The sequence below is a fragment of the Macaca thibetana genome, chromosome 14 (assembly GCF_024542745.1).
Source record: "Macaca thibetana thibetana isolate TM-01 chromosome 14, ASM2454274v1, whole genome shotgun sequence".
NCBI lineage: Eukaryota > Metazoa > Chordata > Mammalia > Primates > Cercopithecidae > Macaca > Macaca thibetana.
Window position 1 is genome coordinate 110,968,631 of NC_065591.1, and position 282,348 is coordinate 111,250,978.

The 282,348-nt window shown below is 47.3% G+C and overlaps 8 protein-coding genes, 1 long non-coding RNA gene and 2 other non-coding genes across 17 annotated transcripts; 3 read left to right on the top strand and 8 right to left on the bottom strand.

Annotated features, from left to right (window-relative positions):
- Positions 1-2,391: 2,391 nt before the first annotated feature.
- CBL (Cbl proto-oncogene) lies at positions 2,392-106,486 on the top strand. Of its 2 annotated transcripts, XM_050759373.1 has the most exons (16): positions 2,392-2,719; positions 30,170-30,417; positions 69,012-69,158; positions 71,164-71,320; positions 72,757-72,878; positions 73,908-74,045; positions 75,941-76,028; positions 76,375-76,506; positions 76,719-76,922; positions 83,297-83,428; positions 83,517-83,894; positions 86,203-86,297; positions 95,283-95,399; positions 95,748-95,845; positions 96,732-96,914; positions 97,881-106,486. In XM_050759373.1, the coding sequence occupies exons 1-16, from the start codon at positions 2,522-2,524 to the stop codon at positions 98,165-98,167; spliced, it is 2,724 nt and encodes a 907-aa protein (XP_050615330.1). In that variant the 5' UTR covers positions 2,392-2,521; the 3' UTR covers positions 98,168-106,486. The 2 variants fall into 2 exon arrangements, with proteins under 2 accessions (XP_050615330.1, XP_050615331.1); XM_050759374.1 differs by lacking the exon at positions 2,392-2,719 and having other exon boundaries at positions 30,325-30,451.
- On the bottom strand, positions 87,914-88,018 carry LOC126936656 (U6 spliceosomal RNA). Its single transcript, XR_007719486.1, has one exon. It is a non-coding gene; the product is annotated as a U6 spliceosomal RNA (small nuclear RNA).
- On the bottom strand, positions 106,483-115,474 carry MCAM (melanoma cell adhesion molecule). 3 transcript variants are annotated; one of them, XM_050759376.1, is made up of 16 exons: positions 115,349-115,452; positions 113,449-113,573; positions 113,143-113,350; positions 112,989-113,059; positions 112,798-112,885; positions 111,060-111,239; positions 110,817-110,938; positions 110,556-110,718; positions 110,342-110,460; positions 110,098-110,239; positions 109,821-109,942; positions 109,571-109,712; positions 109,381-109,476; positions 109,047-109,194; positions 108,640-108,757; positions 106,483-106,794 (listed from the first exon to the last, which is right to left on the bottom strand). In XM_050759376.1, the coding sequence occupies exons 1-16, from the start codon at positions 115,413-115,415 to the stop codon at positions 106,777-106,779; spliced, it is 1,929 nt and encodes a 642-aa protein (XP_050615333.1). In that variant the 5' UTR covers positions 115,416-115,452; the 3' UTR covers positions 106,483-106,776. The 3 variants fall into 3 exon arrangements, with proteins under 3 accessions (XP_050615333.1, XP_050615332.1, XP_050615334.1); XM_050759375.1 differs by lacking the exon at positions 106,483-106,794 and adding an exon at positions 106,829-108,199 and having other exon boundaries at positions 115,349-115,474; XM_050759377.1 differs by lacking the exons at positions 106,483-106,794; positions 108,640-108,757 and adding an exon at positions 106,829-108,199.
- A 6,128-nt stretch (positions 115,475-121,602) lies between these two features.
- Positions 121,603-121,729, bottom strand: LOC126936751 (small nucleolar RNA ACA64). Its single transcript, XR_007719558.1, has one exon. It is a non-coding gene; the product is annotated as a small nucleolar RNA ACA64 (small nucleolar RNA).
- A 4,234-nt stretch (positions 121,730-125,963) lies between these two features.
- On the bottom strand, positions 125,964-126,666 carry LOC126936586 (39S ribosomal protein L40, mitochondrial-like). Its single transcript, XM_050759402.1, has one exon. The coding sequence runs from the start codon at positions 126,650-126,652 to the stop codon at positions 126,077-126,079; it is 576 nt and encodes a 191-aa protein (XP_050615359.1). The 5' UTR covers positions 126,653-126,666; the 3' UTR covers positions 125,964-126,076.
- A 5,824-nt stretch (positions 126,667-132,490) lies between these two features.
- RNF26 (ring finger protein 26) lies at positions 132,491-135,530 on the top strand. The gene has a single exon (XM_050759391.1). The coding sequence runs from the start codon at positions 133,331-133,333 to the stop codon at positions 134,630-134,632; it is 1,302 nt and encodes a 433-aa protein (XP_050615348.1). The 5' UTR covers positions 132,491-133,330; the 3' UTR covers positions 134,633-135,530.
- A 1,634-nt stretch (positions 135,531-137,164) lies between these two features.
- Positions 137,165-139,319, bottom strand: C1QTNF5 (C1q and TNF related 5). The gene is made up of 3 exons (XM_050759405.1): positions 138,916-139,319; positions 138,405-138,661; positions 137,165-138,068 (listed from the first exon to the last, which is right to left on the bottom strand). Exons 1-3 carry the CDS (start codon positions 139,317-139,319, stop codon positions 137,551-137,553), a joined length of 1,179 nt encoding a protein of 392 aa, XP_050615362.1. The 3' UTR covers positions 137,165-137,550.
- Positions 139,320-139,776: 457 nt separating this feature from the next.
- MFRP (membrane frizzled-related protein) lies at positions 139,777-145,065 on the bottom strand. Its single transcript, XM_050759404.1, has 13 exons — positions 144,694-145,065; positions 144,507-144,609; positions 144,281-144,394; positions 144,008-144,163; positions 143,654-143,867; positions 143,108-143,238; positions 142,855-142,980; positions 142,533-142,609; positions 142,038-142,186; positions 141,100-141,230; positions 140,823-140,954; positions 140,095-140,222; positions 139,777-140,009 (listed from the first exon to the last, which is right to left on the bottom strand). Exons 1-13 carry the CDS (start codon positions 144,745-144,747, stop codon positions 139,785-139,787), a joined length of 1,740 nt encoding a protein of 579 aa, XP_050615361.1. The 5' UTR covers positions 144,748-145,065; the 3' UTR covers positions 139,777-139,784.
- Positions 145,066-152,881: 7,816 nt separating this feature from the next.
- USP2 (ubiquitin specific peptidase 2) lies at positions 152,882-179,686 on the bottom strand. 4 transcript variants are annotated; one of them, XM_050759378.1, is made up of 13 exons: positions 176,953-177,068; positions 170,518-171,332; positions 157,967-158,017; positions 157,332-157,455; positions 157,026-157,137; positions 156,819-156,929; positions 156,568-156,632; positions 155,942-156,045; positions 155,774-155,854; positions 155,549-155,627; positions 155,273-155,380; positions 154,977-155,097; positions 152,882-154,606 (listed from the first exon to the last, which is right to left on the bottom strand). In XM_050759378.1, the coding sequence occupies exons 2-13, from the start codon at positions 171,289-171,291 to the stop codon at positions 154,519-154,521; spliced, it is 1,818 nt and encodes a 605-aa protein (XP_050615335.1). In that variant the 5' UTR covers positions 171,292-171,332; positions 176,953-177,068; the 3' UTR covers positions 152,882-154,518. The 4 variants fall into 4 exon arrangements, with proteins under 4 accessions (XP_050615335.1, XP_050615336.1, XP_050615338.1 ...); XM_050759379.1 differs by lacking the exon at positions 176,953-177,068 and adding an exon at positions 174,043-174,170; XM_050759381.1 differs by lacking the exons at positions 170,518-171,332; positions 176,953-177,068 and adding an exon at positions 179,445-179,686.
- Positions 179,687-202,600: 22,914 nt separating this feature from the next.
- THY1 (Thy-1 cell surface antigen) lies at positions 202,601-207,560 on the bottom strand. The gene is made up of 4 exons (XM_050759403.1): positions 207,473-207,560; positions 205,302-205,362; positions 204,484-204,819; positions 202,601-203,943 (listed from the first exon to the last, which is right to left on the bottom strand). The coding sequence occupies exons 2-4, from the start codon at positions 205,336-205,338 to the stop codon at positions 203,831-203,833; spliced, it is 486 nt and encodes a 161-aa protein (XP_050615360.1). The 5' UTR covers positions 205,339-205,362; positions 207,473-207,560; the 3' UTR covers positions 202,601-203,830.
- Positions 207,561-245,736: 38,176 nt separating this feature from the next.
- Positions 245,737-257,539, top strand: LOC126936593 (uncharacterized). Its single transcript, XR_007719448.1, has 2 exons — positions 245,737-245,866; positions 257,324-257,539. It is a non-coding gene; the product is annotated as an uncharacterized LOC126936593 (long non-coding RNA).
- The last annotated feature ends 24,809 nt before the right edge of the window (positions 257,540-282,348 follow it).

Sequence of the window (282,348 nt, forward strand, 5' to 3'; positions counted from 1 at the left end):
TAAGAAAAGGGCAATCTTCCTTTTCTTATTAACCTTACTTTATTTATTCTTTTTTTTTTTTGACAGAGTTTCACTCTCGTTGCCCAGGCTGGAGTGCAGTGGCACAATCTCGGCTCACTGCAACCTCTGGCTCCCGGGTTCAAGTGATTCTCCTGCCTCAGTCTCCCGAGTAGCTGGGATTACAGGTGCCCGCCACTAAACCCAGCTAATTTTTGTATTTTTAGTAAAGACGAGATTTCACCATGTTGGCCAAGCTGGTCTCCAACTCCTGACCTGAGGTGATCCGCCCCCCTCGGCCTCACAAGGTGCTGGGATTACAGGCATGAGCCACTGCACTGGGCTGAATGGATTGGATTTTAAAGCACACTTCAGGCAGAGGGAATAAGGGAACTGTCTGAGTAATGGTGATGAAGAAAGAAAGAATTGGCCAGGTGCGGTGGTCATGCCTGTGATCTCAGCACTTTGGGAGGCCGAGGAGGGCGGATCACCTCAGGTCAGGAATTGGAGGTCATGTCAGCTTGGCCAACACTGTGAAATCTCGTCTTTACTAAAAATACAAAAATTAATCAGGCATGGTGGCAGGCACCTGTAATCCCAGCTACTCGGTGGGCAGCGGTTGCATTGAGTCGAGATTGTGCTACTGCGCTCCAGCCTGGGTGACAGAGAGAGACTCTGTCTCAAAATAAAAATAAATAAATAAATAAATAAATAAAAAGAATTGTATTTGATGACTTGGTGAGTCAGTTAGCATAAGACATGTGTACCAGGGAGTAGTATAAAACTACAAGTTTGTTTAGCTTGGAGTTAGAGCAACTTGATTGTCGATTTTATTCCAGAGGCAATGGGAAGTGTTTAAAGTTTGTGATGCTGTCTGAACTATACTATAGGAAGCCTATGGTGGCAGGATGAATTGAAGGCAGAGGAAAAGGTTTCAACAGTCCAGGGAAAAGAAAAGGAGGACCTGCAACTAGGTGTTGGCACTAAGGATGGAGCTTTGCCTAGATTTTCCCTTCATAGATTCTTCTCTTCCTGAATGGAAACTGATAAAAGGAAATTCTTCTGATAGTAAATTATGTTGACTCCAAAATCAATTCTAGATAAAGGCGATTAAATTGCAAACCCAGGATGTCTGGCTGAAAGGTCCCTGCATTCAAAGATATTTTCCCCTTTACAGGAGCACCTGATAAATATAGCTCACTAATCCTTTATGCTTTGTGGAAGAGCCTGGAGGGGGATCGAAGGCGGAACTAATACTTACTGACACACCTGGGTCTGCAAACTCCCAAAACCGAGGCTCAGAATTAGTAAATTAGGGCAGGGCACTTCCTTCTTTGGAAGGGAAGTTCCTATTTTCAAAGTTCTTCCAACGGAACTTTTACATTAGAGAAGTGTAATTGACCGAGAAGTGGAAGTGACCGGGAACAGCATTTCTGTTCCCTGGGCGGGAGACAGAACCCCCTCGGGCAGAGCCAGTAGCAGGTCAGCTTCTGAGGGGGCCCTCATGCTGGCGGCGCGGACCTGTGGTGCAATGCTCCGAATAGGAGAATCTTAAATACATGTTTGAGACTCACTTCCCAGAAACGTAACTAGTCTTCACGAGCCAAAAAAAAAAAAAAAAAAAAAAAAAAGGAAGTACTTTCTTTTCAAGAGGTCAAAGGGCCTGGAAGAAGAGCTACTGGCTTGAGTGTCTCAAGCCTTGCTGGGGGCCTAATCCGGCTGGAACAGGCCGCAGCATTCATATTCCTGTCCTTGGTCGTGTCTTAATGAAGACTTGAATAAGGGGTGGAGAAATAACTTTCCTTTTTCTCCCACCATCCTCCCACAGTGTAAATAAGCAAATAACTCGAATCTCCATTTCGTCATTTGTCAGGCGTGGGGAAAGACTTGACATCAAGACTTCCATTCCATCGCCACTTGTCTTAATTTAAACATTCCCATGACCCACTCCAGAAGCGCCAACCTCCCGCCCACAAGGAGCATGGAAGTCTCGGTTTCTGACTACTGCGCAGACTCCACCTTGGACCTACCCCCACCTCCAATCCCCCGCCGCTCCTTTCCCCGTTTCTCCAGCAGAGGGCGCAGGCCCGAAGGTTCCGCCGGCCCCGCCCCAGCCTGGCCCCGCCCCACCTCCGGCGTAGGGGCGGGGGAGACGGGCACGGAAACCTCGCTGCGGCTTTCCGGGAGTTGTGGGCACGCTGGCTGCTCGGAGCCGGTGGCCCGGGGGTCGTCGCTGCGCAGTCTGGCCGCGGCCGGCCGCTTCCCCGAGCTCACCAGTAAGCTGGTCCGCCTCCGGGACGCGCGCCCCGCCCGCCTCGGGCTCGCGCGCTCGGAAGGGGCGCGTCCCGCGCTCTCCCGGCACCGCCCACTCCCCTCCCCACGGCCGCTCCTCCCTCAGCCCGGATAGCCGGCGGCGGCGGCGGCGGCGGCCGGGAGAGGCCCCTCCTTCAAGCCCTGCTTCTCTCCCTCGCTCGCAGTCCAGCCGAGCCGGCGGACCCGCCTGGGCTCCGACCCTGCCCAGGCCATGGCCGGCAACGTGAAGAAGAGCTCTGGGGCCGGGGGCGGCGGCGGCTCCGGGGGCTCGGGCTCGGGTGGCCTGATTGGGCTCATGAAGGACGCCTTCCAGCCGCACCACCACCACCACCACCACCACCTCAGCCCCCACCCGCCGGGGACCGTAGACAAGAAGATGGTGGAGAAGTGCTGGAAGCTCATGGACAAGGTGAAAGGCCTGCGGAGCGCCCGCTGTTGCAGGGTGGGCGTGGGCGGAGGGCCGCGGGGTGGGGAACGAGCGGACGGAGGAAGCGGGGGAGGGGACGTGTCTGGTGAAGCCGGGGAGGCGCGGAGCCGGGGTGACCGGCCGGGGGATGGGGGGCGTGGGGGCGGGGACGAGGCCGGGAGGGTGGGGGGCGGCGTGGGGGAGGGGCTGCCGTTGGGAGTCGGGGAACGCTGGGGTGCCGCGTTTGGGGTAGCCAGACAAAGATGGAGTGGGGGCTGGGGCGAAGGTTAACTGGGAAGCCAGTGGGGCGGAAGTATAATGGGGGGTGCGGAGTTTGGGGCTCTGTGCAGGGTGTAGGGATGTAGGTCACGGAATTGGCCTGGGAGGTTAGCAGGGAGGGCGTGAGGAAGAGTGTTTGATTTACCGGCTGGGGCTCTTGGCTGGGGCTCTTGGCTGGGTGAGATCTAACCAGGGAATTAGGTTCCTGGGCTCTGATTGAGGAACCTGGCTGGGGTCAGGACAGCTCCGCAGGGAAGCTGTGCTTTGGGTGAGAGTATAGTGCCTTCTCATTAAGATGTAACCCGAAGATAAAAGACATAGGGATGTTTAAGTGGGACAAGGAAATAACTTTCCTCCACATCTAGCGCCAGCTCAAGTTTTTTGTTACCCTCAGAAACACTGGATTTGATCCATTGCTGGTGCTGAGATATGCACTGATTAAACCACAAGTTCTGGTTAGAACTATTATCTTCTGAAAGATGGACTGGCTGAGCCTGTTAAGCAGCAGCAGATTCTGACTTCTTAATAACTTCCTCCCTACTACACCGCTTGAGCTGGGTTCTTTTTTTCTGGTAACGGTTCTGACTCCTTATTACAGGTCCTGACTTTAAACTTGTTCGATGAGCTTCTTTGATTACGCTTGTTTGTTTGTTTTTTGCAAATGCGAACAAAAATAACTCCTTTATATTTAGCCAGTAAGTTTGTCATTTGGGAGACTTTTACTTCCTTATAGTTGTTTCTATATAATGAAATGTAGTTAGTCTCAAGTAATTAAGTGTTTAAGCAGTCAGACGCTTTGGTAGAATTCAGTACGTTTTCTTGGTATTTTTCATATTCATTAATTACTTTGGCAAAATTCATATTGCGCATGAAAAGTGATTAGAAGTATCTGGCACGTTCTAACAGAATGGTGTTATTTCCTCCAGGGTAAAATTTGGTTTTCTTTGGTTCCTCTCTGGGCCTCGGTTCCTCTTCTGTAAAGTTCTTCATGGGCTGTTTTGGACTAGAAACCGCTAATACGATGATTATGAAGCGCTTAGCCAATGTAATGTGCAATTCAAATGCCTAATAAGTCCTGTGTGTGAATTAACACTCCTGTAGTGCGTGCCAGTGGTTTCATAGCTACCTTTTTAGGGCTGGTTTTTCTCATGTTAAATAATTGGTATTGTAATTAATGACACAAGTATTTTTGTGTTGATTATATTGGTAGTGTAGTACTAATTTTATTATTAGAAATTATAATAAAATCCTTACAGAAAGTTTAGGTGCGTAAAGGAAACTTTAAATGTGTCGCCTCTTTTAAAAAAAGCGCATCGGAGGTATTCAAATGCTGAAGTTTGTTAGTTTGCTTTTTAGGGATATATCGTTAAGGACTAAAAAATTTCCTCTGGCATAGAAAAAAATACCTTTATAATGAGTGTCTCGTATCAGACATGTGGGTGCAGTACAATCAAAATTGTACTGATTAGTGACCCCTGCTTAAGAATAATCTCTTTATTAAAGAGATTCTGTATTCTGTTTTTTTTTTTTTTTCTTGAGATGAAGTGTCTGCTCCTGTTACCCACTGGGCCCGGCCCTCTATTCTAAAAGAATAAGAATATTCTGTATTCTTATTAAAGTGTTTCTGTAAATACAGAGTAAGATATAGGTAGTCCTATTCTACAAGGTAGCCCAAATAAAATCCTCCCTTAAGTCTTACTCCTTCATCTATTTAAAGTATGTGTATTGAATTTTGATTTATTCAGCAGAATGTTTAATTATTTGGGAAGAATAAAGAGGACTCAAAGTTTCGACTCAAATTGCTTTTCAGGTTTGATAGTTTCACAGAAAGTAGGCTTCTAGCTTTTCCATTCCAGTGTAGGGAGAGGGATGTTTTATTTTTGTATTACTTGCCTCAGAGGTTGGTTTTAGTACTATCTCCTCCCCCTGTATCACATATTTCTAGTTGCTCTGAAAACGTAGTATTTTCTGATGTGTCAGTCTGATAGGTTTATGCTGCTTTCCAGATCTTTGAATACCTCTGTGATGTTACTAGATTGCACGATCTCTTTTACCCTTGATGTTTTGAGCATAAGGTTTACTCTTTTTTCACTTTATTTTTATTGTTGAAAGTCTTAAATGTGTCACCACACCTGGACTTCAGGTGCTATAAGTGGTGAAGAACCTACTGTCAAATCCACAGATGTCCCACACATTTATTTCTTTTTAACAAAATTTTTGGGCCGGGTCCCATGGTTCACACCTGTAATCCCAGCATTTTGGGAGGCCGAGGTGGGCAGATCACTTGAAGTCAGGAGCTCCAGACCAGCTCTGTCAACATGGTGAAACCCTGCCTGTACTAAAAAATACAAGAATTAGCCAGGCGTGGTGGCAGACGCCTGTAATCCCAGCTACTTGGGAGGCTGAGACAGGAGAATCCCTTGAACCTGGGGCAGAGATTGCAGTGAGCCAAGATCATCGTACCACTGCACTCTAGCCTGAGCTACAGAGCGAGACTCGGTCTCAAAAAAAAAAAAAAAAAAAAAAAAAAGTCTGTTTAATTCCTTTGAATGACACACATTTAGTTCTTTTTTTTTAATTTAAATTTTAATTTTTTGAGACAGAGTTTCACTCTTTTATGCACAGGCTGGATGCAATGACACGATCTCAGCTCACCGCGACCTCCGCCTGCTAGGTTCAAGTGATTCTCTCCTGCCTCAACCTCCTGAGTAGCTGGGATTACAGGCATGTGCCACCATGCCCAACTGATTTTTTTTTTTTTTCCTGTTTTCAGTAGAGACAGGGTTTCTCCATGTTGATCAGACTGGTCTCGAATTCCCGACCTCAGGTGATCTGCCCCCCTCGGCCTCCCAAAGTGCTGGGATTACAGGTGTGAGCCACCACGCCTGGCCATACACACATTTAGTTCTAAGTCACCATCTCATACCTGTTTTATCTTTGTTGTTGAAGCTGGATGAATATTATTCCAGCCAACTCTTAATCAGTTTATTGAATTAGCACTGGGAACTGTTAGTCTCTTTCCTTCCCCCAATATGGGATCTATACAGATGGAAAAATTGCATAAGACATGGGTTCTGGTTAACATAGGCCCGATTTCCTAATCCATTATGGAACTTAAACTTACTATTGGAAAAATGTTTGTGCTAGAATGCTTGTTATTAAACTAAAGTTAGACAGAGCCTCTGGTTTTCTTTTTGCCACCCCAGGATATTGTAATAAACATGTGCATAAGTACTTCTATGCAAAGAAAGTCGCTAGTAAGCCAAAAGACAGTTGGGCAGAGAGGAGAGGAGTGGGAAGTGAAGAGAAAAAGTCACCTAAATTGGCCTTAAACGTATGCCGGGCTCACACCTGTAATCCCAGCACTTTGAGAGGATGAGGTAGGTAGATCATTTGATCCCAGCTTGAGCCCAGGAATTCCAGATCAGCCTGGGCAACATGGCGAAACCCTGTCTCTGCAAAAAATACACATGTTGGCCAGGCATGGTGGTACCTTCCTCTAAGTTTGAGCTGCTAGGGATGATAGCTTGAGCCTAGGAGATCGAGGCTACAATGAGTTGTTGAGCGAGCCACTGCACTCCAGCCTGGGGAACAGAGTGAGACCCTGTCTCAAAAATAAGTAAATTGCTTTAAATGTAAATTTAGAAGTATCAAAGTGTTTAATTTGATAAGAGAGTTTATTTATTTGCTCTGTCACCCAGGCTGGAGTGCAGTGGCACGTTCTCAGCTCACTGTTTCCTCCACCTCCCAGGTTCAAATGATTCTCGTGTCTCAGCCACTGAGTAGCTGGGATTACAGGCATGCGCCACCATACCTGGCTAATTTTTCTATTTTTATTTTTTACTAGAGACAGATTTTCACCATGTTGGCCAGGCTGCTCTCGAACTCCTGGCCTCAGTTGATCTGCCCACCTCAGCCTCCCAAAGTGCTGAGATAACAGGCATGAGCCACCATGCCTGGCTCAATTTAGTAAGAGACTTTACATTCCGTTATGAAATAGAACAGAGGTTGGCAAACTTTTTCTGAAAAGGGAGGTTTCAGAGCCATTGTAAATACCGTAATCCTCCATTATCCTAGGGGATATGTTCAAGACACCCAGTGGATGCCTGAAAACCCTGGATAGTACTGAACCCTGTACATATACTATGTTTTTCCTATACATACGTACCTATGATAAAGCTTAGTTTATAAATTAGGCACAGTAAGAGATTAACAACAACAATAATGAAAGAGTACAATTACAAAATACACTGTAGTAAAAGTTATGTAAATGTGGTCTCTCAAAATATCTTATTGTAGGCTGGGCGCGGTGGCTTATGTCTGTAATGCCAGCACTTTGGGAGGCCGAGGCAAGTGGATCACCTGAGGTCAAGAGTTCGAGACCAGCCTGACCAAAAAGGTGAAATCCTGTCTCTACTAAAAATACAAAAATTAGCTGGGTATGGTGGTGGGTGCCTGTAATCCCAGCTACTTGCGAGGCTGAGGCAGGAGAATTGCTTGAACCTGGGAGGCAGAGGTTGCGGTAAGCTGAGACTGCTCCATTGTACTCCAGCCTGGGCAGCAAGAGTGAAACTCCATCTCAAAACAACAACAAAAAATCTTATTGTATGGTACTGCAGGTAATGGTAACCTTAGATATGGGGAGATTACTGTATTTTAGGCTTTGCTGGGCACACAGTAAGTCTCATGTTCTTTGTTGTTATTGTTACAACTCTTTTTATTTTTATTTTAGTTTTTTTTTTGAGACGGAGTCTTGCTCTGTCTCCCAGGCTGGAGTGCAGTGGTGCAATCTCGGCTCACTGCAAACTCCACTTCCCGGGTTTACGCCATTCTCCTGCCTCAGCCTCCCGAGTAGCTGGGACTACAGGTGTCCGCCACCACACCCGGCTAATTTTTTTGTATTTTTAGTAGAGACAGGGTTTCACCATGTTAGCCAGGATGGTCTTGATCTCCTGACTTCATGATCTGCCCACCTCGGCCTCCCAAAGTGCTGGGATTACAGGCTTGAGCTACCACTCCTGGCCACAACTCTTTGTATTTTTTATTTTTTGAGGTAGAGGCTCACTCTGTCGCCCAGGCTGGAGTGCAATGGCATAATCTCAGCTCACTGCAACCTTTGCCTCCTGGGTTCAAGCAATTCTTTTGCCTTAGCCTCCTGAGTAGCTGGGATTACAGGTGCCCACCAGCACACCCAGCTAATTTTTGTACTTTTAGTAGAGATGGGGTTTTGCCATGTTGGCTAGGCTGGTCTTGAACTCCTGACCTCAAGTGATCCGCCCACTTCAGCCTCCCAAAGTGCTGGAACTACAAACATGAGCCACCGCGCCCGGCTGTTGTTATGACTCTTTAAAAATGTGAAAGCCACAAAAAAAGGATACAGGTGATAATTTGCCCACTCCTGAAGTAGAGCATCTATTTTAGGTTTGAATTTTATTTTCATTTTATTTTATTATTATTTTTGAGGTGGAATTCCACTCTTACTGCCCAGCCTGGAGTGCAATGGCGCGATCTCACCTCACCGCAGCCCCTGCCTCCCAGGTTCAAGCGATTCTTCTGCCTCAGCCTCCCCAGTAGCTGAGATTACAGGCATGTGCCACCATGCCTGGCTAATTTTGTATTTTTAGTAGAGACAGGGTTTCTCCATGTTGATCAGGCTGGTCTCGAACTCCTGACCTTAGGTGATCCACCTGCCTCAGTCTTCCAAAGTGAGCCGCCATGCCCCGCCCTTATTTTTAATTAGTTTATATAATTGAAACATTAAGGTATTGATGATTTTTAAATGGGATATAGTTTGTTAGAAAAATACATTTAAAAGCATGAGCTTGAAAGAAAATTACATTTTTTTTTTTTTTAATTTAAAAAAATATTTAATTGCCCGGGTATGTGGTGGCTCATGCTTGTAATCCTAGCACTTTGGAGGCCGAGGCGGGTGGATCACTTGAGGTCAGTTTGAGACCAGCCTTACTAACATGGAGAAACCCCTTCTCTACTAAAAATACAAAAAATTCGCCAGGTGTGGTGGCGCATCCCTATAATCCCAGCTACATGGGAGGCTGAGGCAGGAGAATTGCTTGAACTCGGGAAACAGGCTGCGGTGAGCCGAGATTGCATCATAGCACTCCAGCCTGGGCAAGAAGAGCAAAACTCCGTCTGAAAGAAAATATATATATATATTTTATTTTTATTGATTATTATTAACTAGTATTTTTTTAAAAAAATAGAGACAGGATCAGGCCTGGCACGGTGGCTCACGCCTGTAATCCCAGCACTTTGGGGGACTGAGGCTGGGGGATCACCTGAGGTCAGGAGTTTGAGACCAGCCTGACTAACATGGTGAAACCCTGTCTCTACCAAAATTAGCTGAGCCTGATGGCTATGGGAGGCAGAGGTTGCAGTGAGCCGAGATCGTGCTACTGCCCTCCAGCCTAGGCGACAGAGCAAAACTCTGCCTCAAAAAAAAAACAAAAGAAAAAAAATAGAAACAGAGTCTGACAATGTTGTCTAGGCTGGTCTCAAACTCTCTTGGGCTCAAATAATTCTCCCATGTCAGCCTTCCACAGTGTTGGGATTACAGGCGTGAGCCACTGCGCCCAGCCAAAAAAGTATTTTTAAAAGATGATTATTGGCCGGGTGCGGTGGCTCAAGCCTGTAATCCCAGCACTTTGGGAGGCTGAGACGGGTGGATCACGAGCTCAGGAGATCGAGACCATCCTGGCTAACACGGTGAAACCCTGTCTCTACTAAAAAATACAAAAAAACTAGCCGGGCGAGGTGGCGGGCGCCTGTAGTCCCAGCTACTCAGGAGGCTGAGGCAGGAGAACGGCGTGAACCCGGGAGGCGGAGCTTGCAGTGAGCCGAGATCCGGCCACTGCACTCCAGCCTGGGCGACAGAGCGAGACTCTGTCTTAAAAAAAAAAAAAAGATGATTATTTCCTTCCTTCTAACTTTTCCTGCCTTACCCTATCCACCTTGCCTCCTGTGCCTCCTAAAAGCACCTTAGGAAACTTCCTGTATTTTGGAAGTGAGATGCACTTAGAATTTGCAAATTAGTATATAGCATTTAATTGGACTACTACTTAACTCCCTCCCTTCCTTACCTTCCTGTATCTGCACACTCAAGCATAGCGGTAGGTATTAAGTTGTTACACTCTAGGAGATTACATTACAAATTGTATATAAGTGATGTGACTATAGGTGAAATATGTCTGAAGTGATAAGGGTCTCTTAAGTTTATCTTCTCTGTGTGAAAATGTGTCAATATTTTTTCTGTATTTATCTTAACCTCTCAAGATTGTAAAGTCCTTGAGGGTAGCACCTGTAACCTGCTTATCTCCTGCAATAACCAGTTATGGAGCCTTCCATAATAGTAGATACTTTGTAAGTTTTTTCGTTTTGTTTTTATTTTTTTAGAAAGGTATTTATTTATTTATTTTTTAGTACACTTGAAAGAGGGCCAAGTGGGTGACTTGAGACCAAGTGCCTATTTTTATTTTTATTTATTTTTTAGTAAAGAGACAGAGTCTTGCTCTAATGCCCAGGCTGGAGCGCAGTGTCACAGTCATAGTTCACTGCATCCTTAAGCGTCTGGGCTCAAGCCATCCTCCTGCCTTGGCCTTCCAAAGTGCTGGGACTATAGTCACAAGCCACTGCACCCAGCTAGTAGTTGGCTTTGTGGGCCCCCAAGGAATAACTGCATGGAAAAGGTATGGAGGGGGGCATCCATCTTTTCTTTTTTTTTTCTTTTTCTTTCTTTTTTTTTTTTTTTGAGAGGGAGTCTCGCTCTGTTGCCCAGGCTGGAGTGCAATGGCATGGTCTTGGCTCACTGCAACCTCTGCCTCCTGGGTTCAAGCAATTCTCTTGCCTCAGCCTCCTGAGTAGCTGGGACTACAGGTGTGTGCTACCACACCTGACTAATTTTTGTATTTTTAGTAGAGACAGGGTTTCGCTGTTCTGGCCAGGCTGGTCTCAAACTCCTGACCTTGTGATGTGCCCGCCTTGGCCTCCGAAAGTGCTGGGATTACAGGCATGAGCCACCACGCCCGGCGGGGGGCATCTATCTTAATTACATTAAAACTTATTTATTTCTTGCAGTAGCCCTTTGTTGGTATCATCCCTGTTTTATATATAAAGACATTTAGGCTCAGAGTGGTTAAGTAACTTAGTTAATAATGGAGCCTGTCTTGGAATGGTGGATTACCCACCGTCCTAAAAGTTCTTCCATACGTTACCTTCTCAGGTATACAACAAAGTCTCAATCACAAAAGCCATTTATTTAGAAAGTGACCTGTTGAGGTCACCTGCTGTATAGACCTCTGACTTATACAGCATTCCCCTCCATTCGAGGGAAGTAGACATTCTCTGTTTTTTTTAATTATTATTATTTTTATTTTTATTTTTATTTTTTTTGAGACGGAGTCTCACTCTGTGGCCCAGGCTGGAGTGCAGTGGCTGGATCTCAGCCCACTGCAAGCTCTGCCTCCCGGGTTTACGCCATTCTCCTGCCTCAGCCTCCCGAGTAGCTGGGACTACAGGCGCCCGCCACCTCGCCTGGCTAGTTTTTTGTATTTTTTAGTAGAGATGGGGTTTCACCATGTTAGCCAGGATGGTCTCGATCTCCTGACCTCGTGATCCACCCGTCTCGGCCTCCCAAAGTGCTGGGATTACAGGCTTGAGCCACCGCGCCCGTCAATTATTATTATTTTTAAAATTAATTAATTTATTTATTTATTTTGAGATGGAGTCTCGCTCTGTCACCCAGGCTGGAGTGCAGTGGCGCGATCTCGGCTCACTGCAAGCTCCACCTCCCAAGTTCACGCCATTCTCCTGCTTCAGCCTCCTAAGTAACTGGGACTACAGGTGCCTGCCACCACACCCGGCTAATTTTTTTTGTATTTTTAGTAGAGATGGGGTTTCACTGTGTTAGCCAGGATGGTCTCGATCTTCTGACCTCGTGATCCGCCTGCCTCAGCCACCCAAAGTGCTGAGATTACAGGCATGAGCCACCGTGCTGAGCCCCGGCTGACTAATTTTTATATTTTTAGTGGAGATGGGGTTTCATCGTATTGGTCAGGCTTGCCTCGAACTCCTGACCTCAGGTGATCCGCCTGCCTCAGCCTTCCAAAGTGCTGGAATTACAGGCGTGAGCCACCCTGCCCGGCCTTTTTTTTTTTTTTTTTTAAAGACAGAGTCTCTCTCTGTCACCCAGGCTGGCGTACAGTCTCGGTTCAGTGCAGTGAGTGGCATGATCTCACCTCCGCCTCCCGGGTTCAAGCAATTCTCTTGCCTCAGCCTCCCAAGTAGTTGGGATTACAGGCATGTGCCACCACACCAGTTAATTTTTGTACTTTTGATAGAGATGGGGTTTCACCATGTTGACCAGGATAGTCTCAAACTCTTGGCCTCGAGTGACTCACCCACTGTGACCTCCCAGGTGTGAGGGATTACAGGTGTGAGCCACCGTGCCTGGCCAGTAGACATTCTCTTGAATGACAGTAAGATAGTGTTTAGTACTATTCAATGAAGTATCTGTTGTCTACTTAAAAGGTTGGTGTTTCTTCAAATTGTGAGTGCTAGTTACTTTGTGTGGTGATCATAGAGGCTTTTGTATACTTTTCCAGTTATACTTAATTTATGTTGTCTACTACATTTTTTATTTTTTCTGATCAGATAGTTCAGATTGTAGTTTACTTTTTAGCTTCTGTTTATTAACATCTCTCTCTCCCCCGTTAGAGCTCCTTAGGACCAAGGCTTTGTCTTAACATAGTCCCTCATTTTCTGTCGAATGAATTGAGGGGATCTGGTAGGGAATTTTTTTTTTTTTTTTTTTTTTTTAAGCGAGTGCTCTGTAACTCGCTAAAAAAGTAACATTTACTGAATGAGGGTTTACCTCATAAAGGTAGTATATAATTATTGTAAAACATGATTTGTGTTTTATGCCTATGAAAAGCTCACCCAAAGGATGTAAGATTCTTCATAATTCCTTAATGTAAAACAGGAGACGGTTGGGTATTTCATGTAATCAGCAATAGGATTTTGAAAGGCATGTAGAATAAAAGTAGGGTTAGGCCAGGGAAAAAGATTGTATGCTCTCTTCATTTTGTGAGTTTGGTTGAAGTTTTTGCTGATTCTTGCTATAGGAAAAAAGTTATTTTTAATATGTTTTTAGCCAGCAGTATACATATAATGAATCTGATAAATCATGGTCAAATTGGTCCTGGAGTCTTCCTCTTCATCAGAGTTCAATGTTATATTCAAACATACAATAATATTTATACTGTGATAATTTCCCTAATGATTAACCTAGAGTGTTGAAAAATGGACTAAATATTTGTTTGAAAACAGCCTACATTTTTGTTTTATTTTTTCGAGATGCCGTCTTGCTATGTTGCACAGGCTGTGTTGCCCAGGCTGACCAACATGGTGAGCTCCATCTCTACTAAAAATACAGAAATTAGCTGGGCGTGGTGGTGCATGCCTATAATCCCAGCTGCTTGGGAGGCCAAGGCAGGAGAATCGTTTAAACCTGGGAGGTGGAGGTTGCCGTGAGCCGAGATCACGCCATTGCACTCCAGCCTGGGCAACAAGAGCGAAACTGTCGCAAAAATAAAAAAGCCGGGGGTTGTGGCCGGCGCCTGTAATCCCAGCTACTCGGGAGGCTGAGGCAGAAGAATCGCTTGAATTTGAGAGACGGTGGCTATGGTGAGCAGAGATTGTGTCGCTGCACTCCAGCCTGAGTGACAGAGCTAGACTCTGTCTCAAAAAAGAAAAAAAAAAAATTGTTAGAAAAGGGGCATTTAACAAGTCACTGAAATATTTTCATGATTAGCAAATTTTGTGCTGGAAGAAAATAGGTAGGAGTAGGCAACCACCTGAAAGCCAGCATCAGCTTTGTCCCCACAGTGCTCCTTCCTGCAGCAGCTTCCGCAAGGAGGGAAAGGGGGTGCTAATGATAGCACTGGTGGTGCACATCCACTGGGGATCCAAGCACTGGGGAGATGTGATGCCACTATCATAGGTGCACCTGTGGTACTCTCACAAGAAATAAGCAGCCACTCTGGGTCCCTCTCTGCTGTTTTTGGAATGGCTAGTGAGTCGTGTGTGACAGCATCCCCTGCCTGGGCACCTTCTCACAACCACCACTGTTTGCTGCCTTCCCTGTGGCTTGAATCTGGCATGGAGGAAGGACTGAAATGAGGCCAATTCATTGGTGCTTCATTGAGTGAGGATGGGATCCTAATTTCTGCTTCCTCCTCTCTTGGACTTATTGTATTGTATTTATTTATTTTTATTTTATTTTATTTTATTTATTTATTTTTTGAGATGGAGTCTTGCTCTGTTGCCAGGCTGGAGTGCAGTGGTGCAATCTCGGCTCACTGCAACCTCTGCCTCCCGGGTTCAAGTGATTCTCCTGCCTCAGCCTCCCCGAGTAAGCTGGGACTACAGGCGCTCGCCATCACGCCCGGCTAATTTTTGTATTTTTAGTAGAGACGGTGTTTCACCATACTGGCCAGGATGATCTCGATCTCTTGACCTCGTCATCTGCCTGGCTCAGCCTCCCAAAGTGCTGGGATTACAGGCGTGAGCCACCGTGTGCAGCCCATATTTTTGTTTTTTTAGGTGGATTTTAAACTGATGTTCAGACTCTGTCAAGCGATTTCTTACAAACCAGTACTCAGATTTTATCATGAATTCAGATAAATTCAGGGGATCTTGTTAAAATACTGGCTTTGAATAGGTCTGGAGTGGGGCCTGAGAGATTTTGCATTCCTAATCAGCTCTCAGGAGATGTCACTGCAGCAGGCCCAGGTGCCAGACTTGATATAGGAAGGCCGTATGCCACAGTTCCTTTTATTTTGGAGAAGCTTAGCAGATTTTTTTTTTTTTTTTAAGAAATGGCAGTTTAAGATTTTAATTACGATGATCTTCAATTATGAAAGTAGTACTTTAAAATATAACTTTTTGGCTGGATGTAGTGGCTCACACCTGTAATCCCAGCACTTTGAGAGGCTGAGGCAGGAAGATTACTTGAAGCCAAGAGTTCGAGACCAGTCTAGTCAATATAGTTAGAACCAAATCTCTACAAAAATAAAAAATAAAAAAATTATTTGGGCGTAGTGGTGAGTTGCTTTAGTCCCAGATACTCAGGAGGCTGAGGTGGGAAGATCACCCAGGAGTGTGAGGCTGTAGTGAGCTGTGATCCTGCTACTGTGCATCAGCTTGGGCAACAGAGTGAGACCCTGTCTCTAAATAAAGGAAAGAAAAAAGGAAAAGCAGCTGATTCTTAGTTACCTCAAGTGAAAATTATGTTGACACTTTTCCACAGTGACACTTAACATAAATGTAGTAGTTGCTGGGGAGTTAAAGATGACCCGGCACTCACACTTAACAATTTGTGTGATACAGCTGAAGGTACATAGAGGGCTCTGGGAACCCTCTATGCAATAGAGTCTATGGGGCTCATGAGGCAAACCATTAATCTCTGAGGAGGCAAAAAAGGGAATGGGGAGGAACTTTAGACCAGTCAGGCTCTTATGTAATACCCTCAAGCACAATTGTGTCTTAATTAGTATATGGCGTCTAAAAGTGATACTAAAACATTTACAGTTGTCCTTTCCTACCCCTAGTTTCCTTCCTGCAGTTTCAGTTACCTGTGGTTTGAAAATATTAAAGGGAAAATTCCAGAAATAAACAATCCGGAAGTTTTAAATTGTGTGCTGTTCTGAGTAACGAGATGAAATCTTGCAATCTTGTGCTGCTTGTGTCCTGGGCATGAATCATCCCTTTATGCAGTGTGGATACATACTGTGGATATAGTAGTGTAGCCACACCGTCTACACTACCAACCTGTTAGTCAGTCGCCTAGTAACCATCTTGATTCTCAGATCAACTGTTGTGGTCTTGCAGTGCTTGTATTTGAGTCACCCTTATTTTACTTAATGACCCCCAAAGCATAAGAGTAATGATGCTGGCATTTTAGATATCCAAAGAAAAACCAGAAAGTGCCTCCTTTAAGTGAACAGGTGAAAGTTGTTAAGAAAAAAATCATATTCTGAGGTTACTAAGATGTACAGTAAGAATGAATCTTCTACTCATGAAATTGTGAAGAAGGGGCTGGGCTCAGTGGCTCATGCCTGTAATCCCAGCACTTTGGGAGGCCAAGGTGGGTGTATCACTTGTGTCCAGGAGTTCGAGACCAGCCTGGGCACATGGTGAAACCCTTTTTTAAAACAAAATTTTGAAGAAGCAAAAAGAAACTTTTACTAGGGCTGGACGTGGTGTCTCACACCTGTCATTTCAGCACTGCGGGAGGCTGAGGCGGGTGCATCACTTGAGGTCAGGAGTTGGAGACCAGCCTGGCCAACATGGTGAAACCGTCTCTACTAAAAAATACAAAAATTAGCCGGATATGGAGGCGGGCTCCTGTAATCCCATCTACTCGGGAAGAGGCTAAGGCAGGAGAATTGCTTGAACCCAGGAGGCAGAGGTGGCAGTGAGCCGAGATAGTGTTGCTGCACTCCAGCCTGGGCACAGAGTGAGACTCTGTCTCAACAACAACAAAAAAATTCATACTAGGCTTGCTGTCATACTTCATGGCCCTGGTATATGATAAGTGCTTAGTTAAGATGGAAAAAGTGTTAAATTTGTGGATGGAAGACATGCACAGAAACGTGCTCTGATTGGCGCACTTGGGTTTGGTATTCTTGATTTGAGGCAACCACCAAGGGTCTTGGAATGCATCTAACATAAAGGAGGACCACTGTGATCTCTAGTTCATGCCAAGTATTTGGCTTGAAGTTGCATCGATAAATCTGGACAAATAAACGTTTTTGCATTTTTTTTTTGAGACAGAGTCTCGCTCTTTCGCCCACGCTGGAGTGCAGTGGTGTCATCTTGGCTCACTGCAACCTCTGCCTCCTGGGTTCAAGTGATTCTCCTGCCTCAGCCTTTCAAGTAGCTGGGATTATAGGTGGGCACCACCTCACCTGGCTAATTTTTTTTTTTTTTTTTTTGAGACGGAGTCTCGCTGTGTTGCCCAGGCTTGAGTGCAGTGGCCGGATCTCAGCTCACTGCAAGCTCTGCCTCCCGGGTTTTTACGCCATTCTCCTGCCTCAGCCTCCCGAGTAGCCGGGACTACAGGCGCCCGCCACCTCGCCCGGCTAGTTTTTTGTATTTTTTGGTAGAGACGGGGTTTCACCGTGTTAGCCAGGATGGTCTCGAACTCCTGACCTCGTGATCCGCCCGTCTCGGCCTCCCAAAGTGCTGGGATTACAGGCTTGAGCCACCGCGCCCGGCCTTTTTTTTTTTTTTAAAACGGAGTCTTTCTGTCACCCAGGCTGGAGTGCAATGGCACGATCTTGGCTTACTGCAACCTCTGCCTCCTGGGTTCAAGCCATTCCCCTGCCTCAGCCACCTGAGTAGCTGGGATTATAGGCATGCGCCACCACGCCCGGCTAATTTTTGTAATTTTTGTAATTTTAGTAGAGATGGGATTTCACCATGTTGGCCAGGCTGGTCTCGAACTCCTTGTGATCCACCTGCCTCGGCCTCCCAAAGTGTGGGAATTACAGGCGTGAGCCACTGCGCCTGGCCATGCGGAGTTATTTGTGTATTTTTAGTAGAGATGGGGTTTCACCATGTTGGGCAGGCTGGTCTTGAACTCCTGACCTCAAGTGATCCACCTGCCTCGGCCTCCCAAAGTGTTGGAATTACAGGCGTGAGCCACCACACCTGGCCCATTTTTGCCTTTTAAAAGTGGAACTGGCTAGGTGCAGTGGCTCATTCCTGTAATCCCAGCATTTTGAGAGATTACAGTGGTAGGATCACTTGAGGCCAGGATTTTAAGACCAGCCTGGATAACATAACAAGACCCTGTGTCTGAAAAAATATTAGCCAGATGTGGCACATGCCTGTAGTCCCAGCTACTGGGGAGGCTGAGGGAGGAGCATCATTTGAGCCTAGGAGGCCCAGGCTGAGTGAGCTGTGATGGCGCCACTGCATTCCAGTGTGGGTGACAGAGTGAGACCCTGTCTCAAAAAAATAAAAATAAAATATATATATAAAAACTGCATGGTTAAGCTGTCAGAACATACATTGTATTGAATGTGTTTTTTCTGCAGTTGATGTGGTAAGTGAAAGTAATGAGACTGGTAATGAATTATAAGTGGCATGGTGTTTTTAGTAAATGCTGTTGGGTGGTATTTGAGAAGTGTTATGTAGTAATTACAATTCAAGAACCTGAATGGAGTTTTGAGAAATCAAAAATTGAGAATAGTAATTACAAGTAAGGTGTTTTTCAAATTATTGTCTAATGATGGGGCTATTGTCTAGTGATGACACTTTTTTTTCTCCTATAATTGGTTGACTTTAAAATATGTTTGTTAAAAAAAGTATAGGTGGCTGGACGCAGCGGCTTATGCCTGTAATCCCAGCACTTTGGGAGGCCGGGGTGGGCGATCACTTGAGGCCAGGAATTCAAGACCAGCTTGTCCAACATGTGAAACCCTGTCTACTAAAAATACAAAATTAGCCGGGCGTGGTAGTGCACACCTGTAGTCTCAGCTACTTGGGAGACTGAGGCAGAGAATTGCTTTAACCTGGGAGATGGAGGCTGCAGTGAGCTGACATCACACCACTGCATTCTAGCCTGGGTGAAGAGTGAGATTCCATCTCAAAAAAAAAAAGGTATAGGTTTCTGGCCAGGCACCGTGGCACATGCCTGTAATGCCAACACTTTGCGAGGTTGAGGTGGGCGGATTGCTTAAGCCTAGGAGTTCAAGACCAGTCTAGGCAACATAGTGAGACCCCACCTCTATTTTTATTTAAAAATTAAACCAAAACCAAAAAAGGATAGGTTTCTGATTTGTCTTTGAAAAACAGTCATGAGTTTTCGTTTAAAAAAGCGTCACTATATGTTTATACTTGTTAAACCTCTTCAGGTTTCTGAGATGGAGTTTTTAAAATTTGAAGCTTTAAGAGAGTTTGGAAATAAATTGATCTCTTTCATTTACAGAGACAGAAATTGAGACCCAGAAGGGCAAATAATTTGCTTGAGGTTGGGTAGCCAGTGTCACCAGACTTGAGCCCAGGTCTCTGGACTTGTGTTCTGGTGTCCTCCTCTCCTCTTGACAGGAGGTTAATATTCATCTTTGTAAAGTATAATGACATTTTACACATAGAGCTCCACATATTGAATACTTGTTTTTGTAGCATAAAACTATTCATTTTTAACATGGGAAAACATTGAAATGAAAATGAAAAATGCTTCTATCAATAAGTTGGAGTCTTTAGAGATAAAAAATATTTAAGTTATTTTAGACTTGTATGCTTATGGTTTTCTGCCTAATTAAAAATGCAAATTCCTTAGTGTTAGAAAATATTCTGTATTCACAACAGCATTAGGCCTAGGCATTGTTGTTCTCTATAACTTTTTGCTTTTTAAAAGTTTAGCAGTTTTCAAGCATAGTTTTATTCCTCTTTATTGTGATCATAACACTTTCCAAATTTTTTCTGTTGACCATTGAGTCTTGGCAGAAGCAAAAGGAGGAGCTAGGCCAGTGAGAAAGCTATTATGAATGGAGTGCATGGCAGCTGTACAAGGATACTGTTGGTTTTTCCAGAGCTAAGCACGTTTCTTTTTAACATTGTTCTGAGTGATGCTGTAAATGTACAGGCAGAAGTAAACAAAAGGCAGCCATTTTTGCCACTGCAGGATTTGGAATGCAAAATAAAGTTGGCCAAATTTGGACAGATGCAAAATCTTTCAGAAATTTTTTGGCCATTTTTTTTTTTTTTTTTTTTTTTTTTTTTTTTTTTTTTTTTTGAGAGGACTGAGGCTGGAGTGCAGTGGCGCAATCTCGGCTCAAAATCCCGGGTTTTTATCTTTCAGCTAATTTTTTTCTATTTTTTAGTAGAGACGGGGTTTCACCATGGTCTCGATCTCCTGACCTTTTCCGCCCGCCTCGGCCTTCCAAAGTGCTGGGATTACAGGCGTGAGCCATCTGTGAATTTTTTTTAAGCTTGGGGTTCATGTTCTTTGAAGGTTAACTGTGACTGCCAGTTTACAATTCACTAAATAATACAGGCAGATGGTTTGGGTTTTTGATGTTTGTTAACTATCGAGTTGAATTATTCACACAGGGCCTTTGGGAACCATTTTTTTTTAAAGAGGTTATACATAATAAGGACTTTTTTTCCTTTCCAAAGAATGTTAATTTCAAGAGTATCAACAGCATGGCCAGGTATGGTGGCTCTTGCCTGTATATAATTCCAGCGTTTTGGGATGCCAGGAGGCAGGATCACTTGAGGCTAGGAGTTCGAGACCAGCCTTGGTAACATAGTGAGGCTCTATCACTGCAAAAAATAGTTTAAAAAAATTATGCAGGTGTGGTTGCGTGTACCTGTAGTCCTATCTTTTTGGGAGGTCTAGTTGGGAATGTCTCGAGTCCAGGAGACAAGTATTCAAGCTGCATTTGAGGTATGATCATGCCGTTGTACTCCAGCCTGGGTGACAGAGCAAACCACCCCACACCCTTCCTTTTTTTAAGAAAAAAAAGGTCTTGCCATCTTTCTCAGCTGGTCTCAAACTCCTAGGTTCAAGCCACCCTCCCATCTCAGCCTTCCAAAGTGCTGGGATTACAGGCATGAGCCACCACGCCTAGCCCTTTTAAATTTTTGTTTTTTATTTTATTCTACTTTATTTTATGTCTTGCTCTGTCACCCAGGCCAGAGTGCAGTGGCCTGATCTCTGCTCACTGCAAACTCTATCTCCCAGGTTGAAGCGATTCTCCTGTCTCAGCCTCCCCAGTTGTTGGGGTTACAGGTGCCTGCCACCACACCCAGCTAATTTTTGTATTTTTAGTAGAGACGGGCTTTCACCATGTTGGCCAGGCTGTTCTCGAACTCCTGACCTCAAGTGATCTGCCTGCCTTGGCCTCCCAAGGTGCTGGGATTACAGGCGTGAGCCACCGCACCTGGCCTAAAATTTTTATTGTTTATTTATATTTTATTTATTTATTTATTTATTTATTTATTTATTTATTTATTTTGAAACAGAGTCTCTCTCTGTCGCCAGGCTGGAGTGCAGTGGTGTGATCTTGGCTCACTGCAACTTCTGCCTCCCGGGTTCAAGTGATTCTCCTGCCTCAGCCTCCCGAGTAGCTGGGATTATAGGCATGTGTCACCACACTCAGCTAGTTTTTGTATTTTTAGTAGAGATGGGATTTCACCCTGTTGGTCAGGCTGGTCTCGATCTCCTGACCTCGAGATCTGCCCACTGCAGCCTCCCAAAGTGCTGGGATTACAGGTGTGAGCCACCACGCCTGGCAATTTTTATTTTTTGAGACTCTGTCTCTTAAAAGATGAAGAAAAAATAAAAAAAGAATAGGCTTACCTTTATATTCTTTGAGGTCTGTGTTAGTGTTCCATGGTTGAAGACTTAAGAGTTAGTGCAGTGCTGATTTCCCTGGTCATGATGATTCATTTTCAGAAGATCTTGAGAAAAACAGACATTTAATATGCAAATGAACTTTAAGAAGTTACATGCTAAAGAAGGACAGATAACACTTGTGGAAGGCACATGGTACTAGTTTAAAAATACTAATTCATGAAGTGTTTTGGAAACATTTTGTAGTATGTCGTGAGGGCTGATCCATTGTCATGAGCATTTATTGATTGCGTATGATAAAGGTTTCAGTTTAGTTTTTTGTTGTTGTTGAAGGGATGTGCGGTTGACCCTAGAACAGCCAGGAGGTTAGGGGCACAGATCACCCCACATCCCATCCCCCTCATTACCTCCAGCCCCTGCCCCCCCATCGAAAGTCACACATAACTTTTGACTCCACCACCAAAAGTTAGCCAGTAATAGCCTGCTCTTGATTAGAAGCCTTATTGATAACATAAAACAGCTTATTAACACGTATTTTGTACATATATGTGTTGCATCCTGTGTTCTTCCAATGAAGTAAGCCAGATTAAAGAAAACATTATTTTTTGTATTTTTTGTTTGTTTGTTTGAGATGGAGTCTCGCTCTGTCACCAGGCTGGAGTGCAGTGGTGTGACCTTGGCCCACTGCAACCTCTGCCTCCCGGGTTTAAGCGATTCTCCTGCCTCAGCATCCCGAGTAGCTGGGACTACAGAAGAAAACATTGAAAAAATCATAAGGAAGATAAATATCTTTTTTTTTTTTTTTTTTGAGACCGAGTCTGGCTCTGTGGCCCAGGCTGGAGTGCAGTGGCGCGATCTCAGCTCACTGCAAGCTCCAGCTCCCGGGTTCACGCCATTCTCCTGCCTCAGCCTCCTGAGTAGCTGGGACTACAGGCGCCTGCCACCACGCCCGGCTAATTTTTTGTATTTTTAGTAGAGATGGGGTTTCACCTTGTTAGCCAGGATGGTCTCGATCTCCTGACCTCATGATCCGCCCGTCTCGGCCTCCCAAAGTGCTGGGATTACAGGCTTGAGCCACCGCGCCCGGCCGGAAGATAAAATATTTACGATTCATTAAGTGGAAGTGGATCTTCGTAAAGGTCTTCATCCTCTTTGTCTTCATGTTGAGTAGGAGAAGGAGGGGTTGGCTGCTGTCTCAGGTGGCAGAGACGGAATAGATGGAAGAGGTGGAGGGGGAGGCAAGAGGGCAGGCACACTTGGTCAAACTTTTATTGAAAAAAAGACTTTGTATAAGCAGACCCACGCTTTCAAACCCGTGTTGTTGAAGGGTCAACTGTATACCTGTTTTTCAGAGACATTAGGCAAGTACTTCGTTTTGTCCTAAACTCTTTGATATAAGTGTGTGTGTGTGTGTTTTGTGTGTGTGTGTGTGTGTTTATGTATGTATGTATTTGAGACAGAGTCTCGCTCTGTTGCTCAGGCTGGAGTGCAGTGGCGTGATCTTGGATCACTGCAACCTCCACCTCCTGGATTCATGCAATTCTCCAGTCTCAGCCTCCCCAGTAGCTGGGACTACAAGTGCATGCCACCACAACTGGCTAATTTTTGTATTTTTAGGAGAGACAGGGTTTCACCATGTTGGTCAGGCTGGTCTCCAACTCCTGACGTCAGGTAATCCATCCGCCTTGGCCTCCCAAAGTGTTGGGATTACAAGTGTGAGCTGCAGTGCCTGGCCTTATGTTTTGTTTTTGTTTTGAGACAGGGTCTCATTCTGTCCTACAGGCTGGAGTGCGGTGATGCAATCTTGGTTCACTGCAGCCTCAACCTCCTAGGCTCAACTGATCTTCTCACCTTCAGCATCCCAGGTAGTTGGGACTACGGGTACGTGCACCACATCCAGCTAATTTTTTGTATTTTTTGTAGAGATGGGGTTTTGCCATGTTGTCCAGGCTAGTCTTGAACTCCTAGGCTCAAGCGAACTGCCCACCTCAGCCTCAGCCTCAGCCTCCCAAAATTCTGGGATTACAGATGTAAGACACTGTATCCAGCCAATATGAATATTTTCTTTTCTTTCTTTTTTATTTTTGAGACAGAGTTTTGTTCTTGTTGCCCATCCTAGAGTACATTGGTACTACCTTGTACCATGGTAGATCACTGCAACCTCTGCCTCCCGGGTTCAACCGATTCTTCTGCCTCAGCCTCCCGAGTAGCTAGGATTATAGGCGTGTCCCACCACGCCCGGCTAATTTTTTGTATTTTTAATAAAGATGGGGTTTTTCACATGTCGGCCAGGCTGGTCTCAAACTCCTGACCTCAGGTAATCCCAAAGTGCTGGGATTACAGGTGTGAGCCACCGTGTCTGGCCTAAATATTTTCTTTTTTCTTTTCTTTTTTTTTTTTTTTGAGATGGAGTCTCGCTCTGTCGCCCAGGCTGGAGTGCACTGGCGCGATCTCAGCTCACTGCAAGCTTCGCCTCCCGGGATCACGCCATTCTCCTGCCTCAGCCTCCCGAGTAACTGGGACTACAGGCGCCCCCCACCTCGCCCGGCTAGTTTTTTGTGTTTTTTAGTGGGCACGGGGTTTCACCATGTTAGCCAGGATGGTCTTGATCTCCTGACCCCGTGATCCGCCGACCTTGGCCTCCCAAAGTGCTGGGAATACAGGCGTGAGCCACTGTGCCCGGCATGGCCTAAATATTTTCACTGGGAGCTGTACTTGGTACTTGGTACTTGGTTTGAACCTTTAAAGGGGTGGATTCTATAGCTTTTGCAGATTGTTGGCCACCCAGTTCTTGTGTTGCCTGCTGCCTTTTCTCTATTTCTTGGTTACCAGAGACCATGCAGGACTGGCAAAGTAGTTGTGTCATGGGCCCGAATGATAGGACTAATGCTACCAGATTCTGGGAATCTTTAAAGGGTGATATGAGGTCCACCATTCTGTCTTTAGTAGGTAATTCTTGCCTCCCCTGCATATAAGCCAGTCAGATGGTATGGAAATGAGGAGGGGAACTAACATTTATTGAATGCGATTTTTTTGGAAACTATGCAATCCTTTTATGCAAATTTTATTATGAGGCATTATCTTTGATTTTGTGGATAAAAACTGAGGCTCAGAGGTTAAGAAATTTACTCAACTTAAATGACTGAAACAGGACTGTTTTTTTTGTTTGTTTGGTTTTTTTTTTTGAAATGGAGTCTGTGGTCACCCAGGCTGGAGTGCAGTGGCATGTCTCAACTCACTGCAACCTTCCCCTTCTGGGTTCAAGCGATTCTCCTGCCTCAGCCTCCTGAGTTAGCTGGGACTACAGGTGTGTGCCACCCTGCCTGGCTAATTTTCACATTTTTAGTAGAGACGGGGTTTCACCATGTTGACCAGGCTGGTCTTGAACTCCTGACCTCAAGTGATCTGCCTGCCTCAGCCTCCCAAAGTGCTGGGATTACAGGCATACGCCACCACGCCCTGCCTGAAGCAAGACATTTTGATATGGCTGTTTGATTAAATCTGGTCAAAATACTAAAACATTATTTAGTCCTTTAAAAATTTAATTGAAAAGTTAAAAACTTATAGTTTAGGCTTTAGCACAATGTCTCTTTGGTGACTTCCTTACCTGTTCCACAAATCTCTCTCATTACCTTCTCCACCTTGTTCACTATGCTTTAACCTCACTGACCTTTCTACAAACAAATCTCAACCTCTTCCCGCTTTAAGACCATCGAAGTACAATGGTTTGATGGTACAATGGTTTGATTTGGGATTTTTCGACTTAATGATGGTGCAAAAGTGATGGCTATTCAGTGGAAACTGCACTTTAAATATCCATATAAGTATTCTGTTTTTCACTTTTAGTGCAGTATTCAATAAATTACACGAGTTATTCAGCACTTTATAATAAAGTAGGCTTTGTGTTAGATGATTTTGCCCAACTCTAGGCTACTGTGTTATGAGCATGTTTAAGGTAGGCTAGGCTAAGCTATGATGTTTGGTAGGCTAAGTATATTAAATATACTATTGACTTATATCTTCAACTTAGGATAGGTTTACTGGAATGTAACTCCATTGTAAATTGAGGAACATCTGTGGTTGTTCCCTCTTTTTGAGCTACTGTTCTGCTATAGCTTGCTTTTTTCTCTTAATTTCAGCTCTTAGCCTAAATGTCGCTGTTGCATCAGTAGAAAAGCTTTATCTACTAGTCACCCAGCACTCTCTTATCATATTAGCCTATTTTAATTCTGTAGCGAACCTTATAATTTTCTTTTTTTTTTTTTTAATTAGATGGAGTTTTGCTCTTGTTGCCCAGGCTGGAGTGCAACGGTGCTATCTTGGCTCACTACAACCTCCGCTTCCCGGGTTCAAGCGATTCTCCTGCCTCAGCTTCCCAAATAGCTGGGATTACAGGTGTGGGCCAACACACCCGGCTAATTTTGTATTTTTATTAGAGACGGGGTTTCGCCATGTTGGTCAGGCTGGTCTCGAACTCCTGACCTCAGGTGATCCACCTGCCTCGGCCTCGCAAAGTGCTGGGATTACAGGTGTAAGCCACCACGCCCAGCAAACCTTATAATTTTCTTGTTGACTTCATTTTTATTGTTTTATTGCTTGATTCCTCTCACATTCAGATACCTTGTGTTTATACTTCTGTGTCCTTGTGCCTGACACATATTTTTTGAATCAATACGTTGAGAAAAATAAAACTGGTACAACCTTTAACTTACAGCCTCCATATGTACAAATTGGTCTCTGTCTGAACCTATGCTCACTCTTTCTTTTTCCTATTCTAGGAGGTGTCTTCTTGTTGTAAAATATATTTTTTTAATTTTTTTTTTTGAGACAGAGTCTCATTCTGTCTCCCAGGCTGGAATATGGTGGTGTGATCTTGACTGACTGCAACCTCCACCTCAAGCGGTCCTTCAGCCTCCTGAGTAACTGGGACTACAGGCGCCCATCACCACGCCTACCTAATTTTTTTGTATGTTTTTGTGGAGATGGGGTTTCACAATGTTGCCCAGGCTGAATTTTAATTGTTTAGAAATAGACACAAAGCATTTTGGGAGGCCAAGGCGGGCGGATCACCTGAGTTCAGGAGTTTGACACCAGCCTGGCCAACATGGCGAAACCCTGTCTCTACTAAAAATACAAAAATTAGTCAGGCATGGTGGCGCACGCCTGTAATCCCAGCCACTTGGGAGGCTGAGCCAGGAGAATCACTTGAACCTGGGAAGTGGAGGTTGTGGTGAGCTGAGATCACGCCATTGCACTCCAGCCTGGGCGACAAGAGCAAAACTCCATCTCAAAAAAAAAAAAAAAAAAAGAAATAGGGACAAGGTCTTGCCGTGTGGCCCAGGCTGGAGTGCAGTGGCTGTTCACAGGCATGATCATAGCACACTGCAGCCTCAGACTCTTGGACTCACTCAAGCAATCCTTCTGCTTCAGCCTCTGGAGTAGCCGAGACTTACACCCATACCACCACCACTCCTAGCTAATTCCTTCTCTCTCTCTCTCTTTTTTTTTTTTTTTTTTTGGAGATGTGGTTTCACTCTTGTCCCCCAGGCTGTAGTGCAGTGGCGTGGTCTTGGCTCACTGCAACCTTTGCCTCTGGGTTCAAGTGATTCTCCTGCCTCAGCCTCCCGAGTAGCTGGGATTACAGGTGCCTGCCAGCATGCCTGGCTAATTTTTTTGTAATTTTTAATAGAGGCAGGGTTTCACCATGTTGACCAGTTGTCACTTACCTCCTTTTCTCTTCTGGATGTTTCTTAATATGAACTATGTTTAGTTTTCAGTTTTTGCTGGATATTAATCTGTAGTTACAGTGTCAGTCTCCCCCACCTCTTTCCACAGACTAACATAGGAACCTACAATTTTAATATTTTTATTGTAAAATGTATTGTTTATAAATACCTGACTGACTTTTGGAATGTAGCACTTGTAAACTGGGAACTGTCTGTATTTGTTTTATCAATATGAGTTATTAACTCTGTTGTACTTAGAATATAGTTATCTTGTGAGGTGGAGTCTTTTTTCCCTGGCCATGTTCTTCCCTTTTGACTTAAACACTTGATAGGAAGAAGAGCTTTCTAAAATGCTGTGAAAATATTCATGAACCAAATGTTTTTTGTTGATTCGGCTTGTCTTTATGTGCTAGGCTTATATATGGGGCTAACTGGATGTGGTGGCATGAGCCTTTAATCCCAGCTATTCGGGCAGCTTAGGCAGGAGGGTTGCTTGAATCCAGGAGTTGCAGTGAGCTATGATTGAACCACTGTACTCTAGCCTGAGTGACAGACTGAGTCTCTCAAAAAAAAACACAAAAAAACAAAAAAAAAAACTTAAGAAAACAAGAGTTCAAGAAATGTATTGAGAATAACGTATCTTAGTTTTACAATTTTCATATTATTTCAAGAGTTCCTTTTTTTTTTTTTCTTTCTTTTGAGATAGAATCTTGCTGTTGCCCAGGCTGGAGTGCAGTGGCATGGTCTTGACTCACTGCAACTTCCACCTCCCAGGTTCAAGTGATTCTCCTGCCTCAGCCTCCCGAGTAGCTGGAATTATAGGCATGTGCCACCATATCCGGCTAATTTTTGAAGAATTCTTGATCATTAGTTATTAAATGGGAATTTATCCTAAGGAAATAATCTGATGTATAGAAGACTGAAATGCCCAAGCATGTTCATCACTGTGATGTTGCAGTAGTAAAGACTTGAAAACAAAATAAATGTTAAAACAAAGTTGGGGGGAGATGGTTAAGATATGTTATTGTCTATCCATGGACTAGAATTATTTAAATATCTCAAAAAAGTTTATAATGAGCTTTTGGTGACACAAGAAAATAGGTATTTTTAAATGTGAAATAAAAATGAGAACGTGTGCTTCCATTAATGTTAGCTTAGGTTGTTTTGAACCAAATATACTGCTAACAGCTAGAATAGCTAGAAGACATAGAATTATTATCAAGACAGTAAGAAATTATGCCAAATTTGGGAAGTTGAGGAGAGCTGTGAGAAATTTATTTTCATGTAATGTGTAAGGGATCTAGTTTTGTTTTTTTCCATATGGAGAGCAAAGTTTTCAATAGTTTTTCTCTTGTATTCTTGATTTTTAATGTTCACTGCTGATACTGAATTTCCTTATGTGCATGTGTGAGTCTGTTTCTGGACTTTCTGTTCCAATAGTTTGTCTTTTCCAGACACAGAAAAGTCCGTGTAAATAGAGAGCACAAACAAGATGTTAGGAAGAAATCCAAATTTATTTGTTTGACAAACACAAAATGGACTAAACTTACCAGTTAGAAAACAATGATTGTTACATTGGATTTTTAAAATCTGTCTTTATGATCTTTAAAATAAACACTTAACATAACTCAGAAAAGTTGAAAGTAAAAGATGGGATGAAGAATTACCAGACAAATTCTGAGAGTCTAACTGTAGGACTCTCAGCTCCAGGCTTTGCTGAGTCCAAGACCTGTCTGTTCCTGTTCCTCAAGCGGTTGTTAAAACTCAAACCCTAGTAATCCCAGCACTTTGGAAGGCCGAGGCAGGCGGATCACCTAAGGTCAGGCATTCAAGACCAGCCTGGCCAACATGGCGAAACCCCATCTCTGCTAAAAATACTAAAATTAGCTGGATGTGATTGCAGGTGTCTGTAATCCCAGCTACTTGGGAGGCTGAAACAGGAGAATCACTTGAACCTTGGAGGCGGCGGCTGCTGCAGTGAGCTGAGATTGTGCCATTGCACTCCAGTCTGGGCAAAAAGAGCAAAACTCCATCTCAAAAACAAAAAACAAACAAAGGTCTGGGCGCAGTGGCTCACGCCTGTAATCCCAGCACTTTGGGAGGCTGAGGTGGGTAGATTACGAGGTCAGGAGTTTGAGACCAGGCTGACCGACATGGAGAAACCCTGTGTCTACCAAAAATACAAAATTAGCCGGGCATGGTGGTACATGCCTGTAATCCCAGCTACTGGGGAGGCTGAGGCAGGAGAATCGCTTGAACCCAGGAGGTGGAGGTTGTGGTGAGCCAAGATCACACCATTGTACTCCAGCCTGGGCAACAAGAGCAAAACTCTGTCTCAAAAGACAGACAAAACTCTGTAATCCCCTAGATTACAGAGATTTACCTCCCAGGGCACTCATGTCCTTTATTTCCGTCCCTGGGAATTTTCTTTAGTCTATTAGAGGGGTCAGGCTGGACATAGTGGCTCATGCCTATAATCCCAGCATTTTGGGAGGCTGAGGCAGTTGGCATCGTTTGAGCTGAGGAGTTTGGGACTAGCCTGGGCAACATGTCTCTACAATAAAAACAATTAGCTGGGTGTGGTTACGCATGGCTGTAGTCCCAGCTACCCAGGAGGCTGAAGTGGGAGGATCACCTGAGCCTGGGGATTTGAGGCTGCACTGAGCCGTGATTGCTCCACTCCACTCCAACCGTGAGACCCTGTCTCAAATAAATAAATAAATAAAAATATTGTGGGGATTAGCAGTATATTTAAAAGTAATTTGCCATATTTCATCTGGCATGTTTTAGGCATTTATGTGGATGTTTTCCCCTAGTTGTTTGGTCTGTGTGTTATCTGTACCATTAGTCTCTCAAAGGGATTTAAAAACACATTCTTCTGGGGGACCACTAAAAATTTTAAGATGATTGCCTGTGGGCAATGGGATTATGGATCTGTTTCTTATATTCTCATGTATTTTTCATATTTTGCAAAACAGCACATATATCATCACTTTCTTAAACTTAAAAAAGGGAGCTGTCCTTAAAATTCTCCAAGTAATAGCCCTTCTTTTTCATTTGTTGCAGGTGGTGCGGTTGTGTCAGAACCCAAAGCTGGCGCTAAAGAATAGCCCACCTTATATCTTAGACCTGCTGCCAGATACCTACCAGCATCTCCGTACTATCTTGTCAAGATATGAGGGGAAGATGGAGACACTTGGAGAAAATGAGTATTTTAGGGTATTCATGGAGAATTTGATGAAGAAAACTAAGCAAACCATAAGCCTCTTCAAGGAGGGAAAAGAAAGAATGTATGAGGAGAATTCTCAGCCTAGGTAATGGAGAAATACTACACAAATAATAATGCAGGTCTGTGACTGCCTGAATGGGTAACACATAGAAGTAGTTGAGTTGGTTTTAATTTTATGTTAGTAGGAATGGAAAGTTGACATTTGATTTAAAGATATAGTTTATATAAAAGGTTGCCATGTATGACATTGTAGTATCCCTAACTCTGATTTGCTTACCTCTGAAAAATCATTTACTGATAGTAATGAAAATGAGTTGGAGGCAGTAGGTCCTTTGGAGAACCTGAAGATCATGAAAGTTTGTGAGTAGATGGGAGTTTGGAAGAAAGAAGACTGGGGTTAAGTGGAGTTTGGGAGCAAATAAGAGGCAGATCTTGCCCAAAGCTCTAGCATATTAGGTAAATTTATGTGTGGGATAATAGGGGAAAAAGCCACTAGTTTAACTTCTTAAAACATGAAGCTATGTGAAATGACATTTTCTTTACAGGTAAAAGTAACTTTTCAAATAAAATAGGTAGAGGTGAATGCAGTTAATTCAATAAATATTTGAAGGATCACTATGTATTCTTTTGTATTAATTTTATTATCATTATTATTATTTTTTTGAGACAGAGTCTGGCTCTGTTGCCCAGGCTGGAGTGCAGTGGCACGATTTCGCCCTCTAGGTTCAAGTGATTCTCCTGTCTCAGCCTCCTGACTAGCTGGGATTATAGATGTGTACCACCATGCCTGGCTAATTTTTGTATTTATTAAATACCAGAAACTATAGGCTATCCTGCATGTTGTTAGCTTGGCTGTCATAAATTACGTACTGGGAGAGAAATAAGTTAACTGTATGTGTGAATGTAATTGTGTTTGATTTTGTTCAATTGGAACTAAATATTAACTCATCTAGAATGAGTAATAAAATAATTCCACTAGAATTTTTTAGTAAGTTACTATCGAGGAGTGACTTGAATTAGAAGGAACAGTATTTCTGAAGACATCTGGTTACCATGCATGACTCTAGCAGTAACATACTAAATGGTGTCCTTGTTGTCTACTTTCCTTTGGGCCTGTTGGCCTAGATTCTGGCAACCCTAGCTCTCAGTTAAAATTTTATGCACATGATTATCCATATTACTATTATTGCAAACAAATTACTCAGGTGTAGTCTGAATAATGGACTCTAAATGTCCATCTTTTCTTTCTTTTTTTTTGTTTGTTTGTTTGAGTCGTGCTCTTGTCACCCAAGCTGGAGTGCAGTGGCGCAATCTTGGCTCAGTGCATCCTCCACCTCTTAGGTTCAAGCGATTCTCCTGTCTCAGCCTCCCGAGTAGCTGGGATTACAAGCATGCACCACTGTTCCCGGCTAATGTTTGTATTTTTAGTAGAGACGGAGTTTTGCCATGTTGGCCAAGCTGGTCTTGAACTCCTGACCTCAGGGGATCTGCCTGCCTCAGCCTCCCTAAGTGTTGGGATTGCAGGTGAGAGCCACTTCTGCTGGCCTGTCCATCTTTTCTTAAAAAGATTCTGATGAGTGAATTCAATCCATAAGAACCTTTGTTCTAGTTTATCTGGAAGTGAACTTTATTCCTTTTAAATATTCAAATTTCGTAACTTGTTAAAACCGCGACTGTATGGACCTTTTAGCTAGCTAGTCATTTTGTATTGCTGAGTTTCTAAAAAATAATTTTAATTCATTAGGTACCAAAACTTAAAAATTTTATTTACCGTGTACTGTGAACTAGGTTCTGGTTCTAGGAGGTGAAAAGGAAAGTTAAGCATTCAAATTTGAGGTGATATGACAAATGCATTAATAGAGATATGTACAAAATGCTATTGGGAGACAGGCACAGTGACATGCATCTGTAGTTCTAGCTACTCAGAAGACTGAGATGGGAGGATTCCTTCAGCACAGGACATTGAGACCAGCCTGGGCGACACAGCGAGACCTCTTCTTAAAGTAAATGAAACATTTTTAAAAAGTGCTGTGTGAATACAGTTTTGTCCAGGGGCATCAGAGAAGGTGGCATAAAGGACTTGTAATTTGAATTAGAGTTTGAAGGATAAGTAGGAATTTTCTAGGCAGAGAAGTCAAAGTCTTAACACAGTGGCATGAAAATGGAGGCGCTGGTATGTTTAAAATAAATAAAAGTCTGGTTTGGTTAGAATTGTGGGAGATAGATATGCTGGAAATACAGGTCGAAGTCAGATTGTGAAGGGCTGTTTTTTGACTTCTAGACTTTCTCCTATAGATGATAATTTTTGACTTCTAGACTTTCTCCTATAGATGATAGGCTGTCATAGAACAGGTTTATTTTAAAGAGCATTTCTTTTTTCTTATTTATTTATTTATTTATTTTTTCGAGACGGAGTCTCGCTCTGTTGCCCAGGCTGGAGTGCAGTGGCGCGATCTTGGCTCACTGCAAGCTCCGCCTCCCGGGTTCACGCCATTCTCCTGCCTCAGCCTCCCAAGTAGCTGGGATTACAGGCGCCCGCCACCACGCCCGGCTAATTTTTTGTATTTTTAGTAGAGACGGGATTTCACCGTGTTAGCCAGGATGGTCTCGATCTCCTGACCTCATGATCCGCCCGCCTCGGCCTCCCAGAGTGCTGGGATTACAGGCATGAGCCACCGCGCCCAGCGTCTTTTTTTTTTTTTTTTTTTTTGAGACGGAGTCTCACTTTGTTGCCTAGGCTGGAGTGCAATGGCGCAATATTGGCTCACTGCAAACTCTGCCTCCTGCATTCAAACAATTCTCTTGCCTCAGACTCCCAAATAGCTGGGATTACAGGTGTGTGCATCACGCTGGGCTAATTTTTTTGTATTTTTAGTAGTGACAGGTTTCACCATATTGAGGCTAGGTGGTCTCAAACCACCTAGGCTCATAGGCTGGTCTCAAACTCCTGGCCTTAAGTGGTCTGCCCGCCCTGGCCTCTATTTTATATGTATTCTTACAGTAAAGTGTGGTAGAGAAAAGAAAATGTTATTAAAATCATAAGGAAGATAAAACATTTATTATTTAGTAAATGGAAGTGGATCCTCATAAAGGTCTTCATCCTTATTGTCTTCATGTTGAATAGGAAGAGGAGGGGTTGGCTGCTGTCTCGGTACTGAAAATTCCAGTACTGGTGTTTCTGTGGTAGAGGCAGAATAGGTGGAGGAGGAGGAAGGGGAGGCAGGACAGGCAGTCATATTTGGTGTTACTTAAATAGAAAAAAAATCTGTGTATAAGTGGACCCACACAGTTAAACCCATGTTGTTAAGGCTCAACTATATCTAATTTGCCCTTACCAAATGACTTCAGTATGTGTTGACAAGTTCTTTTGCCTCTTTTTAAACCTCACTGTCAGTGTGCCTATCTGTATCAATTTCATTCCCCCTAACATGAGGTTTTTAATATTTTATGGACTTTGAACCCAGATTTGTACAAATTATATGTAAAATGAGAGTAAACAGATTGCAGGTGAGGATCAAGGAGTTCATTTTTTCAATCAACTTTCTCAGGTTGAAAGGGTTTTTGTAAATAGGGAAAAATATATAGGCTTTTTTTATGATCTTTGTGATCTTTTTGGTTACTTAGAGGTTTTTTTTTTCTATTCAATTTTTAAATTGAGATATAATTCACATACCATAAAATTCACCCTTTTAAAGTGTACAATTTTGTGGTTTTTAGTGTATTCACAAAGTCAGGCAACCATCACCCGTCTGTAATTCCAGAACATTTTCATCCCCCACAGGAAACCCCACTCCCATTAGCAGTCACTCTTTTTTCCTCTCTCTGGATCTCCCCCCGCCCTTGGTAATCACTAATACCTGCTTTCTGTCTGTGTGGATTTGCCTGCTCTGGACATTTCGTGTAAGTGGAATCACATTAACGGTGGCGTTTTGTGGTTTTTTTGTGTGTCTTCTTTCCCTTAGAATGCTTTTACAGTTCATCCATATTGTAGCATGTATCAGTACCTCATTCCTTTTTATGGCTAAATGATATTTCTTTTTTTTTTTTTGAGACGGAGTCTCGCTCTGTCGCCCAGGCTGGAGTGCAGTGGCCGGATCTCGGCTCACGGCAAGCTCCGTCTCCTGGGTTCACGCCATTCTCCTGCCTCAACCTTCTGAGTAGCTGGGACTACAGGCGCCCGCCACCTCACCCGGCTAGTTTTTTTGTATTTTTTTAGTAGAGACGGGGTTTCACCATGTTAGCCAGGATGGTCTCGATCTCCTGACCTCATGATCCGCCCGTCTTAGCCTCCCAAAGTGCTGGGATTACAGGTGTGAGCCACCACGCCCGGCCAATCATATTTCAATGTATGGATATACCATATTTTGTTTATGATATTTGTGTTGTTTCTACTTTTTGGCTATTAATAATGTTGCTATGAATGTTTGTGTGCCAGTTTTTGTATGGCTATAGCCATATAAACATATATACATAAATGTTTTCACTTCTTTTGAGTATATATATACACATAGGAGTGGAATTGCTGAGTCATATGGTATTCTGTGTTCAACTTTTTGAGTAACCTCCAAACTGTTTCCACAGTACGTGTACCATTTTTCGTTCCCCTAGCGATGTATGTGGGTTCTGATTTTTTGCTAACACTTGCTATTGACTTTTTATTATAGCCATTCTACTTGGGGTAAAGTGGTGTCTTGAGGTTTTGAAATGCATGTGAATACCTTTTCATGTGCCTGTTGGATGTTTGTATATAGTTGTCCCCCTTTATCCTCCGTTTCACCTTCCTTGGATTCAGTTACTTGCAGTCAACCATGGTCTGAAAATACCAAATGAAAAATTCCAGAAATAATTCATAAATTTTGAATTGCATGCCCTTCAGAGTAGTGTGATGAAATCTCACAACGTTCTACTCTATCCCAGCCGGGACGCAGAGCATCCCTTTGTACAGCATTTCCACGCTGTATACACTAGCACCTGTTAGTCATCTAGTAGCTATCTTAGTTATCAGATTGAGAAAACAATGTATACATAGGGTTCAGTACTATCTGTGGTTTCAGGCATCTGCACATCTTGGAATGCAAAGGGGGACTATTGCATCTTTGGAGAAACGTCTATTCAAATCCTTTGCCCATTTTAAAGTTGCATTATTTGTCTTTTCATTGTTGAGTTGTAAGATTTTCCTTCATATTCTGGATGCTAGACCGGATACATGATTTGCAAAACTTGACTCCCTTTCTGTGGGTCATCTTTTCACTTTCTAAATAGTATTCCTTGAAGCACAGAAGTTTTAATTACAGTGAAGATCAATATTTATTTGGTTTTTGTACTTTTTTTTTTTTTTTTTTTTTTTTTGAGACAGAGTCTTGCTCTGTCGCCCAGGCTGGGGTGCAGTGGCCGGATCTCAGCTCATTGCAAGCTCCGCCTCCCGGGTTTAGACCATTCTCCTGCCTCAGCCTCCCGAGTAGCTGGGACTACAGGCGCCCGCCACCTCGCCCGGCTAGTTTTTTGTATTTTTTTTTTTTTTTAGTAGAGACGGGGTTTCACCGTGTTAGCCAGGATGGTCTCGATCTCCTGACCTCGTGATCCGCCCGTCTCGGCCTCCCAAAGTGCTGGGATTACAGGCATGAGCCACCTTGCCTGGCCTTGCTTATATCTTCTTTAATATCTTCTTTAATTTATTTCAGTAATGTTTTGTAATTTTCAGTGTTCATGTTTTTTGCCTTCTTAGTTATGTTTATTCCTATTTTGTTCGTTTTGATGCTATTATAAATGGAATTGTTAATTTTAGGGTTCATATATAGAAACATAGTTGACTTCTGTGTATTGATCTGGTACTCCGCAACTTTGCAGAACTTATTTATTGGCTCTAGTAGCTTTTTAGTAGGTTCCTTAGGCTTTCCTAGATACCAAATCATGTCACATGCAATTAGAGGTAGTTATACTTCTTCCTTTTCTTTCTGGATGCATTTTATCTCATTTTTCTTGCCTACTTATTCTTGGCTATGTTGAGTAGGCATCTCAGGAGTAGCCATCTTTGTCTTTTTGGTATTGAGGAGGAAAATGTTCAGCCTTTCACCATTCAGTGTATTAGCTGTGAGATTTTTATAAAGGCTTTTTATCAGGTTAAGGAAGTTCCCTTACGTGTCTTGTTTTTCAGTTTTTTGTGTTTTTTTTTGCTTGTTTTTTGTTTTATCATAAACAGGTGTTAGAGACCTTTTATGTTTCATTCATGGTTTTTTTTTTTTTTTTTTGATAGATGAGGTTGTGGACAGCTAAGTGCTAGTTAAATATAGTACCTAGAATCTTGAAAAGAAAACTAGTTTGAGTAAGCCAAGGTAGAAACTTGTTGACTCGTAAAATTCTAGAAAAAATGAGTATCTTAAATTGCACTAAAGAGGCTGGGCATGGTGGCCTACGCCTGTAATGCCAGCACTTTGGGAGGCTGAGGTGGGCGGATCACTTGAGGTCAGGAGTTGGAGAGCAGCCTGGCCAACATAGTGAAACCCCACATCTACTAAAAAATACAAAAAAAGACATGGTGGAACATACCTGTAATCCCAGCTGCTTGGGAGGCTAAGGCACGAGAACTCGGGAGGTGGAGGTTTGCAGTGAGCTGAGATCACGCCACTGCGCTCCAGCCTGGGTGACAGGGCGAGACCGTTAACCAATGAAAAAAAGAAAAATTGCGCTAAAGGCAAGAATGCAGGTAAGCTTCAGGAACAACTGAAGCCAGGATTGAAATGTTGCCAGGACTCCCTCTGTTCTCTTTGATTCTTCTGGTGTTGCTTCCATACTCAGTGCAGATAGATTAATGTATAAATTGCAGAAAAGTTTGGTCTCTGTAACACCCAAGTTTTATATCTTAAGAGTTTCTGCTGTAGCAGAAGATCTGATTCTTAGTTCCAGTTTTCACTTTGTCTTGGTATAGAGCATTTGATTGTCCCTGGACCAATCTCTGGAAGGAGAAGTTAAGTACTGGGATTAGTACAGCACAGGCCAGGTGCAGACCTCTAGACTAATTGACTGTGAGTTGGGAGACATGTGTTCCTTCATAGCCATGTGCACGGGGGAGTTTGTTCCTAGTTTTTTGGGTGTTGACGAGCCAATCTCTTAAATATTCTCTATAAGAATGTACATAATTGGCTGGGCGCAGTGGCTCACGCCTGTAATGCCAGCATTTTGGGAGGCCGAGGTGAGTAGATCACCTGAGGTCAGGAGTTCAAGACCAGCCTGGCCAACATGGTGAAACCTAGTCTCTACTAAAAATACAAAAACTAGCTGGGTGTGGTAGTGGGCACCTGTAATCCCGGCTACTCAGGAGTCTGAGGCAGGAGAATTACTTGATCCTGGGAGTTGGAGGTTGCAGAACCGAGATTGTGCCACTACACTCCAGCCTGGGTGACAGAGAGAGACTCCATCTCAAAAAAAAAAAAAGGGTATATAATTGTGTCATTATTATATAGTATAGTTGCTTCATGGTTTTATTTTAGAGTTATTAGCTGATTCAAGTTCTCCAAAGATAAATTTGCCCTCATTTTTCTTAGACTTTATAAAAAATGAATTAAGTAAAACCATAAGCCTCTGTTTTGCCTTTGATCTTTCTGGGTTTTGCACCTGTTTTCATTTGTGTACAGGAAGTTACAGTAGAAGCCGACTGGGATTATACAGTACAGTTAATTTTAAAAACTGACTTGTATTCATTGTGCAAGTAGTGTTAAGCTTTTCTAGTGTAATTCTGCCTTCTTAGAGGTAGGTAAAAGGAAAAAAAAATTAGTATTGAGTATTTTGTCTATGGTAGGCACTGCTCCCTCTCTAGTACGTAATGCCTTCTTTTCATGAAGCTCATAAGCTTATATTATCTCTTTTTCCATTAGTTTCCAAAACATAACCTTCATATTATCATTCAGTGAAACAGTATTTAACAAACTAGACAAAAGTGTTTGTGCAGCTATAATCTTTTCCTAGCACCCTGAAAATAGGTTTCAATAAGTGTGCCAAATTCTTCTGGTAGGTAATGGCAGCTTAGATCTTTGTGTTCAGGATTTTGGGCTTGGTGGGGAGAGATTTTCGCTTAGGTTAAAAATGTCCTTGCATTTAGGAAAGGGACAACAACATGGGTCCTGAAAGAGATTTTCAGTCCATGAGAGAGACAATGATGGCTTGGACTGAAGTGGTGGGTGTAAAGATGGAAAGAAGTGGGCAGAATTTGATGTATTTTAAAGCTAACATACCAGGACTTGCTAAAGGATTGGATAGATTTCTAGTTTGAGCAACTGAATAGATAGTGCAATGGGAAGCCACTGAACTTTTAAACTGGTGAAGGATGTGATCCTCTTGTCTTTTACAGTGATAGCATTGGCTGCTCTCTGGAAAACAGGTAAGGTCTTGTGGCAATGATGGAAATAGATGGATAGGTTACTAGGTTATTAACTCTATGCCAGGTTAGATTAGACTAGGGATGAGGAATTTAAAATGAAGAGAAGTGGGCAAATAAATAGATTGGGGCTAGGCATGGTGTAATTCCTGTAATCCCAGTGATTTGGGAGACTAAGAAAGGAGGATCACTTGAGGCCGAGAGTTTAAGACCAGCCTGAAGCTGGGCTTGGTGGCTCATGATTGTAATCCCAGCACTTTGGGAGGCCAACGCAGTGGATCACCTGATATCAGGAGTTCGAGACCAGCCTGAACATGATGAAACGCCCTCTCTACAAAAATCAGCTGGGTGTGGTGGCGGGTACCTGTAGTCCCAGCTATTCAGGAGGCTGAGTCGCTTGAACCCAGGAGGCGGAGGTTGCAGTGAGCCAAGATTGCGCCACTGCACTCCAGCCTGGGTGACAGAGTGAGATCTCCATTTCAAAAAAAAGAAAAAAAGAAAAAGACCAGTGTGGCAACATAGAGAGACCCTGTCTCTGCAAAAAATTTAAAGAAAAATTAGCTTGGTGTGGTGGCGCGCATGCTTGAAGTCCCAGCTACTCAGGACGCAGCTGAGGTGGGGAGGATCGTTTGAGCCACTGCACTATAGCCTTGGTGACTGAGTAAGGCCCTCTTTTAAAAAAGAAAAAAAAAAAAAAACAGTTTGCTAGGCATAAAATAATTGTTTCTTTTGGCTTGCGAAAGTGGCAAAAATGGCAAATCTATTTGTTTTTACTTTTTTAAAAAAAAATGTTTTCTCGCAAATCTATTTATAATGAGTATTCCAAAAGAGGATGCAGAGACATGAGTATTGCCATACCAGGTTGCATTAGGGGTGAAATTGGTTTAATCTTTTTGGTGTGGTGGTTTTATCAAAAGATTTAGAATTTTCCCAGCCAGGCACAGTGGCTCATGCCTGTAATCCCAGCACTTTGGGAGGCCAAGGCGGGCAGATTACCTGAGGTCAGGAGTTCGAGACCAGTCTGGCCAACGCAGTGAAACCTCGTCTCTACTAAAAATACAAAAAGTTGCTGTGTGTGTGGTACACGCCTGTAATCCCAGCTACTTGGGAAACTGAGGCAGCAGAATCGCTAGAATCCAGCAGGTGGAAGTTGCAGTGAGCCGAGATCACACCACTGCACTCCAGCCTGGATGACAGAGCGAGACTCCATCTCAAAAAGAAAAAAAGACTTAGAATTTTGCTTAAGAAGTTCACTGGCAGGATTTTTATTTATTTATGTATTTATTTAAAAAGAGATCGGGCCGGGTGCGGTGGCTCAAGCCTGTAATCCCAGCACTTTGGGAGGCTGAGACGGGCGGATCACGAGGTCAGGAGATCAAGACCATCCTGGCTAACACGGTGAAACCCTGTCTCTACTAAAAAATACAAAAAACTAGCCGGGCGAGGTGGCGGGCGCCTGTAGTCCCAGCTACTACTCGGGAGGCTGAGGCAGGAGAACGGCGTAAACCTGGGAGGCGGAGTTTGCAGTGAGCTGAGATCCGGCCACTGCACTCCAGCCTGGGCGACAGAGTGAGACTCCGTCTCAAAAAAAAAAAAAAAAAAGAGAGAGATTGGTCTCATCGTGTTTTCCAGGCTGGTCTCAAGTGATATGCCCACTTTGCCCTCCCAAAGTGCTGGGATTATAGACATGAGCCACTGCGCCCAGCCTACTGTTAGGAATTTATCAAAGAGAATTGATCAAGGATGTGAGACCCTGTCTCAAAAAACACAAATTTCTTTTTTTTTTTTTTTTTTTTTGCTGATGAAGAGTAATGATATGACAAACAATATATTACAGAAATGGGCTATAGAATTATATGTTTAATAATATCTCATTTTTGTAGAAAATATTTTAAAATACGAAAACAATATCTAGAAAGAATAATACCAAAATACCAACAGTAGGTATTAGAAATAGAGGTGGTTTAAATTTTCTACAATTAATATGCAATTGATCAAAAAAACTTTTTTGTTTTTAGGCAGGGTCTCCTGTCACCCAGGCAGGAATGCAGAGGTGTGATCACAGCTCATTGCAGCCTCAGCCTCCCAGCTTCGAGCAATTCTCTTGCCTTAGCCTCCTGAGTAGCTGTAACTACAGGCATGTATCACCATACCTGGCTCGTTTTTAAGTTTTTTGTGGACACTGGGTCTCACTGTGTTGCCCAGGCTGGTCTCAGACTCCTGTGCTCAAGTGATCCTTTTGCCTTGGCCTCCCAAAGTGTTGAGATTACAGGTATGAGCCACTACTCCTGACTTCAGATTCTTTTTAAAATAAGAAAAAAATATGGTAACTTCTTAGGTAACAGCATGAATTCACAAGAACGGTTCTGAAAATTTTCCCCTTTATTGTAGTAATATGATCACTAGATTATGGTGAAGCTCAGTGAAGCTAGCTAGAGAGAGTGCAAAGTTCCTAGCTAGAAAGACTGGAAAACTGGGTTAGAATGAACAAGGTGAAGTTTATGAAGGTGAAAAGTCACACTTAGTTCTCAGCATCATCCTGTACAAGGTAATAGTGCTTGTAGAGCAGTAGATCATAAATTACTATGGTTTGTTTAATTATGAAAACCTGATGATCAGATCATCTGTTTTCTTAGAAATTGTAATGTAGTGGTAGGTTATAGATTAGTGCTTCAAGCATGATTTGCTTTTTATTTTTAATTAATTAATTATTATTATTTTTTTAGATAAGGTCTCACTCTGCTGTGCAGGCTGGAGTGCAGTGGCGCAATCTTGGCTCACCACAGCCTCAACTTCCAGGGCTCATGTGATTCTCCTACCTTGGCCTCCTGAGTAGCTGGAACAGGTGCATGCTACCACGCCTGGCTGATTTTTTGTTTTGAGACGGAGTCTCACTCTGTCGCCCAGGCTAGAGTGCAGTGGCGCGATCTCGGCTTACTGCAAGCTCCGCCTCCCAGGTTCTCACTATTCTCTTGCCTCAGCCTCCCGAGTAGCTGAATTTTTGTATTTTTTTTTTTTTTTGTAGAGACGGGATTTTGCCATATTGCCTAGGCTGGTCTTGAACTCCTGAGTTCAAGCAATCCACCCCACCTTGCCTTCCCATAGTGCTGGGATTATAAGTGTGAGCCAGCATGCCTGGCCTGTTTATTTTTATGAGATAAGGTCTTGCTCTGTTACACAAGACTGGAGTCCAGTGACACAGTCATAGCTTACTGCAGCCTCTTCCAGGATCATCAGTCTACTCGCTTCAGCCTCCCAAGTGGGTGGAACTACAGGCACACACCACCATGCCTGGGTAGTTTTTTAATCTTTTGTAGAGGTGGGGTCTCACTTTGTTGCCCAGGCTGGTCTCCAACGCCTGGCCTCAAGTGATTCTCCCACCTTGGTCTCCCAAACCAAAGTGCTGGGATTACAGGTGAGAGTCACCTTGCCTGACCAGTTGTGTGTGTTTTTTATTTTTTGAGATGGAGTCTCGCTCTGTTGCCCAGGCTGGAGTGCAGTGGCGCGATCTCGGCTCACTGCAACCTCCGTCTCCCGGGCTCGCGCCATTCTGCTGCCTCAGCCTCCCAAGCAGCTGGGACTACAGGCGCCCGCCACCACGCCCGGCTAATTTTTTTTTTTTCTATTTTTAGTAGAGACGGGGTTTCACGGAGTTCACCAGGATGGTCTCTATCCCCTGACCTCGTGATCTGCCTGCCTCGGCCTCCCAAAGTGCTGGGATTACAGGCGTGAGCCACCAGTTTTTTTTTTTTTTTTTTAAACCAGTTATCTACCTACTTGTCTAGGGCATTTTTTATTAATGCAGTTTTTCTCTCAGCCTTTTGGTTTGAGGACCCCCTTACCTTCTAAAAAATCTTTGAGGACCTCAAAGAGCTTTTGTATATATGGGTCATATTGATCAATATTTATCATATTTGATATTAAAACCGAGAGATTTAAAAATATTTAGGTTTTTAACATTTAAACACTTAACAATAATAAGCCTATTACCTGTTAACATAAAAAGTTTTAATGAGCCAGGCACAGTGGCTAACGTCTGTAATCCCAGCACTTTGGGAGGCCGAGACGGGTGGATCACCTGAGGTCAGAAGTTCAAGACCAGCCTGGCCAACATGGTGAAATCCAATACCTGTAATCTCAGCTACTCAGGAGGCTGAGGCAGGAGAATCACTTGAACCTGGGAGGTGGAGGTTGCAGTGAGCTGAGATTGTGCCATTGCACTCCAGCCTGGGTGCCAAGAGCAAAACTCCATCTCAAAAAACAAACAAGAAAAGAAATAGAGACAGGGTCTTGCTCAGCCTTCTTCGTGACTGGGACTATAGGCCTGTGCCACCATGCCTGGCTAATTTTTAAATTTTTTTGTATAGATGGGATCTCACTATGTTGCCCAGGCTGGAACTTCTTTTGGTATAAATTAACCAGTCTTTGGTATTTTGTTAATAGCAGCCCAAACAAAGACGGATGCTTTCTTTTATGTTTTTTGCAAATTTTTTTTTTTTTTTTTGGAGACGGAGTCTCACTTTGTCACCAGGCTGGAGTGCAGGGGCACGATCTCGACTCACTGCAACCTCCACCTCCTGGGTTCAAGCAATTCTCCTGCCTCAGCCTCCCGAGGAGCTGGAACTACAGGAGTGCACCACCATGCCCAGCTAATTTTTGTACTTTTAGTAGAGACAGAGTTTCACCATGTTGGCCAGGATGGTCTCGATCTCTTGACCTCGTGATCTGCCTGCCTCAGCCTCCCAAAGTGCTGGGATTACAGGCGTGAACCACTGCGCCCGGCCTTGCAAATCTTTTTAATACATAGTTTAAGAGAATACAGCCGGAGTTTCATATCTGCTGCATTCAGTGTGTTACAGTGTGATCTTTAGGTTGAAGTTTATGAAGAAAATTCAGGCCGGGCACGGTGGCTCACGCCTGTAATCCCAGCACTTTGGGAGGTTGAGGTGGGTGGATCACAAGGTCAGGAGATCGAGACCATCCTGGCTAACACGGTGAAACCCCGTGTCTACTAAAAATACAAAAACAAAATTAGCCAGGCGTGGTGGCGGGCGCCTGTAGTCCCAGCTACTCAGGAGGCTGAGGCAGGAGAATGGCGTGAGCCTGGGAGGCGGAGCTTGCAGTGAGCCGAGATTGCGCCACTGCACTCCAGCCTGGGCGACAGAGCGAGACTCTGTCTCAAAAAAAAAAAAAGAAGATTCAGCTACCCACAAATATGTAGTTGGAAAGGGGGAGGTGTATCCATACTTTACCAAAACTGAACAAGTGTTAGTTTCTTTTTCCTTTTTTTTTTGAGATGGAGTCTCGTTCTGTTGCCTAAGCTGGAGTGCAGTGGCACCATCTCAGCTCACTGCAGCCTCCACCTCCCAGGTTCGAGCGATTCTCCTGCCTCAGCCTCCTAAGTAGCTGGGACTACAGACGTGTGCCACCACACCTGGCTAATTTTTGTATTTTTAGAAGAGACAGGGTTTCACCATGTTGGCCAGGCTGGTCTCGAACTCCTGACCTCAAGTGATCCGCCTGCCTTGGCCTCCCAAATGTTTGGGATTACATGTGTGAGCCAGCGCGCCCAGGCGAGTATTAGTTTCTTAAAAGGTTAGTTGGCAGTGTGCAACTGCTTCAATTAACATTTTATACTTTTAAGATTCATGCTATTTTGTAATTGGAATGATTCTTCTACTCGTGCATGATTTCGTAACATACATTGGTCACTTGGAAAATATTGATTCACTAGGTTATAGAGATTTTTCCATATATTGTTACATCATTATATCGTATCAAAACATTAAATTCATTGATTAAATCTCATTAGAAAAGTTTGGTTTTGGGAAGCTGTTGCTTATAGTTGTGGATAGAAGTTTGAAAAATGAAATTTTGCTTAAAAGCTTGAGTTTCATTATTGACAATGAAAACTGCCAGTTTGTCATCAAGTGACAGGGCACTTCATTTTGGAGAAACACTGCCAATTATGCAAGTCTGAGTAGCCATAGTCTATTTGTCATTCTTTCAAGTAAAAATGATATTCCATACCATACATGAAAACACAGCTAATACTTGATGTTGAAAGACTAAAAGCTTTCCTTTTGACATCGTGAAGCAGATAAGATAGCACACTTTTGCCACATCTCATCAATGTGGTACTAGAAGTTCCAGCCAGAGCAATTAGGCAAGAAAAAGAAGCCTAATTGCTCTGGCTGCAACTTCTAAGAAAAGATAGGAAAAAGAGCCATTTCTATTTGCATGTGACATAATTCTGTATGTAGAAAATTCTAAAGAATCCAGTAAGAAAACACTAAAGCCGATAAATGAGTTCTGCAAAGTTGCAGGACACAAGATCAATATACAGAAATCAATTGCCAGGTGTGATGGCTCGCGCCTGTAATCCCAGCACTTTGAGAGGCTGAGGCAGACGGATCACTTGAGGTCAGGAGTTCAAGACTAGCCTGGCCAACATGGTGAAACCCTGTCTCTACTAAAAATACAAAAATTAGCTGGGTGTGGTGACGGGTGCCTGTAATCCCAGCTATTCAGGAGGCTGAGGCAGGAGAATTGCTTGAAACTCGGCAGGCAGGAGTTGCAGTGACTCAAGATCATGCCACTGTACCAACTTGGGTGACAGAGCAAGAGTCCATCTCAAAAAAAAAAAATTATAGTTTTATACATAAGAAATGAACAATCCAAAAATAAAATTAAGAAAATTCCATTTGCAGTAGTATCAAAAATAATAAAATACTTAGGAATAAAATTAAGGAGGCAAAAGACTTGTACACTGGAAACTACAAAACGTTGCTGAAAGAAACTGAAGACCTAAATAAATGGAGAGACATTCTGTGTTCATGGATTATAACTTAGAATTGTTAAGGTTGCAGTATTCCCCAAACTGATACACAATCATTGCAATACCTATCAAAATTCCAGTAGCACTTTTTTCAGAAGTTGACTAATGGATTCTAAAAGTGATAAAAAATCTCAATGGACCTCAAATAGCCAAAACAATCTTGAACAAGAATAAAGTTGGAAGATGCATACTTCTGATTTCAAAGCTTTACTGCAAAGCTACAGTAATCAAAACATTGTGGTACTGGTATAAGGATAGACATACAGACCAGTAGACTAGAATTTAGAGCCCAGAAATAAACCCTCACACATAGGGTCAATCGATACTTTTTTGACAAGGTTCTCCATGGAGAAAAGACAGTCTTTTCAACAAATGGTGCCAGGAAAACTAAATTATCATATTCAAAAGAATGAAGTTGGACCCTTTTCATATGTTTCATATAAAAATCCTGCAGAAGGATGAGCCAAAAAACCAAAAACAAAAACCCTCAAAATGTATCAAAGACCTAAATTTAAGAACTAAAATACAAAACTTGTAGAAGAAACATAAGTGAAAATCTTCATGAATCTTGGATTAGGCAGTAATTTCTTAAGTATGACACCAAAGACATAAAGATAGATAAATTAGACTTCATGAAAATTAAGAACTTTGTTCATCAAAGGACATATTAAGGGAGTGAAAAGGCAACACACACAATGGGTCAAAATATTTACAAGTTATATATTTGATAAGGGATCAACATCCAGAACGTGTAAAGAACTGCAAAACAACAACAAAACCTACCAATTCAAAAATGCTAAGCAGTTTTGAATACATTTTTCTTCAGAGAGAAGATACACAGCTGGCCAATAAGCTCATGAAAGGACGCTCAACATCACTAAATCATTAGGGAAATGCAAATCAAAACCACAATGAGATATCACTTCACACCTATTAGATGCATATTATTTTAAAAATAAAACCCTCATGCATTGCTGACAAGAATATAAAATGGTACAGCCACTGTGGAAAATAGTTTGGCAGTTCTTTAAAAAGCTGAACATAGAATTACCATAGGATCTAGCAATTCTTCTAGGTACATACCCCAAAGAATTGAAAGCAAGGACTTGAACAGATATTTGTACACCCATGTTCGTAGCAGCAGTTTTCACAACAGCCAAAAACTAGAAGCAGCTCAAGTGTTCAGCAGATGAGTGGGTAAACCAAATGTGTTGTAGCCATATGGTGGAATATTATTCACTCATAAAAATTGAAATTTTTGGCTGGGCGCGGAGGTTCATGCCTGTGATCCCAGCACTTTGGGAGGCCAAGCCAGGCAGAACACTTGAGGTCAGGAGTTTGAGACCAGCCTGGCCAACGTGGTGAAACCCTATCTCTACTAAAATATAAAAATTAGCTGGGCGTGGTGGCACGCGCCTGTAATCCCAACTGCTTGGGAGGCTGAGGCAGGAGAATCGCTTGAACTGAGGAAGTGGAGTTTGGAGTTTGCAGTGAGGTGAGACATGCCACTGCACTCCAGCGTGGGCGACAGAGTGAGACTTGGTCTCAAAAAAGAAAAAAAATGCTGTAGGCACATGATAGAGAAATGAAATCAAATAAAAAAAGGGAAAGGAAAGTGACTAATATTGCTGTTATTTTGGTACAGTTTCTTTTTTTTTTTTTTTTTAATAAGTTGAGACAGGGTCTCCCTTTATCTCCCAGGCTCGAGTGCGGTGGCATGATCACGACTCATTGCAGTCTCGACCTCCTGAGCTCAAGTATTGATCCTCCCACCTCAGCTTCCCAAGTTGCTGAGAATACAGGCATGCACTACCATACAGGCTAACTTATTTTTTTGTACAGGTAGAGCCTCATTATGTTGCCCAGACTGGTCTCAAACTCCTGGGCTCAAGTGATCCTCTTACCTCACTAAAGCTTCCCAGAGTGCTGGGATTTTGGATGTGAGCCACTGTGCCCAGCTTTTTTCTGCTAATTCTGTCATCTGTGTCACTCATAGATTTAATTCTATTGGTTTATTTTTATCCTCAGTAAGAGTGATATTTTTCTGCTTCAGTCCATGCCGGGCAATTTTTGAGTGGATGCCAGACATCATTAATTTTACCTTGTTCTACGCTAGATTCTTTTGTGTTATAAATACTCCTAAGCTCTGTTGTGGAACACAGCTATGTTACGTGGAATAGTTTGATCCTCTTAAACCTTGTTAGGCAGGACCAAAACGACCTTTAATCTAGGGTGAATTTCCCCTGCTGTCTTGAATAGTAAGATTTTTTTCCTCTTTCGTCCTTGTGTGAGATCTAGGGATTATTCCCTCTACCCCTTTCAGCTGGTTCTTTCCCTAGCTTCAGGTATTTTCCTGTGTTGATCAGTGCTTAGCTGAAGACTTAGAATGTCCCCTCTGTAGCTCTTCAAAGCTGGGCTTTCTCTATGCATCTCTCTCCTCTCTTGTATTTTGCACTGTGAACTCCAGGTGCCTTGGCTTTCCCAGGCCCGAAATTCTGTCTTCTCAACCCAGAGTGCGTCAAGTCTGCCTGAATTCCCTTTCTAGTGCTGAGACATGAGAACTCTCCAGGCAGTGAGTTAGATCATAGGGCTCGCCTCATTTGTTTTCCTTTTTCAGGGGGTCCCTGTCCTCTATTGCCTGATGTCCAGTTTGTGAAAATTATTTCAGGTACACCGGCTCATGCTTGTAATCTCAGCACTTTGGGAGGCTGGAGGTGGGTGGATTCCTTGAGGCCAGGAGTTCGAGACCAGCCTGGCCAGCATGGTGAAACCCCGTCTCTACTAAAAATACAAAAATTGGCCAGGTGTGGAGGTACGCACCTGTAATCCCAGCTACTCAAAAGGCTGAGGCAGGAGAATCGCTTGAACCTGGGAGGCAAATGTTACAGTGAGCCAAGATTGCACCACTGTACTCCAGCCTGGGTGACAGAGTGACACTCTGTCTCAAAAATAAAAAATTATTTTAAATATTTTGTCTAATGTCAGGCAGGGTGCGGTGGCTCATGCTTGTAATCCCAGCACTTTGGGAGGCTGAGGCGGGTGGATCACGAGGTCAGGAGATCGAGACTACGATGAAACCCCGTCTCTACTAAAAATACAAAAAATTAGCCAGGCGTGGTGGCGGGCACCTGTAGTTCCAGCTACTTGGCGAGGCTGAGACAGGAGAATGACGTGAACCCAGGAGGCGAAGCTTGCAGTGAGCCGAGATCTCGCCACTGCACTCCAGCCTGGGCGACAGAGCGAGACTCCGTCGCAAAATAAGTAAGTAAGTAAATAAATAAATATTTTGTCCAAGTTTTTTAGTTCTTTCAGGTGAGAGAGTAAATCTAGTCCTTGCAATTCCATCTTGGATGAAAGAAGTTGTCCCAGTCTAAAATTTAATTTTGGGTATTTCCAAATTCTGATGCAATTAATATTTATCGTGTGCTTGCTGTATGCCTCATATGTTCAAAACTCAACCTATCCTTCTTCCCTTACTCCCTACCTCACTTTACACGTTAGTTGAGCACTTTCTCTGTGTCAGGCATTCTATATTCATTGTGGAGCTAAATAACCTGGCCTTTGCCTTTGTGTAAGGACAGTATTTTTCTCTTTAGAGTTGTGGACACTGAGGCTCAGAGAGTTAGATTAACATACGTTTACCAACCTCTCTTCCTTTGAAACACACAATGGTTCAACCCCCCAAAAAAAGACAAGATAAGCCTGCCTTTACGCAAGGTTTCTAAAATGTTAATGAGCAGTTCTATTTTGTTTGAATGTAAAGGAATGGTGACTGTTTCATTTCATATTACAGAAGTGATTCTTTGGAGGCCGTACTTCAAACATCATATAAAGTAGTAAACTACATAAATTTAGAGAAATTACAACATGTTTTAATAACCTAATAACCATGCCTTTTGGACACAAAAATATTCAGTAGTATGATTTACAGCAGAATTATATGTTCACATAACAAGAGAATTTCACTCCTGAAATTTCTAATGGAACATAGGCTAGATGATGCAGAGAGGGGAATTATAAAGAAACCCTCCTGCACCTACCCCCAATAATCAGTGATAACTTTTGTAAAACTAGGGTATTATAGAGAAGTAGGCTGTGAATGTCAAGTAGAAAGTGCAGAAGCTTTTTCCAATCACTTTTCTCTAATATTGCCAACCAAGACTTGCTCTAAAACCGTAATACTTATGAAGTCTACACCTGCATTTAAATTAGGACATCTTAAAGAACAAGCCCCAAAACTGGCTACAAGAACATCTTTCCTGCCAGACTTTAGTATACAAAGCCAGCAAATGCCTGCTAGAGATACCTAGTAGTGTGAAAATGTTAGCAGCATTGTAAACTTCAATCCTGGCAGCTTATCTTTTTTTACTCTTATTTGTTGTGTGTTGAACTTAATAATACATTTTTTTCAGAAAGCTTAAGTCCTGTGTGTTAAATTTGTTAAAGAAATGGAAAAAAAAAAAAACCCTTTTGTTAACATTTTTCTTTTCTCTCTTTCCGTAAACCCTCCCCCACTCCATTTACATGCAGAACACTCATCCAGCCTAGTGTCTCTAATATATCTAGGTGATTGAAATCCAAGTTTAATTACTTAGATTTAGTGTTTCTTAATGTGTTCCTTATATTTATCGTATTTTTTTCCAGGGTATTTACATTTAAAATAATTAGTTGAATATTTTCTTTCTTTCTAAAGTTGAACCAGATAATAGTGATTCCTTTCCTCCTGTTCTTTTTCTTTTACTTCATTGAGTATGATTTAAAAGCCACTTAGGGAAGAAAATCTTCCGTTGTGCTTTCTGTTAAATAGCAAGCTAAGTGCTATTGACGTCAACCACTGTGCAGGGCTTCTTAGGCTTATATATGACTGTATATTAGATACTCTTAAAATCACTCGATTGAGGCTAGACACGGTGGCTCACACCTGTAATCCCAGCACTTTGGGAGGCCGAGGTGGGTGGATCACCTGAGGTCAGGAATTCAAGACCAGTCTGGCCAATATGGTGAAACCCCGTCTCTACAAAAAAAAACTAGCTGGGCATGGTGGCGGGCGCCTGTAATCCTAGCTAATTGGGAGGCTGAGGCAGGAGAATTACTTTAACACAGGAGGCAGAGGTTGCAGTGAGCCGAGGTCACGCCGTTGTACTTCACCCTAGGCAGTAAGAGTGAAACTCCATCTCAAAAAAAAAAAGATTAAAAAAAATAAAATCACTAGGTTGAGGTTTTATAAGTTATCTTCCTCGCAGATCCTAAATGATTAACATATTGTTGGTAGCACAGTTTCTTAGTCATTTTTTTTACCCGATGGCACACCACACTTACGCGTTAGTAGATACAAAGTGTTTAGCAGTGTGATGAAGATAGTGTAGAATAAGGTTACATGCACAGATCATGGAGCTGGATTGTTCCAATTTGACTCCTCTGCCATTTATTATCTATATGACCTTAAGTTACTTTTAAAACCTCAGATTTCTCATTTTAAGTGTTCTCATAGTTTAATCATTTCAAAGTATAAACATGTATCAAAACATCACATTGTACCCATGAATATAGACAATTATTTGTCATTTGAAAAAACATTTTTTAAGTGTTCTCCTAAGATTGTTATAAAGTACTTAGAATAATGCCTGGTTCACAGAAAACAGGACATGGTATTTGATTAAAGGAAAATTAGAGCCGTGCACCGTGGCATATGCCTGTAGTCCCAGCTCAGGAGGCTGAGGTGGAAGGATCACTTGAGCCCAGGAGTTCAAGTCCAGCCTGCTCAATATAGCCAGACCTCATCTCAAAAAAAATAAATAAATAAAATAAAGTCATTGATGAAAAATTACGTAAAGGAGAAAGCGTTAATAAAAGACACCCAGGCTGGATGATGTGGCTCACACCTGTAATCCTAGCACATTGGGAGGCCAAGGCAGGAGGATTGTCTGAGCCCAGGAGTTTGAGACCAGCCTGGGCAACATAGCAAGACCTCATCGCTGCAAATAATAAAAAAGGCTGGGCGCAGTGGCTCATGCCTGTAACCCCAGCACTTTAGGAGGCCAAGACAAGTGGATCACCTGAGGTCAGGAGTTCAAGACCTGCCTGGCCAACATGTTGAAACCACTCCCTTCCCGCCCCCGTCTCTACTAAAAATACAAAATTAGCTGGGTGTGGTGGTGCATGCCTATAATCTCACCTACTCAGGAGGCTGAGGCAGGAGAATTGCTTGAACCTGGGAGGTGGAGATTGTAGTGAACCAAGATCGTACCATTGTACACCAGCCTGGGCAACAAGAGCTAAATTGTGTCTTAATAATAATTATCTGGTTGTGGTGGCACATACCTGTGGTCCAAGCTATTCTGGAGGCTGATTTGGGAAGATTGCTTGAGTGTGGGAGGTTGAGGCTGCAATGAGCTGTGATCATGCCACTGGAGTCTAGTCTGGGCAACAGAGTGAGACCCCATCCAAAAACAAAAACAAAACCGGAAAAAATCGGCCAGTCTTGTTGGCTCACGTTTGTAAGTAATCCCAGCACTTTTGGAGACTGAGGCGAGAAGATCACTTGAGGCCAGGAGTTTGAGTCCAACCTAGTCAACAGAGTGAGACCTTGACTCAAAAAAAAAAAAAAGAAAAAAGGACATACACTGATTGATGAAAAATTATAGAAAAGAGAAAGTGTTAATCAAAAGTCAGTTGGTCTTGGTGGCTCACACCTGTAATCCTAGCACTTTTGGAGATCGAGGCAAGAGGATCACTTGAGGCCAGGAGTTTGAGACTAGCCTGTGTAACAGAGCAAGACCTCATCTCTATAAAAAAGTCATGTTCACTGAATTATATACTTAAAAATGCTTAAAATAGTAAATTTGGTAAGTATATTTCACCACAATATTTAAAAAAGAAATGTCACAATTTAACGGCCATTGAAATTTTCTTTTATGTAAGTACAACCATGTATTGCTAACGACAGGGTGCATTCTGAGGAATGTATTGCTGCCTGATTTAGTTGTGTGAACATCATAGAGTGTACTTACAGAAACCTAGATGATACAGCCTCCCACACACCTAGGCTATATGGTAGAGCTTATTGCTCATAGGCTACCAACCTGTACAGCATGTTACTGTAGTGAGTACTGCAGACAATTGTAACACAATGGTAAGTATATATCTTAACATGTAAACATAGAAAAGGTGCAGTAAAAATATGGTATTATAATATTACAGGACCACTGCTGTATATATGGCTCATGTTGACCAAAACCTTGTCAGATGGTGAGCTTTTTGTTTGTTTGTTTGTTTGGAGATGGAGTCTCATCCTGTCTCCCAGGCTGGAATGCAGTGGTGCGATCTTGGCTCACGGCAGCCTCAGCTTCCTGAGTAGCTGGGATTACAGGCGTGCACCAGCACGCCCAGCTAATTTTTGCATTTTTAGTAGATCGGGGTTTTGTCATGTTGGCCAGACTGGTCTCAAAATCCTGACTTCAGGTGATCCTCCTGCCTCAGCCTTACAAAGTGCTGGGATTACAGGCATGAGCTACTGTGTCTGGCTGCGAGTATTTTTTGAGAACTTGTTCTCAGTAGATTCATGGTGAGCATCAGTGACATCATTTAGACTGGAACTCATGGGTAGAAGGAGGAGCAGGTGTACAGTTCTCCTATTCTCTTGGTGTCCTGTGGAGTGGCGTGCTTGGATTGGGGCATGGGTGGATGTACCATTAGACTGGGCTCCATGAAAGGATTCTACCTGCCCTCCCCTAACCTTCTTTATGGGATTGAGTGTGATAAGTGAGGTTAAGAATTGTGAGTCTGGGTACTGACTTTACAGGAGTTGCTGAGAACTAGTGCCCTGGTACCTAGAGACTGTGTGGGGCTTCGGGAAGGTGCTTTGGAGAAACTACTGGCCAGAGGGAGGGAGGAGCCAGGAGCCCCGGATCCTAATTAGCTCTTCGCTAAGCAATCCAGAAAGAACAAAAAGATCAGTTGGCCAAATTTGGTAATCCAGGTGAGATCATGATGGCTTGGACTAAGGTAACAACTCAACTAAGATGGAGATGAAAAGCTGTTGGCACTATGAGATGGTTATATGTTTTTTCCCTGTATTATGTTATTGCAGTGAATTGTTCTTAAATTTGCAAAGTTAAACCATCCTTGGATAAATTCTAGTCTGTAATATATATACACTTAACAATTATATAAAAATACATGTTTTACTATTTCTCTGGATTCTAGTAATCATTTAGGACTTTTTCCATCTATATTGGTAAGTCAGGCTAGTACATACAAATTTTTTCATGATGTTTGTCTCATTATGGAAGTAATCAAAATGAGTTATTTCTCTTCCTGTATTTGTGAACAGTTGTAGAAGATAAGAGTTTGCTTTTGCAGGGTACATTTAGCAAAATTCTATAATACAATCACAGCTTAATGTTTGTACTTATGAACACATGAATGTATGTCTGTATATGAATGATGGAGAAGGGATTTTGACACCTATTTAATGGTTACTGTTTTATTCAGGGTTTAAAATGGCCCATTTCCCCTTAATTTATACTTTAAAAATAATAATAATAGTAAGTAGAGACAGAGTTTTACTGTGTTGCCCAGGCTGGTCTTGAACTCCTGGGCTCAAGCAGTCCTCCTGCGTTGGCCTCCCAAAGTGCTGGGATTATAGGCATGAGCCACTGCACCTGGCGGATACGTGTAAAAATAATGCCTGCCATCTAGTAGGCACTCAGTATTTATGGATTGAATAAATTAATGAACGTTATTGAAATAGAATCCATTGCATTTTGTTGTCGCGGTACCATCTGTATGTTAAGCTTCAATTCTACTTGATAGTATTTGTACATTCTTTTTTTGGACGGAGTCTCGCTCTGTCGCCTGGGCTGGAGTGCAGTGGCGTGATCTCGACTCACTGCAACCTCCGCCTCCTGGGAGGCGATTCTCCTGCCTCAGCCTCCCAAGTAGCTGGGGTTACAGGAATCCACCACTACACCCAGCTAATTTTTGTTTTTTTCAGTAGAGATAGAGTTTCACCATGTTGGCCAGGCTGGTCTTGAACTTCTGACCTCAGATGATCCACCCGCCTCGGACTCCCGAAGTGCTGGGATTATAGGTGTGAGCTACCACGCCTGGCCATATTTGTACAGTTTGAAGATTTTTACTGATTTATCATGATAGATTTAAGTTGATGCCCTTTTTTTTAGATTTTTCTTTTTAAAAATTTTGGTTAACTTTAGGGATACAGGTAGGTTTTGGTTATATGAATGAATTGTATAGTGAAGTCTGAGATTTTTGGTGCACCCATCACCTGAATAGTGTACGTTGTACCCAGTATGTAGTTTGTTTTTTTTTTTTTTTTTAATCCCTCACTGCACTCCTACCTCCCCACTTCTGAGTCTCTATAAAGTCCATTAGACCAGTCTGTATGCCTTTATGTACCCAGAGCTTAGCTCCCACTTATCAGTGAGAACCTTTGGTATTTTGTTTTCCAGTCCTGAGTTACTTCACTTAGAATAATGGCCTCCAGTTCCATCCAATCTCCAAGTTACTGCAAAAGACATTATTTCATTATTTTCTATGGCTGAGTGGTATTCCATGGTGTATATATTAATGTATCACATTTTCTTTATCCATTCATCAGTTGGCAGGCACTTAGGTTGGCTCCATATCTTGCAGTTGTGCATATTGTGCTATAATTAACATATACATGCAGGTCTTTTTCATATAATGACTTCTTTTCCTTTAGGTAGATACCCAGTGGTGGGATTGCTGGATTGAACTGGTAGACCTACATTTAGTTCTTTGAGAAATCTGCATACTATTTTCCACAGAGGTTGTACTAGTGCTAATTTACTTCACCACCAGCAGTGTATAAGCATCCCCTGTTCAAATGAACAAATAACTAAATGAAACATTCCCTTTCACTGTGTACACGTCAGCATCTATTGTTCTTTTGATTTTTTAAATAATGGCCACTCTGGCTGGGGTAAGGTGGTATCTCATTGTGGTTTTAATTTGTATTTCCCTGATGATTAGTGACGTTGATCATTTTTTCATATGTTTGTGGCCATTTGTATATCTTGTTTAGAGGCATGTCTATTCATGTTATTTGCCCACTTCTTGATGGGATTATTTGTTGTTGTTTTCCTTGCTGATGTGGGCTTCTCGTAGATTCTGGGTATTAGTCCTTTGTCAGATGCATTTTTTGCTTGCACGTATTTTCTCCCATTCTGTGGGCCCCATTTATTTTTGTTTTTGTTGCATTTGCTTTTGGGGTTTTAGTTATAAATTCTTTGCCTATGTCAGTGTCCGGAAGAGTTTTTCCTAGGTTTTCTTCTAGAATTTTTGTGGTTTCAGGTCTTAGATTCAAGTCTTTAATACATCTTGAGCTGATTTTTCTATGTGGTGAAAGGGATTCATTTTCCTTCTTCTACATGTGAATATCCAGTTTTCCCAACACCATATATTAAATAGGGTGTGTCCTTTCCCTAATTCATGTTTTTGTATGCTTTCTCAAAGATCAGTTGGTTTTAAGTGTTTGGCTTTATTTCTGGGTTCTTTGTTCTGTTCCATTGGTATATTAGTCCATTCTTGAACTGCTATAAAGAAATACTTGTGGCCGGGTGCCGTGGCTCATGCCTGTAATCCCAGCACTTTTGGAGGCCAAGGCAGGCGAGTCACTTGAGGTCAAGAGTTCGAGACCACCCTGGCCAACATGATGAAACCCCGTCTCTACCAAAAATATAAAAAATTAGCCGGGTGTGGTTGTGCACACTTGTAATCCCAGCTACTCGGGAGGCTGAGGCAGGAGAATCACTTGAACCTGGGTGGCAGAGGTTTCAGTGAGCCGAGATTGTGCCATTGCACTCCAGCGTGGGCGACAGGTGAGACTACGTCTCAGAGAAAAACAACAGAAAACAAAAAGACTTGAGACTGTAATTTATAAAGAAAGAGGTTTAGCTGGCTCATGGATCTACAGGCAGTACAGGAAGCATAGTGGCTTCTGCTTCTGGGGAGGCCTCAGGAAACTGACAGTCATGGTGGAAGGTGAAGGCAGAGCAGGCTCCTCATATGGCCCAAGCAGAAGGAAGAATGCGGGAGGAGGTGCTACAAACTTTCAAAGGACCAGATCTCCTGAGAACTCTATCACTGTATAGTACCAAGTGGGGATAGTGCTAAGAGAACTCTGCCCTCATGATCCATCACCTCCCACCAGGCCCCATTTCCAGCACTGGGGATTACATTTCAACGTGAGATTTAGGTGGGGACAGATGCAAACCATTCAGTTGGTCTATGAGTCTTTCTTTATACCTGTACCATACTGTTTTGGTTACTATAGCCTTAATAGTATAATTTGATGTTGGGTAATGTGGTGCCTTTAGATTTGTTACTTCTGTTTAGGATTGCTTTGGCTTTTCAGGCTCATTTTTGGTTCCATATGAATTTTAGGATTGTTGCTTTTAATTCTGTGAAAAATGATGTGGGTATTTTGTTAAGAATTGCATTGAATCTATAGATTGCTTTGGGCAGTATGATCATTTTCACAATACTGATTCTTCCAATCCCTGAGCACACGATGTGTTTCCATTTGTTTGTGTAGTCTGTGATTTCTTTCAGCAGCGTTTTGTCGTTCTCCTTGTAGAGATCTTTCATCTCCTTGGTTAAATATATTCCTTGGTTTTTATGTGTTGTTTTTCTCTCAGCTATTGTAAAAGGGATTGAGTTCTTGATTTGATTTTCAGGTTGGTCGTTGTTGATGTATAGCAGTGCTACTGACTTGTGTATGTTGATTTCATAAGCTGAGCCTTAACTGAATTCACTTATCAAATCTAGTTGTCTTTTGGAGGAGTCTTCGGAATTTTTTTAGGTATGCGATCATATTATTGGCAAAACAGAGATAGCTTGGCTTCCTCTTCCAGTTTGGATGCTCTTTCTTTCTCTTGCCCAATTATTGTGCCTGGGTAAGTTGGTAGCCTTATGTGGCTTTTTAAGTTTCTTGTATTCTGCTTAAGATGCATTTGTGATTTTTCTCCCATTTATTATTTATTCTTATGTTTTTCCCCATTTATTGAATATACCTCTGCTCCTTTGACAATATTGAAATTTTATTTGCTTGTATGTTAGAGCCACTATGCAGAAGTAAACAGTATTTATTAAATTTATGTGAATTTAGTGAACACAGTAAATACTATTTGCTTTTGCATAGTGGCTCTAATGTTCAAGTTCCATATAAATATAAATATTTCTGGTGGGAGAATTATGATAGATACCACTGAATGGGTGTTAGAATTCCCCAGAATTGAGAATTTTTGAAGTGCTAAGATACTAAATGTGTTTTATCAGGCCTATATAAAAGATACTGAGAAACAAAGATTGGGTCTCAAAGAGATGGCATTAGTTTCTGCCTTAGGTGAGAACAACTAAAAAATTGGCATCATTTTCTTATAAATATAGCTCATTTAGGACGTGAATTGTATTTACAAATACCTGTCATATGGATTTATTCTGCCTTTTATAGGAGAAACCTGTAATACTGTTCTTTTGTATCCTTCCGATTCTATCTCACTTACCTCCACACCCTTCTGAAAGGGGGAAACAATTTCAGCTTGATTATCTTGTGCAAGGGAACTAGCAAATGGACCGTTCCGTTCCCAGAGATGCCAAAAATCTTACACAAATTATTCACAAATCTGTTTTCCCAAGCTGCCTGCTAGTTATACTCATGTTAGTATCTTTCCCACACTCAAAATACCTGAACACTGAATGTATCCTCTTCAATAGCAAACCAACTTCCTCTTTCACGTCCCGTTATTGAGTTAGTAGTGTATAATGTAGTGAGTAGTGATGATGAGTGTGGATTGATTGTTGGCTTAGCTTCTTTTTTTTTTCTTTTTCTTTTTTTGAGACAGACTGTCACTCTGTCATTCAAGCTGGATTTAGTGGTATGATCTCAGGTCACCACCACCTCCACCTCCTGGGTTCAATCAGTTCTCCTGCCTCAGCCTCCCGAGTAGCTGGGACTATAGGCATGTGCCATCACGCCTGGCTAATTTTTGTATTTTTAGTAGATGTGGGGTTTTACTATGTTGACCAGGCTGGTTGGCTTAGCTTCTTTATGCCTAAATTTTCTCATCTGTAAAATGGGGATAATATTGGAATCTGAGGGGATTGTAAGTGAGAATTAATTAAATATCAAAATATGTAAAGTGCCTGATATTTAGTAAGCCCTTAAAAAATAGCTTTATATTATTACCATGTATTATTGGTAATACCCTAGGTTTATCTCCTCTCTTACTCGATCATACTCTTGATTTTACTGCTGCAGTCTCTCTCAAATCTGTCTTTATTTTACTGCCCCTGTTACTTTTCTATCTCAGGCTCCCATTACTTTTCTACTGCACTACTATGCTGAGTGATCTCTCTGCTTTTATGATTTCCTCTCTAATTCACCTTGCGTTTGATGTCATTTTCTGTCTTAAAATGATCAGATATCACTCCCCAGTCCCAAATCCTTAATGACTCCCCACTGCATTTGTATTTTCTTTCACATTGGCAGTTAAAGCTCTACTTTTTTTTCTTTTTTTTTTTAAATGGAGGCAAAGTCTCCAGGCTGGACACTGCAACCTCTGCTTCCCAGGTTCAAGCGATTCTGATGCCTCAGCTACCGGAGTAGCTGGGATTAGAGGTGTGCACCATCATGCCTTTTTGTATTTTTAGTAGAGATGAGATTTCACCATGTTGGCTAGGCTGGTGTCAAACTCCTGACCTCAGGTGAGCTGCCCGTCTCGGCCTCCCAAAGTGCTAGGATTACAGGCATGAGCCACCGCGCCTGGCCTCTAGATTCTTTTTCATGGAACATTTATTGAAGATTTCTCTAGTTTTTGTCCCTTTTAATAGTCTTATATTCAGACAGAGAACATTCCATGTTCTTTCTCAAGTTTTGCAAAGCTTAGTATTAGCTACTGTGTTTATTTGTTCAGGGAAATGCTATGTTTAAATGGAAATTGATGTCTCAGTTACATACTCAGGAGTTAAATAATTAATGGTAACTAGATATAGACTTTCTACATATTTGATTAGATTCTTCTAGTGCTGTCTCTTTATAATTTGTATCTATGTTTTTTATTTTTTAAGTTGATTGCGTCAGCCTTCTGAAAGGTGCTTGGTGGTGGTTGTCATTTGTTGAGGGACAGGGTATGAGAGGTTTTGAAGAGTTCAGCGTTATCTTACTGATATGTTTCTATATATCTTTAAGGAACTGGTGTGGAGTAGTAGTAACCAGTACTGAGGGTTAATGTGCTTTCAATTGTGGGCAGTGCTCCAGTGCATGTAATTCTACTTATTAAAGTTGTCTTTCAGAGCTTGGGCTAAGTGAACTGAAAAGTTATTTTGAAATACAGAGAACTCTGATTAAACAGGACCATGAAGTAATGTAGCTAGTGAACACTTGCTAAATGTTCACAATGATTGTTTTGAACTATTTTTGTTTTTTCTGACCACACTGAAAACTAAAGATACTAGTGTAAAATATTTGTGATTTAATGAGAATGTATTACAGTCATTAAAAATATTATTGACTCTTGTATAAGTGATTTGTTTTAAATTATCTAAGAAAGGTGTGGAGAAGTAAATATTTTTCACTAATAGCTTCACCTGCAGAATCATGACATGCAAACACTAAGTGATCGAGTTGAACATTTTCAGTGATACCATGTAGATATTGTGACTTGATGTGCTGAGAAGGGCACTTCACTCTGTGTTATTCTTTCCATAAACTCGTAATTCCAGTCAAAATATCAGAAAAACAGACACACTGAGGGACATCCTTTAAAATACTTGACCAGCACTCAGAACTATTAATGTCCTGCAAAACAAGGAAAGACTAAGAAATTGTTCCAGACCAGAGGAAACTAAGGAGATAGGATGAGTAAATATAAAGTGGTATCCTTGCTTGGATCCTGGAAGAGATAAAAACATTAGTGGAAAAAACTGGTGAAGCCTGGATATAGCCTGGCATTCAGTTAATACTACCATACTGTTAGTTTCTTAGTTTTGAAGAATGCCCCGCAGTAATATAAGATGGTAACATTAGGGGAAACTGAAACTGGATTTGGGGTTTATGGGAACTCCCTGCATAGTCTTTTATAACTTCTCCATAGATGTAGAATTATTCTAAAATTAAAAGTTTGTCAAAAGTAGGTAATATTTTCCAGTTCAGTTCTACAAATGTGTTGAATGCCTGTTATGTGCCCAGTGTGACCAGGGTTGCAGGGGATAAAGTGTGTAAGAGATACTTCCCCTGCCTCTGCCCTTAAGGTGTTGTCTTCTAGATTGGGGAGTAAGACAATTAATATGAAGCAGAACATGATGGAACCTGTGAAAAGTATGAGCAAGTTGCTGTGGGGGGTTCAGAAGCTGAGGGTAGGTGTTAAATATAGACTGGAGAGTCCTCCCCAAGGAGGCAGCGTTTGAGAACTTTGAAGAATGGGCAGGATTTAGTAACCATAGTCATCAGAAGGGAAATGTGTCATAACCAAAGAGCCCTGGCTCTGGAATTTCATAGACCTACGCTGCCCCTTACTAGCTTTGTGACCTTGGGCAAATTATTTAATGTCACTAAGTCTTTGTTTCTCATTTGTAAGATAAGGTTGGTAATTCCTATTTCAAAGCATTATGAGAATTAAATGCACTTTATTTAGCTTAGTAAAGCATCTGATCCCTAGTAAACTCTTAATGTTAACTGCTGGAGATGGAGAGAAGCATGTATTGTTGATGTAGTACCATCACCACAGGCACAGAGCCTGGAGAGTGTAGAATGTTTGGTGGAACATTGGTGGTGTTTAGAAAGGTGAATTAGGACTACATTGTGAGTGCTTTGATATATCAGGTCAGCAGTTCAAACTTTTTAAGTGGTAATTGGGAATCATTAAAGATTTTCATATAGGGAGAGTAAGGAGATTGAGTCTGTTTTAGGATTAGTTTGATAGACACATGAGGGGAGTGTTGGAGGCTCTCATGTGGGTTGCTGCCTTCCCATTTACTTGGTGAGTTAGATGTGTCCCCTTTAGAATTCAGTGAAACAGTTAGGTTGAAATGCTCTGGATGATTACTGGTAATCTGTTACTGTGTAACTTGGGAATTTCAAAAGCAGGACCATGAGTTTGTAGTATCAAATACACTCAATATGTGTTTAGTAAAAAGGGCCATTGCTATTTTTAGATGTATTGGCTAAGAACTCCTTTTGTAGGTGATGGTTTTCTATCTTTCTTTTTTTTTTTTTTTTTTTTTTTTTTAACAGCTTAAGTCAATAAGAGTTAAACAGTACTTCATTGACTTCCTGTGAGGCTTTGTGGAAAGCAGTTCCGTTGTATCTATTTTTAAAGCTGATTACTGTGAGCAGAGGATGCTGCTATTGAGTTATAAATGTCTTCTCAGTATGTTCTCACTCAGCATTCTTTAGATGACACTAGTGTTTGTATATAAGGTTTCTGGAGTTTATCTGATAGGAAAAGCAGCAGTTATCACTGAAATAGTACCAGTAAATACTTAAAAGCAGTGATCATGCTACCCTTCAGCAGTATAATTATCATCATCTATATGAGTCTTAAGCCTATACCATCACTGAATGGCAAAAATTGTAACCTTATTTTGGGACTATTTTGCAACCCTGTAATGGTATTGTATAATGTTTTGCAGCTTTTTTGTTAATCGTTGTATTAAAAGTATTAAATCATCTTGGAATTTTCCTCTTGGGATCGATAGGATCATTTGATTTACAAATATTGTTAAAATACACTTATGTGTAAATTACTGGGAGTTTTCTTCAGTGTGTTTTTTGTTTTTAGAGACAGTCTCGCTGTGTTGCCCAGGCTGGTACGAAACTCTTGGCCTTCAGCCATCCTCCCATCTTGGCCTCCCAAAGAGCTGGGATTACAGGTGTGAGTCCCTACGCCTGACCTCCAGTCTTTTGTTATGATCTTTCTTTTCTTTTCTTTTCTTTTCTTTTCTTTTCTTTTCTTTTCTTTTCTTTTCTTTTCTTTTCTTTTCTTTTCTTTTCTTTTTTGAGACAGGGTCTCAGTTTGCCTAGGCTGGAATGCAGCGGCATGATCTCTGCTGACTGTACCTCCACCTCCAGGGCTCAAGCTATCCTCCCACCTCAGCATCCTGAGTAGCTGAGACCACAGGCTCATGCCACCATGCCCAGCTGATTTTTGTATTTTTTGTAGAGACGGAGTTTCACCATGTTGTCCAGGCTGGTCTCGAACTTGTAAGCTCAAGTGATCTGCCCACCTTGGCCTCCCGTAAGTGCTGGGATTACAGGCGTGAGCCACCACGCCCAACCTATTAGGAAATTTTTCAGTCCTACAGAAGAGTTGAAAAAATTTTATAACCACCATATACCAATCTACAATTACTTAATTACTTTTCTTTGTTTATTATTATTATTATTATTATTATTATTTTTGAGACAGTCTTGCTCCGTCATACAGGCTGGAATGCAGTGGTGCGATCTCTGCTCACTGCACCCTCCACTTGCCAGGTTCAAGCTATCATCCCACGCACCACCATACCTGGCTAATTTTTGTATTTTTTGTTTAGATTGAGGGGTCTCACTATATTGCACAGACTGGTCTCAAACTCCTGAATTCAAGCAATCTGCCGGCCTCAGCCCCTCAAAGAGCTAGGATTATAAGTGTGAGCTGCTGTGCCCAGCCTAAATTACTGTTTTTAAAATGAAAGTTTTGTTTCCTTCTCTTTTTAAATATCATATAAACTTTTTCGAGTCTTTAAACCATTTTTAAGAGACTATTTTGAAGTAGGTGGGATGATTTTTGATATTTCTGTGTTCTTCAGAACAATAATTTGTTCAAGTAAAATAATTCTAATAATCTGAGATTTGGGAAATCTCTGTTTTAGAATAGATAATACTAGTTTAGCAGATTAAGTTAATTTTTCTGGCCCTGTATAGGGTTTTTACAGTTAACTGTTCATTTAAATTCCATAAGACATAAATTCTTTTAAATTATCTGCAGACAGAAAATACACGTTAAAAAGTTACTTCTGCTAAGGTATGAGGATCGCTTGAGCCCAGGAGTTGGAGACCAGCCTGGGCAGTATAGTGAGACCCCCATCACACACAAAAAAATAGAAAAAGTGGCTGGGTGCGGTAGCTGACATCTGTAATCCCAGCACTTTGGAAAGCCAAGGCAGGTGGATCACCTGAGATCAGGAGTTTGAGACCAGCCTGACCAATATGGTGAAACCCCGTCTCTACTGAAAATACAAAAATTAGGGCAGGTGCAGTGGCTCACGCCTGTAATCCCAGCACTTTGGGAGGTTGAGGCGGGTGGATCATCTAAGGTCAGAAGTTTGAGACCAGCCTGACCAACATGGAGAAACTCCGTCTCTACTAAAAATACAAAATTAGCCGGGCATGGTGGTATGTGCCTGTAGTCCCAGCTACTGGGGAGGCTGAGACAGGAGAATTGCTTGAACCTGGAAGGCACAGGTTGCAGTGAGCCAAGAAGTGACACTGCACACCAGCTTGGGTGACAGAGTGAGACTTCGTCTCAAAAAAGAAAAAAGAAGAAAAATTAGTCAGGCTTAGTGGCCTGTGGGTTCAGCTATTCAGGAGGCTGAGGCGAAAGGATTGCTTGAGTCTGGGAGGTTGAGGCTGCAGTTTACTTGTCTTAAATGTTAATACATGCATTTTTAATAGAAGGAATTAATTTATCTCCTCATACTGTGTTTGTTTTCCTATTTCCTCTTTCTCTTCAAAGTACCTTTTGAGCAAGAGTTACACGATAACTTTTTCAGTATTCTATGTAGAAACAAAATAGTTTGAGAGATTTTTCTGTTTACCTCATCATTCATATAAAGGCCACTTTTCAACTCCTGTCTTGCTTAAGATGGTGATTGTGAGTCCTATGAAGTTGTATTTATAGTTTTACTTTTGAAGCTAAAACAATAGCTATAATTGCTCATTTAATTTTTAATATACTTGTGTATTGGTGATATGTAAATCTTACTTCTTTATTATGTGAAATTATACACAGGAAAATGCATAACATTGCTTTGGGCCTGAGGCACGAAGGTACATTGGCATTGAAGGTAGGCCCTGAGGTAGAGAGAAAAGAACTGATACCAATCTTGAATTAAAAAAAAAAAAAAAAAAAAAGATGCTGCATGCAGAATCAGCATTTGATTATGAGGAAGTTGTGAGAGGAAAAGAGAAGAGGAAGATGGAAGCTGTAGAGTAGAATTTGCAGTTAAGTAGATGTAGATGGTTAGAGCTGAAGGCATTAGAAGGTGAATGACTTCCTTCCCCAGCACTGTGTTACTGTGTTAAAGAAAAGCCTGTACTGCTTGCTGCTACTAGAACTGAAAAAAGAAAAGTTCTGTCTTCAGGGCATTTACAAAAAATTGAACAGTTGTGTTCCTTTGTGGATCTTTGGAGAATCGTTAGAACACATTGTATGAGTTGAGGTAACTGCTGACAGAATTTTTTAAAGTATTGCTTACCATGTAAACTCAAATGTCTATATCATGCCTCATTCTTTTTACATGTTAAGACAGATTCTGCTGATTGAATTCTGCCCCATATACTGTAGACGCTGAACCATAAGCTTCATATTGATTACAAAATGCTCTGACTCATGGACTTTTGTAAATTCATTATTTCCTTTTAAGAAGTATGATGCTTAGAGTGGACATCTCTGGTGGTTTTAAGAAATGTGAGCAGGCTTTTTGAAGGGATGCATTCTTGAGTAGGAAAATGTCTTAAATTGGTTTCCCGTAACTGTTGCAGTCAGCACTTTGAACTGCTCTTAGGTACCTAGTGCCATTACATCTTTGTGGTCAATAACTTTTTTTGTGTGTGGCTTACTTCACAAAATAAAAATGCTTTCTGTGTCTTGTTATTTTGGTATGCATATTTTATCTTTGATCCAACATAGTGCTAGGTACCTGGTAGATTTTTGGTAGAAAATTATTTTAAGAACCAAAGATGCCAGCATGGTCCAGTTTTTCCAAGACCCACTGCCTATATTCACTTCAGACTCAGCTTAAAAAGCAACACTCGATAAAGTCTCTAAGACTGCCCTCCCTGAACAGCAGCCCTGCATGGCTTCTCATACTCTGTGTTATTCCTCCTCACAGCAGTTTTCTCCTGCCATCTGATACACTCCCGTGGGAATGTACATGTCATAAAAGCAAGAATTTTATTTTGTTCGTTGTCGTATTCACCCCGAGCCTGACACATAGTGGGCACTCAAAGGTTTTCTGAAGGTATATTGATCATTAGAAATTTCTGCCATTTGCCTGGCCCAGAGGGATATAAATACAAGTCAGAAATAGATTTAGCCATTGTGTACACAGATAGCTATAGTGCAAAATGGGTTCAGATGGTGTAAGAGAACTGCAGAGAAAATGCTGGGGTTGTTGAGTATTTTATTATGTCTAGCTTGCTCTTAAAGAAATGACATTTAAACTGGGTCTTATTTCAGACCAGAGAAACAGGCAGAGACCGAGAAACAAAGAAGAGTGGCAGGTGTAAGAAAAGGTGAAGTACTTGGTTTGGCTAGAACATACTAGTGAAGAACTCAGAAGTTAGTTAGAAAGGTTAGATCCAGGTCAATGGAAAGCCTTAAAATCCAAGCTGAGTTTGGATTTTATCCCATTGGCTGTGAAAATTGTTTATTTTTTCCCTTCGTCAAAAGGCAGTTAAATGTCATAAGGATTGTACATGCATAGGAAGAGACGCTGAAGACACAGAATTCTAAGACTGGGATTTTAATTTTAATTATTACCAAGGAGTTTACGTTAGGCCAGTACCACGTAAATCGAAGGTAGGAATGACCACAGATTGGCAACAAATTGACTAATTAGATATGGAGAACAAGGTAAATGAAAGAAGCTAGGAAGATTCTTCAGGTTTTGAACCTGTGGTAAGTAAGGTGGTGTTGTCATTAAATACAGAAGTAAAGAACACGAAGAAAGAGCAGATTTAAGAAAGATTAGTTTAATTCTGAACATGTTGCTTTGAGGTGCTAGCATTCGAGTGGAGGAAAAATATGGTAGAGTAGATAGTTGGAAAAACTACCAAGGCCTAAGATTTGGGCATCGTTTGCTAAGTAGCTTTTAAAGCCCTAAGATTGCAAAGGAAGAGAAGAGAGTACACAGAGAAAGAACTGAAAATAGCAGAGAGCAAATTCTTGGGAAATACCACTTAAGATGATGGGGGAGAAAAGCCAAGAAACAACAGAAGGAAGTAGGAGAACCAAGAGAAGACAATACTGCAAAACCCAAGGAAAGATGTTCAGGAAGAAGTAAAATTCAAACCTGTTTGCTTCAGAAAGAGTTCTGGTATAACCTCAAAAGTGTGATACATATTTATTTTTTCTGTCATCTCATTCATTATCCCGCTGTACTGTTTAGCGTAGTTCTTCACACACACAGTAGGTTCTCAGTAATCTAGTTGAAGGATTACTGCTTGACAGAATGTTAGGTAGATGTCGACGTCTGAGCCTCAAGCTGCTGATTGTGCAGTCTAGGGTCCTGCTGAACACTGGAAAGTAAATTCATTGGAATTAACTTGTGCTTTGCAGGGTTTCTTTCAAGTTACCTGTTTCATATTCCATTTGTGATATATTCTTGATCTTGTCTATTTTCTCTTTGATGAATGGTAGAAGTTCTATTAAACAGTAATCAAAGGATCTCAAAGTGCTAGGGAAAAAAAACAGTTAATGGACTTTAAAGATTGGATAAGTGCTTAAAAAAAAAAAAAAAAAAAGACTGAGTCTCACTCTGTCGCCCAGGCTGGAGTGCAGTGGCGTGATCTTAACTCACTGCAACCTCTGCCTCAGCTTCTTGAGTAGCTGGGATTACAGGCATGCACCACCACCATGCCCGGCTAATTTTTGTATTTTTAGTAGAAATGGCCAGGCTAGTCTCAAACTCCTGACCTCAGGTGATCCACCTGCCTCGACTTCCCAAAATTTTGGGATTGCAGGCGTGAACCACCGCACCTGGCCAAAAAAAGATTTCAATAGCATTTTTCGAACAAGTCATGGATATAGAGACTTGGATAATTTGGTGCTGCATTTTATCCACGAAAGACAAAGATAGCACTGATGGTGACCTTCCAGTATAGCATTAAGAAAAATCTATTCCTAGTAGAGGATTGTTAGGCAATCAGTAATTGATCACGATTTGACTTGAATTTTTATAGTACATTTGTATAACAAGAACAAACTTTTGAGTACATAAATACAAATTATTGGGACAAGGAAAAATAGACACATGTATTCAGTAGCTTGTTTAGTGTAATAGTATCTATATCATGTGTATCCTGTTTTTTGTTTGTTTGTTTGTTTGTTTTTTTGAGATGGAGTCTCGCTCTGTCACCCAGGCTGGAGGGCAGTGACACAATGTCAGCTCACTGCAACCTCTACCTCCCGGGTTCAAGGGATTCTCCTGCCTCAGCCCTCCCAAGTAGCTGAGGTTATAGGCACACACCACCATGCCCAGCTAATTTTTGTATTTTTTAGTAGAGACAGTGTTTCACCATGTTTGCCAGGCTGGTCTTGAACTCCTGACTGCAAGTGATCCGCCTGCCTCAGCCTCCTGTAGTGCTGGGATTACAGGCGTGAGGCACCACTCCTGGCCTGTGTGACATCTTTATAATCATATCCATTAAACAGGTTGTGAGAACAGAATTAACTAATTGTTAACAGTAGCATATGCATTACGTAGAAATTTTTGTGTGGTTTGGATGTTAGCATCTCATTTTTGGTAAAGGAAGAGGAGTTTGGGTAAAATTTATCTCTTTAAGGTCTGATTTAGTGAAAAGAGACATTTATTAGGTCTGGATACTTTAAAAGTTCTTTTTATTAAGACTATCTTTTATTTAGATATGTTATATGATGATAAATATACTTGATAAATACACCTGCAAAGCAGGAAATAATACATTGGTTTCCTATCATTTTTTTCTTTTGTGATAGAGTGATTATTATTTGTTGAATTCTCTTACCTGTCATCCTTAAAAAGTGAATTTGTCCATGTTCGTGCTTAGCTATTAAGCTTTATTAATTCAAGATTAGAGCTTTAAAATATATGACTAAATTTTTTCTCTTGTTTACTTCGTATCTGTTTGAATGGAGGAGATAAAAGTGGAGACAGTGAATGCAACAGTATTTCTTCCATTGTATTTGTATCTTTCGTATGATCTTAGAACAAAAAGTTTCTAAAACCCTTCTTTAAACAAAGACAACAATATCACTGAATATGTAAAAATATTCTCAACGGCGCATTTCTTTTCTCTACTTTTTTATATCCTTGAATAATACTGGCCAGAAAGAATATTTGAAGAGGTTCTTTCTAAATGTATTTTGATATTCATGTTAATTATACATCTTGTATGGTGAATTTGGTGCATTTAAAATAAAAATAATTTTTTGTGTTTAATTATTGCACTTCTGATCATTTGTAGGCGAAACCTAACCAAGCTGTCCCTCATCTTCAGCCACATGCTGGCAGAGCTAAAAGGAATCTTTCCAAGTGGACTCTTTCAAGGAGACACATTTCGGATTACTAAAGCAGATGCTGCAGAATTTTGGAGAAAAGCTTTTGGGGAAAAGTAAGTCTCAATAATGAATTTGAACTATGAATAAAGCTTATGAGTTTTTTCTTTACTTTTTTACTATTGAAATATTTAACATTCAGGAACTCTGAGAAACTATATGTGTACGTATTTCCTAGCTGTGGTTAAATATTTGGTTAAGTTTTTGGTTAAATATTTGGTTAAGTTTTGCCCTGTTCCTTTTTTTTTTTTAAGAAATAGTTTTGGAGATTAAGCTCTTTGAATGCTCTTCCCTTTCTCTCCACAGCCGTTGTGCACTTTTTTTTTTTTTTTGGATATGGAATCTTGCTCTGTCACCCAGGCTGGAGTGCAGTGGTGCGATCTCCACTCACTGCAAACTCTGCCTCCTGGGTTCACGCCATTCTCCTGCTTCAGCCTCCCAAGTAGCTGGGACTACAGGCGCCCGCCATGCCCAGCTAATTTTTTGCATTTTTAGTAGAGAGTTTCACCGTGTTAGCCAGGATGGTCTTGATCTTCTGACCTCGTGATCCGCCCACCTTGGCCTCCCAAAGTGCTGGGATTATAGGCGTGAGCCACCGCACCCAGCCCCGTTCTGCCCTTAATGGACATATATATTTCACATTATTTGCTATCAGCAGTGAACAATATCTAAGTTGTCTTCATATGCAAGAAATTGTCTTTATTTACATACATAGGAGTGGAATTACTAAGTCTTGGGGTTTTACTTCTTTTGCTTTGCTAAGTATTGTCTAATTTCTTTCCAAAATGGTTGTACCAGTTCATATTTTACAGTAGCCCCATAATTTAGCTAACGCTGGTGATGTGAATGTGTAATATTTTGCTTTATATTCCTTGATGAGAAGGGAGATTGAGCTTCTTCTTACCTTTATGACCAGCCGAGATTCTTATTCTGATTTGCCTGTTCCTATTTCTGATTTGCCCATTTTCTTATTGAGTGGTTTATCTTTTTCTTATTATAGGTTACTAGTTCTTTGTTAATTACTTACATTACAAATATCTTCTCCTGGGCTGTGGCTTACCTTTTCCATTTTGCTGTATTGTCTATATGTATTATGTAGGTTGATTTATGAGTCAAGCTTGTTTTTAAGTATAAATATAAATATTCTGGTTTTTGTTGTGCTATTTTTTTTTCTTTTTTGAGACAGGATGTCACTCTGTTGCCCAGTCTGGTGTGCAGTGGTACAATCAATCATAGCTCATTGCAACCTTGAACTCTTGGACTCAAGCAGTTCTCCCAAGTAGCTGGGACTACATGTGTGTGCTGCCAGTCCCAGCTAATTTGCAGAGACAGGATTTTGCTGTGTTATCTAGGCTGGTCTTGAGCTTCTGGCCTCAAATAATCCTTCCCCCTGGCCTCTCAAAGTACTAGGATTACAAGCATGAGCCACCGTGCTAGGCCCAAGTTTCTCTTTAAAGGCTTTTATTTTTGGCCAGGCACAGTGGCTCACTCCTGTAGTCCCAGCATTTTAGGAGGCCAAGACAGGAGGATTGCTTGAGGCCAGAAGTTTGAGACTACCACCCTGGATGACATTACAAGACCCCGTCTTTATTTGTAGATTAGATTATTTTTTCTTTTTCTTTTCTTTTTTTTGCAACATGGTTTCACTCTGTTGCCCAGGCTGTAGTGCAGTGGCCTGATCTTGCCTCACTTGCAACCTCCGCCTCCAAAGTTCAAGAGATTTTCCCACCTCAGCCTCCAGAGTAGCTGGAACTAATTAATTAGTCCGGCTAATTTTGTTTGTTTGTTTTTGTGGAGACAAGGTTTCACCGTATTGCCCAGGCTGGGCTCAAGCAATCTGCCCACTCTGGCCTCCCAAAGTGCTGGGCCTCCTGAAGGCATGTGCCGCAGTGCCCGGCCCCCTTCTTTCTATATTAAAGAAGCTGACCTGTATTTTGAATTAAGAGGATTGAAATTGGTATTGAGAACTTAATGTGGCTCTCTTTCCTTTGCTTGATTATGGCGATGCCTGGAATTATCTCTGTTATTTCACTTTGTGTCTCCTCTCCACCCCCATCCCAGGACAATAGTCCCTTGGAAGAGCTTTCGACAGGCTCTACATGAAGTGCATCCCATCAGTTCTGGGCTGGAGGCCATGGCTCTGAAATCCACTATTGATCTGACCTGCAATGATTATATTTCAGTTTTTGAATTTGACATCTTTACCCGACTCTTTCAGGTAGGATACTAAAAAAGTTGACTAAACTGGTTACTGCTACTTTTCTGAAGAGAAAACTTAAAAAAAAAAAAAAATTGGGGTTTTTGTCTGTGTGAAAGTATTTAATTCATTTTAGGAACTATGCCAAAAAAAGATTAAAACTACCTCGTATTAAAAATATATGTGTGTATGTATATATAGTGAAAATGACAGCTATACCACCTGCTTTCTTCTCTTCACATCTTTCCTTGTTATTGAATATTCTTCTTTTTATCATTTTAATGTTTGTAGAATGGCCAGAATATGGATATATTAGTTTTCTGATACTGGATATTTGTGTATGTTTGCAACTTTTTCTCCTGTTTTATCAAAATTGACTGTTAATATTGAGATGTTTAGATACTTCAAAAACAACTCCTTTCTTTTTCTCTAAAAATAATGCTTTTTCTGGTGTTGTCTATGCCAATTTGCATACACATTTATTTGAAACTTATTAGTTGCACCTGTAGGCCCTATCCTGGTTTTCAGTTTGTTGTTGTTCAACCCCACTACTGTTAATTAGAGCTGCTTTACAAATTCTAGAATTTTCATTTTGTATTAAGTTTCTCCCTGGGCCGGGCGCGGTGGCTCAAGCCTGTAATCCCAGCACTTTGGGAGGCCGAGACGGGCGGATCACGAGGTCAGGAGATCGAGACCATCCTGGCTAACACGGTGAAACCCCGTCTCTACTAAAAAATACAAAAAACTAGCCGGGCGCGGTGGCGGGCGCCTGTAGTCCCAACTACTCGGGAGGCTGAGGCAGGAGAATGGCGTGAACCCGGGAGGCGGAGCTTGCAGTGAGCTGAGATCCGGCCACTGCACTCCAGCCTGGGCGGCAGAGCGAGACTCCGTCTCAAAAAAAAAAAAAAAAAAAAAAAAAGTTTCTCCCTATAAGCATATATTCTTTTCTTCATAGCTTTTCAGAGTTTTTAATCTCCCAAACACGTGTGTCTTCCCTCTGTGTGATGGTATAATTAAAAATTTCTGACAATGAATTAAGAGTTGGTGTTTGGCCGGGCGCGGTGGCTCACGCCTGTAATCCCAGCACTTTGGGAGGCCGAGGCGGGCGGATCACAAGGTCAGGAGATCGAGACCACGGTGAAACCCCGTCTCTACTAAAAATACAAAAAATTAGCCGGGCGCGGTTGTGGGCGCCTGTAGTCCCAGCTACTCGGGAGGCTGAGGCAGGAGAATGGCGTGAGCCCGGGAGGCGGAGCTTGCAGTGAGCCGAGATCGCGCCACTGCACTCCAGCCTGGGCGACAGAGCGAGACTCCGTCTCAAAAAAAAAAAAAAAAAAAAAAAAAAAAGAGTTGGTGTGGTGTGTTCTTTTTGTTTGTTTGTTTGTTTGTTTCTCATTGCCCTCTGAGTTGGTTGTACGTCTGATCTGAATAGTCTGTGATTGATCTCGTTTCTTTAGCCCTGGTCCTCTTTGCTCAGGAATTGGAACAGCCTTGCTGTAACTCATCCTGGCTACATGGCTTTTTTGACGTATGACGAAGTGAAAGCTCGGCTCCAGAAATTCATTCACAAACCTGGCAGGTCAGTGCAATGAAGCAAAAAGGTTTATTCTTCTGAATTTTGTTATCTTGAGACTTCTGCTAGTATAGAAGAAACATGGCCTTTATTAGTTTCACAATAGCCAAGATTCTGCAATAGGATTGATACCTCTTTATCAGATGTATTGACTTAATTCAGATCCTATAATTTGATAAATGTTTTCAGGCCACTTAAGAATTGAGTTTATGGCTGGGCACAGTGGCTCACACCTGTAATCCCAGCACTTTGGGAGGCCGAGGCGGGCGGATCACGAGATCAAGAGTTTGAGACCAGCCTGGCCAATGTGGTAAAACCCTGTCTCTACTAAAAATACAAAAATTATCCAGGCGTGGTGCAGGTGCCTGTAATCCCAGCTACTCAGGAGGCTGAGGCAGGAGAATCACTTGAACCTGGGAGGTAGAGGTTGCAGTGAGCCGAGATCATGCCATTGTACTCTAGCCTAGGCAACAAGAGTGGAACCCCGTCTCAAAACAAACACAAACAAAAAAGAATTGCGTTTATGTGTCGTTTGCTTCTGGTGTGGAGTCATGGAGGAAGTTACTCTCTTTTTAAAAATGTTTTCTTTCTTTTTACTCGTCACTGACTTGAAGCTAAGGATAAGTGTTATTCTTGCCTTGGTGTGGTGGCTCATGCCTGTAATCCCAGCACTTTGGGAGGCCAAGTTGGGCAGATACTTGAAATCAGGAGTTCAAGACTGGCCTGGCCAACATGGTGAAACCCCATCTCTTCTAAAAATATAAAAATTAGCCAGGCATGGTGGCACATGCTGTAGTCCCAGCTACTTGGGAGGCCGAGGCAGGAGAATCACTTGAACTCAGGAGGCGGAGGCTGCAGTGAGCCGAGATCATGCCATTGCACTCCAGCCTGGGTGACAGAGCCAGACTCTGTCTTTTTTTTTTTTTAAAAAAAGTTATTCTTGACGGTCCTTTTGATTTTTGTCTGTATCTTGCCTTGCCTTCCACCCTAATACCAGCATAATCTACTAAAGCTTCTGTTTGTCTCTGTTCATAGTTACATCTTCCGGCTGAGCTGTACTCGTCTGGGTCAGTGGGCTATTGGGTATGTTACTGCTGATGGGAACATTCTCCAGACAATCCCTCACAATAAACCTCTCTTCCAAGCACTGATTGATGGCTTCCGGGAAGGCTTGTGAGTACCTACTGCATACCATCTGTTAGAGTCTAGGAACTTAGGGGCTGTAAAACCTCATCATTAATGACTTTATTCCAGGTTTCTTAAACTACAGACTAAGATTCAGGAAAATATTAACAGATGATACTGATTTGACCTTCAGGTCCTGGAAGACTTGTTTTTCTTTTTTAGGGATTCCATGAGTGAAATTATTCTCTACTGCTTCAGTTATTACCATAAATAAACTTCATCTTTTTTTCTTTTTTTCCAAATGTTAACTTATTTTCAAGCCTATTTTGGGTTTTAAAATATACCAATTAGCAGGAAATTTGACCAGTTATTTAGTTGGCATTCAAGTGATTCAATGTTCCTAATGGCCATAGGCCTCGGTGGCCTTCATCTGCTTTCATCCTCACTTCATTTTTGTTCAGCAGCATTTCTTCAGGCCTTGGGCTTTTGTAACCTATGCTGCTATTTGTAACTAAGTCCTTATTTATTCCAGAATTGCTATTCCTTTGAGAATTCAAATTGATTATCAGTTGGTAAACACTTAAAAATACTAACAGTTGACCAGGTGGTAGAAAACTAGCTTGTGTTTTAAAGTGATTAGGAAAATACATTTTGTATTATACATTATCTTTTACTTATGATAGCATTGGGTCTGAAAGAAGTGCTGTCCCGGCCGGGCGCGGTGGCTCAAGCCTGTAATCCCAGCACTTTGGGAGGCCGAGATGGGCGGATCACGAGGTCAGGAGATCGAGACCATCCTGGCTAACACGGTGAAACCCCGTCTCTACTAAAAACACAAAAAATTAGCTGGGCGTGGTGGCGGGCGCCTGTAGTCCCAGCTACTCGGTAGGCTGAGGCAGGAGAATGGCGTGAACCCGGGAGGCAGAGCTTGCAGTGAGCTGAGATCCGGCCACTGCACTCTAGCCTGGGCGACAGAGCAAGACTCCGTCTCAAAAAAAAAAGAAGTGCTGTCCCAAATGTCAGAACAGTTTGATGCTAGAAACTGGTTCTCCCTGGTAGATGATCTCAGTGGCTTAATTTGCATCTTGTTACATTGCTTTTAAATTAGTGTCTCTCATTTTCTTAAACCTGTAAATAAAGGTATTTCAGGTCCTTGATCAAAAGCAAATGCAGTTTAAATTAAGAATTTAGGCTGGGCTCAATGGCTCACACCTGTGATCCCAGCAGCTTGGGAGGCTGAGACGGGCGGATCACCTGAGGTCAGGAGTTCAAGACCAGCCTGGCCAACATGGCAAAACCCTGTCTCTATTAAAAGTACAAAAAATTAGCTGGACGTGGTGGCAAGTGCCTGTAATCGCAGCTACTTGGGAGGCTGAGGCAGGAGAATCACTTGAACCCGGGAGGTGGAGGTTGCAGTGAACCAAGATCACTCACTGCAACCTCAGAAAAAATAAAAAAAATCTGTCTCTAAAAAAAAAAAAAAAAAAAAAAGAATTTCTGTATGGTGGCCATCCATTGATTAAAAATTGGTTGGTAAACTGTGACCCATGTGCTACCTGTTTGTTCCCCGTGTAAGCCAAGATAGTTTTTCCTAAGAGTCATTTTGAAAAAAACAATCAGAGAAGAATATGTGACCCAGACTAATGTGGCCTGCAAATCCTAAATGATTTTCTGTCTGGCTCTTTACAGAAAAGCTTTGCTAACCAACCCCTTGATTAAAAGATAGAACCTATGGCATTGTTACCTGGAGAAGGAGAATATCTTTGTTTTTGGAGAATATCTTTGAACTGTTCTGTTATTTATTTTTTTGAAGTAAGATTTATCTTTATACTTACACCAAGTTGCCCTTTTAGATTGGAGGGACTCCCAGATACCATTTGTCTATATTAGCAAGCACTGGTAAATTGGCTTCAATAAAACCCAAGATTGGTTACTCTTTACAGCTATTTGTTTCCTGATGGACGAAATCAGAATCCTGATCTGACTGGCTTATGTGAACCAACTCCCCAAGACCATATCAAAGTGACCCAGGTGAGTTTTGTTTTACATTATAACCATATCACTGAACACAAACTTTAGTATAGTCTTTATAGAACTGATGGCATAATTGAATTGATTGGAACACCATTGACTAGATTAGTGAATTTAAACTGTTGACTAGATTAGTGAATTTGTGTGTATGTGGTTTCACTTTAAACCCTGGAGCTTAAAATAGGACCCAGACTAGATGCTTTCTGGTTTAATGGGAGAAAATAAACCACTGTTGTGACATTTTTATATAAGCAAAATTTGTATAGGAACCAAGTCTTCACTTTTTCTGTTGTTAACATTTATGATTGCAGTTATTCAACTAATAGTCTCTTAATTTTTCTTAAAGGAACAATATGAATTATACTGTGAGATGGGCTCCACATTCCAGCTGTGTAAAATATGTGCTGAAAATGATAAGGATGTAAAGATTGAGCCCTGTGGACACCTCATGTGCACATCCTGTCTTACATCCTGGCAGGTATGGATCTAAACAGTGACTTTCTTCAGCTATGTAATCACCTTGGAGAATTCGGTATTATATAGCCTTTACTGATATAAGGGGTGATCTGGCTTTTGGGGTTAGGTTTAAACTTTTACTTTCTTTTAATCTCTAGGAAATGTATTTTCTAGCAGATTAATATTTTAAATATTTTCAGATGCATCTTTTACTATCTCTTGCTTCTTCTGCAGGAATCAGAAGGTCAGGGCTGTCCTTTCTGCCGATGTGAAATTAAAGGTACTGAACCCATCGTGGTAGATCCATTTGATCCTAGAGGGAGTGGCAGCCTGTTGAGGCAAGGAGCAGAGGGAGCTCCCTCCCCAAATTATGATGATGATGACGATGAACGAGCTGATGATACTCTCTTCATGATGAAGGAATTGGCTGGTGCCAAGGTAAGACAGCAGTTTAGGAGACTGGCTAAATCCATTATGAGTTTATGTTCTAAAGCCGTAAAACACTTAATGATATGCAAACTACAATGATAGGTAGTATTAATAGCTGATATTTATTGAGCATTTACTATATGACAGATACTATGTTAAACACTTTACTTGTTTTTTACTTATATAATCTTTACTACAACCCCATGAGTACATACTACTATTACCCTCATTTAACAGATTAAGAAACTGAGGCACAAAGAGGTTAAGGAATTTGCCGAAGATCACACACTGCAACCTCAGAAAAAATAAAAAAAAATTTATTTTTATTTTTATTCAAGCTAGTAGGTTGAAGCATCTGTGAGCTGCATCTGTAACCAGGCATTCCAGCTTAAGGCCCATGCTGTCTGTATTTTAGGACTAAGATCCGAAGTTTAGGACTAAGATCCGAAGTTTTAGGACTAAGATCCTAAGATCACACAGCTAGTAGGTTGAAGCATCTGTGAGCTGCATCTGTGACCAGGCATTCCAGCTTAAGGCCCAATACTGTCTGTATTTTAGGACTAAGACTTTATTCATATCCCCTGGTGGAGAATATGATGGAGAAATAAAAGAACTGGATCCTCTTTTGCTAATGCAACTAGAATAAGTTCGGTTCCCTTTTTTTTTTTTAGTGGAGTCTTGGCATTAGAAAGTTGGGGCTGGGCATGCCTATAGCTCATGCCTATAATCCCAGTACTTTGGGAGGCTGAGGCTGGAGGATCAGTTGAGCCCAGTTTGAGACCAGCCTTGGCAATATAGTGAGACCCTATCTCTACTCCCAACTCCAAAAAAAAAAAAAAAAAAAAAAAAAAAGCTGGGTATGGTGTTGTGTACCTGTAGTTCTGACTACTCTGGAGGCCAAAGCTGGAGGATCAGTTGAGCCCAGCAATTCGACGTAGCAAGACCCTATCTTCACCACCACTGCCCCGATGCCCCCCTAAAAAAAAAATAGTTGGGCATGGTGGTGTTCGCCTGTAGTTCTAACTAGTCTGGAGACTGAGACAGGAGGATTGCTTGATCCCAGGAATTCAAGGCGGGAGTGAGTTGTGATTGTACCACTGCACTCTAGGCTGGGTGACATGGTGAGACCCTGTCTCATAAATAAAAAGCAATTGTATACTACGTGTAGCGTGACTTATTTCTGTAAAAAAAATTTTTTAAAAGGATATACATAGAAAAGTTGGATGACTACATACCAAACTAATCACTGTTATTTCTGAGGATAGAAATTGAGAGCACTTAAATTCTGTGGAATATTTGAATTTTTTACAATTAATGCATGTTACTTTTTCAAAGTGTTTGTTGTGCTAGATGGTTGAGTGCTATATGGGATAAGAAATCTAAGACAAGGCTTTCAAGGAGCTAATAGTTTTATTTAGGAAGAGGACATATGTGCAGGTGAAACACTTGAGAGGAAGAAGTAAAGGAACACTCTTTCCCTAGCCATGTAGAAATGCAAACAGAAAAAAAACCAGCTTCATGTATTTTGTCATTTGGCCATTCCATAATTTATTTTGTCTTCCTTTTAATGGACATTCATATTGTTTGCAGGCTTACATATATTGGCCAGCTTTTAAACAAGTCTGTCTAGGCTAGCAGTGGGATTGCTACATAAGGGCATGTGTATTTCAACTGTGATAGAGGGGAGGGTTATGATTAATGGAGGGGCTCATGGGAATATCACAGTGATAATGGTATTTTGCTTTTTAGCTGGATGATAAGTACATGGATGTTTTATTCCTTGTACTTTATAGTTCATTATATATTTTGTATGAATAAAATAATTTGAGTGAAAATACTTAACTTTTGGATAGTTATTAAAGCTTAGCCCCTTTTTTTGGTCCTGAAATCACTCTTGAAGGTATGGAAAAGAATGAGAATGCCTGTTTCTTCACATCCTGGTAGATGTTGTTTGTTGTTTTATTTTGATTTGTTTTTAATATAGTGAATCTACTTATAGTTGGTGAGGGCACATGGATTTTTTTTTTAAGGTTTAAAAGAATTGCTAAAAAACTTACAAAAACATTGGTTCCCTGCCTCTGTCCCCTCCAGCACCTCTCTGTCCCCTCGTTCAGAGTTTTAATTCTTGAAACTGTTTACTACCTCTGTGTTTCTTAACCATATGCTTATGCGGCTTCTTCTGGATTCTTGATCTCTTCACCTCAGATATTGTGGGAGAGTGTTTAGGTCTCTTATCTCCCTCCTCTGTACTCCATATCCTCCCACTACAGTTATTTGAATTTGGCTTAGTACTCAGTGTTTATATGATTTCACTCCATACTCTGCCAAATAGCATACTATACAATAATTACTTTTGCTTTCTTATACAACTTTCTGCTTTTCCTGGTATAATTATTTTTATTTTTTAGTTTTCAGTTTGTACCTGTCACTACCAAATCATACCGTACTCTCAAACATCCTCTCAATATAGTTTCTGTGAAGTAAAATCTGTTAGTATAGTAGTATGTGATATCGTGTACTGCTGCGTAGGAATTAGGAGTCATCTGTGTTCAGCTCCAGTCTGCTCCAGTCATTCTCTGTGCCATACTGCTTGTCACCCTGAGGTGTCCCTCGCCATACTCATGGAACTTCATTGCCTCTCCTCTCTTGGAGTACCTTGGTTCCCGTGTTTTCCTCTTTTTTGCTTTACTTCTTTATGTCCTTAAAATGGCTTTCTGTGAAAGGGTGAGAGATAAACTTCTTGAGATCGTTGGTATCTTAAAAGTTCAACCCTCAAACGTAAATTGACTAGTTACAGAATTCTAGGTTGATAAATATTCTCCTCTAAATTGTTAAGGCTTCACTGACTTCTAGCTTCTAATGTATTTGTACTTTTCAGTGCTTCCTTTCCCTCTGTCACCAAAAGCCCTTTTTTTTTTTTTTTGAGATGGAATCTTGCTCTGTCGCCCAGGTTGGAGTGCAGTGGCGCAGTCTCAGCTCACTGCAACCTCAACCTCCTGGGTTCACGCCATTCTCCTGCCTCGGCCTCCTGAGTAGCTGGGACTACAGGCGCCTGCCACCACGCCCGGCTAATTTTTTTTTTTTTTTTTTTTTAAGTAGAAACAGGGTTTCACCGTATTAGCCAGGATGGTCTTGATCTTCTGAACTCATGATCTGCACACCTCGGCCTCCCAAAGTGCTGGGATTACAGGTGTGAGCCACCACACCTGGCCCACCAGAAGCTTTTAAGATATTTTCCTCATCCTTGATTTGATGAAAAATGTAAGGGTATTTTTGGTTTGTTTGTTGTGGGTTTCTTTTCCTTAATTGAGCTGGGTATGTAATAAACCCTTTCTATTTGGCTATTTATGTCCTTTAAGTCTTTAAGTCTTGGAAATGTTCGTATTTCTCTGATCATTTGTTTTCCATTTATAAATTTATAAAGGTTCTACCTTTTCTGGAACCTTATATGCTGTGATAAAAGAATATTGTGGCCGGGTGCGGTGCTTCACGCCTGTAATCCCAGGACTTTGGGAGGCCAAAGCGGTCAGATCACCTGAGATCAGAAGTTCCATACCAGCCTGGCCAATATGGTGAAACCCTGTCTCTACTAAAAATACAAAATTTAGCCGGGCATGGTGGCGCATGCCTATAATCCCTGTTACTTGGGAGGCTGAGGCCGGAGAATGGCTTGAACCTGGGAGGCAGTGGTTGCAGTGAGCCGAGATTGCGCCATTGCACTCCATCCTGGGCAACGAGTGAGACTCCATCTCAGGAAAAAAAAAAAAAAAAAAAAAAAAAGAATATTGCAAGGATCCATTGTGATGTTGAGACATGAATTTAAAAATATGATTAGTTCCACCCTCTGTGCTTAAGGAATGAGAGAAAGATCGATGAGAGGGCCTTCCAGAATGGGGAAAGGATTTGAAGAATCATACCGAAGTCAAAATAATCATAGCATGTGCAGGAAACACTGAGGAGATAAGCCTGAATAGAGCAGCCTTGACACTTGTTAGGGAGTTGTGGGAAATACCTTTGGTTGCAGAGACCAGATTAGAAAGCCCGGCAGGAGGGTGAGATTTTGTAACAGGGCAAATTGGGAGTTACTGGTGGTTTTTGAGTTGGTGAGTGTTTAAGAATGGCTAAGCTGATAGTGGTAAGCAGAAGGATGTGGTGAGATAAACTACAAGTTGGGAAGTTCACTATGTTGTTGAATAAATCACGTCAAGACGCGGTGGCTCACGCCTGTAATCCCAGCACTTTGGGAGGCCAAGGCAAGGAGGATCACTTTAGCCCAGAGGTTTGAGACCACCCTGGGCAACATGACAAGACCCTGTCTACCTGTGCTTCCCAACCCCCCCCGCCCCCCCAAAAAAAGCAACGTGTGGTGGTGCACACCTTGTCCCAGCTACTTGAGAGGCTGAGGCAGGAGGATGGCTTGAGCCCAGGAGGTCAAGGCTGCAGTGCACCATGTTTGTGCCACTGCAGTCCAGCCTGGGCGATAGAGCAAGACCCTGTCTCCCATAAATAAATAAGATCTGAGGTTGCTAAGTAGAATAAAATGAAATATACGGATATGAGAATCTTTTGGGGAAAAATCAGCAGGATATAGCGACTGACAAAATAATTATGATGAAGTGAGAGGAGGCTTGACTTTGACTTTTGTCATTGAGCTGTTTAGTTGCTCATGCTGCATTGTCAGCTGATTGGGAGCCCGTTATCTTAAGCATGTGGATAAAGCAAAGAGCTAAAGATGAGAGCTTTCTTTTCTGTCATCTACCACCCAACACTAATAACAGGACTAAGTATGGGGATGGCTGTTCCTCTGTCAGTTGCTTTCCTGTTAGGGAATTTAAATGCAGAGTAGCCTTTTTTTTTTTTTTTTTTTTTTTTTTAAATGAATTACTGTATATCTCTTGACCGCTTACTGTGGCAAGCTTATCAGCTATTCCTAAGCCTGCTATAGGCAGGGAAATGGAAGAGGTTATATATGTGTTCTTTCTTCTAATTTGGTACCTCATTTTTTAGAGCTCAAATTGACAGAAAATATTAATCCCTTTTTTTTTTTTTTTTTTTTTTTTTTTTTGAGACGGAGTCTGGCTCTGTCATCCAGGCGGGAGTGCAGTGGCCAGATCTCAGCTCACTGCAAGCTCCGCCTCCCGGGTTTACGCCATTCTCCTGCCTCAGCCTCCCGAGTAGCTGGGACTACAGGCGCCCGCCACCTCACCTGGCTAGTTTTTTGTATTTTTTTAGTAGAGACGGGGTTTCACCATGTTAGCCAGGATGGTCTCGATCTCCTGACCTCGTGATTCGCCCGTCTCGGCCTCCCAAAGTGCTGGGATTACAGGCTTGAGCCACCGCGCCCGGCCATTAATCCCTTTTAATTCTTGAATTGAAATAATTTATTTCTTTGGAAGAACTCAAGATACTTTTTAGTGATATTCTTGATCTTTTTTTTTTTTTTTTTTACAAATTTCACCTTTAAAATTTTTTTTTTAAGTTAAAAAAAAATTTTTTAGAGGGATCTCTGGTGTTGAACTCCTGGCCTCAAGCAATCCTCCTGCCTCCCAAAATGCTAGGATGACAGGTGTGAGCCGTTGTACCCACTCTTATCTTCTTTCTTATTTTAATAACCCATAGAAAATTCGTCGTCATTGATCTGTTTCTTTGTTATGTTCCTTAAACATTGTTTTCCCAGGTACTTTGTTGAGAGGTTAATATCTGTACCCCGCCCTCCATCCTTTTTTTTCTTTTGTCAAGACAGGCTCTTGCTCTGTTGCCCAGGCTAGAGTACAGTGGCATGATTATGGTTCACTGCAGTCTCAAACTCCTGGGCTCAAGCAGTCTTCCTGCTTTAGCCTCCCAAATAGCTGTGTGCCACCATGGCCCAGCTAATTTTTTATTTTATTTTTTGTAGAGACGGGGTCTCACTATGTTGCCCATACTGGTCTCGAACTCCCGCCTCCCAAAATGTTAGTATTACAGGTGTGGGCCGCCATGCATGGCCTGCCCCTTTCTTTTTCTACGGATTCCTATTTTTAATCTTGAAAAGATTTTTTTTCTTTCTCCAAAGGTGAGGGGGTAGAAAACTGTAGTAATTTTTAAAATTGTAAGCTAGGAAATTTTTTGTCGCCCTGTCCTTTCTAGATAGATTACCTGTAGCTTGCCATGGGTATGGTGTTTCTGTGATTGAGAGTGCCCTCTTATGGTGACACAAAAATTATTCAGGAAGTGCTAGAATATCTGGAAGTTTTTTAAGAGGGTGTGTGTGACCTTAAACCTAAGTCTGGCCCATTTGTAGTTGTAAGTGTTCCCATGGTATTTGCCATCCACAGCTTTAGGAGAGTTGAAAGATGCCATTTCCCCAGACGAGAGTAACCTGTTAAATTTTTTATGTACCCTAGGTGGAACGGCCGCCTTCTCCATTCTCCATGGCCCCACAAGCTTCCCTTCCCCCAGTGCCACCACGACTTGACCTTCTGCCGCAGCGAGTATGTGTTCCCTCAAGTGCTTCTGCTCTTGGAACTGCTTCTAAGGTAAAGCATTTTCCATTACTGCAGTTTTTGGATTCTTTGCTGTGTACTAGTGGGTTTTTATTGATTTGCTTTCACCGTGCTTCCACAGGCTGCTTCTGGCTCCCTTCATAAAGACAAACCATTGCCAGTACCTCCCACACTTCGAGATCTTCCACCACCACCGCCTCCAGACCGGCCATATTCTGTTGGAACAGAATCCCGACCTCAGAGACGCCCCTTGCCTTGTACACCAGGCGATTGTCCATCCAGAGACAAACTGCCACCTGTCCCCTCTAGCCGCCTTGGAGACTCATGGCTGCCCCGGCCGATCCCCAAAGTACCAGTATCTGCCCCAAGTTCCAGTGATCCCTGGACAGGAAGAGAATTAACCAACCGGCACTCACTTCCGTTTTCATTGCCCTCACAAATGGAGCCCAGACCAGATGTGCCTAGGCTCGGAAGCACGTTTAGTCTGGATACCTCCATGGTGAGTCTTAATTTTGAAACTATCTAACCTGTTAAGAAGTATGTGTGGACCAGGCACAGTGGTTCATGTCTGTAATCCCAGCCCTTTGGGAGGCCAAGGTGGGCGAATCGCTTGAGCCAAGGATTTCGAGACCAGCCTGGCTGGGCAACATGGTGTTTTTGAAACCCTGTATCTACAAAAATTACAAAAATTAGCTGGGCATGGTGGCACATGCCTGTAATTCCAGCTACTCGGGAGGCTGAGATGGGAATATTGCTTGAGCCCAGGAGGCCAGGGTTTCTGTGAGCCATGATTGTGCCACTGCACTCCAGCCTAGGCAACAGAGTGGGACCCTGTCTTGAAAAAAACGAAGAAAGAAAAGGAAATATGTGTGGATAGAAGTTTATGGGTTGAAATTTTGTGATAGGTTTTATCTGGAATTCAGAGATGCTATAACATAATTCCTACCCTCAAGAAGTGTGGCCGGGCGCGGTGGCTCACACCTGCAATCACAGCACTTTGGGAGGCCGAGGCAGGTGGATCACCTGAGGTCAGGAGTTCGAGACCAGCCTGGCTAACATGATGAAACCCCGTCTCTACTAAAAATACAAAAAATTAGCTGGGCCTGGTGGCGGGTGTCTGTAATTCCAGCTACTCGGGAGGCTGAGGCAGGAGAATCGCTTGAACCTGGGAGGCAGAGGTTGCAGTGAGCTGAGATCATGCCACTGCACTCCAACCTGAGCAACAAGAGTGAAAGTTTGTCTCGAAAAAAAAAAAAAAAGTGTGTATGTTCATAGACCAGATGAGGCAGTTTGTAAATATTGCAGCAAATGTCCTTTTATAAATGCCATTTGTAATCTAACTAGAAAACAGTTAAGTTTTAGAGAAATAAGAGGTTATTCCCAGGTAGGGCAATCATGAGGACTTTATAGAAGGAGTGGCATCTGAATCTGAAGTATTTCTTTGGAAAGTGGATACGGTTTTCAGATTGTTAACAGCCACAATGACAAACGCTTAAGGTGTACTGTGGAATGACGATTAGGTTAATTTAAGTAGAGCAGAAATTTTGTCAGTAGGAGAAAGAACTGGAAAGGAACATCACACTAGATTAGAGAGACTTGAATACCCTCTCCCAAAAGAATTTTAATTTATATGGTAGGAAATGAAGAGCATTCGGAGGTAGGTTATTGGTCTTTTGTCTAAATATGCAAGAAAGGGTCCGGAACTGGGAGGTGGGAGAGGAATATTTGATGTTTTGTTCATTTATGCACTCAACAAAAAGTCTTGCCCTCACAAAGTTTATATTCTAATGGGAGGAAGATGGAATATAAACACGTTAATTGAATAACATAGTATGTTCACAGTCACAAGTGCTGTGGAGAAAAATAGCCCAAAGAAGGGTATAGAGAAAGCTGGCACAGGAGTGGGAGGTACATGAAGTTACAGAGTACAATTCTGAGCAGAAACCTGTAGCAGTAGGGAGGACCCGCCATGCTGATCCCAGGGGAGATTATTCCAGGATGAAGGAAAAAGCAAGTGAGTTTGGGAGAGACTGTTTGAAGAGTCAAAAAGGGGTTTAGTATAGCCAGTACTAAATGAGCAAGAGAGAGAATCATTGTTTATGAGCAGAGTGGGCAGCCAGATTAGGTCGAAGCCTCTTGAGAGCATGAAATAAAGACTTGTTAAGGCTTGAAAAGCAGTCAGTGCATGGAATAAAAGATAAGAAGTATCACATGTATACCGCATGCACGTAAAAATGAAGCTTTTACCTGGCTGACTGTTGAATTTGAAATGAGCAGTTGATGGAAGCATTGGCAAGCAGGCAGTCAGAAATCTAAGGAGATGGAATGGGAAGAGTAAAGTTGAGAAATGCGGCACTAAGTGAATGGCATATTCTTTCGTTGCAGAGAAAGGGTAACACTCAAGTGGTACCAGTGAGTTGGACAGTTTAATTAGTGAGTGTGGACTAGGTTTCTCTTTCTGTCAGCATCAGTATGGAATGACCGTTTTGAGTTTGGATATAGATTATTTAAGATACTAATGGTATTTGTGTGGATAGCCAATTTACTCAAATCTTTTTAGAATTAAACCAAAAAGTTCATTTCCCTGCCTCTTTCTAGATCTCCATCTCCCTAAACCTTACATTTGAAGGTTCTTCAGAACCTTAAGGCCTCTAAGCCTTCAGGTCAGATGTGTCAGATGTGATAACCCCTGGGCATGGCATTGAGAGTTAGGTCTGTATCTGTTACTGTTATTTTGAAAAGGTTCAGTAAGAGGAGCAGCTCAGCTGTGGTAAAGTTGTTTTTCAACACTTTTCTTTACTTTCCAGAGTATGAATAGCAGCCCATTAGTAGGTCCAGAGTGTGACCACCCCAAAATCAAACCTTCCTCATCTGCCAATGCCATTTATTCTCTGGCTGCAAGGTAAGTCTGCTAAAGCTATATATATTTCATACAGTGGAGTTGGTACTTGTGAAAAGTTTACTTGGAGAAAATTTAGAAAACCCAGAGAAGTGTAAAAAAGAAAATAAAAATTAATTTCTGTTTGCACCATGTAGAAATGATTATATTTTATGTTTTAGAGTATTTCCTTCTTTTCCTTTTTCTGCATACATGTACCTTGATCTGTGTTGCTGGACCTGTCAACTTTATTAATATTTTCAAGGAGGTTATTTTGGATATCTGCTCTCTGTTTCATTGCTCTGTGCTCATTATTCTTAAGAGCAGCTTTCTTTAAGTTTAATTTCCTGTTTTTCTAGCTTCATGGAATGGATGCTGTGTTGGTCTGCTCAGACTACCATCACAAAATACCACATACTGGGTGGTTTAAATAGTGGAAATTTATTTTCCCTCAGTTCTGGAGGCTGGAATTCTGAGATCAGGGTGCCAGCATAGTGGCTTTCCGGTGAGGGCTCTCTTCCTGCATCTCACTGTGTCCTTACATGGCCATCCTCAGTGTTTGCGCAGATACAGAGAAAGAGAGAGAGCGCGCACAAGCTCTCTGGGGTCTCTTCCTATAAGGACACCAATGCTACTGGATCTGACTTCTTCCAACCTTAATTACATCCTTAGAGGCCCCATCTCCAAATACAGCCACCCCTCAGTATATATGCATGCAGGGGATTAGTTCCAAGACCCCAGCATATACCAGAACGCCCATGGTCGGGTCCCACACTTGGCCCTGTGGAGCCACATATATGAAAAGTTGACCCTCCCTGTATGTGGGTTCTAATGAATACTGTATTTTCAAGCCAAACTTGCTTACAATCACAGAACCCAAGGATACAAAAGCCTGACTGTGTTTATTGATAAAAATCTATGTGTACACTGAGAATAAGGGCTTCAACAGATGATTTTTGGGAGAACACAAACATATTTTACGGTATTCCACCCATTTTGATATGTCATATTTTCATTAAGTTCAAAATACATACTTTTTCTATTTGTGGTTTCTTTAATTTATGGGTTATTTATATGTTGCCTGATTTTCATACCTTTGAAAATTTTCTAGTTATCCTTCTGTTACTGGTGGCTTTATTCTAATGTGATCAGAAACCATACTGTCAACTAGTTTATGGTAAAATTTGGTAATTTGTATCACCCTCAGTTCCTAAGAATGTGTATTTTGCAGTTTTTGGGTTGTAGCATTCTATGTAAGTTAATGAGGTCAAATTTGTTAATTGTGTTAAATCTTGTATCTCCCTAGAACCTTTTTTAAATCTCTCTGCTATTGGATAACTGAGAGGAGAATGTTAAATTCTCCACCTATGACTGTGGTTTTTTCTTTTCTTTTTAGTTATATTTATTTGTGTTATCTGTATATTTAGCCTACGTAATTAGGGTACATAGAAACTTAGACTTTTTGATGCTAAATAAGTTTTTATTATAATCAAATATACCTCTTTTATTCTGTAATTCTGTTTCTTGCCTGCCTTAAGTCTGCTTTGCCATACATGAAAGTGGCTACATCACCTGTCTTTTAGTATTTGCATAACCTCTGTATTGTACCATTTCACTCCTTCTATTTTTTTTTTTTTATAAAAAATATGGAACGCTTGACGAATTTGTGTGTCATCCTTGTGTAGAGGCCATGGTAATCATCTCTCTATCGTTTCAGTTGTATGAGCTGCTGAAGTGAGCACAACTCCTTCTATTCTTTAATAGTTATCAAGAGATTCCATCATGCACTTTTGACTTTTGTTAGAGTTTTGTTTATTTATTTATTTAGAGATAGGGTCTTGATCTGTTGCCCAGGTTGGAGTGCAAAGACTCAATCATAGCTCACTGCAGCCTCAGCATACTGGGCTCAAGAGAACCTCCGGCCTCAGTCTCCTGAGTAACCAGGACTCCAGGCATTCACCATCATGCCCGGCTAAGTTTTAAATTTTTTATTTTTAGTAGAGACAAGGTTTAGCTGTGTTTCCCAGGCTGGTCTTGAACTACTGGTGTCAAGAGATCCTCCTGTCTCAGCTTCCTCAAATGCTGGGAAATACAGATGTGAGCCATCACAGCCAGCCTAGAGTGTATTTTAAATCAGCATCTCTGTTTGTTGCGCAGGCTGGAGTGCAGTGGTGCAATCTCGGCTCACTATAGCCTAAACCTCCCAGGCTCAAATGATCCTCCTGCCTTAGCCTCCCGAGTAGCTGGGACCACAGATGCGCGCTACCACACTCAGCTAATTTTTGCATTTTTTGTAGAGATGGGGTTTTGCCATGTTGCCCAGGCTGGTTTGGAACTTCTGGGCTCAAGTGATTTGCCCGCCTTGGCCTCCCAAAGTACAGGGATTATAGGTGAAAGCCACCGTGCCAAGCCCACTTTTAATTTTTTTTTTTTTTTTTTTGAGATGGAGTCTTGCTCTGTCGCCCAGGCTGGAGTGCAGTGGCCGGATCTCAGCTCACTGCAAGCTCCGCCTCCCGGGTTTACTGAACCTGGGTTCAAGCGAGTCTCCTGCCTCACCTCCCAAGTAGCTGGGATTACAGGTGCACGCCACCCTGCCCAGCTAATTTTTTTATTTTTTGTTTTTTAGTAGTGACGGAGTTTCACCCTGTTGGCCAGGCTGGTCTCGAACTCCTGACCTCAAGTGATCTGCCCGCCTCAGCCTCCCAAAGTGCTGGGATTTATAGGCGTGAACCACTGCACCTGGCCCAGTATAGCGTCTGAACTGAAGCTATTTTCTTTTTCTTTCTTTTTTTTTTTTTTTGAAGCGGAATCTCACTCTGTCGCCCAGGCTGGAGTGCAGTGGCGCAGTTTCGGCTCACTGCAAGCTCCACCTCCCGGGTTCATGCTGCGACTGCAGGCATCCACCACCACGCCCCGCTAATTTTTTTGTATTTTTAGTAGAGATGGGGTTTCACCGTGTTAGCCAGGATGGACTCGATCTCCTGACCTTGTGATCCGCCCGCCTTGGCCTCCCAAAGTGCAGGGATTACAGGCGTGAGCCACCACGCCCGGCCTAAAGCTATTTTCTTTCAGCAGTTTAAAAATAGCATTCCACTTTGGCTTCCATCGTTTCTGTTGAGAACTAAGCTCTCAGCCTTAATGTTACTCCTTTAAAGGTAGTGTTTCTTGACTGTGAGTGGTGGCTCACACCTGTAATCCCAACACTTTGGGAAGCCAAGACAGGAGGATCGCTGGAGTCTGGAGTTTGAGACCAGTCTGGGCAACATAGTAAGACTCCCATCTTTACAAAAAATAAAAAGTCAGCCGGGCATGGTGGCACGTGCCCATAGTTCCAGCTACTGTGGAGGCTAAGGTTGGCTGGAGCCCAGGATGTTGAGGCTGCCGTGAGCTGTGATGGCGCTACTTCACTCCAACCTGGGTTACAGAGAAAGACCCGGTCTCAATAAAATAAAATAAAATAAAATTGAAAAATAAATAGGCCGGATAAATAGGCCAGGTGCAGTGGCTCACGCCTGTAGCCTCAGCATTTTGGGAGGCCGAGGCAAGCAGATTGCCTGAACTCGGGTTTGAGATCAGCTTGAGCAACATGGCAAAACCCTGTCTCTGAAAAAGATACAAAAAAGTAGCTGGGCATGGTGGTGCACACCTGTGGTCTGAGCTGCTCAGGAGGCTGAAGTGGGCAGATTGCCTAAGCCTAGAAGGTCGAGGCTGTAGTGAGCCATGATTGTGCCACTGTACTCCAGCATGGACAACACAGTGAGACCATGTCTCAAAAAATAAAAATGTATATTAAAAAAAAAAAAAGATATTGCTGCTTTTCCTAGGTACTTACAAAATGTTTTTCCCCCCTCTGGTCCCAGCAGTTTTACTGTATCTTCCTTTGTGGTTTTCTTTGTATTTATCTTTTAATCCTTCATAAGTTTTTTTTCTTCTTCTTCTTTTTTTTAAAGACGGAGTCTCACTCTGTCGCCCAGGCTGGAATGCAATGCTGTGATCTCAGCTCACTGCAACCTCTGCCTCCCAGGTTCAAGCAGTTCTCCCACCTTAGCCAAGTAGCTGGGATTTTAGGCATTTTTGTATTTTTAGTAGAGATGGGGTTTCACCATTTTGGCCAGGCTGGTCTTGAATTCCTAATGTCAAGTGATTCACCTGCCTCAGCCTCCGGAAGTACTAGGATTACAGGCATGAACCACTGCACCCTGACCTCCTTTTCTTTTTCAAACACTAACTGGAACCAAGCCTTCGTAAGTTTGGTAAAGTTTATTTAGTTTGTGATATTTTTAATCAGTTTTAGGACATTGTCAGCCAATTTTTCTGAAAACAGACTGAATATTGCAGTCCCTCTTTGTTCTCTTCTTCTGGGACTACCTTTTCCGGAATGTTAGACCTTTTCACTATGTCTCTGAGAGCTCTTATGCTGATGTCTTTTTTTTTTTTTTTTTTTTTTTTCCATTGTTTTTTCTCTGCATACTTTATTTTCTTTGATTTTTTAATTTTTTCAGCCTCCCTAGTAACTGGGACTATAGGTGTGCACCACCACACCCAGCTAATTTTTGTATTTTGTGTGCATATAGGGTTTTGCTGTGTTGTCCAGTTGTATTTTTAGATAAAGATGCTCCTCAACTTAAGATGGGGTTATGTCCCGGTAAACCCATTGTAAGTTGAAAGTGCATTTTGACTTATAGTATTTTTGACTGGGTTTATCCAGATACTACTCCATTGTAAGTAGAGAAGTGTATTGAATGTTTATTACTTTTGCACCATTGTAAAGTTGAAAAATCATAAGTTGGGTACTGTGTTGTATTTTTAAGTTCTAGTGTTTCCATGTGATTTTTAAAAATGTATCAATTCTATCCTTTTTTTTTTTTTTCTTTTTCTTTTTTGAGATGGAGTCTCGCTCTGTCACCTAGGTTGGAGTGCAGTGGTATAGTCTTGGCTCTCTGCAACCTCTGCCTCCCAGGTTCAAGCGATTCTCCTGCCTCAGCCTCCCAAGTAGCTAGGATTACAAACATGTGCCACCACCATGTCTGGCTAATTTTTGTATTTTTAGTAGAGACAGGGTTTCACCGTGTTGGCCAGGCTGGTCTTGAATTCCTGACCTCAGGTTATCTACCCGCCTCAGCCTCCCAAAGGGATGCGATTACAGACGTGAACCAGCGTGCCCATCCCATCTTCTTTTTTTTTTTTTTTTTTTTTTTTTTTTTGAGACGGAGTCTCGCTCTGTCGCCCAGGCTGGAGTGCAGTGGCGCGATCTCGGCTCACTGCAAGCTCCGCCTCCCGGGTTCACGCCATTCTCCTGCCTCAGCCTCCCGAGTAGCTGGGACTACAGGCGCCCACAACCGCGCCCGGCTAATTTTTTGTATTTTTAGTAGAGACGGGGTTTCACCGTGGTCTCGATCTCCTGACCTTGTGATCCGCCCGCCTCGGCCTCCCAAAGTGCTGGGATTACAGGCGTGAGCCACCGCGCCCGGCCCATCTTCTTTTTTTATTAAACAAATAAATTATTATTTTAATGGCCATATATAACTCCAACTCTGTCCAGCTTGGCAAGACAGCCAAAATATCTATTTAGCTTTTCGATTGCTGCTTTCTGCTTGTTTTCTCAAAATCTAGCCCCATGCATAAACAGTTTAGGGATTTGCAATAGCTCTAGGGAAAATTGCTGGCATTTCAGGTATACTTCTCTGCTCTTCCCTTCTCTATACTTTTGGGTCCCTCATAACCTGGCTGTCATTGTACCCCAAAATTCCTGTCTCTTCTTAGTCTGTTTTCTGTTATAACGGAATACCTGAGATTAAGTAATTTATAAAGAAGAGAAGTTAGTATTTAGCCCACGCTTTTGGAAGCTGGAATGTTGAAAAGCATGGCACTGACATGGTGAGGGCCTTCCTGCTACCTTGTAACAAGGCATCAGCATGTGAAGATGGTAACTAAGTTTCCAACACATGAAATTGGGGGACACATTTATATCGTAGCATTCTCACCAGCCCATTGAGACTACTTTAAACCCCTAGTTCAAAGCCCCTAATACAGGGCTTATTCTAATGTATTCTTTCTTGAATCTTAGCCTGTTAAGTCATGGCTGCCTGGTTGCTCTCCAGCGTCGTCTTTCTTTTAAAGTATATATTGCCAACATGCTTTGTGAGAAGGAGGTTCAATTATATATTTTATGGACTTTATTAACAGAGAATTATAATTAAAAATTTTTTAAGTCAGGCGCAATGGCTCACACCTGTAATCCCAGCACTTTGGGAGGCCAAGGTGGGTGGATCACTTGAGGTCAGGAGTTCGAGACCAGCCTGGCCAACATGGTGAAACCCTGTGTCTGCTAAAAACACAAAAATTAGCTGGGTGTGGTGGCGGGCGCCTGTACCACCAGCTACTTGGGAGGCTGAGGCAGGAGAATCACTTGAATACAGCAAGTAGAGGTTTCAGTGAGCCGAGATCGCGCCATTGCACTCCAGCCTGGACGACAGAGTGAGACTCCGTCTCCAAAAAAAAAAATTTATTGTCTTTTTAATGGCCCTTTTTACAAAAATAATACATGTTAACTAAAATTTAGAAAATACAGGTAAGCAGGCTGGGCGCAGTGGCTCATTCCTGTCATCCCAGCAGTTTGGGAGGCTGAGGCTGGTGGATCACAAGGTTGAGATTGAGACCATCCTGGCCAACATGGTGAAACCCTGTCTCTACTAAAAATACAAAAATTAGCTGGGTGTGGTGGCATGTGCCTGTGGTCTCAGCTGCTTGGTAGGCTGAGGCAGGAGAATCGCTTGAACCTGGGAGGCGGAGGTTGCAGTGAGCCAAGATTGCGCCACTGCACTCCAGCCCGGTGACAGAGTGAGACTCTGTCTCAAAAAGAAAAAAAAAAAAGAAAAAGGAAATATAGGTAAGCAACACTGAAGAAATAAGTGGTATCTATAATCTTACTACCTAGAATCAGACAGTAGTTAGCAATTTGGTACATGTTCATTGCCATTCTTTCTTGTATGAAATCATATTGTCATTGCTGGTTTTCGCTAGAAATATCTTGAACATCTTTGCATGTTATTACATATTCTATTGCAATGATTTTCAAATTATTTCTCATGATTATACATCAGTGTAACTAACTTAAGTGGAATCTCAGTTTGTAAAATAGCTAAGAATAAATCTATTGTAGTAGAAGCAGCGGTAGGCTTCTGTGGCTCCTGCTTGGAACCTCTAAGGCACTTGGGGACACAGTTGTGTGGCTCAGTATTTATTCGGTACATTATTATTTGGTATTTAAGTTATTGCTTAATTTTCCAGCATTATAAATAATGCTGCAATGAATGTTCTTGATGGTTTCCTTAGGGAAAATTATCAGAAATGGAGTTTCTGAGACCAAGAGTATGCGTGTTTGGTAAATACTTTTGTTGAATTACACAACAGAAACGTATCAATTCCTTATTTCTACAGCTGTGTAACAAAGTACCCATTCATTTCCCTATACCTTCACTGACACAATGCAGCCAAATACCACATTAAGAACAAACTAGGGCTGGGTGGGGAAGCTCAGGCCTGTAATCCTAGCATTTTGGGAGGCTGGAGCGGGAGGATCACTTGAACCCAAAAGTTTAAGACCAGCCTGGGCAACATAGTGAGACTCCGTCTCTACAAAAAATATATATATATATATATATATATTTTTTTTTAAGTTAGCCTGGTGTTGTGGCACATGCCTGTAGTCCTACCTACTGAGGAGGCTGAGGCGGGAGGATCACTTGAGCTTGGGAGATTGAGGCTGCAGTGGGTTGTCATCGTGCTCCTGTGCTCCAGTGAAAAATCTAGGTGTTTCTTTGTTAATGTGGATTGTCCTCCTGCCATCTCATTTTATGGTGAAAAATTACAAAGATAGTAGAGGTGAAAGAATTTTACAGTGAACACCCATATACTGATCACCTGGATTCTACTTTTAGCATTTTATTTGTCTTATCAAACTTTATGTCTGTCTTTTGATGTTTTCAAAGTAAATTGTAGATACCAGTACATTTCTGCCTCAGAACTTCAGCATGCATTGCACAAATCTTGAGTGGATATTTGCCATTAACGGCAAAAAACACAATTACTTTTGCACCAACCTAATAAAAGTAATATGTAGACATAAGAAAAAAGCTCAAGTGAGATTAAAGGGGACTTTTATGTTCTGTGTTAAGTTTCTGTAGCACTTACATGTGTTACTTTTATAATTAGGAGAACTAAACATCAAGCAGACAAATAAATGAAAGAGATGCTCCTTGTAGCATCTTTGGGATATGCAAAAATAATATAAAGAGGAAGGGAGGAGAAACAAATTCACACTCCAAGAAGTAGGTTTTTGTGTAGTTTTTTCCCCCTACAATTTGGTGGGGTGTTTTTGTATTTCTTGGGAGTTTTTTTATTTCATTTCATGGGGTGGCAGAAGTCTTGTTTCCAAAGTTTCTGGGTGAAAGTTACATGTGGGTGTAACAGCCAGATCCTTGATGTGGGAATCAGTAGATCTGGGATCTAGCCTCAGAATTTATGCTAACTCCCAGGTCACTTTCTCTCTCTGTATTTTAAATTTTTCTTATATAAAACAAGGAGTTTGAGAAAGCTTTTGACAAGCTATGCATTTCTTGAAACCATAGGTAGAGTTTAGAATTGGAATTTAGTGTACAGTTCTAACATATTGTCAGAAAAAATCTTGCTGTTTCTCTAACTCTAGGGCCTGGGACTCTATAATGAAACTTCTGTGGGGATTAGGACCAACTGGTGTCTCAGGTGATTAGCCCAGTATATCACCTTGGAAGCATAAAAGCTGCACCTTTGGTCAGTTGAAAGTGACATTTTTAGTTAGTGTGCTTTTGCTAATTACCTGTCTTGGTCAGTAGAAATAATAGTTCGCTAGGTGGCAAGTGTTTTGCTCTGTTCAATTTGAGTTATGTCTGTTTTTAAGTCACTTACTTTATACTTCAGAGTTTACCAGTTTGTTACTACTTTTTCTGTTTTTCATTCTTCATCTTCCAGACCTCTTCCTGTGCCAAAACTGCCACCTGGGGAGCAGTGTGAGGGTGAAGAGGACACAGAGTACATGACTCCCTCCTCCAGGCCTCTACGGCCTTTGGATACATGCCAGAGTTCACGGTAGGTTCACAACAACCCTGTTTTGGGCCATATAGCTCTGTGCGGGTAATTGCTACCCTTCACCTGCTTGGCCTGCTGCCTGCACACAGTGTTATCCAGTCAGATTAAAGCAGAAGGATGAATCTAGCCCTTCATGGTTTAAGCCTTTTGTAGCTGTAGGTAATTGCACTTATGTTTTCTCAGCAACATGAGAACCTCAAAAACACACACACCTGTAACTTGCCACAAGAGTCAACCTTAACAACATTTATTAGTGATACTGGCAAAAGGAGGAGATTAATCTTCATAAGTTTATAGATAACAGTTCTATTTCCAAAGATCATTATGGCACTTTTCCTTCTGGTTCAGAGCATGTGATTGCGACCAGCAGATTGATACCTGTACGTATGAAGCAATGTATAATATTCAGTCCCAGGCGCCATCTGTCACCGAGAGCAGCACCTTTGGTAAGTAGCCATTCTGCTACTTTAAAAGTCATTGATATGTCATAGGAATGAACATGTAATATTTAGCAATTGAGATAGCTTAATCTAAGCTGAAAATTCTTCTGTAGCTGGGACTACAAGTATGTGCCACCATGCCTGGCTAATTTTTGTATTTTTAGTAGAGACGGGGTTTTACTGTGTTGGCCAGGCTGGTGTTGAACTCCTGACCTCAGGTGATCCACTCCTCCCAAAGTGCTGAGATTACAGGCATGAGCCACCATGCCAGGACAAAGCTGAAAATTATTTTCAATAATCTTTGGCAAAATGATCCATGGCAAAATAAAGGAGTAAAGTATCCCCATTCCTTTATTTCCTACTCACACTACTGGTTCCTTTTGTGCTTTTCTTTGTCCTTTCAGGGCCTAGAGACATTTGTGTTCTATACCCTGGACCTGTAAGCTCCTTTTTATTCTCATCGCATTGATGAAATTCTTCTATGTGGGGGTGGTGAGCACTGAATTCCCATGTTCACTAGCCTACCAGATTGAAAGTTCAAGAAGCCTGCTCTCACAGGACCTTCTGCTGATCTTCCAAGGTGGAATGTGGATAGAAATGTTTATTTAATGCTCTGAGATGACGTTCGAGTCATTGGCATCAGTGGCTATTAACCTTGTCAAGAATAACCTTTGGCATGTTCAAAAATGAAAACTGCAGTGTTGGTGTAGATTTTATTTTCTATTTTTATCTGTGTTTACATGGTGTTTGGCCCACAGTAGACAATCAGTAACTGTTCGTTGAACGAGATAAATGATTGCATACATGCAAAAATGAGTGGATGCCCCTATATTGAAATGTATTAGAAGATGAAGTGTGTCAGAAGAAGATCACCTCACTGATTTTTCTCCAGGTGAAGGGAGTTTGGCTGCAGCCCATGCCAACACTGGCCCCGAGGAGCCAGAAAATGAGGATGATGGGTATGATGTCCCTAAGCCACCTGTGCCGGCCGTGCTGGCCCGCCGGACTCTGTCAGATATCTCTAATGCCAGCTCCTCCTTTGGCTGGTTGTCTCTGGATGGTGATCCCACAACAAGTGAGTCTCCAGGCTACTTTGGGTTTGTCCTGAATGGCAGTATGGCCTGTATGTTTATATTGAAAGGGAGATGACCTTCTCTGGTGATAGTAAGTCAGTATGTGGATGTAGTAGGCTAAACATTATGTCTAAATGGGAGGAAAGTCCTAAGTTAGGAAGTTAGACTGTAGTCAGACTCTCTAGGATTTTTGCAGACTTAGAGAAGAGGTCGTTCTTTAAACTCTGGCTGTTCTTATGTTAGGGGTAGGTAGGATTTATAGTTTTTCTGAGTATGCCTTATGACACTGGTAGTTAGGTTTGACAGCTCAGACCACACATTCCTTTTTCCTGGGCTCTATTCCATTGGAAAGGAGGTGTGCTGGCTCTGCAACACACACTGAATGGGCCTGGAGCCAGCCCATGTTGGGCCTTGATTGTTGGAGGCTGCTCTTCTGGCACCTGTGGCTGCCTGGCAGGGCAGCAGCCAGAGTTGCTGTCACTTTGGAAATTGAAGACAGCCTTCAGGACAGACAGCTGGTGAAAAAGAATACAACCTTCAGTTGCCCAGACGAGCAGTGATCCCCACTCAGCCTTGGCTAATGCTTCTTTATTGCAACTTATATCTCTCTTTTTCCTTATTTGTAGAAGGCGAAGTTTAGTATCTTCTCTGGTCCCCTCAGAATTAAAACAGACAATTACATGTGCACAAACATGTTGCTTAGTGTAAAGCATGATGCAGTTGTTTATGACTGCAGTGGTTATTGTTTGTAGAACAGGTGCATGGTATATTTAGAAGGTTGTTTTTATTGTGATAAGGAGGAGACTATATCTTAAAACCCTTGAACCTGTAAAACCCAGCCTTGTGACTGAAGAGCACATGTATCCAATTTACAGAAAGTCAATAATATCTTGATATTAGCACATTTTTATTGCTCTCGTTAAATGAGGATTTCCCCAGATTTGCAAATATTTGTTTTCCTATTCTAGATGTCACTGAAGGTTCCCAAGTTCCTGAGAGACCTCCTAAACCATTCCCTCGGAGAATCAACTCTGAACGGAAAGCTGGCAGCTGGCAGCAAGGTAGTGGTGCTGCCGCCTCTGCTGCCACCGCCTCGCCTCAGCTCTCCAGTGAGATCGAGAACCTCATGAGTCAGGGGTACTCGTACCAGGACATCCAGAAAGCTTTGGTCATTGCCCAGAACAACATCGAGATGGCCAAAAACATCCTCCGGGAATTTGTTTCCATTTCCTCTCCTGCCCATGTAGCTACCTAGCACATCACCTCCCTGTTGCAGGTTTAGAGGACCAGTGAGTTGGGAGTTATTACTGAAGTAGCACCTAGAAGGGCAGGAGTTCCTTTGGTGACTTCACAGTGAAGTCTTGCCCTCTCTGTGGGGTATCACATCAGTGGTTCCAAGATTTCAAAGCAGTGAAATGAAAATGGAGCAGCTAGTATGTTTTATTATTTTATGGGTCTTGAGAGTGCATTTGAAGGTGTCCTTCAGTTCCCACATAAAGAGAGTGTGGATTTTATTACATGATAACCTACCTGGGGAACAGTCCAGAAAGCTGTAGAACAAATATTTTGCTGGAAATCCTAATTGAGGACTTAAGACTTCCTGGGTTAAGGATGTGGCCGTGTGTGTGTGTGTCTGCCTGTGGTTGTGTGTATCCTTGTGATTGTAAGATTAACCTGCTGTGTGTGTTAATTCCAGGCAGGGAATTAGCACAAAAGGTTTAGGAAGGAATCTTTTTTAAAGACTTCCATCTACTGTGGTATTATACCCAAGCCTAGTGTGTATTACAACTTCAACACTCCCCTTTGGCTTATATCACCATGTGCATAGCTAAAGTCTTCTATTTTTAGAACGCCCTCAGTCTGTTCTTTCCTCATCAACTCCTTCCTCATCCTTCTTGGTGTTCTGTCATTGGCCGTGGGCTTGCTATGACCAGCCTTACTGAGGCCAAGCAGCTTATGGGTTGTTCTTTATTGTGTGTGATGGTATTGGTTTGTTTGGTAGATAAGTGGGAGGAAAAGTACTGTTGCTACACTATTATAGTCATATTTGATACTAGCAGCTAACACTGGTCACTCCAAAGCACTGTTTCTATAGGAACATTGAATCTATTAAGATGTTTTGATTATCCTAATTACATAATGACCGATTTGAGATAGAGGCCTTTAAATACATTCCATGCCCTCCCCAGAAAATAGTCTGTGGGAGTCAGTTGCCTTGGTGCCAGGTATGTGTTCTGATGTAGGTTATGAGTCTTTCTACTTAATGGGAAGGGAAGAACATTTGTTTCCAGGATGACTTTCTGGCCAGAGTACCATAAAGCTTTTAGGAAGCTTCATTCACATGCTATTTAAATGCACAAAATAGACAGTAAGGATTTATCTGTTCAGTTTTTCTTCCCAGTGAATTAATTTCAGCTTATTTGGGTGTCTTCATTTGAACATGAGGAATATTAGGTTAGATTTTCAGCAGTGATTTTTTCGTTTGCCCTTTAAGGAGTGGGGATAATGCCCATGGTGGCCCAGCCTCTTGCAGATAGCACCTTCCCTGCATTGCTGCCTCCCGATGATGTTGTTTCTTTCTTGTGCCTGTGGCTTTGGGAATGTAACATCTCTTTCCTCCTTTCCTTCCCTTTTCCTCTTCACCTGAGGTCCTCAGTACTCTCTGTAATTACTGTATTCTTCACAGTAATTAGACATCATTCAGTGAATAAATTACTGTAGTCAAAGACAATATGGGCTGGCAGTTTGTGTAATCGCAGGTTCATAAAGAAGATTGAGAGTCCAGTTTGGAGAACCATTAGTCAGTTCCTTTATATGCTGATAAATGATCCCTCGAGTTCAGTTAGTATTCTGTCCAGAGTGTTTTGCTGACTTTCTTAGCAGTGTGTAACCTTTCTCCACATCAGAAGCAAGCCTGCTCTTTGATAAATATGTCTTCCTGAAAATCTAAATCATGCTTTTGTCTTTAGATCTAGACAGAAATGACCCTCCTTGGATCAGTCTTTTTTCTAGTCTTACCATCTTTGGAACTAAAACTTGTTCTAACTGGTGTCTTGGCATTCAGCTACTCCTGAATCTTTTGGTTTTATCCTCTGGCCTCAGAGCCATTTATGTTCCCAGAGTAGGCAGTACAGGACCTTGTGTTGATTTGCTATGGCTACCCAGTATCTTCTCTACATGGCATAAAGTGGCACAACCCACCATTAGGTGAGGTGGTCCTGAATTGAGGTGGAGTGGGGCAGAGGAAAATGGCAGTGAATATCGAACAGTAGACTGCCATCAACTTCTAACAGACAGTACGTATACTGTTTCATTTTGAGGTAACATTCAGTTTTGCATTTTGTTTAAATATTGAAGGCCTAGACAAATAACTAGAAAAAAAACGGCAGCAGATTCCAGGCCCGTCCATATTGTGATTTTTCTTTATCTGCAGATACTGCCCATAGTCTAAAGATCGCTTCAGAAGACAAAGCACTGGCTATATATCTTTTGCCTTTTCCATGCATCTAAATCTTCTCTGGAAATTATTGTCCCTACTGTGTAGGCTCAGGGCAGTCTCGACTTTTCCTTTTTTGAGTCCTGTGTGGCTCTTTGAATCAGCGTGAAACTGAGGCTCCAGCTCCGTGTGTTGTGCCTGTGTCCCATCGATGGGCTGGGGTGTTAGTTGCTCACGGGTATCTGCCAGCATTCAAGGTTTTGGATCATTTCGTGAGGGTCTTTCCTTTGACTGGGTGCTCTGAGGACACACCTGGGTCTGTGCCTGAGATTGCCAGGCAAGATTAAGGAAAGTTTTCATGTGGCTTTTGTTTTGAGATTATTGTCAAAAGCTTAATTTCTTATATTTTCTGTTGACTAAGGCACCAGTAACCCATTCTTCACCTTCCATTTGTATGGAAATGTAAAATTCTTTGGCTTTGCTCTGAATTTAATTAAAACTGCCTTTTACGAACAGACTTCGAGTTTTGCCATTTTTGGCAAGCTCTTCCCCTTGTCCCTTCCTAGTGGCTGATAAAGTAAAAAAATCCACAACACTTTGTTCTCCTTTTTCTCATATTCATTGGGCTGTTGTATTCAGCCCAGTTTCATGCTTTCCCTGTGTCTTCACGGATTGCTTTCCAAGCTGCCTTGTTGCTGGGTTGCTGGTCTGCAGCAACCACAACTGGACCTTTGCAGCTGCCCCCATGTTCCTTCCACTAAAGTAGAGGGTTCTTTAAATGGAAAAACCTGTGGGCTCTTAATATACCTCCCTTTAGTTAATACGCCAGGCAGCTTCTCATCTCAGCATTTACCTGTTAATATTTTTCTGAATAGTGCTCTGTACCTGTGGGTGGCCGCTCTCTTCCACTTGTCGTCTCCCCCGAGCCCCAGTCTACATAATCTGCCATTCTTTTCCCTTTCTCTTCTTACACAGACCCTCATTACTGGGGCCCAAGATGTGGGATAGTACTGTTAGTATTATTTAGCTATCTTATAGATTTAAAAGATTTCTGGTTAAGGGAGGTGGGGGTCACTGTTCATTACTCTTAAAATATGTGTTTATAGAAAAGTAAAATGTGTTTATGGTCCTAAACAGTCAAGTCACAAATTTTTATAACAAAACTTCCTTGTAAAAACTAGGGACCACCTATATATTCCCTTTAAGATCTAGCTCTTTTTGTAGGTGTTCAGCAATGGTGATAAAGCGGAATATTCTCCTACCTCACATCTTGAAAATCAGAAGATTATAGGCCTTCTCAAACTATAAGTCCCTCTTCTTGCCATTGGCCTTTCTGACTCTGGAATGACCACTGTTCGTTGAAAAATAGTTTTCTGACTATTGGCCTGGCTGTAACAGTTTGTTCATCCAGCAAATGTTTGAGTGATGACCATGTGCCAGAAATGTCAGGCATTTGTCCTTCCCTTGGTACCACATAGTAGTTTACTAATGTTTGAGGGATTGTACTTGGACTGTCATAGCCTCTGCATTTGACCTTAAAATAGCTCTTCCCAGTAAGATTGTGCAATTTTTATTCACAGCTCTTTCATGTAGACTTACCTTTCCTTATAGAGCTGTCCTGATTAATAGCAGGGCAAGATTCTCCCATTATCCCCTGTTGTCTCCTATAGCTTTGATAATGCCTGGGAAATTCCTTGATGTAAGTCTCATGGATAGTGACTGTTTTTATGTTGGAATTTGTTCCAACATAATTAGAATCTGTTTGGCAAGTTGAAAGGTAAGTTGGCTCAGAGTTGCACAGTAGGGCGTTAAATGTTTAAGCAAAGCATCTGTCCGCACTGCCCTTTCCAATCTAGTGCCTTCCTTGAACTTTTTCCTGAGCTGCTATGTCCCTAATCTCCCTCGTTGGGAGGATTTTTATATCACCCTTCTGGGACCTGTCACCATGTCCTGTACTATTTGGAATTGGTTTTCCAGTCTTTCAACAACCTTTGCAGCTAACTCTATGTTTTAGAAGGGCTGGAGGTGTGGGCGCTATCTTTGGGTCTCAGGACCCAAAGATCCTTGAGTCAGTTGTTTGGTCTTCCAAGAGCCAGACATTATACAGATTGAATTCCATCAGTCCCCTAATTGTCAGCCTTTTACCTCCCTCTCAGAGCAAGGAATTTAGGGATTCTAAAGCTTAGTGTCCACACATCATTCTGCCAGACCTTAGAGCTTTAGAAGCTCAATCTAAAGTACTCTAACTCAGCATAAACTATTACTGTCACTCTCTTGAACTCAGTCTCCATGAGCAGTCTTTTGTTAGAAATACGTAGAACTGCTTAATGCCTAGAGGGTGGTGGATAGTGAAGGACGGTCAAGGTTGTATTTTTGACTGCTTAGGGATCCTTTGGATACCAGAAACAGAAATGTTCAAGCGGAAGAAAGGAGGGACTCATGGTAAGGATGCAGGGTATTTCGCAGAACCTAGGATGGGAAGTGCCTTTGGTTCTCGGGTGGAGCTGGAACTGCAGAGCTTTGCACCTAGTCCTTTCTCCCGCTTCCCTGTCTGGTTTGGTATGCATGACCCCCAAATAGGCACTCCAGTCCTCAAGTCCACACCACCTTCCAACTCTGCGGATCACTATGAACAAATTCTCAATTTCCCATACTACTATTTTTTTTTTCTTTTTTTTGAGAAGGAGTCTTGCTGTGTCACCTAGGCTGGAGTGCAGTGGTGCAGTCTCAACTCACTGCAACCTCCTCCAACTCCCAAGTTCAAGCAGTTCTCTGCCTCAACCTCCCGAGTAGCTGGGATTACAGGTGCCTGCCACCATGCCTGGCTAATTTTCATATTTTTAGTAGAGATGGGGTTTCACCATCTTGACTGGGCTGGTCTTGAACTCCTGACCTCGTGATCCACCCGCCTCGGCCTCCCAGAGTGCTGAGATTACAGGCGTGAACCACCGCTCTCGGCCCATACTTCATATTCTTAAGAAAAACTACACTCAGCCTGGCACATTAATCAAGTATCCTTGAGCAGTTGGCCTTGCCAGGGAGGGCAGAGATGTGGCAGACTCCTTCAGCTGGAGACAGGGAGCTTCTCAGAGAAGTGAGCAGAGACTCCGCAGACGCCCTAAAAAGGCTTCTACTCAAGGAGTAAAGCCTCTACTCCCGCCTTTTTGCTAGTGGAAAGGAAGGCATGGGAGTTTTTCTGGGACATCATAGAAATTCTTAGGTTTAACTTAATTCTGGTCATTGTCATCTTTATTTCCTGTTTTTCTTCCCTTTGTCAGTCTTGGCATCCAAGATTTCTTACCTCCCTCTTGTGGGCCAGCCTGTCCTGTTCCAGAGCTAGCCTGTTCCTGGGTGGCCTTCCTTAGCCTCCATTCAGCCTCAGGTCTTTTGCCTTCTTCCGTGTTACTTAGAAAGCAGAATCTAATAATGGGTGCCACTGTAGCCACTATCCATGGACTTCTGGGTCCTCTTCAGGTTTGAGTGCTTGGAAATGTTCATTCTCTGGGCTTGCGGCCTATCTCCTCCACTCTCCTCCTTACCCTCTCCTCCTTCCTGTGTGAGGGCCGCTCTGCAGTAATGTTCTCAGGCAGGCCTTCCTAGGCACCTCAGAAACTACTTTGCCAGAGCCAGTAAGAATATATAATAATGGAGCAGTTGCCAGGATAGAAATTAAATATAGATTCCAGTTTAGGATAGAGTTTTTACTGAGAGCTCTTTAGACAGTATACCTGTGTCTTCTCTGGCAATTGCTTTCATTTTAGTCCTATATAAAAGCTTTCCTTTTCTTTTTTTTTGTTTAACTATGCTTTTGCTTGCCTGAATCTTTTGTCCTGAGTTGTAAGGTATTTCATACTGCCTTACTTAAAGGTTTATTAAACTACTAGAGTCATTTGATACACACAGAAGTTACCTGATAATCCAAAGATGTCCATCAAGGGAGGAAGGATGGGTCATCAGACTTTGCATTTGATGTTGTAGTCTAGGCTCCTGGGTTAAGCAGCAGAGGGACAGCAGTGCCATGTGCCTTCACCGTGTCCCAGGAAATCTGAGTTGGTTCCCGTGGGAAATACCAGTGTTTCTTGGTTCTGAAAAGTAGCAAAAGAGTAAGAGATGGGGAAGTAGGGATGGGGAGAGCAAGCCCTGCACGTCCGTGGTGAGTCAAGTGGGGAGCACAGGTGGAAGGGCTGGCTGTTGACAGATAGACTAAGCTGTGTGGCGCTCTTGCCGCCCCTTCCTGGGTACAGAGCTTGAGAAAAATGCAGCCGACCACTGCCTGTGTTTGTATAGAGCAAAGCCCAGAAGCCAACCTCAGATCTCCTGATTTGGCAGCTGAAGAAATCAGCAGAGTCCTGATTGCCTGATTCAGTTCCAAAAATGAATGTCAGGCCCCTCCCTTCCCCCAACATTGCCTCTCCTACATTCTCCTTCTACCCTCAAATCAGACAGGCGGCCAGAGAGGAGTATTGCTCAATGCGTGCTACGTGCAACTCCTCAGGCCTTGCGCCACCTCCATGCTGAGCCCTGAAGCAGGGTGTCCTGGGTGCCTGTGTGTCAGCTCCCTCCTCTCTACCTACCTCTGACCTTGTTGTGGGTGAGGGTAGCCATGCTTATGGCCGTCTTAAAACTGGAGAGGCGGAGAACTACTTAGGAGTCTGTAGACCACGTGTTGTCTTCCATGGCCTCTTTTCTCCTGCTGTCTGGGTGAGTGAGCCTGCAACGCAATGCCCACGAGAGTAAATGCCTCCTGACCTACCCTGCTCAGCACTGTTCTAGTGTCTTGGCCTTGAAAGAAAAGCCTAACTTCCTGCTGAAACATGTGGTAGTGGCATGGCAGCTATGAGGCACCTCCTACATCTGTTTTCTGGCTGTGGTGACTTGGGATTTTTAACCTTATATATCTTTTTCCTTTACTCAAAACAAAACAATTTTTAGCACACTGAAAAAAAAAAAAAAAAAAAAAAAAAAAGCCAAATGTTTTGTGCCTTTCTAAGGCAGCACTGTATCCCAGGCTGCATTTTAGGACTTAATATGGAAATACCAGAGTCTGAGCTCCTCTACCTTGAGTTTCATTAGTCCTTAGTGTCTAGGAGACAGGAAAGAATGCTCTCTGTGACTGGAGAGGTGACAGGCAGGTGCAGTGTGTCCGGAGTCCCTTTCCCCTGCCGTGAGACTTCAGTGGAGGAGAGCAGCATTGTACCCTGGGATCATTTGGTTGGTTCCAATCACAAGCTTAGTTATCAGGTTGCATGCCTTGTCTCCTGCAAGAGACAGAACGTTCCACAATTCCCAGGTAAACTCTGGACCATTCCAAGTGTCCTAGCCTCCTGATGACATTAATTACCCAGTTGTGTGGAGGAGTGTAGGATGGACTCTCCTGAGAAGGGGAGGTTGGTGGTTTTGTCTTCTTTTTGCTGGATCCTGAACTGGTCTAGACCTCCTGTCCCCACCCCCCGCCCCCATCAGATGTGGCTGGCCTTTCATTTGAAGGCTTCAGACTTAAAGCATTAAGCAGCTAGTGCCCTCTGCAGGGCCTGGTTTCCCCAGGGAAGGGCAGCAAGGAACACGGACCAGAAGCCTGTCCTCAGTAATGTGACTATAGTGAGCTTTAGCAAAAGTTTTTCTATATAATGACATTTTACTTATCTCTTACCCTTTCCTCAGTTTTCCCTTGCCTTTAACTAATAAAAATTGGGAGATAGAAATTTTAAAGTCCTCCTTATTCAAGATTTTGAAATTCTTAGCCTGGGGGTGCTGGAGAGAACCTGATGCTTTCTCCAGAATGAAGAGTCCCAATTTGTATATCAGTGTTAAGAAGAAAACAAACACATAGATAAGATTTTCGTGGACTATTTTAAAAATGTGTCATTAATATAAAAAAATTTATATTAGCAGTATTTAATCATTCTCACCTGTAAAGAATAACAGAAGGTAAATATTCTTACAGAGAATAGCAGAGCTTTAAGATTCATTTTCATTTTAAGTCCATTTTATTTTGCCAGTGTATTAATGTTTAGAAGTCTGTTATACTAATGTTATTTATTAATTTTTTTCATTTCCATACACAGTTAACTAAAGAGCTTTTTCAAGCACCCATGTCTGTAAAAAAATATTTTTAAATAAAGTTTCTTTTGTTGTAGCGGACTTGAGTTCTTGCTCATTCAGGGGGTTGGGAGGTAATAGTCGAGTTGCCGTAGGACCAAATGTCAAGGCCCCCTTCCTCATGGCGGTGAGCCTGAGCTGCTTCAGTTCCAAATGGCAGGAAAGCATAGGAAGGGGACACAGCTCCTGCTAACAGCCTGCCAGGCCCTTCATGCTGCGTCATCAGGGCAGTTTGGCTGCTGAAAAGTAGAGTGACTGTCCGCTGTGTGGTAGAACTTGAGCCATTTGCTCCAACTGGAAACGGTTTTGTGTGCCTTTTGGTTGTAGTTTCAGAGGCCCCCAGGTTCCTGTGGTACCCATGATGAATAAAAAGCAATGTAAGACTTCTGGGACAATTAAGCTTTATTTTTCATATATATACATATATAAAGGAAACAGTTTGCAAACTTACACACCTGACAAAACCATATATACACACATATGTATGCATACACACAGACACACACCCAAAGCTCTAGCCAGGCCCCTGTTTTTCATCCCTAAGTACCATTCTCTCATTTGGGCCCTTCTAGGTTGGGGCTCCTGAGCTTGGTTTGTAGAAGTTTGGTGCTAATATAACCATAGCTTTAATCCCCGTGAAAGACAGTGTAGACCCCATCTTTGTCCGCTTCCCCTGCCTTTCACTCACGTGATCCATCAAGACAGCCGTGGGAGCCAAGTGAACACGGGCGGTTGAGGCTAATTCACTTGAACTCAAAAACAGTGCCCAGCTTCCTCACTGCAGGCACGTATTTTTTTTTTTTTTTTTTTCTTTTTGAGACGGAGTCTTACTCTGTCGCCCAGGCTGGGGTGCAATGACACGATCTCAGCTCACTGCAAGCTCCACCTCCTGGGTTCACGCCATTCTCCTGCCTCAGCCTCCCGAGTAGCTGGGATTACAGGCGCCGACCACTATGCCCGGCTAATTTTTTTTGTATTTTTAGTAGAGATGGGGTTTCACCGTGTTAGCCAGGATGGTCTCAATCTCCTGACCTTGTGATCCACCTGCCTTGGCCTCCCAAAGTGCTGGGATTACAGGTGTGAGCCACTGCGCTCGGCCCCGGCACGTATCTTTTAAGGAATGACACCAGTTCCTGGCTTCTGCCCAAAGAAAAAAATGTCACAGGAGACTTGGAAGAGGCAGACAGGAAGGTGGTGGCGGCAACACTGCAGCTGCTTCTGGATGCTGCTGGGGTGCTCTCCAGAGCCGGTGTGAACAGCACACTTAAACATGAGCAGGTGCCTGGCTCCAGTGCGTGCTCACTTCAGTGGTGCACTTGGATGATGGAAGCCATCCTTTGGGGCAGGAAACCAGCTCAGCGAGGCTACCCAGCTCAGCTGCTGGCAGGAGCCAGGTATTTACAGCCATAATGTGTGTAAAGAAAAAACACGTTCTGCAAGAAACTCTCCTACCCGCTCAGGAGGCGGGGGCTCCTTGCTTGGCATGAGCTTCACTCAATGTGGAGATGGTGGCGGACTGGTCCCTGAAAAGCGGGCCTTCTAGGGCCAAGTGAGGTTCTCAGGACAGCTCTGGTCCTAACCCAGTGGCCCTCTGAAAGGGGGTGTGCAGGCGAGTGGAGCAGGAGGCTTCTCTCTAGTCCCTTTGGAGGCTTTGGTTGAGAGAAGAGTGAGCAGGGAGCTGGGAATGGTCCAGGCAGGGAAGGGAACTGAAGTGATTCGGGGCTAATGCCTCAGATCGATGTATTTCTCTCCCTAAAAGTGGGAAGAGGAGAAGAGGGAAACACGGAGACGGTGCTCAGAGTTGAAGGTGTGAGCACCGAGAGGAAGGAGAGATGGAAGCAGAAGCCGATGAACTTGGTGCGGCAGCCTTGGGGAGGAAGCAAGGATGGGCATGGCAGGCCAGGGAAGGAGGGCGGTCCCCGTTTGACTGCACTGGTGAAATGGCCACACCCAGAGTCATGGGCATTGGTCAGGAAAAGATGATGGGACAGGGTTTTTCTCAGTCTTCCTCCAAGCTCCCTCAGCCACTTGCCTGGCCCTGCCATCTGTGAGTAGTGTTAAGAAGGCAAGATGGGGCCTGCTCCCTATCTCTGACAAAGAGGGGTGAAGGATAGAGAGTTAGAACCGTTAGCCCCTGCTGCCCCCGGTCCTTGAGGATGTGGCAGGCTCTGGCCACAGGAACCGCCTCCTACCTGGTCTCCTGGAGCCCTCTTGTCACCGCTGCTGCCCTGCAGGAGGCCCATCTCTTCTGGGAGCTTATCTGACTTAACTTCAACTACAAATTCACTCTTACGAGACGGGGGCAGCGTGCTGGGAGGAGGGAGGGAGGCGAGAGGTTGGCACCTCGGGGCCGCAGGAAGGGAAGGGCCCACTGTGAAGGATGTGGGATGGTTGAGGGCTCCTTGCTCCAGGGCCAGCCCAGGGCAGGGAAGCAGGTCATGAGACCATGTGGCTGATGGAAGCTGGGCAGTGGGCAGTGGAGCAGGGAGCACCCTGGCCCAGGGCCCCACTTCTGCTCTCGAGGGGCAGGCGGGCGCTGGGCAGGCGGCAGGCTGGGCGGCAAGATGGGCGGGGGTGGAGGGGTCAGTGTTGGGCTTACATCTCCTGCTTGCCTGAGCGCCCGCACGGCAGCTTGCCCTTCTTATAGAGGAAATAGAGGACAGCACCCAGCACTGCCAGGACCAGGATGCACACAATCACAGCCACGATGACCACGCCCTGGCTCTCCGGCTCTGGCAGCTTTCTCTCTGCGCCACAAAGACACTCCTCGTCACTCCCTGCTCCAGGCCACCTTGTCGCCATTGCTGCCCCAGCCAGTCCAAGGCCGACAAGATGAGGCTGCTACTCACCTTTCTGGACAGGGCTCTCTGGGGAGGGACGGGGCAGAAAGGATGCCCTGGCACAGCCCTGTTCTCTTGCCAGGCCTGGCTTACCTGTGGAGGTGCTGTTGGCTCTGGTATGAGGACTGGCAGTGGAAGTGCTGAGGCCAGTGGTTGTGTTGGAGTCTGGTGTGAGGGTGGTTAAATTGACTAGGAGGCAGAGGGAGGGGTGTTAGGAGAAGCGCAAGTTACTGCCCGTGCCTGGGCCTGCCCCTGCCATCCCCTGCAGGGATGCAGCCCTCACCCAGCTCCAGGAAGAGGACGCTGGTGTTTTTGCCCAGGTCGTTGGAGGCCGTGCATTCAACACCTGTCTCCAACAGCTCTGGGGTCACGAGGACATTCAGGGTGCTCAGGACTCGCTGTGGATCTTGGTCTTGTTCACTTGCCTGCAAGGAAAGGAAGGAGGCAGCTCAGGGGATGGGGAGGATCTCTGGTCCCGGCCGCAAAGCCCAGGCGGGGATTGGGAGAGGGTGGCAGATGAGACACCTGCTCACCGTGCCATTGACGTTCCAGGAGATGGTGGGCCGGGGGTGCCCTGACGCTTCACAAGACAGATTCAACATCATATTCTCTTTCACCCACACCTTCCTCTCCTTGAATGCCATCCAAGGGGGACCTTGGGGAGGTAGGGAGGGGTGAGGCGGCAAGCCCAGCTAGCCCGCCTCCCCCTCCGCACCAGAGCTCCCCAGAGCAGCAGGTGGCTTTTTGTCAAGAGCTTAAAAACCACCCCACTTGGGGTGACCTGGTCTCTACCCAGAGGGAGGGCCTCACCAAAAACTGCCACATTGACCAGCTGTGTGCGGTTCAGGCCGGGTATGCTGGGCACAGAGGCCACACAGCGGTAGCCGCCTCCTGCCTCCCGTTTCAGGTCATGCAACTGGAGCACAGGCCCCCTTTCCAGCACCTGGCCTGTCTGGGATGAGAGATGGGTCAGAGGGTCTGGGGAAGAGCACACTCTTGTCACCCCCAGCCCCACTCACCCATCAGCCCCTTGCTCCCCAGACCCGCCTGGTACCTCTTCTCTCAGCCACTGGAACTCGAGGTCCTGGCTGCTCTCTGCCTTACAAGTCATAGTGAGGCTGCTGCCTTCCTGTCCCTCAGGGGCTGCGGGACTCACTCGGACGTCAGACACATCTGGGGGTACAGCAATCATGTCACCCAGGGCAGGGCAAGGCCAGTTCCCTATTGCCCCAGTCTGCTCCCCCTGTCCTGGGTCCCCAGCTCCTCACAGTTCACCAGTAGTTCCTGTGGTTCACTCGGCAGCGATATCATGGTGTCCAAGTCCAGGCCCTGACATTCATAGAGCCCACTGTGTTCCTTCTGGGCAGGCTCTAGCACCAGGACCCCGTTGTCATTGGTTGTCTCTTCTTCTGCCTCCCTGGTGCTGGGGTTCTGGGGAAGACTGGGGAGGTGAGCAGAGTGCTCCTCCCGCCACTCCACCCGGGTCTCTGCTTGCATCCCCATCTGCACCCAGCACAAAGCCCCCACACCTGCTTGCTGATGCTGAAGTGCGGTGGAGGGTTGCCATCGGCCAAACACCTGATTTCCACGCGGTCCCCTTCCTTCAGCATTCCCACGGGCTCCACTTCCAACCACACTTTTTCTGTCGGGTCTGCATAGGCAAAGGGGGTAGCTCTTGGCCCATGAGTCAACCCTGGGCTGGATAGGGAGGGGCTAGCAGGAGTTTCCAGCAGCCCCAGCCCCAGTGAGCAGAGAGTCAAGTTAGCACTCACAGAAAACAGGGACAGTCACTTCCCTGGACTCCTTCATGTGGTTCCCACTGGGCAGCCGATAGTTGAGCTCACAGTAAAACTGGGCATCTTTGTCTTCTTTAACCAGCTGAGCCTTCAGAATACTCTTCAAGGTGTACAAACCACTCGACTCCACAGTCTGGGACGACTGAATGTGGACCCCTGGGCAGGGAGGAAGGGGAGGAAGACTCAGCCTCAGTCCCACCTCCAACCCCACCCTAGGGTTGTCCACCAGGGTTCATAGGTGTCCATCTAAAGAGTCCCGTGTCCCCTGTAGAGGGCCAGGTACAAATGCAAGCTGGAAACCCTTCAACCCAGCACTTTTACTGCTCAGGGTCAACCCTAGAAAAACATTTACAGGTCTGCTCATGCTCATATCCAAGGATGTGTGCAAAGAATGCTGCAATGATAAAAACGAGCAGCTGTCTAGATGTCCACTAACTGGGGAATGGTGAACTCGACTACATGATATGCATAGTATGGAAAACTCGGCAATAAGCAAAACCATCAGCTGATCTAAATAGACTGACCCAGAAAGATCGTACAAAAGAAATTGTCTAACAATGTATACCATACAACACCACTTAGATCAGGCTTTCTCAGCACTACTGATAATTTTTTTTTTCTTTTTTGTTTTGAGAGGGAGTTTCGCTCTTGTTGCCCAGGCTGGAGTGCAATGGTGCAATCTCGGCTCACCGCAACCTCCACCTACCTCCTGAGTTCAAGTGATTCTCCTGCCTCAGCCTCCTGAGTAGCTGGGATTACAGGCATGCGCCACCACGCCCGGCTAATTTTGTATTTTCAGTAGAGATGGGGTTTCTCCATGTTGGTCAGGCTGGTCTTGAACTCCTGACCTCAGGTGATCCGCCCATCTCGGCCTCCCAAAGTGCTGGGGTTATAGGCGTGAGCCCAGCCAGCACTACTGATGTTTTAGGCCACATTGATTCTTTATTGTAGGGGCTGTCCTGTGCACTGTAGGATGTTAGCGACATCCTTGGCCTCTCTACCTACTAGATGGCAGTAGCACCCCCTCTAAGTGTGACAACTAAAAATATCTCCAGATATTGCCAAATATCTCCTAGGAGGAGGGGGTACAAAATCACCCCTGGTTAAGAATGACTGATTTAGATAACAAAAAACAAAAGCCTATATCGTTCTAGAAATGTTTCTATATATGAGCAAATACATAGAAATAGGCTTGAAAGAACACACCCTGATTGATAACAGATATTATTTCTGGGAGGGGGTCTCAGGCAAGAAGAAACTTCTAGATTTTTTGTCAGTTTAAATTCTCATGAAAATATTTTCAAGCACCATTTGTATAATTTTTTTTTTAGTTAAAAAGCTTAAAGAAAACAGAAGGCAAGTTCCTGTGTAGTACCATAGGCACAGCTCTTTTTAAGAGATGGGGTCTCGCTCTGTCACCCAGGCTGGAGTGAGGTGGCACAATCCTAGCTCACTGCAGCCTCCATTTCCTGGGCTCATATGATCCTCCTACCTCAGCCTCCCAAGTAGCTGGGACCACAGGCACACACCACCATGTCCGGCTAATTTTTTTATTTTCTGTAGAGACGGGGTCATCCTATGTTGTCCAAGGTGGTCTTGAACTCTTGGCCTCCAGAGATCCTCCTGCCTTGGCCTCCCACAGCACTGAGATTACAGGTGTGAGCCACCACACCTGGCCCAAGGGTGGCTTTTGGGAGCAGAAAGGGCTACTCACGGTTCTTCTCCTCCTTAAGAGGCCGGCCATTCTTGTACCAGATGACTTGAGGAATGGGGTACCCATTCCTCCCTACACAGGTTGCGACCTAAGGAGCACAAGGTGTAAGTCTCCCTGCCTCCCAGCCCCTCTGCAAGCCCCATCTCAGCTGCTGCGCACCAGCTGCCCAGCCCATCTGCCACACATCTCACCTCCTCAGGCTCCTTACTGTCCACAGGGATGCCCAGGGCGTTGACCTGGATGTTTGGCTCCTCTGGAGCTTCTACAAGAAAATAGAAATGAGGGGGACATGGGACCACGCCCCACCACCCTCACTGCCCAGCTGGCAGACATGGGGTCACGCACTGTAGACGCGGAGTTGGATGCGGTGCTCCTGGGACCGAGGGCGCTTGCCCTGGCACAAGAAGATGCGCTCGTCGTGGGGGGTGACTTGAGTCAGGGCCAGAGTAGCCCCTCTGTCCTGGAGGCTGAGCCGGTGCTGGTACTCCCCAGGTTCACTCTGGCCCTGGCCCTGGCGCACACGGAAGATGGGTATCCGCTTCTCCTTGTGGACCTAATGGGAGGGGATACAGAGGAGGAGAGGGTCCTGGGCTACAAGAGGGGCAGAGCCTCCCACCCCGGGCTGCGCTTTGCAGGAGCCCAAGCACTCACAGAAAACCAGTCGACATGGCTGAGGTTGCCTTGGGACTGGGAGAGGCCGCACTTCAGAAGGGCTGTGCTGCCCACTTCCACCTCCACCAGCTCAGGCGCAGGCTGCTCAGCCTCTCCGGGCACACCTGGGGGAGGGAGGCGGGGCCCCCGCAGCTGTGTCAGCTCCAGCGGCTGTCCGCCCCTCCCCTCGCAGCGCTGCTGCAGCTGTTTTTCCTGCCACTCAGAGCGTCTGCAGAGGGCCCTGTCCTCTGATCCGCTGGACCCCCCGACCCGCGCCCCACCTGGGCCAGCCCTCTCCCCGTCCAGGAGACCCCAGGTCCCTGGAGCTGAGCAGAGATTGAGCAGAGACTGAGCACCGAGCAGCTCCAGCTGAGGCTGGTAGAGGGGCTGAGAGGGGCAACCCAGGCTCCCAGCCAAGAGGAAGGCCCCTTTCCTTCCAGGCCCCCTCCTCTCCGGGTGAGCTCAGAGTGTGGGAATGCAAGGCATGTGCCAGGCTGGGGCACACAGGCCCTTTTGTGTCACCACCGCCAGGGGAAGACACCACTACTCTACCCTCTGCCCTCCAAAATCCCTGCCCTAACTCCCCACAAGACCCAGCGGGCTAACTCTGGCGGAAGTTCCCGTCTCATGCTCCCTCAGCAGCACCTCCATAAACTCCGCACACACCCGGGACCCCACCCTGGGAAGCCGGTAAGGATGGAGAGGTCAGAGTCTCCTCCAGGGGTCAGGGCAAGGGCCAGGCAGTGGGCAGGAGTGACGTCAGTGGTGCCAGCGTGCTGCCAGCCCTGTGAGGAGGTGATGTCACTCGACACCATCTGCCTGGGCTCTGGGATGCCTGGGTTGTTGCCTTGGCTCTCGGACAAGGAGGGCAGGTGGAAGGAGGGGTCTCCAACCCGGAGCCTCAGACCCCTGACTCCTTCTCCCAGAGCTAGAAGAGCAGGGCAGGGTGGAGCTGGACCGGCTGCAACTGTGGAGCCCGATTTAGCCCTTTCCCCAGAAATAAAGTCAGCCTGGGAGGCAGTAGCCTGGAATACCCCAGGGACATGGTTGGCACTGGGCATGAGGCCAGCGAGCTGGGTATTGCCTAGCCCTCCCCTTCCCCAGCCGGACAGCGGCTGGGACGGCGGAACGGGAGCTAAGAGAAACACGCGACACAGCTGCGGGCCATACAAGGGCAGCGTGGACCCGAGAGCGCCCGGCTACCAGGCGGATCCAGAGAAACGCTCCAAGGTGCCCGGGCGCTCTTCCCACCTGAATGTGGTCCCCAAAATAAGCCAGCGGGCGCTTCCAGTATGGGAATCCTCCATCCCTCATCTCTGTCCCCTATGATCCCATCACTTGGGGAGGCGCGAGGCGACCCACACCGCCCCGCAACCCATGCCAACGCCCAGCTCGGGCGGGAGCCGCCGAACCTCCCGCTCTCGCTCACCTCCAGCCTGGCGCGATGCCCAGGCGGGAGGGGGAAGGGGTGGGCCGGCGCACCCCCTCCAGCGAAGGAAGCTGCCTTTTCCAGCAACAGGCGGGCGCGGAATTCAGGCTTTGAGGATGCGCCCCAGCTGCGCCTCCTGCCCGGCTTCAGTTGCGGGCCTCCAGAGTGAGCACCTCAGGGACGACTCCCCCCAGCACCCCGAAAGGCTGGGCTCCACCCCTTCTCGCTCCCAGAAGCAGCCTCCTCCCCGCCTTCCCAGTGCTGCTCCCGGGATACTCTAGAATCCCCGCTGCAAACTGGCTGCAAAGAAGAGTTGCTCGTGAGCAAGGCGCCCGGCGGTCGGGGACCCGGGGAGGAGGCGCGTCCTCTCGGACGCAACGCCCTGACCCTGCCGCGCCGCTGGCTCTGCTCGCTGGCACGCTCCACCGTAGACCCCTAGCCGGGGCGCGGCCCCCCTACGAACTCACTCACCCGCGACGCGAGGACAGCAGCAGCAGGCGGCGAGCAAGAAGGCGCAGACCAGCCTGGGAAGCCCCATGCTTCCCCGCCGGAGGGCGAGAGCCAAGTGAGCAGCTCAAGGCTGCCGGGGGCTGACGTCAGGGGGGCGGGGGAGGGGGCCCGGAGCGCCCGGGCCCGCCCCGCCCCGCGCAGCCCCCAGCCCCCGCCCCGCGCGCCGCAGCCCTAGGGGGCGGGCCCCGGCGCCGCCAGCCCGGGAGCTGCGCCCAGGAGCGCAGCCGGAGGTAGGCCGGAGCCGGACTCCCAGGCTCCTGGCTTGGGAAGGCTGAGGGGGTAGTGACAGGTGTCTAGGGGTCTGACTGACCGAGGTGGCAGCGAGGAGAAGCTGTCCCGGATGCCCGGAGTCGCCCTGGGTCGAAGCCAGCCAGGCTCACCCCTGTTGAGCCCCTGCCAGCCAATGTAGCCTCTGGGGGACCTCCTGGGGGAGGAGCAGTAGCGGACCTGGTCCTCAGTGTCCCCAAGGGGCCTCCCAATTGGCTCCCCTCCCCTGCCACAGAGAATTCAGGCCGGCCTCGATCGCTTCCCAGAACGATTGCACCACTGTCGCTGCCGCCGGCCTGGCACTGCCTCAGCCTCACAGTGCTGGCAGCTTTGGGAGAAGAACCCTGTGCCAGTCCCACAGACCAGAGGTACCTGTATGGGGAGTGGAGAGGGTGCCTTCTGGGCTGTCCCTTCAAACCCAAGCTGCTGCAAGTCTAGCCTTTGACCAGAGAAAGGAAGGAGGGGGCTGAATTCGCAGGCCCAAGGTGTTCACACTTGTCCAGACCTGGGCCTTGAGAATCATGTTTCTTCCCTCTTCACTCTGGAGCCTACCCTGGGACTCAGTTTCCCCTCACCTAAGAGAAAGAAACAGGGAGAAGAAAGAGTTAATGGGCGAGGGGTCCCCAGCCTGACCCTGCAAACCTGTTGCTGTTCCTGATCATTGAAAGGATCCCTGCAGCAATGACCCCCACGCCGTCTTCCCCAGCCCTGTTGGTGGTGGGTCCATAGCTGAGGGAAGAATCAAATCAGCCCTGCTTGGGTGGGGAGCTCTGCAGCTACCCTTCTCCCAAAAAGACTTCTCCCTGGGTCTTCTGGCCTCTTGAACTAAGGCTCTAGGGAGGGGGAGGGGCTCTTGCCTCACTGTGACCCCAGCAGCCTGGCCTCAGAAAAGGGGTCCACATCTCCTGGTGCGCCTTCACCAGGGAGTGCCAAATAGGGGCCTGGATTTGGGTAGAGGTGTGTTGCCCAGCGGGGCCACCCCTCTGCTGGCTGGGGGAGGTGGAGGGTGAGCCGGCAAACCCCAGAGATGGCCAGGTGACTTGAGAGCATGCTCGGGGTGGCGTTTTGATGACGCAGAGATGACTGGCAAACCACACCAGCCTTGTCTTTCAGAGCTTTGCCGACCCCTCCTCCATGGCCATTAGTCTCCAGCCAGAGGCCGTGCAGAACCCAGGCCCGCCGGGCCAGGGGCCTAGAGCCTGGAGCTTGGAGCCTGCAGGGAGAACAAGAGGAGGACCCTGGCACCCCCTCCGGAGTGAATTTATGGACTGGCCCCAGGCCCAGAGCTGAATAGATGAGAATATTTTGTCTGCTGGGCTGGAGTGGGAATGGTTGAAGGATGCCATTTGCCCTGGCAGGCCCGGCTGGGCATGGAGCTGGCTTCCCTGCCCAACCCCCTTCCTTCACTTAACACCATTAACTAATCATTCGGCTCTCTGGCCTGAAAACAAAGCCAGCTAACCACCAAGGACAGTCAGTTCTGAATTCTTCTTCCGCTGGAGGAGAGTGAAGCCAGGTGGGGGTGGAGGAGTTTTCTCTGCAGTGAAAGGGAAATGAGGTTAGAGCCTAGAGCCCAGGGTGACGTCCCTTCCCCTGCATGGCCCCACCAGACAAGCACAGAAGACTGTCCTTTAAGGAAGCCAGTAGCCTGGGGCTGTCTAGGCTGCTCAGGAGTGGGTCATAGCCTCAGGGGACAGACAGCTTCGGGATGGTTTCATGAGGTGGGCACTTTGGGATTCCAAACTAAAGAGGGGTCAGGACCTCGGAGAGGACTCAGGAATGGAGGCAGGGAGCAGGGTGGGGGGAGCGGAAGGTGAAGGGGATCAGCCCTCAGCTCCCCTTAGAGGCCGGAGGCTAGCACTCCAGCAGCAGCAAGAGAGAGAAGGTGGCTGCTGGACTTCCAGCAGGACAGGATTGACAGCCAGCAGAAGGGAGTTGGAGGAGGAGGCCATGGCCTTCCACCCTGCAGGGCCCCAGCACATGGACTGGGTTGGAAGAGCCTGGCTCAGATGTAGGCCAGGGCCAGAAGAGGCCCTGGGGGCAGAGTCCTAATTCTTACTCTTTTTTTCCCTCCTTGGGTTGCAGGCAAGAAGGCTGCTTTCCTCTAGCCCCATGGTGGACCTGGGCCCCTCAGACGTGAGGGACCCTCCTGCGCATAATGTCCTCTGCATGTCTCTGGTATAGGTCTGATCACAGGTGGAGAAATTGAGGCCAGGTGGGGTGGGGGGTGGGGGTCCTGGTTGGGCTCCTCAGCCACATTCTCCTGGGTGGGTGGAGCTTTCAGCTCATTGTAAGGAGAAGTAGAGCCCTGGGGAGTTGGAGGTAAAAAGACAAGGATGGACCTGTCCCCAGAGGCCGGGAAGGAGCAAGACTGGAACCCAAGTGTCCTCTCTCAGCTCCAGCATAGGGAACTTAATGACTTCCAACCCATCCTTCTGGATCCAGGGGCCTTGACCAGGATGTGAGGATGTGAGAAGGGTGGGCTGGGCTGAGGAAGGAAGCTGATAAAGAGATGTTTGCAGCTGCTATGAGAACATGGGGTGGGGGAGTCCCAACAATCTTGGCAGTTATGGAGACTGGGGAACCTCCTGGCCAGGCCAGATAATAGGATCCGGTCTGGGTCTTTGGAGGGGGGGGAAGGTGGAGAATTTTTCCAGAATGTGGGTGTGAGTAGGAGAGGATTGTACTGAAGGAGTGAAAACAGGGTAGAAAAGGGGGGGGGGCAGGAAACCGGATACTGTACTGGGGGGCCTGTGGGAGATGTGGGGGAAGAGACTGAATCGGGGGAAGCAGCCCTGCTCCCGCCGGACGCTGTCTCACCCATGTCCTTCGCACCTGACCCAGGGCAGGAGGAAGGAGGCACAGCCGGGATGGAGGTGTACCCCACAACACCTTGGGAGAGAGGGAGGATGGCCTTCTGGGGGATGGGGGGACTATTTTTAAACTTGGAAAAACCGTGAGTTCATCTCCATTCTGGAGGCTGCAAAGGCCCCATTGTACAGGGGTCTAGAGAGGGGGAGCAGAGGGAGGGGGCAACGGGCACAATGGCGAGGATTATGTTGGAGCAGGCAGGGGGGTAGAGGGCGGAGAGCGGGGGAGGGGCTGTCTTCGTCACAGCTGGCCTACTGAACTCTGGGGTCGAGCCAGGCTGGGGCTTGAACTGGGGGGGCGGGGCCCACCCTCACAAAGATCCCTGTTGGGGAACTGGGGTCTCTGACATCCGGTGGCCCATCATGGGGAGGGGGCTGACGGTGGGATTCCCACAGCCTGGCTTTCCCAGGGACCGCAGGGTCTGTTCCCAGGCTCCCAGCATTCCGACGACTCCCCTGAGAGCTGCTGGCCTCTTCCCTCCGCCCCTTCCCTGCCAGGGAGTAGGGGGAGAGAAGGAGAAAGGATGTGGATGCATCAGGACTCTTCCTGGGGATGATGGACTCTTAAACCAGAGGCAGGGATTGGGTGGGCAGCAGTGGGTGGTTAGGGTAGGTTGATGGGGATTATAGCCCTCCCATTGGAGCCCCCAACCCCGCGGACCCCTCCTCGGACCAACTGGGGACTGTCCTTCTGGTACTTAGGAACCTCCGCACGGGGGCCAGCCCACCTGCCGAACCTCAGGCCTCCGGCACCCAGGGTCTCCACCCAGGGGACCCGGCCGCGGCGGGAAGGCGCCGGCGCTAAGCTCCCCAGGAGCCGGCCTCGAGGTCCCGCCCGGCGGAGGCAGGGGGCGGGGATCCGGCCGCTCGCCCCAACCCAAACATTACCATAAATGCTCAGGCGACCGCGGGTGGATGGGCGCGCGGGGACCCTGGGGCTCTCCGGAAGTCCCGGATCCGGTCCCCAGGCTCGACCCAGCGCGGGCCAGCGCAGTGATTCAGTCTGACCAGCCGTCCTCTTTACAAAGCGGTGCAGCCGGGGAAGGCAGAGCTGGGGTGGGCGCGGGGACAGGGTGGAGAAAACCCAGGCCGTAGGGGGCGTCTCGGGGCTGCCTCCTGGGTAGGCAGTGAGACTGTGACCTCTGGTTAAAGAAAGAGTGGGGCCTTCTAGCCAGATGGCAGCGTCGGCTCCGCGGGGCCGCGGCTTGGTCTCCCTGCAGCTCTGCGTGCCCGCTGCTGTCAGCGGTGACACCCTGGGTCTCGGTTCCCCGGCCCGAGCACCTAATCCCCTTCCCTCTCCTCTGTCCCCAGCCTGCACTTGGGGAAATGAAGGGTGATGGGGGCGGGGGTGGTAGCAGGATGCTGGGAGTTTACACCTCTCCCCTTCAGGGAAGTTCACATCCGCTCCCCAAAATACCGCCACCCAGGGAGAGGAATGTCCCCAGAGAGCTCTTCAAATTAGACTTTGAGTCGTCACTGAGGGAAGGGCCAGCTGGTCTACAGGAGGGGGCCTGTGGGAAACCTGGGGGCGCCATGTTGCTGTCTTCTGGCCCCTCTCCTCCCTGAAGGACGCTCCGGCAGTTCCTCTTCCCTGCCACACGGGGCTGCCAGCAACCCAGGGGGAGCCTTGGAGAAGGTGGGTTCCATCCCACCCCCGGCGAGGCCTCGGACCCTCACTGCTGCTGCCAGGACTGATATTGGAGCCGGGAGTAGAGAGGGGAGGAAAGAGGCCGGGCGGGATGGCTCACGCCTGTAATCCCAGCACTCTGGGAGGCCAAGGCAGGCGGATCACAAGGTCTAGAGATCGAGACCATCCTGGCCAACATGGTGAAACCCCATCTTTACTAAAAATACAAAAATTAGCTGGGTGTGGTGGCGCGCACCTGTAGCCCCAGCTAGTGGGGAGGCTGAGGCAGGAGTATTGCTTGAACCCAGGAGGCGGCAGTTGTAGTGAGCCGAGATCACGCCACTGCACTCCAGCCTGGGCGACAAAGTGAGATTCTGTCTTAAAAAAAAAAAATTGTGTTAGCAGCTGACACTGTGGTGTGTACCTGTGGTCTCAGCTACTCGAGAGGCTGAGGTAGGAGGATTGCTTGAGCCCAGTAGTTCAAGGCCAGCCTGCACAACATATGGAGACCCTCGTCTCCAAAAATAAACAAATAAATAATTGTGGTAAAATGCACATAACAGAATTTTAGCCAATTTAAACGTCAGCATTCCGTGGTATTAAGCACATTCACAATGCTGTGCAATTATCACCATTATCAAGTTCCAGAATTTTGTCTTCACTCCAAGGAACTAAAATTTGAACCAAGTTTTATCTAACTCCAAAACCTGCACACTGTATGTGTCATAATTACAGCTGAATGAAGAGCTCAGTTGTGTGGTAAAGACAGGAAGTGCGACTGGGATTCAGAAAAGGGGGTGTCAGTGTGGACTGTGCTGGCTAGGAAAGTCCGGAAATATGAAGCCTTCAATGAAAGGTCAGGTTTAGATAGGCAGGATCGAGGAATGATCTTTTGAGGTAGGGGAAATGACACAAGCAAAAAGAGAGAGATGGGACCCGTGAAAGGGGCACTTATATGGACAACTACAGAATTTCCCTATCAGAAAGTGTCAGAGTAGCCATCCGGCTAGAGGATGGAGTTGGTGGGGAGGCTAGGTGACTTGTCTTGAGATTATATTCACATAGCAATCCCACTACTTTTTTTTTTTTTGAGACAGTCTTCCTCAGTCGCCCAGGCTTTAGTGCAGTGGCTCGACCTCAGCTCACTGTAACCCCTGCCTCCTGGGTTCAAGCGATTCTTCTGTCTCAGCCTCCCGAGTAGCTGGGATTACAGGCACACCACCACGCTTGGTTAATTTTTGTATTTTTAGTAGAGATGGGGTTTCACCATGTTAGCCGGGCTGGTCTTGAACTCCTGGCCTCAAGTGATCCGCCAGGCTCAGCCTCCCAAATTGGTGGGATTACAGGCGTGAGCCACCTCACCTGGCCTAGTCCACTACTTTCATTTCCAGTATCCATTTACTTGGAGCGCATTGAGGATAGCTTTATTTATGTATTTATTTTTACGTGGCGCCTGTCAGGGCCTGGGTTTCACTGCCACACACAAGGCAGTGCACGGTGAGCTGAGTCCCCTAGAAGCTCTGGGCACTGAATCTCACTTGTGGCCACTGGCAAAGCGCAGCATGATTTTCATCCAACCCCGGGCTCCCCAACCACCAGAGGGATGTGGGTGGTTGACGCAGCCAGATCTACCTAAGTGGAGAGGGGGCTAGCTCTAGCTACACCATTACCCCTTGGCATCACCCTTATGAGTTACATGGCTAAGTAGAAATTCAGCACGATAGAGGGTGCATGCACGTGGGAGCTTGGGCAGATGAGATGGGCTTAGGTTATAAGGGAACAGCTTAAGATAGGGTGGGCAATGGGGAGCCACTGCAGGTTCTTGAGCAATGGAAAAACGATGTGACATTGGAATTTAGGTTTACCGTGGTTTCTTGATTTCATCTTGGCCTGAGAGCACCCCCTGGTGCCGCTAGTTTGAATTGTTTTCTCAACTTACAGAGCAGGTGGGAGGATGGGGGACTGAAAAGCGGGATTGATGAATCGCAGAAGCCAGACTCTTGGGTCCTATTTCACTTCATCATGGGTAATGACAGCCTTGCAACAAACTAGGGATGATATGCGGACAGACAGGATTTGAGGTCAAGAGGGGCATTGTAGTTCCCTTCTCTGTCTCATAACTCGGTGCATATGTGTATTGTGATTTGGGATACAGCACACTAGTCAGGAACTAAGCTGGGGGCTGGAGACAGGATAATAACTAAAAACAAAAGTCATGTGCTTGAGAAACGTACAGTCTCGTGAGGGCGACAGACAATAAATAATTATAACACAAAGGGCTGCGTACCAGGGTGCAAATATGCACATAAAACAGTTACTTAACCCAGCCTGAGGTGAGGAAAGACGGGTTCTTGGAAGAGTTGATGCCTAGCTTCATTTTAGGTGATGAATAGGACGTAACTAGGTAAATGGGGGTGGGCTGTGTTGTCTGAAGTGTGACAGAGCTCGCTATGTGCAGGGGGCTGCTGGGAGTTGGTTAATATTCTTCAAGGGAAGGCTGAGGTTAGTGAAGGATGAGGCCAGATTACAAAGGATTTGTAAGCCATGGTCAATTACTCAGAGCAACAGGCTGTGTATAAATGGTGGTGTTAAGCAAGGGAGCAACCACAAGTGACTTTAAATCCATTAGAGCTCAGGCCCCAGAGGGACAGAACAAAAGGCCCCTTTTACTAAGTTTCCATTTCCCTTCTCAGATCCCTCCTTTCCCTTGGGTGATGAGGTTGAAAACAGCCAATCCCTTCTGGGGAGCCTGCCTCCGGCACACTGAGTGTGGCCTTATTTTACCTCCAACAAACCAGTTCATTTTATCATAATAGTCCCACAGTAGAATCAGAGGGAAGTGTGGGGAGGGGGGCTCTTCCCTCATATCATCCACATGTGACTGAGATCCCCTTGGCAACCTCTTGGAGGTGGGATACAGCACTTCACCGAGTCCACTAAAAACAATCCTTGCACCAACTCCACACAGTGGAGTACTATGCATCTGTTAAAAGAATGAGGACAGGCCGGGCACGGTGGCTCACACCCAACACTTTGGGAGGCCGAGGCAGGCCCATCACTGGAGGTCAGGAGTTCGAGACTAGCCTGGCCAACATGGTGAAATCCCCTCTCTGCTAAAAATAAAAAAATTAGCCAGGCATGGTGGTGCGTGCCTGTGGTCCCAGCTACTCGGGAGGCTGAGGCACAAGAATTGTTTGAACCTGGGAGGCAGAGGTTGCAGTGAGCCAAGATTGTGCCACTGCACGCTAGCCTGGGCAACAGAGCAAGACTCCGTCTCAAAAAAACAAAAACAGAAACAAAAACAAAACAAAAAACAATGAGGACAATCTCTATACACTGGTGTGGACGATAAGGGAATAAAACCCATTCAATTTGAATAAAATAGGAATCCATGACTCCAAACTGATAATAAAAAGATATCCATAAACAGGCCGGGTGCGGTGGCTCACGCCTGTAATCCCAGCACTTTGGGAGGCCGAGGTGGGTGGATCACGAGGTCAGGAGATCGAGACCATCCTGGCTAATACGGTGAAACCCCATCACTACTAAAAATACAAAAAATTAGCGGGGCATGGTGGCGGGCGCCTGTAGTCCCAGCTACTCGGGAGGCTGAGGCAGGAGAATGGCGTGAACCTGGGAGGCGGAACTTGCAGTGAGCTGAGATCGCGTCACTGAACTCCAGTCTGGGCTACAGAGCCAGACTCTGTCCCCCCCCCAAAAAAAAAGATATCCATAAACAAATAAACGAGAAGGGAAGGCTATTCTTTATAATCTTTACTGAACATGATTTTAAATTAAAAAGATAGGTATATGGCTGGGCAAGATGGCTCATACCTGTAATCCCAGCACTGTGGGAGGCCAAGGCAGGTGGATGGCTTGAGCCCAGGAGTTTGAGACCAGCCTGGGCAACATGACGAAAACTCATCTCTACCAAAACCCAAACAAAAAAATTCCAATAATTAGCTGGGTGTGGTGGCACCTGTAATCCCAGCTATTCAGGAGGCCAAAGTGGGCGGATCGCTGGAGCCTGGGAAGTCAAGGCTGCAGTAAGACAAGATGGTGCTACTGTACTCTAGCCTGGATGACAGAGCAAGACCTGTCTCAAATAAATAAATAAATAAATGAATAAATAAATAATAAAAAACATAAAAATAGCTACCTAAAGAGGGATAGAAGGAACACCCTCCACCCTCATAATATTTGTGGAGATAGGGCAGGGTATAAATGCAGGCTGTCATATCATACATCTAAATATTTGAAATATTTGAAAGTTAACTAGCTGTTTGGTATGCTCTATCCTCCTACCTTGACAAATATATCTTCTAATGACAAAATTTAAAAATATGTAAAGCTGGCCGGGTGCGATGGTTCACGCCTGTAATCCCAGCACTTTGGGAGGCTGAGGCAGGCAGATCACTTGACGTCAGGAGTTCAAGACCAGCCCGACCAACATGGTGAAATCCTGTCTCTACTAAAAGTACAAAAATTAGCCAGGCCTGGTGGCACCTGCCTGTAATCCCAGCTACTTGGGAGGCTGAGGCAGGAGAATCACTTGAACCCGGGAGGCAGGGGTTGCAGTGAGCTGAGATTGTGCCATTGCACTCCAGCCTGGGTGACAGAGAGATACTTTGTCTCAAAAAAAAAAAAAAAAAAAAAAAAAAGTAAAGCTATGGTTTTTGTATGATCCAAAGTCACAAAATATCCAAGATAAGTTAACTTTATTATTGCATATATTATTACATATATTATGCCTGGGTACCCTTATGATGGACTAGCAATATTTAGATGAGTAATAAAGTGATACACAATTCATAATTATCTATTTATTCCATAAATTAATTTTCCTTGCCTTCACTTCAGGAAATTCCTTAATTATGTTGTTATAATAAAACATTTCTCATAATTCATGTTCTATTGCCAGTAATGCCAAATTAATTGGCCTTTCTTGAGTCATAGTTGTTCTGAGGTCTTTAAAAAAATAATATATATATATTTCTTGAGACAGTCTCGCTCTGTTGCCCAGGCTGGACTGCAGTGTGTGCGACCTCAGCTCACTGCACCCTCTGCCTTCCAGGTTCAAGTGATTCTCCTGCTTCAGCCTCCCAAGTAGCTGGGATTACAGGCACATGCCACCATGCCCTACTAATTTTTTGTGTTTTTGGTAGAGACAAGGTTTCACCATGTTGGCCAGGCAGGTCTCCAACTCCTGACCTCAAGTGATACACCTGCTTTGGCCTCCCAAACTGCTGGGATTACAGGCATGTGCCACCGTGCCCCGGGCAATTTGTTTTTGTTTTTGTTTTTGAGACAGGGTCTCACTCTGTCACCAGACTGGAATGCAGTGGTGCCATCTCAGCTCACTGCAACATCTGCACTGCAGTGCAACCTCTGCAACATGGGCTCAAGTGAGTCTCCCACCTCAGCCTCCCAAGTAGCTGCGATCACTGTGCCACTGCACTCAGCTAATTTTTGTTTTTGTTTTTTTGGTAGTGATGGGGTTTTACCATGTTGCCCAGGCTGGTCTTGAGCTCCTGGGCTCAAGTGATTTGCCCGCCTCTGCCTCCCAAAATGCTGGGATTACAAGTGTGAGCCACCGTGCCCGGCCTTAAATAATTAATTAATTATTATTATTATTTTTTGAGATGGAGTCTCATTCTGTCACCCAGGCTAGAGGGCAATGGCACGATCTTGGCTTACTGTAATCTCTGCCTCCTGGTTTCAAGCGATTCTCCCACTTCGGCCTCCTGAGTAGCTGGGATTACAGGTAACCACCATCATGCCCAGCTACTTTCTGTATTTTTTTTTTTTTTCATTTTGATTAAACCAGTATTTATTAACAGCATGCCTGATTCTGCGGAAAGCAGACTTGAACCCTGGTCATTCCTACTCTCAGGGGCAGCATGTTAAGGATAGCAGCCTGCAAGTCTATCTCTTAAACTCCACTTGTGTGTACACCTTGGTGACGTCACTGTACTTGCCTTCAGGGGGCTGGTAGTTAGGGATCGGTGGTGTGTAACATGGCCCTTCCCTCTCAAAGGGGAACAGGTTGGGATCCCGCTTGATGGCCTCAGCATGGAGCTTCGGGGACTCGAGTCGCAGTTCCTCCAGAGCTTCCTGCTGGGCTTCTAGCATGGCCCTGATGGTGTCCCTCTCCATCTTATGCTCTTGCTGCTTGTACAAGGACCACTTCTTCAGAAGCAGAGCTCTCCTCTCAGTCTCCTCAAAGGTGGGCTCCACCTGAGGCCGCTGTCTTGCTTTATCCGAGAACTTTAGAGGGGTAATAAAATCTTCAATAGGAATTAGCTCTTGACTAGCCTTTTCCAGTTTTCGGATCCTTCTTTTCAAGCGCTCCTTTGCTGCTTGGTCTTTTTTAGGATCTGCCTTCTTCTTCTTTCGAAGAGGTTCTGATCTCATGGGAATGAGTTCCCAGAAAGACAACAATGATGCTCGCTGGTGAGTATTTCTAATCTGCGTCTGCCAAGTTCCCAGAAGCCCACTCATCGGGCGCAGGGTTACTTTCTGTATTTTTGTAGAGAGGGGGTTTCACCATGTTGGCCAGGCTGGTCTTGAACTCCTGACCTTAGGTGATCCACCTGCCTCGGCCTCCCAAAGTTCTGGGATTACAGGCGCGAGCCACTGCGCCCGGCCAAAAAATTAATTTTAATATGGAGAAACTGCTCTGCTGAGGCCTTAGCAAATAAAATTATTACTAATATGTTAAGCAAGACTTAGATTCAGAAAGGAATCATAAATTTTGTATGTCATGTTCAAATATTTTAAGGAGGCTACATATAATAAATATTTGATCCCAGAAAATATTTGAAATATTTTTTTTTCTTCTTCTTATTAGTTTTTTGAAACAGAGTCTCGCTCTGCCACCCATGCTGGAGGGTAGTAGTGCAGTCTCAGCTCACTGCAGCCTTGAACTTCCAGGCTCAAAGTGATCCTCCCACCTCAGCCTCCCAAGTAGCTGGGACTCACAGCATGCGCCGTCACACTTGGCTAATTTATTTACTTATTATTTTAACATTTATAACAAACCTGCACATATGTTTTATTTATTTATTTATTTATTTATTTATTTATTTAGTAGACACAGCGTTTCACCATGTTGCCCAGTCTGATCTTGAACTCCTGGCCTCAAGTAATCCACCCACCTTGGCCTCCCAAAGTTTTGGGATTATAAGCATGGGCCACTGCACCCGGACTCATTTTAAAATTTTTTGTAGTGTTGGGGTCTCTCTCATTATGTTGCCCAGGCTGTAAAATTGTTTAATCATATATAAATCTTTATCGTTTATGGTGTAATTCTTTTTGCCATCTCTTAAATCATTTCTTAGGTTTTACTTATTTCAAATTCTTTAATGCTGAGTTATTATAAAGAAAACCTCAAAAGGGAGTATGTGGCTACATTTCTTCAAATCTCTCTTCATTTGTGACTGTAACTTGGTGTTGGCCAGAAAATTAGTTTGGTAATTATTGGCATGTGGATTTTTTCCTTCATAGGTTATGGAATATATGGAGAAAGAGAGAGATAGAGATTGAGAGATAAATGACATCAAACTTAGAGAAAAGTTGCAAGGATAGTATGAAGAGTCCTCAAAGACGCTTTACCTAGAGTCACCAACTAATAACAATTTTTGCTTTTTATTCATCACCATATCATATGTGTGTGCAACATGTGTATTTTTTTTAATGAATTACCTGAGAGTAGGTTGCATACATCATGTCTCTATACCCCTTAATACTTCAGTATTTCCTAAAAACAAGGATTTTCTCCAATATAACCATGGTACAGTTACCAGATTTTAAAAATTTAACTTACCCAGGCGCGGAGGCTCATGCCTGTAATCCTAGCACTTTGGGAGGCTGAGGTGGTGGATCACCTGAGGTCAGGAGTTCGAGACCAGCCTGACCAACATGGTAAAAGCCCGTCTCTACTAAAAACAAAACAAAACAAAACAAAATTAGCTGGGCATGGTGGTGTGCACCTGTAATCCCAGCTACTCGGGAGGCTGAGGCAGGAGAATTCCTTGAACCCAGGAGGCGGAGGTTGCAGTGTGTCGAGATTGCACCACTGCATTCCAGCCTAGGCGACAAGAGCAAAACTCCATCTCAAAAAAAAAAAAAAAAAAAAAAAGAAAATTAACTTAATGCAATAGTTATTTCTAATCTATAGTCCTTATTCCAGTTTGACAAGAATACCAATAGTGTTGGCATTCTTGATACTTTTCCCTCTGGTACTGTACCCAGTCTAGAGTTCTCTGCTGCATTTAGTTGGCAGGTCTCATTTACTTTCCTTTAGTCCAGAAAAATTTCTCAGACTTTGTCTTTCATGTTTGTCAATTTGGATTTGCCTGATGTATCCTTATGCTTAGATTATGGCTGTGTACTTCAGGTTGGAGCAATGCGTAAGTAACATGTAGATTTAGCATCCCTTGGTGGTTCTAGCCTGAGCCAGTCTTTACTAGGATGGCTGTAAAATGGTGATTTTTTTTTTTTTTTTCCTGAGATGGAATTTCGTTCTTGTCGCCCAGGCTGGAGTGCAGTGGTGCGATCTCGGCTCATTGCATCCTCCGCCTCTCAGGTTTAAATGATTCTCATGCTTCAGCCTCCCAAGTAGCTGGGATTACAGAAGCTCACCACCACACCCAGCTAATTTTTGTATTTTTAGTAGAGACGGGTTTTCACCGTGTTAGCCATGATGGTCTCGAACTCCTAACCTTAGGTGATCCACCTGCTGCGGCCTCCCAAAGTGCTGGGATTACAGGCGTGAGCCACTGTGCCCAGCCTAACATGGTGTTTTTAACCTCCAGCATGTTCCTCCATACATGCCAGCCCACATTTGACTATAAAGAAGAGCCCTCTCTTCTCATTTGTTTATTGGTATCTTTTTATAATCAGTTTGGACTCATGGACTCCTATGTTATTAAATGGGTTTTAGTCCTTGACTCTTTATTTCTTTTGATGCTGAAATCAACCCAGATCGGGCCACCTCTGAGCTGGCTCCTGTGTCCTTTGATGCCCCCCACCCCTTCCCCCAACAATTTTTGGGATCACTTTTTTTCTTTCTGGCACACTCGATGTTCCAAGCTTACCTTGTTCCTTCTCTGCCCCAGCCCTGGAATCACCCATTTTCCCAAGGAACCCTGGTTTCTTTTTAGGGGGAATGGTAATTAGAAATTAAGATCTGGAGGCCGGGCACGGTGGCTCAAGCCTGTAATCCCAGCACTTTGGGAAGCCGAGACGGGCGGATCACGAGATCAGGAGATCGAGACCATCCTGGCTAACACGGTGAAACCCCGTCTCTACTAAAAAATACAAAAAAACTAGCCGGGCGAGGTGGCGGGCGCCTGTAGTCCCAGCTACTCAGGAGGCTGAGGCAGGAGAATGGCGTGAACCCAGGAGGCGGAGCTTGCAGTGAGCTGAGATCCGGCCACTGCACTCCAGCCTGGGTGACAGAGCAAGACTGTCTCAAAAAAAAAAAAAAAAAAAAAAAAAAAAAAAGATGTGCAGAATTGCTGAAGAGCTTCTTCGGCCCTGAACCGTGTTGTTTGCAGAGCTGATGTTTGGGGTTATAGGCTTTTCCATACCGGTAACGAACACTGGATCCTGACTGACAGAGGATCCCAGGTGCTCCTTTATGGAGACATTTTTGGCTATGTTTGTAATACTTGGGGTCCTCTGAAGCTTGGATGGCACTGGGAGGGAACAGGGTAGAGAGTACAAGGATGAGGCCGGGCGCGGTGGCTCAAGCCTGTAATCCCAGCACTTTGGGAGGCTGAGACGGGCGGATCACGAGGTCAGGAGATCGAGACCATCCTGGCTAACACGGTGAAACCCCGTCTCTACTAAAAATAATACAAAAAACTAGCCGGGCAAGGTGGTGGACGCCTGTAGTCCCAGCTACTCGGGAGGCTGAGGCAGGAGAATGGCGTAAACCCGGGAGGCGGAGCTTGCAGTGAGCTGAGATCGCCCCACTGCACTCCAGCCTGGGCGACAGAGTGAGACTCCGTCTCAAAAAAAAAAAAAAAAAAAAAAAAAAAAAAAATAAAAAAATAAATAAATAAATAAATAAAAAAAGAGAGTACAAGGATGAAAGCAAACCTTCTGTGACTGTATCTTTTTATAAAGTTTTGACTTTGGGACTCTGTAAATGATTTGCATAATTAAAAAAGAAAATATAAAAGACCAACCTAAAACCATGGCAATAATATAGATTTTACTGAATGATTGATGAGGAGACGATGGGGAGGGCCATAATACACACAATAGCACAAAACAAAAGCCCTGAATTAGACATTCTTTTCTGGTTTTTCCAATCTCTTAATCCTCAATCCTCATAGTCTCTGAAAATCCCTTCTATTGTCCCAGCTAGAATCTTACGCTGAGCAAAACAAAACAAAACAAAACAAAACAAACCCTGAAGTTAGCACAACAGCAGAAATCAACTGCCGCCGGAGCAGGCTTCCAGAGGGCTTTACACTGCATCTTCCATTAGAAAATACTGCAAGGATAGAGCTTCAAGGTGTTCAGCTTTCTCAATATCTGGCTTATTTTCTTCTCAATCCCTGGGACTAACATTGTCAAACAATTTGAACTTCCTCCCTAAAGCTAGTTGGAGTGTTTGTCCCTGCCCAAAGCAGGATTACCTGCTAGGTTTCCTGGGAGTCAAGGGTTGTGGCTCATTAAAGATGGCTTTGAGTCTCAGATCACTCAAAGGGGAGGTCTTGGTCCTAAACAAATGGAAATACTCTCTTAGAGGATCCTGCCAACTCTGAGAAGGCCTTTACATGCTTCTTGGTGTGGAAAACTGGCCAGTTAATTGCACATAGTGCAGGCACAGCACGTTTGCCAGGTTTGACTTTGGACATAATGAGTAGGAAGCACCAGTGGGATACCCAGGAACTCTTCATGTCCAGGAAGCAGCTGGAGCCTGAACTTTGCAGGACAGGTTCAGGCTGAAGACACAAATTTAGAAATTATTGTGTATACAGGAGAGGAGGCTATGATGGAAACAGAAAGAATATAGGAAAGGGTAATGCCTCTGAGGCAGGAAGTGGTCAGTGGTGTCAAGTGCTGCAGGAAGATTGATTAATAACAACACAGTGTTCACTGGACAAGTAAGATCCCTGAAGAGGAGATGGTACGGGTGATGGGATCAAGTGTCTTGAAAGGGAAGTGGGCACATTCTCCAAGATTTGACACTGGCAGGAGGATGCAAGTGGGCAAATAAAAACATCAGCAACACATCACAACACAACAAACCATAACCTGGGCAGGGCCTGAGAGCAGCGAGAGAGAAAGGGTAGGAAGAAGCCAGAGGAGTTTCAGCGCCTGCAGTCCTTCCTCTGCACCGTAGCGTAGCCCCTACCACGACCCCACGGCCTCAGTAAAGGTTTGCTGCACACCTCAGCTTCTTATCAGTGATGCTTTGGAGAATGAAGGACTCCGAGGCAGTGTTCAGGGCAGAGTGAAGGGGGATGGACAATTTGAGGAGCCCAGGAGTGGAGATGGAGAATTCAACCCAAGTAGGAAATTCAGCAAAGGTAACCAGGGGAAAGATAAGTCCGCTAGGAGTCCGCTAAGTATCCTTGGAGTTAGTAGAAAATCCCAGGATTCCCAATATATTTGGGATGGGGTTTCAAATATATTTTGACTATTGTTTGAGTATTAAAGAAAAGGGCAGGGCCACGCTTGGTGGCTGACGCCTGTAATCTTAGCACTTCGGGAGGCCGAGGCGCCTGGATCACGAGGTTCAGGAGCTGGAGGCCAGCCTGGCCAACATGGTGAAACCCCGTCTCTACTAAAAATACAAAAATTAGCCGGGTGAGGTGGTGGGCGCCTGTACTACCCGGGAGGCTGAAGCAGGAGAGAATCGCTTGAACCCAGGAGGCAGAGGTTGCAGTAAGCGGAGATCGCGCCACTGCACTCTAGGGTAGGAAGGCCCAGGGTAGCAAGCTGAGCTGTTTCGAAATCTGCAGCCACCTTTTCTCAATGACAATGAAGTAATCTTCCAAGATGTTGAAAAACCTGGTGCGGAAAGTTTGGAGTAGCAGTTTGGGAATCCCCTGTAATAATCCGCTTTCCCTTGTGAACCTCAAGCACTGTCTTAAAATTTTTTGTATCCTCAATGCACTGTAGGAGCTCAACAAATGATAGAATAGATGAATAAATAGAGGAGAATGAGGAGACGGATCTGAACAGGCTGCGAAGGAGGTGCTATTCCAAAGCCCAGCCCAGAGGCAGTGACCTCGGACTCAAACCAAAAAAAACAGCTCGCGTTCAGAGGCCGGGAGAAAGAACAGCTCCCAAATTAAGGGGAGTCCAAGGCCTTGCTCTTTTAGAGGGCGGGGCTAGGAGAACGTATTCCGACGCTGCCCGTCAACGAGCCAATCCCCGCCTCAAGGGGGAGGGGATTTAATCTGTCGCCGCTCCTTCCCTTTGGAAAGTAAATACGTTCGTGCGCCATTCAAACGGACCAATGAGTGATTGACGTTGTTGCGCTTGGCCCTCACCGATTGGCTGGAGTTTGTCGTCCCTCCCTCCTCGTCATCCCTCTGGCTCCACCCCTTTGCACACAAGATGGCGGCGCCCAGCGGAATAGGGGCTGCGCTTGGGGTTTGCTGAAGCTGGTTGCCTCTCCCACTCCCCTTTTGGGTGCAAAGCGCCGCTAACGGGAGGACGGGGGCCGGGCGGGGACAGGGGCACCAGCGTAGCTGGACTGCGAGCCCGCGCCCAGCTTGCGTCGACCCCACCCGGCCCCGGCCCGACCCGACCCGACCCGATCCGATCCAATCCGATCCCATTCCATCTGTTCCCCGTCTCCTCCCGGTCTGACCCAGTGCCCGGCCGTGGTTCGCCACACCAGGCATCCAAAGCTGAGGTCGCTCCTACGGCCTGGGCTCGCCTTCGCTTTGGAGATGTTTGGGCTCTTCCCTCCCAAACAGCCCATCTTCAAAACCTGGACTCTTGGACTGGCACCTGGCCCCCTTTCCCTCTACCAAGACTCCTCTTCCCTCTTACCCACTTCTTCCTTAGATTCTTGGTACCGCCTGTGTTGGAGACTGCTCAGTTTCCTTCCAAATTAATCCCAGACCCCCTAAAATATTGACAACCTAGACAACCCCACAACCGAGGAGCCAGACTTTCTTTTGGACTAACCTCCATAGCCCTATCATGGAGGCAGTGTACCTGGTAGTGAATGGGGTGGGCCTGGTGCTGGACGTGCTGACCTTGGTGTTGGACCTCAACTTCCTGCTGGTGTCCTCCCTCCTGGCTTCCCTGGCCTGGCTCCTGGCCTTCGTCTACAACCTGCCGCACACGGTACTGACTAGTCTTCTGCACTTGGGCCGCGGAGTCCTGCTTTCATTGCTGGCCTTGATCGAAGCCGTGGTCCGGTTCACATGTGGGGGCTTGCAGGCCTTGTGTACCCTGCTCTATAGCTGCTGCTCTGGCCTGGAGAGCCTAAAGCTCCTGGGGCACCTGGCCTCTCACGGGGCACTGCGGAGCAGGGAAATACTGCACCGGGGCGTCCTCAGTGTGGTCTCCAATGGCCATGCTTTGCTGCGCCAGGCCTGTGACATCTGTGCCATTGCCATGAGCCTGGTGGCTTATGTGATCAACAGCCTGGTCAACATCTGCCTCATCGGCACTCAGAACCTCTTTTCCCTGGTGCTGGCCCTGTGGGATACAGTGACCGGGCCTCTGTGGAGGATGACGGATGTAGTGGCTGCCTTCCTAGCCCACATTTCCAGCAGTGCTGTGGCCATGGCCATCCTCCTTTGGACACCCTGCCAACTAGCCCTGGAGCTGCTGGCCTCAGCTGCCCGCCTCCTGGCCAGCTTTGTGCTTGTCAATCTCACTGGCCTGGTGTTGCTGGCTTGCGTGCTGGCAGTGACGGTGACTGTGTTGCATCCGGACTTGACCCTGAGACTGGCTACCCAGGCACTCAGCCAGCTCCATGCCCGGCCATCCTACCACCGTCTTCGAGAGGATGTCATGCGGCTCTCTCGCCTAGCACTGGGCTCAGAGGCCTGGCGCCGAGTCTGGAGCCGCAGCCTGCAGCTGGCGAGTTGGCCGAACCGCGGAGGGGCACCTGGAGCCCCCCAGGGTGACCCTATGAGGGTGTTCTCAGTTAGGACCCGGAGACAGGACACTTTTCCTGAAGCGGGGCGCAGATCAGAGGCAGAAGAGGAGGAGGCCAGGACCATCAGAGCGACACCTGCCAGGGGCCGAGAGAGGCTCAACGATGAGGAGCCTCCAGGCGGGCAAGACCCGTGGAAGTTGCTGAAGGAGCAAGAGGAGCGGAAGAAGTGTGTCATCTGCCAGGACCAGAGCAAGACGGTGTTGCTCCTGCCCTGCAGGCATCTGTGCCTGTGCCAGGCCTGCACTGAAATCTTGATGCGCCACCCCGTCTACCACCGCAACTGCCCGCTGTGCCGCCGGGGCATCCTGCAGACCCTCAATGTCTACCTCTGAAGACTCCTTCCCTACCTGCCCACCCCTCCACGCTCCACGCAGGCACTCACGCTAGGACAGCATTAACAGCTCATCTCCGGGTCCTGGTCTGAATCCCTCCTACCCCTGTGGCTGTCCTGCCAAGCCTCCAAGCCATACATCCAGGACATTGAGATGGAAGACTATGATCTGGGTGGGGGCAGGATAACATAGCTTCTCCTTACCCAGTGGGTCCCTTCGATGCTGAGGGTGGTGAGTATGTCACTATGCAAGGGCCTTGAGACTGTTTGCTGTGGGCTCTCCTCCAGCTTGCCCAGGGCCCACCCAGCTGCCTCTGGGGTTACCCCTCTCTGCTTGTGGTTTTTCTGTTGGAGATCTGTAGGTCCTTTTCCTGCCTCCTTCACATTTCCTCCCCAGCTTTTGTGGCCACAACATATCAGTGTTATTTGGGTGTTTTGGCAACTCAGGGGCCTTCGGATGATCTTGAACCTTTGTGTTCAGCCAGAGCCCCTGTGCCCTGGTAGGCTTTGGGGTTAGTATCTCTCAGGTACCCTCAGAGCCACCTCTGCCTGTCATCGTCTGATGAGGCTCCCTCCCAACCTGATCCAAAAGCTGGGCTCACGAGTTTACCCCTGGGATGGGGGATGCATCTGCACCTGACTTTGGGACCATGTGCTCTCTGGCACCCCAGCTCACTGCAAGTCTCAGGAGGGATAACCAGATTTCTACTCATTCCCCTTTCACTCCCACATCACACAGAAAAATGGCATTCCTCTCTGTCTCTCCCTGGCATTGGAGAGGGCAGACTGTGCACAGTTCACTAGGGTCCAAATACAGAAGGGGCCAGGGCCCAGGGGCTTGCAGCTTCCTGAGGGGTCTCTGGCCCAGTTTCCTATGAATAAAGTTATCTTGACAGCTCTGACAGTCTCTTGTGCGTCCCTGCAAGGGAGCAGTTGGTCAAGGCAACAGACCCTGCATCAGGGTCCTTCAGCCCTGCCGGAGTCAGAAGTGTGGGCTGTGGGAGTACCTGGGCTTTAGCGGGGGGGGGGGGGGGGGGGGGGGGGGACAGGGAAGGAGCTGAGATAGGCTGAGAAGACTGTCATGGGGAGAGTGCATGCCAGGCGTGGCTCTGTGAGCTGTCATCCCTTCTGATTTGTCCCCTTGCACACGTGGCTTTCGAAAAGCCTTCTGTATTTTTTCTATTTTTGCCCAAATTAAGCCCTTGTAGAGAGGAATGTGAACCATCTCACCCCTTGAGTCAGCCTTCCCAGCCCCTCCCCTCCCCGGGCCAGTCTTCCTGGGAGGGAGCATGGGGTTCCTGCTGCCTGGATCCCAGGAGGAGCTGGTGTGTGTCCCTGTGTGTCTTAGCATGGGGTCTGGTGCAGGGCTGGGTTGGAGTGTGGCTGCGGGACCTCCTGATGGAGGCTGCCTGAGGCCTGTCTCTAGCTCACATTTGGGCTCAGTCCCCATTGGCCGTATCTGCCCTCACATGACCAGCGGAAGAGCAGGGGCACTCCCCCATAATTGTATGTTCTGTCTGGGACCACAGTGCCTGGGACTGCCTTCAGGAAGGGGGCGCCGGTAGCTCAGGAAGAACTCTGAGGAGAGGCCCCCCTTCCTTGGGTTGAGGCTGTGCAGATGGGGCTGGGCAGTCCTGGTTTGTTAGTCATTGGGTTGGAGGTGGGCCCCCCGGGTGGGGGAGCCTTGAGGGGCTTTGTGGCTAGCCTCAGACACAGTGGCTCGGCCCACCCAGGCTATGCCCAGAGCAGTGGGGGAGGGCTCCTCATCTCCACCTCAGAACTGGGAGGCCTAGGGAGGGTTTGGCACTTGCTCTTTCCTTCCCTCAATCCGGGACAGGGAGCTGAGCAAGGGGAGGACCGGCTCCTTCCAGTCTCTGTTTAATGTGGGGATAAACATTTTATGATAGAAGATAAACTTCCTGAGTTGGGAGTAAAGGACTCCCCTTTTCTTCCATCTGCATCTGGAATTCCTTTGGCCGACCTCAATACCCCTCCTCCCCCTCACCACCCATAGTCAGGAGCTCAAGCTTCCCAGTATCCCTGCGGCATTCTGGGGCCAGGGCACCCCCTTGTGGTCATCTCAGAAACTACTTATCTCTAGACGCCCAGGGAGGCCACTCACTCGGGTTACAGAGCAATAGCTTTCCAGTCATCTGGGGACCAGGCAAGCAGCCAGGGCAGTCATAGACGAAAGTCCACGGCTCTTTTTTGTTGGATCAGGGCAGGGGCATGTGTGGTGCAGGCAGCCCCTATGTGGTTTAGTTGGCATCTTTGAATTAGAAAAAGGTACCCCCTTTCTTAAGGGTGGCTGGAGCCCTACACCAGGAGGGCATCCCGCTGTCAGACACTCCTATTCACAACCTAGGTGGCGGCTCTGTGGAGCAGCCTCTCATTCCCCTGGGCCGGCTTCCTGTATATCTGTCCCATATCTCTATTTCATCCAAGAACCCTGCCTTCTGCCTGAGCACCCCTCCACACCATGATCCCAGAAACAGAAGCCCCGCCACCAAAGAAGAAAGGCTGGAGCCAGTAGGAGTGTTCTCAGATTTATTGAGTGATCTCTGAGTAAAGGGCCGGCCCCATGCGCAGGAGGGGGTGAGGAGGATCCAGAGAAGCAGAGGACCAGGAAGAGAGCACCCCACCATGGGCTCCTGGGCCAGAGCAACTGGAGGACTCACACTTGCCAGCACAGCACACTCCTCTGGTCTTGGGCAGAAATCCAGTCACTGCCCCATGCTGCCATACCTGATTGCAGACAGCCACTGTCCCCATTCCTTGCCAGCGGCAGGACGGAGAAGCCCCTACCCCACCTCCCTAGTCATTCACAATATTCCAGGGGGGCCAGCCCTCCTGGATGACCTGGTTGTCAGCGTCACACCCTCCTCCTAGGAGTGAGCGTGAGCCCACTTTGCAGTGGCATTAAGCGAAGACTGGGGAGCTGTGCCAGTCAGAGTACACCAGAAATCCGGAGAAGGTGCTGTCTGTCTTGATGCTGGCATAGATGCCAATGTAGTCACCCACACCCACCTGCACCCACACTTGGTCCTCGGGCTCCAGCCTCACCATGGCGCCCCCCGAGAGCGAGGCTGGTTTGGGCCAACCCCCGAAAAACTGGAAGAAAGAGGCAATGGATTCGCCGTTCTTCACCAGATCAAACTGCAGGCTGGCCCGGTAGACAGTGGCATGGACGGCGAAGTAGTAGACCCCAGGCACCTGGCAGGTGAACTTGCCGGTGACGGCGTCGTAATGTCCCTGCTCGTTCACCAGCACGCGGTCGAAGGGCAGGGGAGCATCAGACGGCGGAGGCAGCCGGCTCTCGGAGCGCTTGGCGCTGAAGGCGGATCGCGGAGGCACCGAGCACTCCCCTGCAGGCCCGGTGGGCCCCGCGGGTCCCGCCTCTCCTCGCGGCCCGGGCTCCCCTCGAGGTCCCGGCAGCCCTGCGGGGTAAGCGGGGCGGCAGGTTGAGCGTAGCGGCCGGGTCAGCCCGCAACGGGGCGGCGACTCTAAGGTCACCGTACCCCTCCCCGCCCCTGCCTGAGCTTCGGCCAGCGCCTTCTCCCGCACGGGTACCTCCTCCACCCATTCCCGCAGGGCAGATCTAGGGGGCTGGCCAAGGGGGCGCCCGCCGCCTGGGCCCTTCCCCTGCTCTGGGCTGCAAAGCTCAGGGAGTGGCGCCCCCTGGCGGGAGCCCCGAGCCCCGGGCACTGGGAGTGGGAGCTGCGGCGGAGCCTGCTCGGACGTCGCCACCTACAGCTGCTGCGGTGCCTTCTTACCCGGCCTCCCGCCCTCGCCTTTCTCTCCCGGAGCCCCGGGCGCGCCGTCGCGGCCGTCGCGGCCATCGCGGCCCGGCAAGCCCTGGCTGCCGTGGTGGCCCGGCGTGCCTGGAAGGCCGGGGTGCCCCGGGCACAGGCTGGGGATCTTGTTGTCGTCCAGTGGGGGCGAGCCGGCCGCCAGGCCCAGGAGCAGCAGGACAAGGAGCGGCCTCATAGCGCTGGCACCGGGAGCCCGAACGCCGGGGTCCTCTCGCAGTCTGTGGGCCAGGCAGGACTGGAGTCGGGACCCAGAATCCTGGGACCTACCTCGATCCCCACCCCGGCGCGGCCCAGTCGGTCCCCACCCCACTGCTCTGCCCCTGAGGCTGAGCGCCCGCAGGGCCGAACACCCGGAGAGCACAGGCAGGGGAGAGCGGGTAGGAGCGGCCAGCCCTCCCTCCCACCGCCGGCCCGCGCCAGCCTTTCCCACAGTCCCCTCCCCAGCCCCTTTCCCCTCCTCCGCCAGACTCACCCCCCCTCCCGGCTCCCTGATGGCCTCCTTCGGGGCGCTCGCTGCTCCGGACCCTCCAGTCGGTGGTGCTCCAGCTCCCGCGCCTCTCCCCGGCGAGGCGCCCCCTGCCCTGCCGTCACCCCAGTCCTGGTTCGCTGCCTGCCGGCTGCGCTCTTCTCCTCCCAGACTCCAAGAGGAAACCAGTTGTTCGGGGGCCAAGAGCTCCCGGACCGGGAAATAGCTGGGAAATAACTCGTGGTGTCGCCCGGCGGCCGGCCAAAGTTTAGGGGGAGAAAGGAGGGGTAGAAAGACTTGAGCTGGGCACAGAGAGGCAGAACTTCGAGAGACGGACACACAGGGCACCTCCTGTTCCCAGGGCCGGAGGAGAGGCGGGGCAGTGGCAGAGACCAAGGACCAGACCCCATTTCAGGGAGAAATACGTAGGGAGATGAGGGCGGAGAGTTCTAGAGGCAGACAGCCAGTTGGATCCCTAAGGCCTAGGACAGGGCCTGCCACATGAGTAGATGCTCAGTACATTTCTGTTGAATCAAGGAAAAGGTCAGAAGGCAGGCGATAGAGAAGCTGAAAAAGCAGAAGGAAAGGGGAAGAGGCAGAAGGCGGGAAGTCTGGGTCAGAGGCCTGGATGGGAAGCGGTCTCGATTGTCCAGTGGCACAGTGTGGGGCCAGTCAGCAGCCTGGGGCCAGTAAGGGGACAGGAAGGTGCAGGGAGGGTCCCATGAGCCCCAGCTGAGGACTTCTCCTCCCCCTCCCTGGGAGCCCCAGAGAAGATAGTTAGAGACCCTGCTGGTGCCCCTTCCTTTTTCCCCTGTGTGCCAGTCCTGACGGGCAAAAGAGGACGGGCAGAAAGAGGGCAGGGGCTGGCTTCAGGGTCAGGGCTGGGAGCAAGCTTCCAGACCAGCTGCCTCTGGCAGTCTGTTGCAGTTGAAGGGCCAGGGGGTGCCCAGTAGTGCCAGGCCAGACTGGCACTGGTGCTCTGCTTCCTGGCAGACAGAGCGGCAAGGGGGCAGAACACTGCCTAGTGGGGTGCAACGGGGCACAAGCAGCCCACACAGGAGCCTCCGGAAATTCTGGTAGCAGGGCAGGCTTGTCAGGCTCTGCGGAGGGACAGCGGCCTTTAGGCATCTGCTCCCAGGCTCCCTCCCCTCCCAGGCCTGCCCTCCTTCCCTCCACCCAGAAGACCTTGTAACCGCTGAGGACTTCTACCACCTCCTCCTGAGTGGCCATGCCCACCCAGATGTTAGGGAAGGCCGTGGTGTTGTAGCTCAGACCGAGGCACATCTCCACCTGGACAGGCTCACAGGCCAGCTCTGCAGGGGTGGAGGGGAAGGCCACTGTGGGGACTGCTCACTGGCTGTGTGGCCTGTGGCAAGTCACCGAATCACTTGGTCCTGTGTGTACGTGGGTCCAATGGGGGTGGTTGTGAGGAAGCAAGAGGATAACAAGGAGAGAGGCTGTACACACACTGAGGATCCCTGCCATCCCTGAGAGCCTGCTCCAGCATCAGTTGCCAGCCCTGGGCATCATGCAGGCACGTCTTTGATCTCAGGGAACATGGGGCACCTGCGTTTGCAGGGACCGCTTGGGCATCTGGAAGAAACCCCCTGCTCTGTGTAAGAGGATGCCTTCATCTTACATGGGCTGTGGAAAGGGGCTCTGGGTGACAGAAGGGACTGGTTCTTGGAGTCCCACCACTGATTCCCAGATTCCCATTTCCCTTGGGGTGACACTCAGTGCCATTGCCACCACCAGCCGAGTGTCTTCCAGGACTCTGCGAAGTGGTCCCAGAGTCAGCTGGCCCCGCCCCCTCAGGGAGGATGGGATGGGACTGGACGCTTTTCAGTACAGCAGCAGGGTTCTGTGAAGTGAGCACCCAGCCTATTCAGGGTCCCCAGGGGCAGGCTTCTCACCTGGGGGTGGGAACAAGGGGTGGCTGCAGTTGTCGTCGCTGCCATCGGTGCAGTCTCTCCACATGTCACACATCCACTGCACACCCTTACACCCTCCTGCCTGGCAGGAGAGCTCACTGGGCCCACAGGGGTCTGCAGGCACAAGGGGCATGGCAGTGCCCGGGGACATACCTACACTCCCAGTACCCCCAGAGTGTCTTGACCAGGGTCCAGAACCCTTCTCTGTCCCCCTGGAGGTGCCTCTACTGCCCACACCCACTTGCCCAGGGGCACCTACTCTCCGTGGCATTGAAGGCCAGGTAGGTGGCTGAGAAGCCTCCACTGCTGATGCCATGATCTGTCCTAAAAAGCACAGCCAGCTCATGGTGTGAGGAGACGAGGTGGGGGGGTGGCTCTGCTCCACAGAACCTGCCCAAAGCAGATAGCAGTTCTGGGCACCAGCCCTGGCTGACTGAGGGGGCACTGCAGCCTCCCACAGGCCTGGCTCTGAGCTGGAGCCCTGGATGATGCCAAAGTTGATGGGAGACACAGGGTTAGGGTCTGGTGAGGAAGACACACATATTCAGCAGACAAAACATTAAACAAACTGCTTGAACTTGAGCCACTTCCAGATGGGGAAAAATCAGCGGGGCAGCCTGGCGTTGTGGCTCACACCTGTCATCCCAGCATTTTGGGAAGCCAAGTCGGGAGGATCACTTGAGCCCAGGAGTTTGAAACCAGCCTGGGCGATATAGTAAGACCTTGTCTTTACAAAAAAAATTAAAAAAATAAATTATCTGGGCGTGGTGGCATGTGCCTGTGGTCCCAGCTACTTGGGAGGCTGAGGTGGAAGGAGCGCTTGAACCTGGGAGGTCAAGGCAGCAGTGAGCCATGATAGTGTTACTGCACTCCTGCCTGGGTGACAAAGTGAGATTCTGCCTCAAAAAAAGAAGAACAAGAAAAATCAATGAGGGTTTGTAAGGGAGGTGGAGGTGGCCCCTGCTGGTGGGGAGAAACTGGGGCAGGGAGAGGTTTGGGGAAGGACCTCCTGGGGACAGGGAGAGTGTGGGGTGAAGGTTTTGAGGTGAGAGCTGTCTTTAGGGTAATGGTGAAGAGACCCCCGGCCTAGAGTAGCAGAAGAAAGTGAAGCTGGGGAATGTGCTGGGCCGACACGGAAGGCGGGGCTGGCAGACTGTGAGGATGGAGTTATCCGTGGCTCTTCCCTGGCTCCTGTACCTGCCCAGGAGGCTGAAGGCCCCTGAGCTGCTGGTCTCATACACCTCCACGTAGTCAAACTTGCACTCATCCTGAGCCTCCAGGCTGAAGTTGTGGAACTGCAGTTCTATGCTGTGTCCAGCCGGCACCGAGATATGCCAGGTGCAGAGCTGGGGGAGGGCACAGGTGGGCAATTCATGACCCCTTCTGTCTCATCCTGGGCACCCAGGCTGAGCTCCAGAAGGGTCTTCTTCCCCCACTGCTGGCTGGGGGGTGGGGTCGCGCTTTCATCATTGGTGGCTCTTAAGGGCCTGGTTTCAGAGGTGAGTTGACCCATTGTGGGCACATCTGGGTACACATCAGGCACTTGCTAATATCCCCCATCCCCCGTCTGCTTGATCTGTGACCTTCCCAAGTAGAAGGTAGTGTCTATCATGCCATTCCCATTACACTGACTTGGGTGCTCAGGTGCTTCCACGTGTGCCCCTCCCCCTCTGCATGGAGCACCATGCTTACCTGTTGGTGAGGGTACTGCTGCAGGTAGTTGGGAGTAGAGAAAGTGCCCTGGAGCCCAGTCAGATTCCCCCCACACCCTGTAGAGAGATGAAAGGGCTCATGAGTTTGCTAGGATCCGTGCTTCCATCCAATAGTGATTGTGGGCAGTGACTGCAGAGCAAGAGTTTTGGCCATGCCCATGGGAAACAAGTTCTGGGCCAAAGAATGACAAAGGAGGAAATGCTGGCAGAGGCCCTGGTTTGAGGCTGGACCAGAGCTGGGGGGCCCAATTTGAACCCAGATCAGATGCCTGAAGAGAGGACCCCCCATGCCTGGCCCGTACCCGAGAACTTGACACTGCAGTTGGTCTCATCGCTGCCGTCAGCGCAGTTGGCAAAGCCATCACACACTGAGTCAGGTAGCAGACAGATGAGCTGGTCACAGCGGAACTCATCATGGGCACAGCTCCCTGGGTGTGGGCACCAGGAGTCAGGGAGGCCCCGAGTCTCCACCCCTTTGGCAGGGCTGGGAGTGGGTGGAGGGGAAGAAAGTGGACACTCAACAGGCAGCTGGGGACATGGTGGGAACACACTCACCATGCCCAGGGGCCACAGCCTGGTACCAGGCATGGAAACCAAATCCTTCCACACTGCTGTCAGAGATGAAGGCCACCAGGAGGTGGCTGGCATTGGTGTTGAGCGTGGGGGGAGGCACCCTCCCACAAATCCTGCAAGAAGCCGGGTTGGGGGTGATGGAGGCTCCAGGAGCAGGGCCAGCCAGAGAGGAGCTTGCCTGGGCCTTGCAGTCCTATTTTCTTAACCCCCAAACTGGTGACCATGTGGTCAAAAAGTCTCCTCTGATGTCCCAGGGAGCTCTGACCTTCTTAGCATCTGCACATTTATCCTTGTAGGATTTACTCATAGGAAGATAGAAAGGAGATCCATGTTACAGACTAGGAAACAGGTCAGAGAGGGGAAGTGATCCTCCTCGCGGCACACAGCAAGGTGGTGGCAGAGCTGGGCCCAGAGGTCTAGTCGCTCAGTTTCTTCCTCGGTTAGCCCTTCCCCCTGCCACTCCCTGATTCTGCTCTTTAGATAGCGGTTCAGGACACGGTGGGATGTCCTGGGGACAGAGGGACCTACCTGAGGAGGGAGCCTTCAGGCTCAGGGGAGATTTCCAAGCGATCAAAAAGGCAAGAGGCCACACTCTCTATGCTGAGGGCTTCGATTTTGAGCTGTATTGCATGGTCTGTGGCCACCTGGATGCGCCACATGCAGTGGGTGTTGGGGGGGTAAGGGTCTGGGTAGTTGGGACTGCTGAAGAAGCCCCTTGGACCAGAGAGGAGGCCTCCACAGGCTGCGGAGATGGAGGTCAGAGTTCAGAGGTCAAAACGAGTGAGGTCCTTTATTCTCCAAGGTACCTCTTCCTCACCCTCCCCTCGCCCCCACCCCATCATCTTGGGCCCTTCTCCGGGAAGACCTGCCCTGAGTACTCACTGGCCTGTGGGGAGGGGCTCACACCTGACTCCTGCTGCCCTTTAGGGGTCCCAGCTGCCTGAGAGGTGGTGATGGTGGGGGTGGTGGTGGTGGTGGTAAGGCCTCCGGCAGGCAGTGGGCTATGGGAGGCCCCAGGTGGGGGTGCAGCCTGCAGCTCTGGAGGCGGGAAGATGGAGGGTGGCGTTCAGAGGAGCTGGATCCTGGGAGGCTGGGAGAGCGGCTGATGGAATTTCATTCCAAAGCCCTCCTTTCAAGTTGTCCCCAGGTACTTACGGGCTAGGATGATGGCCACCAGCAGCCCGAGCAGCAGGAGCAGCAGGCTGGCGAGCAGGAGGACACAGAGCCAGGAGAAACGGCAGTCTGGCCGCAGCCCTCGAGGACGCCGACCTGCGAGCCGGCAGGTGGGGTTTTGAGAGCCCCTTCTGTTGGGCATTTCTCATGCTGCCCTTGGCTCCTGGGCCTCTCTGTCCTCCCCCAGGTCACCCCCTGGGATGGTTACCGTGCCAGGGAGCTGGGACACTATAGCTGGCATCCTCTGGGAAAGCTGGGGGAGGGCAGGATGGCCCAGACTCAGGCTCGAAGGCAGGATTGCAGAACTCGGTCTGGAAGGGAGAGACTTGAGGGCTGAGGCAGTGGTGACCACTGGGGTGCTGGGTCTTAGGAGCACGATTCTATGTGGCCCTTACCTTGCTCGATTCTGTTGCCTCCACGCAGAGGATGACATCTGAGTAGTCCTTCATGGCCCAAGGCTCTGCATGGCTTTCTGGAGTCCCTGTGACAGCCCAAGACCCCCAAGGGCCCACTCTCTGACCACAAACTCCCTATCAAAGGGGCAGCCTCTACTACCCAAGGGAAAAGGTTGCCAGGCTAGACCAGCTCTTGGGCTGTCCTTGGTAGAGTGGTTTGGCCTATGGGCTACTCTGTCTCTGTGTGAGGGAAGGGATGGCAGCCAGGAAGAATTCACAAAGGCACGAAATGGTCCCTTAATCCCACTCAGCTGAGGATGCCGAGGCCAAGTCCCTGGCACAGGGTGGCCGTTCTTAAAGGCACAGGCGGTGGCTGAGAACACCCAGCAGAGGTAACTAGGTACTCTGTGCGGGGGTGTGACGAGGGGAGCTCTCCATCCCCAGCACCCAAGGCACTGAGTGAGCACTTGGGGGGTCGCTGGGAGGGGAGAGAAGTTGCAGGCAGAAGGGAACCTTGGGTGGTCTGAGAAAGAAGCAGGGTGGAGGGGGTGGACAAAGCCAGCTGCCCACCTTTCCTCCCCACCAGGGTTACAGGGGCACTGGCCAGGTCGGGTCTTTGGAAGGGCCCTGGTAGATCACCAGTGGGTGTGACCAGGACAAGGAGAGAAGGACATGGCGTGAGCCAGGGACTGACTGCTCATTCCTGGGACCCCTAAACCCGCAGGAGAAAGGACAGGGAAGGGGGAGAAGGTGCCCAGGTCTTAGGGAGGGTTGGGGTGTGGAGTCTAGCCATCGGGACTGTTGCACGGTTGGAAACCCACACACTGCAAACAAGATTACTGCACGCCTCTTTCTCCATGGGCGAAGTCCTCTTGGAAAATCCCAGCCTAGCCCTGCTGTCCTCAGGGAGAAAGGAAAGGGATTGGTAATCTGTTTTGTGTTAGCCATGCTTAGGCCGAGAGTTTGGCAGGGAGGGAAGTGGGGAGAGAGCCTCATATTTCTGGCTACTATTTGTAGAATGTCTGGGCAAGAGGGCTACGTGCAGTTTCTCTCCTTTCATAACTATAAGGTAGCGTCACCATTTTACAAATGCTGGTGCTGGGCTCTGAGAGGTTACATCACTTTCCCAAGGTCACACAGCTGGTAAGATACAGAGATGAGAGTTGAGCCTAGGACTGGATAGAGCTTAGGCTCACGTTTTCTATGATGTACCTCTTTCACCCCACATTGGGGCTGAGGCATGCTGGGGTAGCAGAGGGATCAGAGTGACACGGGGGCAGAATGAGGAACCCCTTGGGGATGGAAGCAAAGAGGGCAGGCTGCCCTCCTTGCACTCAGGAAAGGAGATGCCTCCACCCACACGTTTTTCTCCATTTGTTACTGGAGGGCCTTAGTTTGCTTTTGTCTAGGAGGTCAAGCTGTTTCCTGGAACCTTGGAAGTCTAATGGTACTTGGTCTTTAGGGAAGAGACTTTTTGGGAGCTGTTGGGACAGGCGCTCTTGGAGAGGATCAGACAGTTCCTGACCACAAAGTACTTCTCATTCTGGCTGGATCAAGACAGAGCAGGATCCCCTGTCACACAGCATGTGAAGAGCCTCGTCACAGGGGCAGCTTCATGGACACAGTGGCCCTGCGCTGAGCTTTGAGGATGATTGGCTGGGCGAGCCATGCCCCTGGGTCTGCTCCTCTGAAGCCGCTCGTTCGCTGTCATCATTGAGAGAGAGGCTGCTGTGCCGGGGTTTGGCTGGGCACTGGGCTCTTGGAGCTGACTGAGACAAGGTGCCCTCGTCTCAAGGAGCCCCTGCTCTGCTGTGACAGCTCTCAAAGTGGGGCCCGGGGCCTTCTTTTAGAGGGCTTGAGAGCTTAGAACTAGGCTCATAATAACACTAAGACATGATGTGCCTTTTTCACACTCATTCATGTTTTCCAGACGCTCCGTGACATGTGATATGACATCGGGTTGAATGCTGAAGGAGACGCAAGTCCAGCTGCCTTCTATTAAGCCAGATGCTAAAGAGATTTGCACAAATGTAAAACGATGCTGCCATTCTTACTAATTTTTTTTTTTTTTTTTTTTTTTGAGACGGAGTTTTGCTCTGTTGCCCAGGCTGGAGTGCAATGGTGAGATCTCAGCTCACTGCAACCTCTGCCTCCCGAGTTCAAGTGATTCTCCCACCTCAGCCTCCTGAGTAGCTGGGATTACAGGCGTGCACCACCAAGCCCAGCTAATTTTGTATTTTTAGTAGAGACAGGGTTTCTCCATGTTGGTCAGGCTGGTCTCATACTCCTGACCTCAGGTGATCCGCCTGCCCAGCCTTCCAAAGTGCCAGGATTACAGGCATGAGCCACTGCGCCTGGCCCATTCTTACTAATTTTTTTTTTGTTTGTTTCAGAAAATATAGGTGGTTGTTTAAAAAAATTATTATTTTTATTTTTTTTTAGTTATACTTTTAGTAGAGACAGGGTCTCACTATGTTGCCCAGGCTGGTCTCAAACTCCTGGACTCAAGTAATCCTCCTACCTCAGCCTCCCAAAGTGCTGGGATTATATGGTTTTTAAAAAATTTATTGGCCGGGCACAGTGGCTCACGCCTGTAATCCCAGCACTTTGGGAGGCCAAGGCGAGTGGATCACGAGGTCAGGAGATTGAGACCATCCTGGCTAACATGGTGAAACCCTATCATCTCTACTAAAAATACAAAAAAGTTAGCCGGGCGTGGTGGCAGACGCCTGTAGTCCCAGCTACTTTGGAGGCTGAGGCAGGAGAATGGTGTGAACCCAGGAGGCAGAGCTTGCAGTGAGCCGAGATCGTGCCACTGTACTCCGGCCTGGGTGACAGAGCAAGACTCTGTCCAAAAAAAAAAAAAAAAAAAGAAAAAAAGAAAAAAGAATGTAAGGGGGTTGGCCGGGTGCGGTGGCTCATGCCTGTAATCCCAGCACTTTGGGAGGCTGAGGTGGGTGGATCACCTGAGGTCAGAAGTTCAAGACCAGCTTGGCCAACATGGTGAAAGCCCATCTCTACTAAAAATACAAAAATTAGCCGGGTGTGGTGGTGAACGCCTGTATTCCTGGCTACTTAAGAGGCTCAGACAGAAGAACAGATTCTGTCTCAAAAAAAAAAAAAAAAAAAAAAAAAAGAAAGAATGTAAGGGAGTCTTTTGAGAAGTGTGGTTCACTGGACAGAGATGAAGACAGTTTACTGGGCCGTAAGTCCGGAGATTAAATGCTGTGTAAACTGAAGAAGCAATGGCTTCCTCTGATGCGGCCAGCAGGAGGACTTCCTGGAAGAGATGAGCCTTTAAAGTTTGAGGGTTGAAAAGGATTTGAATAGGCAGAACTTGGGGGTTGGGTAGGAAATTCCAGGAAGGAGGAGAGGCTTAGCACTGCGGCCTGAGGAACTTGGTCACAACTGGCCTGTGAGTCGGGGGACAACAGAAGGGAGGCCAAGGGAAGGCCTGGAAGACCAGGAAGTTTTTCTCTGCTTTGCTGTTGCCCACGGCCATCCTGGACTACACCCAGGACTCTGCGGGCACACGCACTCCTGCACCTGGCTGTGTTATGAAGGGGTTTCTGGAGGAAAGGAAGGAAGCCAGAGGCCAGCTCAGGGTTGGGGAGTGGCACACCTGAAACACACTGAGAGTGAAATCCACTGCAGACCCCTCAGCTCATCGCCTCATTTCACCCTTATTCCAGCCCTGACGGCAAGAGGAGGGAGGTATTTTCCTCTCATTTTCTGGATGTCACCAAGGCTCCTGGACGTTAAATGCCTTTGCCCAGAGTTGTACAGCTGCCCAGGGGCAGGGCTGGGTTGCAGAGCTGGGGCTGTTGGAGTCCTGATTTCCACTTTTTTTGTTTTTGCTTTTTGAGACAGGGTCTTGCTGTGTCACACAGGTTGGAGTGTGATCACAACTCACAGCGGCCTCCACCTCCCAGGCTAAAGCAATCCTCCTACCTAAGCCTCCCAAGTAGCTAAGACTACATGTGTGCACCACCATGCTTGACTCACTTTGTAGAGAAGGGGCCCCCTATGTTGCCAGGTTTTGAATTCCTGGGCTCAAGCAATTCTCCTGCCAAAGTGCTGGCATTATAGGCTTCCCTGGTCTTTAGAAGCGTGGGACCTAGGAGCTCAATCCCATTACTACCTCCAAGAGGCAGGTGCCCCCAAATATCAGGAAATTGGAAAAGCCAATTCCTTGATTTTGGAATGCCTATTTAATGGGCATTCTGTTTAGTTTGGGCAGTGCCATACTTACCTACATCAAGTGTATTGTTCCGGAAAAGAAGGTAGAAGCATCCAGAGAGATGAGAGGAACTAAATATTTGCTAAATAGGGACAGTGTTGGTTAAAAAAAAAAATTTGCTGAGGATCACCCACCATGAGAATCTCAATGGAGCTTCGATGGCGTAGTCCTGGAAATGGAAGTGGGGGAAATGGACATTTGTGGAGTTGCTGAGTACCTACTATGTGCCAGACACCCACCCCTCCCCTCCCCTCCCTTCCCCCCTTCTCTCCTCCCCTCTTTCCTTTTTCCCTTTCCTTTCCTCTCTCCCCACTTCCTTCAGGGTGTGTGTGTGTGACAGGGTCTTGTTCTGTCGCTTAGGCTAGAGTGCACTGGTGTGACCATGGTTCACTGCAGCCTCAACCTCCTGGTCAATTGATCCTCCCACCTCAGCCTCCCAAGTGGCTGGTACTATGCCTGGCTAATTTTTGTACTTTTTGTAGTGACGGGGTTTCACCATGTTACCCAGGCCGGTTTCAAACTCCTGGGTGAAAGTTATCTGCCCATCCTGGCCTCCCAAAATGTTGGAATTACAGGCATGAGCCACCGTGCCTGGCCAGACACTGTTTTTCTTAACTGGCACTCACAACTCTGAATAGGTAATGTTATGCTCAGATTACAGATGAGGAAATTGAGGCTCAGAGAGATTAAGTAACTTGCTTGGGCTGTGAATGCCAGTCTCTTTCTGCTGCCTCCTGCATTCCTGCACAGGTGCTTGTTTCTGCTCTTACAGCAATGAAGGATGGGGACCCTCAGAGGTATCCAGCTCAGACAGTCCTACTAGGGCCCAGGTAGGAGGCAGATCATGCTGGTTTTGCTGTTGGATGTGTGTGAATGTCACACTGCTGTTTGGCTCAGCTCCTAATAGACGCAGGCTTGGAAAATTTGCTGCAGAAAGTCCTGCAAAATGCTGTCAATTATTCAAACTAAAGGCAGAGCACTCAGATGGAAAGAGAACTGGATAGGCAGTCAAGATACCCAGGTTCCATCCTGTCTCCGCTCCTGACATGCTATGTGGCCTTGAGCAAGCCTTACTCTAGGGCTCAGTATCCTCACTGCCAAATCGAGATCATGGACAAGGTGACCTCTATGATCTAACTCTAAAGCTTTATAGAGGCCGGGCATGGTGGCTTACGTCTGTAATCCCAGCAGTTTGGGAGGTCAAAGTGGGCAGATCACCTGAGGTCAGGAGTTCGAGACCAGCCTGGCCAACATGGCGAAACCCCATCTCTACTAAAAATACAAAATTAGTCGGGCATGGTGGTGCATGCCTGTAATCCCAGCTACTCGGGAGGCTGAGGCAGGAGAATCGCTTGAACCTGGGAGGTGGAGGTTGCAGGGTTGCAGTGAGCCGAGATTGCGCGACTGCACTCTCAGCCTGAGTGACAGAGTGAGACTCTATCTCAAAAAAAAAAAAAAAAAAAAAAAAAAGAAAAAAGTATATATATATATATACACACACACGACTTTACAGAAAGAAACAAGCATTCTGAGCATTGGTCACTTAAATAAATTCTGTAAACTGGAACCAGGAAACTAGAGCTAAGTTCCCTATCTTGGGACTTGAGCATGTATTTAGAGAAAAGTGACATAGAATGATTGATAACACGGGAGTGGAGAACTTCAAGACCCACAAGTCCCATCTCAGTAATTTGCAGATGAGGCACAGAGGCCCAGAAAGAGGGAGGTTCCTGTTCAAGGTCACACAAGAGCAGTCGAAGGGGAAGCCCCTCCCCTAGGGAGAGGCCAGCTGGATCAAGAGCAAACAATGAGGGAAGAGAGCCAAGTTGCTAGGAGGCAAAGCTTGATGGACAAAAAAACGTGGGGGCAGACCTGTGTGTGTTTGTGGTCTGTGTAACACTAGGACCTGTTGCCATGGGGATGAGAAAGCACCACAGATTAATTACTGAAGAGCTGGGAGCAAGGGTGGCGGGCCTGAGTGGAGCCCCTGCCCTCAATGTCACCTAGAGTCCATCTGTTCCCCAGTGGAAGACAACAAAAATTATAGGGCTGCTTCTACCTCCAGTGAAGAACTAGTCAGAGTACAGCTATTCACTTTGCTACAAGCCTAATGTTTTTATTTTGAGGGGATCCTGTTTGCCTGTGGCTTGGGGGCAATCATCAGGTTAAGATTTCCAATCACACCCTGGATCAGGCCACCCTCAGGGCAGGCCAGGGAAGTTTGGGTCCCTCAGGAAGAAATTCCAAGTTTTAAGTCACTTATTTTCAATCCCTCTTCTTCACTCTTGGGAAATGCTTAGAAAAATGCCTGTCTCCCTCCATGCGGCGGGTTTGATAGCAGCACACAGGCCTTAAGTGACAGCAGGTGCTTCTGTCTCAGCAAGGATGGAATAGTCAGGCCTTTATTTTTTAGTGTCTGGAGCAGTGGAGGCAGTGAGGAAGAATCCTCATGAAACACTCTAGGCTCACCTGGTGGAGCCTTCGGCTTCCCTACTTCTAAGACCAGCAGCAGAAATGGAAAAACTGAACAGTGCTAATGAAGAGGTGAGACCAAAGGAGACATGGGTCACCGAGTACACCAAAGACATCACCTCTTCAGGGGTTAAATCTGAAGTCTTGAGAAAAAGCACTTTAGGGAACAAATCCTATAACATAAAGGCAACTGTTTCTAAGTATTAGGGGGGAAAGCTGAGATCTTTGATCAAAGACTAAGCCCTGGCTGGGTGCAGTGGCTCACGCCTGTAATCCCAGCATTTTGGGAGGCCGAGGCAGGCAGATCACCTGAGGTCAGGAGTTCGAGACCAGCCTGACCAACATGGAGAAACCCCGTCTCTACTAAAAATACAAAATTAGCTGGGTGTGGTGGCGCATGCCTGTAATCTCAGTTACTTGGGAGGCTGAGGCAGGAGAATCGCTTGAACCCAGGAGGCGGAGGTTGTGGTGAGCCGAGATTGTGTCACTGCACTCCAGCCTGGGCAACAAGAGTGAAACTCTATCTCAAAAAAAAAAAAAAAAAAAAAAAAAAGAAAAAAGAAAAGAAAAAAGACTAAGCCCTGGTCACTCCACATCCAGGTAATGATACTCGACTCTAACAGCAAGTTTTGCTATATTTGACATCTGCTGGAGAGATGTATTTTATCTCATCATAGGTCTGTGAAGACACCCAAGTGTTTCTTTTTTCATAGAGACAGGGTCTTACTATGTTGCCCAGGCTGGTCTCAAACTCCTGGCCTTAAGCCATCCTCTCACTTCAACCTCTTGAATTACTGGTGTGAGCCACCATGCCTGGCCCCAAGAGTTTCAACAAAGAAGAGAGTAGCCCATACCAACATTAAAAAGTAGACAGTTCATTAAAAAAAAATGGATATGTGAAAACCGTGTCACATAGGAGAATGTCCTGATTCTTAGGAGATGTATACTCAAGTATTTAGAAGTGGTGATATAACACCTCACCTGTAAATGTTTCGGCAGAGAGAATAAAGTACAGTTGACCTTTGAGCAATGTAGGCTTGAACTGTGCGGGTGGATTTTTTCAACCAAATAAGGATAGAAAATACTGCATTTGTGAGATGCAAAACCCACGTATATAGAAGGCTGATTTTCATATATGCAGGTTCTGCTGGGGTGACCTCAGGACTTGAGTATGGTGCAGATTTTGGTATGTTTATCTTGGAACCAATCTCTCTGTGTGTACTGGGGGATGGCTATATATTTAAATGTGTATGTAAACAAGTGGTGAATCCAGATGAAGAATATAGTGTCCAAAAGATGTATTGTTTCAGTTTTTAAAAAATTAAACTTAAATGTTCAAACTAAAAAGTGGGTAACTTTTTCCAGAAACTTGGAATTTACAAACTGGTTGAAGCAATTAAATAGATGGCCCCTAATACACTAGGAGTCCTTCCTAGGTTCAAACACTCCCAAATCAAGATTCCAACATCTGCCAACTGATTTCTCAAAGCTATTATTTATTCTGTACAAGGTTCCACTGTACATTAGACATTCTTCTACTCTTGCTTACACAGTAAACAAGTGTACACTTGCCCTTGGGCTCAGGTTCACAGGTCTTCCCTGGAGAAGGGTGTCAGGCCAGTAAAACTCAGGGTGTCTTTCTCTGATGCCTCCACCTGGGGGCCTGGAACGTGCCAGGCTCCACGGGGCACAAGCCGGGCCCAGCTGTGTGGGTGAACAGCTTTACTCGCTAGGACAGCACAGAGTTTTGTCCAACTATGTAGGGCAAAATTGAGCCCACAGGTAAGAACCATACAACTGAGGCAAGATGGCCCCAAATACCCAGACTCCAGCTCCCAGGGCAGGACTGGAGACCAACGCCAAGAAGGGCTGAGGGGCGGCCTAGGCATCCCTGAGAAACTCGGTCCAAAGGGCCTATTGTCTAGGAGGCTCTGAGAAGGGGGCGGGGGCAGGAAGGCCGGAGGGAAAGGGGTGTTAAGAGAATAAATAAAAGGGGAGAGAAGCTCTAGGGACGAGGGGCTTGTGCTATCCTTCAAACAGCTGGGGAGCAGACCAGGGGTGGGTTAGAGGACGTAGGCGGGAAGAACTTGATGCTCCGTTGGAAGGAATCTCCTACCTGCTTTCTTCTTCGCCTCACTGCAATGCACAACGAGCCAGGGCTAAGGGCAGGATCCCTTTCCCGGGCGGGTGTGAACATGGCACTGGGGAAAAGGGAAGAGGCTGAGGGATATTTCAGGGAGGGGCAGTTACCCCCTGGTCCCCAAATGCTATAAGGCACAATTCTTGGAGGCAACTAAATTCCATTCATAACATTAAAAAAAAAAAAAAAAAAAAAAATCCCCAACCCCCCAAACAGAAACTTGTTTTAGATCCCAGGTCTACTGTGGCTGTGCTTGGGGCCTGGCCAAAGCCCACCTAGCACCACGGCTAGCATTAGAAAAGTTGTACTTGGAAAAACAAAGGACCAGTGCAATGTCCCAGCTATGAAGAGGCCTGAAGGAGAGCACTCCAGTCTGAACACTTTAGTTATGGAAATTAAAAAAAAAAAGTTGGACTTTTTAAAAACCAAAACCAGCGTTTTCCAAAGATGTCCTTTCGTCTGTCCCCTGGAGTTAGCAGCGTGAAGAGGGCTCTTGGCTCATGGGTGTTTTCGGGCTCTGGACCGGCGAGCGGTGCGGGTGGAGATGGGCGCCGGCTCCTCCGCGGCGCAGGCGTCCAGGCGGCGATGCTCCCAGCAAGCTCCAGAGGGCGCTGTCCCCTCGGAGGCGCGGGCACTGCGGCGGGCAGCGGCGCAGCGAGGGCCTGCTCTCCACAGACGCGGTTGTTTCTGACACATAGGAAGCCCACAAGTTTACAAATGCAAACGGAGACGCCGAGGGCACGGGGCGACGCTGGCTCCACGTCCAGGCGATCTTCCCTGCCGGGCCACAGCTCATGAACGCCCGGCTGCTTGCTCCAGACCCTGACCAGGCTGCGTCCACTCCTGCTCGGCAGCTTCAGGTTTGTTTTTCTCGTCAGGTTTGTGTGTTGTTGTTGTTGTTGTTTTTGTCTTTTTAAGAAACTTAGGGAGCGGGGCCACCACGGGGAAGGGAGAAGGGACGTGGCTCCTGGCGCTACATTCGGGAGGGCGGGCTGGCCAGTTCGTAGAAGAGCAGGTAGGCGTCGCTGGTGCGCACTTGGCTGGAGGACATGGGAGTGACGCTGCGGAGAGTGGGGAGTCAGCCCGGAGAGGGGGCAGGACCCGGAGACCCCGCGCCGGCCTCTTCCGGTGCCCCCGAAGCCGGCCGGCCTTTCAGGGAGGCTCCCCACGGGCAGCGGCTTCGTGGCCCTGAACTTTCCCATCCATTCTAGGTGTAAGCCGTGGGGGGTTGGGGGTGGTGGGGGTGGGGGAGGGTGGTGGGGGTGGGGGAGGGTGGTGGGGGTGGGGGAGGGTGGGGGGGGTGGGGGGGGAGGGTGGGGGTGGGGGGAGGGTGGGGGGGTGGGGGGGGGGGGGGGGGGAGGGGGGTGGGGGTGGGGGAGGGGGAGGGTGGCTGGCTCCAGCCAGGGGCTCCAGCCCTGCCCTGGCTCTCACCTGGAGTCGTTGAAAGTGTGCCACTCGCCTGTCCCTGGGCTGCGACAGTAGGCTGTATAGTGGCCACCCATGGTGGTTCCGGAGTGATTGGACACAGCATACAGGTTGTAAACAGCATGGTCTGAGGAGGAGGCAGCCGTCAAGCCCCAGAGGCCCCCCTGCCCAGACTTCCTCCCTCCAGCCTCTCCTTCCGCACCTCTCAGCAGCTGGTGCTGGCAACGCCCCTTCCTCCTGCCCTCCCTCCGGCCTTGCACACCTGCGTCTTCATTCTGCCCTGTCTACTGGAAGATACTCACTGGTGTTTTCTGAGGCAAATTCTCTTAAGTCCAGGTCTCTTAGGGGGAAGTTCACAAATGTTGTGAGCTTGCTGGTTCGGATCCTGGATTCTGAGAACCGCTTCAGATCTGGCATTGACGTGAGTCAAGGACAGTCAACCCAATGCAGAAGGGCAGACAACAAAAGGAAAGCCTACACGGTCTGTTTCTTCCGACTCTGCTCCCCTCACCTGTTGGCCCCTTGTCATCAGTCCCCCTTGAAAGTCATGTCCCAGCCCTGATGGATCTTAAGGATACGGAGCACCAAGATCTTTGGGAACCTCTGGATGGAGAACTTCTTTATACACCGTTTTCTGCCTCGGCAGCGACAGCATGTCTGAGAGAGAAGACAAACAGAAAGAACTTGTGGGGGAAGTCAGTGGGCCCCAGTCCAGTCACTCCTCAGCTGGATCTGCTGGTATCAGCCTCTTCCCAGTAGGTCCCATGGAAATTTGTTCTTGCTATTACTGAAGGGTGACTTACTGGCTTTTCATCTCCATCAAGCACATCCTCTTTGGTGAAGAGCCTCATGCAATCCATTAATGTCACCTCAGGATAACCTCGCTGGGAAGGGGAAAAAAGCAAAGGTCAGAGGTCAACATGAAAGGACGGGAGAGGGAGTTCAACAAGGTGGGCAACTGGGGTGCATACCTTAGCAATGGGCAGTGAGAGGTCCCAGAAGGGGTCGAAGACTGTAGAACAGTAACCACAATCTGTACACGTCAGGGAGCTCTTTAGCTGCCCAACAAAGAGATCTGGGGAAGAAGAGAAGGCCATGAGATGCTGAAATACAGGAAACAGAGCATGGGCTTCTGCACAGCATCTTTTATTTTTTTTTGAGATGGAGTTTCGCTCTGTCCCCTAGACTGGAGTGCAGTGGCGCAATCTCGGCTCACAATAACCTCTGCCTCCTGGGTTCAAGTGATTCTCCTGCCTTAGCCTCCCAAGTAGCTGGGATTACAGGTTCCCACCACGGCTCCTGGCTAATTTTTGTATTTTTAGTAGAGATGGGGTTTCGCCATGTTGGCCAGGCTGGTCTTGAACTCCTGACCTCAGGTGATCTACCCGCCTTGGCCTCCCAAAGTGCAGGGATTACAGGCATGAGCCACCATGCCTGGCCTGCACAGCATCTTCTTTCTTGCTGTTCCTGCTTTGGTTTGTTGGACACTGGGCAGAAACAGGCTTCCCTGGGAGAGTGATTCTTAGGGCTTTTTATGCTCCACTCAGGCAAGAGCAGGCAACAGTGAAAATAAGCATCTTCTCTTCCATGCGCTTACCCCCGATCCTACTGTCTTCCCGTTCTAGATATTTTCTCCACATCTGTCGGCCTTTCTCGTCATCACTGGGAACCGGAGAGAGAAGACAATTCAGTCAAAGCTCAAAACTTAAGTTTAAGGGTCTGTCAATCTAGATCCTTCATCTTCAAAAGTAAATCAGATTCTTCCCAAATCATTAACCCCAAAGTGGTGGGTAAAAATCTCGAGTTCACAAAAGTTTTGCTTCCCCACAGCATTCTCCTCTTACTTACGGAAGATGATCGAGGTTCTCAGGGTTGGACTTAGGCCTCAGTGTCACTCGGTTCACCTCATTATGGAGCCCATCCAGAAGAAAGCGAAGGAACTCCTGAGCGTCCTGCTGACTGAACCCAAAGGAAGGAGGGTGAGCAACACCTCTTATCCTAAGAACCTGCTCCTGCTGCCACCCACCCTGGAGGACATGTCTGCAAGGCCCTTACTTATAGCCGACAAAGCGCGGTGCGTATCTCTGGATCTGGGTCTTGAACTCAGATGGGCTCACCACATCATTGGGGGATGAAGTCCATATGGTCTGAATTAGTTTTGCAAACTCTATTGGAAGGAGAGAGTGTATAGGACAGCTAAGATATTTTCTATAAGAAACTCTGAAACTAGAATCCCAACAAAAAGCAAGCAGAGAAAGAAAGACAGGATAGGAGTGTCTAAGACACAACTCCTAGAACAGCCCCAGTGGAATGGAGGACCATCCAGGGGTAGGCAGGGGCATGTGACAGAGGGCCCCTCACCTTCCATGAGGGCTGTGTGTGCATTGCTGCTGTGGTGCAGGTCCCGCATGTAGAGCCTCTGGAGGCAGTAATCTCTCAACTCTCGGGTGTTGCTCAGGCACTGCAGAATTGAGTTCATGAAGCACTGCAAGAGATGACCAGGCAATCAGTGGGGAGATGAGAGTCCCACCTTCACCTCTGTTACTTACTACCAGAGGCTCTCTGGTTCATCTACCTAGAAATGAATCCTTTCATAGCCTCAAGTTCCTTTTTTCATAAGTGAAAGGGGTGAAGTGAGGCAAATCCCCACTCCAGGCATAGGTAACGTAATTGGTTATTTACTATAGGGGTGCACAAAAGGGCATGGACGCGACGGACAGAAGTGTGTGGGAAGTGATGGGTGTCCTTGAGGGGAAGGATCCAGGAGAAGAGCAGGCTGACGGGTAAAAGGGCAACTCCCTTTTAGCAGTGCTTCCTGCTGGGGATGGGTAAAGCACAGCCCAGCAATTCTGTGAAACACCAGCCGGCAAGGGCGAGTGCCAACTGGCTAAATGGGTAGGGAGTCAGCCACAACCAGGAGGGAACTCTGGTTATATGGCTCCAGTCAGGATAGTAGGGGGTGGGCCTGGGGAAGAAGCAGGCCAGGAGGAACTCACCGTGTTCCCAAGGTTTCGAAGACCAGCCAGACCCTGGGCACTCTTAGAATTCTGCAAGCAAAGAACACATGGCGATAAGGTGGAAGCAAAGATGATAGGCCTGTGCTGGGCTCTCCTGTTCAATTTTCTAACCAGCTGGGGTCACAGGCAGCAGGCCACACATAATATTCTTTCTTCAACTTTACCCGTCTATGTACTTTGTAGGAAAGAGGATTGAGGAATGCCTGTTATTTTCTTTCTTTCTTTTTTTTGAGACAGAATCTCACTCTGTCACCTAGGCTAGAATGCAGTGGTGTGATCTCAGCTCACTGCAACCTCTACCTTGTGGATTCAAGCGATTTTCCTCAGCCTCCTGAGTAGCTGGGACTACAGGTGTGTGCCATGACGCCCAGCTAATTTTTTGTATTTTTAGTAGAGATGGGGTTTCGCAATATTGGCCAGGCTGATCTTGAACTCCTGACCTCAGGTGATCCAACCGCCTCGGCTTCCCAAAGTGCTGGGATTATAGGCGTGAGCCACCGTGCCTGGCCTAAATGCCTGTTATTTTCAACACCCAACAAAAATATTCTTCAGGGCTTTGCTTTATTGAGTATGTATTGACTATGTATCTCCCTGTCCCCCGTATTTATGTTATTCTCCATTCTCTGCTATAGTGGAGACTGGGAATTCACATATTTGGTACATATTGACTCCTTACTATAAGAAATTTCGAGTCCCAAATCCAGGTGCTATCTCAAATGACCTATATTTGTACTCATAGAAGTCCAATATATAAAGTAGCTCTCATAATAGACACTTTGAGGAGGTTTTGAAAAGTTAAATAACAAAACACCTTGAGTTTCGATCTTCAGTTGGGAAAAACTCAAGCAAGCCTGCCATTCTGAATTGCCAGAGACAGGTGAAATTCCTTCCAGCTGAGATCAGCTCCTAAGGGCTGATTAAAGGCTGGGAGAATCCTCCCTGCCTGGCTCAGGTTTCAACATCCTGACTGGCCACCGGCTGGGAATCCTGGAGATGACAGATTGGGCCCGCAGAGGCAAGGGCCTGGCTGAAAGTGCCACTCTTGCTGTTGGCCCTATAGCGGAGGCGGGTGAGGGGGCTGGAGAGAGAACAGGTGCTGGATCGAGGACTCTGAGCTTATTTGTCAAGGTCTCTTGGCTAATCCTGGGCATATCTCCAAGGAGTCAGAAAACCTTCAGGCTCAAAGGGTTAAAGAAACAGTTTGCAGATGAGTCTGCCACCCCCTCTCTCAGGGAGGGGACTGGGAGCAGGCAACTCTGGAGCAACACTGGGGCATGCGTGGGGCCAGCTCAGCCCTGATCAGAACAGGAGCCTGAAATAACTCAGCTAAAATTACTCATGCCGTGTGCTGACAGCCTATGAGGCTGTCAGCAGCTCAAAGCCCATGAGGTTGTCAGGGGGGGGGTGGGGGGGGCGGGGAGGGGGGTGGGTGGGGGAGGAGTAGGCTGAAGGAGGGCTTTTCTCAAGAACTGCCTTACCGATCCCACAAGTAAGAGGATCCCTTCCTGGCCAGCTGTCAGGGCTAGCCCTAACAGGTAGGGAAAAAAAATATACCCAGAAAAGAGACCCAGTTTAAACCTGCAGCTAGAGAGAAAAGCCAATTGGCAGCAGGTGGGATATAAGCATCCTTGGAGAACTTGGCTAGGGCTGGCAGTATATGGCCCCAAACAATATCTGAATCTGACTTATTGACAGTAACAAGAGGGCCGCAACAGAGATAATTCCCTGGGACAAAGACCTTCTCAGCGTTTTCCAGAATAGGTGAAATGCTGCGAAAGTCTCCATGTTGCCCACTCGGAACTAAATGTTAAAGCTTGCCCCCAACAGAATACCCACCCTTACGTCTATTTTTGGCAGTGCTTTATTAGTTCTTAGCCCCCGTACCTCAGATGACATCTGTCTAAACAGGCTGCAGGGGAAAGCATTCTACCACTGGTGACCATGTCAATGTTCACCAAAGCAGGCCCTCAGCTGAGACAACAGTCACTCAGCGCTAATGGGGGTGGGGAAATGGGAAAACGGAGTCATCTGTCTACAGAAGCACTCCTGTGGTGGTTTAAGATGTTGACACTTAATTCTCACCCAGCAGTGAGGGGCAAGAAGGACACCTTGTCACCCACGATTACTATTCTTAACGATCTAACCCCTCTGTTGGCCTGGGGAGTGGGGAGATGGGAGAAGCTCCTTTAAGGCATCGTTAGGACCCTTAGTTGTTATGTTTTAGGGTGGGAGTTGATGCCTTTGTCTAAAATTTCCTGAGCTGAAAACCACATGCCAATTTCTAGGTGCTCTGTGTAGAAGGTGGGTGGATAACAGGAGTGGGGGCGACAGAGGATGGGGGAGCGGGGCTGCTCTATGCCCAGCCAGATATTCTTCTGCCAAGAATAGGAAATCAGGAGCTCCAGGGAAAGTCAGCACTTTTCATTTCAGAGGGGAACAGAATGTCCCCAGAGTGACCTTTCTTACAGGACAAACAATCCTACCTCAGGGTCGACAGAGAGAAAAGGGGCTAGAACTTCAGAAGGTGGGAGACCCTGCACAGCCAGCCTCTTTTGGCGAAAGCCAGAGAAGGGAATGACCCCAGGTGTGTTATACTGGGACACATGTGCAAAGAGTTGAGAAAGTTTGGACCCAGTCTTCCTTCCGCTGAGCCATCAGCAAACCTAGTTTTGACTCAGTAGCAAGCACTGTTGCAGGGAGCAGATGGCACCTCCACCGTCAGCAAATAGCATTCACCTTCTAGAGGAGGAGCGGGGGCTCAGGAGAGCCCTGCCTGGGTGAATGCGGAGGTAGCATCTGGGCACCCTTCGGTAGGAGAGGCCAAGGTTTGTGTCTTCACACTCGAGACCCCAGTCAAGGGCTTTCCCGCCTACCTCACCTGTGTGGTGAGGGTGGCCTCAAGTCCTGGCTGCAGCTAGGAAGCCTGGTGTGGCCCTGGCACGGGGCAGGGCACGCACTGCCAGCATGGGAGCTGGTGCCTGTTACATAAGACCTGTCAAGCTCGGGCCCCTTATCCCTTCCCCAGGCCGCAGCGCCCAGCCTCGGCCCTGGCATTCCCCTGGGGGCTGCTTCCTCGGAGGGACCCGCTGCCCGCTGCAGAAATGGAGAGGACGGAAGGAAGGGGAAGTTACCCTCTGTCACCTGTCTGCACCTCCTCTGCCCTTCACAGGGTCAAAGGACCCCCGTCACCAACCCTTGGGAAAGAGTCCTTGGTGGACAGTGAGGGGGAGGCGGCCCCTTTCTGCCCAGCCTTCCTGGCCGGGGTTTGGCCTCGGAGGAATACCCCCGCAGGGTCCAGCGTGCTGCCCTAGCACACCGACCGAGACCCAGTCAAGGTTATGCTTTCCTGCACCTGTCCTGATAGGTGCCAGGAATTGAGAGGCCAAGAGCCACCACCTGGTGCCGGGGTCACCGAGAGGGAGGGGGAAAGTGGGGCTCGTCGGACATCCACCAGGGGAGGGGACCGCGAGTAAGCGTGCGATCACCTGGGGAGGGGGCATTCCTTGCCAGGAGACCCTGGGAAAGGAGGGGTGGGGGCTGGGAAGAATCCGTCCCTTCACCTAGGGGCGCGTGGCGGGCAGGGGCCAGGGAGAAGGCGGGACCCCAGGCTCTCGGCGCGGGGGTCCCGGAAAAGGGCCCGCGTACCTTGGCTTTGTTGAGCAGGAGCCCCACGAAGGTGGAGAGCAGCAGGGACGGGGAGAGAGGGGAGCGCGGCCGCAGCTCCTTGGCGAGGGCGGGAAAGGGGGCGGCGGGGGGCTCCTCGGGCAGGGTCACGGTGTACGAGGTGCGCATGCTGGGGGGCGGGCGGCGGGCTTTGGCCCTCGCTTAACGTTGGCAGCGGGGGCGCGGGGGGAGTCCCCGCGCGGTGCCACAGTCCAGACGCCGAAGCCGGCGGGACCGCCACAGGACACTGTCCGCGGCGTCCGGAGGTAACCGTTACCGCGGGGCCCGAACGCGCGCTCTTCCGCCTCAACCTCCCCGGCGTGCGCCGCCAACCGCCCGGGTCCCTGCTCTCGCGCTCCGGCCGACTGGCTGCCGAGCCGGCGCCTCGGGCTCAGCGACGTCAGCGCTGGGGCGGGGCTAGGCCCGCAGCCCCGCCCCACCCCGCCTCCGTCCCGCCCCCGGCGCCAGCACGCGGACCCGAACGAGGCAGCAAGGTCGGTCCTCCCCCGCCGGGCCTTCCCCGCGCTCCGCGGTCCCCCCAGCCCGCTGACCCCCGGCGAGGCAGGCCCGCGGGGGAGGCAGGACCGGAGCCCGGAGGCCCTGGCCGGCCTCGGGGTTGAGGCTTAGCTCAGGATAAGTGATCTTTGGGGCCCGTAGAGGACGTCTCCCCAAGACCCAGTGTCAACCGGGTGAACTTCCCCGAAGGCAGCGTTACACTTCCTAACTCTTGGGGGGCTGCAAACCATTTGGAGAACGTGATGAAAGCTTTTCTCTCTTCAGGGCGAAATACGCATATGCACAAGCTTTTGTCTAGCGTTCTGGGGGTGCTCAGGCCCTGGTGAAGCCCCAAATTCATGCAGTCAGTGGAGGTCAGTGGGCCCAGGTTAAGAAGATAGACCTGCACGGCCTAGGGGCTCAGCTGCCCTCCTCGTAACAGTCCTGTCTGGCCTCTTTCAAGAGAGGCAGTGCCCATATTTTATAAGGCCCAATAGGTCACCTTCTCACTTGGCTTCTTTTCTGGTCTCTTCTAACCAATTACCCAGCTCCAGCTCTACCCACTCTCAAATTTGACTTGTTGGGGAGCTGGGAAGAAAGTAATAAATAGTGGGGAAATAGGCGCTCAGCTGGCACGGGGGCGAGTGTTCTACTCTGACCCTAAGCACAGCCATGCTTGAAGATCAGGGGTCTTTAGGCTTCATTTCTGATGCTCCACCCCTCCACCTAACAGGGAAGCTCACGAATCTGCCTAGAGAAAGTGTCTTGTTTGGAGCTTGCTGGCTATTTTTAGCCAGTATTTTTAGCATTTAAAAATACTCCAAGAGGCAGCAGTGTATGCTGTTACTCATCTGTGGGCTCCTTCTGTTCCTTCTGGTGTGCTCATCCCCACATGTACACGCACACATGACCACAGCTACATGGGGACTGTGTCCAGGACACATGTATGGCGGTACCCTAGGCCACCCACAAAGCAGCAATTTCATGCCAATGAGAGAGGAGTGGGGACAGTTGCCCCCTCCCCTGTGTGCCAGCAGTGTGGTGGGAGGAGGGGGCAGGGGACAGGAACCACAGGCAGTCTGCTTGTGATCAGTGAGAGTGGGCATGTGAGGACGGGTGATCTCTACAGTCACTGTCCTCACCCAGACTCTGACTGAACCTGGACCCTGGACAAACTGCAGCAGCCTTTCTCCAAGCCTCCTTTCCAGCCAGACGCTTTCAAGCCAGCCCTACACCATCTGAAGCAATGTTTGCATCTGATCATCTGATCACAACTAGAGCACCTGCCCTTGCATCCAGTCCCGAAGCCTCAGGTAGCCTTTCTCCAAGGCTGTCTGTCCAAAGGCCCACCACCCTCAGTCTTCTCTGACCACTGCTCTCGACCAGCCTGTGCTTATCCTCTGCTGAAAAACCAAAACTGCCACTCATTAAGTACTTATTAGATCCCAGGAACTGGGTTAAGGGTTTTATATATATTATCCCAGTTAATTTCTATAATAACATCATGCTGTAGTAACTACTACCTCTATTTTATTTATTTTTTATTTTATTTTATTTTTTGAGACAGAGTCTCGCTCTGTCACCCAGGCTGGAGTGCAGAGGCACAATCTTGGCTCACTGTAACCTCCGCCTCCCGGGTTCAAACAATTCTCCTGCCTCAGCTTCCGGAGCAGCTGGGATTACAGGTGCGCACCACCATGCCTGGCTAATTTTTGTATTTTTAGTAGAGATGGGGTTTCACCATGTTGGCCAGGCTGGTCATGAACTCCTGACCTCAAGTGATCCGCCCATCTCAGCCTCCCAGAGTGCTGGGATTACAGGTGTGTCACCGCGCCCGGCCTATTACTTCTGTTTTATAGGTGAAGGACCTTAAGCCTAGAGAGGTCAAATGAATTTCCAGGACTGCAAAGTTAATAAATGACAATGTGGGGCTTTGTCTTACAGCAAAACCCACGCTTTTAACAGGAAATTCTGAGATGTACTTCTTGCTCTCTGCCAATTACCTACTTGTAAATTCTGCCTAAAATTTGCATCTTCCAAAAGACTTCCCTAATTAACTCCACCCAGCTCTAAACTCTCCATTACTGCATATCCTCAGTCTATGCGCATTCAGTTTGCATGGTGTTAATTTATCTTAATATGTTTATCTTTGTTTTATAAGTGTTTCAAAGAGTCCTATAAATGGTCTTAGATTGCGTGTGGCTTGTCATGGTTGTGCCAGCACACCGAAACCTCCTCAAGGGCAGGGTTGTGGGTTCGGTTCTCTTAGTGGGTTCTTAAAAAACGGTGTTGATCTTGTCTCTAAAGAGGGCCAGACCAGGCTCTGCTGGGAATCCTGGGAGTCCCACTAAGCCTCAGAGGGTGGGGTGTGAGTCTGGTTTTGCATGTTGAACACATGTGCTGCTGGGCTTGGGGGGACCTGCCCAAGAGGTGCTCACCCACTATAGCATTTGGCCTGTTTCCCTATGACTTAGACACAGTGATGTAAGCACTCCCACCCGGGACATCTGGGTGTTCTGCTAGCTTGCTCTCCCTCTTCCCTGGGATTTAGGAGGTTAGAGGGGTTGCTAGGAGCAGGGAGGGCCAGAGGCGAAAGCTTTAGTGTGGGAGCACTTTGAGAAGTCTGGGGTGGGAGGAAAGAATCCACACAGGGTCCAGTCTAGTCAAGCAGGTCTGACTGCTGCAGGACACGGCCACAAAGGACCTTGGCTCATCTCTCAGCCAGCCAGGTCTCTGTGAGACCCTTTCTCTTCACTGCCATTCTTGGAGTGGGATGGATACAAAGGATAGAGGCTTCTGGCATCTGAATCCGGCTCTGGCTCAGTGACTCTCTGTGCTTCAAATACACTAAGCTAATCTGAGCTGGGCTCATTCCTGCATCCGGACTGCTGTTCCTCAGAACCTGGGCTTGGCCTGCTTCCCCTGTAGGATAAGTAATTGTTTTCACCTTAAGTCCTTCCTGGCATGAGATGGAGTGATATAAATGAAAGTCAGGGCTAGCTCTATGAGGGCTGGGACTGAGAGTATCCTGCTTCTCTCAGATCTGCGTGGGCAGCTTGGGCCAGGGTTTGGGGACACTGCTGGGGCTAAGGCAGATGTCTCAAAGCCTGGCTCCCAGCATGTGCCTGCGATTACCACAGCAAATGGACAGACCGGTGGCCTGATTGATTGATGGATGAAAAGGTAGGGGCTCTGAGTCCTTGTTAAGGGTTGGGCTTTTGCCCCACAGTGCACCTTGGGGAGAGAGGGTCAGCCTATCCTCCCCACTCTGTGTAGGAAGGTCTGCTTCCCTGCATGACATGGACCCCAAGAGGCCAAAAGCTCTGCACTCCTTTGAGGCCAGGCAGTCTGGCCTGAACCAGCTGGATTCCAGAGGCCCACACACCTCCTTCTTTTGCATATATCTCTGTCCGGGGTGCTGGTTTTATGTATATATTGAGGTGAGAAGGTACAAGGGGCCACGTGTGCAGCTGTGGGCTCTGAACATGGCGTTCATTTCTGCAGCCGGTGGTCAGTGGAGCGGCTCCCCCAGGGGCAAGGAACATTTTGCCAGGCTTGGATTAACTTCTGCATTGCTGAGCCCCACCCCAGCACCACATTAACTCATGAAGACATCCTGGAGTGGGGGTGGAGGAGGAGGCGGGAGGATGGTGCTGGGCACCGATTGAGAAATTGAGCCTGGATAAGGCAGCACCAAGGCTAACAGCCAGGATACAGCCCACAGCCGGTCTGCAAGGGATGGCGACATCAGTGTCTTGCTGATTCTAGTCACAAACCACAAACCCACTGCCCTTTCCTTCGCAGCAGCTAGGATAGCTCCTGGTCAAGGGGTCCCTCTGGCTTAAGGTCCTTTAGTGACCTTCTCATGCTGCCAACACAGATTCATGACTTCAGGAAGTTCAACCTCCTCAGGGTGGCTGAGTGAACCTGGTTTTGTGGGAGTAGGCGAGGACAGACCCCAGGATCTCAGGCTGCCAAGCTGGACAAACAAGGCAGCAGGGATGCAGGCCAGTATGGCTGCGTGAACGGAGCGAGAACACGAGGAATGAGAGGCGAGTTGTACTTCTCACCTAGGAGCTCCAGGACAGCCCCTGCTATCCGCAACTTGTTCTCTTTGGAGTAACCTCCGCTCACTGCAGGGCAGCATTCAAGTCCAAAGTCCCACCCGAGGGAAAAATCACATGACCTCAGCTTATATAATCTCTCTGTCACTGAACAGCTGGAACCCAAGGCTTCTGAAGATGAGTCAGCAGCCCCAGTGGCAAATAGGACCCAGGTATTCAGTTTCCCAGACCTTTTGCTCCTAGAAACAGGTCCTGGAGCAGAGGGTAAGGGTGTCGAAGAGACTGGGTGGGTGAGAATAGGCTGGGCCAGACTCTGAGCCTCAGCCCTGGCTCTGCGTCCGAGTTGCAGGTGCCCAGCTTGCTGACTGTGCTCTGGAGGGCCCTGGGCCAACCCCTGGCTCTTCTTGGGGAGAGGAGAGGGTAGCCTGGGCAGGGCGGGGCAAGGGCTGGGCAGAGGCCAGCGGGCAGAATGCCAGGACTAGGGAGGAGCAGCTGGAGGGGTGGAGCAGAGGGGGATTAGGAAGGATTGTAGGGGTTAAAGCGCAGCCCTGGCAGGGCTCAGTGGGAACAGCTTGTCCTTCCATAGGCCCGGGGAACAGGAGAGGTGGGGCGGAGTGGGGAGATGACAGGGTTGGGACTGGGGCTCCTGGCTCTCTGCAGGGCTGAACCACCTGGACTGACTTGGAGTCCCCACTGGGGGTAGTGAATGCTTTTTTTCCACCATCACTTTTCCTCCTCTCTGCATTTTAAGCAGAAGGTGGAGTCTCAGGAGAGGCCCTCGTTATACAAGTGCTGAGCTGCACCCCCCTGGCCTGGCATTTTGTTGGTGCTTACACAAGCATGGGGAGGTGATAATTCTGAATTTATGTGGTGCCCCCTCCCCCCCGCCCCCGCCAGCTCTGTACTCATGCTCAGCTGAGTCTGTGATATTCAAAGGTTCGTTTTGAATGTTACTGTTAATGAGGGAAAGAAGTCTGGCTAGAACCGTTCTCCCTGGTCACAGCCTGCTGTTGACCTCCCTTAATGAATGCCAGCTGTCGCTCCGGTCAGCTACCCTGAGAACCCCCTGGGACACAGGATGTACTTTTTTACCTCTGTTTCTCCCACGGGGTTGGTACGGGGGGGACTTCCTACTCTAGTCAGCTGCCAAATGACCCCTTTCTATGATCTCTTTTCCCCCCTTAAGTTTAAATGACCTCTTCCGCAGCATTTTATTGATTTCACATTCCTCCACCTTCATTATTTGCTTTGAGCCTCACGGCATGCTTGTGAGGTGGGCAGGGCAGGCGTGATTGTTCCCTTTTATAGTCTGGGAAATACAGCCCAGCTGATAGGTATCCAAGGTTAGAGCAGCCAACTGTTTCTTCCACTGGTCACGAGCAGCCTGTCCCAGCCTCAGATGACCTCTCCCTTTCCCTCCACCTGTGACACTCAAGAACACCCAGGGCTGCCTTCCCATTGTACCTATTTAATAACTTATTTCTCGGCCAGGTGTGGTGGCTCGCACCTGTATTCTCAGCGCTTTGGGAGGCCAAGGCGGGTGGATAACCTGAGGTCAGAAGTTCAAGACCAGCCTGGCCAGCATGGTGAAACCCCGTCTCACTAAGAACACAAAATTAGCCTGGTGTGGTGGTACATGCCGCTAGTCCTAGCTACTTGGGAGGCTGAGACAGGAGAATCACTTGAACCCGGGAGGTGGAGGTTGCAGTGAGCCGAGATCACACCACTGCAGTCCAGCCTGGGTGTGACAGAGCGAGACTCCATCTCCAAAAAAACAAAACAAACTTATTTCCCTAAGTGAATTGTGAAGGCACTGAGGGCAGGGACTGTTGCTCACACACATCTCTTGCCTCCCAAAGCACCAGAAGGGTACAAGGAGGACTAACATTTATAAGGCAACGTGCCAGGCCCTTTGACATACATTTTCATTCCTCAAGTAATCTATGAAGTGGGAACTATGATCACTCATTTTATAGAGGAGGACACAGCTTCAGAAGCTAAGGGGCCTATCTGAGGTCACACTGCTAGTCAACTGAGCACCACAAATGAGTGCCTCAGAAGGCAAGATCCCCAGATGGAGATCTAGAAAGAAACTGGACCCAGTTTTAGAAAGAAGTGATCCAGGCCCCATGAGCAGGGTTGTTCTCACCTCAGCAAGATGCACTCTGCTCCAGGAAATGAGGATAAGAGGGGTGGAGAGAGCGGGGTGAGGTTAAATAAAGGTCTTGTACCATTGACCCTGGAGAGGCCTCTGCTGGTTGGCAGTATCTTCTGGGGCATGAGCTCAGAATGAAACACTAGCTCAACTGCAGGGCATTCCCGGCTAAAGCGCCTTATGAGTTGCTTCTGGATGAGGGTGGCAGAGTTTGTCCCAGGGCAATCTGCCACTTCTTTGAGATCCTCTCTCAAAATTCCCTTCACCTTGGCCCTGGAGCCGTGGGGAGGAGCCAGGGTTGTCCCTTCTGGAGAGGTGGAGGGCAGCAGACTCCCAGGAGGGTTGGGCCATGCCTGTGCCGGGTGGAGGCAGATTCCCAGTGGAATCTGACCCCCAGTAAAGGGGAATACTGACTGCTCTCATGGTTGGGGCTGAGGATGGGTCTGTAGTTTAGTCTGTGGTGAGGTTTTCCATCTCAGCAGGCCTAGAGATCACCCAAAGAGCTTGTGGAAAGAGCGGCTTCCCAGGCCCCATCCCGAGAGAGTTTTTGTCAGTGGGTTTGGGTGAATCGTTAAGCCCTGCAGTGACTCTGACACAGGCAGTCTGCAGACCCCACTTTAAGGAGCACTGCTGACCATGCAACAACCCTTCTCTTCTGAGCAAGGGGAGGGAGCCCTGCAGAGGCTTCTAGGACCCAAACCCCTCTGAGAAGAGCCATATTCTAATTGCCCTGGGGATGAACAGCACCAGCCGAGTCCAAGTGAATCCTGCTCCACCACAAGCCCAGCATGTGGCCCCCTGAGAGCTGATACTTTCCCCCCAGGCCAGCTGTGTTGTGACACATGTCTCTTCTCCACTCCTTTCTACAGTGGATCCAGCCCTGCCTTGTCAGGTTCTGAAAGTTCTGGGAGGCACCAGCATTTCTATCTCCTGTGCCACTTCACAGATGGTACAGCAAAGCCAAGACTCCCTAAGTAATATTATCAAAGTTGCCCTCTCAAGATGTTTACTTATGCAAGCTTCAAGGTCCTGCCCCTAGTCCTGAACCCCTGCTGCATTTGTCTGGATCAGCCCTCCAAGCAGCATTTCTTGCTGTGGCAGGCTGTTGTTTTCAAAATGTACTTGTCCTAGCAGTAGGGAGGGGTATGTAAGGTAATGGAGGAGACACAGCACCCAGCCCTTCTGTCCATATGCTTGCCTGTGCATCTGTCCACCTGCCACTACCCATGTATCCACCCACCCACCTATCCCACCACCCACCCATCCATCCATCCATCCATTCATCCATGCAATCAGCAGGTCAGCTCCCGTTGTGGGAGGCACGTGGCAGGGGATCTAGAGATAGGATTTCGTTTTCCTCCTCTGAGAGCTTGCCACCTAATGGGCACACTAATAACTACAGAAAGGCAGATGTCGTCAGTGCCCCAAGAGAGGCGCGTTCAGAGATTAGTTGCGAGCAAGGCCATGCCAGCCCTTGGTCAGTCTCCAGCAGAGCCTCTTCTCTCATTCCAGCTGAGGCAGGGCTGGAATAGAGGTATTGGATTGTCTCAAGCCCTAGATAAAAATTTCTCCACTACTTTCTCCAAAGCCAGATGATAAGCCTTGCTGTCTGATACCCTAGTCCTGAGCATGCCAGTGTCACTCAGAGGAGAGTCCCTCTTCCCCTAATGTCTTATGTCCAAATATAAAGCCAGGCCTCGGGGCTAGGGAATAAAACCTGCACAAGAGGGGAGATGTAACCGCAGCAAGGACGCCCTCCTACTACTGGGTGCACTGGTGGTCTGGGGCCCCCGCATCCAGCCCAGGTCGGGGCAGGGCCTGCAGGAGGCACTGGCATCTCAGATGGAAAAGGAGAAGGTGAGAAGAGTGGTTCACTGGGGGCAGCGGAGCATTCCTGAGAACACTACTGGACTGTCCTCGAGTGCACAGGCCCTGAGTGGGCTTTCTAGGCAGAGCAGGAAAGCCCCTCCCCTCGGCACGGAGCCCCAGGGGCACCAGACGTGCTGGGATGACCTCTCTTGTTTGTCTCCACCAGGAGCAGCCACCGGCTGCCGTCAATCATCAGTCAGGTTGGGAGTCAAGCCCTCAGCCTGGCTGTTCTGCAACAGTGGCTGCCTCCCCAGCCCATCCCCGGTCCCCAAGGGTAAACTCACCATGCTGTCTCTCCCCGGGGAGCTGGAGCGGCTGGGCCCAGGGGCCTGACCCTTTCCCTTCTCCCACAGCGTGTAGCGGCCAATGGGTCGGAAGGTTGGGCTGAGGATTTCAGGGACTCGTGAAGGAGGGGTCTGGGAGGGCACCTGAGATGCACTGCCCTTGCGACCATAGTTCTCCAGGTAGTCCACCAGGTACTCAGGGCGGCTGGCTGCCTGGTAGAGCCCCTGCAGGGTGCAGAGCTCCTTGCGCGTCCGGGCCAGCATGGGGCTGCGACCCAGGTTCCCGGGGTCTATCCGGTAGTTATCTGAGGTCCGGAGGCTGGAGAAATCCCGGGCCAGGTCTGATTGGCTGTCCGACTTCTGGGTTAGGGTCACCCCCTGGTCATAGGCATTCATGGGCAGGTAGCTGAGGCAGTTGTTGCTCACTCCATAAGGGAATCCACTGCCCCCACTGAGGCCACTGCCTGAAGGCCGCTCAGTACCCCGGGTCTGGCTCTCTGCCCGCTTACCTCCCCCAGTGATGTTGGGTCTCAGCAGGGGGCGGCCCCGGTCATAGTCCAGGATGGAGGAGGGGCCATAGGTACTGGGACGGGTGAGGAAGCTGCTGGCGGGGACCGGCTTGAAACCAAATTTCTCTTTCTCCAGTAAGGAGGCAGCCAGGTTGGCCCCGTAGGAGGAGGGGGTATAGGCACCATAGCCCGACTTGGAATAGTGGGCATCTGTGTAGCGGGCTGATTCTGTGTAGCGCTTCAGGGTGGAGGAGAGCTGGGACATCCTTCAGGGTCGCACTCAGTGGGGACTGGGAGCCTCATGGGCTGAAAGACAAGGAGAGTAGTTGTCAGAGGGCCCTGCCAGGTGTCGGGCTCCCACAGACCCGCTCCCCATCCCTAGCTGGGCCAGAACCTAAGAGCTCCCAGTCCATTTCCACAAGAGACAGGCTGGCTGCTGAGAAACACACATGCACACAGGTGTGCACACGGGCTTGCTTGCACCTGTGTGTTCACGCCTCAGTGAGAGTGCAAGGGATGAGGTGGCTTTTATATGCCACACAGGGAATCAGCGCATCCTGGCCATTCAAAGACTCAAACACACAAGCAGGGGCTACCCGACGTCCACAGCCCACCAAGCCGTGCAGTCTTCCAGCTCAAATCCCATTGCCTCAGCAACTGCAGAAACTCTTGAGCTGGGGGGATGCCACAGACCCCTGGGTTGAGAATGCTGGATATTTCAGGAGTTAAGACCACTTCTGTCCCTTCTGACTTATGTGATGAGCAGGTGTCTTTTTGGAAACCTAGACTGTGCTGGAATGACCTGAAGATCATTTGGTCAGATCCCCTGTGAGGCCAAGGAGGCTCAGGAGAGGAAGTAATGGGGTGTGGGTGGGCAGGGGAGGCCGTGAGTGAGCATGCAACAGCGAGGGGCCAGAACGTGGTCTCCAGACCTTTTCCCCAGACACCAGCATCTGCTGCTGGTCCCACAGTGAGGGACACTCGTGAAGTAGAACCCACTCATGTCACTGAGCTAAGCTTCTGTTCTAAGTGGAGTTAGGGCCCTGGGCCTCCCAAGAGTTCCTCTACCAACACAGGGTTCCTCTACCGACATGGATCCGGATCCCAAATTGGTCCTGGTGATGTTTGTGCAAAGGGGGCCCCCTACAGTCCCAAATCTTGCACTGCACGTGGCATTCCCAGTCCTTCCCTGTTCCAGTCCAGCAGCTGGGGAGGGTCTAGTGAAGGAACTGCTGAATGTGGAGCTTTGAAAGCCCCAGAGGATCATGAATTTTAATCTATCTGTTGTACAGATGGGAAAAGTGGTGCTTATTTCTCCCCAGCCACACACCAGCAGAGCCAGGACTGGAATCCAGGTCTTTGAAATCCTGGCCAGTGTTCTTTCCACTTAACCTTGAGTTACCACCCCCTCATCAGATTTAGGGTCAGTTGGGGACCCCCGGAGGCCTTCCATTGCCGTAAACATGCAGCCTGTATCCAATAGAGCTGGAGTGGCAGAGGAGCAAGTAGGGTCAGAAGCCTGTCCTCAAGGGCATCAGGGGCTCTTGGGGGGCTCTCTAGGGGGACGGAAGCAGAGCCATCCAGGACTCTCAGAGTGGTGGGACTTGCCCTGTGATAGACTAGCTGGGTGATTTTGCACTAATCATGTAACCTCTCTGAGCCCCAACTTCCTCATCTGTAAATGAGTAAAACCACCATCCTCATAATTCCTACCTCACAGGGCTGTTGTGAGGAATAAATGAGATAACAACACGTGAAGGGCTCCACAATGACAGTGGTTACCATCTCCTCCCCGAGCTACTGCGAGGCAGCCTGGCTCTGCCCTCTGTAGGTCTATGATAATATCAGGGCTGGCTGTCTCCCAGCCTGGCCAGCCTCTAGCCTCAGCTTGGGACACCAGGCCTCCCCATGCAGCCCCCAGCGAGAGAAGCAGGCAGTGGGCAGACATCTGGCCACTCAGCAGACACTGGCTGGGCAACCCAGCCCATCAGGGCAGAGAGGAGATGGTGCCAAACCCCAAATGCAAGGGCTTGGCAGAAAGCTCTAGAATCCCAGTCCACACAAGGCTTTGGGGTAGGTACAGGGGTGAGAGATGAGCAGGTAGCTTCTATATAGGACCCAGAACAGTATTTCTTGACCCTGCCTGAGAACTCCAGCAGTTTTCAGTCCAGGCTGACATCAGAAAGGCCTGGTCCATCTTATTGTCCTTTTGCCACCTGGCCCAGGGGGCCCCGGCCCTCCATGTATACTTCTTTGCCCACTGTGCCCAGCACAACTTTCACCCCTTTCTAGGGAAAGGTAACTGGGGGATGACATTACACAGGGTTAGAGGGAAACCGTAGCGGGAGAGACAGACAGAGGCACAAGGTGGGGGTGGGAGGCCCAGTCCTGCTCTATTTCGCTTTGGAGAACTCTATCAATAATGCAAAGTCAAAGAGATTCCAGGTCTCAGGAGCTGGGCTCTGGGACACCAGGCAGCCAATCAGATACAACCCCCACAACAAGGGTATGAGCTCATGGCTCCTCCCCACAGCTCTCCCTCCCCCTCCTCCACACTAAGGCTCTCAGGGAATTGGTATTCTACGGGCAGCGCCCCAAGCCCGTGACATCCCTTGGCCCTGCTGATGACGCAGAAGTGCTGGGGCCAAACAAGGTCCAGAGGACAGCGACAGACAGCTCTGAAAGGCTTTAGAGCTGGAGTTGGGGCCACACCTCTGGCCCACAGATTCCCAGGAAGGCTCCCAAATCCCCACTCTCCTTTCCATCTGGCAGGTGATTGCCAGACCCCTCCCCCTCCTCCCAGCAGCCCTAAGAGTCATGCCATCACTAATACTCCATGGAAGCTGCTTCTCGGCTCTGACATCTAGCTACAGTTCCCACGTCTGGGGAGAGGGTTCCTATTGGGGTGGGGGCCTTCCGCATGTCTCTCCCCTCCCACAACCCCCAGTTTCACTCTCAAAGGTCCTAGCACCTTCCAGGTGAAGGCACAGCCTGGGTTGGTGCCCCTTGGCATTACCTGCACAGCTGTCCCTGGAGGCCACAGAATGCACTATGGGCAGGAGAGCGGGCTGGGGCCCTGGCCGGAGTCTCACCGCGCAAGACAGGGACAGGACGGGCACTCACATGGCTGCGAGTCTCCCTGTTGCCACAGGAACAGCCTGAACTGAATGGCCCTTTCATGGGACAGTGGGAGGCAAGCCGATTGGCTGGGATCCCCCATACCCCTCCCTGCCCAGTGCGGGGCCCCTGCTGCCCAGCTTCTTTCACTGTTTACCCAGAGCTGGCAAGTACAGGCACGCAGCTCCAGGCAGCGCCTCCCCAGGTGTCCGCCACCTTGGACAACAGGGGCAGTCCCCTGCCCAGCTCCTCTTCCTGGCCATCTTCACTGAGGTGTCTGGACCCTTCCTTCTCTGTCAGAGATTCCTGTCATTTTGCACAGTTTCCCTCTCCTGGGAGGTGCAGCAGCACTCCTCTACACAGAGGCCTGGGCTTCCTGTCAGGACATGTGAGCCAAGCAGCTGTCACCCCAGCCGGCTGGTGCTGGTCACCTCTGAACCAGGCCCCAGGCATGCTGAGTACTTCACATGCAGCTTCTGAGTCCATCTTCTCTGCGGCCTCACATCAGCTCTCATCGGCCCTCGCCATGTAACACATTCTTCTAGGTGTGCTTCATACACAGAGCACCCCAAAAAGTCTTAGTGTGGGTTTAAGCTGGAGTTCTTTCAGACATAAATGTCTCCAACTTACACACCTCTTTGGACAGATTAAATTATTTAAATTAAAATTAAAAAAACATTCACAATTAGAAAATAAATATATAAGACATTTAAATATGGAAACTTTCAAATGAAGTTTTTAGCATTTGTATTTCTGAAGTTATTAAAGCTTAAAACTGCACTAAGGCTTGGGACACAGTGTATTAACTCACTGAACCCTCCCGACTCCTTTAAGCGGTAGGTGCTGTTATAATATCCATTTGCAGATGAGGAAATTGGCGATGCTGGGAGTGATGTGGATTTCCCAAAGTCACACTGGGAGCAGTGGCAGAGCTGGGCTGGACCTGTGCTCTATGCTCTGTCCGCTATAGCTGGCCTGAAGCCCAGACCCCTGCTTCACTCTTCCCTGGCTCTCCATGGGACGAGTCGGGACTGGGACCTGTAGGTGGGGTTTGAGGGAAGGACCGCCACAGGATCCAGGTGTCCGCCCTCCGGCATCTCTACACTTCCAAGACAAGGCAAAGAAATGGGCCTCCAGGCAGTCCTGGATCCTTAAATTCTCTTTTCCAACCACCTCTGCACAAGTACTCTCCTGGCGTCCCCTCCCCACGGGAGAGCCCTGGTCTCCTTCCCTCTCCTCTAGGTACAACATGGGGTGTACAGACTCCGGCAGGAGCAGCCCTCTGGATTTTCCACTGCAGGCGAATGAAAGTGAAGCCAGGTGCAACTCGAGCCCTAGAACAATACTGATCGGCCGCGAGATGGTCCAGGAAGCCTCCATTTCACCCACTGTGCCAAGCCCCTGTGTGTTCCCTGGCAGCAGCATCTACCCCAGCTCAGAGCCTTGGGTCCCTGGCCTGGTTATGAGCAAGTCCCTAGCCTCCTACCCTGGCTGCAGCTTGGCCCACTCCTCAAGGTACCCATGCTGGGTGAGTCAGGGGTTAAAATGAACCCCGTCCCCCTGGGGCAGCCAACCCCTTTGCTTCAGCCACTGTCACTTCCTGTTGCTCATGTGAAGGGCTCCCTAACCTGCCAAGCCAGGGGAGGAACTTGCTCCCCAGGAATTCCAGGCACTCCTGCCCCCAGGCTTCTCTCTGCCTTCATGGCTTCTCTCTGCCCAGATCTGCTTGGCTTTCTGAGGGTGAAAGCCTGCTTTGCTACTGGGGCCTGGATAGAGAACCTCTAGCTGAGTTTCAGAAGCATGCCTAAACAGGGTTAAGTCTTCCCTCCTACTCAGGTGCCCAGAAAAGGTGAGTGGGGAGTCCCAGCCAGTCCCGCCAGGTGGCTGGGAGTCTCCACAGTGGTGACCTCAGAGCCTCCTGAAGCCACTTGCTAACAGCATCAGAATGTGCTGACCTTGAAGGACAAGGCGGGTGAGAGGGGCCCTGTCTCCTTCCATCTGCACTTTGACCCGCCCTCCCAGCTGCTCCGGTCACCTGCTGCACTATCTGGGCACAAGTGTCTGGTCCTAGAGGATGGGATGAGGGAATCCTGGCAGGTGTAGAGGACGTGGGTAGAGTAGGGGATTGTGGGGGCAGGGGCATATTTATGCTCAAACAGTCCTTGAACTCAGCCTACTCCTCTCAGGCCCCAGGGCCTCGGCTGGCCCCCTCCTCTCCAGCCTGTCACTAGGCTCTGTCTATCAGGGGCTAGCACCCACTGATCCACCAGCTTAATCCTCTTGCCTGCCCTGGCAAGGGGTCATCCAAGGGAATTTGGGTCCATTTCTCTTTCTCCTGCTCCCAGTAGTTACCCAAGAGCTGGGGGAGGGGAGGAGGTAAGATAAAGAGATTGGAGATTAAGGCAAGAATCCTGACTGGTGGAGAAGAAGTGGGTGGGCCCAGGGCAGTTTCTATAGGGTGCTCCTTGATTTGGGGTTGTGAGTGGGGTGGGCATCTCTATGCTTCCAAGACAAAGCAAAGAAATGGGCCTCCAGGCAGTATTGGGATCCTTAAATTCTCTTTTCCAACCACCTCTGCCCAGGTACTCTCCTGGTGTCCCTTCCCCAGGGGAGAACTCTGGTCTCCTTCCCTCTCCTTTAGGGCCTTATCTTTCCTCTGTTCTCAGCCTCCGGAGGAGCCTTTGGTCTTGCCCCTGACACCCACCAGGCCCAGTGGAGTGGCCTCTTACATGCTATCCTAGATACACTGATGTCTTTTCTCTAGGTAGAGTCCCAGAGAAGCTCAGATACCAAAGGGGCAGCTACTGACCTGTGTCCAGGGGCACTGGATGGGAGCTGGGGGCTTCTTCTTCCACAGCAGGGCAGGGAATGCAGTGGAAAGTCCAGAAGCTGGAGCCTGACTCCGGGCTGGGTAATCCGGAGCTCAGGTTACTGACTCCGATATATATAGTATCTTATCTGACCTCGCACACTCGCAGAGATGGTGAGCGCAACTCACTTGCATTCCAAGCCCCGGGAGAATTAAAGGGGCAGTGGCGTACCCACCCTTGAGGGGCTGCCCTTTCAGGCCAGTGCCAGCCAAGGAGGTCTGTAAGGACTCTTGGAAGGGGGGCATTTTGAAGGGGAACAATGGGGAGATTCAAGAGGAAAGAGGACTGAAAAGAGCACGGAGGGGTGGGGGTGGAACTTGAGACAAAAAGACGGAGAAAGTGGATTTTCCAGAGCAGTCAGTCACAGGATTAGAGAACAGGAAGAAGCCATACTGTTAGCCCCACTCTTAATTTTGAGATAGAGTAAACCTAAAGAAAGAAAGCAGCTTGCTCAAGGGCATATACAGATAGCCAGAAGCAGAAAGGGGACTAGCACTCAGGTTTCAGTCCAACGTTCTTTTCTAATGGACTTCTCGGCCTGGGCTTGGAGGCTAGTTCTTTCCCTTATTGGCTCCAAAATAGTGGATAAGTCACTTAAGTTCTCTGAATCTTAGCTATTTAATCTACAAAACAGGAATAATAATAATAATGGTCTATCTCAGTTGTGAGGATTAAATAAATTAATATTTGTAAATTTCCTGGCCCATAGTAAGAGTTCAATAAACATGATGATTATATTGAATACTTCCACTTATTATAATTAGTGGTATTATTAGTAATGGCACCTTACCAGGAGAACTTTCCTAGGGAGAAAAGGAAGGTTACTCCTGGGGAAGGGTTCTTTTCTGTCTTTCTTTCTTTTCTTTTCTTTCTTTTTTTTTTTGAGACAGAGTCTCCCTCTGTCTCCCAGGCTGCAGTGTAGTGGCATGATCTCGCCTCACTGCAAGCTCTGCTTCCTGGGTTCACGCCATTCTCCTGCCTCAGCCTCCCAAGTAGCTGGGACTACAAGTGCCTGCTACCATGCCCAGCTAATTTTTTTGTATTTTTAGTAGAGATGGGGTTTCACCATGTTAGCCAGGATGGTCTCGATCTCCTGACCGCGTGATCCGCCCGCCTCGGCCTCCCAAAGTACTGGGATTACAGGCATGAGCCACTGCTCCTGACCGGACCTGTGCCTTTCTAATGCCAGAGAACAGTCCCAAGGTTTTTTGAACTGACCATGTCCCATAACCGGGAAGGGCAAACAAGGCTTGCCATCTTCCTAGATGTCCAGTCCACCAAGCAGAGAAAGGCCAAGCCCATTTGGGCTCCTTCCCCCTTTGCCTAGAAAAATACGGCAAGCACAGCTTCCCCCAGACCACCAGGAGAATGCTTGGCCCCTCTGGGGTGGTTCCACTCTACCTGTGGGAGGGCTCAGGATTCCAGGGCCACAGAGCCGGGCTGGGCAGGGTCACAAGAGGAAGGAACAGGGTTCTTAGCCTCTCTGGCCTTGGTGCACTTGTCTGCTCCCAGGACGTTTTCTCGATGGCTCTCCCCCAGGACTGGGAGTACCCAGCTTGGTGCCTCCACCCTGTCTTAGCACAGGCTACTGACTCAGCCCAGGTCCTGATGATGCACTTCAGAGGACGCCCTCATTCCAGTCCTCATTCTGACTCTAGTCTGACTTGCATCTACAGCATCAAAGGAAGGGGCCTGCCTCGACCTTAGTCCAGTCAGTTCTCCTTTCCTCTGCTTTACCGGGGTCCATCTGGGGGATGTTCTCATGCCCATTCCGGGGGAGGTGAGCAGCCCCTACCACTACCTCCAGCTCAGTCCCATTCTAAAGGCAGCCAGGTCAGGAGGTAGGATGTTCACTCTTCAGGGAAGGGCTGGAATGGGTTGGCTAGGGCTTCCCTTGACTGTTGAGAAGTTGCTCTCTTCGGAACACCGCGTGCATGCTTCTGGTTTGGGATTGGTGAGAATTTCAAAGCTGCCTTTTTCTGGTTAGGGATTGGTGGAAAATCTCCCCTTCCGCTTAATTGTTGCACACCCCATGCCCCCAACCCCCTTTAGCAAACTGACCAGATACAACCCGGGCAGCTTTAAGAGCAGCGAGTGAGCTGCACGCACACATGGGGAGGGGTGTCAGTGTCACTCTCGGGCCACATACCACCGATATACCAGGGCACAGCGAGGAGGACCCGCCGAAGCAGCATTTCCTTAGAATACACTGATCAACACACAGATGGCTTTTCCTGGCACCCTGGGCTGTCAGCAGGCAGCCCTCACACAACTGGCAGACACAGCTGGAGCGTCCCTGCACAGCCGGCTCTCTCCCTATATTTCTAGTGTTCACTCTGCCCAGGCTGTCGTGAACACCTTACTTTCTGAGCCCCAAACCGGCACTGATCCCCGAATCCCCCCTCCCCGATTCCCGACAGGTGGCACGTACCTGCCTCTTCTTGGAGGATGGACGAGTCGAACCGGGCACAAGCATGGAGCTGCGGGTGAGTCCCGGCTGGCGCTGGCGCTGGCGCGGCGCAGTCCGCAGCTGACGCAGAGAGCTCCCCGGCCTCGGCTCCTGCCTGCCTCTCTCCCACCTCCGCCGGGGTCCCAGAAGGGACCTCCCCGGGAAATCGGCGCCACCCAGCGGGCAGCCGCCTCATCGCGCCTGGGCCGGCAGAGCCACACCCCCGCGTCTCGCGTCACTGAGTCGCGTCACGGCTATTGGCTTGTTCCTATTGTGGCGTCATTAGAGCCCGGCCCGGCTGGGGTCTCCCAGGCAACCGATATACACAGAGAACCACGTGGAGGAAAAGCACGCGAGTTTGGAGTGGGTGGAGCAGGAACAGAGGTGGACTGGAATGTCACACGACGGGGCAGCTGGAAGGTATTGGGAAAGAAGAGGGGTCATGGGAGAAGGCTCGGAACTTGAGCCCCGGGGCATATCAACTTCCAGTTTTTAGGGAAGGCTAAATATCCCCCACTCCCCTTCTCACCGGACTGGGGGAGGTCCTGTTCTTCAGCCTCTTCTCTTTTTCTTTACTCTCAAAGACACTCGCCGCTCATTTTACTTCCATGGGACCAGTGATTAGTGATGAGTGCCCGAGTGGGTAAATGGAGGCACTGAGTCAATGGAAGGAATTCTCTTTGGTCTTTTCAAGAAAAAGCCGAGACAACACTTGAATTTTTGCTGATCCCGTTACTTTTGTGTAACCTTCTCCCCACTCCCCGGATGTTGATGAGGAAAACTGCACAACCAGGTAGCTGGGTACCAAGGCAAATCCAGGTTTTCAACTTCAGCTGCTCCATCAACCCTTGCAGGTGCCCTTAACGCCTCCCATCTTCACCACAGACCTCTCTCTCCATTGCTACTCTCCTCAAGTCCTTCCTTCTCTTCTATTTCCCAGAGAAATCAGACGCAATCAGGAGGAGAATACTTAAATTTCTACCTGCAAACATGTCTGAATCCATTCTTACCAGGAGCAGTGAAAGAGGCACCCCTGTTCTTGTCCAAGACGATTCCCTTCTCGATTTCAACTCTTTTTTTTTTTTTTTTTTTTTTTTTTTTTTTTTTGAGACGGAATGTCGCTCTTGTTGCCCAGGCTGGAGTGCAATGGCGTAATTTCAGCTCACTGCAACCTCTGGGTTCAAGCAGTTCTCCTGCCTCAGCCTCCCAAGTAGCTGGAATTACAGTCACACACCACCACACCCGGCTGTTTTTTTTCTTTCTTTTCTTTTCTTTTTTTTTTTTTGACAGAGTCTTGCTCTGTTGTCCAGGCTGGAGTGCAATGGCACAATCTCAGCTCACTGCAACCTCCTCCTCCTGGGTTCAAGTGATTCTTGTGCCTCAGCCTCCCGAGTAGCTGGGATTACAGGCACCCACCACCATGCCTGGCTAATTTTTGTATTTTTAGTAGAGACAGGGTTTCACCGTGTTGGTCAGGCTGGTCTCGAACTCCTGACCTCAGGTGATCCACCAGCCTCAGACCCCCAAAGTGCTAAGATTACAGGCGTGAGCCAGTGGGCCTGGCCCCAGCTAATTTTTTGTATTTAGTAGAGATGGGGTTTCACCATGTTATATTTCCTTAGGGCCCTCATTCCATCACTTCATTTTACAGATGGATATTGGACATGCCAGTCACTCGTCTAGAAACTGGAGATATAGCAGGGAACAAAACAGGCACAATCCCTGCCCTCAGGGAGCTTACATTCTAGTAGAAGCAAGACAATAAATAAGTAGAATATGTAATATGTTAGATGGTGCTAAGAGCTATGGGGGCACATCAAGCAAGGAGGAAGTGTGTTCAGAGAAGGTAACATTCAAGTGACCTGAGGGAGGCTAGGCGTGAACCACATGTAAATGTAGGGAAAGAATCTTCTAGGCAGAGGGAAGAGTAAAAACAAAGGTCCTGAGGTGGGAGCAACCTGCCACTTTCGAGGAAGAACAAAGTCAATGTGGCTGGAGTGAAGAGACAGAAAGATAGGGAAAGAGTGGGAGATGTGATCAGAGAGGTAAGGGAAGGACCAAACCTTCATGTCCCCAAGGTCTTTCTGAGGACTTTGGCTTTTATGGAGCTATTGAAAGGTTTTGAAATAGGGGTGTCCAATCTTTTGGCTTCCCTGGATTATGGTGGAAGAAGAATTATTGTCTTGGGCCACATATAAAATACACTTAACATTAAAGATAGCTGATGAGCTTTAAAAAAATCACTAAAAAACCTCATAATTTTTTTCTTTTTTTTTAAGAGACAGAGTCTTGCTCTGTCGCCCAGGCTGGAGTACAGTGCCCCAATCTTGGTCCACTGCAAGTTCTGCCTCTCGGGTTCACGCCATTCTCCTGCCTCAGCCTCCCAGGTAGCTGGGACTATAGGCGTCTGCCACCACACCCAGCTAATTTTTTGTATTTTTAGTAGAGACGGGGTTTTACTGTGTTAGCCAGGATGGTCTCGATCTCCTAACCTCATGGTCCGCCCACCTCGGCCTCCCAAAGTGCTAGGATTACAGGCGTGAGCCACTGGGCCGGGCAAAACCTCATAATGTTTTAAGAAAGTTTATGAATTTGTGTTGGGCCACATATGGCCCGCAGACTGCGGGTTGGACAAGCTTGTTTTGAGCAGAGGAGGGACAGGGTTCCTACCTTTCGCTACTGTGTAGAGAACAGATCTGAAGACAGCAGAAGCGCGAGACCATTGCTGAAGAGAGCAGAAGCAGGAGACCATTTAGGAGGTCATTGTGAGCCTCTGGTTAGTGTGGTAGCAGAAGAGGTGATTCAAAGTGGTGGATTTTAGAAGTATTTTGAATGTGGACTAACAGGATTTTCTGATGGATTAGGCAGTGTGGGGAGGAGGGAGGAATTTTTCACCTGAACTTTAACTGAGAAGGGGAAGGCTGTGGTAAGAGAATCGCTGGAACCTGGGAGGCAGCGGTTTCGGTGAGCCGAGATGGTGCCACTATACTCCAGCCTGGGTGACAGAGCGAGACACAGCCTCAAAAAAACAAAAAAACAAAAAACGTATGTCTCCTAGGCATCCAAATGGAGATGTCAAGAAAGCAGCTCATGTGCAAGTTTGGTGTGGTCTGGGCTGGCGATAAAAGATTGAGAGTCATCAGCATATGGAAGTTATTTAAAGCCAGGAGATGAGAAGAATTACCAAGGGAGCAAGTGTAGATAGAAAAGACGTGCAAGGACTAAATTCTGGAGCTCTCCAATATGAGCTTGAGATCAGTTGGAACCATCAGAGAGACGGAGGCATAGGTCAGTGTAGTGAGGAAAAAAACCCCAAGAGATGGTGGTATGCTGAAGGCCAAGAGAAGGAAACTTACTGAGGAGGAGGGAAAGGTCAATTGTGTCAAATGTGGCCCATAAAGTAAGTAAGATGAGTTTGAGAATTGAATGATTGATTGATTTTTTTTTTGTTTTATGTTTTGTCCCTCCCTTGCCCCCCCACTGGAAAGTATATAGAGCAAAGATAATTGATTGAAGGTCATTGGTGATTTTGACAAGAACAGTTTTGGTGGAGTGGTGGGGGTAAAAGTCTGATCGCTGATAAGTTTAAGAAAGAATGGGAGGAGAGGGATGGAAACAACTCTTTGGAGGCAACTCTTTGGAGGAGTTGTGTTGTAAAGGAAGGAGAGAAATTGGCTGGGAGCTAAAAGGAGAAGTGAGGTCAAGAAAACTTCTTAAGTGGGAAAAAATAGTTATATGTTATATGCTGATGGGGAAGAGCCAGTAGAGAGTGAAAATTGACAATGCAGTGGGGAGTGAGGAGAACGTCTGGAGAAATGTCCCTGATGAGGGGAGAAGGGATTGGACAGAGTCCAGAAGCAGAGGGGCTGGCTTTGGTTAGAGGACTGATGGCTCATGCAAAGTAAAAAGAGAGAAGGCATGATATTTGGGTAAAGTAAAAAGAGAGAAGGCATGATATTTGGGCATAGATGTGGGAAGGCGGATTGATGTGGGAGAAGCTGGTGGATATTATCTCTTCGAGGCCTTTTTTTTTTTCCTCTTTGTGAATTAGGAAGCAGGGTCAGCTGACTGTGAGGATGAAGGGAAAGGCTTAGAAGTTTGAACCTGGAGGAGGAGTTCTAAAAAAGTCACTGAGAGCAGTGATTCTCAAACTTTAGTGTGTACCAAAACCACCTAGAGAGCCTGTTAAAGCCCTCCCACAGTCTGGGCAACATAGAGCGACCCTATCTCTTCAAAAAATAAAAAAATTAGCCAGGTGTGGTGGTGTGCGCCTATGGTCCAGCTACTCAGGAGGCTGAGATGGGAGGATTGCTTGAGCCTGGGAGGTCAAGGCTTCAATGAGCTGTGATTGTGCCACTGCACTCCAGCCTGAGCTACAGAATGAGATGCTATCTCAAAAGAAAAAAAAAAAAAGGCCCTCCCTTCCCCCAGACATTCTGATTCAGTAGGTCTAGGATGGGCCCAGGAATCTGCATTTCTAACAAGTGCCAGGTGATGCTGCAGTCGCCCGTACGGGGATGACCCTTTGAGAACTGCTGTGTGAGAGAGTGGGGCAGTGACTGGACTCGAATTCCCACAAATGCAGTGTGGTTGTCAGGCAGCATCAGGGGCCCAGCTGAGGTTAGAAATCATGACTTGAAAGTGTCTCCAATCACATCCCACTCACAATTGCTTGCACGTGTTTGGAGTCCTATCTCTTTAAAACTTCCATTTTCTACTGACTTTTCCTTTGCCGTGTAAAAGGCTCCACACCCTTCCTCTTTAAAAAATGAAAATCTTTAACTTAGGTTCTAGCTCTCCCCTCTTCACAATTTTCTTGGCAGAGTTGTGCATGCTGTGTTTCCCCACCTCCTAGTCTATGCAGCATCTGCAACACGTCTGCTCTCCCTCCAACCTCAGGACACTTCTGTTAGGCATCATCACTTATCTAGATGCTAATTCCAATGGGCACTTTTTAGTTGTAATCAGTCACTTGACCACCTACAAATCTGATACCTCCAACCATTTCCTCCCTCAGCTGTCTCCTCCTTTAGGTTTTGTGGACACACTGCTTTTCTGGTTTTCCTCCTGACAGCTGTCACCTCCTCATTCTCCTTTTCCCCTGGTGTTCCTTTATCCTCCTTTAAGGCAGTATAGCACAGTGGTTGTTATATGTGCAGGTTGTAGATTTACTGGGATAACTTCTGATTTCTCTGGTTCCTAGCTGTGAGACCTGAAACATTTATATCCATTTCTTCATATATTTACCAAAGTGAGGCTGGGCATGGTAGCATGTGCCTGTGGTCCCAGCAGCCTGGGAGGCTGAGGTGGGAGGATGGCTTGAGCTCAGGAGTTCTAGTCCAGCTTGGGCAACATAAGGAGACATCGCCACTTAAAAAAGAAAGATAGGCTGGGCGCAGTGGCTCACACCTGTAATCCCAGCATTTTGGGAGGCCGAGGTGGGCGGATCACGAGGTCAGGAGATAGAGACCATCCTGGCTAACACAGTGAAACTCTGTCTTTACTGAAAATACAAAAAAATTAGCCAGGCGTGGTGGCGTAGTCCCAGCTACTTGGGAGGCTGAAGGCAGGAGAATAGTGTGAACCTGGGAGGCAGAGCTTGCAGTGAGCTGAGATCGCACCACCGTGCTCCAGCCTGGGCAACAGAGCGAGACTCTGTCCCAAAAACAAACAAGCAAACAAACAAAACCCAACATAGTCGTAATACCTGCTTCACAGGGTTCTCATTTGAGGATCCAATGAGTCAGTAGGCATAAAAAGCTTACAACAATGCCTGGCTCATACTGAGTATGTAAGGTCATCACTCGGAGCTACTACTCATCTGTCAGGTGCTATTTGTATAGGCTGATGATGCAAAAAATCTGTATTTTCAAGCAGGCCTCATTCCTGAGCAGCAGTCATAATTATCCACCTGCCTCCTGACATCCCTAGATGCCTCATCAGCATCTCAGCCTTGGCATGGCCAAACCTTCAACTCAGCATTTTTCACTCAGTTTGCCCCCTTTCTTTATTCCCCCACATCCATGAATGGCCCCACCATCTGTCCAGTTCCCTGGCCAGAAATTTGGTAGTTTCTAGCTTCTCTCAGTCCCTTGATTCTTTTCTTTTCTTTTCTTTTCTTTTCTTTTCTTTTTTTGGAGATGGAGTCTTGCTCTGCTGCCCAGGCTGGAGTTCAGTGGCGTGACCTCAGCTCACTGCAACCTTCACCTTCCCGATTCAAGTGATTCTCCTGCCTCAGCCTCCTGAGTAGCTGGGATTACTGGCACCTGCCATCATGCCTGGCTAATTTTTGTATTTTTGTAGAGATGGGGTTTCGCCATGTTGGCCAGGCTGGTCTCGAACTCCTGACCTCAGGTGATCCACCCGCCTTGGCCTCCCAAAGTGCTGGGATTACAGATGTGAGCCATTGCGCCTGGCCACAGTCCCTTGATTCTTATAGTGGTATTACCTTATTCTACAGACTCAGATATGTGGGAGCATACATATAACATTGTTTTTCTATAATATAACTATATTTGTAAATTTTTTTTACACATTTTTTATTTTTCTGAGACTGAGTCTCGCTATGTTGCGCAGGCTAGTCTCGAACTCCAGGGTTTAAGGGATCCTCTGACTTCAGCCTCCAAGTAGCTGGGATTACAGATGTATGCCACAGTGCCTAGCTCTTATGTTTCTATTCTGAGCCAGCTCCTGTTCTCCTGGAATGTTGGATGCTTAATTTTAATCCATTGGTGGAATCTCCCCTCTCTCCAGGGATTGCCTTAATTCTGGGAGGTGTCTCTTATGTATGTATTTTGCCAAAGCACTGGCGGAAGTGGGTCCTGTTATTAAGTGGCCACCCAATGTCCTCTGACATATCCTCTGCCTGGCTCCTGCTTGCATGGCCTCTTTAGGTCCGGTGTCTCTGTGCTACCTCTCAGTTGCTCTTGGACACAGGGTTCATTCTGCTGCTCCCATGCCCTGGGGTAGCATGAGACAGTGTGGCACTGTCCATGGTTCAAGCTGCCTCCACAACAGGCTACACTCTTCAGCCATGTCTTCTTTTGGAGGTCTTGTCTCCTTAGGTCTGGGGTTCCACTGCCATCAGATCTCGAAAACCTACTTGGGGGTTTTGCTGTCTGTCTGCACTCAGGTGCCTGAGGACAGAACCTACCACTGTCCGTGCTGTCACTGCATTCCTGTTGGCTCTTGCCTGTGAGTTGTGCTCGTGCCATGGAGCTGGGGTGAAATCAATGCGAGGCCTTGCTTTATCCAGAATATTTCCTGCACATCTTCTATCCAGACTGGGGGTCCTTTCTGTTTTCCTAAGGGCCTGCCTAGGCGATTGAAATTCAAAAGTCAGAAGTGGATTTCCATTTCCCCTCGTTTTTGTTGTTGTGTCTTTTCACTAAGGCATCAGCACAAAAGCTGGGCTGCTCAAAGTGAGGCTATAGGGGAGAAGGGGAAGAAACCACAAATAATATTGTAAGATGTCATCATATTCCCTATATCCAGTGGGGGCCATGGATTCTACATCTTTAGCCCCCCCCTAAAATTTCCCCCTTTTCACCCACATTGCTTCTGTCGTAGTTTGGGGTTTTATTGTTATACTTCTCCTGGTTTGAGAGTATTCCCTTCCTAATCACAGGGTTAGGTTGCTGAAACAGTGGGAGGTTTTGCAGGTGAAGATTCTCGATAAAAGATAAGATTCAGAAAACTGAATGACCTATGAAATGCCTGATAAATACTCGATCTTCACTAAAATCACAACTAAAATTTTGCACAGTAAATAAATTATCAACAACAGATCTGAAATTAGCAGTAGTGTGTATTGTGTAATTTCCACGTATACCTGGGTGATTTAATGTTTTTAGGATTTCCCTGCAGTTACCGTTCTCGTAAATCCACTTTGTTTTGATGCAGATGATGTATAGTTAGATGTTCTCTTTGGGTCAAGTTGTTAATCCAGACATCCAGTACCTTCTGATTTGAGGATTTCCAGTTATTGCCCTCACTGGCCCCATCATGGTCTTCAAAACAGCTTTTGGGGGACCTGGCTTGAGATTAGATCCTATGATTTTCAAAACCTTGGTAAGGGGAAGCAGGAAAAACTATTTAAAAGTTGCAGGCTGGGCGCGGTGGCTCACACCTGTAATCCCAGCACTTTGGGAGGCCGAGGCATGTGGATCACAAGGTCAAGCGATCAAGACCATCCTGGCCAACATAGTGAAACCCCATCTCTACTAAAAATACAAAAAATTAGCTGGGCATGGTGGCGGGCGCCTATAGTCACACCTATTTGGGAGGCTGAGGCAGGAGAATCACCTTAACCCGGGAGGCAGAGGTTGCAGTGAGCCGCGATCGCGCCACTGCACTCCAGCCTGGCAACAGAGTGAGACTCCATCTCAAAAAAAAAAAAAAAAAAAAAAAAAAAAAAAAGAAAAGCTGCAGCCAGGAGTGGTGACTCACGCCTATAATCCCAGCACTTTGGGAGGCCGAGGTGGGTGGATTGCTTGAGCCCAGTAGTTTGAGGCCAACCTGGGCAACATGGAGTAAACCTGTCTTTACAAAAAATTAGCCAGGAGTGGTGGCACAAGCCTGTAGCCTCAGCTACTTGGAAGGCTGAGGTGGAAGGATCACTTGAGCCCAGAAGGAAGAGGTTGCAGTGAGCCGTGATCATGCCACTGCACTCCAGCCTGGATGACACAACGAGGCCCTGTCTCAAAAAAAAAAAAAAAAAAAAAAAAGATGCAAGCACTTTTCACTTTCTAGAGGAGGAGACTTCGGTTTTTCAGTTCTTCTTGGGGCTGACTGTTCTTTGCTTTGGGAAAATCACTACAAACGGCTTTATTTCCTAAGTACAAAGCCAAAGCCATATCCACCAGTGATCTGAGCGCAGAATGTTAAATGCGTGAGTGGGAATTGTGTTTTTGTGGCTTCTTGCTTTTTAGACGGTGATGGGGGAGAGAGGCGTTTCTTCTCCCCGAGTGTCCAGTGCGCTGGGTGGAACACTGTTGCCAGGGCTTAGCCCAGCAGGTGTTCACAGGAGCTGAGGAGCAAGACGGAGAGGGCTAGGGAGGGCTTCGCCTCGTCAGAGAGCCAGAGGTGAGAAAGAACTGGGTGGTCTCTAGATGTAGGGACCCGATAGACATTTCTGGATGTTCTGACTTGACATGTGCTGTGAGCACGTGAGTGGTTTGCTGGGGCGGGGGCGCTGAGCCTGTGCGATGTCCGTGCTCCTCTGGAGGAAGTGGACTTCTGCTGTCAGCTGTGCTGAGGCAGGAAATAAGGAATGGGGGAAGTGGTGGGCCTTGGGCTAGCTGTAAAGAGAAACCTCCGGCCGGGCGCGGTGGCTCATGCCTGTAATCCCAGCACTTTGGGAGGCCAAGGCGGGCAGATCATGAGGTCAGGAGATTGAGACCATCCTGGCTAACACGGTGAAACCCTGTCTCTACTAAAAATACAAAAAATTAGCTGGGCGTGGTGGCGGGCGCCTGTAGTCCCAGCTACTCCGGAGGCTGAGGCAGGAGAATGGCGTGAACCCGGGAGGCGGAGCTTGCAGTGAGCCGAGATCGCGCCACTGCACTCCAGCCTGGGTGAGAGTGCGAGACTCTGTCTCAAAAAAGAAAAAAAAAGAAAAACCTCCCCCTCTTCGGGCCTCATGGCGCTGTGTCCTGGACTCTGAGGTGGGGGTGCGTTCAGAGCATTCCTGGGCTGAAGGTAAGCTGACCTTTGTCTCAGGGAGCCAGGCAGAGAGGTTCCTACAAGGGCCCTTACCTCTTGTTCCGCCTCCCTACATGAGTGCAGCGACCACGGAGCAGCTCTGCCTTGAGAAGGCAGTGGTTCAGACACCCCATATGCACGGTCTAGTCCAGCGCTGTCCAGTAGAACTTTCTGTGATGACGGAAAATGATTTCCGCTCTATCCAGGACGTCAACTACTAGTCTCATGTGGCCACTGAGCACTTGAAATGTGGCTGGTGTGACTGAGGAACTGAATTTTAAATGTATGTAAATTTAATTGGTTTAAGTTTAGTCTCATGTAGCTAGTGGCTACCATATTGTACAGCAACATGGATGGCAGGAACTATAAAGCTGTGAAGTTCCAAAGTCTGAGCCTAGAGTAGTCTGGGCTGATGATGGCCATCATCAGAGATCACAGAGGATCAAAGAGGCTGAGTCACAGCTGAGTAAATGGTGGAGCTGCCTCAGAAGGCCCTGCAGCAGGAGGGTGCAGTCTCCTGACCATGCCAGGGCCCCTCTCTGCAGGTGACCACACCACAGAAGGTGCAGCGACTCCCACATGGTGGAAAAAGTATCAGGCCTGTACTGTAAATGGATTACCTGTCCTCTCAGTGACTGTCTCACTTGACTCTGTCATACGGGTCCTCCCTGTCCATCTCAGTCGCTATGAGTCTGGAGAGCCCAGGTAATCCATAATCACCACAGCTCACGTCTCTCCTGTTGCATCTCCTTATTTGAGCCAGGCCTCACCCTTTCCTCTCCCCCTGCACCCTCTCATGGCCTTGGCACTGCTCTGGGCTGAGCAAGCCCCACTTTGTCCTCAAGCCCTCCTCCAAAGCTTCTCTTGATTTTCTTGGCTTAAGTGAAACTCACTTTCCCCTAAGGACATTATTCCCCCCGAAGCCCTCTGAAACAGAGCCTGCTTTTCTCTCACCCTCACATGCCACAGAGTCAGGAGGTGGGATATTTGTTTGCATGGGCTGCCATACAAATTACCACGACCAGGTGGTTTAAAATGACAGCTTCATTCTCTCCTAGTTCTGGAGGCTGGAAGTCTGCAATCAAGGTGTCAGAAGGGCCATGCTCCCTCTGAAGCCTCTAGGGGAGATCCTTCCTTGCCTCTTCCAGCTTCTGGAGCCTCAGGTATTTGTTGATTTGTGACTGCATCACTCCAATCTCCGCCTCCATCTTCACATGGCCTTCTTCTCTCTGTCTCCTGTTTCCCTGTGTCCAACTTTCCCTTGTTTTATGATATTAGTCATTAGATTAGGGCCCACCTCATCTTAACTTGATTCCACCTGCAGAGCCCGCTTCTAGGTGAGGTCACATTGACAGGTGATGGGGATAAGTGTCTTGCTTACCTCTCTTCTGGTAAGCAGCCCTGCTCTCTGGAGCTCCTGGTGTTTGGTTTTGGCATCGCCATCTTTTGTTGCTGGCAGCTGCTGGCTTCAGGGAACTTCATCTCCTTTACAACTGGCTCCTGGCCCATTGTCTTCCTCTCTGCCCTTCTCCTTCGTCATCTTGGGATGTCTGCAGCCATGTGGACGATCCTTCCAGCTCTCTGGCCTGCCACTTTGGACCTCTTGAGTCGCTTTCTCATTGTGGGTCATCTGCCCACCTGCCAGCATCTTCACATCCTTACACAGCAGACTCTACAATGCCTCATTAGACTCTCTCCTTTGCCAACTTCCTTCATTTTTTGCCCCTCCTTCTCTCTGCTGCTCTTGCCCAGAAACACCTGGACCCTTGCTGAAGCCATTTTCTCCACCTCCCTGTGCTTGCACTCATGCAGTTGGAAGATACAGATCACCTGATTAGGTCCACTTTATGTTCACGACCACAGACCTCAGATGGACGTACTCAGCACTGCCCAGCATTTCTATTATGTTTTCCTGGTTCATTTATTTTCCCACCATGTTTTCTATTGCTGTATAACACATGCCCCAAAATCTAGTGGCTAAAAAACAATACCCATTTATTTTATTATCATTATTTTTTAAAAAAATGATAGAGATGAGGTCTCATATGTTGCCCAGGCTGGTTTCAAACTCCTTAGTTCAAGCAATCCTCCTGCCTCAGCCTCCCAAAGTACTAGGATTACAGGTATGAGCCACCGCACTTGGACAATATCTATTTCTTATCTTACAGGTCAGAAGTCCTGGTGGGCTCAGCTGGTTCTCTGGTCAGGGTCCCACAAGACCAAAATCAAGGTGTCAGCTGGGCTGGACTCATGTCTGGAGGCTTGGGGCAAGGATCCACTTCCAAGTTCATTCAGGTTGTTGGTAGACTCCAATTCCTCATGGCTGCAGGTGTGTGGCCCCTAATTCCTTGCGTTAAAGAAAAATCTGAGGCACGATAATATTTTTGAGTTTATTTGAGTAAGAAGCAGTTGATGAATTGGCAAACACCAAACTGAAGAAGTCTGTTCTGGCGGCAAGCCATCAGGGGCAAGTATTTATGGGGTAAATGCAGAAGCAAAATCAATACATTATTTGATTGGTTGCAATTATACAATTGCCTTATTTGGCCTATCCTGTTGGAAAGTCCTTGGTTATATAGTATAAGTGTGTTGGCTATCTCTGACTGGTTGAGCTTATGATTTGTTTTTCCTTAATATAGGCATTTATAAGAAAAACGTCAAGTTCCACTTATGTTTGCAAATCAAGCAAGGTTTAGGTCTCGTAACGAAGCCTCACTGGTTTTGTCTGCTCGGGGATTCTTCAGGCCTAGTATCCCTTTAAATTTACTTTAACAGTTCCCCGCTTTTGGTCATTCTCCCAGCAAGCTGAGAGTATGACCAAACAGTATAGCATTACTCTCAGTAACCAGGTTACCATTATTGACTAGTTACTGGAACAAAGAATTGTGTAGATGTCATTCTCATCAGTTGCGTTGGAATGGAAGGTCAGGTAGTCATCATTATCTGCAGTTGCAGAGTCATCATAGGCTTGAGTGGTGGGGTTGTTGAGTTCTTCTAGTTGTCTAATCCTGATAGCAATTATTTGATGTGTGAGTGGTTAGGGTCTCACACCTGAATGCTGCTGGAAAGCATTCAAACCCCTTGAGAGGATACAATGGACTACAGAGCTGGAAATCATGATTATAAGGAGAATAACAGCCAAGAATTGAAAAATTCTCTGGAGCACACACTGAGCTCAGGAGTTCAAGACCAGCCTGGCCAGTATGGTGAAATCCCGTCTCTACTAAAAATACAAAAAGCCAAGAGTTAATCAATTAAATAAATCAGTGGATCAGGTAGACCACACCTATCTGATGAGGAACTTAAATTTGTTTAAGATCCTTTGAATTGGGGGCAATAATTTCTTTTTTGAACAATTTATTTCCATAGGTTTTTGGGGGAACAGGTGGTATTTGGTTACATGAGTAGTTCTTTAGTGATGATTTGCGGTATTTTGCTGCATCCATCACCTGAGCAGTGTACACGCAACCCAGTTGGTGGTCTTTTATCCCTCACCTTCCTCCCACCCTTTTCCCTGAGTCCCCAAAGTCCATCGTATCATTCTTGTGCCTTTGCATCCTCATAGTTTAGCTCCCACTTACGAGTGAGAACATATGATATTTGGTTTTCCATTCCTGAGTTACTTCACTTAGAATAATAGTCTCCAGTTCCATCCAGGTTGCTACAAATCCATTAACTCCTTTTTATGACTGAGTAGTATTCCATCACATATATCCACTCATTGATTGATGGGCATTTGGGTTGGTTCCATATTTCTGCAATTGTGAATTCTGTTGCTATAAACGTGTGTGCAAGTATCTTTTTTGTATAATGACTTATTTTCTGGGTACTCAGTGGTGGGATTGCTGGATCAAATGGTAGTTCTACTTTTAGCTCTTTAAGGAATTTCCACTCGGTTTTCCACAGTGGTTGTACTAGTTTACATTCCCACCAGCAGTGTAGAAGTGTTCCCTGATCACCGCATCCACACCAACATCTATTATTTTTTGATTATGGCCATTCTTGCAACAATAAGGATGTATCACGCTGGGTTTTAATTTGCATTTCCCTGATCATTAGTGATGTTGAGCATTTTTTCATATGTTTGTTGGCCATTTGTATATCTTCTTTTGAGAATTGTCTATTCATGTCCTTAGCCCACTTTTTGATGGTATAGTTTGTTTTTTTCTTGCTAATTTGTTTGAGTTCCCTGTAGATTCTGGATATTAGTCCTTTTTTGGATGTATAGATTGTGAAGGTTTTCTCCCACTCTGTGGGTTGTCTGTTTACTCTGCTGACTGTTCCTTTTGCTGTGCAGGAGCTCTTTAGTTTAATTAAGTCCCACCTATTTATCTTTGTTTTTGTTGCATTCGCTTTTGGGTTCTTAGTAATGAAGTCTTTGCCTAAGCCAATGTCTAGAAGGGTTTTTTCCCCAGTGTTATCTTCTAGAATTTTTATAGTTTCAGGTCTTAAGATTCAAGTCCCTGATCTATCTTGAGTTGTTTTTTGTTTAAGATGAGAGATGAGGATTCAGTTTCATTCTCCTTTATGTGGCTTTCTAGTTATCCTGTGGGGCAATAATTTCTAATTTATTGACATAGAAACAACATTTTTTTTTTGAGACAGAGTCTCACTCTGTTACCCAGGCTAGAGTGCAGTGGTGCAATCAAGGCTCATTGCAGCCTTGACCTCCTAGGCACAAGGGATCCTCCCACCTCAGCCTCCCAAGTAGCTAGGATTACAGGCATGTGCCACCACACCTGGCTAATTTTTGTATTTTTTTTGGAGATGGGGTTTCGCCACGGTGCCCAGCCTGGTCTCAAAGCTCTAGGCTCAAATGATCTGCCCACCTTGGCCTCCCAAAGTGCTGGGATTATAAGTGTGAGCCACCATCCGTGGTAAAACTTTTTTTAAATCAATAAAAGCACAAGCTCTTCTTTGTTAAACTGTGAGGTGTCAAGCACTTCTGTTTTGGAGTACTTTTGAGGCTAAATTGTTCATTTCAGATTATATTGCTTGAAGAGAATTCAAGTTATTATTCTATGAAAACAAAGGAAAAACAAAGATTAATATTTGGAGCAAATTATGACCTTCGTCTTTGTGTCTGGAGGGTCAAGATTTATAGATTTGAGTTTGAAGTATCTAGATGGTGGAATGGAGATGGCATTTGAGAGCTGGTTGTGTCATCAGCTGGTGTTCTGGTGAACTCATATAGCAGCAGGCATAAAGGCTGTCTATACATGGTCTGTTGCAGTGATTTTTTCTGAAGTTTGAAGTCATTCAGTTTCAGCTTTTAGGACTTGAGAAAAGGGCAGTTTTAGTTTTTAATGAAACTAGAGAACTTCAGGATTCAATCCAGTTTATAGATGGATAACAAATCTTAAACAGGATTAGAATTTGGTAATTGGTGCTCTACAGTTTTCTATTGAAATGTAGTCTTTTTAATAGTCACTCTCATTTTTATAAAAAATAGTCACAGTTAAATTTTTTTAACAGAATAAGTCTAGTTTCATCAAGGTAGATCTGTTTATATAAATGCAACACAGGTATTCATTCTATGTAAGTTTTAAAATATGATATTTTAGTCAGAGCTTTGGTAATATCCAAGGGGCTTTACTGACTTTATATCCATCAACTTTAGTTTTTTAAAACTGCCTGGTATCAACACTCCCTTAGCCACCCCAGCTGATGTCTCAGTAAGTTGTGTGTCTCCGCAGTCCAATGACTTTGGGCTCAGTTCAGCACTAGGACTCGCCTAGGAGTTGCAGTCCTTGTAGCCTAGACTGCCTTTCAAGTTTCTTTAGAGCCCCAGAGCACTTTAGCCCATTGTGGCAAGGCTTGCAGGGACTCAAGTTCACACTGCTGGGATTGGCAATTCCCCTCTGGCTAGGGCTGCTTTAAACGCTCCCCCCATGGGTGGGCATTAACTGAGTTTGGTCTGGTTTTGTTTTCTGCTATAACAGGGCACCACGGAGTTAGGTACTTCAAAATTGCTGTGCTCTCCCTCTCCCCAGTGCACAGAAACACTCTCCACACCATGCTGCTGCTGCTGGGGGATGGAGGGATGGCGTCAGCGATTTAAGACTGTTTTTCCTACCTGTTCAGCCCTTCTTTCAGCAATATGAAGTTAAATCCAGGTACTATGAGTGCTCACCTGATTTTTAGTTCTAATGAAGGTGCTTTTTGTGTGTGTAGATAGTTGTTAAATTGGTATGCTTGCCAGAGAGGAGGGGACAATTAGTGGTCTCCTATTCTGCCATCTTGCTCTTCCCTCAATATGCCCTTTCTTGCAGATCTTTTACAACTCTCTATATTTGTTCAGTTTGTGTCTTACTTGTTTTCTTCTTTATTATTCTGGAACAATCATCTTGTTTTCAAGATAACACCATTCTCTTTTTCCTTTAAAGGAAACACATTCCTTACATACTTTTTCTTGCTGAAAACACACCTACTTTTAAAATACATTTTTAATATACAGTTGCTTTCTTTCTTTCTTCTTTTTTTTTTTTTTTTTTTTTTTGATACAGAGTCTTCCTTTGTCACCCAGGCTGGAATTCAGTGGTTCAATCTCAGCAGTTCACTGCAGCCTCTGCCTCTCAGGTTCAAATGATTCTTGTCCTTCAGCCTCCCAAGTAGCTGGGATTACAGGTGTGTGCCACCACACCCAGCTAATTTTTTTTTCTATTTTTAGTAGAGAGAGGGTTTTGCCATGTTGGCCAGGCTGGTCTTGAACTCCTGGCCTTAAGTGATTCACCTGCCTTGGCCTCCCAAAGTGCTAGAATTACAGGCTTGAGCCATCATACCCGGCTGAGTTATTTTCTTTCATCTTTACTACATCTGGTAGTCTTTATTACATATATTAATTAGAATTCTTTTTTATTAATTTTTTTTTTGAGATGAAGTCTCTGTCACGCGGACTAGGAGTGCAATGGTGTGATCTTGCCTCACTGTAACCTCTGCCTTCTGGGCTCAAGTAGTCCTCCTACTTCAGCCTCCTGAGTAGCTGGGACTACAGATGTATGCCACCAAGCTGGGCTTATTTTTTTTCTTTTTTTTTGTATTTTTGGTTGAAAAGGGGTTTTACCATGGTGCCTAAGTGTTTTGTTTTTTTTTCCCCCTTTGAGATAGGGTCTCATGCTAGAGTGCAATGGCATGATCTCGGCTCACTGAACCTCTGCCTCTGGGGCTCAAACCATCTTCCCACCTCAGTCTCCCAAGTAGCTGGGACAACAGGCACGTGCCACCAAGCCTGGCTAATTTTAAAAATTTTTTGTAGAGATGGGGTCTCACTATGTTGCACAGGTTGGTCTTGAACTCCTGGGCTCAAGCAAATTAGAATTCTTAAACATTTGTTTTTTAGAGACAGGGTCTTGCTCTGTCACCCAGGCTGGAGTGTAGTGGTGTGATCATGGCTTAAGTGCAGCCTCAACATCCTGGACTCAAGCAATCCTTCCACATCACCCTCCTAAGTAGCTGGGACTACAGGTGCACGTCACCGCACCCAGCTATTTAAACATTTTTTTTTTGGTAGACAGGGTCTCATTATGTTACCCAGGCCGGTTTCAAATTCCTGGGCTCAAGTGATCCTCTTGCTTTGGCCTCCCAAAGTGCTAGGATTACAGATGTGACCCACCACACCTAGCCTAAAATTCTTAACCCCTAGTAACCTTAATATCTAGTGAAAATTCCTTTCTAGTGAAAAGGAAGCATGTGATTTTGTAATTTTGATTTTTACATTTTTATTTATTTTTATATTTTATTTTTGGCCTTTATTATTAGTTTTAATTGACAAATAATGATTGTTTAAACATTTCTCTCATATAGATATATAAAGTGTATATATGTAAAGTATGTAACATATAAAAGTATATATATGAAGTATATATAGAACTATTTCTTGATTTTTTCAGTGTTAAGTATGATCTATTGACTTTTTTTTTTTTTTGAGATGGAGTTTCGCTCTTGTCATCTAGGCTGGAGTGCGATGGCATGATCTAGCTCACTGCAACCTACATCTCCCGGGTTCAAGTGGTTCTCCTGCCTCAGCCTCCTGAGTAGCTGGAATTACAGGCATCTGCCACCGCACCCAGCTAATTTTTGTATTTTTAGTAAAGATGGGGGTTTCACCACGTTGGCCAGGCTGGTCTCGAACACCTGACCTCAGGTGATCTGCCTGCCTTGGCCTCTCAAAATGCTGGGATTACAGGTGTGAACCACTGCGCCCGGCCTTTATTGACTTTCAACTATTGGAACTGTGGTTTTAGCTTTCTTATATGCCCATTTTCTGCTTCACCAAATACATACACTTAACCTTTTCCCATCCTTCAATATATCATCATCATAATTTTTGGTTAAAATCGTTATTTAATGTTACCTTAGTTCATTCATACTGCTGTGACAGAATACCACAGACCGGGCAGCTTATAAACAACAGAAATTTATTTCTCAGAGTTCCAGAGGCTGGGAAGTCTAAGAGCTGTTATATCCACCAGCAGTTGTGTATTAACCTAGAGAGGGGCTAAGGCCTGTCCTCAGACTGAACCCACGATGGCTTCCTCTCCCTTTTCCCTGATTTTGCAGAGTATAGAAGAAATAACATAAAATTTCTTTTTTTGCAATTAGTTTACAAAATAGTAGAGACTGCTTTTTGCCCTCTTACTCATGACTTCTCCTCTGGGAAGCTACTTTTGCCTGGCAAAAGGGCCCTACATATGTGTTCCCATAGCACTTTGATAAGGTGTAATTTATATTCAATGAAATTCACCTATTTTAAGTGCGCAGTTTGATGAGTTTTGATAAAGAGTTTCCTGGTACCTTGGCTTATTCTATTTATTTAATATTGTGATAAAATACACTGAATATAAAATTTACCATCTCAGTCACCTTTAAGTGTACGATTCAGGCTGGGTGTGGTGGCTTACACCTGCAATCCCAGCACTTTGGCAGGCTGAGGGGGAGGATCACTTCAGCCCAGGAGTTTGAAACCAGCCTGGGCAACATAGTAAAACCCCATCTCTATTTTTTAAAAAGTGTATGGTTCAGTGGCATTATGTACATTCGCACTGTCGTGCTACCATCCCCACCGCCCATCCATGGAACTGTTTTCATCTTGCAAAACCAAAACTCTGTGCCCATTAAACAATAACTCCCCATTCCCTCTCCCCACAGCCCCTGGCAACCACCATTCTATTTTCTGTTTCTATTAATTTGACCTTTGACTTTTTAAACAAAGTTGTGGTTAAAAAGTCATAAATTACTATCTTAACCATTGTTAAGTGTACAATTCAGCAGTGTTAAGTAGCAGCTTCTTTTTTTGTTTTTTGAAGACAGGGTCTCATTCTGTCACCCTGGATTGCGGTGGTATGATCTTGGTCACTGAAGCCTCAACCTTCCAGGCTCAATTGATCCTCCCACCTCAGCCACCCAAGTAGCTGGGACTACAGGCGGGTGCCATCATGCCCAGCTAATTTTTGTATTTTTTTGTGGAGATGGGGTTTTACCACCTTGCCCAGGCTGATTTTGAACTCCTGGGCTCAAGCAATCCACCGGCCTCAGCCTCCCAAAGTGCTGAGATTACAGGCGTCAGCCACTGTGCCTGGCCTGCAGATTATTTTTAAGGTAGTTTTAGGTTTAGTTAATGATGAATGCAGAAAAGCCCAAATAACAGTCACTTAAAAAAGGTTGTCCATGGCTGCCCTGACAGCTCCACCATCACCAAGGACTCAGGCTTCTATTTTGTGCTTTGTCATTTGCAACACACAAATTCCACCTATCTCTTAGTCCAAAATAGCTGTTCCAGTTCCAGCCATCACCTCCACATTCCAGCTAGCATAAGGCGAAAGTGGGGAGAAAGGCACACTTTCTCTCTTCTAGAGCCCTTCATAGAAATTACACATACTATTTTGTGCTTATATCCCACTGGACAGAACTTAATCACATAGGCCCATCTCACTGCAGTGGAACTGGGAAATAGAGTCTTTCTTCTGGATCACACGTTTCAGTTCTAGTTTATGGGTCCCATTGCTGAGAAGTAAGAAGATAATGCAAGACACCCGCACTGGTGTCTTCCACAACTTCCCTTCCTCATAGTGCTTGCTGATCACTGCACTGAAATTGATTCCTCCATCTTGTTGGGCTGTGGACCCCTTCAGTCAGGGGCTTGTGTCTTTTATAGCTTAGCACAGAGCCAGGTGCATTTAGGTGCTTAATGTTTGTTGTACAAATACATGATTTCAGCCCAACCAGCTTATTGTTGGTTTTTAAGAATTATTGTTTTATTATTTTTTTGAGACAAGGTCTCGCAGTGTTGCTTAGGATGGCCTCAAACTTCTGGGCTCAAGGGGGCCTCCCAGCTCAGCTTCTCAAGAAGTTGAGATTACAGGTGCCTGCCACCGCACCAAGCTCTAATACTTTTTTTTTTAAGACTGAATCTCACTCTGCCACCCAGGCTGGAGTGTAGTGGCCCACTGTAACCTCTACCTCCTGGGTCAAGCGATTCTCCTGCCTTAGCCTCCCAAGTAGCTGGGATTACAGGCGTGTGCCACCACACCTAGCTAATATTTGTTTGTTTGTTTATTTATTTATTTATTTTTTAGTAGAGACAGGATTTCTCCATGTTGGCCAGGATGGTCTCAAACTCTTGACCTCAAGTGATCCACCTGCCTTGGCCTCCCAAAGTGCTGGGATTACAGGCGTGAGCTACCACACCCTAATTTTAAGACTTACTGAAGTGAAGCCCTAAAGGGGGAAGAGACTAGAGTCCTCTAGTCCATGTTGTCACCAAATTCAGGAAACTGCTTTACTGCACACTTGGCAGGTGGCCTCCACCTGGCCATGCCCGCTGCCAGGCACTCCCCGCCTGCACTGCTGGGCACCTCCAGCCATCACAGCCCCTTCCTGGTGCAGAGTCACACTTGGCCTCCATGGAGCTGCTACATTGGTCCTGCACCACCCTCCATATGGTGTGTCTACATCCACAGGTCCCACTGACCCCAGCTCTTCCTTGTGCTGGGCAAAGATGCCTCCTATGGGTCTGCATAGGACATGTTTCTCCTTGAGTGTGTTGGGGACATTCCAGGCCTGAGAGTGTCCTGAGGCTGAGAGCCCCCGTTGAGCAGAAGCGAGCTGATGGCCCTCTTGCCTGGCCAGGACTCTCTGAAGGACTCCAGCTCCAACATTTTCTCACCAGTGAATTAGGTGATTTACTCTTGACTTGGGATTTACTTCTTTCACACGTAAAGACACCTTCACAGCACAAAAGCTGCAGATTCAGAGAGGGACATCAGGTTGAGGAGGCGGGAGGGATGTGTGTCACAGGTCCCTGGATGCTGTGTAGATTTCTTTGTTGGCCAGTGAAAGTCCCCACATCTCACGGAGATCCCCATGCCCTACCCGAGGAAGCCTCTAGATGTCAGAGGTGCAGACATTGCACTTCTCAGTGGACAATCCAGTCCAGAAATGGGGGTGCAGAGAGGGGCTTCTGTTGCTCTTGAGCGGGAATTCCACAGCCCTAGGTATAGACTTAGGTGCTGAAGGGGGACCCAGGAAAGAGGTGAGGACTGGCGAGGGAGTGGATGGGGAGGGGTTTGGGGCATGTGCGCAGGAACCAGGGCTGGCCCCAGCCCTCTATAATTACCTGAGTTACCACAGACACCCCACAACCTCCACAGGGCCTGCTGACTTGACCACAGAGGGACCCATGGCTGTCGCGGACTGTGGCTGAAAGTCTGCGGGCTGCCAGCCCTCGGCATGGTCATTCTGGATAGGTTTATTTTATTTTTTATTTTTTTGACACAGAGTGTCACTCTGTCACCCAGGCTGGAGTGCAGTGGCACAACCTTGGCTTACTGCAACCTCCGCTTCCTGGGTTCAAGTGATTCTCCCGCCTCAGACTCCTGAGTAGCTGGGATTACAGGTGCACGCTACCATGCCTGGCATTTTTGTATTTTTAGTAGAGATAGAGATGGGGTTTCGAAGCTAGTCTGGAACTTCTGACCTCAAGCGATCCACCTCCTCCAAAAGTGCTGGGATTACAGGCGTGAGCCACCGCGCGCAGCTCTGGGTAGGTTTGTGTTGTGAGGCCTGATGCTCTGTTCTTCTCTTCTTTCCTAAAGTCCGTGGCCCTCTGGTGGCCTCTGTGGCTTCTTGAGCTAACCTCACCCACTGTGGGCCTCAGGTTCTGCTCCCCTAAACATGGCTGCAGAGGGTAATACCATCTCCCAGCACCCTTCAGAGTGTGGCTGCTAAACTCTTCAGGGACACAGTACTAGAGTGTGACAAAGACCCCATAGGAGGAGTCACACAGGTGCGAGGCTTCACATGGTGCCACTCATTTCCTTCCAGAAACACCTCCATACTCTAACTCTTACTACCCTGAGGGTGGTGCTCCCCACATTTCTCTGGCATTTGATCTCCCTTCCCCCACAGCAGCTCTTTTCACCAAGATGCCTTTCCTTGGCACGGCGCTGGCAGCCCAAGCAGGGCTGAAGGAGAGGGGCCTGTGTCTCAGGGGTGTTCCTCCCTTTGGAGCACTCTGGGTTGGCAGCATCTTGCTAAGGGGCTGTCAGCCTCCCAGCCTGGGACAGGGACAGCTCCTCCTCCTCTCTTTGTGCATGGTAACTACAGGGGTGGAAGGCAAGGCAGAGAGGTTGACAGGAGGTAGCAAGAGTGGGAGCCGGTGGCATAATTTAGATCTGAGGCCTTTAAGAAAAATGCTCAGAAATAATCATCCTACCCAGTGCTAAATTATCAGATGAGTTAGCCTCTGGGCAGCTGTCACCTTCCTCCCCCAAATTCCCTGGCAAAGCAGGGAGGCTGGCTTGGGGCTGCCTCTCTAACTCTGAAAGCAACTGGAACCCACAGTTGCCCTGCGGTCCCCCTCTAGCCCCCAATCCCAGGATGCTCGCTCCCATTTTACTCTACTTTTAGGGGAGGAGCCAGGGATGGGGCTCAGTGTTCCCTCCCTACTCCCAAAGGGACAGTATTTGTCCCCAGTCCTTTCTCCTGCCAATGCTTTTGGATTTAGGAAGCGATGCCTCGAGGACATGGGCGTCTCCCAGTAGCGGATGTGCCTGGAGGGGGCATTTCTGAAGAACTACCAGAGCTGAGAATTAAAAGCAGACTGCGTAACTTAGCGTAGGTTCACGCAAAGCCACTTGTGCATTCAAGAGCCAGGGCCAAGTGGTTCGGCCCATGTGTTGGCAGGTAAGCGTGTTGTTCTAGCCAGGTGAGTCAGCAGACATGGGATGTTTATTTGGGCAAATGTGTCTCATTAGGGTCATTCTGAAAATAAGCCCAGTGTGCAGTCATTAGCCCCTGGGGCAGCGTCGCTACTAAATGGTTGGGGAGAAGTCAGGAAAGAGGAAGAGGTGGCATCCCCCAGCCTCACCTGTGGAGGCCCCAGCGAAGCAGGGCAGGCAGGCACTGCTGGAGGAGCAAAGGCCAGGTGGACACGAGGACAGATTCCAGAGGCTTGGTTTTATTGTGCAGTTTTCTTTTTCCTCAATGAGATGCCATAAGCTGTGGTGGCACTATGCACAGTCACAGAACAGGAAGAACCACCGGGCGGGGGCTGGGGGTTGGGAAAAGCCATTTCCCGAGAAGTGTCCAGCTCCTGGGTCTCACTCCATGGCCTGCCTCGGGCCCCACAGAGGTCCCTGAGAAGGCAGGCCTGCGGGGCAGGGGGCTGTCTGAGGGGCTCAGGCACCAGCCAGCAGGGGCTGGCACTGATGGGCGAGGGGGGGAAGTACCTCCCTTAGAAACTTGGGCCAAACTCTGTGCAGCTCTGGGACTCCACCCCACCTGACTTGGAGGCTGTGGGTCAGAGCTCTGGAAGCTCTTGGGAGCTTGGGACAGCCTGAGAGGGTCTTGTCCTCCTCTGTAGCCCTCTCCACTGTGGGTGGAGGCAGGGAGGGGCAGCAGGCCCATGCTTTTAGCTTCCTTAGGCAGGGAGGGATGATGAACCCTCATCCTTTACTTCCTCCTCCAACCCTCCACTAGCGCTGCTTTCCCGGTCAAACCTGCATCTTCACCGGCTCATGCCCCAAAGCCCTTGGGGAACTTGCACAGTGGTAAGGAGGGCTGTTTTTATTTTTATTTTTTGGTTGTGGCTGAGAATGCTGGAGATGCTCAGTTCTCTCCCTCACAAGGTAGGCCACAAATTCTTGGTGGTGCCCTCACATCTGGGGTCTTCAGGCACCAGCCATGCCTGCTGAGGAGTGCTCTCAGGACAGACCGTGTCCGTGCTAGGTTCAGGCACAGCCCAACCACTCCTCATCCAAGTCTCTCCCAGGTCTCTGGTCCCAATGGGCAAGGATGACCCCTCCAGTGGCTGGTACCCCACCATCCCACTACCCCTCACATGCTCTCACTCTCTATCAGGTCCCCAATCCTGGCTTCCCTCTTCACGAACTCTCAAAGAAAAGGAAGGATAAACCCTAAATAAACCAGACAGAAGCAGCTCTGGAACAAAGAGTACAAAAAGACAGCCAGAGGTGTGTGGAGAGGGTGAGGTGCCGCGGGGATGTGGGTAGATAATCGCATGCAGCACTGGGACTCCTGATGAGGGATGGGGTCCCCACTTCTCCTCAAGGTGTGAGGGACTGTGGGGAGGGGGTCAGCCGATTCAGAGAAGTAGGATCTCTGCACTGGAATTTGAGGCTTCCTATCTCCTCCATGGGCCCCACCAGTCACAGGGACATGAAATCCGTGGCCTGGAGAAGGGAGAGGGAGAGCAGGAGCAGAAGCAGCCACGAGGTGTTCTGAGCCAGCAGGCTGATGCCCTCACACTTGACCAGTTTGTCTGCCGAAAGAGAAGAGGGCCGGGGGAGGGGTAGGAAGGAAGAGGGATCAGGACTCAGTAAGGCACAGGCCCAAAGCAAGGGTATACTCCCTTTGAGAGGCAGGTAGCGTGACGTCTTAGGTGGGACCAGGAGCAGCCTGGCCTCAGAACCAGCCATCTTTCCCGTTTGTAAATTACTTACCTCTTGCACACATATCATCTTATGAAAACCTTACTAAACATCATCACAAGAAAACTGGCTGAGGGAAGTGGTGTCATCCCTGTTTTCCCGTTGGGGAGAGGGAAGATTAGGGAGGCCCAGGGCCTTGCCCACAGTTCTGGTGGAAGCATCTACCACACTACTCTGCCTGTCTGACTGGCCCTGAGCTTTTCACCCCATTCACACTGAAGGCAATGGTTCCCCAGTTGACCAGGCAGCAGTTGGGAGAGGGTGAGAGAGTTATGGGGCTATTCTCCTCTCCAGCCCAGCCAAGGAAACTGCCTGCTGTCCCCGAGCCTGGCTCTCCCAGTTCACTTGGCCTTTTTAGGAGTTTGCCTCACCTCTGAGCACAGTGACGTTCTGGGAGGAGACGGGCGGGGAATGGCCAGAGTGGTGGAGTGCACACGTGTAGGTCCCCTCATCCTTGCTGGTGAAGGCGGATAAGTAGAGGACCTTCATGTTGTATTTGCTGGTGAAGTTGGTTCGGGAGCGGTATGTGTGCTCAGGCACCCCCACGGTGCCAAAGAGCACGTGCTTCTTTGTCTCACGGGTCAGGCTGAACTCGTACTGGATGGGTGAGCTGGTGGTATTCTCATGGCGGCAGTCCAGACGAAGGCTCTGGTCCACTAGGCAGGCCGTTAGGCTGGTCACCTTCTGCCCTCGGGAGACCTGCAAGACTGGCACCAGCAGTGCCTCCTTCAAATTGGAGGGGCCTACAGCGTAGGGGCCTCCCACCCACCTGAAGTGGAGAGATGGGCCTGGCTAGGGAGGGGACTGGGGTCTGCTCTCTGAGTGCCTTTCCCCACTCCAGGGATCCCACTTCTCCTTTGCAGACCCCAGCCTTCCTCCCAAGTCTGCTTGAGCCTTGGATCCTATCAATGTGTTTCAAGGACAGGAGATTTTGGGGAATTGATACAGGTTCTGGGTTCTCAATTGGGGATTTTAGTTCAATATGAGGGAGGGCTCAGCAAACTGTGTTTCCAAAAACCACCTCAGGCTGTCAGAGTATCAGCGAGGTGGGTTGGCTGACTTTGGGATGAAAAGAGCCCTCTGAAAAACAGTCACCTGCGCTTTTCTGAGACTGTGAGGGAGAAGCCACTTCTCTGGAGGGAAGGAAGCCAGGGTGCCTGGAGCCCCAGCCCTGCCCCATGCCGGGTACCTGTTAGCAGGAGAGCGATGCTGATGGCCGGGTTCATGGTTCTGGGAGCTCAGTCCTGGATCTGGGTTGGGAACAGGATGGGAATCAGCCAAGGTGTGCCACACTTACTGCCAGGGCTGGGGGTCCCTGGGAACATGACATAATGGCTATGGCAGACATCTAAGTCCCTCTCTCCATCCCCCCTCTCGTCCCTACTTCTCATTGAACATGATACAGCCACTGGCTCTTTCCTGCTCAGGGAAATCAAGTAAGGAGGGAGAACAAGCCCTGTCATGGTGTGTTTCTGTGCTTGGCCATGGAGCACTGACTAGCTGGGTGCCTTTAAGTGACTTTACCACTCTTTCTCCTCTTCTTACATTAACACAGTGTATGGTAATGTAAGACCTATGAGGGCTGGGGCTTCCTATTTAAAAAAAAAATTTAATCGTGGTAAAATACAAAAAGCATAATAATTACTATTTTAACCATCTCCAGAACTCTTTTTGTCTTTCAAATTAAAACTCTGGATCTGTTAAACAAAGACTCCCCATTTAGGGACTTCCCATTTCCTGTTCAGAAGAAAATCCCCAATGCTCAAAACCATTTCCATTTGCAGATTACTGGCATATAGCATACACTCCAAAGATATTTATTGTGAATGAATGAATGAATCTCTCTGAATCTTACATACCCACCGGGTTATGATGGGAGTTAAGAAAAACAACCAACATCTGGCGATGACTGCTTCATATAAGTGAGCCACAAATCCCTAAGTCATTCGCCGTCCCCAGTGGATGGCTAAAGACCATCCACCATGGCTAAGGATGCTCCCAGATAGGGAGCATCTATTCCTATCTGGATAGGGCACAGGCTAAGCGTGTTCCCGGAGGAGAGAAAGCCACAGTGATCTCCAATTGTATGTGAGTCAAGGACGCTTCCCAATGTCCAGCTCTCTGGAGTTCCTGGGACTGCAGTTTTCCAGCCCAGTTTTAACAGCCACCCTGGCTAGGCTGTCTGGTCTTTTTGTTTTTGCAGCCTTGGCTGAACCAACCCTTGGCGAGGCGAGGCGACGCGGAGCCGGTAGCCCAGCCTGTCCGCAGAGCAGTGCTCGCCCAGGAGAGGCCACAGAAGGGGCATGCACCCGCGAGCGCGCGCAGGGCATTGCCTCGGTAGAGTGCGCCCGGGTGCGCAGGGTGCGCCACTCGCCGAGTTCAGGGTCCCTGGCGCTCAGCCCCTTGACGGGTGAGGCTAGATCCTGCGGCGGCTGCAGCTACAATCAATGCTCTCTCTGTCCCGGGGTGGAGCTGCTGCCCTGAGTCAGATCCAGGAGGAAGGGGGGTCTGCATCTGGCTTTTGATTCGAGGACTCTTGTTTGAGATGATGTGCGGGCTTGGGATCTAGGAGGGGAAGGGGGAACAGTGGCAAGAGCAAGAAAGGGAAGAATTGGGTCTGGGGCTGGAGAGGGTAGAAGAGCCAGGAGAGGGGTGGAGAGCGGCTGGGGAGGTTCAGTCTGTGTTCATTTCCTCTGATTTGTGTCCTCAGGCGGCTCCAGACCCGGAGAAGGTCTGCTCTTCCTCCCTCTCAAGCCCCCGGCGGGCCTCACCCTTATTCCATTTCCGTATTCCAATCCTCTCCTTTCTCAGCTGAGTCCCCCTTCCCCCTCTCTCATCCTTTTCCAGTTCTCCCCTCCCCCGTCCGCCCGCCTTCCACCCAGTCCCCGCCTGCGGCATTGCGGCTTCCTTCTCCTCCGGTGCCCCGCACCCAGCCCACCGCGAGGTCACCGGGCAGATTCCCTCCACTCGCCATCCTTCGTCCTCTCCCCACAGTTTCACCCGTCCTCCTCCCCACCTCTGCGAGCTGGGTTTGGGGACTTCTGGGTGGAACGCAGACCAACAGTTTGTCCTTGGTGCCCTTCCTCCCTGTTCTCCAGCGCCCCAGCCCCAGACACCCGTTCCCCAGCGGGCGAAAGCCCGGGAGCGCCTTCCCCGAAAGACGTCGCCGTGCGACTGGGCCCCGGCCCTGCAGTAGCATCTCACTCCCGCCCCTGCCTGGAAAGCAGGCCCCTCCCTAAGCTCTGCGCCCTCTTCCCTGGGCGCCCTCGGACCGTGGCCCGAAGCCTAGTGTTGGGAGGGCTTGCATGGGCGCTTGACGGCAGTCCCCGAGCCCCAGGTCCCGCCGGCTCCAGTTCCCACCTGGACTGGGGTCTTCCGCTGCCGCAGCCTCCTCCAGACGCGCCGCCGCCTCCGGTTGCTGCACCCAGCTCGGAGCCCGCAGTTTTCACCGGGGATGGAGGAGAGGGGGAGCGGGGAGCCGGGGGCTCAGCCAATCAGAGGCGGAGATGGGGGGAGAAAGGATGGCAGGGTGGGGTGGGGGGGTGGGGAAGGAAGAGAAGGCGGTCCCGTATTGGTGTGAGAGTGGCAGGTTGCGGCGGAAGGGGGCCCTCATCCTGTGGCCGGAGATCAGGGTGGGGCAGCCCAAAGAACATTAGCCTCCTCTCTGAGCCCCGCAATGGTTGTTCCCCTTTTAACGCTTTAACCCTTTTCTTCTGACCTATTCTTCAAAAGTCTGTGGGAAAGCCACAGTGTAAGAGGTGCAGGATGCAGGCCGGGAGCGCCCACGCCTCTGCATTTCCTTTTCAGCTGGAGCCCACCTCCTCCGGAGCCTCCAGTGAGAAGTTTTGGAATATTCCAGTCTTTCTGAAAGGAAGCTGGTTGGGTGTTTTTCAATGTTGGAGCAGCCCTTTGGAAGCAAGGCAGGCCCTGGACCCACCCTGTCCGTCCCTGGTCCCCAGCCCCATTTCGCCCCCTCATCTATTCCAGAACACCCAGCCCTTCAGGGGGCCTGCGGGTGCTTTTTGCTCTGGGCATCACGTCTCCTTCAGCCCCTGGGCTGGCACCTGCTGGTCCAGACAGCTGGAAGGTTCTTCTGGCTTTCTTGAGTACAGTCTGCTTGTTTGGTCTTCAGACCAGGGAGGGAGGGTTGCCTTTCAGCAGGCACTGTGCTGGGCACATTACATTCATGGCCACCTTTACCTCACGGCCGCCTGCTGGGTTCATCCCATCTCAATCCTCACCTCCTGTCTTGGCTGGTAAGTGGGAGAGCTGGAGAATTGACCTGGGCTATGGAACCCCAGTTCTCAAGGGTGAGCCATTCCTCTTGCTCATCCCTGCCCACTGGGAGAGGAGAGGAACTCTGGGAAAGAGGAGGAGACAGCGCCACAGAAAGGACTCAGTCGAAGCCAGCTTCTGATCACCTGGGGCACTCCTGATAACCCACCAACTGGATGTCACCAGAAGCCCTAGGTTCATTTTTGTAGACAGTGCTGATGACTTGTCTCTCACTCACAGGTGTGGTGAATTTTTTGAACCAACGTTTATTTGGTTGATTTTTATCCTGCCGGTCTCTATGAATTCTGGTGGAGACATTCTGTGGGCTGGCCCTGCCTCTCCACTGTCTGCCTGCCTGTTCTCCTATTTCTTCATGGAAGTCAGCCCTGGCACCTTCCCTGCAGTTTCTGATACTGCAGTGGCACTGTTGGAAGCCGCTGTTGGAAGCTTGCAAGTGGGAGGAGATTCGCTTGGTTTCCCAGCATTTAGGGTGATGGAACATTCTAACTGGAATGAGCCTTGCAGACTGTTAAGTCCAAAGGAGCTATTCACTTTGGTAAACCGCAGAGGCTTCTAGGGCATTTTATGAAAAATGCAGCCCACCTTGCCCACCTAGGACCTCCTTAATCTAGTACTAGAGCCAGCTGAGTCTGCACTTCTCTCATGCTCCCCAGGATCTGGGGACTCTAACACATGATCTGGTAAGACTGTCCCTCTTCATAGGCGAGCTAACCTGGCTTCTTGTTTGTAGGGTACTTTTTAAGGCCATGGATGTCCTTGCCCCTTGCTGCTGACTTCCCTCCTCCCTCCAACTCCATCCCAGCCATCTTCCCATTCATCTACCTGATGCATTCCAGACATGCTGGCTCTGGCTTCTTTCTATCTCTTCATGGCAGTGTGTTCCTTCCTGCTTAACAGCTTTCTGATTCTGAGTCCAGGGATCTTAACTGCAGAAGGCATCTGGGCTCTGCTGGCTGAGACCCTGGATGCTCCGTTTCCCACTCTTTGGCCCTGTCTCTGAGTGTTGCTGCATAGAAGGCCTAGCAGTGCTATTTTGATAAGGTTATGAGGACCTGGCCTAATTTCTGGGTCCCCAAGCACCTTGCTTTCAGGAAGCGGGGGGGGGGGAAGTATAGACTGTAGAAGGTGTGGCAATTCTGTGTCTGCCAAAGCAAGATCTCTGATTGGATGGAATTAATGGCTCAGATGAGACATCTGAGGTCAGGGGATAGACCACAAAGTGGTGGAGGGAGGGAAGAGATTTTAAAACTCCATTTACTGTGGATAGGATCGGAGTGCTGAAAGCAGCAAGGCTTTAGAGGGATCCAGCTAAGGTGTGACTTCCTGCCAGAAGACTGTGGCTGCCCTGTTGGTCTCTTAGATCTCTCTTCTCCCACCGTCTGCTGTTGTTCCACTCAGAAACACATGGGGATAAAAAGTCTTCTAAAAACACACAGCCCTTTAGCATGACCTAAGGACTGCCAGCCATTCACTCATTTCATCAGATTGTCTTTGTAGAATCACAGAGGTGGCTACAGCTTTCCCATCTTTTACATTTTATTTTATTTTATTTTTGAGACAGGGTCTCACTCTGTTGCTCAGGCTGGACTGCAGTGGTACAATCACTGCTCACTGAAGCCTTGACCTCCTGGGCTCAAGTGATCCTCCTGCCTCCGCCTCCTGAGTAGCTGGGACCATAGGCACTTGACACTGTGCCCAGCTAATTAAATTTTTTTTTTTTTTTTTTTTTTTTTTTTTTTAAGAGATGAGATCTCACCATGTTGCCCAAGCTGATCTTGAACTCCTGGGCTCAAGAAATCCTCCCGCCTGGCCTCTCAAAATGCTGGGATTACAGGCGGGAACCACTGCACCTGGCTTGCCCCACCATTTTATAGCTGGGACTTGAGGCCCAAGAAAGGTAATGATTTGTCAAGGTCAGACAAATATTTTGAAGAATGGTTTGGACTATTAGATCTTAGGTCTCCTGACTCCGTGTACAGTGCTCTCCAGTGCTCCCAGAGTGGATCCTCAGATCTCTGCTAGACTCATTTCCCTGGTTCATGGTGAAATAAGTAAAACGAGGACAGTCCGGGGTACTCTGAACATAGCTGTCAGGTTATCACCTTGTTTTGATTTTATGTTCTTCACCCTATTGATGAGGGAGAGATTCCCACCCCCTAAAGTTAGGAGGATCACAACATGACCTCAACACTGGACGAATGAGATCAATAGCAGTTTATTAGTCACATATGCTCATACCCAGGAGGATAACGCTGCATGCCATGGATTGCTACATGGGAGTTGCATTCAGGGATTACCAGGAGCTGTGGGAGGCAGGCTTTGTAATGTCAAAACGGTGGAATACCCCCGTTTCCTATAAGAGAATGTGATTGGCTGTTTGCGTAATTCTGTGGGCTGGCACGGTGCTGAAGCCCACTACTCAGGGATAAGCAGAAATTGTGCCTGGCTCCCACAATAAGGAAGGTGGTTTGGCTGGGGGACCTCATCAGCAAAGTAGGGAGGAGATCTTGTAATTAGGCCATTTGAGGTCTCCCTGATATCAAGGCAGCCATAATATTGAGCTCTAATCTTTGACTAATTGCGACTATATACCTGCCTTTCCTATACTTTCATTCTAAGATTATACCTTTCCACTTTTCTGAAGAGGTGGTGGTATTGATATGTGTGTATGTATGTTTTTAATGTCCTGCTTTATAAAAAAAAAAAAAAATTGGCAACTTTCTGTTAACCCTCACACTTCTTTGGAAATGTGACTAAGTCTATGAAATTAAAAAATCTTGGAACCGCTGTTCTACACTCTGCTACTTCTCCTAACCTCTAGTCGAGGTCAACTTCCTGAGCGAGGTTAGCTCCCTGAAGAACTGCATGTTTGGTTGGAGAATGTGACAAATACAAACTAAACATTATCTCTTGGAATGCAGGGCAGAAGTTGAGAGAAAACACCAATGGAGATAATTTAATCTTTGATAGTTATTTTAAAAACTTTATTCATGGATGGCTTAATTGATCAAATAATTAAGACATTATTGATACCAATAATGTTCCAAGGCACGGGGCTAGACTCTAGGTATACAAAGATCAATAGAACACAACCTCAAAGGCTTGTTCCAATGAGGGAAACAGAAATGATACATACATAATTAGAAAAAAAGAGGGTAGATACAGAGGTAGAGATGTGTAAAGGGTACTGTGGGAGTCCAGAGGAGAGACAGGTGATGACCCAATCTGTCAGAGAGGGCTTCTTGGAGGCCAGGCATGAACTGAACTTTTAAAGATAAATGGGAGCTGCCCAGGTATGGTAGACTGTCGCACCAATGGCCTCCAGTGAGTCATGCCCCCCGGGTGTCCATGCTTTTGTGTGATCCCTTCCGCACTGATTCTGGGGTTGGCCATGTGCCCTACTTTGGCCAATGGGCCATCAGCAAATGTGATGAAGTCAGGAACTTGTGAAATGTTTGTACATTGGGGCTTGCTTTTTTGGAGTTCAGTTGCCACTTGAGGAAGTCTGAACTATCTCAGTTTACATCAATCACCATTTGGGATCTGCCAGGCCCCAGTTTATCTGCCATGGGACCACACAGGCATGTGACCTGCCATGGGACCACAAAGGTATGTGTAATTCCAAGTGATGCCACACAGAAGAGATATGACCCACCCAGATAAGGCTACTGTGGTGATTCTAAAATGTGGACGCAAATTCTTTGACATTCCTTCATCAAGAGGTGACATCTATGTCCACTTGTCTTAAATCTCAATGGGCTTGTGACTGCTTCAGCTAATAGGGTAGGACAGATATGATGCTAAGACACCTCTGTGCTGAGGCCTTAGAAGGCCACATAGCTTCTATCCTTTTTGCCAGAACACTCACTCTTGGAGCCAACGTGGAAAATGTCTGGCTATCCACCTGCAGCCACCATGCCTGGCTCCAGGCAATTTCAAGTAAGGAGAGACTCTTTGGTGGCTGGAACAGTGTGAATCAGGTAGTGGTGAAACAATTGGCAAAAACAAAGTTTCTCGTGGTAACTTAGACAACAGAAGTTGTGCTTAATGAATTTGTAGATTTGGCTAAAGGGACCTGGAGACAGAATCTCAAAGTGTCATTTGGGTGCTTCTAGTTGGCATGATAAAGTATTAAAAGAGAGAGCTGAGCTACAAAAGGACCTGCTCAGTTTGTTAGGTGGAAAAGAAAACCAGCTCTCATTGCCAGTCTCAATATCAGGCAATGGTCTCTCAAAATTAGAACTGGCCTGAAGGTAAAGATTAAATAAAGGGTATCAAGGGTATGATTTTGCAACCTTTGTTAAGACCCCAGGGGATTTAAATGGTGTTCGGTAGACCTTCTTGACAAAACAGAAGAGTTTCTAAGAATGTTAAGGACGTTGTCCTTGCCAGACACAGTGGCTCATGCCTGTAATCTCAGTACTTTGGGAGGCCAAGGCAGGAAGATCACTTGAACCCAGGAGTTTGAGATCAGCCTGGGCAACATAATGAGACCTCATCTCTACAAAAAATAAAAAACTAACTGGGTGTGGTGTCATGTGCCTGTGGTCCTAGATACTTGGGAGGCTGAGGTGGGAGGATCTCTTGAGCCTGATAGGTTGAGGCTTCAGTGAGGCACCCTAGCCTGGGCCACAGAGCAAGGCCATGTCTAAAAAGAAAAGGCATTGTTCTATAGCTGAAGTGGAGTCTTTTTAAAATTATGTGTGTATGTAACTTTTGGTGCATGAAGTGGACCCCAGTAATATTCACAGAAAACCCATAAAGTTTTAAGGAGTATTGTATTGGCAAAAGCTCCGCCAGTTTGGAGTAAAAGGAACTGAAACAGTTCAAAATGAAAAGAAGCCTCTGGGCCTCCAACTTTCTATGGGCAGGAAGCTGGCCCCTATACACAGGTCCTTCTTTTAGGGAAAAGAAGGATCTCTTGGAAGGCAAAACCAACAGCCCAGAGAGTATAACTAACAGCCAGGGAGAACTGGGTCCTATTCAAGTAACATTCTCTGCCTCTAGCTTAGGGGCCCCAGTGACATGTGCCTGCCTGGATTTCAGAATTGCTTTGAACTAGTGATTGTTCTGTGCTTCTCATTTCTCCCCTTTTAATGGGAGTATCTATTGAACTTATCCTGTCCCTGTGTCACCATTGTACATTGGGCATGTGGTCTTGTCTTTTTAGCTCACAGGTCCCTAAGTGAAGAGGAGCTACCCCTGAGGAGTTGTACCCAAGGAGACTCAGCCACAGCCAGACCTACTGCACATTTTGAGATCATGGTCTTGGAGCCTGATGTCGTGATTGGCTGCTTTGGGAAGGATGGGTGTATTTCACAAGTGGGAGGACAGCGCATCTTTAGGAGTAGCGAGCAGACTGTGGTAGAGTGCCACATTAATGCCCTCAGCCAGTCATGCCTCTTTCACACTGACTCTGGGCTTGGCCATAAGACATGTTTTGTCCCATAGAAGTTCAGCAAACGTGGTGCAAGTAATTTCCTGAGTGCTTGTCATCTTAGGCAAGGACCCTGGGGCCCTGTGAGGAAGCTCGAGTTGGTCACAATGGACAGACCTGAACAGAATTACTGTGGCTACCATCCCTCACCCCAATCTGGGAGTTGCCCATCACTGAGTAAGCCTTTCCAGGATCACCCAGTGTCCAGCCCGCTTGTCACCTAGCCACACATGCAGGAGTGAGCCCAGACAACCCCGTATGAAGCTGTTCCCTGACCAAACTGCTGACCCACAGAATAGCTGCCTTTGGTTACTAGTTGGGGTGATTTGTGACAGAGCAATAGCTAAGAAACCAGGTGAGGAGAGGGGAGAGGATCTAAGACACAGGAGGCAGTGTGAGCAAAGGAACAGAAATACAGCAAAGCAAAGCAGAGGCAGGAAAAACAGGCAGTTTGGTTTCTTGTGGCAGTGAAGACTGGGAGAGGATAATGGAGAAATGGAGAAGAGGCAGTTGAGGAAGTCCTTGTCTGTCTGGACTTGGATAATGAGGCATCATGATGGGTTTACAGGAAGAGTGTGAAATGGTTGGGTAGGTATATTCTTTAGAAAGATTACTCTGGGAGGTCGGGGTGCAGTGGCTCAGGCCTGTAATCCCAGCACTTTGGGAGACCGAGATGGGCAGATCACCTGAGGTCAGAAGTTCGAGACCAGCCTGGCCAATGTGGTGAAACCCCATCTGTACTAAAAATACAAACATTAGCCAGGTGAGGTGACAGGCGCCTGTAGTCCCAGCTACTCAGGAGGCTGAGACACAAGAATCACTTGAACCTGGGAGGCGGAGGTTGTAGTTAGCTGAGATCGCACCATTGCATTCCAGCCTCAGCGACAGAGTGAGACTGTCTCAAAAAAAAAAAAAAAAAAAAAAAAAAAAGAAAAGAAAGATTACTGTGGGGGCAGCCTGGTGAGTGACTGGAGGGCCTCATGAATCCTCTCCTACCTGTGGTTCTTTGCCCTGCAGTGCACTCAGTGCGGAGGTAGGGAGGTGGGAGGTGGCTTCTGGGGAGGAGGGTGGTGTGATGCACACTTCCTTGGGGTCAAGACCCGTATTCGTCTTATTTACTGCTGTAGCTCTGGGGCTTCCAGTTCCTGGCACAAAGTAGAGTCACACAATAAATGTTTTTGGATAAACCTAAGGAGTAAGGGCGTTCAAGTATCATAGGTGCTGCCCATGAGGCAAGAAGGCGGGAATTCAAAGAAGGGTTTGGGAGAAAGCAGTGGTTGTTTTCTGGAAAGGGAAAGAAAGGCATTCCCGACAGAGAGAGCCCCAGAAACAAGGGTGGAGGTGTGAAGTGCGCCTGGGAGCTGCATCAGTGAGGGGAATGAGGGTCTGAGATGGGTCAGGAGCAGTGGAGGTGGAGAAGGTGGGGCAGATGGGAGAGACCCAAGTCAGGGGATGTTCAGTGCCTTCCTGGATGTGTTTGGGAGGCATCACAAAGACTCCCAGATTTTGGGGGTGGCTTCTCTGAAGGATGAGAGAGAGGAAGCAGCTTCAGTGCAAAAGATCATGTATTCAGTGCTGGCCCCGTTGAGCTTGAGAGCCTGTAGGATGTGCACATGGAGAGGTTCAGATGCGAGCTGAGGAGTGAGGTCGGAGGAGAGGAGAGGTTAACTGCTGGTTGCTGGCAATTAGGTGGTAATGAGCACCCCGGGAGCATGTGTAGACCTAGAAAAAAACGGAACCCAGGACAGGACCCCGAAGAGCGCTGACACTTAAGGGAGCGGTTGCAGCTGAGGAGTCTGGGGAGGTAGCCAGAGGATGGATAATGAGGAGAGGATGAAGCCACAGGAACAGGTGAGTTCAGTGAGGGTGTGGTCAGCAGTGTGAAGTACAGATGAAAATGTATCCTATCCATTAGATTTGGCGACAGGAGGTCACCTGGCGAGGACAGTTTCAGAAGAGTGGGAACCGAGGTCTGAAGTCATTGTTTCAAAGTACAGTTTTTATTATTAGGTATGGCAAAGGCCGCAGGGCAGGAGGCGGCCTCCATTGAAAAGATGATTTGTTAAACTCATAAATCCTGAGCTGGGGGCACACCACACAGTGGTGGCCACTGGGAAGCACTGGGCCGGTCAGGAGGCACATGGGGAGGGGGCAGTCATGGGCGGGAGCCTTCATTGTGGTTTTCAAGGGAACAAATGGGCAAGGCAGGGTGAGCAGGCTTAGGATTGGCTATGTTGAATAATTGCAGTGGGCTCTGGGCATAGGAGCTGTCCTAGTTGTGTGGAACCTGGCCTTGGGCAATCAGGGCAGGTGGCTGGTGGCTCTGAGTGTGAAAGTCAATAAAGGAGGCGTTTGGAGCGTGCACTCTGGACTGGTTGAGTGGGAGAGTTATCTCCGATCTCTACGAATTGGCTAACCGTGGGAGGAACAGTCACCTCAGATGTTAAAACATCATAATAGAGAAAATAAAAGACATGGTTAATATAGTCGTGGGTTAAGGAGCAAGTGGGGAGACAAGATGGAGGCTGCAAAGCAAAGAGGAGCTTTTAAATGAGCAGCAGCTGCTTGAGGGCCACAGGGTCCCTTCTTCTCCTGAGGGGCTGGCCTGGGAGGTGGCTTGCAGGATGGCTGAGAGACAGCCAGCATCTTCTGTGGAGGCCTGGGCCTGCCTCCTGGTGAGATCCCCCTTGTGACTTCCGGCCGGGCAGCACAGCATCTGGCATGGACACTCCAGGCATGAGGTGTGGGGCTGCTCAGCTTCAATCTTGTGGTTTCGGTTTGGCTAAGCTCAGCTGTTCTCCGTGTGCACCAAGCCAAAGGAGAGCCAGACAGGGCTGTCTGAGAGGTGAGGATAGCCCCCGAGACTGAGTCAGTCTCTCCAGCACAGAGAAAATGAGTTAGCTTTTTTTTTTTTTGTCAGGGACAGCTACGCCTAGGGAATAAGCAAGACTCATCCTTGTGGAATGTGAGCAGTTAGTTTTTTTTTTTTTTTTTTTTTTTTTTTTTTTAACGTCTTTTGAAGAAAAAATACACAAGCAGAGATCCCACGGTTGTCCGAGGCCACTTCTACCTCAACTGTCCACAGCCAGGACCCATCAACAGCAAAAGTGCTTTGTAAGCAAGCTGCTGCTCCCTGATATACAAGCTGTAGCATCCCCACCACCTTCCAAAGAAGCCGACAATTCCCCAACGTCCCTTGCCAGCTGGCTTCAGTTAGTAGTTGCAGAATGCAAATGAAGCATGCTGCAGCGACTCTGGGTTGGGCTGCTCCAAAGGGGGGGGAAATTCGCCTCCCAGTAGGGAAGAGGAAGAAAGTCAGAAATACTTTCTTTATATTCGAGGCATTTCTGCTGCTCCTTGGCAGGAAGGAAAGGAGAATGTCGTGGGTGTTCATTTTTCCAAAGTGCACTGTGTAGGAAAGCATGTGAGTTTCAGCTTCTCCGGGTGAGAGCATGGGGAGCAGCCTGAGAGTCCATGTGATGGTGTGCATGTGTGTGCGTGTGCACGCGTGTGTGTTTGCACATGTGTGTGAGTTGGCAGCAGTCAGAGCTTTGCTCACTCAGGTACAACCTCAGCCCTAGATACCCCTGTCTTCAGCTCACCCAGGCAGATCTCTGTCCTTTGAGCCTCCCAGAGGGTATTGGAGGAAGGGGCAGACCTGAGGCAAGTGACTCCAAGCCTGAAATCTTTCTCAGCCAAATCCTGTGGGTCATCCTTTCTCATCTTCACTGCCTATATCCAGTCATTCATCCAACTTTGGATTCTATCTGCAGAATGCTCCTTGGAGCCAGATCTTTCTCTCCATCCTCACTGACACAGCCTTAACCCCTAGTCTTCATCTCTCTTGCTTAGACCGTTGCAGTAGCCTGCTAGCTGGTATCCTGTCTCCAGTCTCTTCCTCCATGCTGCTACTAGAGTAATTCACCAACCCCAACCATGTTTTGTTTTTGTTTTTTTTGAGACAGAGTCTCACTCTGTCGCCCGAGTTGGAGTGAAGTGAGTGACGCGATCTCGGCTCACTGCAAGCTCCCCACCCTGGTTTTACGCCATTCTCCTGCCTCAGCCTCCCGAGTAGCTGGGACTACAGGTCCCCGCCACCATGCCCAGCTAATTTTTTTTTGTATTTTTAGTAGAGATAGAGTTTCACCGTGTTAGCCAGGATGATCTCGATCTCCTGACCTTGTGATCTGCCCGCCTCGGCCTCCCAAAGTGCTGGGATTACTGGCATGAGCCACTGCGCCTGGCCTATTTGTTTTTTTTTTTTTTTTTTTAAGAAATTGTATACTTAAAAAAAGTCTAATACATGTATGTGGTTCCAAATACAATGGAAGTAAGAACATAGAGTAAAAAGTACATCTTTCATGAAATCCTGTCCTCTAGCTATTGCTACAGTTGTTAGCAACTGTGTAACTTCCAGAAATCTTCCATGCATGTAACAATATTAGCAAATCTATTTTTTTGTTGGGAGTAGGGAGCACACAAATGTAGTCTATTATACACTTTATTTTGCCTCTTGCCTTTTTTTCACTGAACAATGTCTCTTGGGGGTCGTTCTGTATGACAGCATATGCAGTTGACTTATTTTTATCAATTGTATAATATTCCATTTTATGGACATATTACTGTATATTTGATGAGTCCTATATCAATGGCTATTTAGGTGATTTGCAAACTATACTATTACAAACAATGCTCTAATGAATGATTTATGCAAATGTAATTTCATATGTTTGATCTATCTGTAGGACAAATTCTTTAGAATTTGGGTGCCATTATTATTATTATTATTATTAGATAGGCTCTTGCTCTGTTGCCCACACTTGTGTGCTGTGGCACAATCATAGCTCACTGCAGCCTTGAACTCCTGGGCTCCAGTGATCATCTACCTCAGCCTCCCAAGTAACTGGGACTACAGGTGTGTGCCACGATGCCCAGTAATGATTTTACTTTTTTGAAGAGATGGGGTCTCACTGTATGGCCCAGGCTGGTTTCAAACTCCTGGCCTCAAGCCATCCTCCAGCCTCAGCCTCCCCAAATCATGGAATTACAAGTGTAAGCCACCATGCCCAGCTCCTTTGACTATTATTACTAAATATTTAATTCAAATTAAATTATTTAAATGTTTTCTTTGTAAAAGATGAAGAACAGACCTCTATCTGCAGTCCAGAACTCTTCCCCGAGCTCTGACCCATCGATTAGCAATGACTTAATATATCTACATGGCCATATCAAATCGTTTACTATGTCCTAAATTGACGTCCAGTCTTTGCCATCACATAGATGGGAGCCTCCCCGCCCCATGCATGCAATTGCTTAAGCCAAGCCCCTGAAGTTGTCTGCGATGTCTTCATCTGCACCTGCTTGTCTAGCCCATTGTGGTTCCTGTGTGCTTCACCTCCTGTTAGCTTTCTTTTTTGCCTACTTCTCCCCATGCTCTTGCACCATCAGTAACCCTTTTAACTCCACAGCCGCTTCAGCTGCAGCCCTCTGCAGGAGTGATTTCACTGCCCCACTCAGAGCCTGCATCATCTCCTTCTGGACTAGTGCAGTCATAATAAGAGCATGGCATCCAAAGTGCTTGCGGTGTGTCAGCACTGTGCTGGGTACATTGCCCACACCAGCTGCTTTTCACCCTCACAGTCACCCTCAGGGTAGCTGTACTATCACCATCCCCCTTTCACAAACGAGGAAGCTGAGGCACTGAGAAGTTCATCAGCTGGTAAGGGGCTGAGCTCTTCAACACTATTCTTGAGTGTTCTTTGAACCTCCTAAATGATCCTCTGCCTCCATTCACACCCCTTACAGGCCATTCCCCAGCATTCCGCAGATCATGGCCCGCCCAACTTTAAAACCGTCAGTGGCTCAGCCTCCCATGTTTCTTAGAAGGAAACTCAAATTCCCACAAGGGGCTGCATGTGGAGACCTCACGACCCTCTCCGCCTCGCCACCATCTTCCTCACCAGCATCACACCTGACAGCCTTTCTTTTGGTCCCTAGAGGTTTCAACCATTTCCCACCTCAGGGCCCTTGAACACACTCTGTTTTTAGGGAACAGTGCTTCTCTACTTGGGTTATTCTCCCACCCTCTACTCCCCTCCCTTCCTCAGGCGATATGAGGCCATGTCTGGAGACATTTTTGGTTGTTGCAATTGGGGTGAGTTGGGGATGGTATTGGCATTTAGTGGGCAGAGGCCAGGGATGCTGCCTAACATCCCACAACATGCAGGACAGTCCCCAGCAAAGAGTTACCTGGCCTAAAATAACAACCAATAGTTGGTAAACCCTGGTCTGGAAACCACTGCATCTTTGCCTTCATTCATTTTCATGTGGCAGATGTTGGCGAAAAATATCACCTCCCCAGAAATGTCTTCCTGACTCTTCTATTTAGAAGAGAGCCAGCCTCAAGCCCTATGCAAGTTATCACTATCATTTCCCTAATGATTAGTACTTTTGCTTTTTTCTGGTTTTCTGGGTTCAGTGCTGAGGCACTGTTGCTAATCTTCATTAAAAAAAAGAAACAAGCAAGCAAAACTCCCTAGTGAGCTCTTCTAGGTTTCCTTAGTTGGAAACATATTTTTACTGTACCTTTTCTGTGTTTCGATATGTTTAGATGCACACATACTGACCATCGTGTTACAGTTGCCTGCAGTGTTCAGTACAGTCACAGGCTGTACATGTTTATAGACTAGGAGTAAAAGGCTCTCCCATACAGCCCGTGTGTAGTAGGCGGTACCATCTAGGTTTGTATGAGTACACTCTATGACGTTCCCCCAGTGATGAAATTGCCTAATGATGCATTTCTCAGAATGTATCCCTGTTGTTGAGTGAAGCACGACTATATACTTACTTAAACAGTTTCTATTTCTTTTTTTTTTTTTTTGAGGCAGAGTCTCGCTCTGTCGCCCAGGCTGGAGTGCAGTGGCCGGATCTCAGCTCACTGCAAGCTCCGCCTCCCGGGTTCACGGCATTCTCCTGCCTCAGCCTCCCGAGTAGCTGGAACTACAGGCGCCTGCCACCTCACCCGGCTAGTTTTATGTATTTTTTAGTAGAGACGGGGTTTCACCATGTTAGCCAGGATGGTCTCGATCTCCTGACCTCGTGATCCGCCCGTCTCGGCCTCCCAAAGTGCTGGGATTACAGGCTTGAGCCACCAAGCCCGGCCAAACAGTTTCTATTTCATCCAAAGGAAAGTAACACAGTCTTAAAACTTCCCTTCATAATGGGAGGATCTAATTTCATAAATGAATCCTCCAAGAGTATTTTAATTTTAACTTTTAAATTTTACTTTAAGTTCTGGGATACATGTGCAGAACATGCAGGTTTGTTACATAGGTATACATGTGCCATGGTGGTTTGTTGCACCTATCAACCTGTCATCCCTTTAAGCCCTGTATGCATTAGGTATTTGTCCTAATGCTCTCCCTCCCCTTGCCCCCCAACCCCCAACAGGCCCCGGTGTGTGATGTTCCCCTCCCTGTGTCCATGTGTTCTCATTGTTCACCTCCCACTTACAAGTGAGGTATTTGGTTTTCTGTTCCTGTGTTAGTTTGCTGAGAATGATGGCTTCCAGCTTTATCCATGTCCCTGCAAAGGACAGGAACTCATTTTTTTTTAAGGCTGCATAGTATTCCATGGTATATATGTGCCACATTTTCTTCATCCAGTCTGTCATTGATGGACATTTGCATTGGTTCCAAGTCTTTGCTATTGTAAATAATGCTGCAATAAACATATGTGTGCATGTGTCTTTTTTTTTTTTTTTTTTTGAGATGGAGTCTTGCTCTGTTGCCCAGGCTGGAGTGCAATGGTATGATCTCAGCTCACTGCAACCTAAGCCTGCCAGGTTCAAGTGATTCTCCTGCCTCAGCCTCCTGAGTAGCTGGGATTACAGGCATGTGCCACCATGCCCGGCTAATTTTGTATTTTTAGTCAAGATGGGGTTTCTCCATATTGGTCAAGCTGGTCTTGAGCTCCTGACCTCAGGTGATCCGCCTGCCTTGACGTCCCAAAGTGCTGGGATTACAGGTGTGAGCCACCACACCTGGCCGTGCATGTGTCTTTATAGTAGAATTATTTATAATCCTTTAGGTATATACCCAGTAATGGGACTGCCAGCTCGAATGGTATTTCTGGTTCTAGATCCTTGAGGAATCGCCACACTGTTTTCCACAAAGGTAGAACTAATTGACTCTCCCACTAACAGTGTAAAAGCATTCCTGTTTCTCCACCACGGGGACTTCTTTTATAAGGGCAGTAATCCCATTCACGAGGGCAGAGCCGTTTGGACCTAATTGACTCTCACCTCTTAATGCCATCACCTTGGGAGTTAAGTTTCAACATGAATTTTGGCGTGACACAAACATTCAGACTATATATAGCAAAGGGGATGCCAAAAACCTCAATAACCAATATAAATACTATTATGAAAGCCTGGTGAATAAAATATCAATATTCTTTTTTTTTCTTTTTTTTTTTTTTTTGAGATGGAGTCTCGCTGTGTTGCCCGGGCTGGAGTGCAGTGGTGCGATCTTGACTCACTGCAACCTCTACCTCCCAGGTTCAAATGATTCTCATGCCTCAGCCTCCCAAGTAGCTGGGACTATAGGCACACTCCACCATACACAGCTAATTTTTTTTTTTGTGTGTGTGTTTCAGTAGAGACGGGGTTTCACTATGTTGCCCAGGCTGGTCTCAAATCCCTGAGTTTGGGCAGTCTGCCTGCCTTGGCCTGGAGTGCTGGGATTACAGGTGCGAGCCACTGTGCCTGGCCAAAATATCTCGATTCTAAACAAAGACAGGATCTGACCCTGCACTTGCATGAATCATTTCATGTTACCCTCACCCTGGCCCTGTCACTGGATAAAAGCTACTGTTACCATCTTAAATGCAGCAGGAAGAACTTCCTTTTTATAAAAAGAAAGCAAAACTTCCTTTTGTTGGAGTTTAAAACACATAGACAGCATGTGCAGATCGCTGGTATATGGCTTGATGACTTTTGGCAAATTCACACACAGGTGCAACCAGAACCCAGCCCAAGAACCTGAGTTGACCAGCCCTTCAGGAGCTACCCTCATGCCCATGTTCCAGGCACTAACCCCACTGCAAGGTGAGCTAATCCCTAACCTGGGTTTTTTTCTTGATTTTTTTCATTGAAGTGAAATTCACATAACATAAAATTAACCTACTTAAAGCATACAATTCCGTGGCATTTCGTATGACTCACAATGACCACCTCTGTCATGTTCCAAAACATTTTTATCTCAAGGAAAACTTTAAAAATTTTATTTTTTATTATTGCTTGGGAATGACTCTCACAAAAAGAAAACTTTTATCACAGTTTTTTTTTTTTTTGGAGACAGAGGCTCGCTCTATCACCCAGGCTGGAGTGCAGTGGCATGATCTCAGTTCACTGCAACCTCTGCCTCTGAGGCTCAAGAGATTCTCCTGCCTTAGCCTCCCAAGTAGCTGGGATTACAGGAGCCCACCACCATGCCTGGCTAAATTTTGTATTTTTAGTAGAGACGGAGTTTCAACATGTTGGCCAGGCTGGTCTTGAACTCCTGGCCTCAGGTGATCCACCCACCTCTGCCTCTCAAAGTACTGGGATTACAGGCGTGAGTCACTGTGCCCAGCTTTATCATAAGGAAAACTTTGTGTCCATTAAGCAGTTACTGTTTATTCCCTCTACTCCCAGCCCCTGGTAATCATCAGCCTGCTTTCTATCTGTAGGAATTTACCTATTTTGGATATTTCTAATTACAATATGTAACCTTATATGTCTAATTCTTTTACTTAGCACAGTGTTTTCAAGGTTTACGCATGAAACCAATATCCCGGTTCATCCATATTCTAGCATGTATCAGCACCTCATTCCTTTTTATTGCTGAATTATAGTTCACTGTATGTCTATACTGTATTATCATTTATCCATTCATCTGTTGATAGACATTCGAGTTATTTCCACTTTTTGGCTATTGTGAATAGTGCTGCTAAGAGCATTTGTGTACAAATGTTTGTTTAAATAGCTGTTTTGGCCAGGTGTGGTGGCTCGTGCCCGTAATCACAGCACTTCGAGAGGCTGAGGTGGGTGGATCACTTGAGATCAGGAGTTTGAGACCAGCCTAGCCAACATGGTGAAACACCATCTTTACTAAAAATACAAAAATTAGCTGGGTATGGTGGCATGTGCCTATAGTCCCTATAGCTACTTGGGAGACTGAGGCAGGAGAAGTGCTTGAACCCGGGAGGTGGAGGTTGCAGTGAGCCGAGATTGTACCACTGCACTCCAGCCTGAGTGACAGAGTGAGACTCTGTCTCAAAAAAAGAAAAGTAAGTAAATAAATAGCTGTTTTAAATTCTTTTGGGTATATACCTAGAAGCGGAATTGCTGGGTCACATGAACATTTGGTGTTTAATTTTTTGAGGAAATACCAAACTATTTTGCACAGAGGTGGTACCATTTCATATTCCACTCTTAATGCACAAAGCTTCCAGTGTCTTCGTATTTTCATCAACAGTTACCAACAGTTATTCCTTCTCTTTTTTTTTTTTTTTTTTGAGATGGAGTCTTGCTCTGTCGCCCAGGCTGGAGTGCAGTGGTGCGATCTCGGCTCACTGCCAGCTCTGCCTCCCGGGTTCACGCCATTCTCCTGCCTCAGCCCCCCGAGTAGCTGAGACTACAGACGTCCGCCACCGCGCCCGGCTAATTTTTTGTATTTTTAGTAGAGACGGGGTTTTACCGTGTTAGCCAGGATGCTGTCTGTCTCCTGACCTCGTGATCTGCCCACCTTGGCCTCCCAAAGTGCTGGGATTACAGGCGTGAGCCACTGTGCCTGGCCTCCTTCTTCTTTTAAAAAAAAAAAAAAAAAAATTACAGTCATTCTAGTGGTTGTGAAGTGGTTTCTCACTGTGGTTTTGATTTGCATTTTCCTAATGACTAATGATATTGAGCATCTTTTCATGTGCTTATTGGCCATTTGTGTATCTTCTTTGGAGAAATGTCTATTCAAGATTTTTGCCCTTATTTTTTTCTTTTTTCACTTCCATCCTCTTAGAATGTGAACCCGTTCCCCTTTTTATTGGGTTGTTTATTTTGTTGAGTTATAAGACTGCTTTATGTATTCTGGATACTAGACAAAATATAGGATTTACAAATATTTTCTTACATTCTGTAAGTTGCCGTCTTAGTCTGTTCAGGCTGCCATAATGAAATACCATAGGCTGAGTGGTTTAAACATCAGAAATTTTATTTTGTCATAGTTCTGGAAGCCATAAGTCCACGATCCAGGTTTCAGACAGTTTGGTTTCTGGAGAGGGCTTACTTCCTAAGGCTTGTAGACTCTTATCTTCTCCCTGTGTCCTCATGCAGCCTTTCCTCACTGGGGGTGGGATAGGAGCAAGAGAGCTCTCTGGTGTCTCATATCTCTTTGTACTAGTGTTTCATGTTGCTGTAAAGGAATACCTGAGGCTGGGTAATTTATAAAGAAAAGAGGGCCGGGTGCAGTGGCTCACGCCTGTAATCCCAGCACTTTGGGAGGCCGAGGTGGGTGGATCACTTGTGGTCGGGAGTTCAAGACCAGCCTGGCCAATATGGTAAAACCCCGTCTCTACTAAGAATACAACATTAGCCAGGCGTGGTGGCGAGCGCCTGTAATCCCAGTTACTTGGGAGGCTGAGACAGGAGAATCGCTTGAACCCAGAAGGCAGAACCCAGTGAGCAGAGATCATGCCACCACTCTCCAGTCTGGGCATCTCAAAAAAATTTAAAAAATAAAATAAAATAAAAGAGGTTCATAGTTCTGCAGGCTGTACAAGCATGGCACCAGCATCTGCTCGGCTTCTGCGGAGGCCTCAGGAAGCTTTTACTCATGGCCTCAGGAAGATTTTACTCATGAAGGGGGAGGAGGTGCATCACGTGGGGAGAGCGGGTGCAAGACAGAAAGGGAGGAGGTGCCAGGCTCTTTTAAACAACCAGCTCTTACATTAATTAACAGAGCAAGAACTCACTCATTACCACAGGGGAGGGCACCAAGCCATTCGTGAGGGATCCACTCCCATGACCCAAACACCACCTGCCAGGCCCCACCTCCAACACTGGGGATCACATTTCAGCATGCGATTTGGAGGGACAGACATCCAGACTGTATCACTCCGTAAGGGCACTAATCCTATCAGATTAGGGCCCTGCCCTTGTGATCTCATCCAGCCTCTATTACTTCCTTAGAGGCCCCATCTCCAAATATAGCTGTACTGGGGGTTAGGGATTCAACAGATGAATTTGGGGGGACACAAACATTCAGTCCATAACAATTGTCTTTTCACTTAAATTTTTTTTTTCATTTAATTGTTTTTAATTTAAAATTTTTGTGGCTAGGTGTATATGTTGTAGCAGGTGTATATATTTATGGGGCATATGGAATATTTTGATATAGGCATACAATGTGTAATAATTTCATCAGGGCAAATGAGATACCTGTCACCTCAAGCGTCTATCCTTTGTGTGACAAACAATCCAGTGATACCCTTTTGGTTATTTAAAAATGTACAATTAATTTATTATTGAATAATAATCTGTTTGCTATTTTTTTTTTGTTCCTATTGACCATCCATCCTTCTTCCCCACCCCCACACTATCCTTCCCAGCTTCTGGTAACCATCCTTCTACTCTCTATCTCCATGAGTTCAATTGTTTGAATTTTTAGCTCCCACAATTAAATGAGAACATGTGAAGTTTGTCTTTCCATGCCTGGCTTATTTCACTTAACATAATGGCCTCCAGTTCCATCCATATTGTTGCAAATGACAGGCTCTCATTCTTTTTATGGCAGATTGTACTCCATTGTGTGCATGTACTACATTTTCTTTATCCATTCATCTCTTGACAGACCCTTGGGTTGTTTCCAAATTTTGGCTATTGTGAACAGTGCTGCAATAAACATGGGAGTGCAGATATCTCTTTAATATACTGATTTCTTTTCTTTTGGATATCTACCTAATAGTGGGATTGCTGTATAATATGGTAGCTCTGTTTTTAGTTTTTTGAGGAACCTCCAAACTGTTTTTTATAGTGGTTGTACTAATTTACATTCCCACTAGTAGTATACCAGGGTCCCTTTTCTCTACATCCTCTCCAGCATTTGTCATTTCCTGTCCTTTGAATAAAAGCCATTTTTAACTGGGGTGAGATAATATCTCATTGTAGTTTTGATTTGCATTTCACTGATGATCAATGTTGAGCACTTTTTCATATACCTGTTTGCCATTCGTATTTCTTCTTTTGAGAAATTTCTGTTTTTTTCACATGATATCCTTTGATGTACAAAAGTTTTTAATTTTGGTGAAATTCAACTTGCCTGTTTTTTCTTTGGATGCGTATGCTTTTGGTGTCATATCTATTAATCCATTGCCAAATCCAAGGTCATGAAGATTTACCCTTACGTTTTCTTCTAAAAGTTTTGTAGTTTTAGCCCTTACACAGGTTGTTGATTCATTTCAAGTTAATTTCTGTGTGTGGTATGACATAGCTTCATTCTTTTGCATGCGAATATCTAGTTTTCCCATCACCGTTTGTTGATGGTTATCTTTCCTCACTGAATAGTCTTGGCACACTTGTTGAAACATTAATTGGGTGTAGGTGTATGGGTTTATTTCTGGACTTTCTGTTCTGTTCCATTGGTTTGTATATCTCCATGTCTATTTTTATGGCAGTACCTCACTGTTTTGATTACTGTAGCTTTGAAGTAAGTTTTGAAATCGGGATGCGTGAGTCTCATAGCTTGGCCTTTATCACCAGGAATTAATTTTGCCTAGTTTAGCAATTTATATAAATGGAATCCTGTAACATGTACTCTTTGTGTCTTCTTCTTCCACTTTATATTATGTTTGAGAACTACCTTTTCAAGTTAAGTTAAAAAAAAAAAAAAAAACCTTCAATGAACACATTTAAATTATTTTAAACATTTAAAAAGGATGAAAAGATTAAAGTGAAAATCAATGCTGAGTACCCAGTGTGAGCAGTTTCTTGAGCATTTCTGGAGGGAAATGGTAGGCATGAACAGGCCTCTGACTGTGAACCTCCCCGCAACAAAGAGATGGCAACACATACTATACCTGGAAGACAGTAGCTCGTTAGACTTGCTTTCTAAATCTTCCTTCTGTTAACTTACTTTTATCTCCATTCCTATTGCCATTTTCAGTCCATTTTTTAAAGCATGCACGGCTGTTACTTTGCAGCCTGTCACTCAATTTGGGGGTGTCTGGCATTTCCTCATAATTATGTTCAGTTTACACATTTGGGCAGTGCGAACCACAGAAGTGACTGTGTTCTTCTCAGTCTGTCATATCACGGGTACCTCATGTCAGTTGCTGCTGTTACAGGTGAAATGAATTTTAACCACTGGGTGAAGGGGGAGTCTACCAGGTTTCTCCACTGCAAAATTATCAATTTTTCTTTTTCAATAAATAAGTAATCTGTGGGAAGACTTTTTGAGGTAATGTATTTCTTGTTCCTCATCAAACATTCACTTAAGGTTTTAACCTCCACTGACGATTTTTCCCTGAATCAATGATTACCCTGATGATGGCAAAATGGTTTGTATTAATTACATTTGCATGGTCTTTGAGCTCTCCTGAACTCTACAGCCAGACCGGGTCAGTAGCTCTGTAAGGTGCCTCTTGCTTCTACCTGTCTCTGGCTCCTGAAACCTGGCCTACCATCTCCAGGAGGCTCAGCTTCTAGGCCCAGGGGGGAATTGAAGACCCAGGAAGAGTGAAAGAGATATCTGGAGCCCAGGGCAACACTGTCAGATACACTGAACTTGCTTCTATGCTCCCACTCCTGGCTCCAGAGAAATCTGATATCTGAGGGACAGAAGCTACACAAAATGGTGTATCTTGAACTGTCTCATCTCAGAGGTCATGTCTCTTATTTTTGTTCTAAGGCCTGATCAGGATCTCTTTTTCTCTGAGCCAGGATCTAAATCTAAATCTTTAATTTTGAAATGAAATTTGGACTCTTGGCTGTTAGAACCCCAATTTCCAGAGCGAGTTGTCCTCTGGAATCAATCCTAGAGTAAGGGTTGTTCTCACACACCTTGATTAGGGTATATAATTGGGAGAAGGTGTGTTTGGAACAACACCATCTGGCTTCTCTACCTTGAATCCTGTCTTCTGTCTTGTCCATGTCCTAGGTTTGGTTCTAAGGCCTCTGTAGGCCCTGGCCTTTTCTGGAGTAGGTACCCATATCTTCAATTCTGAAACCAAATTTGGGTTCTGGACTCTTCAGTGTTGCTTTCTAAAGCGAGTTTTTGTTTGGAAGCATAACCTGGGTAAGGTTTTTGGTTGACTATGTCGATGTGGATTTTCAGTGGATTCTCTGTGACTTCGGTGCGACTGCGCCTACCACGTGTGGCTGCATTCTTGTTTGCAGAGTTGTCCTGGGGCATGTGGGAAGAGCATCCTGGCATCCGTCCTAGGATACAACTAGGCAGAGCGATCTTTTAAAAGTGAAAATCTGACAAGTCCTGTGCGTGACTGAAGATCCTTAGATAGCTGCATCCCTAACTTGAGGCCGCCAGCCCCTGGGATCTGTGAATCCATGTGCAGCATCAAGCACTGTCATGTTGGCCTTTTTTTTGGCCCCAGAGATATGAGATGTGAATTTAAAGGTGACTAGAGTCAATAACACACACAAAGTTCATTGCCGTTTTTGTTGTTAGGCATTTCAATCTGTAGATTCTAAAAATGTGATTGTTGTATCAGGGGGATACCCAAATTATTTCAACATTAAAAAGGGGATTCTTATTCAGACAGTGAAATGTTACTCAGAGTAGAAAGAAGTGAGCTCTCAAACCATGAAAAGACACAGAGGAATTTTAAATGCACATTGTTTAGTGAAAGAAGCCAATCTGAAAAGGCCAAACACTGTATGATTCCAACTGCCTGACATTCTGGAAAATGCAAAACTATGAAGACAGTAAAACATCGGTGGTTGCCAGGAGTGGGGGGGGGAGGGAGGAATGAACAGACAGAGCAGAGAGGATTTTTACAGCAGTGAGGCGACTCTGTCTGACACTGTCATGGTGGATGCATGTCAGTACATATTTTTCGAAACCCATAAAATGTACACACCAATAGTGGACCCTAATGTCAACTAGGGACTTTGGGTGATAATGATGCGTTAATGTAGGTTCATCCACTGCCATAAATGAACCTCTCTGATGAGGGATGTTGATGGTTGGGGAGGCTGTGTGTGTGGGTGAGGAGGGGAGTATGTGGGAACTGCCTGTACTTTCTGCTCAATTTTGCTGAGAACCTAAAACTGCTCCACAAAATAAATGTATTAATTTTTTTAAAAAAGGATTCTCGTGATCAAAAAATGTTTAGAAGCCCCAGCATTCTGGGTCAAGTCCAGACTCCTCTGTGTGTAGCACCGTGATGATTAGAATCTGTGCCCACCCTGCCCCACACCCAGTGGGACAGACTGTGCCCCGGCCACACGGATTGCCTTGTTGTCACATTCTTCCTTGCATTGTGCCTCCATCGCTTCCTTTCCTGCAGGGCTCTGCCTGGTGGAATCCACAAGTTCCTAGGCTCAGCTCACATGCCTGGTCCACCGTGGAAGATTCCTTGATGCATCCTGTTCTGGGCACCACTTTGCCCCCAAAGCCCTTCCATCAGCATGTTTTAGAGCAGCATCTTTTGGCAGACACAACTGTGCTTAGATTCCATTCTTGTTCTTTATCTATGATTTATGTCTCTTTCTCCCCAGCTAGATTTTCCTTTTATTTAAAGGGTGAGGACCTGGAATGGGGTGGGGTCCACGGATGAGAAGATCTGTGTGACATAGGGCCAGGCAAGAATGAAGTCCCCCAAATTCCAAAGCCCAGGCTGCTCATGTCTCTGTCTGCCTTTCATACATGACTTCTCATCCGATCCTTTCAGCAGCTCTTCAAGCGGGTTATAGTATCCCCATTTTACAGATGAGGAAACTGAGCCTCAGAGAGTTCAAAGGGCTTGCTCAGGTCACATGGAGGTGAGGCAGGGATATAAACCCGTGTCCTCTGACTGTTTCAGAGGACCAGACCCAGGACCAGAACACCATGTTGACTTCGTGTAGCAAAAACACAGCTGAGATCTTCCCTGCTTTGAGAGTTGGGGACATGGTGGCACAGATGGTCGAGGCTTGCTTGCTGGCTCCTGGGCATGCCCAAGTTGAGGGGAGAGCGCCAGAAAATAATCTCCTGCCTGATTTTCCTCCATTTCACCCAGCGGGTGCTGCTTCCTTCCAGCTTGGGCCTAGATTTCCTTTCTCTTCACCTGGCAACCCCTCAGAGAGCTGAGTCAGAGGGTGGAGCTGGGGGGTCTTGGGGCTTAGGCCACTACCACCTTTATGTGGCCTCAGACCAGAGGACAAATGCTTTCTTCATGCTAGGACAGTTCTGTTCCCCTCTTTTCTCCTCCAGCAACGTTTGGCCTGTGTGAGCCTGGGTGAGGTCTGTCCCCCCTCTGGCCTTGGTATCCTCTGAGAAGCGGGCTGATGTCTGCTCTGCCTACATCGCAGGCCTGGGGTAAGCATCCAGCATCATTCCGGGGCTGGATCTGGAGGCTGTGCTCTGGGTCCTCCCACATGCTGGGTCCTCAGAGAATCAACCTCCTGCTAGGATATTCTCAGACACAGCTTAGTTGAATAAATCATGACCAGGAAGAGAAGGGACTGTGACAGGCTCCTCTGAAGGCCCGGAGCTGGTTCCTGAAATGCCTGGGGGTGTTGTCTGGTTCCTTCCCCACCCACCTTTCTCTGCTCCTCTGCTCCAATCCACATCTTCCTCCTCTCCCAGGGCCAGCCCCCAGCTCCTTGGAAAGATTTCCCCACCTGTCTCCACTTGCCTCCACCTCTGAGCAGCGTCAGCTCTGTGTTTCTTGTTATTTTTGTGTCTTGACCCAGGGCCCATTTCATTCAATTTTTTTTTAAAAAACACCAATTGAAGCCGGGCGTGGTGGCTCACGCCTGTAATCCCAGCACTTTGGGAGGCTGAGGCGGGTGGATCAGGAGGTCAGGAGATCGAGACCATCCTGGCTAACACGGTGAAACCCCGTCTCTACTAAAGATACAAAAAATTAGCCGGGTGTGGTGGCGGGCGCCTGTAGTCCCAGCTACTTGGGAGGCTGAGGCAGGAGAATGGTGTGAACCCGGGAGGTGGAGCTTGCAGTGAGCTGAGATTGTGCCACTGCACTCCAGCCTGGGTGGCAGAGCAAGACTCCGTCTCAAAAAAAACCAAAAACCAAACAAACAAAAGAAACACCAATTGAGTCCCTACCTGGGGTGAAGATGGGTTGGAGGCAGTGGGGTGAGTGAGGTGTAGTGTTTCACCTAGAGTTGCTCATCCCCCATGGGGATTTCGAGGCAAGAACACACATGCGAGGAAAGTAACACATGTGTGGTCTCATCAACGCCAGATGCAGCTCAGAAGAGGGGAACATGGCACCGGTGGGAAAGGTGGTGAGGGGCTCAAGGAGGTGCTGGCCCGGGCTTTTCCATGTCTGTCTTCTTTTTTTCCCATTTCCCTTTCCTATATTTGTCTTTTTCAAACATGCTGTTCTGTTATTAGAGTCTGTTAGGCATTGGGAATCCAAATGCACTGATTTTAGTTAATTAGCTCAGATATGCAAGAAATAATGCATTTCTTTATTTTCTTTAAGGCAACTTACTTTAGACTCCAAGCCACCTTTCTGCTGGGCTGTGGGAAATGCATCTTTGTCCTCTTGTAGCCTCCCTGCCCCAGGTAGTGCAAAGGTCCCAGGTCACAGTAGAGCCAGGGCCGGGGTTGTAGCCCCCAGTTTGCTTTCTGTGCTGCTGAGGCTCCCTCGGGTCTGCTCTGCTGGGCTCTTCAGGTCTCAGGCTCAGGACATGGTAATCACAGGCTAGGCTGGGAAAGATGTAGCTGTGTCTCTGTGGAACTGGTCATCCACTGGGAACGAATGGGGAGGTGGCCGTGGTCCACACTGCTGGCGATACTGGCTCATGCCTGTAATCCCAGGACTTTGGGAGGGCAGGTCAGGAGGAACACTTGAGGCCAGAAATTCGAGACCAGCCTAGATAACATAGTGAGACCCTGTCTCTACAAAAATTAGAAAAATTAGCCAGGCCAGTAGTCTCTACAAAAAAAAAATTAGCCAGGTGTGGTGGTGCATGACTGCAGTCGCAACTACTTGAAAGGCTAAGGTGGGAGGATTGTTTGAGCCCAGGAGATTGAGGCTACAGTACTTTGTGATCACACCACTGTGCTCCAGCCTGAGCAACACAGCAAGATCCTGTCTCAAACATAAACAAATCTTCCTCCTTGCCTCTCTGGCTCAGGGGAATCTTTTAAAAAAATTTTAATTAGTTAATTTTTTTTTTTTTTTTTTTAGAGATAGTTCTGTTGCCCAGGCCAGAGTGCAGCAGTGTGCTCATAGCTCACTGCAGCCTCAAACTCCTAGGCTCAAGTGATCCTCTCACCTCAGCCTCCAGCGTAGCTGGGACTACAGGTGCGCACCACCACGCTCAGCTAATTTTTAAAATGTTTTATAGAGATGGGGTCTTGCTATGTTGCCCAGGTTGGTCTCGAACTCCTGGCTTCAAGCAGTTCTCCCACTTCAGCTTCCTAAAATGCTGGGATTACAGGCATGAACCACTACACCCAGCAGGAGAATCTCTTTTTAGTTCAGAAAAATCTCTCTTCCCATGTTTACAAGCAAGTCTCCTCTCCCTCAAGGACACCTAGTGTGTTCACTCAGGGGAAAACAGGAGCCAGGTAGAAAAGTATATTAGTTGGTATTATGGTCTGGATTGTGTACCTCGCCACCCCCCGCCCCCCCGCCAATTATATGGTGAAGTTCTACCTCCCAGTATCTCAGAATGTAAAGTATCTGGAGATAAGGGCTTTAAAGATGGAATTAAGTTAAAATGAGGTCTTTAATGGACCTTAATCCAGTATGACTGGGTCCCTATAAGAAGGAGATTTGGACACATATGTGTGTGCACAGAGAGAGGACCATGTGAAGACAGCAGAAGAAGATGCTTTAGAAGAAATTAATGCTGCTGACATCTTGATCTCAGGCTTCCTGTTTCCAGAACTGTGAGAAAATAAATGTCTGCTATAGAAGCCATCCAGTGTGTAGTACTTTATTATGGCAGCCCTGGTAAACTGAAACAGTTAGGGTTTGTGTTTGACTGCTGCAACAGAGGAGTCCAAAACACAGTGGCTTAAACCAAAGAGAGGTTAATTCTTTTCTCATGAAGTAGTCTGAACATGGGCATCAGGGCTGATGTGAGGCTGGGGCTGGGATTCACACTTCTGATGTGCTACTCCGCCATCCTCTGGGACAATGTTTTTATCTTCCTGATCCCACAGAGCTCCCCATCTTGTTTCTTGGTCCACATCTGACTAGCAGGAAGTGAAAGAAGAAGGAAAGGGAGTGACCCTTTTTTTAAGAGCAAGAACTGGAAGGTGCGCATGTCGTGCTACTCAGATATTAATGGACCGAATTTAGTCCCATAACCACATCTAACAACAAGGGAGGTTGGGAAATGGAGTCTTTGTTCTGGATGTCCATGTGTCCAGCTAAAATGTGGGGGTTCAAACATAACAACAAGAAGATAATAACTACTGGGGAACAACCAGCAGTCTCTGCCCTCAAAGAAGCAAGGAAGAACAGGAATGGTCAATTCTCTTGAATAAAGGAAAGGGAAAAGGGAAGATGGCAAGGAAAAATCAGTATCTCAAAAACTTCTGCCTGAAGCTGAGGAACAGTAAGACCTGTGTGGACCCCACTCTCAAGTTGCTGCCAAATTCTCCCATTTCTAAGGAGCACCACTTAAAAACAAGCAACTGTAACACAATATGGCAATATACAATGGAGTGAAAACTCTTATGTTTACAACTTTCACTGGAGTTGCTCTTAGGAAGAAACCATGTCTGTTTGCAAAAATTTCTTGCCGAGTCACGTGGTGATGGATAGTGAGGGCTTGGAAACAAGGTTTAGCAAGATTCTGAGAAAGGAGAGCAATAGTCCAACCGGATCTGTGAAAGAAACATACAGGAATTGGTCATGATGGAGGGCAGAAGGCAAGACCAAGTCATAGGTGGGAAGGCAGAAAGGAAACTGATGCAGTTATTAGGACAGGATGCTTAAGTTCAATTTAAATTATTTGGGTTCTGTAGTGTAACTCTCCCCTACAAACCTTCAGTCAAATCCACTAAACTTGTAAAGATTTTTGTGTGGCATGATTTCATATCTGGGTCATTTCAGGGCAGAATGGGGCAGTGTTATGAGATCATGATGTAAATGTTCATTGAATAAATTAGGCAAAAGCAGGACTGAAGTGGAGGTAACTGGAGAACCATGAGCTAGTATCCCCTTTAGAACTCCAGAGAGACTGGGTCAGAGGTGGGAATGGGATTTTAGGCAATTTTTTTTTTTTCTTTTTTTGAGACAGAGTCTCACTCTGTTGCTCAGGCTGGAGTGCAGTGGTGTGATGTCGGCTCGCTGCAACCTCCGTTTCCCGGGTTCAAGCAATTCTTGTGCCTCAGTCCTCAAGTAGATGGGACTACAGGTATGTGCCACCACACCCAGCTAATTTTTGTATTTGTAGTAGAGATGGGATTTCACCATGTTGGCCAGGCTGCTCTCAAACTCCTGACCTCAAGTGATTTGCCGGCCTCGGCCTCCCAAAGTGCTGGGATTACAGGTGACACCGCACCCAGCCTGGTCAACTTCATCAAATCTCAAAGAGTGAAGTACTTCAGCCAATGCCTGGATTATAACTATCGTGGTAGAAACCAGGTATCTGAGCAGACTTCCCTCTGCCCAAGGGAGTCCCAGGAAGTATTACAGACGAAGTGACACTTAAGGCTACCTTGAAGGAGTGTCTTAGCCAGTGGAAAAGAGGATCTCTCAGAAAAGGGAAGAGGTTTTGTTACAAGGCATTGGAAGGTTTTTTTTTTTTTTTTTTTTTGAGACGGAGTCTCGCTCTGTCACCCAGGCTGGAGTACAGTGGCCGGATCTCAGCTCACTGCAAGCTCTGTCTCCCAGGTTTATGCCATTCTCCTGCCTCAGCCTCCCAAGTAGCTGGGACTACAGGCGCCTGCCACCTCGCCCGGCTAGTTTTTTTTGTATTTTTAGTAGAGACGGGGTTTCACCGTGTTAGCCAGGATGGTCTTGATCTCCTGACCTCGTAATCCGCCTGTCTGGGCCTCCCAAAGTGCTGGGATTACAGGCTTGAGCCACCGCGCCCGGCCAAGCATTGGAAGGTTTTAAACAGGGGCAACATGACTGGATCTGGGCTTTAAGAATGTATTGAGGATTAAAGTTTTTCGTGTGGATGTGAGTGGTCACATCTTCTCTCTTCCTCTGCTCGCTAAGGACAGTGCTGTCTTTTTCTCAAGATCTTCTCCCCGGTCCTGTCCTCTGGGGGATGGTTGTTTTCACCAGCTTGGCACCTGGGTTCTTGTGAAGCAAAAATCTGTTGAGAGTGGCAGAAAGAGAAGGAGAGAAGCCGGGATGGGGACAGGCACTGGGAAGGACTGAGATCCACCCATGGGAGATGTTTGGGTGTACAAGGTGACTCTCTAAGTAGTGTCCCTCTTCCTTGCCTAAATCTTGGAACAATTGAAAATTAAGACCAAAGGCCGGGTGTGGTGGCTCACGCCTGTAGTCCCAGAACTTCGGGAAGCTGAGGCCAATGGATTGCTTGAGTCCAGGAGTTCGAGACCAGCCTGGGCAACATGGTGAAATCCCATCTCAAAAAAAAAAAAAAAAAAAAAAAAAAAAAGGCAAGGTGTCAGGCTGGATGAAGATGGACTATTTACATTATGAAGGAGCCATTGTTGGAGATTGTGACTTTTTTTTTCTCTTTTCTAATTTTTTAATTAAGAAGCAAAATAATAAAAAACAAAAACACAACAAGTTTAAGGCTGAAATAGCAATAAGCCAAATTGCTGCAGCAGTTCATGGATGTACCTGGGGTACATGCTTCCTCACTGTGAGGCAGGATGTAGTTTCTTTTATTAACCCATGGGGCTTCGTCATTAAGTCTTCGATCAGCCAAGGAGTTGTCTGTCCCCTCCCTGGGGAGTTGTTCTACAGTCTCATTTATCTTTGCATTCTCAGCACCTAGCACAGTGCCTGGCAAAATGGCAGGTACTCCTTACCAATTTATTTTGAAGGAAAGGGGAGACGAAGGAAGGCAGACATTGCCTAAGAGGAGAAAAGGGATTACGAGACAGCACCCTGTCATCCCTTGACTCAGGGTTAAACTGTACTTTAACCCACATAGAGAGATGAGGGGAGAAGCCCATATCTCTCTGGGATCTTGAGGAACGTAGACACGTCCCTCCCTTTGTTACTTCCCATGTTTTTCAAGGTGCTGATCAATTTAGTAGGTTATGACCATAATTTAAAATGAAGTTGAAAATATGAAAGGGCATTATATGTAGTGAGGTAGGAATTGTTTTGTGAAAATTGCTTTGTGTGTGTTTGTGTTTGTGTGTTTGTATTTGTACTGGGTTGCTGTGTAAATTGTATATTTTACTATGAGTTGCAGTTAAAAATGTCAAAACAGTGGACTTCTCCCATTCAGCAGGACTAAATGGCAACTTCTATCTCTTCTCCTATAAGGGAGTGAATTGTAAATAGTGGGGTACAAGTAATCAAGGGATGAGGAAAGAAGAGGGCACTTTAAGCTGAAAATAACAAGCCTATTAGTCAACCCTTCAGGGATTGTGGCCAAGGGCTTTGTCTGGGTGGTGTTTTGTAGCAGTGCTTGTCCAAGGCTAGGAAATAAAATTACGCTTGAGCAACCGGTTGCTGTGATGTCTCCACACCATTGCCAAAGCAGGAAAACCAGGAATTGTGCAAAGAATTCAATTTTATATTTTTCCTGTGTCTGTGGAGCTGGTTCATGTAACTGGGGTACTGGTTATTGTGGTTAATTTTAGTAACAATATTGATACTAGCAGTACTGACGTTGTTGATTTGAGTTCTTTCCAGTTTTCATAGGTCTTTTACATCAGTCTTCTCATTTAATTCTACAACAACCCTGGGCATAGTCAGCCAGGGTAGGATTACTTTAGAGGAAACAGGCTCGGAGAGGGTGGTCTGTGCTCATGCAGCCCCTGCTGTGTTTCCCAGTTCTCAGCTGGGTCCTTTTGGCATTTGAGGGGATCCAGTTAGTAATACCTCTTTCCATGCTGGAATTCAAAGCCTACTGAGAGACAGAAACACCAGTGAAGACAAAAATATCAGCTTAATTATGGACAAATGCTGAAATGAACCAGGATTATGACTACCAGGGGCTCTGGGAGACCCTCCTACGCCACCACAATTCAGTCCTAGATGGGACCCAATCTTTGAGGCATCACTGGTCTCACATAAAGAGAGGTCTTTAGGGATCCACCCTCTAAACCCAAACCAATCAACCAATCAACCAACCAACAAATGTGAGCTGGTTCTAGAGTGGCTAGGGGCACCATTTGTTGCAGCTGGGACCTGGGATTTGGTGGCTACGAGTTGTGGAAGGAGCTCCCTTACTTCCTTCAGGGAGGGTGGGTGACTGGAAGCAGGAAGCTGGATAGGGCCGAGAGAAGCCAGAGTGGTGGGAGCTAGCCCGGATTAGGAGGCATGGGGAAAGAGAGCCTGAGCCTGGGTCCTACAGCAGCACTGTTATGTGTTTACTGACGTGGAAAAGCTCTGAGGTGGAGATACTGAGCCTGGATCCATTTTATGAGCCAAACTCTCAGTGGGGACTGAGGTGGTCTTGATCGGAGGTGCCTTAAGCAAACCCTCTCTGGGAGAAGGCATTCTGAAGTCAAAGGACCCTCCCAGCATAAGATCAAACAAGTAACTCATGAATAAAGATGACTAAACCCATAAGAAGCCACATCACTGTGCTTGAGAGTTGGCAGAAACAAAGGATAGCGATAAACAGCAGATTCAAGGGCTGCAGATGGTATTAAATACAGAATAGTTACATGGAAAATGCTTAAAGAGATTAAAATACCACCTTTTTCTGTACCTTTTCTACATTTAGATATGTTTAGATGTACGAATACTTACCACTGTTTTACAGTTGCCCACAGTACTCAGTACAGTAACATGCAGTACTGGTTTGTAGCCCAGGAGCAATAGTTTATACAATACAGCCTAGGTTCGTAGAAGGCTCTACCACCTGGGTTTGAGTAAGTACACTCTAGCATGGTCACACAATGACAAAATTCCCTAACAACACGTTTCTCAAAACATATCCCTTTGTAAAACGATGCATGACTTAACAAAGCATGACATATTTGGAAAAAAAGAAAACACTTCTAAATGTCTCATGCATCAATGAGAAACATTATCATAAACTTAAAAGTACTTAAAACTGAACAATAATGGAAATACTATATATAAAAACTTGTTGCATGCAGCAAAAAATGTTTCAAGGGGCTGGGCGCGGTGGCTCACACCTGTAATCCCAGCACTTTGGGAGGCCAAGGCAGGCGGATCACGAGGTCAGGAGATCGAGACCATCCTGGCTAACACAGTGAAACCCCGTCTCTACTAAAAATACAAAAAATCAGCCAGGTGTGGTGGTGGGCACCTGTAGTCCCAGCTACTCGGGAGGCTGAGGCAGGAGAATGGCGTGAACCTGGGAGGCGGAGCTTGCAGTGAGCCGAGATCGCGTCACTGTACTCCAGCCTGGGTGACAGAGCGAGACTCCGTCTCAAAAAAAGAAAAAAGTTTCAAGGGAAATTTATAGTCTTAAATCTTTATATTAGAAAAAATGAACTTTAGTATCGTGTGTCCAATCTGAGTGGCTGGGAAAAGAACAACAGAATAGGCCCAAAGAAAGCAGAAGGAAAGACATAGTAAAAATATAAGCAGTAATCATAAAATAGAAAACATCGATACTATAGAAAGGCTCCAGAAAGCTAAAAATTGGTTTTTTAAAAAGAGTAATAAATAACAAACAGGTCGGGTGCGGTGGCTTATGCCTGTAATCCCAGCACTTTGGGAAGCCAAGGCGGGTGGATCACGAGGTTAGGAGTTTGAGACTATCCTGGCCAACATGGTGAAACCCCGTCTGTAATAAAAATACAAAAATTAGCCAGGCATGGTGGCACATGCCTGTAATCCCAGCTACTTGGGAGGCTGAGGCAGGAAAACTGCTTAAGCCCGGGAGGCAGAGGTTGCAGTGAGCTGAGATCACACCACTGCACTCCAGCCTGGGTGACACAGCAAGACTCTGTCTTGGAAAAAAAAAGACAAACATCTGGTGGAACTAGGAGGAAGAAAGGGAGGAAGAAAGAGAGAGAGAGGGAGAGAGAGAGAACATTAACAATATGAGTAAAGGGATGTAATTACAGATGTAACAATGTTTAAAAAGATAATATGCTGTCAACAAATAATACCATCAATAAATGTGATATTGGAAAAAATGGAAAAATTCTTAGAAAATGTGTAACTTACTAAAACTGTGTCAAAATAAAATAAAAATTTGGAATTTCCCTGTAACATTAAAACATCAGTTCCATATGTTTTTACAAGACAGTTCTACCACACATAAACAAAAAAAAATTAATTGTATTTTATTTTAAGTTCTGGGATACATGTGCAGGATGTGCAGGTTTGTTACATAGATAAACATTTGCCATGGTGGTTTGCTGCACCTATCAACCCATCACCTAGGTATTAAGCCTCATATACATTAGTTATTTATCCTGATGCTCTCTCTCCCCCCGCACCCCTAACAGGCCTCAGTGTGAGTTACCCTCTCTGTGTCCATGGGTTCTCATTGTTCACCTCCCGCTTATAAGTGAGAACATATGGTGTTTGTTTAAAATGTTGGAAAAACATTTTAAAAATCCTTCCCCTAGTTACCCTTTAACTATAATAAGCTCATTTAAATGGCTTACAGAGAGAGTTGTTACCTGCTAAATCTTACCCACCTTTTCTGGAAGGAGATTCATGCCTGTTACTGTTATTCACTCCCTGTGATTCCTGCATGTCCTGGTCATACATCACTTTCAACCCAGAGCCCAGACTTGTACACCTGCCATTCTATAAAGGAGAATATTTGGGGAAGTGTCCAGTCCCCAAAAGCTTTTTCTGTTGCAAATGACAGAAAACCTGTCTTAACTTGGTTTAGGCAAAAAAGAGAATTTGTTGACCTAGGGATTATGTCAGTTTCAGGTGAGGCTATACCCAGGACTCTAATGATTTAATAGGAACCCGGTTTCTCTTTCTCACACTTGGCTCCTCTTTCTTGTGTTGGCTCCACCTTCAGACCAGCATTCTCATCATAGCCCCAGTATGGCGGCCAGTAGCTCCCCGGGGTCCTTTTCCTTGAGGATCAAGTGACTCCTCTTTCAATGACTTGAATGGATGAGGTGCCAGCACTGGCCAGAAGGAAAGGGTTTTCTGGAGTCTAGTGCTTGGCTTAAGCCTATAAGCTTCTCTCCTCACCCCTTACTTCTGGAAGGAGAGAATGGCCATCCATTCTGCTGGAAAGACCATAGACTGAGGATGGGGGAGAAGAAAATTGAGCAACAGTTATCAAAGCAGGGGAGAAGGATGCTGGGCAACAAAAAATGAGAAAACCCCTCATACTTGGACATGACAGTAGATAATAGGAGTATTGGTATTGCAAGATCAGCCACCATATCTCAACAAGGTCCAGGGCACAGAGACAGGAAAGAGAGTTCTGATCTATGGAGGACAAGCCCAGGACTGGGCTCCTGGGGTGGGTGCTTTGAGTTGGCATGGAGGGTAGAGCTGGAATAGCACAGCTGGGGCAAACGTCAAGGTTAGCTGTTAAAAAATGAACTTTTAATGAATGAATTCACACATGCATTCATTTATTCAATAGTATTTGAAAGGCCCACCCTGTGCCACACACTTTGTTAGTAGAAGATTGGATTTGTGCAGAGGACTTATACACTGTGAGAACCAAACAGACAGAAACTATCAAGTGAGTGAAGCAGCAGGGTGCTACGGTAGGGCAAGGTCAGGGCTGTGACACACTGGAGAGTGTACACCCTGCCTGACTGGCCAGTCTATTTCCAGTACTAGTTAATTGTTATCAAGAGAAAATGCCAGGGAAATATTGACATGTCTTCCCTTTTTTCCCCCAAATCCCCCCAAAATCTGTATTTTTATATAAGATCTAATTTTTATAAGTTAACATCTAATGCAAAGTTTTAAATGGCTATAAAGGCCAAGCAAAACATGTCTAAGGGCCAGATTGCTTCCTCTGACCAGGCTAGATGGTCTATACAGTCCTTCTGGCTTAATTAGTCCTTGTATTCCCTAGCAGAGGGAAGTAGGTGGGAGGGAAAGGGTGGTAGCATTTCTAGTGGAAGCTAAAACAACAATAACAACAAAAACCAAAACAAAACAAGCAACAAACAAACAAAAACCAAAACCCTCAAATGCAAGAAGATAGATGCGTGCAGAGCTGGGCTAGTCTGTCAATGGCTCCTGCTTTCCATGTTCTTTGGAGGCTGCCTATGTCCCCCTCTTCTCTTTACATCCCCTGACATCGCCCCGTCTCCATTCAGCTGAATCGGTCTTCATCTATGTCAAAATGGTGGGGAAGTGTATCCAGAAGAGTGTATACTGTTGAATAGAAAAAACAAGTAGTGCTCTCTCAGCTCATACAACACAATGACCAACCAGAAGATGCCTGTGACCAAATGTGTGTAGTTTCCTCCCCACAACAAGCAAGCAAGGAATTCTGCAGTGGAGACCAGTTGGGTGTCCTCCAATTCAATTCTGATACTACCTGCCTGGAGACAGTGTAAGATCCCACACGTTGAGGGCTCAGTCCCATAAGACTGCTTCTACTTCAGACACCATTTGCAATTCTGGGCCTCCAGAACTTCTGACCTACCTATTTCAAGTTGGGGCTGTCACAACCCCCTCTTTGGGTTCGATTAACTTGCTAGAGCAGCTCACAGAACGTAGGGAAACTTACTTACATTTACTGGTTTATTACAAAGGCTATTTTAAAGGATGCAAATAAACAGCCAGATTCAGGTAAGGTCTAGGGAGGGTCTGGAGGGTCTTGAGTGCAGGAGCTTCTATCCCTGTGGAGCTGGAGTGTGCCACCCTCCCAGCAAGTGGATGAGGTCTTGTTCACCTTCCTGTAAGCCTCCATGTGTTCAGCTATCCAGAAGCTTCCCAGACCCTGTCCTTTTGGGCCTTTTGTGGGGACTTCATTGGATAGGTATGATTGGCAACTGTGCAGAAATGTGACTGGACAAAGGGTATGATCTACTACTAATAGGCTGAGTTGGTAAACCCAGTAGGGCCTGCCTGTTCAGATTCTTCTTGGCCTCTCTGTGTAGCATTCCTTCCTCCAGGATATGGGGCAGGACCCCTTCTGAAATGGGGGTCTTAGGACCTACAATTAATAAGGTAGGTCAGGGAATTTCTTTATGGTCAGCTCCTTGACCATAAAGGTGGGGTGGAGGGTGGGGACTGCCTTGAGGAGAAACGGGAGCGGGTCAAAGGAGGGCAGGAAAAGATCAGAAAGATTGATTCTGTTTTCTGAGGCCTGCTTCTGAGGTCTAAAGTGCCCCAACATTATAACAGGGTAATGGGAGCTTTGAGCCAGGAATCGTGGATAAAAATGAGGCCCTTCTAGGGATAGTGCTGAAGGAAAGAACTCCCCAAAAGGGAAGCTATTTCATTTTCATGCATCCATCCATCCATGCATCCATGTATTCATCCATCCATTCATCCATTCATCCATGCATCCATCCATGCATCCATATATCCATCCATCCATCCATCCATCCATGAATCCATCCATGCATCCATGTATCTGTCCATCCATCCACCATCCATCCATCCATGCATGCATCCATCCATCCATCCATCCATCCATCCATCCATCCATCCATGTATGCACGCATGCATGCATGTATCCATCCTTCTATCCATGCATCCATCATCCACGGACCGATGCATCCATCCATCCACCATGCATCCATCTATGCATCCATGCATGCATGCATGCATCCATCCATCCATCTATCCATCCATCCACCCACCCAGCCACCCACCCACCCATGCATCCATCCATCCATCCATCCACCCATGCATCCATCCATCCATCCATCCGTCCATCCATCCATCCATCCATCCATCCATCCATCCATCCATCCATCCATCCAGCTATCAATCCAGCCAGCCAGCCAGTGATTTATAAATTGTTGAATGTCAATTTATTTTTTATACTGCTAGGCACCAGGGACCCCACCAGCAATGGCCCTTTACTCAGAGCCCCCAAGCTCTTCATAGAATACAAATTCTTCTGCTAACTGGTTAAATCCTGAGGATAAAGACATTTTTGCAAATTGGTACATCATCATAATTGTTTTGTTACTGGCCAGATGCATTTCTCTCAAGCAGGAGCTGCAACTCTCAGGAGCATTCAGAGAACCAGCTCCTTATCCAAACATTCAGTGACTTAGGGACCCTTCCAACTTGCAATTCTTCCTTAATGTTTTGTGAAGGCAAATTTTCTACATTTTCAGGCCTCCAGAAAGGTCAGCAGATAGGTGTGGGGCCCATAGAGAATTTACACTACCTGGCAAATAGCAGTTCTTTGGAGGGTGATTTTAGAGTTCACAGCAGCTGCAAGAACCTAGTAGACTTATAACCCGTCTCTCCATTCATTACATTAAGTAAGTCACTGAAAAAGGTTTTATCATGTCACCAAAGCAGCCTTCCTTGGGCAGGGAAAAACCCACCATCCTGCTCACAGATAATCTCTGGCTACCTGTCTCACATCCAGGGAGGGGGTGCAGGGTGAGGTTTGAGGAATGGACCCCAGGGGTTGCCTTGAATATGACAATCTCAGGTCTAGCAAGGGGTACCCAGAGCTCTCACATTTTCTTTCCTTTATGTGTGGTTCCCAGGGCCAGGAGACCCAAAGCTAATGTCCTGTGGTGGGAATGGTGTCAAGCTATAGAGAACCACATTCCTATTTCAGTCCTGGCTGACCGTGAGGCCTCACCAGGGCTCCATGCAAGCTCGTTAGCATGAGAACCCATGTGAGTGCTAGGCAGCTGTGTCTGGCTTCTAGTGCTTGCTGGTAGCTCTTAGTAATCAGAGCTTCCCAAGTGGGGTGTCAGGAATGGGTTCCAGGTATGCAGAGGTATTGATCTTGGTGGAGCCCAGGGTGGTACAAGTTCCCAAGCCTTTCACCTATAGCTCTGACCAGCTTTGTCTGTTTATGCCAGAGTGCCCCAGTAGTGTTGTCTTCTATGCATGTTGGATGTAAGAGTTTGGAGGATACTGTCCTGGTTATCTCTAATCAGATAGCAGCTGACTATCTCATCCTGTGAGGCTGGCCTAGTAAGGACTGGGATGAGCACCGGTCTAGACCAGAGATGCTCAAGTTTCACTGTATATGAGAATCTCTTGGGGGAGCTTATTTAAAATGCAGATCCCCAGCCCCCAGCCCCAGAGGGTCTGATTGTCAGACTCGGAGGTGGGGTCAAGGTATCTTCTGCCACCACTAGCCTGGGTACCCCACTTTGAGAAGATATGGCTAAGGTGCTTGTCCCGTCTTTTGTCCTCTCTTTCTTTCAGCTTTTACTGAGGCTCTTCTTGATGCACAGGGACCTGTGTTGGGCCACAGGACTGCAAAGCTAAAATGACACTTGAAAGATTGAACAAGTGATTACAAGGCAGTGTGGTGAGTGCCAGCCCCCAGCAAATGCAGACATTCTGAGAACTCCAAAGAGCCTGGGAGGCCTCCCAGGGAAGGCACCTACTGTCTGGTCTGAAGGAATGAGAAGCTCATTGGACAGAGAGGAGAGAAGTCTATTTAAGGTAGAGGAGGCTGCAGGGGCAAGATAGACATCAGTGGGTGGAGGCAAGCATGGCTGTTCTTTCTGGCTGGGGTAGGGTGTGGGCTGGGACAGCCTGGGGAGAATCCTGGACACAAGGCTGAGGAGTTTGCATTTCACTTGGAGAGCGATGAAGAGGTAATGAACTGGCGTGACCAGGTCTGCATTTTGGGGAACAAGAAGGAAATGAATGGGGCTGAGGCATGGGACTGAGGCTGACCCAGGCTCCAAGTGCTCGAGGCTCTGCCCCTGGTGGCTCTAAGACTTGGGAAGGTTGCTTATCCTTTCTGAGGCTCCGTTTCCCCACAAGTAAAAGTGAGTGTGTTATAGAACTCAACTAGGTCTAGTCGTCTGGCACAGTAAGACTAGACATCCACACTGAGGTTGTGCAGCAGGAGAAAAGAAGGTGTTTATTGCAGGGCACCCGCAAGGAGCACCAGGCATCTCATGCTAAAATCCTGGCCTCCCCGATGGCTTGGAGGTAAGGGTTTTTAAAGGCAGGGGTAAATTTCAGGGAAGCAGAAGTTACAGGTAAAATCATAAATGAATACATGGAGGTCACACATTGGTTTTGGTCTGAAAGGGTAGGATATCGTGAGGCGAGGCTTACGGGTCACAGGTAGATTCAAAGTTTTCTGATTTGCAGTTGGTTAAGGAAGAGAGAAGCTTTGTTTAAAAATTTGGGACCAGGGGCCAGAGAAGAATGTGAACTCTGGCTGTGGGTGTGACTCCCTTCAGGCCACGCAGGAAGAAATTTAGAACCAAGAACAGTGGTCGGCTCAGTCCCCACTTCCCCCTTAGCTGCGGCCTGTGTGCTGGTGGATCTGTTTGATAGGGGTCCAGGTGTTTGAAAAACAATTCAGGGACATATGTTAAGATGTTATCTTTAGTTTCTATAGGGAACCAAACATCTGACCCTAACTTTCTTGGCTGTTATTTTTAGTTATTATTACCTTCTTGCTTATCAAGTTGTTTATTTATGTCTCAGGACTAGCTAGGTCCCTGAAATTTCTCTTGAAGGAATTCAAGATTTTCCTTTATTTCCATGCTTGGGGGGCCTGTAGGTCCCTAAAAAAGGGGTCCTTGCTCCATCTCAACTGTAATAATATCTAAAGTACAGGGTCATTGGAAGAGTAAATGGCATGGCATATGAGAAAGCTTTTGGCACAGTGCCTGGCATCTAGTGACTGTCAACAAAATAATGTCCCTTGCATTCTCTAGCTATATGACTGGCAGCCAGTAGGCAGGGGGAGGGGCTGGGTGAGGGTCTCTGGGCAGGAGCTGGTAGGAGGCTGTCTCTCCAGGCCTGGACAAAGGGAATGCAGGTGGATGGAGGGCTGGGGACACTGTGGGGAGGGTCACTGGCACATCAGGCAAATAAATGGATGTGGAAGCCTGGGGCACCCTCTGCATCTGAAAGGAGAGGGGAGCAGGGGGTGGATTTGAGGTCATCCCGGGAGGTGACGGCGTGAGAAGTGGATCTAGGACAAAATTCTGGAGAACATCGTATTTGAGTAGCTGGCTGAAGAGAAGTCAGAAAAGGAATACAGGGAGAAGCAGGAGAGGCCACATCATGCAAGCTGAGGGCATGGCTGTGGCTGGCACCGGGCACTGTGGAGCAGTCGGCAGGAAGCTTGTGTCACTGGACCAGGCTCCAAAGGTCATGGCCGTCTTTGTGGTGCGGCTGGAAAAGCAAGGGCCCAGAGGGCACCGGACAGACTGTTGAGAAGATTCAAGGTCATGGGAGGAGGGCTTAAGAAAATGAAGTGCTGTGTGCAGGTTCTATGCCTTGGGGAAGGAGCCATGGGCTGAGAGCAGCTTTGAAGTGGGGAGAGGGGAGGAAGGAGGCAAGAGGCAAAGGCTGAAGGTTTCGTGGGCGGGTCAGGCAGGGAGTTAGTGGGGGCTGCCTGGAGGGTCCCAGTTGTCTCTGAAGGAGCAAAGACTTGAGCTGCAGCTTGACGGAGGGAAAGCATCAAACAGACAGGCCAAAGGACATCGTGGATTAGGATGAGGAGGAAAAGGAGGGACGAGGTGTGGAGGTGGAAAATTGGTTAGAAAGGGAGGGGATGAATTGCGGAGAGATAGCCTGACAGCGCAGGACCAGCATGGTAGCGAGGGAAGGATAGTGTATCACTGGCCAGGTCTGGTCACTCCCTAAGGGCTGGGGCCTTGCAGGCCAGGAGGTGACTCTGTGGGCCGGAGAACCCTCCCAGTGCACTCAGGTGGGGTGGCTGCCACGGGAGACGGGCAGGGCCCCTCCTTGCAGACTGGAGGCAGGGCCGAGTTGTTGAAACGGTCCCTGATAGTTTGCTTTTCTGCCTTCTCTTTCCTCCTGGATTCGTGGTTTGTTTGTTTTGGCTTCCCCCGCACCACTTCTCCCCGCACCCCACAGTCTCTGGAGACTGAGCCAGGGTCTCCATGTTGCAGTTACATCTCATGTATTTAATTTGGCCCCCTTAATAAACAGAGGGTGGAGCAGAGGCTGTGAGGGAAGGATGGAATTAAAACCACAGCCTGGAGTAATGAGATCTCTGTTTGGCCTCCTTCCCTTCTTTTCCCACTCCCAGGCTCTGCTCCTCTACCCTCCTTTCTTGGAGAGAAACACAGCTCTGCTTGCCTAATGGAAGTCAGTGGGAAAATTCTGTTCACATTCCATATATAGTCGTCACTCAGTATGTGTGGGGGATTAGCTCCGGTACCCCTCACAGATACCAAAATCCACAGATGTTCAAGTGCCTGATATAAAACGGTGTCGTGTTTGCATGCAGCCTCCTGTATCTCTTAAATCACACATCCTCCTGTATACTTTAAATCATCTCTAGATTACTTAGAATACCTAATACAATGTGAATGCTATGGAAATAATTGTTATACTGTATTATTTACAGAATAATGACAAGGAAAAAAGTCTGTACATGGTCAGTACAGATGCAGTTTTTTCCAAATATGTTCAATCCTTGGTTGGTTGAATTATGGACACAGAATCCATGGATATGGGGGCAGACTCTATAACCTTGCTGGCATAAACCCATTCCACGGTTAGAGAGCTTTGAGGAGTGGAATCTGTTTATGAATGTATTTATAATCACATTTGGATGACTGCAGGCTTGCTCTTGGGCAGAGCAAAGTTGGGCTGTAAAAAAGGATGGGAAGATTTTCCCATCAATGGAAAACTCCCTGTTTGCCCTGACCCTTAGAGAAGGGAATGGCAGAAAGCTCTGAGTGATGTGGCCTTTGGGAGACCTCATGGTAGGGAAAAGCCAGGGAGCAGATCTGAGCTGCAGGGAGACGATCTGTACAGGAACTGACTTGTAATAAAATCAAATCTCAATTCTCCAGGCTTAGCGTTTACGACTCAAGATTGGATTCTGAAGTCTCATTCGTCTTCCGGGATTCTGCTCCCCTTGGCTCTCTGATACAGGGCTCTATGGCCACTCCCTGCTAGCTTTAGGTGGCTGGCCCAGCCCAGGTTTGATCTGGGATCATTGCTTCAATTTCCCTAAATACAGCTGAGTCAAGATTGGGGTACTTAACACAATATTGTTCAAGGTTCAGGAATGACAAAGGGGAAATAAACACAGAAAGGAACATGAAACCAGCCCAGGTGCCAGGAGCAAGGACAGCTGCTTCTTCTTCCCCCTCCTGCCCAGGGCTCTCTCCCTGGCTCTGGCCCTTCACAGAGGCCACCTTCTTCCACCTCTCCTGTCCCTGGGACATAGCTTTGCCTTGTGGGCCCCAGAGAACAATTTCCTCAGACACCATAAAATAAGCCTGTAGAAGGGAGAAACACAGACAAGCTTGGTTGGCTACTGCAATTCTTCTTTAGCTGTTTTCCACTCCCCAGCTTCAGTGGCAGCAGAGGGTCATGAGGTCATTTGTTAGGACAAGGTCCCCATTATTTACATCTTGAATTTTTTTTTTTTTTTTTTTTGTGACAAAGTCTTGCTCTTGTTGCCCAGTCTGTAGTGCAATGGCGTGATCCCAGCTCACTGCAATCTCAGCCTCCTGGGTTCAAGAGATTCTTCTGCCTCAGCCTCCCGAGTAGCTGGGGTTACAGGCACACACCACCACGCCCAGCTAATTTTTGTATTTTTAGTAGAGACAGGGTTTCGCCGTGTTGGCCAGGCTGGTCTTGAACTCCTAACCTCAGGTGATCCTCCTGCCTCGGCCTCCCAAAGTGCTGGGATTACAGGCTTGAGCCACCATGCCTTGCCTTTTTTTTTTTTTTTTTTTTGAGACAGGATCTCACTCTGTCACCCAAGCTGGAGTACGGTGCACAATTTCAGCTCATTGCAACCTCTGTCTCCTGGGTTCAAGCGACTCTCCTGCCTCAACCTCCTGTGTTGCAAATGACAGGATCTCATTCTTATTTATGGCTGAAGAGTACTCCATTGTGTATATGTGCCACATTTTCTTTATCCATTCACCTATTGATAGACACTGATATGGTTTGGCTGTGTCCCCAACCCAAATTTCGTTTTGAATTTTAGCTCCCATAATTGCCACGTGTTGTGGGAGGGACCCAGTGGGAGATAATTGAATCACAGGGATGGTTCCCCCATACTGTTCTCGTGGTAGTGAATAAGTCTTATAGGACCTGATGGTTTTATAAGAGGAAACCCTTTTGCTTAGCTCTCTCATTCTCTCTTGTCTGCCACCATGTAAGACATGCCATTTGCCTTCTGCCATGATTGTGAGGCCTCCCCAGCCACGTGGAACTGTGAGTCTATTAAACCTCTTTTTCTTTATAAATTACCCAGTCTCAGTTATGTCTTTATCAGCAGCATGAAAATGGACTAATACAGACACTTAGGTGCTTCCAAATCTTGACCATCATGAATAGTGCTGCAATAAACATGGGAGCACAGATATCTCTTCAATACACTGATTTCTTTTCTGTTGGGCATATACCAGCAATGGAATTGCTGGATCATGTGGTAGCTCTATTTTTAGTTTTTTGAGGAACCTCCAAACTGTTCTTCATAGTGGTTGTACTAATTTACATTCCCACCAACAGTGTGCAAGGGTTCCCTTTTCTCCACAGCCTCACCAGTCATTTGTTATTGCCTGTCTTTTGGATGAAAGCCATTTTAACTGGGGTGAGATGCTTTCTCATTGTAGTTTTGATTTGCATTTCTCTGATGATCAGTGATGTTGAGCACCTTTTCATATGCCTGTTTTCCATTTGCATGTCTTCTTTTGTGAAATATGTGTTCAGATCTTTTACCCATTTTAAAAACAGGATTATTAGACTTTTTCCTATTTAATTGTTTGCTCTGTTTATATACTTTGATTATTGATCCCTTGTCAGGTGGATAGTTAGCAAATATTGTCTCCCATTTGGTGGGTTATCTCTTCACTTTATTGATTGCTTCCTTTGTTGTGCAGAGCTTTTTAACTTGATGTGATTTCATTTGTCCATTTTTTGCTTTGGTTGTCTGTCTGTGCTTGCGGGGTATTACTCAAGAAATCTTTGCCCGGTCCAATGTCCTAGAGAGTTTCCCCGATGTTTTCTTATAGTGGTTTCATAGTTTGAGGTCTTAGATTTAAGTTTTTAATTCATGTTTATTTAATTTTTGTACATGGTGAGAGACAGGGGTCTAGTTTCATTCTTCTGCATATGAATATGCAACTTTCCCCATACCATTTGTTGAAGAGACTCTTCTTTCCCCAGTGTATGTTCTTGGCACCTTTGTCAAAAATGAGTTCACTGTAGATGTATGGATTTGTGTCTAGGTTCTCTATTCTGTTCCATTAGTCTATGTGTCTGTTTTTATGCTAGTACCATGCTTTTTTGGTTACTATAGCTCTGTAGTATAACTTGAAGTCATTTAATGTGATTCCTCCAGTTGTGTTCTTTTTACTCAGGATGGCTTTGGCTATTCTGGGTCTTTTGAGGTTCCATATAAATTTTAGGATTTTTTTTTCTATTTCTGTGAAGAATGTCATTGGTATTTTGGTAGGGATTGCATTGAATCTGTAGATTGCCTTGGCTAGTGTGGACATTTAAAAAATCTTGACTCTTTCAACCCATGAACATGGAATATCTTTACTTTTTTTTTGGTCCTCTTCAGTTTCTTACATCAGTGTTTTATGGTTTTCATTATAGAGATCTTTCACTTCTTTGGTTATGTTTATTCCTAGATATTTTATTTTATTTTTAGATGTTGTAAATAGGATTACTTTCTTGATTTCCTTTTCAGATTATCCAGTGTTGCCATATAGAAATTCTACTGCTTTTTGTATGTTGATTTTGTGTCCTGCAACTTTACTGAGTTTGTTTATCAGTTCTAATAGTTTTTTTTTGTAAAGTCTAGGTTTTTCCAAATATAAGATCATATTGTCTGCAAAAAAGATAATTTGACTTCTTCCTTTCCAGGTTGGACACTCTTTATTTCTTTCTCTTCTCTGATTGCCCTAGCTAGGACTTCCAGTACTATGTTGAATAACAGTGATGACAGTGGGCATCCTTGTCTTCTTCCAGGTCTTAGAGGAAAGGCTTTCAGTTTTCTCCCATTCAGTATGATACTAGCTGTGGGTCTGTTGTATATGGCTTTTATCGTATTGAGGTACATTCCTTCTATACCCTATTTTTTGAGGATTTTTATCATGAAGGGATGTTGAATCTTATCAAATGCTTTTTCGCCATCAATTGAACCAATCTTATGGTTTTTGTCCTCTATTCTGTTGAAATGATGTATCCCATTGATTGATTTGTGTGTGTTGAACCGTCTTTGCATCTCTGGGATAAATCCCACTTGGTCATGATTAATGATTTTTAAAAATATGTTATTGAATTTGGTTTGCTAGTATTTTGTTGAGGATTTTTTTGCATCAATGTTTATCAGGGATATTGGCCTATACTTTTATTTTTTTGATGTGTCTTTGTCTGGTTTTGGTATCGGGATAATCTCAGCCTTGTAGAATGAGTTGAAAGTATTCCCTCCTCCTTTCATTTTTTGGAATAATTTGAATAGTATTGTTAATGGTTCTTTAGTTCTTTAAATGTTTGGTAAAATTCAACATTGAAACCATTGGGTCCTGGGCTTTTCTTTGATGGGAAACTGATTAGTATGGCTTTGATCTCATTACTTGCTATTGTCCTGTTCAAGTTTTGGATTTCTTCATGGCTCAATCTCGGTAGGTTGCATGTGTCTAGGAATTTGGCCATTTTTCTAGGGTTTCCAATTTATTGGTAGGCTTTCCTGTTTATTAATAGCCTCTAATTTAAATCCTCTGAATTTCTGTGGTATAAGTTGTAATGTCTCTTTTTTCAGCTCTGATTTTTATTTATTTGAATCTTTTCTCTCTTTTCTTAGGATAAAGATTGGTCACTTTTTTATTGTTTCAAAAACCAATTTCTGTTTCTTAGATCTTTTGTATTTTTTTTTAAATTTCAATTTCATTTATTTTTGCTCTGGTCTTTATTATTTCTTTTCTTCTACTAATTTTGGGTTTGGTTTACTCTTGCTTTTCTATTTCTTTAAGATGCATTGTTAGGTTGTTTATTTGAAATCTTTCTACTTTTTTGATGTAGGTGATTATTGTTATAAACTTTCTTCTAGTACTACTTTTGCTATACCCCATAGGTTTTGGCATGCTGTGTTTCCATTTCCATTTGTTTCAAGAAATTTTAAAATTTTCTTCCTAGTTTCTTCATTAACCCACTGGTCATTCAGGAACATACTGTTTAATTTCCATGTGTTGGTATAGTTTTCTAAATTTCTCTTTTTTTTGGTTTCTAGTTTTATTCCAGCATGGTCAGAGAAGATACTTGATATTGTTTCTTTTTGTTTTTTTTTTTTGAAATTTTAAGACCTGTTTTGTGGCCTAATATATATGGTCTATCCTTGAGAATGATCCAGGTGCTGAAGAGAAGAATGTGCATTCTGTAGCCATTGGATGAAATGTTCTATAAATATCTATTGGGTTCATTTGGTCTATAGTGCAGATTAAATCTGATGCTTCTTTGTTGATTTTCTGTCTAGATGATCTGTCCAACGCTGAAAGTGGGGTGCTGAAGCCTATTATTGTATTGAAGTCTATATCTCTCTTTAGCTCTGATAATATTTGCGTTATATATCTGGGTGCTCCAATGTTGGGTGCATATGTATTTACAGTTGTTATATCCTTTTGCTGAATTGATTCCTTTATCATTATATGATGACCTTTTAAAAATCTCTTTTATAGTTTTTGTCTTGAAATCTGTTTGGTCTGATAAAAGTATAGCTAAACCTGCTCTTTTTTCAGTTTTCATTTGCATGGAGTATCTTTTACCATTCATCTTTTTATTCTCAGTCTATGTGTCTTTATCGGTGAAGCATGTTTCTTGTAGGCCATAGATCATTGAGTCTTGTTGTTTTATTCATTCAGCCACACTATGTCTTGATTGGAGAGTTTTGTTCATTTATATTCAATGTTATTATTGATAAGTAAGGACTTACTCCTGCTATTTTGTCATTTGTTTTCTCTTATTTTTGGTGATCTTCTTGTCCTTACTTCCTTCTTTCCTGTCTTCCTTTTAGTGAAGGTGATATTCTCAAATGGTGTGTTCTAATTTCACGCTTTTTATTTTTTATTTATCTGTTGCAATGTTTTTCGAGTTTACCATGAAGTTTGCAAATAATATCTTATAACCTGTTATTTTAAGCTGATGACAACTTAAAACTAATTGCATAAACAAACAAGCAAGCAAAGACTAAACTAATACAAATTCTACACTTTAACTTCCTCCCTCTGATTTTTTTTAACTTTTTGTTGTTTGTATCTTATTGTACTGCCTATGTCTTAAGAAGTTGTAGTTATTATTTTTGATAGGTTTATTTTTTAGTCTTTCTACTTAAGATATAAGTAGTTTACACACCGCAAGTACAGTGTTATAATATTTTGTGTTTTTCTGTGTACTTAACTGTGACCAGTTTTTTTCCTTCGGATGATTTATTGTTCATTAACATTCTCTTTTTTCATATTGAAGAACTACCTTCAGTGTTTCTTGTAGGACAGGTCTGCTCTTGATAAAATCCCTCAGTTTTTGTTTGTCTGGGAAAGTATTTCTTCTTCATGTTTGAAGGATATTTTCACCAGATATACTATTCTAGGGTAACAGTTTTTTCCTTCAGCACTTTAAATATGTCATGCCACTCTCTCCTGGCCTGTAAGGTTTCCACTGAGAAATCTGCTGCCAGGTATATTGGAACTCAATTATATGTTATTTGTTTCTTTTTTCTTGCTGCTTTAGGATTCTTTCTTTATCCTTGACCTTTGGGAATTTGATTATTAAATGCCTTGAGGTAGTTTTATTTGAATTAAATCTGCTTAGTGTTCTATAACCTTCTTGTACTTGAATATTGATATTTTCCTCTAGGTTTGGAAAGTTCTCTGTTATTATCATTTTGAATAAACTTTCTACCGCAGTCTCTCTCTCTACCTCTTCTTTGAGGCTAATAACTCTTAGATTTGCCCTTTTGAGGCTATTTTCTGATCTTTTGTGTTTGCTTCATTCTTTTTTCTTTTGTTTCCAATGTGTGTTTTCAAATAGGCTGTCTTCAAACTCACTAATTCTTTCTTCTACTTGATCAATTCTGCTATTGGGAGACTGACGCATTCTTCAGTATGTTAATGGCATTGTTCAGGTCCAGAATTTCTTCTTGATTCTTTTAAGTTATTTCAACCTCTTTGTTAAATTTATCTGATAGTATTCTGAATTCCTTCTCTGTGTTATCTTGGATTTCACTGAGCTTCCTTGAAATAGCAATTTTGAATTCTCTGTCTGAAAGGTCACATATCTCTATTTCTCCAGGATTGGTTCCTGGTATCTTATTTAGTTCATCTGGTGAGGTCATGTTTTCCTGGATGGTGTTGCTGCTTGTGGGTGTTTGTCAGTGTCTGGGCATTAAAGAGTTAGGTATTTATTGTAGTCTTCACAGTTTGGACTTGTTTGTACCCATCCTTCTTGGACAGGTTTTCCAAATATTCAAAGGGATTGGATGTTGTGATCTAAGTCTTTGGTCACTGCTGCCATATCTGCTTTAAAGGGTACCCCAAGCCCAATAATGCTGTAGCTCTTGCACTAGTAGAAGTACTGCCTTAGTGGTCTTGGGTAAGATCCAGAAGAATTCCCTGGATTACCAGGCAGAGACTCTTGTGCTCTTCCCTTACTTTCCCCAAAACAGAGTCTCTATCTCTGTGATGAGCTCCCTGGAGCTGGGAGAAGGGTGACATAAGTACCCGTTTAGCCACCACCATTGGGACTGCACTGGGTCAGACCCAAAGCCAGGACAGCAACTGGGCCTCACCCAAGGCATGCATTGACCACTGCTTGGCTAAAAAGGCCCAAGAATCCCTACAGTTAGCAGGTGGCATACTGAGCCAGGTTTGTGTCCTTTCCTTCAGGGCAGTGAAGGACCCTCCTGGCCCCAGGAGGGTCCAGAGATGCCATCCAAGAGCCAGGACTAGAGTCAGGAACCTACCTGGTGTTCTATTCAACTGTGGCTCAGCAGGCACCCAAGCCGCAAGCAGAGAATCCTTCCCACTCTTCCCTCTCCTTTCCTCAAGTACAGGGGTCTCTCCCGTGACCACTGCCACCCTAGACCTGTGGTAAATACTGCCTGGCTATGTTCAGTTGAGACCCAGGCTTCTTCAGTCAGCTTGTAGTGAATGCTGCCTGTACCTAGCCCCTCCCTTCTAGGCAGCAGGCTTCCCTCTGGCCCAGAGCAGGTCCAGAAATGCCATCAAGGAGCCAAAGTCTAGAACTGGGGACCCCAGGAGCCCATTTGATGCTCTACCCTACTTGGGCCTAGCTGTACCAGGTTCTTAGGATTTTCGGTTCTTATGAAGGTGCTTTTCTGTGTGGATAGATGTTTAATTTGGTGTTCCTGCAGGTGGGACGAATGCTGGAAGCTTCTATTCAGCCATCTTGCTCTGCCTCCCCCTCATTGTGTTTTCTTGTCTTTTTCTTTTTCTCTGAGATGGGGTCTTGCTCTGTCACCCAGACAAGAGTGTAATGGTGTGATCACAGCGCACTGCAGCCTCCACCTCCTGGGCTCAAGTGATCCTCCCATCTCAGTCCCCCAAGCTGGGATCACAGGTGTGTGCCACCATACCTGACTATTATTATTATTATTTTTTATTTTTATTTTTTGGAGACGGGGTCTTGCCATGTTGCCCAGGCTGGTGTTGGGATTATAGGTGTGAGCCACTGTGCCTGGGTCCATTGTGCCTTTCAATGACACATTTTAAAAAGTTTCCTGGCAGGTCCTTGGTTAAGGCTTCCTTCTGGGAGTTGCTCTTTCCATAAATCATGGTAAGGAGGTTGTGTCCTCTGAAGCTGAGCCCACCCCGGCCCTCCTGGGCATGCGGAGAGCAAAGCCTCCTCCCAGTTCCCTCAGGGCTGAGGGAGGGCTGGAGAGATGCATGTTTTAGAACAAGGGCATAGTCTGTCCCTTTGGGCTTCTCAGAAGGCCAGGATCACAGTGGCTGTTTTCTGGCCTCTGGGTCTCCCCTTGAGCTGAGGAGGAGGAGATGTGGCCACCTGGTTAGGCTTGGAGATTCATGGCCTTTTCCCTGGATTTTTGAGGGTCTTATTTATTTTCTCAGGCTAAGTTCCCACCTGGTGGGAAGCACTGTGCAGGTTCCTGGGGATGCAGCCCTGCACAGCCCAGACTGGACTCCTTCCCCATGGGGCTTACAACACACGGGAGAGGCAGAGAGATTCAAGCGCACAGAAAAACACATGAAGATTCAGCCCTGTCATCTTGTGCTAAGTGAGTTCCACATAATTCAATTATAAAATGAAAGATTGTGTTTCTGTGAGCTTCATAAAAATGAATTATTTCTCTGTCACAAAAAGTAAAGATAGTGCAAATGACACTGTGCATTGTAGTCCTTACACTGAATTGAGAACATCTCAAATGGTCCTGAGGCCACCACTTTCTGGACATTGCATCTCCTGTCCCAAGACACGAGCTAGGGCTTTGCCTCCTCTAGACCGGGACTGGGTGCTGGCTATGGGAACAGCATGTGCAAAGGCCTGGAGCCTCCTCTGTGTCTAGCCTGATGGGTGCCAGGTGCGGACGCCAGGACCACTAACATCTCCTGGGCAGCCCCAGCACCCAGCCTGGTGTCAGCATATAGTAGGGCTCACGGGTATTTCTGGACTGAGGGAAGCTCTAAGGGGAGGTGCTCAGGGCCCAGGAGGCAGGGCTGGCCTGGGAAACATCACTGCACTCCTTCCTGGCAGCATCTTCTCTCTTGCCTTGGCAGATGTTCCAGGAAAGCTGGTCCACACCCTTCCCGCAAGCCTTAAGATGGCTGCCTTTTGCCTGCATTTAAATGCAGCGTACCAAATGTCAGTTGGCCACTGACTCATAACCTTTTTGAGGCCATGCATGCCTTTGAAATGCTTGGGAGAGCACTTCTTACAGAAAATCCGTATACTGCACCCACCCAATTAGATATGGAGTGTTCTGGGGTCCTCTCCGCTGGCCTGCCTGCGAGGCGGCCCCACTGTACAGCCCAGAGACCCTGGCTCCCACCCCACCTGGCCCCTCTCCCTCCAGACTCTCTGATGCCTGCTGCGTCAGGTGTCCCAGCCTGCCCTGGGAGATCTCCCGACCAGGCTCTGCCTCTCTCCTGTGCCCACAGCTGGGCCCAGGGACAGTAGACAGTCAGACCAGCCCCACCTGGTAACTCAGGCTCCTAGACCCCAAACCTGAGGGGCTGCCGTGATGGCGCCCCCAATAGCTCTCCCTGTCTCTCCCTGGCTCTTCCTCCTCTGAGAGGCCTGGGAAGGTTCAGAGGCTCCAGATGCTGGAACACTCGCCTCCCTGCAGAGGCTCAGCCAGCCCTGCTCTCCCCTTCTCTGTGATCCCTGTGGTGCCACCCCGCTTGCTGGCTTCTAGTGTCACGAATGCCTCTGCTTTCACTCCGTCTCCCGTCTTTGCTTTCTAGTCTGCACTGATTGCGACATTTCCACCACTCTCTTGTTAGAACCCCGGACTCCCTTACCCCTCTGCCTTTGCTGCTCCTGCCTGGTGAACCCCTAGCCCTAGATGGCCCCAAGAGGGTGTCCTCCCCAGCAACCGGTCTGGCTGTTCTTCCTGTGCTTCCCTCCCCCTTCCCTGTGCTCCTACGTCACCTTTCTTCCCTCACTACCAGGCTGTCTTCCAGGCTGTCTTCCATTTCCCAGGGACTAAGGGAGGTGAGAGGGGCAGTGGCACTCTGAAAAAAGACCAGAGGCAGCAGGGGGTGGGGGGAGGAAGAGACTCTGAAAGTGAGCAGTACTCAGCCGTACCCAGCAGGACTCAGGGGCCTGGTCGTATCCGGCAGGACTCAGGGTGTCCAGCACACCCAGCAGGACTCAGGGCCCCTGGCTGTATCTGGCAGGTCTCAGGGTTCTCAGCCGCACCCGGCAGGACTCAGGGTTCTTGGCTGTACCCAGCAGGTCTCAGGGTTCTCGGCTGTATCCGGCAGGTCTCAGGGTGCCCAGGCATACCCAGCAGAACTCAGGGCACCCGGCCATACCCAGCAGCACTTTAGAAATACTCAGCAGTATTTAGGGTGCTCTAGTGTGGACTTTGTCCCCCCAGTGCCTTGGGCTGAATTGCGTCCTCACAAAATTCACATATTGAAGTCCCAACCCCCAGCCAGGACATCAGAATGTGATTGTACAGTTAACCCGTGAACAACAAGGGGTCAAGGGCACCAACCCCCTTGTAGTCAAGACTCACATATGACTTTTGACTCCCCCCAAACTTAACTGCTAATAGCCTACTGTCGCCTGGAAGCCTTACCAATGACAAACAGTTGATGAACACATATTATGTATGCTATATGCATTACGTACTGTATTCCTACAACAAAGTAAGCTAAGGAAAATGTTATTAAAAGAAACACAAAGAAGAGAAAATCTATGTATTAGTTATTGAGTGGAAGTAGATCCTCATCAAGGTCTCCATCCTCCCGTCTTTGTGCTGAGTAGGCTGCGGGACGGGGTGGGGGGTCCTGCTGTCTCAGAGGCAGAAGAAAAACCTCATGTAAGTGGACTCACAAAGTTCAAACACATGTTGTTCCATAATCTCCTGCGTTTGCAGATGGGGCCTTTACCGAGGTAATTAGGTTACCATGAGGCCATATGGGTGGACCCTAATCCAATAGGACCAGTGTTCTTATGAGAAGAGGAAATGAGGGCATAGATTTGCACAGAGGAAAGCCTGGGCGAAGGCGCAGGGGAAGGCGCTGTCTGCAAGGCAAGGAGAGAAGCCTCAGAAGAAACCAGCCGCGAGGACGCCTTGATGTCAGACTTACTTCCAGCCTCCAGAACTGTGAGGACATTTTTGCTGAGGCCTCCCAGTCAGTGGTGCTGCGAGCTGGAAGAAACCTTGGAGGACATCTCATGATCCATCCACTTCTGTTTACTGATGGGGAGACGAGGCCAAGAGCGGGAGTGCAGGGCCACAAAAAGGGTCAAAGACAGTGCTCCCAGGCCAAGGCTGGCTTCTTAGCCTGGGGGACGCCAGGACCGAGGTGCTGGAACAAGAGAAGCTGGGGGAGAGAAAGGAGGGGTGCAGGTGACTGGATTGTAACTATGACATGGTCCACATCGCTCTTCCTCCTGCGTTACATTGGCTGTTCCAGAGCTGTAGCCTGAGGACTAGGCTTTATTGCTGAACACAGTCCTGTATCCAGACATTTTGTTCTGTTCATGCAGCCCAAAGCTGCACTTGGCTGCTGCTGAGCATGGGGTCAGCCAAGATCCCTCTGGATCTATGTGAAGCGAGCCTTGCACCCAAGAGCCCACGAGGCCCTCCTCATGGACCCGGCCGCGTGGCAGGAGCTGAGGGCAATTCTCAGACCTAGAATCCTCACTTGCCCTTTTCAGGCAAAGACAGAGAATTGATGGACATCTTGAGGCTCCGTCCTTCAGTGCTCTGCGAGCCCAGGCAGCTGTCAGGAAAGGGACAAGACCAGGGACTGGGGATGTGGAGGGAAGGGGCAGGTTTGAGGAGATCCTGGGTGATGAGAGAGGGACTCTCCAGGCTAGGGCATAGATGCTCTGGGTCCGCCTATCCCAGCCTCTTCACTGTCAGTGAAGCCATGTCCGCTGCCCATGACAGGGAGCCTGGCTGTTACCATCTTTTGGAAGTTGGACGCCTGCTAGTGGCAGTGGCTGGAGCAATGCTACCGCCTAGTGGCCTGATCTGCAAGTGCAGTCAATGGATGTGCCAGAGATCTCAGAGCTGCCCTCTGGGACCCCCACCCCACCTCTCCTGGGGTCACAGACTGCCTTTTGGTCAGCCTGTCTTAGTCTTGTCTGTAGCCACCTGTCAGCCTGCCTCCAGCTGTGTTTACCTCGGCATGTCCCTTCCGTTCTGGCTTATGTTAGCCACTGCTCTGTGGCGTATCTCTGTGGCGTATCCCTCTTACCCTGTCTGCCCTGCTGGCTTGGGCTGGCTGTTCCTCCGTGTCTCATTCCATCAGTTTCCGCCTCACCCTCTGCTGGGCCCTGGCTCTTTATTCCGCTCCTCACCTGTTTTAGACTTGCTTCTTGCCCCCCATACCCCATCCCTGTGTGCCCGAGTTGGGATCATGCCTGGGGTCATGTCTGCCTTCTTATTAACATTGAAGCTGGTTCTTGAAAAATACAGAGGCTTTTCTGCTTTTTCCAGGATGAGTCAGGAACTCCTGGAGTGAGCAGGGCTCAGGCCTCACCCAGCAGTGACCTCAGAGAGGGTGTGCAAGGTCAGAGGAGCCTCTGGCTGAGCTCAGCACTGTGACAAGAGACTTTCCAAAATGCTTAAGGGTCTGGCCGGGGCTAGGCGTGCTCCAGCAGGTGTCAGGGAAGAAGAATGAGTGAGCTGGCTGAGTCGCCTGGCCCCACCTAATGTTGTCTCCTCCCTGAAGCCTCCCCTCCCTTCTGTGCTACCGCAGCTCTTAGGTCTGTGGCGTCCCATCCTGAAGCCACTGGTGCCATGTGATGGTTTGCATTTAAATTAATTAAAATGAAATGAAATGAAAGACTCAGTTTCTCAGTCACACTAGCCACATTTCAGATGCTGAATGTTCACACATGGCTAGTGTCTATTGACCATATTGAGTAGCACAGAAGAGAACATTAGCCGCATCACGGAAAGTTCCATTAGTCAGCACTGTCTTAGAATAATCTTTGGAAAACCTCCCTTTCCTCTTATACTACCCTCAGAGGGAGGATAGGATCATGATGTGTCCATCTCAGGATCCCTAGGGTCCAGCATGTCAGGTTATATACATTTGTTGGCTGGTTGGCTAGATGGATATAAGGATGGATGGATGGATGGATGGATGGATGGGTGAAGGGAGGGAGGGAGAGAGGGATGAGTATATGGGTGGGTAGATAAATAGATGGATGATGGATGGATGGATGGCTGAATAGATGGATGATGGGTGGGTGGGTGGAAGGATGGGTAGGTAGAAGAATAGATGGATGAATGATGGATAATGGATGGATATATAGATGGATGGATACACAGGTGGATGGATGGGTGGGTGGGTGGGTGGATATATGGATGGATGGATGGGTGGGTGGGTGGGTGGATAGTTGGATAAATGAATGGATAGATGGATGGATGGGTGGATGGATGGATGGGTGGGTGGCTGGACATGTGGGTGAGTAGATGAATGGATGGATGGATGGATATAAGGATGGATGGATAGATGGAAGCTTGAATTCCTAAATTTCTATGCCATGGAAGTCCCAGGGGGACCCAGGAAGCGGGCAGAGTTGCCTCTGAACTGGCCAGGTGAGCTGGTTTGTGGAGATGTTGCTCTGCTCCAGGTTCTGCAAATGAACAGAGGGCCTTTGATGACCCTCAGCCTGAAAACTTGAACTTGTGAGTAGCTCTCAGGGGACTTAGAGCTACAAAAGCTTGAGGGTTTCTGCAGGTAAAGCGAAGAACTGAAGGGCCAGCTGTGGAGACTTCATGTTTCAGGGCGAGCACCTACCTGTGTCTAGGGTGGAAGTAGCCAAGGTGGCTGGGAGTGGATGAGCTGGAGGAAGGGTGGCCAGATCCAGACCTCAGGGATGGGCGGTCTGGGCTCACCCTTCTGCAGCTTGAACCCCAAGGAGCGGGGCCAGGCTTCTGGGAGAGGGATGAGGCAGCTGCAAGGCTTGAGTCCAGCTCAGTCCAGGGCAGACAGGAATTGAGGTCGACCTGGGAGGAACCCTTCCCAACACAAACCCTTACCAGCAGCTGGACCTGGACAGCCAGGGTGGTAGTGGTCTGACCCAGAGCAGGAGTCTGATCCAGCAGGAGCAGGAGCTCAGTGGCAGCCTCTGTTCTATCCCCGCGGGCTGCTCTCCATTCAGTACTCCCGAGGGCTCCTGAGCAGCTTTGCTGCCTTGTTTGGACTGCTCTGAAGGGAAAAGGATCTGCTCATCCCTGGGCAGGAGAGAGGGTGGTGCAGGCCACAATTAATTCAACAGACACCTGCTGAGCACTCACTGGCTGCCAGGCATGTGTCAGGGCTGGGGGTCTATGTTGAGGATGCCACAGTCTTGCCCTGGAGAGTACCTGACCCTAGCAGACGTCACGTGACCCAGAGCCACAGAAGAGCAGAGGAAGGAATGAGGAGGGCGGGACTGTGGCTTCGCAGGGGCACGGCTTGCAGAGACCAGTGTGCCAATTCTGCAGCCTCACTGTGCAGGTTCCACTTACAGAAAGATGGTAGCATCATGGGCAAATTACTTGGCCTTTTGTGACTCCTATTTGTTTGTTTGTATTTTTAAAATCTACAATGAAGGGTAGTAATAGTGTGGAACCCATAGAGCTGTTGTGAGTTCATTCATGAGAATTGTTCAGAATGGTGCCTGATACACAGTAAGCATTATATAAATCCATGCTATTAGCATTATATAAATCCATGCTATTAATCCATTATGGAGCTACCTCTCTCACCTTTGGTTCTACTGGATTGATCAGATACCTTTTTCCCCAGGGAGGTAGCTGGAGGGGAGCAGCGGTGGCACCAGGGGAGGAGACAAAATGGAGGTTTGGGTGCTGCAAGTGTTCCTGCTTTTCTGAACCTCATCCGTTGTCTGGGGGTGAAGAGAGGTGGGCAAAGGGAAAGCCCAGGCATCAGGACCCGCCATGATCTCCAGGGACCAATGCATGGCATTGTCTGGGCTAGGGAGGACGCTGGCCTTCCAGGGTCCCCCAGTCCAGAGAGGGAAAGAAGCCCAAGAGGGCACAATGAGTTCTTTCCTTTTTATTTATTTATTTATTTTTTTGAGAAAGGGTCACCTTATGTTGCCCAGGTTGGAATGCAGTGGTGTGATCACAGCTCACAGCAGTCTCAAACTCTTGGGTTCAAGCGATCCTCCTGCCTCGGCCTCCCAAAGAGCTGGGATTACAGGCATGTGCCACTGAGCTTGGCCTTCTTTCCTTTTTAAATTTCCAAAGCATATGTACTCCATGTTACATGTACAAAAGGCATAGTTCCAAAAACATAAAAAGCACACAATGAAAGCCTCCCTCTGAGATCCCTTCGCCTCATCAACCCCCCTCAACCTTTCCCGCAAAACCTAGTTCTCGAGATTAACAGCATTAATAATTTAGAGGGCATACTTTCCAGGCCTTATGTATATTTTAATAATCTAAACACACACGTGCATACATACCATTTTGTATAAAAAGAAAGGAAAGAAAATTATATAATATGACACACATTATTCTGCAACCTGATTTTCCACCCATGATATGCCATGGAAATCCTTCCTTTCATGTTAGTATGTCTGGACCACTTTATGGCTTTTACTGCTTCAGAGTATTCTATCGTGTGGATGTATTATAATTTTTAAAAACCACTTACCCAGTAATGGACACTTACGTGGTTTCCCATCTTTGGTGATTGCTAACAATTCTGCCTTGAGCATCCCTGCCTATGCAGCTGTGTCTGCGTGCAAGTGTTTCTGAGACTGAATTCCCCAAGAGGAATTGCAGTGACAGGGAATGTGCATTTTAAAAGGCGATGGGTAGTAGGTAGGCATATTTTTAGGGTTTGTTTCAAACTCCCATGGGAGCCCCTGTATGTCCAGGGAGTGGGTGGGCCGTGTTATGGGGGGAGCACAATGCTGGTGACCCAGGTCTCCACACTCTCAGGCTGTTGGGCCCACTCAACATGGGACCACCGCCCCCCAGCACATGTTTATTGCACCTTTGCTTCCTTCCCATGGGCCTGCTTGGGAATCCTCCTGAATCTCCCTGGCCCATTCATTTCCTCTTGCGGCGACATACCCGTTCTGTCTCTGTGCTCTTCCCTGGAGCCCCCATCTCTACTCTCAGCTGATGATGTAACTTCCTGTCTCACTGAGAAGACAGAAGCCGCCGGGAGAGAATGTCCATGGTCTCCACCCCCACGCCACCCACCTGCTTGCATCTGCCTGGGTCTTCTGCCTCCTTCCTGGGCCGAGGCAACCCCTCCACTTCGTATGACCAGATCTTAAAAAAAAATTATTATTGAGCCATAACTCATACTCCATGAAATTCATCCCTTTAAGGTGTACAATTTAGTGCTTTTTAGCATATTCACAGAGTTGTGTAACCTTCACCGCCACCTAATTCCAGAACATTTTCATCCCCACAGGAAACCCCATTCCCATTAGCAGTCAGTCCCCATTTCCCTCCCTGGTCCCTGGAGACCACCGATCTATGCTGGCTCTGAAGCAATCTGGTCTCTCCAGACTCACCTGTTCTGGACATTTCATATAAATGGAGTCACACACCATATGGTCTTTTGCGACTGGCTTCTTTCACTTGGCATTTTGTACACAACTCATCCATGTTGTAGCCTGTATCAGAACTTCGTTCTTTTTTATGGCTGAATAATATTCCATTGTATGGATAGACTTTATTTTGTTTATCCCTGCGTCAATTGAGAGACATTGGGGTGGTTTCTACTTTTTGGCTCTTATAGACAAGGCTGTTATGAATATTTGTGTACACGTTTTTGTGTGGCTGTATGTTTTGAGTTCTCTTAGGTACACACTTATGAGTAGAATTGCTGGGTCATATGGTAACTGGCAGGTTTAGCTTTTTGAAGAACTGCCAAACTGTTATCCAAAGTGACTGTATCATTTTACATTCCCACCAGCAGGGCCTGGGGGTTCCAGTTTCTCCCCGTTCTTGTGATTGCCTGGCCTTCCATTCTAGCCCTCTGGGGACCGTGAAGTGCATCTCCTCTGGAAGCACAGTCAGATCTTCTCACCTGCTTGAGGACAGCACTCTCATTTCTCCCCAGCCCCTCCTTCAACACGTTTTCCCCTTTGTATCCCAATCACCTGTCAGCATGGAGATAAGCTCTTATTTTTTCCCACCTTTAAAAAACTCTCTTGATCCATGGCCCCTCCAGCAAGCACCCCATCTCTCTTCTCTCTTTTACAGCAAAACCCCACAAAAGAATGGTCTCAACTTGTCTCTGATTTCTCTTTTTTCATTCTCCTTTGAACGCACTCTTGTCAGACTTTCGTCCCACTCTGACTGCAATCAAGGTCACCAGTAACCTCTACATTGCAACCCCAGGGGACCTTTCTCAGCCCTGACTTAAGGATCAGTGGCTTTTTACATGGTTGGTCGCTTCCTCCTCTTTTCTGACTCGGGTTCCTGGGAGCCCCTCTTCCTGGTGTCTTCTCCTTTGCTGGCTCCTCCTTCCCATTCTCCCCAGTTCCTCAAAATCTTCCTGATCTGGAAATGTCAGAGCGCCCTGGGGCTCAGTCCTTGGTCTCTCCGCTCTGCTTTCAGAGTGTCTGAGATCTCATCCAGTCTCACTCTGAATGTCACCCAAATGCTTACGACTTGCTGATGGTAGCTCCAGGCAGGGCCTCTCCTCTGAGCTCCACACTCATTTATCGACAGCCCCCTGTGACATTTCCCCTGGCAACTCTGACCACCCATTCCCAAACAGAACTCCTGGCTTCTCCCATTGAGCCTGCCAATCCCACAACTCAGCAAAAGACAGTACTGAGACAGCTTCTTTCTGTACCTAAGGCCAAAGGCTTGGCATCGTCCTTGACTCCTCTCTCTCTTATACCTGGGAGAATCCTGCCGTTTTTCACCTCCCCACTGTCTCTGCTACCCCAGGGCCAAGGTGCTTTGAGGTCGCAGTGGACTCCTAACTGATGTCTGTTTCCACCCTTGATCCCACGGTCTGTTCTCAACACAGTGCCCAGAGGGATCCTCTTAAAACACAAGTTAGGTTACGCCATCCCCCAGCTCAGAGCCTGGCCATGAAGCCACATGTCATGGAGGCCTCACAATGGCCCACAGGGTCCTTCAGGGTCTGCCCCTACTCCTGCCCTCTCCACCCTCCACATAATCCTCAGAGCCTTTTTCTGTTATTCAGACCCTCCAGGCAGGCCTCGGGCTTCACACTTGCTGTGCCTGCTGTCTGGGCTGCCCTAGCTCAGAAGTCTGCTCGACTCTCTCCTCGTCTCCTCCCAGGCTTTACGCAAATGTCGCTGCCTGGGTGAGACCGTGTCTGGCCACTTTGTGTAAAACCACAACCTCCCCGACACTACTCACCGCTTCCGGCTTTATTTTTCTCCTGGGTGCTTATCCCTCTAATACACTGTCTGTTTTATGTGTTGACCTTACTTATGCATTACCTCTTTCCCCCATTAGGATGTAATCTCTGCAAGGGCAGGGCTTTTAGTCTGTTTCTTCACTGCTGTATACCCAACCTCTAACATCACTCCTGTCCCAAGGGAGGTGCTGAGTCAATATTTGCTGGATGCCTGATCCAAGGCCTGCGGTCTGGAAGTTCTCCGACGGTGGAGCGGCCCCTACGGCCACGCCGCAGCCGGCCAGGAGGTGGCGCTGTGACTGCAGAAATGGCGGGCTCCGGCTGCCCGGCCGCTTCTCAGGAATGCACCCGGGACTCCCTGTTTCAGAGGCAACGCGCTGGGGGTGGGGGGCGCGGGGGTATGGCTGTGTGTGCCCCCAGGTCAACCTGCTACCTTTCTCATCTGCGGCAGGACTCCGGGGAACCTGTGCTTATTTCTGGGCTGATAAGGGTCACTAACACCACCCTGATCCCAGGCCCGGTGACGTCTGCACGGGGCAGCCTCTGGAAGCCGAGTGGATTTGGTTGGACGCCGGAGTCTTTCCTGGGCCCTGGGACAGGGGCGGGGCTTCCCTGCCTGCCTGCTCTTGCTCTCAGCCAAGGGACCTGTCCTGCCCTGGCCTGCATCCAGCTCTGAGCCTCCTCAGCAGCTGGGAGAGGCCCTCGGCTCAGGGCTCCTTATAGCTGTCTTTTGGAGGCGCCAGCGAGGACACTGCTGTTCCTGACGCTGCCACTTGCCGGCTGGGTGACCTTGGGCAAGTGCTGAGCCTCAGTGTTGTCATCTGTTCGATGGGAGAGACAGGCCTGCCTTGACGGTCGTGGGGAAGGTTAGATACTTGTAAAACCCCATTTGGTTCTGGGCAGAGGCGGAGCAGGTGCCCTCGGCCAGTGCCAGCTCCCATTGAGGCAGTGTGCAGTGCCAGGGCTGGCTGGGCTCTGGGGTCCGACCCAAGGGGCTGTCCCAGGCCCTGCATGTTCATGCACTCACTCAGACACCTGTGCAATGTGGCTCCTACGTGCCTGGTGCTGTGTAGGGGATTGGGGGAACCATAGGGATGAAAAAGACATTGCCCCTGTGTTCCAGAAGCTGAGAATTAATGGGAGAGATGGGAATAATCCTACGTGAGACAAAGTTAAGTAACAAAGATGAGACAAAGCACAAGAGGTGTGGGCAGGCTGCTGGTGATGAATACCCAGCGAGCAGGACAGACAGGAAGTGCTTCCAGCCCTGCCAGAGGAGCAGTGGGCTGTGTGGTCCTGGGAGGTCACTACAGGCTTGGGGCTGGGAGACAGGCAGAGATCATGGCCGTGGCTATGGAGGGAACCAGCCTGCAATGAGGCCCGCTGTGCCTCTTTCCCCCACTGACGTCCTCCCCCCACGGCCTGGTCTTGGGCTAGTTTCCAGAGGCTGCTCCTGACTGTAATCCAGGGTTCAGGCTTTTGAAAGGAAGGGTGGGCTGGAGGGCGTCTGCTGCCTGCCGGGGACTGGGACTGGGACTGGGGCTGGCACCAGCTGAGGCCCCCTGGAGTTTGACCTGGACCTTGCTCAGAGAAGGTTCCAGGGATGGTGCTGTCCGTGGACATCGCAGAGCAGGAAGGTGCCCTGAGCAGCACCTGGACCTACTGAGCATTGGTTGGGGTGGGGATGGAGGAGCTCGTACCAACAGAATGGGGGGTCCTCCTCTGGGAACAGGGGTCAGTTAGGACACTTCTGCTGGACTCTGAAGATGGGGAGCGTGATGACGGACATCACCACTCTGCCCGCAAAGTCCTAGTGTAACTTCTGGGAAACAAAACTGCCAAGAGCCTGTGAAAGCCGCTACATTTAAGGGATGAGAAAAAATGCAGAGGTCGCGGGCACAGTCTCCTGGTGAGACTTCTAGCACCACGTCCAGTCATCCTGTGGCCCACTTTCCTCCCATGCATTTTCCAGGTTATGCCCAAGCAGGAAGCCGTCAGGATCTTGGGTTAGCATGGGGTGAGTCTTGGGGAGGGTGGAATGACTCCAACACCCTCCAACCGTTTGCCTTCACAGACCTGTGGCCACCATCCCTGCCAACATCAGTGCAGTGCCCAGCCTGTGGCCAACTTCCCGTGCCAAATCTTAGACCTGCTGCCTCCACCCTTCCCCCCTCTTTTACCTTGGTCCTGTCAGTTTCCCCGAGGGGGTGATTGAGACAGCTGGGAAGGACCCAGGAGCCTGGGATGCTTCTCATCACCAGAGATCCTGCCCTGCCAATGCTTGCCCCTCCAAGCAGCTGTCTCTGGGTCTCCTTGCCAGGGAAGCTGTCATCTTGGGTGGCCCGGCCGGCACTGGGCAGAGCGGCTCAGGCTGGTCCTGGAGGGTCTACTGCCTCTGCCCCTCCCGCCCGTCTGGACTTGGTGCTCAGCTCTGCCCATGTCCTGGTGTGGCCCAGCTGCCTGCCTGGCACAGAGGACCACTGCTTGGTCTGTGGCTGGGACACGAGCCTGTTTGCTCCACTGCACCCTCCCTCATGGCACAAAGCAGAGCAGGCGCTCACTTAGATTAATTAATCTGCTGCCCAGCCTGCTCCTCCGACCCATCTTTTATTCATGGACAAGCAGCGCTCTCTGCTTTACTAGGACTTGGGCATCAATATTTCATCCTTGCTTCGCATGCCAGCTTCCTGCTCCCTCCCTCCCACCTCCTGTGGCTCTAGGACCCACAAGGTGCTAGGACCTGGGGCACACTGGCCGTGCCTGGCTCAGCCTGGATGCCAGGAGGGCTTCGTGGGCCTCTCGACTGCCTTCCACGCACCAGAAGCCTTTCTGAATCAGCAAGCTGGGGAGGCAAGGCAGAGTGGCCGGACATGGAGGAAGGGGTCCCAGGAATCTGAGGGGTGCAGGGGATCTGGTCTTGGGGAGGCTGGGGCTGGCTGGCCCAGTCTTGCCTTGGTGTTGCTGGGTTGTCAGGATCAGAGCTGAGGGCTGTGCAGTGCCAGGCACAGGTCCTAGCATGGAGTCCTTCCCCTTTCTACCACAGTATCTTGGCCAGTGCTCGTAACCCAGGTCTGTGGAGGGCCTTCTGGAGGGTCATGAGTCCTGGAAACACAAAACCAAATGTGATGTGTGTGCATGTGTGCAAGAGTGAGTGTGTGTGAGTGTGAGTGTGAGAGAGAATGGGGGTGAGGGTCCCGGGCTTTCACTGAGTTCCCAGCAGGGTCTATGAGCCATAAAAGGTCATAAGCCACATGATTCTAGGCAGGTCCAGCCTCCTCTTTTTAACATAGAAGGAAGAGAATTACACACCCAGGGAGCCCCAAGGAGTAAGTATGCTTGGCAATATGGGCGTTATGGGGGTACAAATACACACCCTGTGTGTGGGTGTGACTGTGTGTATGTGAGTATGAAAGCACGTGTAAATGTATGAATGTGAATGTGAGCATGCAAAATCATATGTGTGAGCATTTCGAGTGTGCAAGGGCGTGGGAGCAGCTGTATGTGAGTGCATGTGTATGAGGGTGTGTGTGCGTGTAAGCATGTGTGTGTCTTGTGTGGTGGCACTGGGGTCACAGACACGCATTGCTGTCCTGTGCTGGAGGAGCCCAGTGCAGAGCTAATGAGGCAGTGACACCAAGGCGCTGGGGACAGATTGGGCCTCCCTTCCCAGGCTGGCAGTGCCCTCATCTCCGCGGGGGGCCTGCGGTCAGGGGGTGCCAGCTGGGCTGAGATGAAACCTGGGGAACTGCTCTGGCCCGGGCTGTACTGGGCAGGAGTGGGGACGGGGGTAGGGGGTGTGGGGAGGCAGCGGCAGCAAACTCCCCTTTGAGCTTAGTGTGGAAGCTTCATGAGGGCACCATGAAGCGCTGCACTCGCCGCTTTTCCTCACACCCTATTCCCAATCGGCCAGGAATTCCTGCCGCCAACCCTCCAGGTACACCCAGAACCCAACCAAACCCGCCCTGCCTCGGGTCCCTCCATGGCCCCTGCAGTCCCTGCTTAGCACAGCAGCTCTACCCTGCCTCTGCTCCCAGGAGAGCCAGGCTCTCAACTGCCCGGAGCCCAGACTGCTGCCCTGCAGGCCTCCCCACAGCCTGCACCTCGCTCAGGCATGCCAGCCACCCCTACCGCACCCGCCTGCACACCCGCACACCCACACACTCTCACACCCGCATTCCCGCAGGCTCCCCCAGGGGTCTCTGCATTTCTGGCTCCCCAAATGGCTACCTGGCTCCCTCCCTCACCTCCTGCAAGTCTGCCGCCTGACCCTGTACCTTTTATTTCCCTCCACAGCACGCATGACCTTCTCACACCCCAGTCCATCGCTCGTCCGTGTTATTGCACTGTCTTCTGCCAACACAACAAAAGCTCCCTGAGGGCAGGAACTTTTATGTTTTGTTCACTGATTCATCCTAGAGCAGTGTGCACTGGGAGGGGCTCAACACATGTTGGAGGGTGAATGAATGGGTGGATGAATAAATGAATGGATGAACTGCCCATCCCATTCCTCAGTGGCCTGTTTGGAACTACCCATGGGGGATGTATTTTTTTCCTCAGGCTTAAGGGCTAACGAAACCTTAGCTGTGTTGAAAAGCTGGTGTTCATTCATCAATGATTCGATATACTTACCGTGCACCTACTGTGTGCTGGGCACTGACCTCGCTGCGGCTAGAGGGTAATGAACACACAAGTAAACACCACTCCTTTCTCCCAGGGAGCGTTTGTCTGTTGGATCCTGAGGACCTTGTCACTGTTTTCCTTTCTGTGATGACTGCCCCCATGCCCAGAGCCAATTTTCTGAAATGTTCTGAGTACAAAAACATCCCCTCTGATCTCACCTCATTATTCTATGCTTCTTCTCCCTGTGTCTTGGTTGTTTTTGACAGAAAAGGGAAATTCATGACAAGCATGTGGAGCACTTGGTGGCCCAGTGCAGGCCTGGGGAGCTGCTGAGTTGAGGCGTTCTTGTTTCTCTCTGGAACCTCTCGGTCGCTACCTCTACCCCTCACCTCTGTCTCTGGGTCTCTGCCACCTGCCTCCTCCTTTCCTCCCTCCCGGACCTGCTTTCCCTCTCACTGGCTGAAGATGAGGCCCCACCACTCTTGCTTTGATGAAATCATCCATTTATGTGTTTAATCGTATAGTATTATATGCATTCTGTTACATGATTTCAAAATCTTTTGGCAGCAAAATATGCATAAATGACTGCTTATAGATGAATGCACGTGCACGTGTGTGTTTGCGGAGGGGGTGGCGCTGGCTCTCACTGGAGAAGTCTCCCTCCCAGTACAGATGGAAGATTCCCTGGAGAGGAAGCTTGAGGTGACAGATGTCTTGCATTACAGGGGAGGTCCCTTGCTGCTGCTGCCCCTGACAGACCCCTTGGTTAACAGTCCATGTGACTCGCTCAGCCACAGCCTAGCATTGCTGGGTCTGGATATACTTTTGGCACCAATCTGTCATCTCCTGGTTAGCTCTCCCCTCCCTGACCCATCAGCCAGGCTTGAATGTCCTGGTCGCATTCCCAAGTGATGTCACTGGTCCTTTTGTCCTTGGCTCCCTGTGAGTGTCCAGTGGCTGGGGTGAGCCTGCCATCTGAAGCTTGGTGCCAGGAAAAGGGATCCATTCAAAAAAGGGTAAGGGAAACAGGGGCAACTGGCACAGAGAGCCAGAGATGGGGGACACCCAAAAGGGAGATTGAGAAGCTCCGGGGTGGAGTGGAAGGAACCAGGGAGACTAACACCAAGCAACCATGTGTCCCAGGGTATCCAGTCCACACCCACTCCTTCAGCACTGCAGCCTTGAACAGCATGGACTATGGGTGTATGCTGGGTGTTGGGGCAGAGGGGTATGATAGACAGAAAAGGTGATTTTGACCTGAAAGTCGGGGCAGAGGCACCCCTAGCCTCCCTGTGGGTCCTGGGTCTGGGGTTCTTACTCTGACACTTAGCCCCCCTTTTATTCCTTGTCCCCCAACTCCCACAATGTACATTCTGGTTCAGGAAGAGGAGTCGGTGGGAGGAGAAGCAGCTTCCTCGGTGTCATGGCTGAGGCTGTAAGGGGCTAGTCACGTGCCTTTGAATGCCTTAAGCAACCTCTCTGTGCCTCAGCTTTTCCATCTGCACACTGGAGATGATAACAGTACCTGTCGTAGAGGATTGTAAGAATTAAATGAGTTAACAAGAGAAAGAATTCAGCAGAGTACCTGCACACAGTTAGCCACTGCATAAGAGTGGCTAGCAAATGACAATAATAGTGGCCAATCTGTGCAGGCTGTGTGCAGGTTAGCACACAGCCTGCACAGATTGGCCACTATTATTGTCATTTGAGGAATTCTAGAAGTTCTCCTCAACCCTGTATCTCCACCACACATGCATAGCCTGAAATTCCTCCTTCACTTATCTCTTGGAATGATAATTGTATTAGTCCGTTTTCATACTGCTATAAAGAACTGTCCAAGACTAGGTAATTTATAAAGGAAAGAGGTTTAATTAACTCACAGTTCCTCATGGCTATGGCGGCCTCAGGAAACTTACAATCATGTTGGAAGGCGAAGGGGAGTCAAGAACCTTCTTCACAAGGTGGCAGGAAGGAGAAGCTCAGCCAAGGGGGAAGAGCCCCTTATACAACCATCAGATCTCATAAGAACTTACTATCACGATAACAGCATGGGGGAAACTGGCCCCATTATTCAGTTACCTCCACCTGTTATCTCCTTGACATGTGGGGATTATGGGGATTACAATTCAAGATGAGATTTGGGTGGGGACACAAAGCCTAACCATATCAATAGTTCTTCAAAGGCACCTTGAACAAAACTCAGACTAGCACTTGACAACACAGTGTGAACAGGGTTAAGAACAGGGACTTGAGATCTTGGCAGCTGTGTGCCTTTAGGCAGTTCCATGGCCTCTCTGAGCTTTGATCCCTTCTTTTTAGATGAAATGACAATAGATCCTCCTGGAAGAGTCTTGTGAAGACAAAATGAAATTACGCACTTAAGCACTCAGCATAGGGCATGGCACGGCATGAGTGGTCAGCAAACAGCAGCTGCATTCTTTACAAGGCACCTGCACCTGCATCATCCCATCTGATCCTGGCCCCAACTCTGGAGGTGGCCTCGCTTCCGGGTGAGAAGACTGAAGCAGAGAGAGCAGTGGCATTCGGAGCAGGGCTGGAGCTCGGGCCCCCTGGCTCAGGCTGGTGCTTTCTTGAAGGGGTGACCTTCAGAGGCCTGGCACAGATGGCATAAAGGGAGCAGTAGATGTCCTGGATGTCCTGTCTCTGACCTGAGACCTGTAGGGACCTGGAGGCAATGGAGAACATTCCTGGAGGAAGAGGGGCATCAGGAGACAAAGTGAGACTCTTACTTCACAGGTTTGCCCGACTCTCTCTAGCCACAGGCTCCCCCTGTTCCCCCAAGTCTGCCCTCTCCTGCATCATCCTGGACTTGGCCTCTGGGCTTACGGAGCCCTGGAGTAGAGCCTGTCTGGAGGAATGAAGCCCGGTGCTGCCCTAGTCCAACTGATGCCTTCAGGCCTCTGCAGAACTCAGGAGGGAGAAAGGCTGACCAATGAGGAGGCCCGCTTTAGACTGTTCTCAGTTTTTACTGAAATTGCAAGGGCGAGAGGTTGGGGAGGGGCAAGACAAGTAAAAAATAGCCTCATTTGGACTGAGAAGGGGAGAAAGCAATTTCCTTCTGAAGTCTCTTTTCCTGATTCTTGAAAGATGTAATTTGGAAATGTCCTGGTGGCTCTGGCTGGAGTGTGGGCCAGACCACCCATAAAGCATGGAGTGGGGACCTAGGGGTGGGGAGCAGGGAAGGCCAGTGGAGGAAGGGGACAAAGGTCTTGCTGATAGTTTCGGCCCAAGCCTCAAGGACAGGTCAGCCAGGGGGAGATGCGGTAAGAAGGACTGTCAAGGCACAGAGGACAGCTGAAGAGTGAGGTGGCAGAGTCTGACTCGAGAGAGGAAGAGGATCTGGGGATCCTGATGGACCAGGCTGGTGGGGCAGATACACTGGGGAGAATTCCAGGTCTGCCTGGGGTAGGAGGGTGGCCCAGTACCTAAGAGAGGTCCATGCTCTGGGGTCTGTATCTCAGGACATTTCATGGGGCAAAGGCACAAATCCATCCTGAAGGACTATGCATCCTCAAGTTTCTTTGCTGGAAAGTCATCTGGGTGCTGGGCAATCTGGTGGAAACTTGGAGGCTTATTCAGAGCCTGCAGGAGAAGCAGGGCCCTGGCATGGGGTGGTAAAGGGGCACAGGGGAGCCTTGACACGCCCAGGGTTCCTCTGCTTGTCGTCCTTTGGAATCATGCTCCAAGTTCCTCCACAGCCTCTTCTGCAGCCCTGCCACCTTCCAAGCCACCATGGTGTGGCTCTGAGGGTCCCAGCTTGGGGCGCAGCATCGGCCCTATGAGAAGGCAGAAATGAGACCCACCAGCACTTCAGGGGCCTCCCTGGGACTTGTCCTTCCCTCTGACATGATGCTAACTCCTTGTCCTGAAGCATCAGCTCATCACCCCATCCTTCAACTAACCCATCAACCAGCCAAGTCCACCAGCCAACGAGCCAAGCCACACCCCACTCACCAATCCACCGGCCACCACTCTACCTGTTACCCTACACCCTGCCATGCCACCAACTCAGCAAGTTTCTAAGAAACATACCAATGCACCAACCAGATAATCTACCAACCAGCCTATTCTTCCACCATCTAACCACCCCACTAACTAGCCTATCAGCTAACTCACCAACCAACTCATTACCACACTGTCCAATCAGGTGATAGAAGCTACACAGTGCTATGAACAGAAAGGTTTAATATAAAGAATTATTAACTATAACAGGAAATCACCCACTAACCATGACAGGAGATCACCCAGTAACCGTGACTGGAAATCACCCACTAACCGTGACAGGAGATCACCCACTAACCGTGACGGAGATCACCCAGTAACCGTGACAGGAGATCACCCACTAACCGTGACAAGAGATCACCCACTAACCATTGGGGGAGATCACCCAGTAACCGTGACGAAGATCACCCAGTAACCGTGACGGGAGATCACCCACTAACTGTGACGGAGATCACCCACTAACCGGGACAGGAGATCACCCACTAACCGCGACGGGAGATCACCCACTAACCGCGACGGGAGATCACCCACTAACGGCGACGGGAGATCACCCACTAACCGCGACGGGAGATCACCCACTAACCGCGACGGGAGAACACCCAGTAACCGTGACGGGAGATCACCCACTAACCGCGACGGGAGATCACCCACTAACGGCGACGGGAGATCACCCACTAACCGCGACGGGAGAACACCCAGTAACCGTGACGGGAGATCACCCAGTAACCGTGACGGGAGATCACCCACTAACCGTGACGGGAGATTACCCAGTAACCGTGACAGGAGATCACCCACTAACCGTGACAGGAGATCACCCGCTAACCGTGACGGAGATCACCCGCTAACCGTGACAGGAGATCACCCACTAACCATGACAGGAGATCACCCACTAACCGTGAGAGGAGATCACCCACTAACCGTGACAGATCACCCACTAACCGCGACAGGAGATCACCCACTAACTGCGACAGGAGATCACCCACTAACTGCGACAGGAGATCACCCAGTAACCGTGACGGAGATCACCAACTAACCGTGACAGGAGATCACCCAATAACCATGACGGGAGATCACCCACTAACCGTGACGGGAGATCACCCAGTAACTGTGACGGGAGATCACCCAGTAACCGTGACGGGAGATCACCCACTAACCGTGACAGGAGATCACCCACTAACCGTGACAGGAGATCACCCACTAACCGTGACAAATCACCCACTAACCGCGACAGGAGATCACCCACTAACCGCGACAGGAGATCACCCACTAACTGCGACAGGAGATCACCCACTAACTGCGACAGGAGATCACCCAGTAACCGTGACGGAGATCACCAACTAACCGTGACAGGAGATCACCCAGTAATCATGACGGAGATCACCAACTAACCATGACAGGAAATCACCCAGTAATCGTGACGGGAGATCACCCACTAACTGTGACGGGAGATCACCCAGTAACCGTGACGGGAGATCACCCAGTAACCGTGACAGGAGATCACCCGCTAACTGTGACGGAGATCACCCGCTAACCGTGACAGGAGATCACCCACTAACCGTGACAGGAGATCACCCACTAACCATGACGGATCACCCACTAACTGCGACAGGAGATCACCCACTAACCGTGACAGGAGATCACCCACTAACCGTGACAGGAGATCACCCAGTAACTGCGACAGGAGATCACCCAGTAACTGTGACGGAGATCACCCACTAACCGTGACAGGAGATCACCCACTAACCGTGACAGGAGATCACCTACCTAAGCAACACTTCTGCCTCTAGGGCTGAGGCCAAGCATTGAAGGCAGTAAGAAACCTGGAAGCGTCTTCCCGCAACCCCAACATCCAGGACTGAGACCCAAACCTTGTTAGAGAAGGTACAGCCGAGGTGTCCTGGCAGCAGGAAAGTTTGCTGAAGCGCCGGTGCCAGTGGAACTCTCTGGCAGGCCACTCTCTGGGCTGCTGCAGGAGGCTGGATGCTGCGGGACACCTCACTGCCGGAGCCTGCAAGAGAAGCCCTTCCTCCTTCTGTGCTGTTCCTCCAGCACCGTCTCCTGGGAAAGCCGAACATACAGCCAGCTGGTTAAAGAGAAATATTGACAGGGTCTAGCTCCACGATCACAGACGAGGCCCTGGAGAGTAGATCTGAAGCTGAGACACAATTCGGTAATAACTGGCACACCTGTTCTCTTGCTTCCCCACCAACCCTGCAAGCCACTAACTAATATGCCATTCATCTACCAAGCAAGCAATCAGCTAACAAGCCTACCCTTCTGCCATTTCACCACCCCACCAATTGCAGTCCTCTGACCAGAATACCCATCTACCCACCTACCTGCTACCCCAGCAACCCAGTTTTCTTGAAAGTTCCAGGCACTGTGCTGAGGGCAGTGAGGAATACAGCAGTGAAAGGGAAGTCTGCACCCTGAAGGGGAGACACTCATTTATTCAAATTGGGCGACATATGCAACCTATGCCTATGATTTACTCTGGGCCGACAAGGCCCTGTTTCACGCAGGTGACATCCATTAAATGGACAAACAGTGGGCAGACAGCATGCTCTGAAGCTAGTGGTGGGAGAGATCACTGCGGCCTGATGGTAGGGAGCAGCCTCGTGGAGGAGGGAAGTGATCTGGGCATTGAAGAATGAGCAGAGTAGAGATTCCGATTTGGAAAAGGAAAAGAAAGGCACGGGGGCAGGAATGTCTGGTATCTGTGGTGCGAAGGAGGACTCGGCACAGGGAGACTTGCTCACAAGAAGGGCTCACCATGCTGGGGGGGCCACAGGCCCCAGCTGCACGGGCCTGTAGGGAGCACACGTCCATTTCGTCGGTGACAGGCAAGAGCTGTCACACCCCTAGGAGAGGCTGATCCTATCACCAGCTTCTTTCTCAGGCAGCGAAGGGGCTCCTCCTTTTCATCAAGGGCTAAACTGCAATTCTGAAAAAAAAAAAAAAAAAAAAAAAGAAAAAAAAAAGAGGCTCACCCAGCATCAAGCAGACATCAGAAAAAACTTCCAGTCCAGACCAGCAGGAGGCTCAGGAATGCGATTCTTCCAATTGTCTGGGGTGGCTGAAATATTGACCTGCTCAGAGGCAGGGGAATATCTGCAATGACCCTTCCTAACCCTGTTGTTAAAGGGCTCCTTGTGGCTCAGGTCCACCTGCTCCCAGGCTTCCATCAGCCCAAGTGCCATTAAGTATCTCAGAATAAAAATCTGACTTCAGAATCAATTGATGGAGAGAGGTTCTCCAAACATTCGCCGGCGAAGGTAATTAAATTCCAATCGGAGAAGATGGAGCTGTGTGACGGGGCGGTGGGGGCAGCGGCTGGCGCCTGGCTGCTGAGCAATGAAATCACAGGCGTGCGCAGCCCAGAGCTGGCAGCGGCACAAAGGAAATTGGAGCAGTCAAATATTTCCCTCCTCGTTGAGTTCCATTTACATGTTTATAATAGAGGTTCTTAAGGCCCTAATGAGAAGGCTGCTCATTGCAGGCAAGAGGATGATTAAGGCTCTGCCAGACGAGATCAGGGACAGGAACAAAGGCCTGTTAATTACTACAGAGGGACAGGAGGAGCGCCAGGCTCCAGCTCGCTGCTGCCCCAGAGCCTCCCCAGCCTGGTGCCTTCCGGTTCACTGTGGCTGCCTCACCTTTGCTCCCAACCCAGGTGACCTCCCAGGGTTGGGCTAGATAGATTCCCTAGAGCTAGAGTCAGGGGTTCAGGGACCATTCCCACTTTCCCTCCCTGGGGGGTGATTTCAGGCAGTGCCCCTGGCATATGCAGATTTGTCCTGCAAAGGTGCCCTGTTGGGGGACATGGCTCAGAGGAAGCCACACTGCTGAACTGCTTGGCCACCCCCTGAACCACAAGGTTCACCTGCCCACCAGGGGGCTGCTCACTTGAGTTTCCAAGCCCTAGAGGGAGGACCACCCTGGGCGGATGACAAAGCCCCTCTTCCCAGCCCTCAGGGCATCCAAGAGACACAGTTCTACCTGTGGAGACCCAGGCCAGAATTAGTGATGGATGATGTCATCTGGTACGAAGGCAGAGGGTTCTTGCCAAGTTGATTTTAAGGCCTTTCTAGCAACTGGAGTTCATGGTATGGTGGAAAAAGTATAGGCTTTGTGTCAACAGGCTTAGGGTCAGGCAGACCTGGGCTCAAATCCCAGGTCTTCTGTTTGCTAATGAGGTGCCCTGGACAGGTTATTAACTTCTCTGAGCCTCAGTCTGTTTATCAGTTAAAAGGGGGTAATACCTACTACACTTCAGCTGGTTTTATGATGCAATGAGATAATGTTGAGTAGGTCTGGCACAAAGTAGGTGGTTCGTTCATATTGGTGACCTTGTCCCCTATTCTGTGGGGCTGGGTTGGTATGCTTTAGAAGTCCTGCCCATCTATGACCTGCAGGACATGGGGCTGAGTGTGGGCAGTATCTGGTGTCCTTTACCTGGTGCTGCTCTGCAGTGCCTCTTCTTGTGACATGGCATCTGGCACTATTGAAGGAAAAGAGGAGATTGTCTGGCCAGGGCTGGGAGGAAATCAGACTGTGCACTGCTTGCCCAAGTGCCCCTCACCTGTGTCCCACTCTACCCCTGAGGCCTCCAGAGATGAGGGGAAGAAGAGAGGAGGGAGAGGAGAGTCATACGTTTGGGGAGCTGCCTGATTTCTCCACGAGAAAGAAAAATCAGAGAAATAAATTATGCCACGCAAAGTGGAGTGAATCTGGGAGTCAAGAGTCGAATTTGAAGAACTTTGATTTTTAGGAAAATGGTCATCTTGTAAAGGCCCAAACCAGAGCTTTCTCAACTAGAATCCGATTTTAGGCCCAGGGGATATAGGGTCTAAGAGGAGAACGATTCTGCGGTTAACACAAAGACCTAAAGATGAGAGATCCCCAACTCCCCGGAGGATATGGTGCCATCTTGGTCTTCCTGGGGTCAGCGTTGGCAGCTGGGAACATCTCAGTGGCTTCTTGGCTTACTAAGGTGCTTCCCTTGGAGCTGTCCACGGTGCTGGCCTCAAAGCTTACCTGGCCCTGGCTGCCTGGCCACACCTACCTCTCCAGTTGGCTGTCTGCCAGGCCTGTCACCTGCAGAGCTTCTGCCCAAGTCCACAGCACTGAACCTTGCTGCAAACCCCAGGATTTTCAGACACACCTGATGCTAAGATGCATTTTAGCTCGAGCCTTAGGGCTAACAATAACCTAGTCCCTAGAGTCCACCTTAACCAGAACTCTCACCAGAATCCAGACTTGAATCCATACCAGTCTGAAGTACAGCTCGAATCGTCATCCATTCCTTAATATGAATCTTAAACCCTATTCTCATTTCTAGTCTCCAATCGAGTACTGGTCTGAAGTTCATCTCTTACCCTAACCTCAGAATGAACCTGAGCCCTAAAGACTTGATCTTGGGCAAAGGATTGGCCCCTCCCCTCTTCTCTCCCTCCTTGTGAATGTGGCTGAGCCTCTGTGGTGAGCACCGTGGGTAGAGAGACATGTCCTGTGCTGCCCCTGCTCTCCAGGAACTTGGCTGTGTGCCCCTACCGCCCTCACTGTCAGACAAATTCATGTCAGTGTCAGCACTGACAATATTCTCCTAAGAGGGAAAGTCTTTAGAGAAGATATCACCATCATTTACAAGGCAAAACCTAGAGGTGGGTCATGGAGCGCTCTGAATTCTGCCTACTGTGCACCACCTGCCAAGAGCCTCTGGCTCCTGCCTCTTGCGCCTTTGGTCCACGCTGCATGCTGGTGTGGGTGGGGAGTGAAGAGTGGAGGAAACTTTCATAGGGGCAAGGCCCACCTGTCTCTGTGGAATATGGTCCACGTAGTTGTAGGTAGATGCTGAGGAGGCCCAGGTAGCACAGGAAGTACCAGACCCTGAGTACCTACCGTTACCAGTCCCCTCGCTGACCTTCACAACATTCACTGAGCGGGGCTGAGGAAGCTGAAGGGCCTTTATATCCATTACAATGATAACAGGTGGAAGAGCTGGGAATGAAATACAGGTCCTCTGGCTGCTGAGTCTTAGAGGCTGGGGATGGTGAGGGAGAGGCTTTCTAAAGGAGGTGAGGTGCAGGCAGTGGGGACATAGGCAGTGTGGGGTGCAGCGTCAGGAGGGATGAGTGGGGGTTGAGGTGAGAGGTGAGGAAGAGATGTTGACCAAGGCTGGGAGATGCAGATGGGATGGGGATGGCCCCAGGAGCTGGTCTGGACTTTCCCTGTGCCCAAGGCCAGGCACTGGGGAAAGCTCAGGGAGGGAAGAGAACTTGCAACGTGGAGTCACATCCTTCTCTCCCGTGGCGGGTTCCTCCTGAGGGGCCTGCTCTTGTGGGATGACATGAAGAAGGGGAATGGTGAGAATGGCAGCTGGGAGAAGACATACGACATTCCCCAGGGTCAATGGTGCAGCCCTT

Coding starts and splice junctions, on each gene's coding strand:
- CBL (XM_050759373.1), top strand. CDS start 2,522: ATGGCCGGCAACGTGAAGAAGAGCTCTGGGGCCGGGGGCGGCGGCGGC. Junction 69,159..71,163: donor AGAAAAGCTTTTGGGGAAAA/GTAAGTCTCAAT, acceptor CCCCCATCCCAG/GACAATAGTCCCTTGGAAGA. Junction 83,429..83,516: donor CTCTTGGAACTGCTTCTAAG/GTAAAGCATTTT, acceptor GTGCTTCCACAG/GCTGCTTCTGGCTCCCTTCA.
- MCAM (XM_050759375.1), bottom strand. CDS start 115,415: ATGGGGCTTCCCAGGCTGGTCTGCGCCTTCTTGCTCGCCGCCTGCTGC. Junction 110,719..110,816: donor ACTTCAGCATCAGCAAGCAG/GTGTGGGGGCTT, acceptor AGTCTTCCCCAG/AACCCCAGCACCAGGGAGGC. Junction 109,195..109,380: donor AGCCAACAGCACCTCCACAG/GTAAGCCAGGCC, acceptor TTTGTGGCGCAG/AGAGAAAGCTGCCAGAGCCG.
- LOC126936586 (XM_050759402.1), bottom strand. CDS start 126,652: ATGAGTGGGCTTCTGGGAACTTGGCAGACGCAGATTAGAAATACTCAC.
- RNF26 (XM_050759391.1), top strand. CDS start 133,331: ATGGAGGCAGTGTACCTGGTAGTGAATGGGGTGGGCCTGGTGCTGGAC.
- C1QTNF5 (XM_050759405.1), bottom strand. CDS start 139,319: ATGGGGTCTGGTCCTTGGTCTCTGCCACTGCCCCGCCTCTCCTCCGGC. Junction 138,662..138,915: donor TCAGGGAGCCGGGAGGGGGG/GTGAGTCTGGCG, acceptor CCTGGCCCACAG/ACTGCGAGAGGACCCCGGCG. Junction 138,069..138,404: donor AGGCGAGGGCGGGAGGCCGG/GTAAGAAGGCAC, acceptor CTTACCCCGCAG/GGCTGCCGGGACCTCGAGGG.
- MFRP (XM_050759404.1), bottom strand. CDS start 144,747: ATGAAGGACTACTCAGATGTCATCCTCTGCGTGGAGGCAACAGAATCG. Junction 143,868..144,007: donor GAGCCCCTCCCCACAGGCCA/GTGAGTACTCAG, acceptor CCATCTCCGCAG/CCTGTGGAGGCCTCCTCTCT. Junction 142,981..143,107: donor GGCTGTGGCCCCTGGGCATG/GTGAGTGTGTTC, acceptor GCCCACACCCAG/GGAGCTGTGCCCATGATGAG.
- USP2 (XM_050759378.1), bottom strand. CDS start 171,291: ATGTCCCAGCTCTCCTCCACCCTGAAGCGCTACACAGAATCAGCCCGC. Junction 156,930..157,025: donor CCGCGCTTTGTCGGCTATAA/GTAAGGGCCTTG, acceptor CTTTGGGTTCAG/TCAGCAGGACGCTCAGGAGT. Junction 155,855..155,941: donor TCTCACTGCCCATTGCTAAG/GTATGCACCCCA, acceptor TCCCCTTCCCAG/CGAGGTTATCCTGAGGTGAC.
- THY1 (XM_050759403.1), bottom strand. CDS start 205,338: ATGAACCCGGCCATCAGCATCGCTCTCCTGCTAACAG. Junction 204,820..205,301: donor CATCGCTCTCCTGCTAACAG/GTACCCGGCATG, acceptor TGCTGGTGCCAG/TCTTGCAGGTCTCCCGAGGG. Junction 203,944..204,483: donor GAACGTCACTGTGCTCAGAG/GTGAGGCAAACT, acceptor CTCTTTCGGCAG/ACAAACTGGTCAAGTGTGAG.